Source organism: Gymnoscopelus braueri, assembly GCF_963280865.1.
Source record: "Gymnoscopelus braueri genome assembly, chromosome: 5".
Classification (NCBI taxonomy): Eukaryota; Metazoa; Chordata; class Actinopteri; order Myctophiformes; family Myctophidae; genus Gymnoscopelus; species Gymnoscopelus braueri.
In genome coordinates this window covers 27,393,981-27,651,480 of record NC_137606.1, presented here as the reverse complement: position 1 = coordinate 27,651,480, position 257,500 = coordinate 27,393,981, and the positions used below count along the sequence as shown (strand labels likewise).

Genomic DNA, 257,500 nt, shown 5'->3' with positions numbered 1-257,500 from the left:
TGAGGCATATAGTTCTACAGTGAAACTGCAAAGGGTTTCTTCCACCTGAATGAACAGGCACATCTTTCAAGTTGTTCTCACTCAGTGATCCACACTAGCTGCAGGTCCTGCACGTGGTACTGTATCTACTTCAGTGAAAGATGTTACTTCTTTTCTTTCGGCTTGGAGTTAATATGGAATATAGCTTTTAATTTACAATGTGATCCTTTCACACTCATGTGATCATTTCACTCCTCTGGTAGGCTTTTTTTTTTGCCCTTCTGGGTGTAGCCTAGCAACTGGTGTGAAAGAGCAGCTCTCTTAGACTTGAAGATGGTTTTCTAGTAAGAAGGAGCAAATGCCACCGTATAGCCCTGAATCTCACAGCTGTTTGTCTTTAGTTTCATCTGTCATTTTGGAATTAAAGGATGTTTTCAAAAGTTTTGTATTGACAAGTATTGCAGTGTATTAAAATATGTGCTGCCTGTTAGGCCCCTATAGGGAGAGATGAGTCATTGATGTTCTGTAACAATCATTATGTGCTTGAAATTTTCATTGTTTCGTTTTGGTTTAAAGGTCAATAACGATTGTAAAATAAATTTGACAATAGCCATGTTGACTGGGATGAACACTGACATATTAATATTTCAGTCACTGAACCTTAATACTTTATTCAGTTGCCTTAAATTTAATAGAAATCTAAGTTATTAAGGGCTTTATGCAACCCTTTTCTGAATGTGCTGCAGTATATCGTGTTATAATTACAGCATGATTGAGCAAATTATACCATACCATCTAATAAAATACGTTTTCAATATCTATGGCATGTGCTGTTGCCAGCATCAGACCAAAAAATGAAGAAAAAAGAAAGAAAGTGGTGTTAGGGGTTAGTATTGCGCCAGCAGTCATGTTTTCATTGGGCAGAGGGTAGGATGTACACCCTGATTCTTCAGCTCAAGGGGAATAAAGGGAGCCTACGGCTATAAAGCTCCAGCTCGTCAGAAGCTCAGAGGTGATCCGAGGCAGGGACATCATATCCCGGGTAAGCCTCAAGTAACCCCATCCCCTCCCTCACAACAGGAGGGGAGGATAAGATATCATATAAGGTACAGTATAATTGTCTGGACTGGACTGGAAAGGGTATTATGGTTCTTCAGATCTATAGTAGGCTATAAGAGTTAATCAGCTGTTAATATACATCAGGTATTTTACTGAATGTATCCTAAAACCCCAATTGCTGGTCCAGAAAAAGATCTCACTGAATGTCATTAAACCGCATTAAGGCTTTCGTTTTGAGGTTTTCCTAAGGTCTGACTCTGAGTTTACCGATTGTGGAAATCCTATGGCTGATAATGTAGCAGTCCTTGTGCTGCCAATGACCTGCCAAAGACTGCTGCAAAAAAATAAATACGTTAAGCATCTGCGTGTGGCCCATATAATATGCACTTCAGAAAACAGTATTGTAACGATCAATGCCCCCTCCCTTTGTTAAGCGTGTCCTTGCACTTAGCGGCTAAGTGCGTCCTCACTCCTTAGCTGTCAGAGACAAGAGACATTTTTGTGAACTGTATTGAACTATTTGTACTTTGAACTGTTTTTTTAAACTTTTTATTCTGAGTTTACACAGAGACGCAACAGTGATTGAAAACGCTGCAGTGTGCATGCGGTAACTCACTGCCCGATATCCCAGTAACGCATGCGTAGAACAACTTACGTTCTACTTCCTATCACAGTTGTTTGTTTGGTTGCCATGTCCGCTTATTATAAGCGACTTTGGGTTTGTTTCTAAAGTGTAGTTGCTTATTTGGGCTTGTTTCCTAATGTTGTTTAAACCAGTGGTTCTTAAACATCTTCATGTCAAATTAATATGTATTTGTCCACAGACCCCCCCCATCTGAAAATATTTTGTGCCAGGGAAACTCATACAAGATTTGTGTTGTTAAAATGTTTTTAAAAAATCCAACATTACTCTTTTTATTTTCTCATTATTTATTTATTTTTTGAAAATAGCAGATCTGCAAGCTCAGAACGCGGTGCATCGCGGAGCGTTGTGAGCTTGTAGATCGGTTATTTTCAAATAGCCGTAGCCTAGTTTCACATTATTGCGTTTTCAACCCCCGATAACGCCGTTGCCGTCTAAACGGACGGCACATCTGATATTCTATTTTGCCGTTTTCTCTAGAGATCGTTGTTGTTTAAACGTGGCCTTAAATGATGGGTTGGTACATTAGTAACATTTGCAATATGAACGGTTGCAATTTCCAAATCAGAGTAGCTGCAGTTATTGTATAAGAGAGAGGGGGGTCCAAACTGGACATTCTGAACAATGTATTCCATGGTTAACATGTGACGTACACAAGCACACCTGGCTGAGAGCAAGCTGAAGAAAAACAAGACATACAGTAGGCCTCTAGTTTACTTGAGCAGTAATGACACTGCGCACTATATTTCCGAGTTCAACGCAGGATCTAACAAAATCTCCCATCAGTATTGTGAGCCTAAACTGTTGTTGTGGATGTAGCGTGCCTGATGTGGGGGTGTCAGTAAATTTCCGCTGACACCGTGCAAGTTTGATTAATAACAGCCATATCTAACCAGCAAACAAGTTATGTCCCTCTTCCCCTTTTTTTTGAGAATTATTTTTGGCTGAATTGGATGCACAGACCGATATTAAAATGGCAAAACAAATTGCCATAAAAGAAGTGTTCTTATACTGTGTTGTCCCTCGATTGGTGCAGAAGTGAAGCTTGTCACTGTATGTCATATCTTCCAAAGCACCTCAATTGTGCTGCCGGTGAATATTAACATTACCACTCTCAAACTACAGCCACAGAGTCTAATAACACATTGCCTCCCCGACCAAAGTTCAACAGAAAGTTATTAATAATGTAGGCGTGTAGGTCATCAACAAATCACTAGCTTCAGTACAATTTGTGGTGTGTTTTTGCTCTCTGCTGCGCAACAAATTATTACGTTAATTGCTGTTTTGTGGTACAGCAAGTTACAGTGTTGAGTTAGTTTTTTGTGATGTCATCCATGCCATGAAAAAACATGGAAAAGTCAGTGGTAAAAGCAATACACATTATATTATTATTTTAAGCCTGATGAGGCTCGACAGAATTAATTTGCCAACTAGAGCACAACGAGAACTAACCCAAATAACAAAACAATGTTACTGCAGTGGAATACTTTTTTAACATGATGCTTCCCCTGAGACCAATTAAAATGGGCAATTTTTCACGTTACAATATGTGTTACTCCACAATTAGAAGAATGTTGAAAGAATGACAAAAAACTGTAGGCAAAAGGAGAGAAACCCTAGAGTATTTCAACAAGGATGTAGATAAATAAATCGAGACGGGGAAAAATTACTAAATTACCTCAAATGGTGCACTTAAAATGTTAATGATACACGTGAGAGTACATTTTTCTAGTAAATGTATAATGGATGTTATACTGAATATGAAATAAGCTCACACTGTAGCAGTCTTTGTCAAAGTCAATAGTTTACAGAGAGCCAGGCTTGAATCCCAGGGCAAAACAGTTGGAACCCTGCCCATATCTGACGTTTGCTGAGGGAAGCAATAAAAAAAAAAGGAGCGACTTCTTCGTCCCTCTTGCAACTGTATTATTAATTCATCCCTCAAGCACCATCTGGCATGAAATCATATGTTTTCATTAAAATACCAGTTTGAACTACTATGAACAATCATAGAGTATTACATGATGTAATACTCTATGATTGTTCATAGTAGTTCAAACTGGTATTTTAAAGTAATTTACATGTTGAAAGAATATGTAGACAGGGTTCTATTTGCTGGGGGGGGGGGGGGGGGTGAAAGGCAAGATCCATGTCTCTGCCTTTTCCCTCAGTTCATTCATTTGTATCGCCGGTGGAGATAAGATATGTTTTATCCCTGCTTTTGGTCAAATTTCTGATCACACTTATATCTGGTAAAATAAGTGTTAAATAGCTCTATATTCTGATAGTAATCATTGCTATAGAGTGTTTGTTCAGTAACAGGAGTCTCCATGTCTTACCAGGTCTTTATTAGGTCTTTATCAGGATAGAGAACTCAGTCAGGATACAGATTAAAAGGCAAATTTAAAGGGAAATTGGAAGCGATGGCACTAAGAAATGAGCAGACAAAATTGGAACTGGAACACTATAAAAATGAAGCTGATAAATGGGTACTATATTCTGATTGGCTGAAATTTTGTCACCTTAAAATGTATTTTCTGTTTAATAAAGAGCTGGAGAGACAGGGAGACTCCTGTTACTGAACAAACACTCTATAGCAATGATTACTATCACAATATAGACCTTTTAACAAAAAAACATTTTGTTTTAACCAAGAAATATCACTCACCCTACCTTTAAATACATGCATTGTCTTTTGGGGAAATGTAAGCTGTCTGATATGTTTGATATTTGTTACACACACACACACACACACACACACACACACACACACACACACACACACACACACACACACACACACACACACACACACACACACACACACACACACACACACACACACACACACACACACACAAAAATGGTTATGGTTTTTATTCGTATGTACAAATGGAACCCTACATGTAGATCTGCATGGGAGGCAGGAGGGAGCCGACAGGAGGCTAGAGGAGTGATAAAGCAGTAACAGAAAAGTTTGCCAACTCAATCCCTGGGAACGACAATGAGGGGAAGGAGTGCAGGAATGTTGGCCTCTGGTGGGCTGACAGAACCAACCAACTAATGGGACTCCAGAGGAGACCAACTCATTTGGAAGTGTTGCAGTGTAAACTGCATGGCTGCTTAATGTTAGATCTCACACTGGAGTAACAGAGCTACCCCCCTAGGGGTGAACAGTTTGGGAAGAATATCTATTTGTGATTTTTCAGACCAATATTGTGATCATTTATTTTAAAACAGTCAAACTTCAGTTTTATATTCACTGTTTACAGCATGGGTCTTCAACAGGAGGTCCGGGACCCCTAAGGGGTCCTCAGAGTTACTACAGCCAAATCGTTGTGTGATAGGAACTTAGGAAAAGTGATATTTTTTGGTTAAAACAAGTTTTTTTGTAATTAAATTAAATCTCTATATTGTGATAGTAATCATTATAGAGTATTTGTTCAATAACAGGGGTCTCCCCGTCTCTCAGCTCTTTAATAAACAGAAAATACATTTTCAGGTGGGTTGCCAATTTCAGCCAATCAGGAGAGAGTGCCCATTTATCACCAATTTTGGCTGCTCACGCGTCACTTCCAAATTCACTTGTTTATCCTATATCCTGTGTGAGTTATCTTTCCTGATTGGATACAATTGGTATCCTGATGGTATCCTGACCTGAGACTGCATTTTCTGTTTACTGAAGAGCTGGAGAGACAGGGAGACTCCTGTTACTGAACGAACCGCACCAACCGCACCGCAGGGATGCACATGGGATTCTATATGGATACATACTTATACAAACAATGATCACTCCCCTCATGGTCGTGATCACCGATGTAGTGACTGTATACATAATAATAATAATAATAATAATAATATCCATGGTAACAGCAAGCCCGTCTCCCATTTCTCGCAAAACATTATCAAAAACAGCAGATCTACAGTACAAGCTTTGTAGATCAGCAATTTTAGCGTGACACTGTTAAAAAGACAACCAAGTATAATCAGAGTAATCGATTTTTTTTACAATCGATTATAAAAAGATCTATTTGAATGTTTTCGCGTTGACCAACCTAGATTGACCAAAACGTTTTGGAAGTACACTTTATAGAACTATGTGATTCTGAAAACTGTAACTCTTGAGAAAAAGGCCATCAAAGTGTTTTCACACTTTTCTTGGCTCAAAAACATTTAAAACCCAAAGCACTTCGTCCTTGAAGCAGGACTGAGATTTCTGTTAGAATGACAATCTTTTCCCTTGCCTTGCTCCACACACTGGGAAAATGTTTTGAAAAGAGAGCGAGGCGAGGGCACCAGGGGGAACAATGCTGGCTTTTGTGTAGATGTGTTATTTGTCGCTCTCCATTTTTCTTAGAAAAGGTGCAGTAAAGTTTTCGTTTCATTAGTCACATTCAGACTTACTCTTCTACAGTGCTTTAGCTTGTTTGTTTACCACACAAATCCTAGTGTCCCTTTGTCCCTAGTGTATTATAGGTGAAGAGATTTGGTATAGAGTGGGGGTCGGGTGGCTAGGGGTCGGAGGGTTAGGGTTAAAGTTGTGTTGTGGTTGCATTTGTACATCTTTGTTCAGGTGCAAGGACAATGGAGTTCTATATAGCAGGAGAGCAATGGCATGTGTTCCAGTTCTGCTCATCATTGGTACAATAGGAACAATATGACAAAACTAGAGCCCATCTTGCAATGTGATCACACCAGCCGTGTGGTGCAATGGAACATGTGAGAAATGAACTGTTAAAGGTAGGGTAAGTGATGTTTTTTGGTTAAAACAAAAAGTATTTTGTTAAAAGGTTAAAATACTATATTCTGATAGTAATCATTGCTAGTGTTTTTTCAGTAACAGATGTCTCCCTGTCTCTTCAGCTCTTTAATAAACAGAAAATACATTTTTCGGTAGGTGTCAAAATCTCAGCCAATCAGGAGAAAGTACCAATTTTTAAGCTTAATTTGTATAGTGTTCCAGTTCCAATTTTGTCTGCTCATTTCTTAGTGTCAGTATCCTGATTGAGTTCTCTATCCTGATTGGATAAAATTGGAAATTAAACTGAAACTGAAACGAAAATGCATTTTCTGTTTTATAAAGAGGTGGAGTGACAAGGAGACTCCTAATACTGAACAAACACTCTATAGCAATGACTACTATCAGAATATAGAGCTATTTAACAATTATTTTAACCAACGCAAATCACTTACCCTACCTTTAATCAATCAAAAATCTTCAATTCTGATCTCAACTACACACATGTAAAGTTTCGTGACTGCTTCTTGCACGGTAGTGACACTATTGTGTTGGCAAAATCTGTCCGCAGACAGACATAAAAACCTGGCAAAGTACTGGAGACCACTTCTGTGGGAGCGTTTCCAGGACCACATTTTGCCATGATGACACACACACACACACACACACACACACACACAAGGTGAAAATACCAGCTACACTGTCACAGTAAAATAAAAAAAGTATGTGTCGTCGACTGTGGGGTGGAAACCTCATATGTCCAAAAGCGTTACTTTCCATGAAATGGTCAAAATAACCCGTGTTCCAATGGATCATCCAATGTAGTTATTATTTAGTCACACGCTCCTTTTCATTGGTTCAATATTTATTAAACATGTGCACAGACAGACCACTGTCACTTAAAACATGTTTTTTAAATAGCATGAATAGCAGATGTACAGTACAAGCGCATTGCGAGCTTGTAGAATGTCTATTTGTACTACTTTCGTGTGACACTGTAGTAAGATGAAGTAGGGCATTAATTTACAAAAAAAACATAAAAAGTTAAAATGTGGAGTTACGAGGTTTCTGCCCCCCGAGATCAACGATGTTCAAGATATTAACTCCCTTTGGAAACTACAAGTGAAACTAATGTTCGCAATTCAGTGTCTGTCGAATGACTATTGACAATTAATGCTTGAACACATTTTATAGCAACCTCCACCTTCACTCCCCTCTGTCTAGAAAAGGGAAATGTAAAGGAACCGTGTCTGCGAATGTGTTCCTCCATCAATGCAAGAGAAGAATTGTTTCAATTACATCCATGAAATTGCATCTGTAAATTGAAGTGTGTTTGTTTCTGTCTGTGTCTGTGTCTGCGTGTGCGTGTGCGTGTGTGTGCGTGCGTGTGCGTGTGTGTGTGTGTAGCACATGCATGTGTTTTGAGTGTTTCACTCACACGTGTATGCAAGATTGAGGATTGAGTGGTAGAAAAAAATATGCTATAATTATCATCATCATCATCATCAATAGTAAAAGAAGGAACAGTGATAGTAGTAACGCTAGTGTTACTGCAGTAGTAGCAGTAGGGGCGACCGTAGCTGAGTGGGTAGAGAGGGGGTCCTGGGAAACAGAAGGTCCCCAATTCACATCCCAGCTCCGCGGTCTATGTGTCAAAGAGTCCCTGAGCAAGACACAGGGAGCAGTTAGCAAGCCCTAACAGCTCCCTGAGTGCTGTACTAATAGCGCTCACTGCTCCTAGTAGTTATAGGATGGGTAAATGCAGAGGACAAATTTCACGTGTGTGCAAATATACAAGTGATAAAAAATACACCAAAGTGGGAACCAAATTATTACTATGTCCTTAACCCATTAAGACCTGGAACGCATCTGTGTCACTTTTTGATTTGAGCTAAAAAAAGCATTATTTTACACTTTGGCTATTCAAAAATAGCGCCGAGTGCACCGAGTGCCGCGCTACGAGCTTGTAGATCTGCTATTTTTGAAAAATTGTGAAAATGTCTGCAAAGCTTGGAATATATATTGTTTAAAGCGTGAACATTTTCCAATTCTCTATTCTTTGCTTCTGGGGGTCCCTGGAACAAAACATTTTGAGATGGGGGTCGGCGGCCAAATACATATCATTTTGGGGGTCCTTGACATGAAAAAGTTTGAGCACCACTGATATAGAAACATATTTTTTTTCAGAAAACTGTTGGGATTTAGAAGACAAATTTGTAGAATCGGCCTCAGGTCTTAATATGGCATTTAATGTAGGAGCCTGTGCACACACAAGCATGTGTATATTCATGTGTACAGTATGTGCACGGCAGAGTGCTCGTGTACAGTAGTAATCCAAAATGAAAATAGGCAGCCGGCTGCTAGTCTGACAGAATGTCTGATGCTGAGCCAGCACTGCAATTAGTCATTGTTGTACAGAGACAGAAAGGAGGAGCCATAAAGCATGTGAAAACGTAGTTCAGTGGAGTAGATCTCACCGCGGGACAGAGTCGGTGCATCGGTTGCAAATCCTCTTTATTCCCCCATAAATCCCCATGGCTGTGTGCACATCCTGTCGGGACTGAGGTGTGGGCATGTCAACACGCCTTGCGCAGTGAGCTGCGCCGCGTCAGGGCTACGGAGACTAGATATCCACATTAATGACATGATAGAATTCAGTTTATTTAAGATTTAAGGATATGAAGGCTGTTGTATTTTTTGCTTTTAATTGTAAACAACTGGTATTCTAGTTGCACTTGCACTCTTACCACAAGTAAGACGCGCGAACGCTGGAAGCGAACGCAGCTCGAAAATGTTGTGTATTTACGGACTTGTAATCCGTGTTATTTCACCGTGATGGGGAGAGAACATTGACATTGTGTGTGTGTGTGTGTGTGTGTGTGTGTGTGTGTGTGTGTGTGTTTTTTGCAGGATGTTGTGCATTTTAATCAGAGCATTGTCTAAATTCCTGCACTCTGGCGCACTCTGGCGACTACACACAGGCAGTGCATGAACACAGAGACGCAGACACACACACACACACACAACCCGAGCACGGTTACATAGTAAGCTCCACTTGGTCGGAGGCGCGGCGAAGCCGCGCCTCCTTCCGCGTTCGTAACAACAACTAAACATTGTGCAGTGCTAGTAGGGCTGGGCAATTAACTGGAAATGTATTGAAACCGACATTTAGAACCTCATCGACTTAAAGTTGCTCATGTCGATTAATTGAATAATCGAGAAGCAGGTTTTTTAATATATCGTTTTTTATTTCTTATATTTCAACGAATCGACATAAAACAATTCGGATAGATTTGATATAATCGACTAAATCGATTAGTCTGATTAACCACTTAAGCTCTATATTATACATACAGTATGTACATTGGTGGCAAAATAGCGAAAGCAGCCGTTCTACAACGTGTTGCGATGCGACACGTTATGAACTTGTAGATTGGCTATTTTCACTATTTATGAAAATCTATTACTTTATTAAAACCATTTAGGTTTTATCAACAACAAAAAATGTAGTTGGCTATAGTTCGATCAACTGCTGCACCTGTACATTTAAAGTACAGACAAAAAAGTGTATAAAATAATCGTTCATTAATCGCAATTGAGGCAAAAGTTTGAAATAGTCGTGATATTGATCTGAAGTCATATCGCCCAGCCCTGCTATAGGGTGATGAATCAATCAATAAGAGGGCCCCATGAAACACAACGTAAAGGATAATGTTACAGAAGCAACGGCTTTTATAGATGCGTTCAGTGTTTCTGCTGGGCAAATGTTTTGGCAACTGAAAATCCAATCTTAAACTTCTTAAAATCAGATTCATTGACACATCACATTTTTGTGTGTGTTTATGTGTGTGTGTGTGTGTGTGTGTGTGTGTGTGTGTGTGTGTGTGTGTGTGTGTGTGTGTGTGTGTGTGTGTGTGTGTGTGTGTAAGAGAAGGGGGGGGGGGGGTCTGTACCTTTTACTGCACTTTTAGTGGGTTCTTTTCATTAGCACCATTGCCAGGAGATGAACTATGCTGTCAGAGCTTCCTGACACAGTAAACAAACGGTGGTGCGTAACATAAATACTGACGCAAAGCACACACTCATCCCAGTTCACTTACATCACAACATCTTTCTGTTGACTCAGTGGGACTTGTGGCTGTTGTGTTGCTATTGAAGTTGTGTGTGTGCGTGCGTGTGTTTTTTGAGTGTTTCACTCATACGGTCATGCAGGATTGAGTGGTAGAAAAATATTCTATCATTATTATTATCAATAGTAAAAGAAGGAACAGTGATAGTAGTAACGCTAGTGTTACTGCAGTAGTAGCAGTGGGGCGACCGTAGCTGAGTGGGTAGAGAGGGGGCCTGGGAAACAGAAGGTCCCCAATTCACATCCCAGCTCTGCGGTCTATATGTGTCAAAGAGTCCCTGAGCAAGACACTTAGCCCTAACTGCTCCCTGAGCGCTGTACTAATAGCGCTCACTGCTCCTAGTAGTTATAGGATGGGTAAATGCAGAGGACAAATTTCACGTATGTGCAAATACACAGTGACAAAAAATACACCAAAGTGGGAACCAAACCATTACTATGGCACTTAATGTAGGAGCATGTGCACACACACATAAGCATGTGTATATTAATTTGTACCGTAAGTGCACAGCAGATTGTGTGTGTGTGTGTGTGTCCGCGAGTGCGCGTGTGTCCGCGAGTGCGCGTGTCTGTCTGTCTGTCTGTCTGTCTGTCACACATGTCGTACAGTAAACATCCAAAGTTAATTTACTATCGTTGCACTGTAAAGAAAATCTGCACCCACCATTCGTCTTTTATCAAAATCTTCAAGTTCAGAGCATGACTGGAGATTGATGGAAAATTGAGCTGCTCTCTCATGCAGCAAAGAACAGCGCAGACATTCTCTCCCCCTCCCCTCCTCTATCACTCTAAATGTGCACAGATATGGGCTATTGATAAATGCTTTTGAACTACTCAGAGGCTAGAGACTTAAAAGTCTTCAAATTGTGCCTCATTCTTTGGTGGTGGACAGATAAATCTGGCTAAATGGTGGACAATGACACAGTCTTTGACACCTGAGGCTGCAATGTATTTCTCTGTGTGGAGACACTACGCTCCGATTTATCTCCAGTTTTCTGTCTACTTCTGATGATTGAAGTCTAGAATGTCTAGATATTGCCTCTTAAATCACAATGTATTACAGTTTTGTGGACTCTCTCTGTTTAAATTGCAGAGGATGTCTAGTGGATCATTGTAATTTATCTGCCTTAAACCATTTCCCAAAGCCACCCATTTGCAGGAGCTCAGGAAGGAGTTTTGGTTATGGTATTTAGCTTCCCATTTGGCTCATTCAGTGTGTGGAGGTTGTCTTTGGGAATGCCATGGATTTTTGCATTTAGTTGTATGTCTTCTGTATAACACAGGACACAGTATTACAGCATTGTACAATCTTATTCAGAGGGTAGGTGGGTTGACATGGAACAAGGTTTGTGAGCTGAATTCAAATCAATTAATACATTTTCATGCAACTTAGTCTGCTGAGCATAATCCAAAAATCCCTTAACATTAGACATCCAAATATTGTTCTATTAAAACAGATCCCAGTCTTGTATTGGGAATATAAAACTGTGCTATGAAATTAAAATGGATGAAATTCATAGACAAAGAACACAAAAAAGATCTGGATCAATAAGAGGTACTGTGTTTTTTTCCACTTGGCAGCATCATTACACATTCTGCCTGTGCATTTGAGGCACCATTCAGAGCATTATCAGCCCTATGTGGATTGAAGCATCTATGAAGTATCGGCATACTGTACTGTACATGCTGTATGTGCACACATTGAATGGTACTATACGAACTCAAAAGGGCTCTACAGTCAGCTACAATGAATACTTTAGGTAGTTTTATTCTCTACAGACCATCTGAAATATACTTATATTCTATTCCAGATGGCATTAGGGGTTAAACAACATGCATTCATTTATTTTTTATTTACACTTTCACAAAAAGGATTCCACTAAAATACTTGAACCTTGGCTCCTGTTTCAATTGCTTTTATTGGAAGGTTAGCTCGCTGTCTAGGCTGTGTAGGCACATGGTGAGAGCACAAGAAGTGTTGTTGCTTTACAAAATTGTGTAAATTTTTCAACTGGAAAAAAAAGTAATGTGTCACACAACACTTATTTCTTTCAAAAGCTTAAATTAGGCAAAACTCCTTTGCAGTCCTTTGAGCATTGTTGTGTGAAAGATACCAGATACTGTATGTAACAACCAATTTACAGTGTATTCAAGGACTGTATGTGTCAGTGTTCGATGAGTGATTGGATGAAAGGGCTTACTGATGATAAATTGTTTCCGATATTGTGACTTTCAGATTCCAGAGCTGGCGAGGGGGCACCGCAGAAAATTGACCACGCCGTCATCGGAGGGGTTGTCGCGGTGGTGATGTTCGCCATCCTCTGCGCACTCATAGTTCTTGGACGGTACTTTGCAAGACACAAAGGTAAAAAGCCAACAGTACACTGCAAAATATGACAGTTAATACAGGTCCGATGTTTACACTCAACGGTTACATTAAAACTCAGGATTTTGAGCGCGATTCTCTAGCTGCACAACTCCTACGCAGTGGTGGAGAAAGTACTCCGATATTAGTAAAAGTAACAATATATAAGTAAAAGTAGCAATATATATTATGATCTAAAAATACTTTGTTACAAGTAAAAGGCCTGTGTTCAAAATGTTACTTGAGTAAAAGTACAAAAGTATTGGTATCAAAATATACTTAAAGGAGGAGTTCACCCAAAAAATTACTTATTTTCTATCAATTACACACCCCATGAAGCCTTGATTTCATGGATTTATTTTTGTTTTTGTGGCATTCCTAAGACAATAATTTGATGACCGTGTGTATTTCCGGTAGGAGACACAAATAATCTACTTTGTGTCTCCTACCGGATACATTAGCCGGTAGGAGACGGGAATCAAATTATTAGCTTAGGAATGCGACAAAAACTAAAAATAATCCATGGATTCAAGGCTTCATAGGGTGTGCAATTGATAGAAAATAAGTCATTTTTTGGGTGAACTCCTCCTTTAAAGTACCAAAAGTAAAAGTACTAAAAGCCTATGTATAAAATAGGGCTAAAGTGGTTAATGTATGTTTTATAACGGGTAATATCTGCAAAGTAACTAGTAAGTAACAAAAGTTTTCAAATAATTGTAGTGAAGTAAAAGTACAATATTTGCCTCTGAGATGTAGTGGAGTAGAAGTAAAAGTATAGACAATTGGAAATACTCTACAAAAGTAAAAAAAAATACCTCAGAATTGTACTTAAGTACAGTACTTGAGTAAATGTACTCGGCTACTTTACAATATTGCTCCTACAACAGGTTGGTCGGAGCAGCTGTTCAGCAGGGAGTAGAACTGGGAGGGACAATGTTTCCTCTGCAGTCCGCACATGTTATGCCCTCCTGTTGAAACTCCGGGAAACTTGTCTTCACCATCTCCAAGACCAACAAGTAGTGGTTGGAAGTGACGGGGACTAAACACATGGGGGGGGAATTGGTGAAATGTGCAGGGTGCCATCCTACGTGACCATGTATACTTAGTTCAAGTATGTCCATAACGAATGCAGGATCGACACTAGGGGTGTGCCGATATATCGTCCCACGATATATCGCGATACGTTTTCGTGGCGATATGTATCGTTTTGGGGGGGAAATATCGTTTTGATTTCTTTTTTGGATTTTTTTTTTAACAATAATAATCAGGCATGCAAACAGCCCCGAGGTGAAAAGGGTGACAACATGTTGTTTTTTTTCGGGTCAGGTGTCACACTATTGCCCTATTTGGATTCAAAACGGCTATTGTAGCTGAAAAGCTACAAGTTTGCATGTCTGAATAATGCAAAAACAGAATTATTTGTTTGCATTTGCTTTTTTTCTCCCCCCTATATATTTTCATAATAAAAAAGTGCGTATCGTATCGTATCAAAATCATATCGAAGTTGTGAGCCCAATATCGTATCGTATCGTTTCGTGAAATCGGCACACCCCTAATCGACACGCACGGCGGATGTTACCAATTTGTTTTCTCTTCCTGTTCAGGCACATACTTCACGCATGAGGCCAAAGGGGCAGACGACGCAGCGGACGCAGACACTGCCATCATCAACGCGGAGGGCGGGCACAACACCTCAGACGAGAAGAAGGAATACTACATCTAATCTGGAGAGGCCAGGAGAGGGGTGGTGGGAGGACCTGTAGGAGCACTAGATCTAACTGAGTGGGTGGGTGGAGGTGTGTTGGGGCTGTGGGTGTGGGCGGGGTGGGTGGGGGTGTTGCAAACGGAGCGTGGAACTTGTGAGGTAGCGGGGGCACGGGGCTGAGAAGAAGGAATGGAGATGTAGTGGATCAGAGGACTAGTACCAAGCGGTGTGAAATGTCATCGGTTCTCCTATCTCCAACCCCCATCCTGGACTGCTGGGGCCGATCTGTACAGTTCAATTATTTTACAGACAATTTTGTGCCTTGTTCTATTTCTTTAGTTGTGTTTTTTTTCTCCCTGTTTTTTTTTTTCTTTCTTTCTTTTTCTTTCCCATGCGTGTTGACTTTCTTTGTCTGTGTCCTCCACCTGATCCTTGCAGCTGGCTTTTCAAAGACAAAATGGCATGGTGTGTCTGTGTGTGCTGCAGCTTGCTAATAGCTCTTGTACCAGGGCTCACAGAAGCACCGCTTACCAGAAGCCAATGGGTCGAATACTGCGCATTTCGGTTATTGTCAGAAACAGATCAACAACACTTTTCTCGAAAATGTCAAAATCAAACATTCCTGCCAATTCTAAATCTCACTGTACCTGCATCACTCATTCTGTACATAGAGGCCTTGTGTGATTGTATTGGATCAATGTGGTTCACCTGGCTCTTTGAGGTCAGGCTCTCACATATGTGGAGTCTTTTTTTTAACCATTGTCATCCCCGAATGTATCACGTCCCCGTAAGGTGGAAGTACCATGGATGTCTGTGCTCCTAACAGCAAGTAACACCTGGGGCCATATGTATCTAATGTTGTGCAGAATCTGCACTAATGCGTACAGATTTTTCTGTGTTTCTCCGTGCAGACATTTTTCGTCAGATGTACCTGTATGAAAAAACACGTGCACCTTTTTTCCATCATGAGTTTTTTTTTTTTTTTTTTTTTTTTTTACCCCTAATGGTCTGGAAAAACACCCACAATTAACCTGTTAATAGCGCTCTATACATTTCCAAGTTGCTATTATTGTAGATTACATGTGGGAGACAATGGCTAAACACAGAAGAGGCATAACTTAACTGATTGTGAAATTGAAATGTTGGTAAAAAATAAATAATAATAATAATAATAAACATGTGCCGTAAATAGAGTTGGTTCAGAACAGACACCATTTTTTTAAAATGTAACGGAAGAAGTGTATCAGCGCCCACGAGACCAATATCACATTCACTGGAGCAGGTGACGGGACAGCAGGGCTCTCTTCAAAGAACCAGCGCATGGCTGGTATCCTGGGCCATCCTGGGACGTTGTGCAGAATGGTGCAGGCCCTGATAATTAGAGCCCGACCGATACTTCACTTTATATACCACTTTCAACCTTTCTGTCCCTATATTTTGGGCAATTCATTATTCCGATTTTTTTTTTTAAATAGCAAATCTACAACCTCAACTCTTTTGAATAGGGCTCAAGTGTTTAAATAAAATACATTCTAGTAAAACATTCTCAAATAAAAACCTTTATCAAACTGAATAGATAATGGTGCACTTTTCGGCCAAAATCGGTAATGGTCTAGAACTCTCCAAAATCAGGATCAGCATTGGACTCAAAATCTGTCGGTACTGTTAATGCGCCACACCTTTTCTGGACCCCATACAGTAAATGTCTCAAACCTGCATCATCCAAGCAGAGCCACCTCCCTTTCAACAAACCAGTTCTTCGCTCTACCACAGACAGAGTACAACCCTGTAAGTTATTTTGGGGCTGTGCAACCATGTGCACTGATGAAGATGACTTTTACATAAAGTTTTTGTGAACTCGTATCACTCAATTAAGACTGTTCGTCGTCATCCATTCTCATCAATTTTAGTGGGTTGACCAATCGATGCGAAATTGCACTTGGGAATTGACCATTGGCGGACTGACAAAGCCTGATTTTCACTGGCAACAACTGAAGACAATAATAAAAAAAAATTGTGAATTATTTTACTTAATTAAGACTGTCCATCCTCATCTATTCTCATAAATGTTTCTCCTCAGTGGGTCAGTCGATATGAAATTGCACATTTGCCAGATTTTTCATCTCAAAACAATGGATTATGGGACCTGGGTCGGACTGAGCGTTAATGGTATGCGCTCCACCAGGTGAGCCACCGGGTGAGCTTTGCGTAGATTTTTGTTCAGCATAATTTTAATGCACACACACCCTTGATACATATGGCCCCTGGTGTTTGGAAAGAGCACCATATCTGGATATTCTCAGATATGGGGGGCCAGTTCAGTATTTGATTAGGACTTTACGGAATGGCACCTGAGACAATAATTATGTGACAGCAGGTGACATGGAATTGAACACAGTATATACTATGTGTATGTGATATATATGGGTTTTTGGGTAATTGGTTGAAAATAGACCGAGGCATTGTCATGCTGCTTTCGCCCATGAGGGAAATTACATCATAGGATGAAGATCCCTATTCATATTATTAGTGATGTTTTTTGTTTGTTTGTTTGTTTGTTTGTTTTTTCCAATCAGAAGTCATATTAAATGCAACCCGGTTCTTTATCTCTATGACAATTTTATGTTGGTGTTTTGATCATAGCTTGTAGTAGGTGAAAAACGCTCAGCATTCTACATTGATCATTTCAACAATTTTTAAATGCTATCTTTGATTCGATGCTGGTACAGCCTCTTACTTCTCCTTAAAGGTCAGCAATGGACCAAATACAAACGCTGTGCTTGTATATGTGGGCAAATATGTTGCATATTACCTACTGTACTGTAAGACTTCCAGCACAGGTTAAGATTCCACTGTACAGGCTGCGCCTCTATAAATAGAACTGTTTTATTTTGTTCTTGGTCTTTCTTGGACAAATTATTTAGTAATATATTGAGTTTAATATATTGAGAATACTTTTTGAAATTTTACATGGACCTTCAACCAGTCATTTTGTTATCTTAGGTATTTATCTTTTATGTGATTGTGGTGTGTAGGGAAGAGAAAATGTTACAGTTTCAATTCAAATTTCATTTCAGTGGTGAATTAAGTGTCAAGTTATGTCATAAATTCTCTGGGCTTATCAAATTTCCGTGCTTCTAAGTATTGGATTATTGTCATTGTTGTTTTGTTTTGTTGCCCTGATGAATTGTTTTGTGAGCTGTGGTATACAAATAGAAACAACAACAACAACACACACATACACACACACACTAAAGCCTGATTTTTTGTACTTAGTTGCCCGGTGGTGTACCGAAGATAGATAAAGATCTACCAGCTAACCCTTGTAGATTGGCTGTTTTCGTGCACAAAACTGGCAAGTATAATTAAGGCATTAAAAGCCACAAATACGAGCCAGTTGTATTAACTCTCTATCTGTGATGACATCTTACCCATTGGCTGTTTTAGAGAGTCACGTGGGCAGAGAACCCTTGCAAGTTATCAGAGATTTGCTTTGAGAGGCCTGGGTATGGGAAAGGTCATTTTTATTACTGTCATCCTCCTCAGCCTCAAGCCCTTATAGATCCGTCTACCCAAATGAATTTCTTGCTTCGGCATGAAAAACAACAGATCCTCGCCCCCACCAATACATGCACACGCATGTGGGCATAGTGTGCAAAGTGTGCATGCTTTATGTCCATGACATGACTTTAGTTCAAAAAGGGGCCACATTCAGTATATAACATAGTTTGTTTGGCAGTTAGTGAGTGATTTTATTGTATTGCTTGAATAGAAAATATTTAATAAAATAAACAACTAGAAAATAATATGACAAAAAGGACAACCACTGCCTTAACCACTCTGGATAGCTGTCATTATAAAGCAAAAGACTGAAGGACTTCATTTAGTGCCTTCTTTGATAATGAGGCATATATGGTAAATGTCATGTCATCCTCCAAGATGTATCATGTACAGTATATTTCTATACAGTAGAACTTACAAGGCAAAGGTATACTGAGGTTGTCTATATGCCATGAATGTCCATTATTATGATTATATGATTATAACCTGGAAAGATAAGCTACAATAATCTTGATAATGATTTGATTTTAACGTTGAAATATTTGTTTTATTTTATTTTTATCAGAGTGCTAACAGCAACTTCCATAGAGTACAATATTCAATTTATTAAATTAATCAATTACTCCCCCCCCCTCCCCAAAATATCAATTATGGCCATAACTACATTCTGTGCATTGCTCATTTATTTGGGACAAGGCTCATGCATACTGTCAGAGAGCTAATTACATTAGAGCTAAAAGCGGTGACAAGCTGCAACAGAATTCCATTTATTTAGGATACAGAATATCACGAGTGTCATGGAAGTGGAAAAATAACTGCATGATCGACTTTGTTTTGCAATTTAATATTTATGTTAATGGAACATAACGCTGTTGCTATCAAGAAAATATAACGGATCGTTGGGAATCATTAAATTGTGTTTAATACTTGATATTATTATGTTTGTTTTCACTCTCTCAGGTTCACGAGTGTTAATAGTTGTTGTTTTGCATCTCAGGTAGAATGCAAATTATTGGCCCTAAGTGTGTATACTCCAGTACCACAGACAGCTATTCAAACGTGACAAAACCACAAGGTGTACATGTTTTTTTTCTCTCTCAGTTGTACATGTTTATGTGTTCTTAATATGGTGCACTGTTACAGTAAACGTTAAATATTATTTTGTATAGTCCTAGTTCACAAAGAAATAAAACTAGATTTGTTAAGCAGCCAGTATCAATTTATGTACAGTTTAGTGTCAACCAAATCACAATGATGTTGATGAAAGTTCACTTCAGATGCTTCTCTTTCGTCGTACGTTTTTGGTATCAGCTGTTTCCCATGGATATTAGAATGTGACCACACAGTACAAAATAATGCGATGGTATACTTGAGTCAATACATTCATTGTCAAGTACATTTTCATAGATGAAACGATGTATTTACTGTGACAAGACGTTTTTTGAATGATCAGTAACGTCTTGGATATTTGGTTGAAACACATGTTAGATGCCTGGGGAAGTTTTTTCTTTATGATCTCACTTAGTTGTTTTGTTTTGCCATTTAATCTACAATTTCTGTGCCCAGGCAACTTTTTAGTTTTTGTTTTTTTGTTTTTGTAGTGAAGAAAATGTTCTTCATGTTACCATACATATTTTGTATTGGTTCACAAAACATTTTTACAAAAAAAGGGAAAAAATCAGATGAGTACTTGTCTTAATAAAAAGATCAATGTTTAAAGGCTGTGGTTGGAATTTTTTCTACTGTTTTCCTGTCCTGAAATAATCATTAGCACACTGAAACTTGTGTTAAATACAGACGTGAATGAAGCCGTTTCTTTATTTAACTTAAGTTTATTTAAAACTTCATTTGTAGTATTTTTGATTGTAACTGAGATAAGGTAAGTCACATTGGCTTTATCAATATTCTTTCATGTAGACAGCAGCATTAAAGGCCCCTCTTAGCAAAAACAGAGACGTGTTCCCAGCAAAGCTCTCTGATGGACATGTGGATGCTAGAGATTTGACAAATTGATAGGTATTTTCAAGTACAAGACCTACTGTAATTTATAACCATGAACCATTCTGTCATAATTCTGTCAGTGCAGCCATTTCCCATTATTTTAAGTGATCTATCCCAGCTAAAGGTCAATAACATTATTCAAGCTTTAATGGGAATAGTTTAACCTTACAAACCACCCGCTTTTCTCTCACATTCTCCGGATCATTGAAATATAATACTCCCATTGAGGAACATTAAATACCTGCACATTGTAGAGACATTTACAAATCATACAATTGACTTAATTTTAGATTTTTGTTAAGATTTCACTCTTGAAATTAAATCCTTTCTATTGCAAACAGATTTCTTAGTGCATACACTGCCAAACGTAATATGAATGCATGAATATACTAGCCTGATTATGAGCCTGAAGCTGCGTGGAGCTTCAGTCTGAAATTGGCTGCAGTGTCAGCGATTAGAAGGGGGAGGGGATTCGAATTTCCCTAAACCAATCACAAGATATTTAGCTGATTGGCTTGTCGTTAGACCCACCCCCACCTCCGACTCTCATTGGACGGTACTTTTTGTATCCAAGATATAGATACACACGGAGATAGATGGGAACGCCCAGGAACGCCCCATTCGATTTTAGCTTGAGGAAAACAGTACGATCTGCCTCATAGAGTTACATCATACACGATCGTTTGGATCACTTTCAGAGCTATTTTATGGACGATAGAAACATTGTCAGCCAAGAAAAATCCATCAGAAGGACAGCTGGAACACAATCGTCCACTCGCCCTCGGAAAAGTTGAATTATTAAGATATATGTGACTAAAAAGACCAAACATTGCCAATCTATGAGCTCACAGCGCGTCGGAACGCGACGCGTTGTAACTGTGAGCTAGATTGGCAATGTTTGGTTTATGTTTCCCCCAGAATACGTAAACTGGGGTTCATGTGGTTTATCAGATTATCCTTATATCTTATTGCATGAGTCAAGTTTCAGCACAAGCACCACTGAGATCGGAGATCTGTTTCACTCTTTCCATGTCCGTCTGAATACCAAAACACTCGCCCCAAAACACAGTCGCCCCGGGGCAAACCCGCCGGGATTCACCTGGTATTCCTAAACGTAACCTCAGTAAAACTATGCCTAAATATAACCTTATTCCTAAACGTAACCTCAGTAAAACGGTGCCAAAACATAACCTTATTCCTAAACTGAACCTCGGTAAAACTATGCCTAACCCTGAGCTTATTTCAAACCTTATCATCTGTAAAACAAATACAAGAATACAAGAACCGCTGGTCGGTGAAAAAAATGCGGGCGAGCGTGTTTTGGGGCGAGTCTTCTGGTTACCTCTCGTCACCCTCCTTGTTGCAGAACATGTTTACATATGCACAGTGTTTAATCGCCTGGTAGAGACACTATTACAAGATATGATCAATTAAACTTACCATAATATCAAAACCCAACAGCCATTAAGTCATCAATAATGTTTATAGTGAATTTGAAGTACAGTTTACAGACTGTTTTGTGAACGGCACGTACCGACGCCATTATCATTTGGTGAAGTGCGCCATTTAATATCATGCAGGATTTACACACTGCTTTAGCTCTGTGTTCATTGCCAGATTTACAATTGTGTTTTCTGTAGGTTTTTAAACGAGGATAGCCGGGTTTGGCTTGTTTTGTGTGTAAATCTCTGCATGTGGAACTGCGTTTCCAAACTGTAATGGCGTCGATGTCTCCTGTACTTGGAATTCACTAAAACGTGTTCTATAAACATCATTGATGAATGAATGGCTTTTGCTTTTTGATATTATTTTAAGTTTAATTGATCATATCTATAGAAAATGTAATAGTGTCTTACCAGGCGATTAAATCAGATAACCTCGGGCCATTGTGTTGTGTTGGATCCTCTGTCCAGTGTCCAGTCAGGTCAACATTCCAATCGGACTCTTGTTTAATTTGCTAATGTAGCGTTCCTTGTCGAGTGGCAACAAGGTTTTGTGCCTGTGATCTTGCAAGCCATGACGCCTGCTTTTTAAATTGGTATACTTTTACAGCATATGAGTTTGAAAACCCCACATCCCTCGGTCTATACCAGCTGGGGGAAATCTGTGTTTTCCCCCAAGCCGACTCCGCCCCCCTAGGTACGACCCCCAGAGTGGGCAGGGTCTATGGTTTGGAACCAGGCTATACTGTAGAGTGGCAATGTTTCAGTTAGATGCCATTAATTATATGTAAATGTTCAATTTTAATCTGGCCTGCCATGTTTAAGCATAATTAGCACAATGGGGAAACTGAGATAGAATGAATGTCTAATCATGGCTTGTTTAGTTAGTTAATTGATTGATTGAGATTTATGGCATGTATCACTTGACTTGGCTGAGGTGTAATTAAATGATGTGGGAATAAATGGCAGTGGGCAAAAGGCAACAGGTTTGTCATAATATTACATCCTAAATGCCATTCATTTAGGCTGAAATTGGTTTGTTGTTATGTTTTGTACATGTTTTCTTTTTTTTTACATTGAGGCTGGTCCAGTTCAAATAGACCTATCGAAGTAGATTCACCAGTGTGGGTCAAATCATGAATAAATAATGCCAGATCTGTGTATATTTTTATGGGACAGTCAGAGTTCAAGGGGGACATTGACACTGTCAGGAGAACTGCCTGTGTTGTGTGTTACCCCCACATTTGCCCAATTTCCCACTGAGACAGGCACCTGTTGGACTTTGAAAGGTCATGGGGGATTCTCGAAACATTGAAAGAGTTAAAACAGCATGGTCATATTGTGTCAAACAGAGAGAAGTTAAAATATCTGCACACTGGGTTAAAGATACCAAACTATTGTATTAAGAGTGCAACATTTCATTGATGTAGGTCTTCATCAGGCAAATCTGATGAAGACCTACATGAAGACCTACATGTTTAAACGATGCACTTTTAACTCATTCCCTGCCGATGCCGTCTTTTGAAGGCTGTTTTTTGTAAGCCCACACCGCCTGTTTCCAATAAAAGGCATCCATTTATTTATGTCAGATAGACTATCTATAAACTAAAATAGATGGTTCAGAATTTGGTATAGACACTTGTTATTGGGATTCATAGTGAAAGAATATAATTATTGAGTTAACCTGAAAGGGTTACAGAAAATACTGTAAATTGCCAATTTAAATACTCAAGAGGACTTCCCACTCACTTTCCATAAAATAGATGCGTCAGTTGTTTCAAACAACGTATATCTAAATGATGTACAACAAGCACCTAAACCACAACACAATTATCTTAGAGCAGTGTGAATAAGATAAATCTGCATTAATTAAAGCACATAGCCAGCCTGTTAATCCGTATGCAAGTGGCAGACAGAGGGGTCTTTGTGTTTGTGGAGTGATTAAGTGTAAGTCAGAAAGATGCTGTGAGCAGCACTATGTAGGCTACTCTAATGTCAGCGATGTTATGGCTTGATGCTTAACACTGGTTCCCCATGGGGGCTACTTCATTATAAGAGAAAAATAAAACGAAATTCCAACAAAAAATAACGTGATTGAAGAATTATAAATTAGGCTTCGCGACCAGAAGGAAATCAGGTGGCTGTTGAAGTGGAGGTTTTAGGTTTGATAATGAGTAAAAGGCAAAGAAAAAAATATTTCCATATCTCGTTCCCCTAACTGTTAAATGTTTAACGGTCCAGTGCAATGACATTTTCGGCATTTTATTTAGGAGCTTCAGTCTGAAACGGCCTCGCAACCAATCAGAAGGTTCCATCCCTCCAGGCTATGGCACGGTAGAACCTCACTCACGTGGTGCTTAGTGTTATTGTTTTGTAATTGTTTGTGTGCAGGCTGGCCAAGGGATAGAGACACGGCCAAAGTGCAGAATGTTTGTTACCAAGTTGCTTATTTCGAACCTAAAATGTTTTCAGATACATATTTTAGCGCGCTGATTAAGTTTACAATGAGTAATACACAGTCTGGACGTCATCTTGAATTAGATTCAAAACGGAGTAGTTCTGTAATCAGCTGTGTTTGGAGGAACGTGCAGCTATGGGAATCACACAGCTGAACTAAATCAAGATTCATTTATATTCATGAAAGTGTATCTATGTCATCACACAGTACGTTTTCATTTACAGGAAGTAATTAAGATTGGCTTTTTAGGGCCTTTTGATATAAAAATACACAAAAATGGGGGGGGTTAAAAAAAATTTATCCCACGATTTTGCAACCCTTGGCGCTACACTACCCCCGCCAGCCTAGGGAGCCCAGAGCCGAGCTCATGCCTCCTTCAATGCATGAGAGCCAACTGACCTTCTTATCACCTGACAGGGGAGAGTTGCCCCGGTATGACGTAGCGCGTGGAAGGAACACCAGTTCCTTTCCCCTCCATCAGGCGCCCCGGCTGTCACCAGGATTACTATATGTTTTTGTGAGGGTACCTACCCTAGGAGACACGGGGAGAACATGCAAACTCCACACAGAGAGGCCCTTTCGCCAACCCCACCTAGGGTATGGGCGCTGATGACGCGGAGGATAGGACATGCCCCCAGCGCCCACAGCGTCCCCGGCAGGAATCGAACTCAGGACCTTCTAGCTGTGAGGAGACAGCGCTACTGACTGCGCCACCGTGCCCCCACAAAAATGGGTTTAAAAATGTATTGTTAGGTATGCCCATATGATGACCACAGATATGCTCTAAAATTGTGGAATTTTTTTTTTTTCATTTCACTAGACCTTTAAAGCTGGAAATGTGTAATTAAAGGTAGGGTAAGTGATATTTTTTGGTTAAAACAAAAAGTATTTTGTTAAAAGGTTAAAGTATATATTCTATATATATATATATATATATACTATATTCTGATAGTAATCATTGATATAGAGTGTTTGTTCAGTAACAGGAGTCTCCATGTCTCTCCAGCTCTTTAAAAAACAGAAAATCCATTTTCCGGTAGGTGTCAAAATCTCAGCCAATCAGGAGAAAGTACCCATTTTTAAGCTTCATTTTTATAGTGTTCCAGTTCCAATATTGCCTGCTCATTTCTTAGTGTCATCACTTCCAATTTCACTTGTTTAATCTATATCCTGATTGAGTTCTCTATCCTGATTGGATAAAATTGGAAATGAAACTGAAACTGAAACGAAAATGCATTTTCTGTTTTATAAAGAGCTGGAGAGACAAGGAGACTCATTTTACTGAACAAACACTCTATAGCAATGAGTACTATCAGAATATAGAGCTATTTAACACTTATTTTAACCAAAGAAAATCACTTACCATACCTTTAACTACTAAGACTATAGCAGCATCCTCAAAGTTCCCTCAATTTAGTCCCAAGGTGACCCTGTTCTGTAGAGGCAGACAGAGAAGTTTCCTTTGCATTTTTATCAATTTTACAAGGATGTTCTGCTTCATAGCCACCAAGACACAATAGGCAAGGGAAATATCTTCTTAATCGCGTTCCATTATCTTTTATTCTGCTATGCCATTGGATTATCTTTCTATCATATTTGGGCTTGTATTGTTCAGGCATAATTAGTTTTCATTTAAATTAAAAGTTTAATCTGAAATACTTAGATAACAGTTGGTGTTATTCCAAATTACCTTGAGACTGAGAGACTCGAAGACGTCAATGTTACATACATGTATAACTTTAAAGCATTCATTGTTTAAACACTTTCTGACATGCATGAGCCTTCATAGACATTTATGATTCATCAAACATCTTTAGATTCCAAATGTGTGCGAGTGTTGCAGCATGCTGCTGTGTGAAAGCAAAATGATAGCCTTCAAGTTAGTCAAGGTACGCTTTGGTGAGCTGCTGCATGAACATTGCCTCAATCGTTTATCAGTCAGTCTATTTTTAATTGTTTAATTAATTACTTGGGTAATTAAAAGTTACATGTTTTAATTAATTTAACATGAATTCAAAAGCAGGAAACAAAAGGCATTATGGAATGCAATTCATTATCTAGCTTGAAAACTTTAATTGAATTTCATTTGTGGGCATGTGGATACGTTATATGTCAGAAACAATTTGATTCATGCTTTATAACAATATACCCATTTCACGGTGTAATTGTGACTGGTGCTGTAACACAAAAATAAAGTAAAATGGACAGAAATATCATTTATAGGAGAGGAGCACATTCATGCTCATTGCTGTGCCGAAATTCTCCGCAGCATGCCAATACTGATATGTGTGCAGATTTGTATCCCTTCTTTAGTCTTTTCTGCACACTACACACCACACTAATGAGATCTTATATACAGTACAGAGACTGCATGAGCTGAAACTGCATGAGCCTTCACCTAAAGAATGAACCACTTAAACGCTATATTTCATTGACCGGGGACCCCCAGGGATCTGTACTTGGTCCCCTCCTTTTTTTCCCCTATACGCCAAATCTCTTTGCTGAAAATAGCCGATCTACTTAAGCTTGTATATGCTATTTTCACCATATGTTCCTTAATGTTTGCCTACTGCATTATGACATGCCCAGTACAGAGACGCTAGGGTTCATGTTGTCAACCAATTAAGCTCATTTATTGCATATGATGGTGTTGCATGGTGAAAATAGCTCATCTGAAAGCTCCTAACACGTCCATTCTGAGGTGTTAATCACTGTTGTTTCTCTGCTATCCTCGACACCATCACTCAACAATCAACTATACTGCTGATTGTCTGTTTCAGAAACGTTTGCTACTGTTGAAAGAAAATACGTTAGACAAACCCATACTGTAATTGTTTGTTTCAAGCATTAACAAGGTTCTTTGGGTTGTTTCAAAACTTTCAATTAACATATTGTTAAAAGTGATTGTCAGACGAAAACTATTTCCAAGATTTGTATCTCCTTTTGAAGCGACAAGCACAAATTTTCCAAAATAAAAGTATTGTGATAAATCTGCCTAGTTCACCAAAGCCCTGAAAAGTTGTAATTTTAAGTGCATAATATGAGGTGCTAACGTCTGGAATCTCATTATTTTAGGGTCTAAACCACATAAAATAGTAATAATAGTCAAACTGTATTGACGGGAAAGAGGCAGAGGAGGAAATGGTACAATCAGCTGTGGCAGTGTGTACGGTGCATCAGGCCACTGGCCTCAGGGAGGCCATATTATTCTGAGGGTCAGAAGGCCAAACTGAGGGGGAACAGCAGCCATGGCCTTCATGGCCTCCATGAAATTCCTGCCCTGGGTGTTACCATAAAAAGATTCAGCATGTTTATGCACACAGTTGCTGAGTGTTCTAGTTAAGGTAGATAATTGAACTAGAAAAAGTGCTCCTCGGAGCACAGGTCTCCGCCAGGTCAGGTAGGTTATTGTGGTCTCCTGGTTGCGCTACAATAGGCCAATGTGAAAAGGGTGCCATTTCTTCTTAGGCATTGCACGGCAATCGGACACTGCATTCATGATTTGAGGCATTTTGTTCCAAAAAATTGTTTTGCTAAATTAGACCTCCTGGTGGCGCTATAACAGGCCAATGTTAAAAGGGTGGCATTTGTTCCTCAACGTAGTGTGAATGTGCGTGCAAAGTTTCACAGCAATCGGACGCTGCGTTCATGATTTGCAACATTTTGTTCAAAACGGGCCACTCCTGCAAACTGTTAATGTCAATCTTAGCCAATGAGGATGGAATATGAAAGATCTAACAGATCGGTCTTGATCACATGACTATAGAGATCATGTGTACCAATTTGCGTGACATTTGGATAAAATCTGAAGGAGTAATATCCAAAAATTTGTTTCATATAAGTTGGCCTCCTGGTGGCGCTACAAAAGGCAGATGTGAAAAATGCAGGGCAAAGGTTTTTCCCTGGCCTCTAGGGAGTGCACATACAAAGTTGTACACAGATTGGTGCAGTTATAGGTAAAAACACGAATCAGCCTGTAATAGCGCCACCATGAGGCTGATTTGAAAAATTTCAAGTGGCATTTCTTCCTCTTTCTAGTGAGAATGTGCATGCAAAATGTCACGGAAATTGCATGCTGTGTTCATAATTTGAGGCATTTTGTTAAAAACGGAGCACTCCTGCAAACTTTGGAAGCCATGTTTAGCCAATCAGGATGGAATATGAAAAGTCTGAAAAACCCGATTCGTTTAATGACTATAGAGATACTGTGTACCGATTTGCGTGACGTTTGGACAAAATCTATAGGAGTACTGTCAAAAAAATTGTTTTGCAAAAAGCGGCCTCCTGGTGGCGCTATAACAGGCCCAGGGGAAATATTTGGGGCAGAGGTTCTGAATTGGCATCCAGCGAGTGTGTGCACAGTTTCACTGCGATCAAGCCAACGGAGCCAGAGATTAGCTGGTCACAGACGGAAAGACGGACAGACGGACAGACGGACAGACGGACAGACAGACAGACGGACGGACGGACGGGGTGCAAAACATACTCTCTCGCCATGCCTTACGGCCTGGCGGAGACAATAACATGCTTACATGTATCTGATTAGGCCACTATAAAACCAAAGTTGTATTCACTTTGGTCAGTTTTACTTGTTGTCCCCATCTTTTCCAAAGCATGTGACTTTTTTTAATTAGTTTTACCATGGTTACATCCATGCAATAGTCTGAGACCTTCTTGACAGCCAGTGCACATTTTGACAGCTAATTTAGTCTTATAGTCTTGCTCTTTTGGACAAAAAATGTGTATTGGTTTTAGTCACATTTGAGTCATTTCTATCCTTGATCGTTTTAGTCAAAAGTCAAAAGGTTTTAGTCCAGTTTTAGTAATTTGTTTAAATAATAATAATAATAATTTCTTTAAACCAATTCAATTAGACCAGTACCAGTTGAAATTATGGGATAACACAATACTACTAGTAGCCTATATGTACATATTGTGGAGTGTCGCTAGGCAACCGCCTGTCAGGTAAGCACCTCAACCAGGAGAGTCAGTGGGGCAGGGGCGGTGCTGGGCCAAGCAGGCCACGCCCCCAGCTGGGCTGCGTCGTCGAGGGACGCTACATGCCAATCTACCTGTGGAATCAACCTGATTTGAGCACACCTGCGTTGCCCAGCTGGGGAGCGCACCAGCAGAACAAAAGCTCAGTCTCTGCCTCAGTGTTCACTGACTCTCCACGTTGACCAGACAGGTGCTCAGGCGGTAAGCGAACCTCCACTTATTCTCCTCCTCATTTCTTGGTGTAATTTCAGAGTCTAATTATAGTCTTTCTGTTATAGGCAACATAGGACCCGACAGTGACAGATATGGAAATGTCCGTGGAATGGAAACCAACACTAGGTGCATGAAGGAGAAACGCATGGACAATTCAGTCACCATAACCCCCAACGGGAAGAGGTTGTGTTTATTATTATTTGTTTATTTCGTCACTGCAATGGCAGCAGGGGTTTCCCCCCTTCCACTGTGCCATTTATATCAATAAAACGCCCTGTGAGGCCTCTGCAAATAGCCTACTGTCTCCGAGTGTTGGTCTGGTTCAGTCTTCACAATATGCAAATCATCATGTGTTACAGCAGCATTTTCACAAAATACTGCATGATCCCTGCATTTTTTGCCTTGTGATCTTTCTAAGCAATGGCCAAAATTATGATGTACCTGTACTGTACGTTTTGTTTTGGATGCGACATAGAGACACAAACACAGCGAAGGATTTCCTTGTGGCGTCACCGTCAATACAGAAGACATAGACTTACCACGCATCACAAACAACAACAACACAATCTGTTGGGGAACGTACAGTAAGGTCTGAAAAGCTAAATCTACCACATTTGTTTCATTCAAACATGGGTCAATATATGACACAGCAAAGAAATAAAGAGAGAGAGGGAGGGAGAGAGAGCGAGCGAGGAGAAAAAAAGAAAGAAATGGGGAATAGGCCTACATAGACAGAGAAGGTGTTGCCACCAAGCCAGTCATGAACCAATAAGTATAGTTCCGACCAAGCAATTTGATTGGTTGAAATACTGTAGCTATCTAGCCGTGCTTCAAACCAGCATGATAGCACGGGCCTAATCACATTAATAAATCACTCCGCACTGCAGTCCGCACCTGATTAGACCATATATGGCACAGCTGTGCTGTGACGTCACGCTGTCCCACGGTAGGAAAACAAACAGACAGTAGCCTGACCCACCGCCGCCACCGGAGAACAAACAGCTAGGAATACCTGGAAAAAAGTGTGCTTTATTTCAATGGTAACATCCATACTGTATAAATATCCTCCTGGGTTAAAGTAAAATTTCGTTAACAGTCCAGTGTATGTTATACTTTATCGTACGAAGGTATCGCACGGCGAAAATAGCCGATCTACAAGTTCACAACGCGTCGCCATCGCGACGCGTTGTCAGCTTAGTACAACAGCTTAAATCACATTAGTATGCAAACAACATACAATACAAGCAGCAGCAACACAAAAAACAAGAAATGTCATATGCGGCAAGCTTTTTTTGCCCCGATCCAATCTTTTTTTTTGTATCTGTAGCACAAAATATAACGTAAACAAATTATTAAATTCAAAAACGCACTCATGCGTTTTGTACACAATAATAAATGATTATCCAAATCTGGTCATAATTACACAATGATAATTATTGATGTAATTCACATAAAACCGCCTAAACCCTCTATTGTCACTAAAACGGTCCATTTGGCTCCATTTGTGCGCTCTCATGGGGTCTAACTGAGACATGCTTAGTTACTTTTCACTACTGGCAGAAAAGTAAAAGGAGGAAAGGAAAGAAGCTGAGAGGAGTAGGCTTATATATCTGCATGGACAGGAAACGATTTCTGACGTTTATCGTCATGGTCATAAATTGTGCGGTGGAGATACAAGGGAAGTCGGAAAGGATTAAAATGGTGCTGGATTCAGCAAGAAGGTTTCTAAATGTTGTGGATGTCAATGGAGAGGACCTGGACAATACACTAAGAGGGATTTATGCCTTCACAAAAAAATTGGGTCTGGAGTAGGTGTATAGAGCGGACAACATTTGAGAAAGAAACCCACTTAGTTAATAAAATATAGGAGTTTTTGTGCATAATATATAGTTTCACATACCAGTCCAGCTGGTGGCGGTAATGCACCTAAATAGGTTTGCCAACCGCCATTAAACACTAAAGAAGAAGAAGAAGAAGCCAAGTCTGCCACTAACTAGTTAGCATGCAAGGGACTGCCTGGAGCGTTGCACATAGTCAAGACACTTCAGTCATATATTATCAGTAAAAACGGAATACCATTTTGTGAAGTGACATATAGTTTTGATGTAACCGGGAATTATGCTATTTTAACATATTTAGCGTAAGTACCGTCATTTGTTTGCTGCGATCGCTAGTCAGTTTGGACATACATTTACATTGATTGGTTCTGGAATCTGGACATCCGAGGCTGGACATGGATCTAATTTGGATATGATACTAACTAGGCACCACCGCACCAGAACAGCAGAAAGTGGACCCAGACAGCAGACACACACACTACCTGTGCGTTATCTCCGGCCTCAAAGAACCCATCCGAACACCTGGAGCTGTGTCACAACTACGGAATACCCAATAAACAAGCGTTTTTATTCTAGGATGTCATGGTGTGTTGCTAACTTGCTTGCTTGTTTTAAATCCATATAGGATGGGATGTTATTGTTTACAACAAGTACGCAATGGCAGGCTAGCTGCAGTAGGCTAACTGGCCAAAACAGATCTAATGCATCAAAGTACATAAATTAATCCCTAACCAGTGACCACAAGAACAACCCGATTTAATACTATCGTATTTTCTTACCTATTTATTCAGTAATCAGTACTTTTATTTAACATGACATGATTTTGTGGTGATGGGTCATGGTGATTTAGTCAATACATAATAGAAACTTGTTGTAAGTGCACCATTAAGACATCCTAACATGCAATATAAAGGTTAAAATAAAGAATGGCAAACAAATTATATAATATAAACAAAAAAGCAAGTCGCCGCCAAGACCTCCAGGAGAAGGCCGCAAGCCGCGAGATCGAGTTGGCCGGCAGACAGACGGTGTGTCAGTCACCAGTATCTGAAAGCTAGAGCACTCCGACGGACCGAAGGGCTGCCAGAGCGATGGAACAGCACAATGCTAACACCCGTTTCCGTATTAATACTGCAAAACTGCGATACAGGGGACAGATGTTTGATTTCACTGACACATTAATGCATTTATGTCATATTTACATGCCAATTTAAGCTCTGACATTTAAGTGAAATTTAGCCTGGTATTACCGGATTGCTACTGTGGCTTTATTCAAACCAGTGGTTCACAAATATTTCCATGATAATGTTTTTATGCCAGGGAGCATTTGTGTTGTTAGAATGTTAAAAAACATGTGGCATCGTGACACGTTGTGAGCTTGTAGATCGGCTATTTTCAAATAGCCGTCGGCTTCAAGTGCTCATGTGGCCTATAGTTGCTTCTTTTGGGCTTATTTTCCTAGACCTGGTTGCTTATTTCTCTCAGAAAACATGGCAACATCGAAAAAGAATCTACAGAGATTTTCGCTGGCCGAGTGAGGAACAGCGCCACAGATTTACCATAGAGATATGTACAGTACAGTGGCTGAATACAGTATCGCATCGTGCTCCGTAGGTCTTAAAATGCCATATTCTGAGAGGACATTGAGCCCTCATTGGCTCAATTTGGCTGGCCCTGTACCAAGGCCAGCCAATGAGGAAAAAGTCACGAGAAAGTCAAGAGAAAGTCACGAGAAGTCACAACTAGTTGCACGTCTACACATAGACCAGTCGCTCTTCGAGCATGCTGGTAAAAAGAAAGGTTCCTACCTTGAGCCGTCTTCTACTTGACTTCATCAGTTGTGTAGTGATGGCCAGGGTCATATATTGGAAACCATGGATAGAGAGATAGAGCCGCCCTCTCTCTCAAAAAATGATATACAAGCTCTGTGGAGCAGGCTTCAGGGTCCAGCATTCACAGCTGCATAGAGGAACAGACTATACAGGACTGAGAAGAAGCTGAGCTTGATATGGTGGGGGGTTGGCCATTCAGAGCGCTCCATGCAAGCAATAGTGTTCCCCTGCAACACCCCTGCCAAGATTCTTGTACCTTTTTCATCTTTCGTGTTCAGGTCCCACATCAAAGAGGCCGGCCTCCAATGGTGGTCTCTATAGGGGACAGGTGGTGATTATGTGGTCGGCAGGCTGCTCAAGCCTCGAGTGTCTGTCTGTCTGTCTGAAAGAAAGAAAGAAATTGAAGTGACCAAGGGTCACATACATGTATAATGTACCCTGTCACAACAACTCACTAAATTCAACACAACATACACAGCCTCATATACATGCTGTATTGCTGTATCCTGTCACAACATACACAGCCTAGTATACATAATATGCCAAAAGAATTATAGAACCGTGGGCAGATAATATCTACGCAGTGATATTAGTCTGGCCATGCTAGTATACTGTATCCTGTCACAACATAACATACACAGTATGCCAGAGCCAGGTACAGTCACTGAACATGATTCATTCCCAGACAGTCAATGACAGGGATAGTTGACAGATATATCAGGGCCGTCAACAAAGTACTCAACTTTATCTTTAATTGTCGCCGCCAGGCCAAAAGGCATGGCCGAGACTATATTTTGCACCCTGTCCGTCCGTCCGTGTGTCCGTCGCCCCCTCCGTCTGTGATCAGCTAATCTCCGGCACCATTGGCTTGATCGCAGCGAAACTATGCACACACACTCCCTGGATGCCAATTCAGAACCTCTGCCCCAAAATTTTCACATGAGCCTGTTATAGCACCACCAGGAGGCCGCTTTTTGCAAAACACATTTCTTGACAGTACTCCTACAGATTTTATCCAAACATCACGCAAATCAGTACACAGTATCTCTATAGTCATTAAACGAAAGGGTCTTTCAGACTTTTCGTATTCCATCCTGATTGGCTAAGAATGGCTTCCAAAGTTTGCACTTTGCTAGTTTGTATTTTCAATTGCTTCTAAACCAAATGATATACTGACGCTCAACGAACTACATTGTGCAGGGGGATTTACTGTATGTGAGCACACCCTTTCGATTAAATATTTTTTATATTTTACATTGTCAAGTGACAAGGGTTGTAAAATCATGCTTCTTCTAGCTCAGAAACAACTTTTTGTCATCAATTGCAGGCCTTGAAAAAGTCATTCATGCTTTAATTTCATCAAACAAATAAACAGTATAATAGTAAACATGTTTCTCTTCCCTACACATATTGATTTATTTTCTCCTCACTATCTGGTGGCATTTTTGGACACATTATAAAAGAGCTACACCTTAATCTGACTAGGGTAAATGCCTTGAAATAAATTGAGAGATTAAAGAGAAATCTAGATGAGCTATTCGGGTTGTAACACTTGCTCCAATATCACTTTCAATTAAACAATCTTTAGTAAACAGTTAAGTATGAGGTTTCATACAGGGATATATGGTGCTGTGACATCCGTTGGTTTTTGTTTTGTCAACACACACACACACACACACACACACACACACACACACACACACACACACACACACACACACACACACACACACACACTCACCAGAATAAACAAAGTTGGAAAGAAAACGATCGAGTCACGAGTCTTTCAACTGGCACAGATCTGTGACTGCCGCTCAGTAAGTATTCACTCTCTGACAACAACACGTCCTGAGGCATGAGGTGGCACCATGGTGGCACGTTACATTACAAGTTGTTAATGTCATAGATATATCTATGGTTAATGTCACTCTTCCAAACACACCGGAACATGTAATGTTGACGTCTTTCTGTTTACAGCAGGTGTGGGGGAAGGGGGCGGGGCAACCGAAGAATTTTAAATTAACCACTTAAACCCCATGTGATCAATATAGTGTATTTTCTGTATATTGTGGGGAAAGCTTTAGCTGAAAATAGCTGATCGATGCAGGGGTTTAAGTTTAACATTCCCCCCTTAGTGGAGTAGGCCTGACACAACATAATATTGTGTAATGCATTGTTTTAAATGATTCTCAAACAAATTCTCTTTTTAGTTTAGTTGAGGACAGTGAAACTTTACTCTCATTCAGCATGTCAAACAATCAAAATTGATGAACTAAGAATAGCAACTCTGGGTCATTCACTTCTCTAATCAGTAGGCCTGTCAGAGGTGATTTCTTTAGCTTGCAAATGCATTGTATTTCAAGTTCAACATAAACCCATGAGCCCAAGTACTCCAAGTACTTGAAGTCTTTGACTTCCTTCAAGCACAGTGCCTCCTGTTGTTGTCAGAGGTGGATGTTCCGATAGGATAACCTCAGTTTTCTTGACATTTAGCAAGGCCAACCTTGGCACACACTAACTCCACTCTGTTCAGGAGCTCCTGTGCTTGTTGAAATTGTCAGTATTTAGTCATAGTTTAAACAGCTGCTGACAACAGCTGCTGTTAAGAATTTACACCCATCCAGACATTTCATAATTTCTCAAAGTGGGGTCCCAGGGCCAGGGGACCTTGAGAGGGTGCCATGGGTCCTCAGTTAAATGAGGAACAGTTTAAACTGACTGAAAACTCTGGGAGTGGGAGCACCAGTGACACTCTTATTCCAGAGCGATTTACAGTGAGCAAGGAAAACACGAGGTAATACATCAAATGCATAGCACTATTTTATTTTTTTAAACAATATATTTATTGTCATTTTCAATTATATAACATACATAACAATATGGCTCTTGTATTAAATGTCTATAAATAATCAAACAAAAACAGAGCAAAAAGACATCACATAGAAATCATAAACATATATACATACTGTAATAACAACCAATAACAGAAAAATACATTACAAAAACATCAGAAAACTAAAACAAAAACGGATATGGTCATGGTCTTTCTTCCCACAGTACGAAGTAGCAGAATCATCTATTTACACAGGTCCCAAAGGATTACCTTCCATAAACTGTATGAACTGTCCCCAAACTATTTTATTTTCTGGCTTTTTGAAAATAGCCAATCTACAAGCACATACAGTGTCGCAAAAATGTTGACAAATCTTGTCAAATGTTGACACATCTTCTATTATGGGGGTTCCTGGTACAATATCTTTTCAAAAGTGGGCCCTTGGCCAAATACATCAATTTGGGGATCTTAATATGAATATGTTTGAGAACCACTTCTGTACTCCCACGTGTTGCCCGACGTCTGCCTGCCTAAAGACATTTTTGAAGCGAACCTTAGTGTGATCAGCTGTCAGCCTATCTACAGTAGATTAGTACTTTCTGTGACGGTATATTGCTTTCCTCCAACAAACATTTGACCTGAGCCCAAGAAGCAATACTGTATATGTCCATCTGGTTCTACAGTGTGAGTGTGTGAATTGAGGGCCGGTGGGAGAGACTTGTTTTGAAATTGTAACTTTTCTTATCCAGGGTGTTTTCTGAGCACATTCACACACATACAAAAACCCTTTAAGAAACCTGTCCACATGGGTACATACAGTATGGCCAAGTACCGTAATCAGGTGTCTCCAGCAGAAATCTAGGTTAACTGGGTTATTCTTAATTCCTTTACCTGAAAAAGGTACGTTTACATGCATGTTTCTGAAATTAGATTGACACATTTGCATTGCATGAAAACACACTTACTGTATGTCTACCCATATAAATACATTTGGTCTATAGCTAAATCCTTGTCCCAAACTTCAATACTGGAACACTGCTATGCTGATGTATGTGGATTAGACGCATGCTGCAGATCAGACTTACATTTCAACTGTGACTTGAAATAGAGAATGTATTTAATTTCAGTGAATATGGATAATATTATGGTAACTACAAACATACTGCAAAAGGAAAAACTGGTAAGTATTATATGGAAACATAGTTAGTGACATTAGTGACATACTGTAGGACTAGTAGCCTACCAGGGACAGATTTTGAAAGTCATGGCCCCTTGGCTACACTCATTATAGATAGATGCATGATTATTTTGTTTAACAGTCATAATCGTTGGAAAATGTGTTTCAAACATTTTCCAAAAAAATAGCAGCACATCTACAAGCTCACAACGCATCACAATGCGCCGCGTTGTGATTGTTAATTGCAATTATTTGTAGGCCTAATCGTCAAGTAAAATGTCATGATCTGGACAGCCCTATAACAGATATAATCGAACAGATCCAAAAGGACCTAGAAGTCCACTGCACAGCATGTTATGTGAGAGCTCAAAATCTCCAGCTTGAACAGATAAGCCCCAATAGTAAATCTGAGGGAATTGATGTGGGAAAGATATTAGCCTTCAATTGGATCGGAGAGGAGAATCAGCCAATTATGTGAACCAATTACAACAGCCATCTTCACAGCTAAAAACCTTTAGCAGCTTGCACATCAAAGCCTTTGATTCCTTTTGGCCCAAAACACATGGTTTAAAACAGGACAGGACCAGATCAATACTGGCACACAGAAAAACTGCATGCCTTATAACTATCTTATTCTTGACCTTGGTGGTGCATCAAAGTATTTTATTTAATTTTATGCCTTCATTTCCATAGCCAAAACAAATACCATAGCCAAAGCCAGTCACTGGGCTTGATTCATTGTTACCCAGGCCCAGCCTTTGCCCCCAATACCTATTATACAGCAAAATGTCAAGCTGCAGCACATAGAAAAACTGCTTGCTTACGTAGCTGTCTTCTTCTTGACTTCTGTGCTGCAAAGTCCTTGATCAGGTCAGCGCAATCCATTTCCTGCAGTAGGCTACTGCAAGTCACTTTCAATAGACTTCAACTATTGTGGATCTCAGACACTTTTTTTTTACCAGGGCCAACTTTGAGAAAGAATTCAGTAGATTATCCAATAAACCAAATTAGTGTTTTATGCTATCGTCCAGCCTACCCAGCACTCCCAGTGTTGTAGGTTAAAAAGCAGCCAGCCATGAGATTTCCAGGCATGCATCTTGTGTACAGAACTGTATCTAGGATTTAACCAGATTACAATTACACATGGTATTAAAGCTACAATCTGGGACTTATTTTAATGAATAAAACTGTACAGTAAAGTTTCAAGAGAGATGAAGAGTTATTATGAAAAAAATAAGCCACTCAATGTAGGTGTGAAAATGTTTAATAGGCCTGGAGATTCAAAATGAAAGAGAAAATTAAAAACAATGCTCCAACTTGGCTTCAGGGTGTACCGACACAAAGGAACAAACATGGCTGCACTCACCACAGGTGTGCAGAGCTGGGTACATGCATCATTTTCTATGGCCTCTTTGGGCATCACACAATAAATCAGGAAGTACAAAAACAAGCCTCTCTTGACAGGCTGTCAAAACCATTGAGCTATACCATCATTTTATTGTGCCAGTTTAACTACTTTCAACCTGGCATCCCTATTTTGGGCATGTAATTATTTTCAAACGTTTTTTTTTCTTTATTTAAGCTGCACCGGCCTACTCAGGAATTATTCAAACTTGTGAATGATGCATGTTGACAATGCATGCCCCAGTCTGAGGTGGTGGTTCCACTTTTCAATATAGAGGTCAATGTGGATTTGGAGAAGGCATCTGACTGGGTCCCCTGGGGGATACCGTGGGCGGTGCAGTCGGGAGTATTGTGCAAAGGGTCACCATAGAGCCATCCAATCTGTGTACGCCCAAAGCGAGAGCTGTTTAGTAAGTTAGTTTAGTTTATTTTGATCATCTTCACCAGTATCAATAAAGTCACATACATCAACATAAGCAGTCTGTTTCATATAGTTAAAGGTGATCAAAAAGGAATAGGCTGAAGCTGAAAGCTTATAAGTGCCTATCCTAGGACCTACGTACATAACCTTATGTCTGGCAAGCTGTTATTTATTGATTACAGCACTGCCTTCAACACCGTAGTCCCCAACTGGCTGACCTGGGACTGAACCCTGCAGTGAGTGACTGGGTCCTGGACCTCTAAACTGTCAGACCCAACTGTTCAGGGTGGGCAGTCCTACTGTACCTCTACCACCCTCACCCTAGATACTGGAGCCCCCCAGGTTTATACTGAGGCCCTCGTTGTACTCCCTGTACACCCGAGAACAGATCAAACACCTGCTGATGCCACAGTGGTGGTGGTCTGTAAGCAGAGGCAGAGGTCTTACGCACAGCGCACCCCTCCTGATCAACAGGGCACCAGTGGAGAGGGTGGGGAGCTTCAAGTAACTCAGGGTGCACATCACTTAAGGCCTGACTTAGAGAATACACACAGAGACTGTGGCAAATAAGGCGAGGCGATATCTGTACAACCTCAGGCAGCGGAAGAGTTTCAAGATCTCAGAGATGGTCCTGAAATCTTTCTACCCTGCAATCCATAGCATCCTGACATTATAATGTATAGGAAAAGCTGCGAGTGCTGCGGAAGTGGTGAGGTCAGCTGAGCGCACGACAGGGAGCTCTCTCCCGTCCCTGCAGGACAAATACGACAGCAGGGCAAAAAGGATTATGAAGGAGAAACCAGTAATGGACTGTTTGTGATGATGCAGACTGGAGCTATCTCGCAGCCTTGTGCTTAAGGCTCAGAAAGAGTTTTCCCTGCATGTGTCAGAGCCCTGAATGAGGCCAAGGTAAAAAGAAAACAGAAACAAAAGAACAAAAACAAAACAAAAAACAAAAAACAAAAAACAAAAACTTCATTCAAACTGTAAGAATCCCAAGCAGCTGCTCAAAATGTTACTTAGTTACAAAATGTACATAGACAAGTGAACAAGACAAGTGAAATAGATTCTTGCATGCACATTCCTCATTGCTGGTAATGATATTATATACAGTACCTACCTTACCACATTAACCCTAATGAAGACCCATGCACTCCCGGAGTCTATACTAGGCACCCGCCTTATTGTCTCTACACTAAATATCTTTGCCATTTTCTTTTTACAGATACCATGTAAGCTTGTAGTAGATCTATTATTGCTGAATCTACCCTATCTACACACTGAGGTGTAGGAGGCCAGTCCAATTGCCTGGCACCTGCTGCTGCTTGGCACCAGACCCCTGATACATTCCATTTCTAGCACTGCATCTGGATTACACCAGATGTTCTTGAATAATGCTGATGCTCTGTATGGGTGAGAGTTCATGCACCTATGAATTAAAGTCAACCTGCTCAACTTCCCTTCCATCCCATATACCTTAAAATGCATTGCCCAATTTCTTCTTCTTTTGTTTTGGTGGGAAAGCCATTTTTCTTTCATTTCATTTGCACCCTCACAGAGAAATAAGACTCTAACTTGAACTTGAAAGGTAGCACGTCCCAAATACATCACAATGTCCAAAGGGCAGATGGCTGTCTGGCAGGGCAGCAATTCAACCCCAGAAAGGCTGAATAATACATGCATATCTTGCTGTGATCCAGCAAATTCAATAGCCTATAGAAAAGGATTGCTCTCAACGTAAACCATTTTGCTAGAGGCCGTTCTCTTTCCCCAGGTCCAGTAGTCTCCCATAAATAATTTGCCTTCAACCTTCACATGCATAAAAATTGCAACTTGTTGGTTATGAGAGAGAACAGTGCAGATGCACCTTGAATGCCAATGTGCCGATGAATAAACAATGTCTCATTGCTCCAGGAGCAAGGCAGAGCTCTGCCAGGAGACACTGCTTTGGTTCCACGGGTTCTCCTAATGGTTTTTTGCCACAGAGCAAGTCATTCAGTCAGCTGTGAATGGAGGGCTGCCTATTTTCATGATTTACTTTAATACTTTTTCCCCCCTTTTTTTTTTTTAACAAAGCAGCATTACCCAAGGCACAGTGGACAACCTTGACTAATGGTTTTTGATTAACCTTAACAGCTCAGTTCAATTTCAATGGTGAACCGACTTAACACAGTATAGCCGATGCTGTGAAGAACAGCCTAATTTCACCCATTTCGTGAGCATGTCCACATTACTACTTAAGGCAGTGGTGATAATTAAAATAAAGTAGTGCCTAAGAATAAGTTAAATTTTTTGTACAACACAAGTGGCCTCAGGGATAGACACACAAAAGCATGATTAAGATAGAAAAAAAATATGTTTTTTTAAAAGGCATGGCATCTGACATCAAATAATAGTTATCTGTGTTAAAGGAAGCTCTGTAATTGTTGTGGTACTACTCTGCCACCTGCTGGTGTATCTAAAACTGGCCTGCTCTGGCCATTCAGTTTTAACAACCTCTCAAGTGAGAATATTTTGTAATAAAGAGAACATCAAATTATAATCAGATACACAATATATGTCTTTATTTTTCTTTAAGACTCTCCTTAAAATAAAACATGAACATGTCCCAAAAGTATATCCTTTACACTTACAGAACTGGAATTGAAGTATTCTCATTAACATTTAATAACATCAACATATTATGTACTGTAGAACACCACATTGTTAAAAGATCCCTAAAAAGAGAAGCAATAATTTTGTGACACACCACAATGTCATACCAAATACACTGTCCTAATGATTGCGTTAATTGATCATTTATGTATATCATATCTCAGATGGTTGCTGTGACCTTCACAGAAACCATAGCAAGCCTTTTTTTTAATGAATCAGTGTCCCTTTCACGAGAGATAAGTGCAAGTTAGAGACAAATAAATCCCCATCTTTGATTTGACCACCAAAAGTGCTTACGGTATTTATCTACAATTATTCCAAGCAGTAAGTAAATACTAATAGTAAAAATAAAAAAAAAGCTCTATGTATATGAGGTCAAATAAGACAATCAGTTTGAAACACAGTTACTGTACCCTTAAAAGTGCATGAGGCCGGGGTGCCTGGTGGCTCAGCCAGTTAGTAGTGTCAACTTCCTACTACATGGTAATAACTCAACTCCACTCCACTTTACTCACCTTTTTTGGTTTTCCATTGGGTAAAAAAGTTCCTAGAACCTGGTACTTCTTTTTGGCATCACCTCTGTCGTGTTGAGGCGATACTGAAAACACTGCAGACTACTGATTGGTCAGAGAGAATCGTCACTTGCATCACCGCATCACAACGGACTCCCCTATGGAGCATGGAAGCTCCCCAACATTGTCAACAAACCTTTAAACTAGTTGTAAACGTGAAATTAATCAACATTGAGGAACTGCATGGCCTATTTCTCTTCCCTATCAGGAACTTTTTATTGGACTATATTGGTGAAACGGAGATTGTTTCCTGACAAGTTGCCATTGTTCATCAGAGCACTCTCTTACACAGAGGGGTGCAGGATGTTACTACGATGGCCCCTGTGGAAAACAAAGTATACAGTATGGCACCAAAAGTGAGTAGAGTCGAGTTGAGACACTACCATGCAGTGGAAAACCGCACACCATATGCTCCCACTGGGACCATATGCTCCCAGTGAGCACGAGGACGCAGGTTAGAATCCGAACCCCGCCTTTGTCTCTCGCATGTCTCTCCTCTCTCTCTCTGCTCTTGGTTTCCTGTCTCTCTACACTAACCTATCTGAAATAAAGCATAAAATGCCCCCAAATAAATCTTTAAAAAAAATGCATGTGGCTGATTTTTTTTTAGTAATTAAAATATTTTAAGCTAAAATAATATACCGGTACATTACACTAGCCACATATTATAGCATATGTAACGCATGTATTGCTTATGCAAATATAGTTAAAATGAAGCTTTTATCTTACATATAGGCATGTTTTAAAAGGATTATCACTGACACAGATGTTACTGTACCTTTTCGTTTCATATTGTTTATACCAAAAATAAAATATGATCATCCACCATTTTCGCAAACATGTTGCATACTTTCAATCCCAAAATCCTATCAACTCTTAAGCCATATCATACGATATAATAGGATTCATTCATTCCATATGAACTCCCTTTAATAGAATATACTACACAATGAGCACTTCAAACAGTATCAATGCCCTTGGTCACTCTTCTTTCAGTAGCTTTTATAAGGTTAAACACACAATGCCTTCAGCTCAACAGTCTGTTGGTCTGGCAGGGGGAAATGCTGGTCTCTTTTGGCCCCAAGCTGGAATCAGAGGCCGGGGTTTACTCGTAAACCCCGGCCTCTGATCTCAGTCCAGTCTGATGAAAAGCTCCTTGACCCAGAGCCTTGGAGAGCAGTCTGTGTCTGTGGGGAGACATGCAGCCGTGGCTAGGCAAACATCCAACAACAGCTTTGCCAGATCTGATGGGTTTAGGTTTTGGAGCTGCATAATACCCTTCCATGTGGTCGTAGTGCGTGGGCCTGACTTTGGTGCTCTGTGTCCTTCTGTTGGAAAAGGATCCCTGGCGCTCTGAATCCCGAGGAGATTTGGTGCGATAATGGTGGTAGTGACGATGCTCCTTGATGCTCTGTGATCGACCTGGTCTCCTAGGCACGTTGGGCTTCAAGTGGCTGGAGTAACTGTTGGCAGCATTGGTCATCATCAACCTGTCCTGTTCAAGAGCACGTGCACTACTTCTGTTATTGGTCTCAATGTTCTTCAGGTTAGAACACCTCTCTGGAAGTGAGGGGATTTTACGTATCTGAGGCTGCTGCTGTGATTGGTGTGTGTGTGGGGAAGCCTCTTTGACCTGAATCCTCCTGTGTACATTCTCTCTCCTGGGTGGGATTAGTTCCTTTTCAGGCCAATGCCTGCTCTGTTGCCTGGCGACCTCAGGGTCTGTCTGTTGGTGCCCTGGGGAAGTTGGGGATGTAGCAACTGCTTTACGTTGACTGTCTACCCTGTCAATGGAGAGAAGGCAGGCATTCCCTGGGTCTGACTTGCTCCTCGTATGCATTATCTCTCTACCTCGATAGTCCATAGGTGAAAGGGGATTTTCATAGGGGGACATAACTGGACTAGTGGTCCTTTGTCTATATCGGTTTTCCTGTGGGACTGGTTGGTAGACAAGTCTATCAAACCCCTCTGCAACTCTTGTTTCATAATCTGTGTCCTTGCTCTCTAACAAGAGTTCCCGGTTTGCAGATGGGACATGATGCGGAGGGCAGTAGTAGTATTCAGACCTTCCACTATCCCTACTGGAACGCAGGGTATAGGACTGACTATGTCTGATGCTGCTTTGGCGGTATGGGTCCATATAATAGTGAGAGCCATGCACTGGTCTTGCATCCGAGTAGGGATTGCAACGGTACTGAACGCGTCCATTCTCAAAGTATGGCTCGACAGGGTGGAGGTCTGGCTGAACCAGCCATTGGTAGGGGGCTTCCTGGACAGAGGGCTGATGGACGTAAAACATTGTGTCAGGCGGAAGGACTTCTGTCTCTGCGAGTTCATAGTGACTTATCTGAGGAGCGTGGAAGGAGTGGGATCTACGGATCGCTGGAAGCCCCACTACTCTATCACTTGACCTTTGCCACTGGCCCCATGGCCTGTGGGGGCCGCTCATCAATGGATCATCTCTGACGGGGCCTCTATTTTGAGGGGATAAGGGCTGCCTTAAGCCTAAAGTGTTGTAATGGCTGTCAGGAGGAACCTTGTATACGCTCTTCTGCCCGGAAAGGCGATGAGGCAAAGCCCCAGGTCGAGGATAGTGCGGTACAGGCATCTGTGAAGCCACATTGGTTCTGTGGTGACTGTAGTCATTCTCAACTGTGCCCAGAACTCTGTGCTCTTCTGGGCTGTAGTGGGCTGAGGACGGTTGAGACGGACGTGGCAGGACCTCCTCAACCGAAGCAGGCATGGAGGTCTCAGCCAAAACAGTTCGAAAGTTAAAGACATTGACAGCATCGGTGTGAACATAGACAGCAGAGTTCGATGGGCTCTGAATGGAGCAAACTGGCTGGATGGGGGTTGAGACCCCGACATGATGATAAGTAGGTTCTGTCTGTGTGGTATTAGGTCTAAGAAACTCCAGGGACTGCTTTTTCTCCTCTCCACGCTCCCTCATTTCTGTGTTAGCCTCGTCCAAGCTCCCAGAACCTAGCGGGCTGACATTAGGGGTGAAGTTACTCATGGTTTCCTGTCCATCATTCACTTGCAACGGCTCCGAGCTTAGATGGGCAGGTAGAAAATAAACGGGTTTAGGTTTACAATGGCTCTGATTAGGGGTACGAGCTTGGGGCAACATCGGGGACATAGAGGTCACCGGAGAGTGCCCCTGGGGGTACGCCTGGAGATTGAGAACAGAGGGCCGGGGAGGTCTTTCCTGCGAGCGTGGAAGGCCTGGTCTGTCGAGAGGATATGATGGAATATGCATGTGCATGCTTCTCTTCTGGGAGCTATTGCTGGCCTTCTGGGCAGATTCAGCCAGAGCCAGAGCCAGTTTGCGTGCAGCGCTGGTCAATGGAGGGTGAGGAGGCAGAACAGACACTGAACTCATAAGTCTATCTGCTCCTGGGGAGGCAAAAGACAAACAACGCTACAGTATGACAGGACAAACAATGCTATGATAAGACATGATGGGACAAGACACAAAAGCTTTGATAAGAAACTATAAGAAATGATATCTGAAGTAGAAAGATATAATCAGACTATTACCACTACAACTAATAATGATATATTTCATGCAAACATATGGAAAAATGTAAAACATACATTTTCAATTTGAGTATTTAGTACTAACCTGGATCGGGCAGGTTCTGTGCAGACTGGCTAAGGTCTGATAGGGCCGAGGCCTGGCTCAGTGTGCTGGGTGGACTGCCACTTTGGCAGGAGGCTCTCGGCTCCTTCCCGTATGTCGGCGGGACCTCCCGCCTTTCCACTGGGGGAGAGGAGGAGGGGACAGGTGGACGAAAGGAGGACGCAGAACCCTGAGGGTCAGACACACTGCGTGATGTGGAGGCAGACACAGCGTGCACGTCTGTTTCAGCCACAGGGGGGGACTTAAAGGACTTCTTCCTGAGTTTAGGGGACAGCGGTTGTGGCACCTTCTTTCCCCTTTTTCCACAAATCGGACTAATATCCGGTGACTGAGAACTGCTGGTGATTCTGTGAGGGGAGGAGATGAGTTCCGATTCACTGGAAACCCCAGCACTCTTCCTCCACTTGCCGCTCTCCCTGTTGTGTCGTGGTCCCGGTATCGCCAAAGGAGGGCTGCACTGAAAGGACATGGGGTCAAAGTCCAAGGTAGAAAAGCCTTCAGCCGGAGCGCAAAGGTCGAGGTCGTCCTCCTGTTGTGAAAGTGAAACGTGCGCTGAGGCACGTGCGGGATCGGTGCGGACAGGATCGGCGCTGTGATGGCTCTCATTCCGTAGGTGACTGTTGTGTTCGCCTTTGTCAACCCTCAAGATGGAGGTGATGGCCTCGCTGGTGGAACGAGGTCTAGGAGGACGGTAACTCTGCGGCGGCCCTGGTCAGAAGGAAACAGAGATAATGAGACATTTAAAGGTCAAAGAAAACAAAGCAGGTCCATCTTTAGAAAAGAAAGCACATGAAAATGAATTCCCACATTCACCCTTTCTTAGTCTCTCAGACAGACAGACAGACAGACAGACGGTTCGCTCACACAATTCCTTAATGATTCTGCCTATCAGTCAACGGAAGTGCTGAAAAATGCGAAGAAACTACAGCAGATGTCCTGCAGATGACATTTCGATGACGTTTCCATTTGCAACTTTCAGGAGGCGTAGATACAGACTCTCTGCAGCATTCAAAGATTGTGGAGGAGTTGTCTGGCTTGAGAGACTAACCCGTCCTTAACATACAGCCAGAGAGCATATTTGAGGCAAGTATGAACACATTTTCCTGATGTCATTCGATACCATTGTGGGAGTACATATGAGAGGAGGCCTAAGATAATCTCCAACTGTTTGAATAGAAGTTCCTGGCTGTATGTATGAATAGACACAAAGTGAGAAATTGTTCAAGCAGGCAAAACATCACTCTCACTGTTGGCTGACACACAGCTTATTAGGACGAGTTGACTGGAAGTACTGGAAGTGATGAAATTATTTGCTCATTTACTTTGTAATGTTGACCATGTTATGTGTTCGGAATGGGTGTTAGAGCTCTGCCATCATATACAGTAAACATTTTTTTTATTGCCAGCATAATTACCTTCCACATTGTGCAAAGAGGTGAGAGATTCCTCACTTTTGGTGGAACGCAGTGTACCACAATCTCCTCTTCCACCTGAAAATATATGCACAGCAATTAGTTGTTAAAGAAACACATGCCTGTCACCTCTCATTCAACAGTTCACTGAACAGTTAATGTGAAACGAAAAAGGTGCCACTGAAATTAAATCGCTCGTGACCGTGTGAGTTAGCAGTGTTATGACCTGGCAGTGCGATGCTCTTTATCTCATTGGGCTCGCTGGGGTGACGCTTCAGCTTCCGTTTAGACCCAGAATGGGACTTGCCCAGGTGGAAGAAGGACCGCCAGTTCCCCACAGGAGACTTCTTAACCTTAGCAGGAGCCCGCTTGCTGCAACAACATGGAAACAAAACAGCGATCTTCAGTCAAACGATTACGCAGACATTTAGTTTTTTCCCCCTAAATAAATCAATTCATCTCTCAAATGCAGGCGTAAATAAATACAAATAACAGCATTCAAAACATGACAAAGCCATTAGGGATGAGATGCTATGCATTAGTTTGCAGAGACAATGGCAATGCAACTGGCACGCCAGATCAGCAGCGATGCAGTGTGAGCTGTCAGTAAGACCAGCTTAAAAACTGTAAGCTCAAAAGACTGCCCATGACCAGAGGGCAGTGAAGAAAGCAGGAAAGATCACAAGAGTCTCAACTCATAATCTCAGCAACTGCTTTTAAGGTCCTGCCCTCAGGCAGGAGATCTGCTGCCCCTTTATTCAAGAAGAAAGGGGCAGTGCCAGTTTCATCCCCTCTGCCATTAGGCTCCTTAAAAAACAGAAAACTCCAGGACATAGCCTCGCCGGGCATTGTTGTGCTTTATCTATCGTCTTGTCTGTATTGAATTGAGCAAAATATGTTTTCCTTGTGGATAATAAAGGACGATCTAATCTAATCTAATCTAATCCAGAGACGATTGGATGATGATTTGCTGATTCTCATCAGCTGTAGTGGCGTGAATAGCTGATTGCCAATCAGCTGATGAACGCTTGACGTGTTTTGCCTGAGATAACGCAAGGTACATCTGTGTGACACATGTAACACCTTTACACATAGTGGTAAACACACAGGGCTGATGGGGTTGTTTTAGACATACGTAACAGGACACTGACCATTGCTTCTATAGGTTAAACCAATGAGATTACCTCTCCATAGGGAGCTCGATGACTGTGTGGAACTTGCCGACCAGAGCCCCAGGTCCTTCCCCAACCTCAATATAGTCGCTGTGTGTGAGGGAGGGAGTGGTGGCAGGGGAGCTCAGCTGGGCCTGGGTACGAGCCTGGGCCTCCTCCAGTGACAGAAGCTTTGTTGAGGGCGAGCAGATCATCAGAGACTTGGGCCTGGACAATGTGCAGTTACCTAAAAGTAGAAAAAGTACAATCCGGAGAGACACAATTTATTTAAATTGTTTATCACATACCCCAAAGCCCTATGTAGTCACAAATACAATGAGAAAATAAGTTGTTGATGTGCCTGGTCTTCAGCAGCATCCATTTTGGCAGCCGTGTTTCTTTCGTTGTTTGACCTGGTGAGCTCCTTAAGGTCGCTCGCAGTGCCACCTGCCAGCTTGCGCTGACTGGTCGCTCGCAGTTTAACCTCTAGGGCTGATATGGCAGCTGACCAATCAGGGCAAGCTTAACACCCTCTCTGTATTTTTATCACCCCCTCACCTAGGGTAAATAAAGGCTGGGTATGTGATAAATATCTATCTATATATATAATGTACCCACCACATACAATACACGTGTTGATATCCTGTATATACGCATACTAACTCACAAGCACATCGTTTCAATTAAAATGAGGAGAGGTCCCACACCTGTGTTCTCCCGTATGATGGCATTGAGTTTAGCGCTAAACAGAGCCTCCGTGTTGTTGAGGATGAACTCCACCACCACCGACTGGATACGCACCTCCATGAACGCTGCCGTGCCACTAAAACAGGCTGACTCAATCTGTCTGGACCTGAAAGACACAGTTACAGCACACCATGACCTATTTCACTGCTTAGAACCACTGGGACATGCTCTAATTCACTGTCACAGAAGGTCTAGAAGGAAACGCTATTGTTGGTGCGGTCCATATTTTATATTTTACACATAACCTACATGGCTAATGGAAAGTGTTGGTGGTAAAAGTTTCACCTGAGCAAGTTGGGGGCCCAAACGATTGCCAGGTTTTTGGTGTGCATGTTAGTGATCGGGCTGAAGGTGGCTAATGTGGACAGATGTCTCATGAGGAACTCCAGAGTCCTGTGGATTAAAACAAAAATATATGTGGTGTTATATATGATCTATTCCATCTCAAACACATGTATACGATGCAATTGGCGAATTAATGAAGTAGGGCTGCAACTATGGATTATCTTCTTCGTGATTATTCTATTGATTACTTTTTAGATTAATCAAATAATCAATAAACAAGTTTTTTGTTTTTATTTTTGAAAAATGTGTATATATCAATGAATCAACATTCAAATCGATATTTTGACAAAGTTGGTTAGTCTAATTAACCACTAAGCACCATTTTATACTTTGTCGTACAACGGTGTCAAGCAAAGATAGCGATTATTTAATTATTTTGTATAATCGATTAAATCCATTAGTTTAACTGTTGCACGCACCACTACAATAAAATAATGTATGTTATGAACTCAGTGCTGCTCTAGTCCTATATTGTACCAGCAGATGGTGTTGTACAACTGTACAACTAGTAAGTTCAATACCAATATCAGTTATCTATTACCTGACTTACCTGGCTTTTAGAAATAGAGGGGATGTTTTAGTAGTGGTTATGGTTTTATTTTAAGCATGAATGCATAAGTCTCGACTTTCCATTTCATTTCACTTCACAGTTCATGGCAGCTACATGTCTGAGAGGCAGGACGGAGCAAGACAAATATTGGCTACACAGAAGCACCTATTTTCAAGAACAATGGTCTGTGTAAAGGAAGCCTCAGTAAAGCCAAATGTATGCTCTGTCACACAACAGTGTCGAGCGCTGAAAATAGCAGACCTACAAGCTCACAACGTCGCGAATGCGATGCGTTATGAGCTTGTAGGTCGGCTATTTTTGGACAAGACACCGCCCTGAGGCGAAGTATGAATCGGGCTTTAGACGCAGCAGTGATGCACTGCATCATTTTCTAAAGCCATGCGCTTTTCAGTTCTGGCCACCAGGAGGCAACAGTGAGCCGCTTCAAACCTGACCTGTAGTGTGGAGGGGGCAGTTGCTGGATGACATTGTGGATTTTGACCAGCCGCTCTTCATCTGTGGCTGCAGACACAGCTTCCTGTAAAGACAGAGCTGGTAATCAGATCAGAGGAAGCCATTTCTCCTTGGCATTCACCGTTTTTGTGGATTGTGCAGGCTGGCTGGCTGGCTTGGCTTAAGCCTGATTTATACGGTACTTGAGCTTAGGACAGTGTTCGTAAAACGGATTATAAATTAAGCATTAATCCCTACACCATTTTTTAAGAATGCACATTTCTTCCTATTCATAGAAAGCTTAGCACAGTAACCAGTACCTATTTTGAGAAGAGCAGTATTTATATAATAAACACAGAATTCAGTTTATTTCATCATTGCTAGATTGGAAAGGATTCCCCCTCCACTATTTCTTTTACAATGTCTGTTACAGTACCACCTTCCCATCCTAGTAAATCCCCAAACACAGTCTATAACAGGGGTTCCCAAACGTTTCCATGCCTCTGGCTGTGGAAATTAGACCATCTTCAAGCTCACAATTCATTGTAGATCTGCAGATCTTTCTTAATTTTGAAACATTTTGAAAATGTTTAAAATATTTTTGACAATGACATGGCCAAAACAGGGACGCCTGGTTGAACGTGGTTAAACTGGCACAATAATCTTATGAACTGAATTTAAATTTTAATTAAAAACAATTTTTTTTTTTTTTAATGACCCCCCCCCTTTCTGATTTCCCATCCCTCCATTCCCCCTTATGCCCCGTGCCACCCCCCACTTTTAAAATGTGTGTTCTATAACAGTGAGGGGTCTAGGGTCCCCCAGGGGTCCTTGAGGGGGTTCCAGGGTGTCCCCAGCAACATGGGTTAATATACTGTAGCATCAATGTCAGGTTAACCACTTGAACCCTTTTTGCAGGATTTTAACACAAATCTTATGGGATTCCCTTACACAAAATATTTTCAGATGGGGGTCCGCAGCAGAAATACATATTAACCACTTTTATTTTTAGAGAAACGGACTTGAGTTACAACTGTACTTGGATCCCTTTTTCCTGTTTACACCAAATCGCTTTCTTTGGCTAACGTTCCCCCCTAGAATATGGATGCGGGGGTTCAAGTGGTTAATTTGGGGGTCCTTGACATGAGAAAGTTTGAGAACCACAGGTCTATAATACTCCAGATTGATTCCCTGTTCCTTACTGAGAATCTGTCATAGAGTTGGTAGGTAAGCAGGGGGTTGGGAAGCTCTCTGAAGTACAGTTTGCACAGCGAGCCCATTGAGTGGATGTCCTGCTTGAACACATCTCTAGTCAGGTCTGGGATCTGTTCCGAGTCAAACTCATGCCTGTGTAGAGATAGATAGAAGAGGTATGTGTGGATTTAGTAAGTAAGACTTATTTTTTTGTCAAGATGATGATGGTACAGTAGTTTTGTACAGTGTGTAGTTTAACATCAGGAGGATACTGATAAGGAAGTGGAGATTTAAGTTGACTTCCTGGTTTGTTGTTCGTTTACATTGTGCCTACAGATTTGCCAAGATAATAAAACATGCCAGATGTCCGTTTCCCTTTCCATCTCCAATATAGATCACTTTTGGTCTTCATTATTACTATTATCTTATATTCATAATTATAATAATAATAATTGCATTATATATCTATCTATAAACACATGGAATATGTCTGTCTGTCTGTCTGTCTGTCTGTCTGTCTGTCTGTCTGTCTGTCTGTCTGTCTGTCTGTCTGTCTGTCTGTCTCAAGAACTTTTCAACCGATAAACGTCAAACTGCATCACCAAGGACCTGAGGGTGTGACGTGCTGTAATTATATTTCTAAAATCTAATGAAGAGAGCAATGTGACAAGAAGAAAGGAGTTGATAGCATTTCTGTCGCGACTCGCGCTAGTTCTACTGAAACTCCAATTCTGTGAACCCCTCTTTGCAAAAGTTATTGTAATATTTAAAGTCCTGTTTATTATTGTTGGCCTATATAAGTGTCATGACGCATCAGGGCATTAATTCACACGTTGTTGTGATGCATTGTGAGCTTGGAGATCCATTGTTAGCTTTTGGAAATTTGTACCCTTTTGAAACCTCTCCCTCAGCAGCAAGTGGAGCTATTGTTGTTTGGACACCTAACTCCATTTCAGCTTGATTTCTGCTCGTCTGAAACTACTATCTCCACTTGCGCTGGATTTGGGTAAAGTGGTGATAATATAAGGACACATGTAAGTATCTGACGATATATAAAGTCACTATACCAACTTTGATGAGGCAGTATTGCTTTGTTTTAAAAATATAAGGTTTTCTTCATTTCCTGAAAAACGTATATTTAGTTTTTTCGTTTCCTGAACAATGAGCGTTTTGGAGTTAGCAGGTTCGGGCTGGACAGCAGAGATATGGAGATCCCTGATGTCATCAATATGATCTCATAGTACTGACATCATAGACTGGCCTCAAAGTGCTATGATAAAGGGTACAACACTAGGTACTTGGGTACAACAGGCCCTCTGACAACGGGTACAATGAGTACAATAGGTATTGCATAACTGGAAGGACATCGTTCCCAATGGGCATCGGCCTAGTTATTCTAATGAATATAAACAATTATTATTATAACCAGAAAAAAACTGACCTCAGTTTTTGGATGTTGGAAGAGATTCCAGACAGTCTGTAGATCCCGTCCACAACTCCAAGCTTCTCTATGAATTCAGCACAGCTCCTAATAACCTGGGGGACTAAGGAAGAGTTGACATGCATGACGGGTCACACGTTTCTTTACGAAAATGATACTGAAACGTTAGGACACCACAAGATTATCTACCTTCATGTCCTGAGTTGAGGAGGTGTTCTCCCAGGTCACAGCCAAACACCCTCTCTTTGAGTATACCACGCTGACGTAGCTTCTGTGGTGACGGCCGTGACTTCATGAAGGTCCTCAGGAAAGTAACCAGCTTCCCATGCTTCTTACACACTGAATAAAACACATTTACTTAACGATCGATTTCAAATCAATTTTTAATGTATCATAGTCCTCAATGTATGATAATAAGCAGAAGTGGAATGGACAAATTTAAAAGCAGACATTTTGACAGGTAAACGTTTCATTTACTGTAGTTGTTTCTGTGTGCCGGCATGACGTTTTATTGTACACAGTTAATGAAACACACCTGATTGGTATTACCTTTAGCTGTATTTACCCACAAATGTCTGCTGTGAAAAGTGTCTGTCCACAATAGCAGAGAACAATACCTGGCTTTGTCACAGAGCTTGGAACGCATGGAGGAATCTTCTCACTTATCAGTTCAACACAGTCACAAGGGAAGAAGCCTACCTGCAGGGAGAGAGACAGCAAACATAGACAGGGATGCTAATGTGTTGTAAGTACTGTAACTTTCAATCTAAGTTCCCAAACCTTTTAGCTCAAGAGCCAAAAGAGAAATTAATGTTTGCCCAGGACCCAAACTAGTGAAAATAGCAGATCTACAAGCTCACACCGCGTCGCTTCGCACTGCGTTGTGATCTTGCAGATCTGCTATTTTCACTACTTCTTAAACTTTTTTTTGTTTTTGATTTATTTATGAAATTCTTTTGAAAAATGTTGGAATTGTTTTTAATTGATGAAAAGTAAAAAAAAATCTTGTTTAAACCTTTTTTAATCTTTTGAAATTATATATATACATATTTAAATGTAGGAAACGAAGGTTTGAGACACCTTACCTGAAAGCCATGTTTCCCTCTCCACCAGCCAGTGTCTTCTTTAGGTGGCATGTCAATGACTGACACAATGTCCCCTACCTGCAACAAGAAGAACATGCAATGTAAAAAGGATGGTAACGGAGTGAATTTCACAGCTGGACAAAACAACTGAGCAAAAACTAGAAAGGTCTCCGCCAGGCCGCGTTGCCTAGCCAGGGCAACACGGAAGGCAGTCATAGCCGATTTGAATGGAATGTGAAAAATCGGACTAATACATCTTGATCACATGACTGAGTTTTGGACAAAAATCTGTATGAAAATGTAGTCTGGCACAAATGGGTGAGGCCTATATACGGAGTTGCGTTTCAAGTTACAGTCCAAAAAGTGAAGTGACCTGTTATAGCGCCGCCATGAGGCTGGTTTGGCCTACTGGGAGAGTGCGTTTGGCCAATCGGTCCAGATGTGCTGGAGATTAGCTGCTCACAGACACCCAGAAAGAAAAACAAACTAAGAATGAAAGAGACTTTTTCAGACAGAAAGGGGCGAAAACATAATCTCTGGCATTCAGCCATCTGGCCTTCAGCCTATAGGCCTGGCGGAGATAAAAATCGTAACCATACGTCTATTAAGCTGCTCCAGTTACCTCAAAGGTCAGCTCATCTGCAGCCTGGGCAGTGTAGCGCTTGGTGACGTGGGCAGCAGCAATGGCAGGAACATTAATTGAGGACTCCTCAGAAACCAACAGATGGTTCCCCTTGTTATCAATCTGGAACAGAAGAAAACATTTACAGCCAAGTAATCAAGTATTGAAAACACAGTATTGAATTAAATTGAATAGATTGAATAGGTTAATTCACTATACAGTTCTCCTAAACAGCCTAGACTTTAACATTGTAGAGTGTAAGAGAACAGCTGATAAGAAGCTACCTCCATCCATGTTAGAACTGGACCACAGTTGATCTTGTTGTCAGCAATGGCTGAGAAGTGAGACAGGTAGGTTGCCAACATCTTGGTCACATCCTGTCAAGGTTTGTTTTAAATTCAGGGAATTTCAATTCAATTTCTCATGCAACAAACAAGAAAAAAACGAAGAAAAAAAAGTTTGCGTACTAATCATTTGTGCACAAAATACCCACTATTATATAACTTCACTTCCACCACTGTGTTTCGTTTCAATAGATATGGCATACGTAAGAGTTCAAATTCCACAGTACCTCAACTGGGTCCTTCAAAATGTCATGGCGTGGTAGCTCCGTAAGCTGGGAGAAGCGTCGGTCAAAGATACACAAATGCAGGTGTTTGTCAAGCACCCGGAAGTCTTCATATGACCTAGTTACCATCCAGCTTCGATTCTAACATACACAAAAACAAAGATACACAAATGCAGGTGTTTGTCAAGTAGTTAGAAGTCTTCTATAGGACCTTGTTACCAGACAGTTTTGATGCATATAAATACCACCAATTATGTTACTTTATTTGTTTACTTACGGGACAGTGCAAGTTAATGAACATTCAATGCATACAAGAATTGAACATGATCTCAAGTAAACATGCCGGATTTAGCTAGAAGCTAACTAACTTATTCTAGCTAACATAATACGCTATATAGCCTACTGTGCCTGTGTGTGCGTGCGTGTGTGTACACAATATATAAATTCATAAACCATAGCATCTATTCCATTATCCTAAATATCCCATGGACATGCCTGTATATCAGAGATAGAGCAAGTAATGTTACCTTACCTGACAAGATATTTGGATGAGAAAGACCAGCTCCTTGGAGTCCAGGCCAGCTTTCTGTCCTTCACCTTGTTCCTCTGCAAAGGAAAGCTGCAGAGAGGAGAGAAAGGGAAACAGAGAGAAAAACAAAAACATAGAAAGGGAGAGAGTGGGGAGAGGAATGAGAATTTAAGTGATGATAATAAATAATGGATGAATCCTCTCTGCATGACCTACTATACAAGAAGAACAGCATGTACGACTAGATTTTTCTATCAACTCTAAAAACACTTTCCTGTTTGGTGGTGTTTGTAGTTGAATACCCACACTCAATGGCAACAGTTAATGGTATGAACTACTAAAGGACTTAATACGTCTTTGAAAACACGCCAGCTATGAAAAATAAAACTTTCAATACCAGTGTACAAAATCTTATCTCTGGGAAAAAGAAAATCACTATGAATCGTGCAGTATGACATGCACATGTATAATGCATTAGGTGGTCAGATGACAGACCCCGGAGGCAATAAACACACAGTTTCAGCAGAATTTCGCTCTGAACCTCTTTCCAAATAATACTATTAAGGAGATGCTCAAAGCCTTGCGCTGGTTTTGGAATAAATTGATAGGCAGAGGAGACACTTCAAAGACCTGAAATCCATGGGAGAATTAGTTTATATATAACTGTTAGTAGCTAACCGTAATCTAGATGTTATGTTACACAACACAAAGTGACCTAGTTAACCATCATGGCTCAAACAATACAGCAAAACATGCACTCCCAACTCACTGAACGCCTTCAGTGATCGTCTTTAATTCACAATAGAATTACAGAGAGGAGTTGCTGGTCTAATACTAATGGAACATACTGAACCTGACATAATAACCACCGTTCATAAGGTACTGTAATAGCAAATTTGGAGTGTTTACTTAACTTAACACTCCAGATTTGACAGTGTAGTCATGTGGCTTGAGAGTTGATGCAAACAGATCAGACAATAAAGACTCGGTCAAGTTACTGCATGCTACGAGCTCTTCTAGACAAAGAAAATACTAACATTAGCAATGAAAAGTTAAACATCTTGTCTAAACAAGGAAAAATGTTTCTTCAAAGAGTTCACATTCTAGGCATGCTAGCTTACTTCAGGATTCTCACTCCTGCAATAGTCCATCCATATTGCAACAATCCATGTTACCATGTTCACACACCCACCATTCTCGAATACATTCATTAATTATTCACAAACATTTGGCACCTACACAAAAAATGAACCAACGCTAAATCTGACTTCTACAGATTCCAGTTACCTGCCACTAATGCATCTGAGACATCCACCCACAGCAGGCTGGCTGGATAAAGTGTTTTCTGTCATGGTGTGCACTGCACTGTAGCTGCAGTGGTGGTTCTTAAGAAGCTCATGCCTTCCCCTTGGCAGACAGCTGGAGTTAGGACCATGAGGCTTCCCGCTGGTTTCAGCAGAGCTAAAGTGATGCTGCTTGCTTGCTGCCTGTGTCCTGGCTCTGCCCCTACCTCCTGTGAAACGCTCCGCGTATCATTCACACAGCGCATTTAATCTAGTGCTCCATCAAAAGCAGGATCTATAAAAAGGGGACGTGTTTCTTGTGTGTTGCTCTGCATCCCTCTCTCTCTCTCTCTCTCTCTCTCTCTCTCTCTCTCAAATGCTCCCCCTCCTCCCTGCCTTACATTTGTTCTGCTTCCATCTCTCCCACCCACTCTCCATCTTAGGTTCCCAGACCGTAGACCCAAATTCACAACGTACAACAACGCAGGGTAAGCTAAAGGGGAAAGATGATCCTTACTCTTTGCAAACCAGTGTGTGTGTGTGTGTGTGTGTGTGTGTGTGTGTGTGTGTGTGTGTGTGTGTGTGTGTGTGTGTGTGTGTGTGTGTGTGTGTGTGTGTGTGTGTGTGTGTGTGTGTGTGTGTGTGTGTGCGCGCGCGCGTGCACACGTGTGTGTGTTTGTGTGCACGTGTGTGTGTATGAGTGCACACATATATGGGGTGAGGCAGGGTGCTGCTGCGCTATTCTGCAAGGAGGTTATATGAGACCTAATCTGTGCTCTCCCTCCCCTGATGTGCCATTGTGCGAACACAGCGATGTGCACATGAGTCATGGGAGTCACCTCAGGAACAAAAGAAACGCTCTCATCTGTCAAGCTACTTCCTGTTAGGATGAAGTCAGTGTGTAAACAGAACGTCAACCGCCATTAAGGATAACTGTTCATTTGATATATGCCACAGCATTATACTTGATCTATTGTAATGGCATCTTCTGTCTTACATTCTGTGTGTGTGTGATGGGGCGTGCGTGTGAGAGGGTGTGTGTCTGTGCTGTGCATATTGTGCACAAAGCGTTAAGTGTAATCTACACTTTGTCACATGACGGCATCGCTCACTGGAAATAACTGCTTTTCAATTGAAAGCAATTTTTAGCAAGGAACACAGTATAAATTAGGCTTTAGTGTGGGCTGTGAGACAATTTTCCTTCTCCCTCCAGAGTAACATTTCTGTAGTTCAGACTGCTTAATCGTAGCCTTCTAGAGCCTTCCAAGGTCACTGCTTCCCCTCCCTGGCACCTTACTGATGGAGCCATTACAGCCTTGGCAGCCATGTAAGAGCAGGGCACCAACAGAAAGAGCACAGTAGTGCTGAAATTAAAACCCTCTCCTACCCCCCGATACACTGAAGCACTGTACTATCAAATACTACATGTTGTCTTGGTACAGTATGTACGTCATGTTCGGTTTTGTGTCAAGCTCATCTTGTGGAGGAATGGATGACTGCTGCACTCTGCTGGCAGGCAAACTGAACTGCATGGTGGTTCTCAACCATGAATGGCTGAGTAACCATTTCTGCTTGACTGCTTCTAATTATCACTACGGCAAACAAGCTGTTACTTAAAAGTATGTTCAAACTTCCATAAACTACATTCATAATCCATAATGACCCGCAGCAAGACATATGGTTCTATTGGGGCCATCGTTTAAATCCTGAAGATGAGTATGCACTATGCAGGGGGAAATAATCTATCATTGACCTGTGGAAAGTAGCTTCATAGTACAACATTGTACCTCCGCACTCTCTACATATTCATCTCAAATGCATTGCTTATTTAAAAAAGACAAAATAATAATAATAATAACAAATACAAAGATTATTTTATTATTATATATTATATTATTAACTAGGTCAATTATAGCAATTATTTTTAATAACAAGTTTCAAGGGTGAACGTTATATTAACAATCATTTTGTCACACACTGTTTTTTATATTTTTCAAATGATGGATTGAAGGTTTTGAAATGTGTTTCCTCAACCCTATACAGTACCCCAGTCTGATAATGGCCCAGTCATTGTTTGCCAAAAAGCAAGGGCCAAACAAGTCTGGTACAAATTCCATGCCATCAGTGTTTCAAATAAACCAGGCAAGCGCTTTAACACATTATTTTCCATTGTTGACGTCACCTGCTATAACTCAACTAATAATGGTGATCATAGGTTTACACTGAGTGGATCGAAGTGGAATGAATACAAATCACTGGATTAGCACATGGATAGGATGATGACTTAAATCAGTGGTTCTCAACCTTTTCAGGCCGTGACCCACCAAAATAATCATATTTGAACTGGGGACCCCCCACCCTGACAAGCACTTGGAATTGTAGGAGTTGAGGTGTTACATTTAGTTTGACTCGGTTCCACAGATAAATGTGTGAAAATAGCCCTAGATAGCTTGTAGGTCGGCTTTGCCTCTTTCTTATATTATTTGACAATTTGGCCAATGTTTGTCTTAAAAATCATGTGGGGACCCCCCTGGGCATCCCGACCCACAGGTTGAGAACCACTGACTTAAATAACAAGAATAAATTCATTAGTTGCATCAGTCAGTGTGCCTGGTTTACAACTTCTATGAAGCCCATATCTATAATGAATTAAATGAAAGTAAAGTAATGGTGCATTTATCTCTATAACGTGTTGTATGTATTTTTAGGCATTTCCATGTCAAATGTCACAAATCTGTTATACATACCTATAATATTGTGTTATGGACTTTATAACATTTAATGAAAAACTATTAGAGTGATTATGAGCAATTGTGTTACCTCACATAATAGTATTATAACAAAACAAACTAATATGTTTTATGACTGTTGATATAAGACATCATGAGGCATTATGAAATTCTTATAATGTGTTATGCAAGTATTATGAAGGTATCTATAATATATACAGTATATATAATGCATTATATATATGAGCTTCATAGAAAAATACACTCCACATTCTTGGGCATGGGTAGGATGAAAAGCTGTCCAATTGGTTTCCATTGGTTCAAGGTCTGAGATGTATGACAGTGGAAATTGTGGGCGAAACCATGAGACAGGCCAGCCAAAAAAACAAGTCCAAGAGATTCTATACTGCTCATGCACCTGCTCCATTATATGATCACAATCAGGCATCTGTGGACCAATTCAACAAAATGCTCACTGAACTGCACATACACTTGAGCCAAGGACACAATCACTAAATATAGCCCTATGCTAGAGAACTGACTCCTCTTCTCTATGAGTAAGTATATTGCAGTGCTCACCTGTACAGAGCCAAAGTCAACATTCTCATAGTGGAAATGGGCACACTCAGCCAGCCTGGGAAAGTGACCTCGAGGGAACGTCAGCCTGGAAAATAAAGTGCAACAGCACCTCATCAGTATTCTGCTGGCTAATATGTGGATGGAGAGAAGGCAGAGACATTCAGTTGATATAAACAGAGAAGAGAGAGAGAGAGAGAGAGAGAGAGAGAGAGAGAGAGAGAGAGAGAGAGAGAGAGAGAGAGAGAGAGAGAGAGAGAGAGAGAGAGAGAGAGAGAGAGAGAGACATAAGTGGAAAGACAGGGGGAGTAGCAGTGCCTGCTACAGTATATAGGCTGTCCATTCCAAATTATCTTTGCATCACCCATCATTTTATAGCTCTTCATTTTATTGTCCTGGTATTAGAGCCCTGGAGCCCCATAATACAGTAGTAACCACACTGTCATGGATAATAACACCTACTTCTTCATGTTCTTGATCTTCATACTGGCCGTGCTGACGCAGGAGCGCAAGAGGGGCTCAGCTGGGGGCTCGTTGGCCTCATCACTCCTCATCTGCCAAGCAAAGCAGACATCAATGGATTTCAGTTGATCACTAGCCACTTTCCTGATAAGACATGCAGTAGCCATGACACTCAACGGCAATTAAAGTAGTGTAGCAATCACAGCAGTGTAGTAATTATGGCTAGCCTTAGCGTAATATACAGTATATGTCGATACTTCACCGAAGACTCTCAACACTTGTCTGACAAACCAAAAGGTTTATTATGAGTACGAGTGTCTGCATAGACATACCATGGCAGTGGATGTCTCTTGTGGGTCTTTTTCTGTTGAGATGCTAGCTGGTCGAGGGTGGCAGCTGGCATCTTCAGGTGAGGAATCGTCTTTGGCCAGGCTGGGACATGGTGACAGAGCCCTGCAAGGATGGCAGGAGGAGAGCAAATGAAAGACGCACTATTCATCCAGAGTGAGCCTTTCAAACAAGGCCTGTTAATTCCTTGACAAACACCAGAGGGAGCAAGCGAGAAGGATACATTCACATGATGTTGCTGTAGCTCATATCATGACATTGCACCAGTGTGGCTCAGAACACAAATTGTAGTTTGTGATTGGGAGGGTTGAGGCCTTTGAATCCTTTGTTTTCAGGAGGTAATATTACAAAAAAGAACAAACAAAACAAACAAAATCCCACACAATAGCTATCTTCTGTTTTACATTAAATCATAATAGGACTAAATTCAGTAAACTAATCCTTCGGAAAGATCCTGTTTAGCTTGACAGGTAGAATCTTACACTTGGGATCAAAGCAGTGCTATGGTGGCTTTTGTGTGCTTCGGTAAGCAAAGCTTTTCTATTGAGGCAGTCATGAGGGCAATTCAACCAAAAGGGAGTGCTTCACAAAAGGCTGAGCTGTAATGTGAGTCAATGTTTTTGGGGAGTGGAAAGAGGGAAAAGTCCATTCAGCTCAACTTTTATTGGCAACAAAAGGAGAGAGAAGCAGCCTTGTCATTTGTCATCCCATGTTGTCAGGCACTTATTCAGCCCCACAGAGATAAGGAGATAAGAACATCAGCGCTGACACACACAAAGCATGTGATCCACATTTGCAGATCTAATTGCGACTGGATTCTGTGCATCTTGCTGTTCTCATGAACACTTACTGTGACACAGGACAGGACTCGATTCAAGTCTGGTCTGATCTAATTGACTGTAGCTCCAGAGAATGTTGTCTATTTATTCTTCTCCTCTTTCTCTACAGTCTCCACTTTCCATCGAGATAGAACAGAGCTATACTGCCTGGCCGCTAACCACGTCCATGTGTACATTATTGCCAAGGGCTGTCACACACACCTGCGCATCCGGAGCATGTGACATACATGTACTGTACTACCTACTGTACATGTGTGTGCACGGTTCGCAGTCAGCTGACATGAGTAGGAGGAAAAACTCACCCCTCAAGGACGTCACCACTTCCTGGTTCTCCCTGGGGTCCTGAGGCAGCTTTCTCAATCACCGCGGCAACCACACATCCAGCCTCCATGATGCTGCCTTACCGCAACAGCCCACTGTCGAGAAAAAGACAGGGAGTGTGTGGGATAGTGAGTGTGAGGGAGGGAGGGAGGGAGGGAGCAATAGAAGGTGGGTGGAGAAGAGTGGAGTGGAGAAAAGGACAGGAGAAAGACGAGAGTCCAACGTGATGAAGCCACCAGACACACAGATGCAGCAAACACTCCCTCAAAATTCAGAGAGTCATCTTTGATGACATCATGCTATGTAGGCTAATACCGAGAGCTGGCCCAGCGATGATGTATGTGAGGATTGATTTAAAAGGTTCATAACATTCACAACCTGGGTGTTGTATTTACATTTGGTGGCTACCTGGTAATGTAAAAAATATGACAGGCATGACATATTCAACTTCTAATTGTGTTGTAACCCTATTGTATAGAGTGGCTATTCAAAAATAGCCACTCTATAACTCACAATGTGTTGTGAGCTTGTAGATTTGCTATTTTTGAAATAATAATTAGGAAAAAACAATATTGTTTGTTTTTGGGGGTGAAGATTTTTGCCTATACTGACATGTTCACATTATATATGGGACACTAGGGTGAAAGTGGTTAGTTGCTTTAATCATTCATCAATAGATAAAATAGGATAGTATAAATCTTCTAACTATATTTATATGAGGAAGAGCCTATTACTCTATATCCTCAGAGGTTTTATTGTTGTTATGACAGCCCCTATCACGGCTGTAGTACATCAAAAGGGACCTCGGATCATCATCACTACAGAGTTCTATGTGTACTGTAAACAAAGGGAAGGAATGCCCTGATAAAGCGAAACCAGACTTGCACTCCTGCATCGTTCCCATCCACTTACATGTGGATGCATTGATAAGTAAAGAATGAAGTTGGCCTTCTGGCTTCTCCACTCAGCACCTTCCCACAGTAGCCTTTGATCAGCACAGAGTAAAACCTAATTAACACTTGTCGTCAAGTTTGGAGTGAGGGGTAGATTTGTTAGCCGTGGTAGCATTTCTCCACTATTATCCCCCCCCCCCCCTTCACCACGCTGACTGACTTCCACAAAGCCTGCTGACTCAGCAGGCTGTGACCAGGCAAACACACAGTCCAAAAGACTCTACTACACACACATATCATCTTTCCTCTCCAATGGACTCCGTAACCTTGCTACCATGTGCAATACACTTAAGAGTGAATTAGTTAGCTTTGACAGGTGTTCCATCAAAACGCAATTTACTCGTTGTCACTTGGGGGGTTAGTCCTTCCATAAAAATGTACACAAGTGTGTCAATGGTGCCTGTATCTAAAATGCCAAACTTCCATTTCATATTGTACGGATCAAGATCAAACGATATCAACTTAAGGCCAATACTGTAGAAGTATGTAGTATTGAGGTCATTGCTTGGTATAGAGGACAACAAAAAAAAGAAACCATTCTGACAGCACAGTTGCAATGTTTTGACTACATTATACAAAATGGAGCCAAGAGCAGTTGTGTGCATTCCATGATAAGCTATTACATGGTAACACAGTACAATGTCTGACCTTGATGACTATACTGAATGGTGAACGATTCTTTTGAAATACAGGCCTTATAACATGTTGTGCTTCACACTACAGAGTGCTCCTACTGTAGCATGCATTTATTTCCTACAGTAGCTGCCTTCCTGGTCAAACAGTCACTTGCTTTTGTTTTCCACCTGAAAGAAAAGACCATGCAGGAGAGGAGCTTAGAGCAACAGAGAACAATATACAAAGAGAGGAGTGTCCTTATAGCATCCCATGGTGTTATCGAAACCAACTGGGAAAATAGATTATTTTGAAAATGCCCTATCATGGGGTAATCTTTTTTGAAGTTATAAAAGAAGATAAGTTGGGGAGAGGTTGTTACCATAACATGTAAAAAGAAAAAGTAAATAGCCTATCATAAGGACACAAGTAAAGTAATGTCCGATAACGTTTGTTCACATAATCTGTCTGAACAGGCCATTATCCATAGCGAAGAGAGAGGGACAGATGTAGGTATTCACTCTTCACTGACAAATCATTGAAGGGGTGTTTATGATAAGATACATATATATATAAGGTGTATATGATTTAGCTTTGTTTTTGGGGTCTTTTCTGCCTTTATTTGATAGTACAGTAGTGAGACAGTTAACAGGGAGAGAGTCAGGGAGTGACATTCAGCAAATTAATCCGCCACCGGGCTCAGGAATCGAGCCCAAGACACACTGTCAGGCATCAGAGCCTATGTGGAACGTGCCGGCTATCGGCGCCCCAGGGCCCCATATGAGTTTTTGTTATAGAAAGTTAAAGCTCTATATTCTGATAGTAATCATTGAGTGTTTGATCAGTAACAGGGGTCTCCCCATCTCTCCAGCTCTTTAGTAAACAGAAAATACATTTTCAGATCAGGATACCAATTTTATTGGATAATTACGGTAATTACAATTCCAAGTGCTTGTCAGGGTGGGGGGTCCCCAGTTCAAATATGATTATTTTGGTGGGTCACGGCCTGAAATGTTTGAGAACCACTGATTTAAGTCATCATCCTATTAATCATCCTAAAAATAATAAATAAAATCACTTAGTTACACCCCATTTAATTGATGCACTTGCATCCACAACACATACCACACAGAGCAATACCTCCAAACATCACAAATCCAAACTTTAAATTACTACTCCGGATTTCTATTATGCATCTAATCAACAATGACTTTTGTTTTACTTCACTGTCAGTTCAAGCCAAGGCATTAGGTATTCCCTCTTAAATGGCACCTTTATACTCTGCCATACGATGGTGTAATAACAGATTTTCAAGGGTATTAGCTTGAAAATCAGTTCTTGTCAGCAAGAGACACTGTTGTGCAACAGAATATAAATTAAGTTTGACCGTGATAGTTTAATTAAGCACTTTAACGAAGGTGTACCAATTTTGGGGATGTCTGTATGTAGAAAGAAAACAATTTTTTTTTTAAAGCAAATTCTGTCATTTTTTTAATAATTTTGAATTTTAGGGGGGTTTAGTGGTTAAGTGACAGGGCTCTGACATCAAGAAACACGAGGCAGCGTAGATCTAGCACTGAAGTCTGATGGCCTAAATGGTATTCTGGGAAAACTAGGGCATCCTACACAATCTTGTATGAATGCGAGGAGAAGCGGGAGCTGCAGCCAGACACATTTACTTACTCCAGCAGGTTTTCTGCACAGCACATACAGAGAGGCAAGAGATTAATACCCAACTCATCCCCTATGAGAGGTTGTGGAACATTGGGGAAGGAGAAAGGGTGCAAGAATTGCTGTGTAATGGCTGTCATCTATCCCGCTGTGGCACACACGCACACGCACGCACGCACGCACACACGCACACACACACACACACACACACACACACACACACACACACACACACACACACACACACACACACACACACACACACACACACACACACACACACACACACACACACGCACCTGGCCTTTAACAGCAGAAAGCAACACACAACTATTTTGTAATGACTTTGACATTGGGGATGTGAAGACACACACACACACACACACACACACACACACACACACACACACACACACACACACACACACACACACACACACACACACACACACACACACACACACACACACACACACACACACACACAGGATAAATTGCCATGGCTGCAATGAGGATAAGTTAGTTCCATGATCATGTTCTTGTTCTGAGGCCTGGAATGCAGTCAGTAACAGCCAGAGACGCAGTGGAGAAAGGCCTGCGGTTGCTATGGAAACCTGGTGGGTCCATCGTGACTTGATGCTGCTCCAGATGGAGGATGAGGTAGCAAGAAAGATGGAATGAAAATCTTCCAACCTTTGACTCATCATCAGAGCATCTGCCTCAGGCCGTGGCTTAGGGCTGGCATCACTGCTGTGAAAACACCTGTGGTGCGTACTTTTACGTAATGCTGTTTATATAAATAATGTAGAGAACTGGAGATTTATGTAAGCTTTCACACTGCTTACTACTTTCAGGGAGAACTGTATAATAATCCCATAATCTGCTTGAAATCGACCAAAGAGAGATTAAGTTCATCTTCATCTGACCGTCGATTTCTCTTCACTTCTCAGTGAAGACGAACGAGAGGCCAGACAAACATCCTGTCAGTCGTTCAAGCCTCAAACTGCCCACCCATTTGACCACTTGGTCAGATAGGTGGGCCGTGTGCATTTTCAGAGCGAGTGTTTATTTTAATGATCAATCAATTGATTGTGTTCCGGCTTGTATCAATGGAACTAAAACATAGTATAGTTTGGTTTAAGATCCTATTTAACCCATTAAGGCCATGAGATCGATTCTACAAATGTCTTCTAAATCCCAACAGTTTTCTGAAAAACGTATGTTTCTATATCAGTGGTGCTCAAACCTTTTCATGTCAGGGACCCCCAAAATTATATGTTTTTGGCTGCCGACCCCCATCTCAAAATGTTTAGTTCCAGGGACCCCCAGAAGCAAAGATTTGAGTTACAAATGTTTGCTTTAAAAATATATATATTGAAAGATTTGCAAGCTCAGATCTACAAGCTCATAGCGGTGCCGCGATATGAGCTTGTATATCTGCTATTTTTTAATAGCTAAAGTGTAAAATAATACTTTTTAGCTCAAATAAAAAAATGACACAGAACCCACAGGTCTTAATGGGTTAAAAAAAACGTTTCTTTATACGTTATATTATCATTCAAATCTTTGTGTTTTGCCATTTATTTGGGGGCCCACTTACAATATCCTCACGGCCCACCAGCGGGCCCTGGCCCACAGGTTGGGGATCACCGCCCTAACCAATCGGCTATCAGGTCGTCCCAACACTCTATCTTTTGCTGTGCACTCAACAAGCAGTTCTAATTATTATAGGAATTCCTAAACGTCACAGCCTTAATATGAATAATAATAACCCTAACCTTTTGCCGTTTGGCAGTGGCAACTAATCTAGAAATTGGCTTATGGAAAGTGTCATTCTATCGTGGAAATACATGATTCTTCTCCAAATTAAACCACAGTCAAACCTATCTGTGCAAAACACACCCACTCAATACACACCCACGCTCTAGCTTGAGACTGGGCTACAGTACAGTAGTACACGATAAAATCCTCAGGTGTTCATTTAACTCTGAGACTGTACAAATGGATCTGCACATGAACACTCTGGATTTCACAGTGTATTAAGGCTGTATTATAGGTAGCCTAAGTGTACTTTCAAATTATTCAAAATAATAGATTCATTACAATAGATCAAAAATAGGACCAAGATCCACAATATAGGCTTAACCTCTACTGGACAGCCTTGGTCTAATCTTGGCTAGCAGATAACACATAACATTATCATCACAGGGTAAATTACACTCTAAACCAGGGGTATTCAACAGGGGGTCCTCAGAGATCCTACAGGGGGTCCGCCGAATCTTTGTATGATGGGGAACATTAGCCAAAAATAGCAGATCTGCAAGTTGTGAGCTTGTAGATCGGCTATTTTCGGAGAGTTGGTGTAGAGGGGAAAAGAGCAGACCAAGTACAGAGCCAACGGTCAAGTTGACTAAATATATTGAGGATTTAAAAAGTTAACTGTCTGAATATACACATTAACATGAATCCAACTATCTATGAAATCCAAATCTATGAAAAAGTTTAATCTACAACAAAATTTTATAAAATATGTAGTGGGGGTCCCTGCTTCATCTTTCTCTATAGCTTAGGGGTCCTTGGCCTGAAAAACTATACTGCAATTTGAAAAAACGAATCTGTATCATCTTCTCTGCCCCTGGAGGCCTGATAGACCACTGTGTTGCAGCAGAGGCACAATATTATTCTTTCTTTCAACTTCATGTGTTGGTTGTTTGTGCTTGTTGCCCGGAACAAGCCCTTCAGTTCACACTTGTTTTGGGTGTGTGATGGATCACACACCCAAAACAAGCCTTCAACTTTTGTCCAGCAAATATACATGTCATGCACCAAAAACCTCCAAGTCATGAATCCTGCCAAGGGCTTCAAGGCCTGTAGGCCTACGTACCCTTTAACAATGGTTCTCAACGTAGGGTCCGGGGACCCCCAGGGGCCATTGAGGTGGCCCGGGGGCCCCAGCTAAAGGATTGATAGTTTGTAACCAAAATGGACACGGGTCCGTAACTCCGACAGTATATACAGATGGAAGGAAATGGACCCTGTTATGTTCCATTATGCTCAGAGCTAAATGAACACATAACCTCTTAAACCCTCGGTTGCAACTGTACTTCCTTGGACCACTTTTTCCCCTCTACACCAAATCTCTTTGGCAAATAATAGCCGATCTACAAATTCAACTGATAAGCATGGTTGTTTAGCAGTTTCTACTGTAAATATCTTTCTTTCTTATTACTACTGTATATATGATGTTTTTAGTTTTGTTTTAGCATATTATTGTATCCTATTGTTTGTTTTCAAATGTCTAGATGAATTGAATACACAGGATCTTAATGGAAACAAGCCCTGATCGAGGGCTGTTATCTGTCATCCTTTTAGCATTATTTTGTATATAAATCTGTGTCCACCGTGCCTTGTTTTTGCAAACTGTTAATAAAGTATTCAATCAATCAATGCAACTCAAGTAACGCTTGTAGATCGGCTATTTTTGGTTAACGTTCCCCACAGATTTGGATGCTGAGGTTCAGTGGTTAAGATATCTTACACTGACTGTATAGGCCTGGGGTCTCAGAGATAATAATAATGTAAAACATCGTATGAGGTCTGTGGCATAGTAAAGTAATGCCATATCTAGACTCGACCCTGGGGGTCCTTGAAATGAAGAGGTTGAGGAGGATCAGTGCTTTAAAACAGCCTACCTGTAACTGCTCCAACAACAGCAGCAGCAGCAGCAGCACTCTGTTGCGTCTTGTATGCGGGACGGACAGCTTCTCTTCACACCACACACACACACTGCATGGATTCCTCTGCATCGATGCACTGATCATCATCATCCGACCACACAGAGACCGCAGTCTCCGACCGATCACACTGACAGCAGCTCATCATCATCATCATCATTATCAGAGGTACATTCATCCGATCCAAATGGTACTGTAACTGTACTGACTGTACAACAACCACCACCATCATCATCACCATCATCACCACCACCACCGGTATCACTACCACCACCGGTTCATTCGACGATCCTGTAGCGAGTGAGCGAGTCGTTCCGTACCAGTCTCCTCTCCAGTGTTGCCAGGTTTTGAGAGAGAAACAAGCAACTGGGTCTATGAAAACAAGGCCTAGAGCGAGCCGAGGCGTCCTTTAAACAAAGGCCTACAACGTTGGCTATTTGAAAATAGCTGATCTACAAGCTCACAACGTGGCGTTATGAGCTCGTAGGTCTGCTATTTTCCAAATAATCTATCGAAACATTGTAACAATATAAATCTTGTATATGGGGGGGGGCATAACATATTTTCAGATGGGGATATGCAGCCGGACAAATACATTGTAGCCTACATAATTTGGGGGTCCTTGACATGAAAATGTTTAAGAACCACTGGTTTCAACAACATCAGGAAACAAGCACAAATAAGTAACTACACTTTAGTAACAACAACAAAAACAATATTTACAAGCTACTACACACTACATACTACACAGAAAAACAAGCCCAAAGTTGCTTATAATAAGTGGACATGGCAACACTGCTCGTCTCAGCTGAGAAGAATCTGCCTGCACTCGATCGTGACGAGCGCGCGCAGCCAGTGGCGCGCATGTCCGCGCACATAATGTTTATGGTCAAATAAAATAAGTATTATCATTACCATTATAATTATGATTATAATAATTATTATTATTATCATCATCATCATCATTATTATTATTATTATTATCATCATTATTATCATTACCCTTATTGTTATTATTATTATTATTATCGTTATTATAATTATAATAATAATTATTATTATTAATATATATAATATTATGAGATTATTATGACTGTATATAGTTTGTGAAGGTAATGTTTTAGGACCTTTAAATTAGGCAATATTCCAATAATAAGCTACAGGTCGTTGTTGAATTTGGCCTTAAGATTTTAGCATTTTGGCCAAAACAGACCAACTTCACTTCAGATGCATGTAGAATGCAGATAGTTGTTCATTTGTTTGCTCCCAAGCCTGTGAGGAGGAATTTGAACAAGGGTACAAAGGTCATCTTGAAGGACCTCGTGTGTGTGTGTGTGTGTGTGTGTGTGTGTGTGTGTGTGTGTGTGTGTGTGTGTGTGTGTGTGTGTGTGTGTGTGTGTGTGTGTGTGTGTGCGTGCGCGTGTGCGTGTGCGTGTGCGTGTGCGTGTGCGTGTGTGTGTGGTTGTGGTTGTGTGTGTTTGTGGTCTGGTTAAGCACTCAGTCTGCGTTGTAAGGTTTAAAATCTTTGACAGAAAATATACATGCTGTTATATAGACTAGTTATCAAACAGCTGTAGTAGACCTGTAGGATTCATGTCTTTTTGGTCAGTTTTCTGCTTCAAACAAAGATTTCTAGGCATCTCTAACCCATCATGTGGTTTTCAGTGTATGAAGACTGGTCTTTTTGTGTATGCTAACAGGGAGATCACGATATAGATGGTTGTGAAAATGTATAGTGTACCTCAGAGTAGATTACCAGCTTGCTATCAGTACTTAAAAGAAAGAAAACCCCTGACCTGATTCTATCACTTCTCTCCACTCATAGCCCAACACTTACACCTTGTGTCCAGCTGTTGAACTACACCTCAGAGCAAAAACAGAAGGAACAAAAAAACAACCATCTTTTCATTTTTTTTATTATATCAAAATACAAAAATTTTGAGAGGAAAATTTTGAATGGGACTAAGCATTTGAAATGATATGGTGACATGAATACAACACTGCTTTCATATTCTCACAGACATGCCGATAGATAGATCATACTGTCCATCATGCGCTAGGCCTATTTCTACATCATTATGGGCCACCGGAAGTAAGCCTATGCATTTCCCTATACATTTTTATGCCATTTTCCTAGAGCTGTGGACTCCAGTCACAAAGCCTCTATTCCTCACAAGGCTACAGGTGCCATTAGGCTAGAATGATTTTTTTTTTCCTTTATTATTATTTTTGCTCAGTGTCTATTTCTTTTGAAGAACAAAGTTCCATGGCAGTTGAACATGAGGAGTGAGTAACAAATGATCTCAGACAATACAGAATTCCCTGGACAGCAGTGGCAAACGAGAAAACCAATACAAGTTTTTATACATAAGGCTTTGGTACAGCACCATACAGCATGAGTTAATTGCTCACAAAAAAAAAAAAGTGAAGCCAACTACCTGATGTAATGACACAACAGAATGTCAAACCCTGAAAAAATAAAAACCCAAATAAACAAACAAACAAACAAACAAACAAACAAACAAACAAACAAACAAACAAACAAACAAACAAACAAACAAAAACCATCAGGTCATTTTGAAATAGACAAAAAGTAAGAAGTATTATGTTTTTGTTTTGAAATATTTACATATGAACATTATTGATACATAATTCAATTGAAAGAACATTATGGAAACAGATTATACACAAAAACAACATAGAATACAGAATGTAAACATGTGATGTACAGCACAGATTTCAATGGATGAAAACGACATGAAATGTAGTAAATTTTCTTCCTTTAAGCACTACTTAGTTTGCTTGAGTATGAGCATCTGCTAAAACAGTCAACAATGTAGTGCTTATTGTAGCCTACGAGAATAATACATTCTAGTTTATCAGTGCTGGTACACATGAAAAAACTGAGAATATAGAAAATACTACATATTCTATTTTCTGTCCAATAACAACCAGTTTGGATGTCCATGAATGATTGCTAAATAGGCATTTTGTATTGTCTCTACATGCAAGATTAATACAATAAAATTAAATTGGCTCTAAGTATTATCCTACCAGCACCTAATGATGCACTAAAAGCTGTAAGCAGAGAAATTGGAAAAAACAAAACTTGATCTAACAGTACCTCCAAAGCAGCCCTCTTAAACACTGTACATGTTTTTGTTGAATAATGCAGAAGAGTCCGGAAGACTACATACCTTTGTAAAATCCTACATGGAAAGCATGTATGAGTAATAACTTTCCCAATACCTTCACTAGGAGAACCAGCATAAATACAAATGTGGTCTGATGAATACCCATGGCTATACTGTACAGTACCAGTAAGAGTTATTGTCAAAGGTGGTGAAATAATGCAAGAAGCCCCTGCAGTGGTGTGCTTGAAACAGTGCGTGTCAACCTAAGTTTTTAAACCTGTAGGAAGTGTGTAGAAAGATGCCCTCATGACCTGACCATGCTCTCAGATTCCCTCTCCTGTGCCTTGTTAGGTATCTACTGCTAATCCAAATCAGGTTGATGGTGACAATTTATTGTTTCCCCCTTACTCTTGGTTAATATTATCAATATCAACACAATTATAATTTGGAGAGGGTACCTTGGAAGCACAGACAAGACAAACACACTAAAGAATAGGTAATCTTGAGCTCATTTGAACGTCACTCAAGTCTATCATTTGAGCGTATACAAATACTTTCCATGTTCAGTATGGTTTATCACTGCAATTACACCATGATACTGCAATGATAGGACCTATATTGTATAACGGAGCTAGTTTAGTTATTCAAACACAGAGGACTGAAGAGTTGCTTGTGGCAAAGACCTCTATTCTACAGCACCACAAAGATTACCATAGCACCAAGTCGTAATGTTCAAAGCACCTATGCCCTAACACACTGTTTTTCATATCAAACTAATGTAAACACAATTTCTCCCACGGCACATTGTACATGACCATGATGTCTGCGACTCTTAGAAAGATTTCCTTCAGTAAATTTGCTTTGGACATCTGAAGGCAAGTGATCTTGAGTGAATCTACATACAGTGTGTGCTATGAAAGGGGAAAATGTATTTTGAATTCTTTGTCCCAGAAAGGTTATAGGGGCAACACATTTTCGCATCTAAAGCTTTTCGAATTGGCATTCACATTCTATACATCAGAGAAAATACTACTCAACTTGTGCGGCCAACGGGCTATGGCAATAATACATTGTACGGTACTAACATTTAGGTTTCTTTTCTTTTCAGATAAAATAATGTTTGCTAAAGTATGACAAATGAGGCACCTTAAATGTTTTATAAACACTGTCCACTTAAAGCCATACTGTAAGCAAATACTTTTGTTTATATATAATCTAATCTTTCCTTTGAATCCTATCATCTTTTCATACATCCTTATACACAGAACATTTTCCTGTAAAACATGGTTTGATTTATCTTTACAAATACAATACACACCATGTACAGTACATAACAAATATAAATTTTCCCCCCATATCTTACATGAAACCAATTCTTACAGTAGAATATGCACTTCAAGTTCAATGTATCAATTTCAACAACTCGATTTTCAGGCAATCACCACTTTTTCACTTGTCAAGCCTTTTTGAGATTTCAGTGTAAGCAGATGCGGGATCAATTGATTCATGTGGATACTTACTGGAAAACATGTGATTTGGTAGTGGCAGGCACAACTAAATTGAATCTAGCTTCTAACGACTGACTTAGCCTTTGAGATAGAACGGGAAAAAGTGATTGTTGCCATTAGAATGACAGGAGCAGAATTTAAAACCCGGGTGGTATTATTAGTTATCATCCTCTTGCCAAATTATACAGGAATAACTAAGGAATAAATAAATGCTTGGACTTGTTATGTCAACTGGGCATCTTACCAATTACAGCTGCACTATAAACAATATGCGTCAGGTCATTCATTGTACTGTGACATTGGGACATTCATTTCCTGTACAGCAAAAACATACATTCATTATCGGTTAGTGTTGAAAATTAACAAACGTACAGTGAAATAGCTAGCAAGTAATATACAATTGTTAAGAGAGAGATAAACAGTCAGGATGGCCACAATTTGAATATCATCTGCAGCCTGTAATTGCAGAACTGCACCCAGGCAACAGCTGTGAACTTTCCCCAACTTTGCAAAGCAACAGCAATCATCTTCTGTTCTAACAAGTGTTTTGAAACATGAATGTCTGTGCCAACTGTTTCTATCGGCATGAGAACTACAGTACAGTGTGTATGCACTTTTAAAATGACACTATACACATGGTTTATTTGTGTTTTAAAATCCGAGCTTCAGCATTATATTTTGAAACCCAGATGATTATTTTTCACTAATTGTTATCATATTCTGTTCTATAACTGGAATATACACAACAGGTACAAATAAGTACCCATTTAAAATATAAAAAATAATCCAGGGTAATGCATCTTCTGAAGCATTTTCTCGTGTGTCCTTGGCAGAGAACAAAACAAAACCACCATACATAGTGGAGTCCCTCACTCCCAGAACAGACATGTGAGAAGGCGAATAAAAAGGCAGTTGATTCTTATGTAAAAAATAAATAAAAATTAAAACAATAGAGAAAAAGGCAAAAAAGGCACCTAGATTTGTGCCTCATTTCACAAATGATTTCATATTAATGAAATACTACAATACACATCACAATTCATCACCCTGTTCTAACCCTACCAAATTCAACTTCCTTTGAGCAGGAGAGTCCCAATTTTTGTTTGATGTGATTGAAGCCTATGGTCTAATCCATAGAGAATGCCATGATGACAGTATCAAACACACCACCATCAAGCACTAACAATTAAGACAGTGTGTCTTCTAATGATCTGGATTATGAGCATAACATCATGGTTTGTATTTAAAAAAATAATAATCAAAATCAAACGAAATACACCAGTTAATTTGAGCGTAAAAAGCTTCAAAATCATATAAAAGTTAGGCCATATTATCTGTTTCATGAGTGTGTGTGATATTAAACCTTTTTATCCATACATTTGATATGTAAAAAGGTAAGTACGTACAGTATACCACAAGAATTACAGCAACTCTGCGTTTACTCTGAGGTATATTTTGTGATAAGAACCCTGTGTTAGATACTGACGCTATTTGTATTGTAGGAAAGGTAGAGTCGTGTCCCAGTCCAGAGACGCACCAGGTTTTAACAGTACACTGTCACTGAAACACCTAAAGATATGGATCCCTCAATGAGCAGTGAATGAAGGTTTTACCTCGATGAACTATTCAACCCATATATCTTTTTTCTTTTATTACTGTAGGAGTTTAATCCCCTTCTTTTACTATTTTATGTACATTATATATTTTCAGAGCTAAGTTTATTTTAGATGAGATTCCTCAGAGATAACTAGTGTGGTGACAACTCAGAAAAAAAAGCCATTGTTCTTGCTTTCAAATGATTAGAAAAAAACACCAGAGACAGTTTTTCAAGCCCCTGGAGTACTTGATGTGACGGCTCCCACTGCAACGCAACAGGGGAAGACCTAGAGATTAAGAGTTGAGTGTTATCTTGACAGGGAGGTGGGGGGGTCGGGGGTGTTGTCAGGGTAGTCGAGTCCCATGGCTTGGCCTGTCATTTGACAGTGGTGGGCATACAGGTCAGCGTAGAGTCCCATAGTTTGGTCCATCGGAGTCTGTGCTGGCCAGGATGCCGGTCTGGTCCTCCGCAGACCGTCTGCGGTGCAGGAAGGAGGTCAAATAAAGATAGGGGTTTTTCCTCTTAGGCCGTTTTTTCTTCCTCTGGAAGTGGAGATCCTTTCTCTCCAGGGTTGTCTGAGATTGCTGCTGGGTCTGAGAGGGAGGCACACCTGTGATGTAGACAGAGGGTTGTCAGTGAAGTCCTAATAATAATCATCTTTATTCGTGTAGCACCTTTTAAAAACTGACTTACGAAGCACATTACATAAACAATGTGGGAAAAAAAACAAGCTGTAGGTTTTGATGAAAATAATTAAGTTGATACATAATGCTGTAAAGTAGTATTAAAATGAGAGGAAAAAATACAGCGTATATACTGTATACTGTATGTATGTATGTATATATACAGTATACAATACACATATGCACATCCTTACACACATGTATGCATCATACAGTGTATATACAGTATGTGTTGTACATACATTACAGTATAACAATGATGATAGTAATAATAATGATAATAATTAATAAGTCCCAAACATCCCAAAACAAACTAGTAAGGCTACTTCTTGGCCTCAATCACAAAACCCATCTAACCCCTGCTCATTTTGCTAGGATTGGATGGCTCAGGGTTGAGGACAGAGTACAGCAACTTGCAATGGGCCTGGTCTTTAAGATACACCACAACATTGGGATCCCCCTGTATTTGTCAAAATACTTCCAAAACGTTAATGAAGTCCACGATCATAACACCAGAGGCAGCTCCACGAATCATGTTCAACCCAGATTTGGCTCAACGCAAAGGCAATGAACTCGTTCTCATGCTATTCAACAAAAATGTGGAATGCCCTACCAAAAGGAGTAAAGGAGTGTAAAACCCTACTCACTTTCAAAACTGCCCTAAAGATACACCTTCAGGAGGCTGCAATTCGAAAATGGCCCCTGTATAAGTCTTAACCTAAACCCTCACCCCCCCCCCCCCCAACCCCCCACTCCCCATTTTTTTTGCCAGACCCAGAGGGTCGGCCTACATGAGGCTCTGCCCCCTTTCGTCCATACATGGGCGAAAAAGACCGGCTGTATAAAAGGGACCCTTTCTTCTCCGTACATGGGCATAAAAGGGACACAGGCTGACACGTCATACGAAGTCCGTCATACGAAGTCCTTATAAAGTACTAGGAATTTATTCTGGGTCTGGCAGAACCAGGTTTCCTGGTCTTGTTTCTTCTCTTCTTACATACCTGTAAGCTGATTATATGACGTTCTGTATAGTAGTGTGTATATCTGTCTGTCTCTTATATGTCATCATGATTTGTGTGCATGGGGATCTCATCTTAAACAAGCTCAGTGCTTAATGAGTCTTCCAGTTTAGTAGACCTTGTATTGTGAATTTGTACTTCCATGTACTGTTGTTCTCATGTCTTACTAAATAAAGTACATCAATCAATCAATCAATCAATCAATCAAGTAAAATAGAAAAGCAATTCTATAGAAGTGGGTTTTTAGAAATGATTTAAAAGAATAACAGAACAAACCTACATGTCTGTGGTTAATATATGATCACCTGTTCTCCTCCTGGAGGTTGAGTTGTTATTGGTGTTGCCAGCCACTCCCTTGGCTTTAGTAATACAGTGGTGTAGCAGTGCTTGAAAACTCTCAGACCCGGCAGGATGACTAGACGCTCCTAGAGGCTCCCTGTGGAGAAGAGGAAAGACGCGCAACGCACGTTGGTTTGTATTTGTGCGCCAGCAGGGAGCGCTATCTTCCCAAGGTGCAAAGCCAGAATGGCACACTTTGATTCCAATTTCCAACAGGCTCTATCATGATTTAAAGAGCTCTGGTGGTTCTAATCATCTCTTTCACTAAGATGAATTCTCATCTCTGCCTGCATTAATGAACAATAAGTTTGAGAAAGAAAAAAGAAAGATAGAGAGAAAGAAAGAAACAAAGAAAATGACGAATGGCTGACTGAATGAATGAATGAATGATTAGTTGATTGTATCATACTGTATGATATCATTGGCTTTTAGTCAATTTCTGCTTAAAATCTGAATGAAAGCCCCAATCCAGGATTTATTAGGATATATCAGTCACAGATGCCTCAAGGGCAGAACTGATAGAAAGGATTCCCTGGACTTATAGAAAGGATTCCCTGGACTTCCCACAATAACTTAAAATCTGTCTCATTGTGCAGTATTTACAGTAGTTATACTCTTGAAACTCATGTTATGCAGATACATACAGAAATGTCAGCCCCTTGTCAGTATAAAAAAAATACGTTTTACACATATTCTGGATTGGGACTTAAACAGTGAAAATATTGGACCTTTCTGTATAAAACCCATGAAATGAAAATCAGCTAAATCACTGTTTGCATAACAGTGTAATTTCATCAGCCAGTTTCTTGGCTGTGTCTTTTTAATATATAACATGGATGTATGTACTGTATGGCGGTCCTTCTTCAAAATGGGAAACAGACAGGATTCTCTTTTTTTAATCCCTGTAAGAGGTATTTTCATTTTACGAGTGCCACATATTGAACATAATTACCCGTTGGGTTATTTTTTCATTTGTAAAAAATGTTAAATAGTGATTAATCAGCCTATCATACATCAAATCACAACGACTTCATGAACAGAATATGCAGTCTGTTTAAAAAATAGTTTTTACCTCATACCGAATTCTGGTTTTGTTGTCCATCTCTCATAGAAAGATGCATGTAAATACTAATATCCAAAAACAACCTCACAAACGCTAAACATGGAGGTTCATGAGGTTCAATGTTAGCTCAATGTCTTTGCCTTTCAAAAGATCAAATACACCAGCTGACAAAACCTGACTTAGTGATACATTAAGTCAGGTTGTTGTGCCAAACATGTATCGTTTCAAAAGGCATAGGAACACAAAGCTCTAGAGAGGCTGTCCATCATTTGCCACTGTGGAGAGAGAAATTGAGAGCCATTAGCAGAGAGGGGGAGACAAATCTGAGCATGTTCAACAGTCCTGGACAGATGCAGCACACATTTTCCATTATCATCACTACTGTGTGCTGCGGCCACAGTGTGTTGAAATAAATTACAATTTCCATAAACATGAACACTGTACAGCACACTTCCATAAACATGAACACTGCGTACAGAGGCTTCACCATGCTGACGGGAGGAGATGGCAGGAAGAGGAAATGGCCGTTAAAGAACAGTCACATGACAGGAAGAGGAAATGGCCATTAAAAACAGTCACATGACAGAAAACGAAAGCACTTAGGACAACAAATGTGACAGAGAATTTAGTCTGAGTATTATTGTTATTGGTTTGGTCATAGAGATAGATTTAGAGAATGCATGCATGGCATTTTGCACATGAAACAAAACTTTAAAGGGGAATACTCCAGTCTATCGGCAATGTGGGTCCTCTATTGATTCAAGGCTTTTGTGCAGGGAAACTTATGCCTGTGTTCCGCAATCAAATAGGATCAAAATGCTACTCCACAGTCCAAAACCTCCTCCTTGTATGGTTCACAAGCCTTTTTGACTGTAGCCTACACTACAGCAGGCTCATTGTGCCTTGGAACTGTATTGAGAATGCATCCTGCAGTCATTTACCATTGGCTATACTTAACTTGAATCCAGCACAGAGGCACAACCCAAAGCGATTCCCCTTTAAAGGAGAGAGTGATTAGATCCCTCCCCCTGCTGACCCCTCCCCTCTCAGACATGGGTCCGACCCTTACCTATTGCGGCGTAGGGGACCGGGTCACAACAACGCTGCCAAGATAGCTGAGATCAATCAAAAACAAATGAGGTAAGACCCTTACCCTGTACAAAGCAGCAGCCCTATCATGCTACTTCCCCATAAAGGCCCGTGATATTGAAGGAGCAAGCCTCTAGTTTGTGGGGTTCAGAGGGTGGTGAGGTGGGTGCGGTGGGTAGTAGGAAGGTATGTAGTCTAGAAACTCTACGGGGTACAACTGTATATGCGCCTCAGGTATGCTTTTTTTATGTCTACATAGGCTTTAGCTGTCTGTATACGAAAGCTTCAGCGCATGGAAATATTGGATGTAATTAAAGTTAAAAACTTTAAAATCTTTTTGTCAGATTTAATCCTAACATTCAGATAATGAAAAACAATTACACTAACTCAAGCTGAGAGAACAATATTTCTTACGTTTTTGAGTCATAATAATATGTACACAAATGTACATCAAGTACACAATAATGTAATTATGATACTGAATGAAGAGCACTAACATAATTTTCACAACTACTTTATGCATTCCATTTTCAATTTCATTGATTCTACTATATGTTATACTTTCATACTCTTCAAAACCAAATTGTTATCTTGCTTGTATTTGCCATGTCAGGTTTAAAATTGAGAACACAACAAAAATATGGCAGTATTTTTTCAAATGTTCATCCAATCATCATATTAAGATTTGATTTCTACTTGCACTGTAAGCCAGTGACATGATTTAAACAATCAGCCATAGTAGTGACATTAATACATAATCTAAGGATCAAATTCAGCTTACACATGCCATTGAGTTGTCAAAATCTTAGAAACATTTTATCTCTATGAACTGATAAAATGTGTGCTAAATGCAATTACATGCTTTCTGCATATTATTGCAAAAATATGCATTATTATGCATAAGTAAAATTCAAGTAAAGTAAAGAAATTTGAATTGAGAGCAAATTTGGAATAGAGAGCTGATGGGGAGTTACTGTAAGTCTCCTCCGTAAATGAATGTATGACTATTCTGTGCTGTAATGCATCACCTACCCTGAGGCGGATATCTGGAGCTGAGAAGGCTCTGAGGGTAGCATCTCCTCCTCTGTCCTTCTCTGGGATGGCCTCTGCCCGAAAACATCCCTGCACTCCGGAGGGGGAGAAGGGGACTGGGAGGGATAACTGGCTGCAGTGGAGGCATAGGACATGTGGGCACGGTAACTGGGGCTGGGCTGTCTGCTACCCTGGCCCCTACTGGGAGAGGTGGTCAGCGAAGACCTCCGAGAGAAACTAACGGTGGCCGAGGGCTGCAGGGTGAGCTCTGGCATCTCCAGAGACCGGGAGGTGCGGAGGATGCTGGGGCGGGGCGGGGGCCGCACTAGGATATCGGGGGAACCCGGTTGGGTGCTAAGGGGACTTTGGGAGAGCGGAGAGAGACGGGAGGGCTGGAGTACCAGCGGGGGGAGACTGGGGTCAGCACGGCGCCCTGCCCTCGGGCTGAGCCAGGACTGAGGGCTACTACTCGGGGCTGTGCTTGGGCTCCCTGCGCGGGGAACCGGGTCAGGGTAAGGCAACACTGGTACACCCACACCGTGGGATGTGTGTCTGAGCTGGCCGAGACTCTGGGCCTGTTGCATAGCTGAACGCCTAACCGGAGGCCCAGGCTGCCTGTCTCTGCCTGGAGGAGGCACAGGGACCTCCAGCTGCAGGAGACCAGGGCTAGATGGATCCTGTAGGTGCAAGCGGCTCGGGGGAAGGTGGGGGGGGTACAGGGGAGTGTCGGGGAGGTCCTGGGGATGATGTAAGGGATGGTGGGGTGGGTATATGAAACGTGGGCCTTCTAGACCCAGGAACGGGAACTCGTGTGGCTGCCAGCTTTCGGGCGAGCGCGGTGGAGGGCTGTGTGTGTGAGAAAGAGAATGGCCAGATGCAGTGTACTGATGATGCTCCATCTCCCCACTCTCCTCTGGGATGGACGGATAGCCGAAGGGCCCCTCAGCGGTGCCCGGAGGGGAGGACAGAGCGGAGCTACGCGGGCTGATGTCAGGCATGTAGAAAGGTGGTGGAATCCCTGATTCTCCGCGGCTGCCTAGATACCCATAGAACGGGCCCTGGGGAAAGCCCCTGTAGCGGGAGGCCGGTGCCTGCCCTGAGGCGTGAAGCGCACTGCCCTCCACAAAGCTCATACCTTCCATGGCCCTGTGTAGGCGGGGGCTGTAGTTGGGGGGCTGCGTGGACTCCAGGCTGGAGGACGTTGGGGAGAGCTGGGGCCGGAGCGTGGGCATGATGGGGGGCATAGGCCCGGGGTCAAAATCATTCTCCTCGTCGGACTGCCGGAATTCCGGGTACATGTCGGACTCCTCCGCGAAGGGGAAGCCCTGGATGCGGCGCGCCGGCGGGCTGAGGTCCATGCAGAATCGGCCATCGGGTCCGCGGCTGATCAGCTCAATGGGCGTGGTCACCTCAGCCTCGTACTTGGACACGCTGTACTTCTTGCCGGCTATTGCGCGCTTGGTTTTCTTGTATAAGGAGAGCTCTTTGTCCTTCTCTCGCAGGGGGCTTGGCAGCTTCCTGACGTACAGACCGGGACCGTGGGAGCCATCCGAGGAAATAGAGCGCGGCCGAGACGGAGGGGAGCTCTCTGGACTGATCTTCCCTGACGACAGCCTGACACAGGAGACAAAGACAGCGCGCTGGGTTTAGAATGACGGACACTATATGTGGATGGAACTCTACATGTTGATGAGGAAAAGAAAACAGACGAATGAGCAAGCAAAATCATTTAAAATAGCGGAGATTTACCATAACCAAATGGCAAAATACACAAAACCATGGTGCCTTATCAAGGCAGCCATAATGAAATGCGTTATGATAATGACCGGCAGCATCCTTGATAGCACTGCAGCTAATGAACCAAGCCAGAGTGACAGTATGAGATAAGAACCAACCACACAACCATGACAACCGTCCCACAAATCTCTTATCTATTTCCTCCTCTTTAGCAGAACTGAGGTCTATTTGCATATGCTGGTATGGCATATGAAAATATAAAGCAGATGGCAACTATCCAGGATCTATTTAAAGTAAGATTGTTTTCCACACCAGGAGCAGCATTGTCAACACTTACTTAGTCAAAGGAATACATAAGGTAGACATATAAAAAGGAATGCATATACAAAGTACTGTACATGCAGCCGAATCAATGCAAATAGAAAAGTCGGTGCATGCGGTTAGGCCGGTGGCACGCTAAAGCAAATAGTCAGTGTCAGTTCATGATTTCTATGCAATGCAATAACCATGCAGCCAAGCCAGTGCAGCGCAGCACACACTGTATTATGGTGCAGGCAGGCACTCACAGGGGGCTGACGGGCGGGGGTATGTAGCTGCTCCTGGCAGGCTCGTCCCAGCAGGGCTCTACCCCTGGCAAGGGGGTGAGGGGAGGCCTGCGATGGGAGACAAATGACATGGGCCTAGTTCATCTGTCAGCTATACCAATTGGCCATATTCACACAGCAGCCACTTTGCTCTTACTTCATACTCAGGGGGTGGTTGTGGGAAACTACCAAAAAGGATGAGGTTTGCCACCACCCCCCCCCCCGGGTATGAAGTCAAATCAAAATGGCCGCTCCATGAATACGGTCAATAATCCATGTAGGATGGGCTACATAATTAAGGAACCCCTGACCTGCCCTGGACCTCTTAAAAAAAGGAAAGAAATAACAACTCTCAGAAAAGAAAACGCTGCTTTTTTTTAAACCTATCAATTATCACAAGCAACTGAACATTCGATCTGAAATGGATTTTTACACATTGGACATTATCACATGACAATTACATTCAAATGGCGTTATACATGGATACAGATTTACACAGACAGACACATACAGTACATTGCATACACACATAGCTGATATTGTACATTCACAATGTGCAGAATTACAATGATAAACAAACAGAATTGGCCATTACTACACTCTAAGAATCATGCAGAGAGCAGACAAGCCTTTAAGGTTAAAGAATACAGATGGATCAAAAATCAATAGAGAGACTGCAGCAGTGGCACTCTGGATAATGTGTTTAAAATGCTGACTTTGCTATTCTAAACGCTGCCTGTGATCCGCTAGAGGTTGCTATTGTACACCGACATAATGTCTCCGGTCTGTTATCAAGGCTTCACGACTCCACACACTTCAGTGTGTCAACTGTTGTGTGTACTGTACTGTGTGCAATGCATCGTTCAGATGTAATAATAACACCTCCATTGCAATAACAGTTAGTATACATACAGTACCCTTCCTCCTGATAAAATGCATAGGAGAACACACACTGAATGACATTATCCATCTCCCAGGTAATAATTTACTCACCAGACTGTACTTTCCGCTGCCTTGCACTGCTTGATAATAATACACATTTCTTACTAGTGTAAACTATTCAAACTTTGGCAGTGCCACCACATGGCCTCTGAGGAGCTTGTCATTTCAAGTGGCCAGGTAGTGCTCAAGTGCGTAAGACCCTCTGCAGTGCTAACTACCTCCAGCGGATCACAGGGCATTGTCTTTGGCATTCAGAGGCTACTTACGGTGACTCTATGCTTTTCCTGAAGTGTGTCACTGACAAGGGAGGATCTAAGAGAAGAGAGACAGAAAGAAACGGAGTGTTTCAGAGGGAAACATAGCCAGTAGAGACCAGACAGCAGTACAGTAGCAGAGAATAAGGCCAACCTGGTTTGCGTTTAAGTTTGCGGCGATGCTGCTTGTTTACGAAGCAAGCTGCTAGAGTGCTGAAAAGTACCGCCGCTGCCAGGAAGCAGATGGTTGCTACGACGCCCGCAACCACAGGTCGTGCCAACCCCTCATCAGCCACCTCTGCAGGGGGGAAGGGATCTGATGGGGCAGAAGTAATCTAATTACAGCATGTTACTGTAGGTGAGGTAGAGTTGACGAGCCGGACACATGAAAATCACAAGTGCAGTGTTTTTGTTTTCATGTTGAAAGGCACGCGAACTGTTTGTAATTTTGTAAAACTGTACAGTTTGTAATTCTGCTGTCAAGAAGCTCACCTGTGCTAGACACACCCACTACGTTGCTGCTCTCACTGATGAGGTCATCCATGACTGCCATCACTCTGAACTCATACCAGGACTCCTGCCAGGGACACGAACAAAATCACACTCCCCTTATAGTAAGTAGCTAATAGCAACCAAATGTATCTCAACAGCATCTCTCAGTGGGGTTATTTGTCAATGCAAATAGTTGTCAGTGTTGTGAATACTTTTGTTTGCTTTGTTAAAAAAAAGAAAAGTGGGCAGTCCACTCCCTTTTGTGACTGTTCCTTAATTGACCATATTCAGACAGCGGCCATTTTCTTTTACTTTATACTCCCTGTCGAGCTGGGAAACCCCCGACTATGAAATACGAGCAAAATGGCCACTGTATGAATGTGGTCAAAATTAGGAATTTATCATCTAGCAGGAGTCAAAATGGCTAGCAAGGACCCGCATTGTTAAGTACTTCAGCTGTCCCAGAAGTTAAAAACATAGGAATGGAAGAAAGTGTATATAATGAGGGCTTTAACCTCACAGCCAATGTGTGATTTCACATTGACAGTAAAGCCAAAACATCTAACAATAATATAATAAGAAAATACTTATGGAACTCACTGAATACTTACCTGAATAAGGTCTCTGGCTATGAGCTCAGTCTCAGTAGCTGGGATCAGGTCGTCCAGCACCTCCCATCTCTCACCGAGGCGAAACTCCATAATGTACCGATCAACGGGCGATGAGTGGTTCGCTGGAGGGAGCCATGTGAGGAGGACACCATGCAGCGTGCGATTGGCTGTGAGGCACCGTGGTGGAGTAAGAAGCACCAGTGGTTCTGGGGTACTCAAAGGAGAGCCTATATAGGGTACATAGAGTAAAACCATCAGTGTTAAAGCTGCAGTCCCTAACTTTTATGTTCTACCCCGGGATTCAAATCCGGGTCTCTCTCTTGAACGAGAGACTACATTTCAACCACTCGTCCAAGAGGCAATCCCTGTTTGGCCAGGGGAGATGTTGCAGTGATGCAGTTATACTACTTCTCGGCCAGTAGGTGTCCTACCTGACACCTACATTTCTCAGAGGAAGAGTAGGGAGACCACATCAAACATACTCTACCATAGACCCCTTCACAGGCCGCGAACGGCCTTTTCTTGAGGAGTTTTTGCCAAGGGGGCGGGTGGGGAGAGAGCCTGGCGAGCACAGTCAGAGCACAGAAGTCAAGGCACAGACGGCTGTGTTGTTGACGGACAACGGATGCACGCTTATGAGAAACAACAACAACAAAAAACGGTGAAACAGTTGCGTGCATTAGCGCAAGATGAGGATAAAGGAAACATTCAGTCTAAATGTCCAGTTTGCTAATTCACAACTACTACTACTACTTTTGTATTTGAAACTTTAAATTTCTCTAAATATTATAAACTTTCACGACAGCCTAAGTACATATATAATGTATGAAAAGGCTACCATAGGCTACAGTGAAGTCGGACTGAATGACTGAAATGTTTATTATTTTTTTACTCTCTTGGTGTGGGGATTATCTGGCACATGTATCTGTTATGAAAGAACAAGAAGAGAAATTGTATCATGAGTGAAACGGCTATAGTCCATGGGAAACCATAAACCTACGTAGGCCTACATCTAAATGAGTTGCCATATTTACAAATGCCTTGTATGACCACGGCTGAAATGTTGTTTGAAATAGATAACGGTGTTCAAAACCACTCTTTTTAATGTGATAATCTAAAGACACACGGAGGAAGAAGTGAGAGCCCCCAGTCCATAGGATTTCATAGTTAGCAGAACAAAAATACAAATAATACTTATAATTCACTCATTCATTCACTTATTATGGCTCAACTGGTAGATTGTTTACTGTAGTTGATCTGTGCTTGTACGGTACTTTACTCTGGATTTCTGGATGTTTGTGATGGCCTGACTTTGTTTTTGTGGGTGAGATAATGGAGACAAAAAATCCATACTGTAATATGTATCGTTGTACATCACTAGAGGGCAGTGTATTGCATTACACATTTTTTGTGAGCACACACAATGAAAATAGACAAATGTTATGCAAAAACGTAACTATAAAGCCAAAGAAGCATTCTACATTAACCAACGGCTAAGTAGGTTGAACTCTGCAAGAAAATGCCAAGAAGAAACAAACAAAAAACGAATGAATGAAACAGAAGCATGTTTACTTGTATTTTAAAAGCAGTTTAAGCAGTACCCACCTGCAGTGTTAACAGTCACAACCTCACTGAACGGCCCAGTGCCCAGTTTGTTTTGTGCCAACACACTGAACTGGTACTCTGTCCTGGGCTCCAGCCCTGGCACCACCAACCATGTCAGAGTGCCAGAGACGGGCATAGAATGCCAGTCATGAGGCCCAAAGTCCATTCTCTTCGACCTGGGGGAACAGAAATTGAACAGAGAGAGAATCATACTTTACTTATGAAACGGAACAAAAGGCTAAGTGCCATTTCACTTCATTTAAGCATGCAAACTGTATATAAAAAAAACAACCTGCATTCAAAATAGAAAACAAAGCGTGAACAAAATTAGAAAAAAAGTTAAAGAGTTAAAGTTGGTCCCATTGGTTAGTCAGACAGTTACCTTTCCTTAACTTATTACATATATGCAACACTATTAATGTAGACATGTACAATACTTACTATACTATACTATACTATACTATACTATACTATACTATACTATACTATACTATAGCCTAGATGTACAGTATGTACTATGGTCACATTTGAATCAGAATTCACAGTCAGTGATTTTGTTCACAGAACAACAATTGGTTTTCTCTCTGGAACATGAAATATGCTAGCCTGACACTCAGCCTGCATTTTCATTTATTTTCACTCCATTATTCAGTCTGTTTTTTTTGGGTATATTTGTAGTTACATTTCCATTCAAGAACACTGAAGAGAAGCTTCATTGCTCATGTAATAATTAGTGGTCATTGCTTGGCACACATTTGCATTTGTTGGTGTGAGGCGTTAACGTTGACTTATGCAGTGATAAACACTGTTTACCATGGTATTCACTTAAAGCAACACTTGAGCATCAGATAATTAATTCAACCACATCCTGACAATCTCACACTATGCACATCGCGGCTGCTGACGTGTACAGTACATAATGAGCTTAATGGAGACATTATGCCAACTCCCCACCACGTATGGTGCTTAATAGGATGCTAATGCAATGGCTCTGTATTTACATTCCATTACTTTTCCAATAAGCCTCAACATGAATTATGCATAATCTATGATCTATTATACTGTAGTTCATATAATAATAATGCACGTCAATTTGCAATGCAGCAAATCATGTAACCATAAATACTAAACCCCAGTGAAAATAATTATGTGAAAGGCTTCTGCCCTCATCATGTCTGCTTCAAGTCCGTGGACTGAATGTTTTACCATCAAAGAGGAGTTAACTTGCTTAGCTCTTTGACGTTAAAACAACGCCTTGCTCTCATGTCACACTAACATCATACCTCTGTCTCCAAATGTCTTCACACTGCTGCCATCCGTTTAAAAGCACAACACTCTAAAATCATGAGTGTTCATTTAACTCTGAGAGTGAAAGAAAATGGACCCCAAAAAGGTCCATTTGTTCACTCTCAGAGATAAAAGAACACTCAGGATTTTGCCGCGTACTCACACTGGGCCGTACCACACTGAGAATGTCTGTTCAAAGCCACCATCATATCCTGGTTCCCAGGACACATTAGCAGAAGATGTAGAGGCCAACACATGGATATTGCCAGGAGCATGTGGGCTGGTACCTAGTATTTAGGAGAGAGACAAATATCGATTTAAAAACATGCAAATGTAGAAGCATTTGTATTTATGTACTAATTTAAAGCTGCAATCCATAGCTGTTTATTTAGTGAATAAAACGATATTTCAACCGATGTGTGTGTGGTAGAGTATGTTAACACTAATAATGCAGAGTAGACCTTATTAATCCAGTTTCAGCTTCACCCAGCTGATGGCTTCCCTGCAGTGGTCATATTGAGGACTCGAGGGCGGGGAGCAGTAAAATAAGCAGTAAGGGTTTAAGTGCTCATGGACACCTCGACACTTAGCCGGGAATACAAACCTGGGACCTTCTGTTTCCCAGGCTCTGCCCATTCAGCTATGGCTACAATTCAACTGACACAACTGGAGTTGGAGGTGGTGTCCCTGCTCTTCTATTGAGACTTTTAACTGTAGATCCTGAGGTCAGGTACTGTAGGAACACTACGCGTTGCCACTTTGCACAAAGGACATGGATTACAGCTTTAAGGCTACTTTATGTAAAACATTAATATTTTATCACTTCACAATCACTTAGTAAAGCACCAGCTATGCTGTCAAGTTCACTTCAGTCCCTCAACAGCTGTTTTGGTTAGTTAGACTCTTGAGTTATATTGGGTTCAATACAAGTCCAGTGATTTCTACCTTATTAAGTCAAATGAAGCATATTACACTGAACAACCAGATTGCTCTGCTGCACAAGGCAGTGGTTCTCAAACAATTTTATTTCAAGGACCCCCCCCAAGGAAATGTATTTGGCTGTGGACCCCATGTGAATTTTTTTTTTTTGCCAGGGACACCCATAAGAGAAAATCTTTCAAAAGTAGCAAAAAAAAAAAAAAGCTTTTAAAAACTTTTTTGTGTTACCCTTTTAGCCTTAAAGTCTTACTGCATGCACCATGTGCTGTTTACATTTCTGACTAATAAAGTATTCAATCAATCAAAAACTAACTTTATCTTGTGGTTATATTATCTTGTGGGTTATACACTTCACTCTGCCTGTACACCTTCTTCCATCTTTTCTTTCGACAGTTGCTAGCGATTGAACAAGATATGTCTACTGTGATATCTTGGTCACTTGTTCTCATATTTTTGTTTCTTAGATTAGTTTTTCTTGACCACAATGTTAACTCTTTGTCTGGCACAGACGAGATTTCCCGTCGGATTCTGCTATGGTGCAGCCTGCCGTCGACGAGAAAGACGCGATTTAGTTTTTTAATTGTCTTATAAAAGATTGCGCTGTTCTCTTTCACTCGAGACCCGGATCCGGAAATGACGTCATCCGAAGATTTCCGCCACCTTCTGTTTATTGGTTTCCTATCCTATTTTCAACATGGTCGAACAAATGAAGGGACAGCTCCAGTTATATATTTATTTCTCTGGACGACGATCGGTGATCCCCTTTGTGTTTACCAACGGTCTGACAAACGATCATTGGGGAGGTTGGAAAGACGTGCATTTTTGACACATGGTGTATATGGTACAGTACATGGTGTGTATGCTGTTTTCAACGTGCCTGCGACATGGAGAGTTACCTCGCAGGTGAATTTATTTTCCTCTGGGCGACAGCCACAGATCCTGTTTGTGCGTACACACAGTCCGACGATAGATTATTATGGATCTACATTTTCTGTGACCAGTTGAAAAGGTTAAATAACACGAAAACGCTGGCAGTGGGTGAGTTTATTAATGTTTATACTCTGGCAGTTAAAGAGTTAAGAATGTGATTTAGATAGCATGTTATTTGGACAGATGCAAAGTTCATTGTTTACCCGGTATCCTACAGTTTCAAGTATACAGAAAGTTATTTAGATAGAATATTTAGTCATATGCTAGGTTCATTGTTTACCAGGTATCCTAGTTTATTTGAGGCACTACACTGTTCTCTCTGCACTCTAAAAATGTGATTATTTCCCTTGGTGTTTTTTACAAGAGTTCATGCTTATTCTGATCTAGCACTTGTAAGTAACTATGCTAAATGCCTAAATTGTATATTGTGATTGTTGTTTTCAGAACAGTCTTGCGGAGCATGACACAGAAATATTTAGCTCCCTGTACGAGTGAGTGACAAATAAAAGCCTCTTGAATCTTGAAAATACAGTAGGAACAGCCGAGCTAATTGGCTAACGTGGTTTTGGCTGAAACGGTCGACCAGGACAAGTTCGCTGTAGTCTGTTGTCTGTGAACATCACAGACCCTCTACCGGCTGTGCCGGGTGGCCTACAGCCAATGGCTTCTCACTGGGATTAGAGGCAGACTTGTGCCTGGTCTGAAACACTCCAGCTGTCTGCAGTGTTGCCAGATTTTGCAAGAGAAACAAGCGGTCAGGTCTATGAAAACAAGCCCAAAAGAAGTGACTTGGCCACATGATCACACACACAGGGGGGTCCCCAGAAAAAGTATTAATGTAGCATCAAAATCAGTTTTACTACTTTAAACCTATGTACACCGGCTTTTTGAAGACAGCCGATCTACAAGCTCACAATGTGTCACAATGCGACGTCAAAAGATCTACTACACAATTCCTGTATGGGGGTCCCTGGCACAAAATATTTTCAGATGGGGGGGTCTGTGGACAAATATATATTAATTTGCGGGTCCTTGGCATTAAAATGTTTGATCTATTATAGTAGTTCATATAATAATAATGCACGTGAATTTGCAATGCAGCAAATCATGTAACCATAAATACTAAACCCCAGAGAAGATAATTATGTGAAAGGTTTCAACATTAGGAAGCAAGGCCAAATACGCAACTTCACTTTAGAAACAAGCCCAAAAGACTGCAACCCGCAACTTGCAATATTTACAATCGACTTTACAGAAAAACAAGCTCAAAGTCGCTTATAATAAGCGGACTTGGCAACACTGGCTGTCTGCAACCCAGCTTTGGTGACACCTGTCAGATGAAGGTCAGTCACTGCGAGACAGTCTGGTCACTGCTTACATTGAAACCACAAGCCCTGGGGTGTTGTGGTGGCCGCCCCTGCTGCAGTTTTACTGACCTTTTTTTAATTTTATTTTTGGCATTTTCATGCTTTATTCATTGTTACAGTGAGAGAGAGAGACAGGAAACAAGGAGAGAGAGATGGGGAAGGACATGCAGCAAAGAGCTTCGGGTCGGATTCCGGGCCAGCTGCGGAAGGACTGGGCCTTAACTCATTGACTGCCAGAGTTAAAACCTCGTTCATAGCAGCCCTTGCCAGCGATTTTCGTGTTTTTTTGTTTCGTTATTTTGTTATTTAATTCACATCTAGAAAGTCTACCTTGACACTTGAATCGTTTCGATCGTTCCACCACTAGAGCGCAGCACATACCAAGCTTGATCGCCTCTCGATCACACTCGCCCCCTCCCAGACCCACTCACACAGTGAAACACATGAACCGGAAGTGAAATGTCTCACATTCTGTTATCGGCGAAAATTACTTTGTGATACACAACGGGGATGACTGTTCGTCACCCAGACCATAGATTATAGGAGGGGAGGTCTCCGATCGCTTTTCATAGCGTGTGAAAAACCGTTTGTTTCCCTATTATGGTCGAAAATGACTGGGGGGAAAAATGTAAAACCGAAAACGGAACCCAAGTCATGGAACCGGATGCAGTGGTGGTTGAAGTAAGTGGAACCCGAAACTTAGCCTGATTCATAACAGAATAGCGTGATCAGAGCATAAAGATCAATAAAGACGTTAGATCGCATTAATGCGATCCTGGCGGCCAAGCGCGCTATTTATTAGATCGCGTTAATGCGATAATGGCGGCCAATGAGTTAATGGTATACGCTCTACCAGGTGAGCTACCACTGGGTTTCTCTGACTTAAGTACTGTTCACACCAAGAACGATAACAATAATGACAGTTATAAATATGTTATTTAAAAAAGCGCCATTATAGTTTTGAAATATCAATTCGTTTTTATTTTGTTTTTTAAGTTTGGTCTTGATTTCAGTTTCATTTTAGTTCGAAGCAGTGCTCAGTTTTTATACACCACATATCTGAAGAAGAAAAAACTCCCACAAAACTGCGGTACAAAACAAGGTCTGCTGGAAATCTCAGTTCTTTTAAATCACAGCTAAAAGCCTTTCTGTTTGCCGCTGCCGTACCGAGATTTGTTTAATGATTCTTCTGCACTCCCAAGTTTTATTTTGACTTCTTTTACTTTTATTGTATTCAAATGTGCTTTTATAATGTGTTTTCTTGCTCTGTGTCTTGAATAGGTATTTCCTATTAAGGAGATCAGTGTTTAACTTCTACCCCGCCCCTTTCCTGAATTCAAATGTCCTTTTATAATGTGTTATTTAGTGTTGAAATCTGCTATACAAATAAACTTGCACGTAGTTTTAGTTATTTTGGTTGTTCAGGTATTATGAGGAGAGCCTTGATTTAAAGAAACTAAAAAAGGTAGGATAAAAGAATGCATTACATCAGATATGATGTATCTGGAAAAAAATCTGAAAAATAAAAACCAAGATGATTTTACATGCAATTCTATTTTTTTGTTAGTCTTGCATTGTTCATTTAAAAATGTATTCTAGTTTTAGTTATCAATTTCTTTCAACCTTAGTTAATTATAATAACCTGGTGGCAGAGTTCGCACCACAGCTACAACAGATGTAATCGATATTGCTGGGATCACTTTCTGAGCAATTTTATGAACGATAGAAACACAGATCTATCAAAATCCATCCGAATTCACAAGGATGAACAGATATCTGCATAGTATGAGTAGCATCTATCTAAATGGACAAAGGAGTGCTGGGGCATGAGTTGGAGTCTGAAGAGGTGAGTCTTCAGACTGCAGAGGAGAATTTACCTATGACCAGGAGTCGTGTGCTGGCAGTGATGCTCGTGACCACATTGGTGGCTACACACTCCCATTCTCCATGGTCCTCCTTGCTGAGGGACAGGAACTGTAAGCTGCCACTGGCCAGGATGTTGTGCTTACTCCTACTAGGCTTCCCCACCTTCAATGAAATAAACACAAATTAAACATTAGAATTGTATAGATTCCACGGAAGAATAATGGACGAGTACATAATTTTTACTAGTTTTTTTTTAACCAACCCTATACACTTTGTTGACCAGTGTACCCCAGGGATCTGTACTTTTCCTGTCTACGAAAAATCTCTTTGCCGAAAAAAGACGATCTACAAGCTCGCAAAGCGCTGCATTAGGACGTGTTGTGAGCTTATAGATCAGCTATTTTCACTGAATGATCACCTATTATGACATACCTAGAATAGCACTGGCGCCAGAATGGTATTTATATTGATATTTTGTCACCCCACTTTTCAGCCTCCCTCCGATCTCCATTGTGTGTGTGTGTGTGTGTGTGTGTGTGTGTGTGTGTGTGTGTGTGTGTGTGTGTGTGTGTGTGTGTGTGTGTGTGTGTGTGTGTGTGTGTGTGTGTGTGTGTGTGTGTGTGGGGGTGTGTGCACGCGTGTGGGGGTGTGTGTGTGTGTGTATAATTAATCGTTATAATTTAATAAAGATAGGCTGCAATTATAATTAAGGATACTTAATGAAATAATTAACAATACCGCATAAAAAAATGGCCAAGTTCTCCGGCAGGCCAGAACCACTTCACTAAGGGCCCAGTTCTCTTAAATTCCTAATAATTTCCCCCACTTCCTGTTCCTATATGACACCCATGGAAGCTAGGGTTCATGTGGATAGCTTGCAGCTAATGTTAGCTTAAACACTTAATACAATAACAGTCTTTATTCAGCGATCATTTAAAACAGTGATGAGAGTGCAGCAGCGTGGTTATCCGAAAATAATGCACATAACCGAGCATTCTCGGTCTGTGGCCATGGTATAATTCACCACAAGTACAAAAACATCCACCACATCAAGCAGCACATACAGCACTAGATGGTTTGGTTCTCTGAGGTGTGCTTTGTGGTGTTGTGTGGTTTGTGATCCATACCTTTCTCCAAGTGATGGTTGGTATCTCAGGGTCTCCGGAGGCAGCACAGGGAATAACTAGCTCTCTCCCAGCCTCCTGACGGTACTCCCCCCCAGGCCTCACGTTAAAGTAAGGGGGATCCTGGACACACACACGTTAGAGATAAAGCCTTGTATGACCAAAACTGTTCCTTTTTTATTACTATTGACAAAATGTCATAAAATACTGAAAATAGCCGATCTACAATAGCGATGTGACACGTTGTGAGCTTGTAGTTTTTTTTTTTTTTTACTTTTATTCACTACTATTTTCACTACTTTTGTGCGACACTCTTGTATGATGAAGTTGGGCATTAATTTATGAAAAAACATAAAAAGTTGAAATATGGAGATGCAAGGTACAGGACACAGTGATTCTCAACCTTTTTCGTTTCAAGGACCCCCATTAGATCTTTTTTAAATCTCTGAACCCCAATCTACAATGTAGAATCCTCAGTGTTAATTTAAGTCTGGAACCAAATGGACCACTGGCAAGTGGCAACCCAAAATCAATTTCTGGCCTATCTAGATTGGCAGCAGATTGGTTTAAAGTCTGAACAAATCTGAACAACGTGTCGCAATCAGAGGCGTACGGTCATTGGGGCCAACGAGGCCATGGCCCGGTCTGTGTAACTGCTTAGGGGCAAGATCCGCCATGGGGAAGAAAAAAAAATCAACATAACAACATTAGCAGCCCCTCACCCTATAAGTAGACTTTGTTTTCAAATGGGGCTCATTTGCATTCGGCCGAATTGTTAATGAGTGGCCATTAGAAAACCAGTTTCGCCGTCAAACCGGTTCTCCATTGCGCAGAGACGAGCACCTCTCACCATTCAGAAATGTAATAGAAGAAGAACCGTCTTCCTAAAACACCCTGCTCCAGTTCTAAACCGGCGGCCTCGGTCCGCGGAAAAAATGGGGCAGTGTGTTTTGGGACGAGCGTTCCGTTTTCCACCCGGAATGGCTCGATAATTCTCAATAGACTTATCAGCCGTTGTTGCGCGAACCCCCCCCGAGGGGGGATTAAGATTCTGGCCCGGTCAACGTTAAAATTCACCATACGCTGCTGGTCGCAATGTGACACGTTGTGAGCTTGTAGACCGGCTATTTTTGCTACCTTTCCGCAGCACTCTTGTACTATGAAGAAGGGCATTCATTATATAAAAAAAGTTGAAATGTGGAGATAGAAGGTTTCTGCCCGAAAGGGATGATATACTGTAGTCACCATGCCCAGTGGCCGATCTGCGATGTACCTTTAGCACCAAAGTGGCAGGGGGGGACATGCCCATGGTACCCAGGGCGTTGTAAGGCACACAAGTGTACGTGCCCAGGGAGTCTTCTGTGGCCTCTGCCACCCGGATACTTCCATCTGGCATCAGGCTCCAACCAGGGTACTGAGACAGAAGAAGAAGAAAATATTTTTTATATCTTACTCTCCACTTACATACTACTACTATCATCACTATCATCACAAATCACTATCATCATTTGACCTATAAATAAGACAGTGATGGTGAATGTTAAAGTAGGACGCATGTGTTAATGAAGTGCCGGCAGATGAAAATAGACAGAAAAATGATGAGTCGCCACATTCGTATCTCCAATGCAATAATTGAGACAAGAAAAAACGTTACTTGACAGCTAAGCTGCCTTCGCCAGGCTTAATCTACAAAGAGTAAGATTAATCCTGACAAAGGCAGCTTAGCTGTCATTTTCTTTTCTTTTTAAAGTCTCAATAATGCTCGCATTGGAGGTATGATTGTGCGCAGACTCATCATTTTTCTGGACATTGTATCTTATTCCAGTGCAATGGCATGGACCAGGAGTTGAGTGCTTGTGGGACAGAAGTAACAGTAGTAAGCTCTGAGAGGCACACGGACCTTCTCCACGCGGAGAGGATAGCCATCTTTTTCCCATTTCACTGACGTCACAGGTGGGTTGGCATCCACTGGGCAGCGGATGACCCCTGGCAGTTTCCGTGGGACATAGATAACCGGGGGCATGTTGATCACTCGGGCAGGGTCTGAGGGACAACGCAATCAACAATCAAGGTGCAATTTTGACAGGTAAGTAATCAATACCATCTCTCTCAAATATATGATGTAATCATAATCTTATCACAAATTGCCAATTCATGTCAGCGTCTTGTTAACCTGACACAAGCGATAAAAAAACATATTATGGATGGTTGATGGCTCAACATGTGCTTCATTGTAAACTTAGCGTAGTGGAATTTAAATAAAAAAATCAATTTAAAATGTTCTCCTTAGATTTGATGACTCTTATCTGAGGCCAGTGATGAATCTGGTGCCCACGCTGCAGTGCTGCAGATCCCCATCTCTCACACACACTGGAGCACAGAAATCAATGACCAGTAGCAACTTGGGAGTAAATTAGCATAGCCAACACACTACGGCTGACAATAATAAAAAAAAAAATCAGATGGCCGGGAGTGGCATTTCGCTTTCGTTGGTCTCTACTGGTGAACAGAAAGGTCACATTTCAATCCACTGAGGGCACATTTAGGGAGTCTGATTCAAAAGGCACAGACTGGCACTGTCTGCTATGAGCTAGGACAAGCCTGCCCTCAACTCTCCTTCTGAGGACAATGCTAGCATCAGAATAGATCATGCTTTCTATCATCAAATCCTTACAAAACATGAATATGGCAGAATACATTTGTGACAAAGGGGCTCGGTCAAAATGATGGGTGGAAAAATGACTTCCTTCTCCACTACACATGACCTTGAAATTGAGGAAGGTTACTGTACACTGCATTTCTATGGTAAGACACTGGGTGCAGATAATCTAGCTGTCTAGCAGCCTCCATACTGCTGCTGTTCCCTCCTCGCACAGCCCACTGCACAGTCTCTCCGCCCCTCCCCCTATGCTGCGTTGCCACGGTAACACTCACACTGAACAGTCAGGTGTGCCGATGCTGAGGGCGAGATTCCGAGGCTATTACTCGGACTGCAGGTGTATTTCCCAGCATCCTCTGGCTTGACCCGGAAGATGATGAGGGTGCCGTCGATAAGAATTCTTACTCTGAGCTTCAGATCACTGCGAATAGGATGCAGACATTTGTCACAATATGTCACTGGAACACGCTAGATGCCATGAATGCAGTTACACCAAGGTGCCATGAGAGAGCAGCACAGAGTCAAGACAGCAGCCAGTGCTAAGAGGGCTCTGAAAGATAAATCTGCTAATTGCCATAATCACCCGTTGTTACAGCCCTCGTGTTTTCTCCCTTGCTACCCTTTCAAATGAAGCACTCTAATGGACAAGCAGATATTATAATTGCATTTTGAATGGAGAACAAATCCAGTGCACTGCGCATCATGACTATGAAATGACATAAAGTAATATAACATTTTGCCAAAAAAAAATATGTAATTTCCCAATATTTATCATTGTATCACATAACACGTAATTATCTTTTCATTTTTCATTATAATTTTCTTATTTTTTCAATATCAAGCAAGCAAAGCAAAAAAAGGACTGTATAAAATTAGATGAATTAACAATGTCTCTCCCATAGAAGAGAAAGGCGTAGAAGAGACATTTCCGTTCATAGCAATGCTGTTCTTCCGAGCCAAACACAGACAAGGAAGATGTCAATCCATTGGGGCTTCAGTGACATGTTTTTTTTTATATGAAGATGCCTTAGCCATATGGTGTCCATAGCAAAATTAGCAGCCATGAGCACGGAGGTAGGGCGTTTATCACCCATCTCTACTTCTATATCTATGGTGTTTCCACAGACATCCCTGTAACACTTGCTTTGCCCGTCAGTCAATGCTCCATTCACTTAGTCTCTCTTGCAATTGTTGTGTCTGTCACTGGTGTGATATAAACTCCTCAGTCTCTAAAGGCCTCCTGGCTACACACCAGATCATCACTGCATGCCTACTGTAGCATGACACAAGCACAGAGTCATGTGATAGTGTCATCAGAGCATGCTAATGCACCTGGCACGGTCTAGACAGACCCTCGCTAGGGTCACTCTTACATCCTCTGGGGCCACACCAGGACAGGGCGCACGCACGCACGCATGCACGCACAGGCACACACGTACACACGCACGCACACAGACACACACACACACACACACACACACACACACACACACACACACACACACACACACACACACACACACACACACACACACACACACACACACACACACACACACACACACACACACACACACACACACACGGCGTCACTCACAACACAAAGGTTGGGGCATAAATGCTCTGGAGAGCTCCATGAGCAATGATGAAGCTGAGGCTTTGAGTTGGGGAGACAATTAGATAGACAAAATTCAGGTGTCCCATAGCTCATACAGAAATAAGAAAAAAACTAAAACACAACACAACAGGGTTAAAAACACTAAAAGGGGACAGATACTTAAAAAGAAATCATTACAAAATGTGATATGTTAATTAGACTCACACAGAACAGACAGAACAGGCAGTTAGATTACAGTACAGTAGTGAACTCGATCATAACTTTACTTCTTGAAGTAGACGTTATCCTCTTCCCAAAACCAGGTGTAGGTGAGGTTTCCAGGATACGCCTCTGCTTGACAGGTGAAGAGTGCATTCTGGGATATGTTTACAGTGATGTTTTCTGGAGGTGACACAATGTATGGAGGCCCTAAAAGACAGACATAAACATTTCAGTATCGTGAACAAGTGGCGACACATTATCGCGTGGGTTCCGAAAATCGAATAAACCAACACTAAATACAGACCTTAGTGTACTTCCACTAAATAAACAGATCGTGGGCTTTGGCAGACAGAGTACAAAGTATGCATATTTACAGTACAAAGCATTTCCACAGCCTGATGGGCAAGACTGTGCAAGTGGCTGGCTACTGTAATCTTAATGTTAGACAGTCAGTGGAGGAGCTGACGCATTCTTCACAGTATAAACTTTTTGTTCCCTGAGGTACTGTGTGCTGCTTCAAAACCTAAACAAAACAGCAGACGCCATTAAAGGTAAGCTGTCTTTTATGAGTGGCCCCAGATTCAAGCCACCTTGTTGTTTCCTTCATAGCACACAGAGCCTTATACTGTACATTAGATAGGACTACTGATTATCTAGTGTGGTTGACTCACTCAACAATAAAGAAATCCAAGCATTGTGGATCTCGGGATCCACAAGGGAACAGTGAGGCTCCAATGTTGATTTTGCACTTCACGAGGCCAGCCTGTGACATCAGTTATATGACGTCAATCGTCTATAAATGGTAAAATGTACTGCTTATACATACGTAGCACCTTTCTCCAAAGCGCTTTACAATGTATTTCACATTGACATTCACACGCACATTAACTCATCGAGTGGGGAGGAAACCATGCAAGGCAGCAGCAGCCTGCTCGTCGTCTTGCTCAAGGACTCTTAGACACACAGCCAGGAGCAGCTGGGGTTAGAACCCCCTCAAGGACCACTGGTGGTCCCCGGACCATTGGTTGAGAACCACTGCCCTAGGGACAAGCTCCTTCCGGGTATTTGTCACGTCACTGAGGTTATAACATGCGCTTTAGTGTCCTTTATGCGTCCTACATCACCAACTACCTCCACGAGCGAGAGCATGAGTTGAGCCCATTGGTTGAGCCATGAACCGGTGTGGTCAAACTTGCAGTACCAGAGGTGGCCACTATACTAGTCAACTTTTTCTTCAAAGAGCCCTAACGGTCCTGGGGGCTTGGCTCAGTAGTCAGTACCCCATTGACTTCTATAATAATTTTAAGTTTATGAACTGTCCACAGCCCACCTCTTAGACACAGTGCGAGTAGACAGAAATGGCACCATCTTATAATGCTTCAGCATCAGTAAGGACAGATTAGTTGAAGATAAGGTTGAAAATGGGTCAAGTGCTCCTTTAAATATTTCAATTTTTTTTAACATATGTGATGTGTGGCCTACTGGCAGTGTACACAAGAAATATGGTTTTATCAGTCCCACGGTTTGTGAGTTTAGCTCTGGACACACAGACAGACAGACAGACAGACAGACAGACAGACAGACAGACAGACAGACGGCTATAGATTTCCTGCATGCCTCAAAAACAGATCATGAATGTGAGCGTCAGACTTCCACAGATATCTTGCCTATTATTGCTCTGAGCATGACTCACGCAACAAAGCTTTGTGTAACCAATATTCAACCATCAAACCCAACATATGACGACATGAAAAAACATTTAATTCACCAGGTTAATAGAGATATACTAGATACGGATATGTTTTTAAAATAGCAAACGTTTATGCAATACCACTTGCATTATGTGTATATACAACAGGTTTGTGTGTGTGTGTGTGTGTGTGCGTGTGCGTGTGCGTGTGCGTGTGCGTGTGCGTGTGCGTGTGCGTGTGCGTGTGTGTGTGTGTGTGTGCGTGTGCGTGTGTGTGTGTTTGCTGTACTGTATGTGGAAAAGACAGAAAGAGGCAGAAAGTGAAGGCTGGTATCACAGCCATCTAACTGATCTGTGTCTAGCAGAGAGCCTAGTTAATGGACCGGAGACAGACTGTGATGTTTCCACAGACTGTCTTGCACGCGCACACACACACACACACACACACACAGCCTAAGAAATGGCTATTGACTGAATCATACAGGCCTTCAAGCTATTCTACATTCACCGGTTCAGGGAGTTGAATGGTTCTTTCCTAGATGCCAGTGAAAAACATTCTGGTTTGATTATTGAAAAAGGCCCACTTTACCAGTAGCAGTAGTAGGTAGGTATGACGTCTCATATCAAATGTCTCTATAGTAGACATAGTTACGGTATACATAGTTTTGGGAATCCAGACGAGCTCCATAGACAAACATTTTGGTAAACGGTCAAATCTATAGTGTTAACACCTTTAACCCTGGTAGTCCCTATTTGGGAACATTTCCCAAAATGTTCAATTAAAAAAAGAACAATTACATTTTTTTCAAAATGTTCAAAAACAGCAGATGTACTGTACCAGCTCACAACACCATGTAGATCTTTTTTACATTTCTGAATAGGACTTAAGTGGTTAATTTAACTTATAGGGCCCTACCTTCCACCCAGTGCAAGGTAGGCCGCTGAGCGTAGTGCAACTATAATTGCTATTTTGTAACCGACTGAGTTGTAATTTTTACGCCCAGCGCTCACGTCATCTAGATACCAAATGATTTTGCGCCCAACTAGCGCCAATGGGCGTGTTGGATTTTAAATGAGGTGTGGTCTGGCCTGGCGTATTTCTTTCTTACACACGAGAAGAGTGAAAAAGTGACTGTGTTTTAGACCAGCTTAAAATGTTGTCTTAACAGTCTGCACAGTGATACAGTATTTGATTACTATTTAGACAGTGCAACGCTCAAAGCATTAACAGATCACCATCAAATTCGGAGCTCCTGATCCGTCCATCATGCTTTAATAAGTGGTTTAAAAATAACCAAACTGAGAGTGAGCATAATATTATTAAGTTGATAAGTCAAGATATCACAGATGTCTCTCACATGAGGAGATATTAGGCTATAGGAGGAAGAAGTGAATTTTGACCAGCAGCACGCCCATCTGGTTCACCGAATCAAATCCATCCAAATTCAACACACTTGTTCAACATGCTACAGTAGATGACATTTCTTAGGGATGCCGCATTGAGGTAAAAAATAATTAATGATCTGTGCCAGACTATCAATTACCCAAATATTGCATTGGGTAAGTGCCCATTTTCTTTGCCCGGAGATGAGCAGTGAAAAGAGCAGAAGGGAGAGAGAATAGGAAAGACCTATGTATTTATTTCAATTAGTAATAGCCTACACTTGATCACTGATAGAATATCTTCGTACCTCTAAGAATGTTGTGAACCCATTGCATCCTGGCTGTCTTTATCTGTTTAACAGTCGTCAATATCCATAGAGCTCCCACACAAGAACGCATCAGACGCACAGGCCCTAATGCACCCCATCTTCTCATGCTTTAATTGTATTTGGTGCTTTAAATAAAGAACATAACTGAGAATGAGCGAGTGATTATTAAGTTGATATGTCAAGATATCACGGATAAGTTTCTCATTATTAATACTGCTAGATGGTCCCACACTTTCACTTTTACTCATCAGAAAATTGTTTGCGTCTCATCCAATCCATCAGTTAAATAGCAATCAACACTCTGATTGCTCTAATTTATGTAATGCCCAAAACACACCCGTGACTAATTCAGAGGCTTACCACCATGCCTTTGCACCTAGCGGTGAGCTTTGCGCCCAAATAACGCACCATCTGACGGCCGATCTACACCAGACTTTTCAAAGCGACACACACACACCGCATATACGCACACGCGCACTTTTAGAGCCTGCGTATGCATGTGCCGGTTATCATTGATATCAATTGGTTCTTTCCAAACACGTACGCGTGCAGCAAATTCCATGCATACGCGCGCTTTCAAAAGTCTGGTGTAGATCGGCCGTAACAAGCGAAATTGAGGTGGACGCCCCCTGATGCAATTGTGCTATAGATCCTCAGAATAGGGCCCATAGAGTGCACACTCTTGGAGTTAGGATTTGACTATGTAGAATGACATTTTCCTTACCTTGAACCAACAGGCGAGTGGTATGGAGAACCTCCCCCTGGTCACTGTAAGCGCGGCATGTGTATGCTCCTCTGTCATCTCTAGTGATGCTGAGGACGGTGAGACTGCCGTCATGCACCTGCGGTGACACAAACCAAAACACAGACGGTGGGGATCAAAATGTGCATGATCACAACACAAGGAATATTTTTATGGTGTGACTCTGCTGCAAAAGCCGTCTAGAAAAGGGTGGTCTGTCTGTCTGTCTGTCTGTCTGTCTGTCTGTCTGTCTGTCTTCTTTAGCTAATCTCACAAACCGCTGGACGGATCTGCGGCAACTTTCTTGTGCACAATGCCAGTAGGCCGAAGAAGTACCAACACAATTTTTTCTCCGCCAGGCCGGGAAGCGGAGATTATGTTTTTATCTATTATGTAGCTATGAATGCCTTCCAAAGTTTACGGCAGTGGTAGGGATCTATTTTACAAAACAATGCCAAAACTCACAATGTTGATCAACAATGACCGCCAAACAGGGTTTTAATATTCCGTACTGTTTGCCTTTAATTGGATTAAAAGGAGGGGATTTCTTACAAAAAAAAGAAAGCGCATGTTGAGGGGCCTCTATAGAGTGCCATCACCAAAATAACTTTCACTTCCACCCATACGTGCCACTGCCGCCACAAAGCTGCAACTCATGACTTACACAGCCCTGGCTAGGCATCCCAGTCTGGCAGAGATATGAAATAATGAAAGACAATGGCGCTCTGATCCACATTGGAACCATGCCATTCCCATGTAGATCCTGAGATCTGATTAGATTTTTAAGGTTATCAAAGGTACTGTACTGTAGGTGTCTGCTGAGGTTCAAATATGATGAGAAGAGAATACAACAGACACCTGAAGTCATCAATGTTTGATTATATATGTTTTTTTGTTTTTTTTTATTAACTTTGGCTCTGATGTGGATCTAATCTATTCTCTTCACATGGTAACCTTGGAAACACTTACTGTAACTCTTTGTCACCCTGTGGCCCTGTACAGAGGAGAAACACACACTAACCAAACCTAATAGAAATGCCCTCATAAATTATGCAGTAGGTTGTACGGATCTGTCCATTCAAGTCACACTGAGCTGTGGACTGTCCATTCAAGTGACTGCTACACCTCTGGGATTACTCCTATTGACCTATTCACACAGCGGTCACCCCCCCCTAACCCCCCGAGTATGGCGTAATAGCAGAATCGCCAGCGCACGACTATGGTGTTTAATCTGTCTTTAAAATGTTTTTTTTGCTTAGAGAGCTTAGTAGCTAATACTTCAAGACACACCCAAATAAGATATTCCTCAAGTCAGTCTGCTGGTATCCCGTAGCCTAGCCAAACAATGACACGATTAGCACTTTGTGCATAGCTACAATGCTTATGCTCGGCATGTGACAGAATAGTTACATTGTAGCAGACCTGCGAGACAATTTAACGTTAAGTGAATCTGATGCAGGTTAATGATCATGAGTATAAAAAATCATAATGTAAGATGAGCAAGGAAAGACTAACAATAAAGAAGAGAGAATGATGAAGAGGAGAGGAGGATGCAGAAAATGAACAGAGGAGAAGCAGATTGGGAGAAAGGGACGAATGGAGGGACAAGATAGACAGCAGGGAGGGCATTAAATGAAGAGAGAATCTCAAGTTCTGCTATGCACAGCCACACTGAGAAACTTGGATTAGGTTCTGAAATAGCAAGGGGTTGCTGAGGTGATGATAAGGATTTCTACACCCCTCTACTACTGTCTGTCACATTCCCCCCTTTCTCCATGACATCTCCATGGAGGAGAGACACAGAGCAAACACGCCTGTATCCAGGATCACCACCATCGACATCTCCTCACCACAAAGAGAAGCTTTCCTTGTCTTCGGGCTGTGATTCACTGCATGCGGATTGGTGACCTGCTTCAACAGCTACTGTACTGTCAATGTCAGGCATGACAATAAGAGTTTTTTATGAATAGATAAATGGACAGGCTGGTAGAAGCTCTATGTGAAGTGAGGCACTTGGCTCTCACTACTGATATTAATTTTTGTTGTGTGTAACATTCATATTAGGAGTAATGTAATATTGATGCAGTAGGAGGGAATTAATAATGCATTAGGATATCACCCCATCGTTTACTAACGCAAGTGTGTTAAAACCCGGGGCTTCTCGTTATGACCTTTTGTAGAAGCTGTGGCGGGGAGAGATGATAAGGATAGAAGAAAGAAGAAAGGGTGAGTTGGGGGAGCCCGTATGACACAGGGATACTCCTGCACTGCAACCCGATCTCCAGAGATTACCGTAACATTGCACGGAACGAGTGCACTTCATTCCGTGGATAGCCGCCTCGGAACTCCCGAATTGCGTGCATATGGTACGGCGCTCCCTTTGTGACAAAACCATTTCGGAGGCGCGCAGTCACAGGCGAATTGTCACCCCGTGAAGGACCACCGAGGGAGCTAAGGCGACCGAGTTGCCGTCCTGAACGGTGTGACATTCGCCTGTGCCTACTCAGCGCCGTTTGAGTTATGTACCGATAGGCACAGAATCGTAAATTTTATTGTGCGGACTGCTCTGCTTCCGGGTTTTTCCGTGTTGCGACTGGTTACGCCCACCGTGGGACTCGCCGTACATATGCACGCAATTTGGGAGTTCCGAGGCGACTATCCACGGAATGAAGTGCACTGTTCCGTGCAATGTTACGGTAATCTCTGGAGATCAGGCTGCCTGCACACTACAGGCCCTTCCGGTACAGTACCTCACCCATTCAGCAACAAATGAATGGGCGGTATGACTTCAAATCAATATCACGATTATTTCAAACTTTTGCCTCCATTAAGATTAATGAACAATTTATTTATTTATTTTTAAGTGAAAAGAGCATCTATTTTCACTATTTGTGTACGGCATCATTGTACAACAAAGTAAAAGGGTTGATCAGAACAATCAATTTAGTCAATTATAAAAAATCTATTAGAATGATTTTGCATCAATTTATTTGAGATATATACAAAATAATAAAGAAATAAAAGGAAACATGGTCGATTATTAGGTTATAAGTCAGTTATTGGTTCAAAATATCGGTTTCGATATATTTTTGGTTAATTGTCCAGCCCTACTGTCTGCATTACATGAGCCGTGTACGATTCAAATAAGTCTAGGCTTCCTAAAGACATCATTGGTCCATAATTTACTGGATGTGACCCTATACAACCAATCAAAGGCTTTATATTTTTGGGTTCTGTGGACTAAGAAAAAAGGCACCTGGCAGATATCAGCTTTTCTTCCAGTCGTGTGTTGTAGACAATGTGAAAATGTATTTACCGTAGTTTAATCAGTGTGAGCTCACTTGATAATTAACCTCGATTAAGCGCACTGTATAGGTTAATGCACAGGAGCAAAACAACCTTTCACAAACCTTAGTAATTTCATGCATATTCACAAACTTTGCAAGACATTCCTTCACGTGTTGTGAGCTTGGAGATCTGCTATTTTCAAAAAATATGAACAAATTTGAATACGTTTTAATAACACAAATCGGCCGGGGGTCCCTGGCACAACATATTTCCCGATGGGGGTCCGAATTAATTTGGGGGTCCTTGACATGAAAAAGTGTGAGAACCAGCGCCTTACCGAATATTTTGCATTTGTTCCGAGCTCCTCCCCCTCCCTCAGCCAGGAGATCATTGGTTTGGGGTTTCCCAGGGCTGAGCAGGTCAGCAGGCTGCTGCCCCCCTCTTTTGCTTCCACATATTGCGGCGGTGTTGTTGTAAAAGTGGGAGGGGCTGTAGGAGAAGAGAAAATATCAATCATTATTGGCAAGTGTTATTATTCACATAACAAATATGTTGTTCACCTTAAAATCCGGAAAGATATACAAAATTTCACATGCACACCTGATAACATGAATAGCTGATGATGAAAGACAATAGGCCATATACAGTACATACACATAAACTACCGGTATACATAAAAGAAAACATTTGCATTGGTGTAGCTACTGTAGTCTTAGTGGTAGAAGTGAGTGTATTGAATACTGCACAACTCCAATGTTCTAATGTAATAGTTAATTTGTAGTACGGTACAAATATGAATTATTTATACACTATAACAGGACTCAAGGTTGTGATAGAGATTTAAGTTGAGATGTAGCTTGGAGTACCTAGTAGTCAGCGTTACTTTAGCCATTTGTAACTCAGAGTGCACAATACAAAATGTATCCTTACTGGTCCATTTTGTTACATTTGTTCACTCTCAGAGTCTTGGCCCTGTCTTCCACCCTGCACAAGACGGTGCAAAGGAGCAACACAATTATCATTGCCTTCTTCCAACCTATGCAGTTGTTATTTTTACACCTGGCGTCCATGTTCAATCAGCAGTGACAGCGCACATATTTCCTTACGATTTAGCACATTATGGGATTAAGATGTTGCCTAGGTGCACAATGCATGCACACTGATTGCAATCATCAGTGATTTTCAACACAACAGTCATGTTCAACAATTTAGGTGACATTTTCTGAGAGACTCAGCAATGAGGTTGAAAGAATAATTGCATCAATATTGCATTGGGTAAGTGCCTGTTTTCTTTGAACAGAGACGAATGGTGAGGAGAGAGCGAAAGGGAGAAAAATATATGCATTTATTTCAATTAGTAGCGGCCTACACTTTATTACAGAATATCTTCAAATAACTCTCATCAGAATGTCAAGAAACCATTGCCTCCTGGCTTTCTTTATCTGTCTCTGCTCAGTAGACAACAGTTAACAGTCGTGGACTTCCGCTTCCCCCAGATGGAGTAGCCACATCGGTGAAGAGCTCTGTCTAATTTGTATCATTTATTCAAACTTATTTTGACCAAAACAGTCATTTTAATGTCACACTACTGTATGAGCAACTAAAACTACGCCGAGACTGACTCTCCCGACATGTCGAACGACAAACAACCAACTATCTCTCTCACTATCTACTGACATCGGAGCAAGGGCCAAGTAATCTGCCCTGGAATTGAAGCTCATTTCCTGGTTCTCTTGCAGACATGCAGTTCCTATTAATGGCCCAGCAGATGTTGCTATTTCACCTCCTGCAGGTCAGCTTAGGCTGCAGGAAAATACAATACAATCTCAATACAATTGAATGAAGTTTTGGCCGGAATTTACACTTTTCATAAATACTTTATGTTTTCAATCGCTAGTTTAAATCATCATGATTTTAAGTCTTTTTTAAATCATCATGATATGCGTTTAGTAAATTATGGTCCCATTGATTAAAAAATTAATGAGCTAGCAAATGACCTTTCCTCGTTACACGTCCAAACACACAGAGTTAGCTGAAGAGCAATTGGCTATAGGTAAATCTCGGAGTGATACTATGAACCGAGTTGCAGCCTTGGAACAGTCACTCTGCTCGATGGCAAAGGAGAATAAAGCCCTACAGGAGAAATACCGCAGACTGAACCTGAAGCTATTTGGCATAGCGGAGGGAGCCGAGGCCGGGGACCCGTCTGCTTTCGCAGCCGCTTTCTTCCCTTCAGTGCTTGGGGACAGAAATTTCCAGACCTCGGTCATCATGGATAATGCTCACAGGCTAGGAGTAAAGCCGAATGATAAGGAGGAGAGACCCCACATCATGATTGTACGCCTTCACTACTACTTGGACAGGGAGAAGATTCTCGGGCTGTCCAAGAATAAAGGCCGCCTAAGCTACAAAAGATCCCCGGTGTTTATCCACCAGGGTTTCCGCTAGGCAATCTTGGGGCCGGCCACCGTGACCGACAGGATTATATTTTTCCGGTCAAAGAATAAATTAATAGACCATATTATAATTAACGTCACATGCGTGTTTGCATATACGTGCACCCAACTGATAATTACAAAACACAGAAATTGACTGGCAGTCAATGACTGCTGTTTATATATATCATTATATCACTACATAATGTTATATCATTGACCTATATGGTGGTTTTATCAACAAGGATAGGAAAATTAACTCATTCTGTGCCATTGACGTATAATCCGTCCAATGTTTTATTTGCCCAGAGCGCCATTGACGGATAAAGGTGACTCTCCATCAAACAGACTACTCAGACTACTCCAGACTACAACAGACGAGTAGTCGGTTGGCAAAAGTTGGCATTTAGTTCAGCACAAACTGTCAGCCAATGCGCACATTGTTGTGCTAATCCGTTTATTGCGTTAGAGCTGGCAGCGCTGATCTGCAAGATCCTGCCAGTGTTGCCAGGTCTGCTTATTATAAGCGACTTTAGGTTTGTTTCCCTGTAAAGTCGCTTGTAAATAGGGATGTTCCCAGCGTTTATTTTCACTGACGTGCGGTGGTGTACATTTACTCAAGTACTGTACTTTTGAGGTACTTTTACTTTACTGGAGTATTTCCAATTGTCTATACTTTTACTTCTACTCCACTACATCTAAGAGGCAAATATTGTACTTTTACTCCACTACAATTATTTAAAAACTTTAGTCACTAGTTACTTTGCAGATATAAATCATTACATTAATCATACATTAACCACTTTAGCCCTATACTATTTTATACCTAGGCTATTTGAAAATTGCCGATCTACAAGCTCACAACTCGTCACATCGCGACACGTTGTGAGCTTGTAGATCTGATATTTTCAAACATTTTAGTACTTTTACTTTTTTTTAATTTTTTTTACATTAAGTACATTTTGATACCAATAGTACTTTTACTCAAGTAAATTTTTAATTCCGGACTTTTACTTGTAACAGACTCAGAGTACATCTACATTGCAGTATTGATACTTTTACTTAAGTAAAACATATTTTTCCACCACTGCTGACCTGTACACAACATTTTTTTAAACGGTTATTCGAATAATCGAAAATAAATGAATGTATTGAAATTAACAGCCAGAAAATAGCCAAAACTGAGCACATTTCGATCCAGGCCAAATCTCATTTGAAAAAATATATTAAGAGTATATGAAAGCCATTTAAAATGTTTATACTATTGGAATCTTACACACCTGCTCCCAAATAATTAATTACATCACCAGCGCGCAGCGCAAAAGTAGGTCAAATCAATCCATCTCTCTCTCTGAGAGCGACAACGAGAAACAGTGAATGTAGACATGGTCGCTTGTTTCTCTCACAGAATCTGGCAACACCGTAACCCCTCTCTCTCCCCCGTCTTCTCTACTCCATGGCTATTCCAGTCGGACAAAGACTGAACAAGTTCGGTCGCCCTGGAGTCGGCCGATTAGGTCGCGGCGTACCCCTTGGCGTCGGTCGCGGACCCCCTAACCGACTGAACGACGATATCCAACGCTTCCGACGCCGAGTCAGGCCAAAATCGGTGCGATGGAAACCTAGCTTTATACGTCCAAACTGTGTTTTCAGTGTTTACAACTAGATGGCGCCCTTGCGCTTCCTATGAGCCACCATTTCAGGCTGCGTGGCAGAGAGATGTAGAGATCACATGATCACAACATGTAATGCTCCATCTACTTCCTGGTTAAGTCCAAGGTAATTAGAAAACAAGGTAGGGTCAGCCTAGAGGCCGGGCAGACGCCATTGCATGCGTAGCAGACGCCATTGATGCGCATGGGAGCCAAAACTGGAACCGGAAGTTTGGTGAAATACATTGAAGCTGGAACAGCTTGTGAACAAACACTATTTCTGAACGATTGTGTCCTTTGTCAGATAATCGGTTCAGGAATATAAAAGAAGACATATCACAGGTTTTTATCCAATCAATTATTTTTAGATTGGATTTTTTTAGCACACTGTATAATTGTATTGAGGCATCTAAACAGCGGCATGTATCGTCTCTGGTAGTGTTGCCAGATTTTGTGAAATAAATAAGCAACCAGGTCTAGGAAAACAAGCGCAAAAGAAGCACCGGCGGCCAGGGGTCTTCAACGTTTTCCCAAACTGATGGGGAGATGGATGGAGCAGGGACCCCCTACCTCGACCCCCTACCTCATAGGGTGGGGCAACATATATTGTATAATTATGTATACAATTGTGTTTCACAAACATGTTATTGTGCATCAATACTAAGCTATTAAAAATAATAAACAGATTAATATATTCATGCTTTTATTTTAAACATAGCCTACATAAGGTACAGTGAGTATGGTGGCCATACTGCCATTTATAAACATTACATACCTTATTAACTGAGAACAACAATCTGTCAATTGCACAATAATCACGTATAAGCTATTAAAAATGGACAGAATCATGATTTATTTAATACATAAATGTGGAAAATTTTTTTTGAAATAATATACTGACAAATGGACATTTTTGAAGAAAAAAAATAATTAAATATATAAAAAATATTTGTATCTATATATTAGGGCCAGGACTTTACGATGCGGTGCGGGTCACATGCGCGCGATTTTTATTAATAATTAATTAAACTACTATAAAACAACAGTAGCAACAACACACTCTACCAGCCTCCAGTGGTGGAAAATAGCAGATCTACAAGCTCATAATGCCTTGCGCTTGTAGATCTGCTATTTTCACATGGTTACTGTATGTTTTATAATAATAATTAATTACAAAGCCTCTAATTAATTAGATTATTTTTTTTAATCGAGTCACAGCCCTAATATATATATATTTTTAAAATTGTCTAATCAAGCAACAATTTCACGGACCCCCTGCAGTACCTCGTGGACCCCCACGGACCCCTGTTGAAGACCTGCACTAGGCCATTATTTATGCACACTTTAAACGTTTATACTGTATACATTGAAAATAGCCGATCTACAGATTCGATAATACTCTAATATCTAGTAAATATCTGACCGGTATGTCAAGAAGCACGCTTTGGGAAGCACTTAAAGCATACAGTATGTACGTGGCCAGATTATTTCACAACAGGCATTAGCCTCCCTTCTACGTAATGAGCATTGCAAAGCTCTGACTTGAACTTGAGGTACAGTATGCAGAATCTCCTTCCTCTGAATTGTACAGGGAAAGGGTTTCGCTTCAAGCCAAATCTCCTGTCTACATCTGAGACGCCATAGGTTTTATGAACACGTTGATAAGGCGGGCAAAATACTTGCACTGCAAATTAGGGAATCTGGGTTCTGGGTGTCAAGGGGTCCATTTTTGCAGACTGATACTATTGAATTGGAAGCAAGTGCAGGTTCAAACTCACACTGCACTTATGAAAGATGTTATACACAATTTGCAATTAGAAAAGATGTAGTTTGAATTGGGAGGGAGTGAAGACAAATTTTACAAGACCTGGCAACCCTTCATTGACCACATCAATAAATGCACACTAACCCCCTCCTACACAATAGTTAACAAAAACAAAGTCTGGTTGATGGTACGTTTGTATTTCACAATCATACCTTATGCTCATTGTATCACAATACTGTAGTTTAAAGAGACTAAAGAGGGAATAAGGGAAGGGGGCATGATTTGTGCTGGGAGAGTATGATGGCAAGAGTGTTTTGGTTTTTTGGATGTATGTGTAACAGTTTTTTGTTTGTGTTATACAGTACATTTCATTTGGATTCATCTGGAATATATACCAAATTATTTGTTATTGTCTTTATCTGTTTTATATCTTACAGTTGTGTGTTATACTCTGATGTGATTGTCTTAAATATTTTATAATCTCCAATAAAAGAGTATACCACAAAAAAAAACAGCCGTTAATATCTATAGAGCTCCGACCCAAGACACACGGGACGCATATACTTAAGTTGATGGTTTAAAAATAATCAAAAACATAACCAAGAATGAGTCATTATTAAGTTGATATGTCAATTTATCACAGATCTTGGACATAAATGAGGAGATGTGGAGTAATGTGTGATTCTTTGCATGCCCAAAATGTCGCCTAAAATCATTCAGCTATATCTCATTAATAATGCTGTTTGATGGTCACACGCTTAATTTTGTTTGCGTCTCCTCCAATCCTTCATTTCACTAACAATGCGCCAAGGTTCAAGCATACCCGAGCTCAACTGATGTTAACCCATTGAAACCGGGAAAGCATCTATCTATGTCATTTTTTATTTTAACCACTGTAACTATATTTCATACTTTGGCTTTTCAAAAATCGTGAAAATGTGTGCAAATATTTATATATATTTTTGAACGAACACTTTTAACTAAAATCTTTGCTTCTGGGGGTCCCTGGCACAAAATATTTTGAGATGGGGGTCGGCGGCCGAATACATTTTTGGGGGTCCTTGACATCAAAAGGTTTGAGCACCACTGATATAGAAACATAAATTTTTCAGAAAACTGTTAGGATTTAGAAGACACTTTGTGGAATCGGCCTCAGGTCTTAATGGGTTAAAGGGAATGGGAGAAGACACTCTGAATGGTTTAATTCATGTTATGCCTAAAACACACCCATAATGACTAATTCAGAGGCTTAATACCACCCCTTTGTGCCTAGCACCGAGCTTAATGGCCAGATAACTCTCTCACTAGCAAAATTGAGGCGGGCACACCCCGACGCATTTTACACACTGTGTTTAGACTGTGCGCGCCATAGATCGTCTAAAAAGGGCCCATAGGCTTTTATTGTGTAGATGCAGATGCAACTTCATTTCATGCTCCTATTTTGCTCCCAACCCCAGACATAGTATGAGTGCCATCACACTCCAAGAAGCCTCTGAAAGAGCCAAGCATTACATTACAGTTTGGGGGTATTCTAATACCCATATGGATTTCCCTTGCTATCTATTTAAAGTTAACAAACGACAGCAAGTCTCCTGAGCCGTGTGCTCTAAATATTTCAAGACAACGTTATGATTATAAACGGTGGCAATGTGTTTCGTCTCAGACAGAGAGGCATCATCACTATACAAGTGGGTCATGGCTAGCCGATGGGAGCGTAGCCACATTTCAGACTGCACACAAGCACCTGTCAGATCATTTTTAAAAAAACTGCCCAATTAGCACTTCTAGACATCTGCCTGTCAATAATACACCTTCACTCCCTCCTTACCACTCAAACCTCAGTATAACAAGTTAAGGTAGACACTAATACAACACATGCCCAGCTTTATCTATCTCTTGGTGCTGTGGAATCTTGTGTAACTGATGATAGCAGCTAGTTTATTACAATATGTATCACATCAAAATGCATAGGGCACTTATTTTCTCTTGTTTTATTGCCTCTAAGTGACAACCACGTATTCTCCGCTGTATATCGCTGTCAATCTGCTTACGTAATGCCTTCAGTTTTATTTTCTGTCTTCTATAAACAACATGTACTTGCAATGTGTGTGAACTGTGTGATGTTGCACTATTCGGCAGCGTTCACAGCAAGTGTGTTAGGTGACAGAGTTGGTTCACAGGTACGGTGCATCGCAAAGGATGTGTCGCCGATACCGTGGCTGGGAAACTTGGGAATTGTTCCACAAAAAGTAAGTTTAGCATTGAATTGCCACCCTACTTACATCAGACTATGACTGTTTAATGTCTAATCTGATATTCACATGTGCATGCACCGTTCTCTGAGGCAGACAACCCACTAGTAGATGCCCTGGATACTATGATAGGCCTCCTGGGGTTTCAAATTAAACACTTTCAGACAGAATGCAGGACAGTATCTGCAGAAAATATGTCTGCCAATTGTTTAGCTCACAACGCAACGTGGTGTGGGCTTGTAGATCGGCTATTTTTGCCACGTGACACAGGTGTACAAAAAAGTGTCATTGTAGACGTACTGCTCCATCTGGAAGTCCATGTTGGTGGGCTATGACAGTTCAGAAACCTGCCTACCAAAGACATCATAGATAGGGATTCCAAGCCAAAAGAAACTACAGCCTTTCTTCTCTGACTGGAAAGATAGCACACTGAAATAGAAGCCATTTTTCTTGTATTAATAAAAAACTACATTTGAAATCTTGTTTGAAATGACCAAACCTACCGATGGTGTCACTAGTACTGTAGGTAGGTTTCGGAATTGTCCACATCCCTCCTCTCCTTTCTGTCTAGTGAGTAGATACAAATGGTGCCATCCTATAATGAATGGTGAAATTGTCCTTTAATTTGTTAAAACACAATTAACCGAAGTGAAAAGAAACATTATCTCATATTCTCACTCTCGAATACCACTCAAATCTCACCATCTTGATATTACCCCGGACTGGGTCAGGGACAGAGGCTGGGGAGACGACACCATTGGTTCTTTAAGAGGGGTCCAGGGACCCCCAGGGGTCCTTGATGGGGTTCTAGGGGGTCCCCAGCAAAATTAAAAACATTTCATTAAGGGGCTATTGTCTTTTTTTTTCTTTTTTTTTTACTCTGGACAAATCTTCTCTTATGGGGGTCCCTGGCACTAAAATAGGTGTCCAAATACATACATTTCGGAATCCTTGACATGAAATTGTTTGAGAACCACTACTCTACATAACACTACTTACCATTTCGGAATCCTTGACATGAAAATGTTTGAGAACCACTACTCTACATAACACTACTTACCACATTGTAATTAACATCCTAATACTGACTTAAGAGGAGACATGAGGGAATGGAAGGGAAAGGAAACTAAGGCAGTGAGGGGTGTAAAGAAGAGTGGGGGAAAGTTTTAAGTCTTTTCCCTAGCTTAAACAGACACACAAACTCTCTTCATTTGGTCTTCCAACCATTGAAAAGCTTGCTGATCATCACACTGTTGAAAAGAAGGGGAAAAGAGGAGGGGGAGGGCGACAGGAGGAGAAAAGACACTGCAAAAGCAGAGAAGGAGGAATGGACAGGAGAAGGGGTGGGGAGTTGCAGAGAGAGGCCTTACTGTCCGTTTTGGGCACAAGGCCTTGCCATCTGACACCTGCCACTGAGTGGGCATGAATCCCCTCTCTGCTTGGCAGGAAGTTAAAGCCACGCGAACAGGAACTCAAAGCAGGACTGTGTGTGCACATACGACCAGCCAAAGGAAATGGCCACCCTTAGTGTCTGTGCGGAGGCCAGGCGATGATGGCACCTGCTTTCCATCACAGAGAACCATTTAGAGGACGGCAGTAATGTGAAGTCCAGATATCGGTTCCCCACACAGATGTCACAGACACAACCGCTGCTGATTACTTTGCTCATCTTAGCACTTCAGCAAACATGACAAGAAGTTCAGATCCGCCATATTTACAACACCCGTTTGTACTGCGCGTGTGCATAATCTGCATATGTGTGTGGGCTCGCACACGTGTATGATTGGCTGACTGTGTGGACACATTGCATCTCTGCAGCAAGACAAATTAAACAAACACCAATCATGAGCATTACATACTGTTTGTATTATGAAATAGAGGGATGTAATGAATTCATGCATTACCAATACAGCTCAGTCATTGTAGAAAGGCCTAAGAGGATCGGGGAGGCAGAGAAAGACGCCGTGAATAGTCGAATTTAAGAGTGAATACCAATGAGATGGGAGCTACAGAGATGTAGTATGCCTTCACAGGAAGACATTCACATACACATGCACACAGACACATGCACACAGATGTTCACAAACTCCAATTATGTGCAGGTGACATTCACTGGCAGAGGAACCATGATGAGTACAACCTAGCAAATAGAGCACTCATTCAGTCACAGCCAAACACACGCGCACACACACACACACACACACACACACACACACACACACACACACACACACACACACACACACACACACACACACACACACACACACACACACACACACACACACACACACAGGGAAATGCTATCATGTCAATGTAAAGCACTACACACACACACACACACACACACACACACAGGGACATGCTGTCATGTTAATGTAAAGCACTACAGAACATAGTACAAAAAGTAATTGTGTGGATTGATGCATGCAGACACACACACACGCACACGCACACGCACACACACACACACACACACACACACACACACACACACACACAGAGACACACGTTCGAACATTGTGCTCAAACATATCCACACTTCTAAACATATTACGTTGATGCATATTTATATAAATCTGCATTGTATATTATTCTACAGTGATTATGCAGCAGAATAGGCTGTTTAAGTGATACATAAAAGTAAGACTTTTTTTTACTGGAATTGCTGTTCACAAACAACAACGTCATCCTTTGAAAACCATACAGTACGCACACACAGACTGAATATGCATGAGCTTCAGTTCACACAGACCAAAAATACCTTGGGTGTAAAAGAGTGTGACAGTGAACTGCTCACAACCTCCTGTTTCAGCAATACAACACATTAATACAGCCATCTGAAGTTAGAGACCAATGATGATGTCTCATTGACATTGACTACTTTTGGCCTGAGCTATTATTTTCAAATGTCTGCAAAGAAAAAAATATTCATCCACTCATGGTATCCAGTTACAGGATAGCCGAGTATGAAATGCAGAGGAAAGCAATAATGCCAACAAAAAAAAACGCTAAACAATTGGCAGACATATTTGCTGCAGTTACTTTCCTGCATCCTTTCTGCATCTTCACACCCTGGTAAGCCAAGCGATTCAGTTACATCCAGTGCACAATGTATGGAGGAGCTTAAAATGATATCTGTCCATAAGTATCCGGACAAAACCACAAAAAACTATCCCAAACGAAAACAGATTCAGGAGCCTGAGGAAATCAAATACATAGGCGTCATTGCAGCCCATAGTGCTCGGTGCCCCAGAATAGATGTTGAGACACACATCATCACATCCATCTTTACAGAGTTAAATTAACACCGATGATTTTTCTAAAAGGAAATGCAAAGGTGCGTATTTCTTTCCGCCTGATCATCAGTTTGATAGCTCTCAGACTATCACAGACGATCCCTGCCGGAAATGGTTTAAACAGGCTACAATCAATTATTTTCTAACCAAGTATCTCATCCCCCTTTATTTTTACCTCAGGGCATTTGAAAAGGGAGCTATAAGAATGATCTTAAACAAATCCTAATGGCCACTCATTGCATCTTTGTCCTGGTAATCACTTGAAGACAAGAACACCATAAACCATTGCCAATAGACAAAAAGCCAATTACGGTGAAGCTGGGACAGAGAGTCAATACCCTTCAGACAGTCACACATTCCCTTTTTATGTACTGGTTGTATTTTCCCCACAGACAGAGAGGGTCTAGTGTGATAGCATAGACATCTGACAAAACTCTTCAACACATAGTTAATTATAATGCTGAATTCACACCAACACAGATAGTGGTGTTCCTCCAATCGTTTATTCAGATTGCACATGCGTGTGGCTTGCGTGCATGTGTGCATGCGTGCGTGTGCATGTGTGCGCATGCACACGCATGTGTGCGCATGCGTGTGCGTGTGTGCATGCGTTCACATGCACACGCACACACGCACACATGTGTGTCGTCGTGGATAGTAACCCATGAAATGATCTATTCTCCCCCTATCGGTTCACAACTCGGACGGCGCTGATTCGACTAGCAGACCTTCGGCCGGTCGGCGCGGGCACTCGCGCCTGGAGGCGCTCGGGCGCGTCTCCTCGGCCTCAAGCTCTGCTGAGTCGGCGCGCCTCCGTCATGGACAATAACTATTATCACGTGTGCGTGTGAACGCGTGCGTGTTCAGCGTTCCCCTAGCGTAGCTTCCTGGTTGCTATGTGGGGGGGAACAACAAAAGCCAGGTCCGCCTCGCATCAAAGCCCCACCTCGCGCCTCCTCCTCTCCTCCTCCTCCTCGCGCCGCCTCGTATCAAAGCCGCGCCTCGCGCCTCCTCCTCTTCCCCCTCCTCCTCCTCCTCGCGAGCCTCGCGTAAAAAACCCTGTCTCGAAAAGCCCCGCCTCGCGCCGAAGCCCCGCGCCTAAAAGCGAGCGCTCCTTTTTCAATTTCCCTGGAATGCCAATTTCCCTGTGACATATACACGTGTCGTTCACACCTTGGTTGCTGCCTTGTCTCAGTAGACAAAAATGGTACGATATTTGATTTGACTTGATTTTATTAAGGATCCCCATTATCTGGTGCCATAGCCACCAGCTAGTCTTCCTGGGGTCCACACAAAAAACAAACAAAAACAATGATTTCAGTTGCAAATTATTAAATGTCAGTACTCAACACACAATACATAATGAAGCTAAAATTACATGTGAGCAAAGAAACAGAAAACAAAAAACTAAACAAAAATACTTTACAGTGTTACATTTTTTAAAGTTAATTTACTGTAAATGCAGCAGAGGTTTTGAGGCAGGTTATTCCAAAGAGTCAATGATCTATAAATAAAAGATCTCCTTAAAGCGTTGGTTTTTGGACCAGGTAATTCAAGCTGCCCATTACTGGAACTGTTTACTGTTGTACTGTATGTATAAAAACAGGAGTTTTACTGCTCATGACTGACTTGAATAGCACAAGTGTATTAACTCATTCACTGCCACTGAGGTAAAAAACATATTTTTTTCCAATTACCAATTCTGCCACTGACATAATTAACGTGGTAATTTTTTTAATTGGATTTTATAAAAGATCTCACTGTTTTTCATCACTCAGAGTGACATATTTCATTGTAACACACCCGGATACGGAAATGACATCAATCCAAGATTTCCGTTTCCGCCTGCTCCCTGTTTAACTCTGTCATTGAAACGGCTTTTTCTCGACTTGACTTTTTTTTCGCCGTGCTCCGTCAGACGCGCTGTTTACAAACTGCTACTACTGGAGAATGGAATGTCGCGGATTGAATATTTGTTCTCTGGGCCACTCACACACCTACCCTGTGTCTCTACAAACAGTTGGACACGCGATCATAAGGGATGTACATTTTCTGTGGCGAGCTGAAAAAGTAAGTGATCCGTCCAATTTTGACGAGGAATGGCGTGTTTACACAGGGCTGCATGAGAAGGACTCCGAGCCGATCGGAATTTTTGTTGTCTGGGCGACGTGCACGGATAGCCTGTGTGTTTACAAACGATTGGACTTGCGATCATAATGAATATAATTTTTTTGTGACCTGTTGTTTTGTGAAAAAATACGAAAATTGCTGGCAGTGGGCAAACACAGCCAGAAATAAATCTAGCAGTAAATGAGTTAAAAGACAACATATTATCAACTTTAAGCCAAGAGAGGCAGGCATGCATACGGCTCACATTAGACATTAGTGAGCAGCCCAGTACCAGCCGTGCTGCCCCATTCTGGACAACCTGGAGTAATTGAGGACCAATTATATGAGGATAGGTTGAAAATAGGTGAAGTCGTCCTTTAAAGGGATATTTCACTTTCAAATAAAATAAAATAAATTAAAAACAAATGTAAAAAATTATTGAAAAAAGTAATGAAAAAAATCACGCAATAGAAGGACATTCAAATGTGTGAGGGGGACATGCATTTTCCATTACTTTTTTCACTTATTTTATATATATTATTTTTATGTTTATTTTATTTGAAAGTGAAATATCCCTTTAAGTACAGTACTTAAGTAAATGTACTTACAATCCACCACAGGAGGGATGATGACTCACCATTGACTGTGAGGTGCACCCAGCTGCCGTTATGGAAGGTGTCGTACTGCTGCTCCAACATCAGGACCCTGCACTCATACCAGCCCTGGTCGTCAGAGCGCACCGGGTCAATCTGCAGAGAGGCCTTCCCATTGAGGGACGCTCTGCCTGGGGACAAGACAAACAAAAACACCGTTCTGACGACACAATCCAATTGAGCACATTGTGATTATGTGGTTAAAGTGCTGTACTCCAGTCGGCTACTGCATGAATTCCTTGGATATTCAGTGATTATTTATTCATTTACTTTCACTTAAATAAATTTATTAAATCAAAGACATACATGAAATGCTAAAACAAATACTGCTACGACTTCCTGACCTATTGAGTGGCTGTCAAACATTTTGGGGGTTGTTTGGGGGTTGTTTTTCGGGAAGAATTTGACTTTCGATTTACTGTAAATATAAATAGGAATTTTAAATGTAGGGAGGTGTTATATGTGGCTCCAAGAAAGCTCTTCAGTGCTTGGTGAAATCCATGACGACTCATGCCGTATTGCTACCTACCATGGTGCTGGTCAGTGCTGGAAGCAATACGACATCACCCATTTTCAGCCTATCTTCATATAAATGGTCCTCACTAATGCTCATTATGATATGGTACAATTTTTGTCTACTCTGTCTCGTATCAGAGGACGGCTGTGGACAGTTCAGAAACCCGCCTACCAGTGACATCATCGTTAGGCAGTTTATGTTTTTTTACAAGATTTCAAAATCTTTTTATTAATGCGAGAACAATGGCTTCCATTTTAGCATGCTAACTTTCCAGGAATAGAAAGCCTGCAGTTTCTATAAGAGTAGCTTGAATTCCCTGTTGATGATGTCACTGGTAGGCGGGTTTCTGAACTGTCCACAGCCCTCCTCTGAGATACAGAGTGAGTAGACAAAATATATATATGAAGATAGGTTGAAAATGGGTGGGTGTAGTCGTCCTTTAAGTATACAAGTAGCTATACCACAATGTCGAAATACTCTGTTACAAGTCAAAGTCAAAAGTACAAAAGTACATCAAAATTTACTTAAAAGTAAAAAACTATTGAAGTACTTATTTATGCACAATGTCCTATTTCAAAATGTGTTTTTATCTGCAAGCTCACAACACATCGCGATGCGAGGCGTTGTCAGCTTGTAGGTCAGCTATTTTCGAATAACCAAAATATAAGATAAGGCTTAAGTGATTAATGTATGTTAACTAAAGTTTTCAAATAATTGTAGTGGAGTAAAAAGTGCATTTGCCTCTGAGAAGTAGTGCAGTACAAGTATAAAGTATTGAAACATGGAAATACTCAAGAAAATTGTACTTGAGTATATGTACTTAGTTACTTTCCACAACTGGTGTTGGTAACGAAGCAATGTGTTAAGTGCAAACCACACAATGCTGTTCTTGTAATCATTAACACTGCCTCTCCAAATCCCCATTGATGCGTAGTTATTAAAGTATAACAGCTGTGACATCCCAGCCAGCTGATACATGGCTACTCAGAAAACCACCATGAGTACCCAGGCAACTTGTACTTTGCATGCGGCCCCTCCTATTCCCACAACATGCATGGCTAAAAAGCAAAACATTAGCTCAACTCAGATTGTGTCATTAAGAGAAATACTGTAGTCATAATAATAGTTGTTAGTGTGCGCGGGTGGCGCAGTGGTAAAGTAGCTGTCGACCACCACGGAGGTCGTGGGTTCACTTCAAATCCACCGTGGTGCATCCGGCTTTGTCGAGCGTCTGCACTAACACAATTGGCTCATGTTTAAGGGAGGGAAGCCGGGCAGGGAAGGTGATAATTGGCACTGCACGTAATCCTACGGGCTGGGGGGGGCACCTGTCAGCGGGGAGTGTTGGGCAGGAGGAGTAGTACGAAGACTCTACGTCAAGCCAAGAAAACAAGCCACATTCAACTGCCCACAACTATGGAATGGATTATCCCGACGGCACGCTTTGTTTCTCCCCCGATTCTCCGAGAACCCCGTACGATCGGCGGGTGGATCGCCGAGAAAAATTATATTCCACAATTTTTCAAAGGTTAGTAAAAACGCTCGGAATCGCTGGCAGTGGCTTGAGACTTGTTCTGAAAAACTCTGGCAGTTAAAGAGTTAAGGCAGTAGTATTCAAAGTGGGATCCAGTGGGACCCAGGGGCTAAATGAGGAGTAGTTTAATGTCACTATAATTCAATTCAATTGAAATTATAATAATGAACAATTATGGCATTTAGACAATAATTTAATTCAAGCCAAAACATCCCTCTAGGACAGAATAATTTCATATAGGATTCCATAGCCTAATGAAAGTCAATTTGGGGGTCCATAACATAAAAAAGTTTTAAAACGCCTGGCCTAACGAACAATATCCATCATCACAACAATTGCCCCCCAGAGAGATTTGGCAAGGGCTGCTTAATCCTGCATCATACACTGCTGATGTCTTTATTTTTTTCCTTTAAGGCTCAGGATAAATTGGACTTCTGAAAAGGCAGAATTCACAAAGCAAGAGGAAAGCTGAGGTAGTCAGGCACGGTGAGATCCTCCTCAATGGCTAAGCTGTCTGTCTCAACGTTTCCAACCCGCTGCTCTCACTCACATGGCTGGCCCTGACAGGCCCACAGACGGAAGCGTTTGCTTCTGCTCTGCTTGACAAGTGTTCTGAGATGGACCTTTTTTTTCTTCAACTTTGAAGTGTAGATGTCCTGTAAGTACTATTGCCTGTTTCTTCTGTCTGAGTGTCAGGCAAATATATTGATGTTGAAGGTGGGCTGAATTGCTCTCCCAGCACTGTATATAGATGCAATAGATAGATACCCTCACCCTGGGATTGCTGCCATACTTGGGGAAGAAAACCAACGTTTTTTTGTTAGCAGAAAATCAATAAAGCAAAGGGGATGAGAGACGAGTGGGGACTGCAGTCTTGCAGTAAAAAGGTAGCCTGTCTTGTCTAAAGTCGTGTCTATTTTTGCCTGGGAGTTGAAGTGCTGAGCGGGGTAGGCGGGTAGGCGGGGGCGTGAAGGGTAGGGATCGACCTCAGCTCCTATTTGTCAAGGAGCGAGAGAGGTGCAGCTGTAAACAGAGTTAACTGTGCTGTGTCCACATCCGGACTGCCCCCCCTGGGAAAACATGATGGTCCCTATAGTCAAAACAGAAGAGTTAACACATTCTTCAGATCACAGACTTCACTGGATTGGAGTATTTCAACTGTCAAAGGGAAAGTCAACATTCTGGTACACTTGAGGAGGATAACATACTGTTAGAGTTGAAAGAAGACAAAGCAATGTTAAAATTAAACACGAAACCATTCATCATCTGTATGCTCACATTTAGATCATATCAATAAACACAGTAAAACAAGAGCAAGGGATACATTTTCAATTTTAAAAAGTCAGTGTACATTTTTCATCAATAGTCAGGCACTTATTACATGAGATTAATGCTTCAGTCAAAATTCAACTACTTAATTATTAACATTGATTAGGGAGTGCTAAACCTAACTAGCTGGAGTAGGGGGGGGCTCCTCTGCTGGTTTGTAGCATACCTATTATTGTGTGTGTTAGAGACTCTGGGCTCTATTTTTGGTCAAAGATCATATACCCACTATTTGGGGATGCATTGCGCAAGGGGCATTCTCGTGCAAAGGTTGCTATCTTCGGACACCAGCCTTATCCCTAAAACACCTGTGCTACCCGTTATATTATGCATACTGTAGGTGTGGTTTGGGCGTTACAATAATAAGACCAATCACCGTGCAAGATGCCATTGCCTTTAAGAGAAGACTGCGCAAGCCATTATCCCCAATGCAATCTTACGCTCTCTCCCTCTCTGCCCATAGAAGAGAGACGTTGCCTTGGAATAACATTATACTTGATAAACAGAAATATCACTCACACATTGCTGGTTACAGAGAACTTTAAATTACAGCAATCTGCTTGTGTTCTGGATTAATTAAACGAAATGGTCTGGTATGGTTAAACGCAGATCAAACAACATTTTATTTGTCTTTGATAAGCTTAACTGGCAACTGCTGATTAAAACACAATTTATTGACACAAGGATTTAACAGTCACACTTTTGAGGATTACAGTAAAATTGCACATTCACAATCACTTAATTCAGAAGTGAACTCTGTGGCCGCACTGAGGCCTCATTGAAGGCATGCTCTACCAAACATATTTTGGATATCAGGTGGTTTTAGAATCCGCTATGCGCTTTCCCAAACGTGTGTGTGGGCAAGATAGCAATTTTAGGGAAAGCGCAACAACACGCCCACGGGTACACCTCCAGGCACAAATAACAGAGTCGGCATAATAATAATGTATAATCCCGTGTTTGATATTATATGGCTATAATTATGGTTATATTCATGTTGATAATGTATCTAAAAAATAATAATAAAAAAATAAAGTCCTGAATCTGAATCATTTTGGGGGGGAAAAGATTTTCCCAATTTCTTCACAAAAATAAATACATCACTAACTAAATAATAATTACAATAATAATATATTTTTTTTTGCTAAGACTAGGTAAGATAGCAAGCGTCCGCTGGACAGAAACTGTAGTAACCTACAGTTTTAAATAAGAATTAGGTTGGATGTCTACTTTATGCATTTCTGGGCCTACAGTACACATCTCCTACTGTGCATTGAATTCACTACACCTTGGAAAGTCAGAATCTCAGAATACATAAGTGACAAAGATACAAAGTTCATAATAACAATAATAATAGGAAAAGGATAATGAACAACAACGCTATGTGGAAGGGGGAAGCATAATAGATACGGAACACAGAGATTTGTTGGAGAAGTATTTATCGCTCTGGTGTTTTCTACAAAGCGTAATTCCCTTCAAATTATTTATTTACGTTTTAAGTCTGATTTATGCTTGTGTCGCATTTCGGTGTGCAACAAGGCCGTTCAACAAACTAGCAATACATATTAGTCTGCGGAGAGGGAGAGGGGCTCGCTGCATCAGTAAGAAATGTTTGCCATATAATCCCAAACGTATCCTGTGTGAAAATACTGAATAGGTTGAATACAAAATAAAATAAAACAAATGATTGATAACAAACTCATCAAGTTTATGGCATTTGGCCAAAGTGAAACATTTAAGATATTACCCATTTAATGCTTCTTCAAAATCTCTCTTCAATGTATACAAATCCCTTCCCGGACAGAAAAAGTTACACAACATACAAGTGGCGTTATTTTTTCTCATAAGGGCGATGGGACAAGGCCGCACCAACTGGGAAACATTACACTACTACACTACTATAATAAAAGCTGTGACTGACCGTTCCAAAGTTTAAGACAGTCACACCACCGCACTGCCAAAGACGACTTTTACAACTTTTCGTTTTCAGTGGTTTTCGATCAGATGGCGCTGTGCTCTAACACACGAGTGACCATTTTCATCCTCAAGTCACACAGATCCAGGAGATCACGTGATCGAAAGATCTCCACCACCATTGACATCCTGCTTAGCGTATTCAACTGCATTTTTGACGAGACAAGTTATATTCAACGGCCTTTAACAAGCGGCCGGGGGGTCGCAATGACTTTTTGTTTTTCTCACGGAAGCACAGTGAAACCCTCCGTGTTTAGCAACCGTCAGGGGATCGACCATACTGGATATAAATATTCTGTGACTAGTTGAAAAGGTAAGGAAAACCAAAAATCGCTGGCAGTGGGCGATTCATTTATGTATTTAATCTGGCAGATTAAAGAGCATTTAGTTTTTCTAATTTCAGCCCCTTCAATGCATTCTCAAGGGGGTCCGGGGGGGCTTGCACTAACATGAATTTGTCATACGGTACATAACTTGGTTTAGCAGCGGTGCGGGCCGCTGCCTGTAGAGAGAGGCTACAGGCAGCCACTTTGGAGTCCAGCAGGCGCATTCACGTTGGCTCTGGGTATAATATTAATGCGGAAATGACCCGCATTATAAGTACTTAATTAGTTCAAAACATAGCAGTATAAAGTAGTATGCGTCCCGTGGACGCCGCAATGGTTTGTTTGATGTGTCCTTTCTTAAAAATATGCGTCAGAGACGCAGGACGCAGGGCTATGAGCATTACTCCTATAATGTTTCCTCATTAATGTCTAAGACGCATTTTTTTAATTATTGTTTATCTCGCGATTTTGTAACCCTTTTTTCACCCGGTGCCAATTGATCCTGGGCGCTACACTCCCCCCACCAGCCTAGGGAGCCCAGGGCCGAGCTCATGCCTCCTTCAATGCATGAGAGCCAACTGACCTTCTTGTCACCTGACAGGGGAGAGTTTCCCTGGTTGGACGTAGCGTGTGTAAGGAACACGTTATTCCAAACAGTTCCCTTCCCCTCCATCAGGCGCCCCGGCTGTTATGGGGGAGGCGGTATAGCGACCGGGATTTTAAGACACATTTATGATATTTTCACATGCTCATTCTGTTATTCTTTATTTAAACCACCTATATATGTATGATGAGCTGCTGCGGCCCATGCGTCGCAGCAGCTCAGCTTGATATTGACAACTGATACTGCTGTCTGTTGAACAAAGGCAGTACGCAATGGGTTCACCACATTCTTACATGACGAGACGAGGTATCTAAACATATTCTAACAGCTAAGTGTAGGCTAGTTACTGAAATAAATGCATCTCTTAATAGCAATAATGAAAAATCAAGTGCTTGAAAAATGGTTTATCTGCTATTTCTGAGCTATGTTTGATGCCTACCAGCTCTGCAATGCTAACCCTGAAGATGCTAACCCTGAAAATGACAATTGCGGCGGTTGGAAACTAGCTCTGACAATTGTGCTGCGCTTTTGTGCCACTTTGCACCGGGTGCAAGATAGGGCCCTACAAAACAAAACACAGATCTACAGATACTATTGTACAGTCCATGACCTCAAATCCATCTGCATCACAAACAGTTTCCATCTTTTAACTGGACTGAATTAGACTGGAGGAATGAACCATGGTAATGGCTCAGTCAAGCTCACTGGCAGAGAAATGAAGTTGCATTGAACCTGGACGGCTTTTGTGTCCCCTGTAAACTGTAAAACACAATCTGCAGGCCTCTCCACCATGAATATATTTAGAACACAAGTACAGTCCATCTATTCCCTTTTTGTCAGCAGCTGTGTAAGGGAATGATAGTACATTTACTCTATTCACTGGAATGAATTATTTATCATGCAGGAGATGAGAATTCATGGGAACAGCCCGGATGAACTCTGAGACTACATGGGCCCATTAAGCAGCTCATAGAGTGTCTCATAAACTACAGACCAGTGTCAGCCATTATCACACTGTCACAGCACTAGCATCCTATCCCCAGAATACACTTTAATCTGTCCAATGAGACTGGGCATATTCATGTTGCATCTGTTCACTTGTAATTCCTCAATAGTGGGTCTCAGAGCAAACACAGTAAGACATGATGTTGGTCAAAAAGTTGAACATACAGTATCTACAGTACATAATGTAATAATGTGACAAAAGCAGTGTTCTATTGAGCTTGTGTCAATAATGTAAGCCCTCTTTATACTCCGATGCCCCTGCCTAATAGGCCTATAGGGATATGTTAGTCAATATGATCAATTCCCGCTTAATTTAATCTTTAATTGCCATTTACTGTATGAAAGCTAAAAAGCTGCAGTTTTCATCTGCATTGTCAATCACAAAGTATTGGTCCACAGCTAAGGCAAAGTTGTGCTGTACTTAATAGTGACATTCGTATTACAATGCCGTAACTTTACTTTATAGTAGGCCTATTACCAGGTCAAAACACAACAGGCTTTTGGATTCAGTTGGGGGAGTGTGAGCAGGAATAAATCCAACAGCTTTTTGGCAGCTTATCGTCTTGCCAAAGAAATTGCAGAAACATCAGAAAAAAACAATTCTCTTATATAGAGGTAAGTGCCCGGTGTATAAATAGTCTCAGACAAGTGCCTTACGGCAATGGTACTCAATCTCTGGGGACGATATTATGTGGCAATGCATTTTTTTTTGTATATACTGTAGCTTGGTTAGAATTAGGATTTTAATGTCCGTGGTAATGTTGCCAGTCTACTGTCTACCTCCAATAATTATTCAATGTAAATGTCATGAAGAGAGGAAAATATAAAATGAAATAGTGCCATCAGTGTTTCACGGTCTTTGACCATTCTACTGCCACAGGACATCAAAATTAGGCACCCATTTTCTGTTGAGAACCACGGCTCTGTGGGGATGCACAATTTCATTCATTTGCTCCACATGTGCTCTGTGCTGCAATGTACGTATTTGGCACTTGAGTGTGTATAGGAGTGTAGCAGAACGTGTATTTGCACAGTGGCAGTACATTCTGAGAGTGGGGTATTTATATTAGCTTATATAAGTCAAGGGTTCCCAAACTTTTCAGGCCGCGACCCCCCAAAATAATCACATTTTAACTGGGGACCCCCCACCCTGACAAGCACTTGGAATTGTAGGCATTGCATTTAGTTTGACTCGGTTCCACAGATAAATATTGTGAAAATAGCCGATCTACAGTACAAGCTCACAACGCCTTGCACTGTACACTGTGTGCAGATACCCTGTATACACTTGATATGTTGGTTTGTTTACTGTTGAGTGATAAAACAACGTCGCACATTAAGCTAATCATCTGGGGACCCCCCAAAATAAATTGGGGACCCCCAGCTTGGGAACCACTGCTCTAATGGCTCTGGATGCCAAGTGCAAGTCAACTGCAAGTGCAAGTCAAGAAAATGCCATGGAAAGTTCACCAAAGACTGGCTGTATGAAAAGGTCTCAATGTAAAATGGTTTCTACTTCCGAGGGCAAATATGTGAGCTTGTAGATCGGCTCAATTTCTCCAGTCTTTTTTCCCTCTACAACCTCTTCAGCCAGTTGTGAGCTGTAGATCGGCTTAATTTCTCCAGTCTTTTTCCCTGTATACACCAAATCCCTTCTCCAAAAATAGCCGATCTAAAAGCTCACGTGAGCTTGTAGATCGGCAATCTTCTCCCAGAATAGGGATGTTAGGATTCAAGTGGTTAATTTCCCGGGCTGCCTTATCAAACTGTCGTACCGAATGGACAGACACGGGGGGCTGTTACCACTTACCAGTGTACTCTGGGTCCACATGAGGAGGGTAGAAGCGGAAGTTGATGAAGAACGGGATAGGCACTCCAAACTTGAACCACTCCACCACGTAAGGGGGCTGCTGGCCGTCCAGGGGAGGGGACACGTCACACCCCAGGATCACGCTCTCTCCGGACCGAGCTGTCACAAACCGGGGCTCCTCTCTCACTCCGTGGGCACCTCGGGAGGAGAAAGAAGAAGTGGATTCGTCATCATGGCAAAGGTCATTGAACATTGAACAGTTTCTATAAACCTGTAAGGCAAGTTTATTTGTATAGCACATTTCAACAACAAGCCAAGGCGCAGTCCAATGTGCTTTACATAAAACATTAATCAAACATTTGAATTCAGTAAAAAAATAAGAAAGTTAAACCTCTCTAGTTACTAGGAAACACCTATTCAGGACACAATATGAAAGGATGTTGGAATACAATACATGTATAATAGTACACGTAAGAGGACAAGATGGAGGCATATTCCTTTTGCACTCAATTCCTGTACACCTTGCAGAAAAATCGCATTGCAGCCAAGTGCCCAATTTAAAGACGATAACTGGGCGAAGATTGAGGGGCATCAATAAAGCTACTGCAGAACGAACCAAAAGCCCATTTAGCTAAAGACACATTGAACACTCATGAACTAAGAGGTGATGCGTGTGCAATTACAGAATGACCAACTTGTAGCCTGCACCGTGTGTGGATAAACTCTCCCCTTTATCCACTTCCCTCATCCTTCAACAAAATGCTCGTCGTCTGTCACCAGCATCTGTTGGTGAATGCTTTGTGGCCGTACCATACTGTACTGTAAATGAGCTGCCAAGGGGGTTCCATTGATCATAGCTGGCTCCCGCTCAGATGAGCTTTACTATGAGTGCTACCAGGGCTGGCGTTTGGCCACGGATGTCCAGGCACACTGCCGAGCGTTGACCTATCTGATGACTGAAAGGTCGGCATACCTGCCTCAGCAGAATGCTCACTCTGGGAATGGATTTTCTCCAGCTGCCTCCCCCGCTCTCATTGAGCCGGCTCGATCTCCCTCCGTCACAGCAAGCATGGCTACCCAACCCTCGCCCAGGGGGGAAATCGCTTCAGGGATCAAGAGACATGCTGACGCGTCAATCAGGAGAAACACCAGCTGCATAACTTAACACTTTCATTAGCGGTATCATTTGCATTATAAGGGGTCATTTTTACGGTAAGAACCACTTTGATAGACACCACGAGTTGGAGACGGAGTAGAGTAGGCTGTCCCCTCGGGCACAGGTTTTTCAAAGTGGGGCTCACCGCCCCTGGGGGGCACCAGCACCACCAGGGGGCAAGTGGAAAGGAAAGGAAAATGGTGAAAGGAGAAAAAAAAAGAATATAGATATAAAAACGAAATTTCTATTCAAATTCAATCGAATAGAAACTATTATTGTGCCAGTTTCTTTTTCTTTTTTTCTCCGTTGTTTTCTGAAACAGAGCAGATTTAATGAAATTATACTTTTTTGTAAAGTGAAGATAGGCTATGGTCTGCCTGTCACATGCCTTATTATTCCTTCAATCTGCTTTTCCATTGTGCCTCTCTGGAAAGATGTCAGCCATGGCTTAGTTCTACTAACCAAGACCAAACCAAAGAAATACACGTGCATGAGTCACTGAACCGCATGACCATTGAACACCCCTGAAGATTTAGGCCTTCATGAGCCACCATGAAACTAAAAAGAGCTGCCCGCTTCTGAATAACACATTAAAACTTGACCTGGATTTTCTTTTAGATAATTTTTAGGCCTTTTGGATTTATTCAGACAATGTAGAGAGACCAGAAATGTAAAGAGCAAAGAGGGAGGCAACACAGCTCTCTCCAACCAGAATCAAAACGCATTTATGTGGTTGACGGTTGACACACTAACCTGTCAACTACCAGAGCGACCCAAAAACTTGACCTGAATTTGTTTATAAAATTGAAAGCTCCTCAATATATGAGGATGGTCAGAGAGCATGTCTGTATGTTTTAAAGCTGCACATTGTATTGTAGAGCCTGGTGTGTAACAAAAAATAAAAACAAAAACAGAACAAAAGTGCTTGGGAATGTATTTTGAGCTATGCCAATAAAGAGAATAAGGAGAATTCAGGCATTCTTATACTGCCGTCAATACATGTCATTGTCCATTCATATCATATATAAACTCAGACCATTTTTTGATTTTGTTACATTTTCTCCGTAGTCATTAACCACTTATGCCCTATTTTACAGTACTTTGGCATTGTGAACTTGTAGATCTAGCTTGTAGAACTTAATTTGTACATTTCTGATCTCGTACTTCTTCATGAACCATCCAGAACTCTCAGGTCATCTGGGACAAGTTTACTTTCTGTCCCTAGACTCAGAACTAAACATGAAGAAGCAGCCGGTCTATGAGGACCTTAACTCCTAAACATATCTTTCATTCACAGGTTTACACATAACTAATCTGTCAGAACCACTGCCCTAAACATGTCGTGTTGTTGTTGTTTTTTTTCTTTTTACAAATTGGGTTCCCAGATTGACACATAACACACTCTGTTACAGCATCTATAACACTTTTGTAACACATTAGAATAACCTTTATCCCCACCTCTTGGACAGCCTACAGTAGAACTTTGAAACTGTTACACTGTTAACAAAATGTAACTGAAGCCCATAGATTTTTTTTCACAGCAGCCAATTTCACATTAAATAGTAGGGTAAAACACAGGTGTTACAAATGATTCAAGATCTATCATAGTCCACCCATAGATCACAATGTGAATCTAAATAGGCAAACGGTAAGGGGTATGGAAATCCTGTTTGACGGTCATTATCACATGATGCGCGACAGTATTTATAAGCCTAACGTTTCTGCAAGCATTTCTGTAGCATTTGTTGCGCCCCCTAGTTGAAGTGACATCGCTTTTGGCTCTGCGTTGTTTAGAGGCCCCTCAATGTGTGATTAAAATATGGGGGAGATCGGATGCTGTTTTCATGATTTGTGGTATTTTTTGCATAACAAGCCCCTCCTACAAACTTTGGATTGCCAATCTTAGCCAATTGGAATGGAATATGAAAAGTCTGACTGATACATCTTGATCACATGACTCCATTTATTTATTTAGTTTTTGCACGAGCTGCAGTTCAAGACTCACAGGAGCTAAAACATAATTAAGGTTCTGTTCCGTTCAGGTCAAACAAATCCAGGGTGATGCTATTTGACTCACTGGAAACGCACTACTATACTAAATGGAATGGAAACTTTACACCTGTGTTTACCATAATGGCTGCCGTGAAAAAGGTCTATTCATGAGTTAATTTCTCCAGTCTATTTAGGACAGCTAATCTGCACACCTACAGGAGAATGAGCTGGTGATGGATAACATATTTGTTTCTGTAGGGAAGAACTTTTTTAAGCTGTGGCTTTACTACAGTTGAGATCTATGGTTTTACTAAAAACAGGTAAGAATCACACTGGCAACATTGTATGAATTAGTAGTCACTTGATATAAACATACTAGGGGACAATATGCTGCTGAAATGCATAGTTTTTTTGTGTGTGAGTTTTTTTTATTGAAGTTAAAATTTCAATTTGGGCAATATGCGGACCATATCAAATATCAATCAAGGGGAATAATGATAACAAGCCGTTATGTTTAAAAATAAACATACCCCTTCCCTGCAGTATCTACCCCAGGCTCCCTGTCTATGAAAACGTTCACCCGCAAAGCCGCACTTTCACGCGACTAAACCTTAATTTATACTACACACTGTACATACTGTACTGTACATCACACAACGGTGTTGCTACTTGCTAGCAGAAAATATCGGATTTTCAAGCTAAAAATGCTTTTGGTAAGTGACAATGTCATGCAATGGAGTCTAAATTAGGCTTAAGTCAGCCAAAGCAAGACAAAATTAGCTATTAGGCTGGTTCAGTTTTGTTATCATGTTAAGAGAAGAGGTGTTTAAATTGGTTATAACTTTTTGCATGGATACAGATCATAGCCAAAATGCAGTATTACATCATGTGCTGGAGGCATGGGTCGTACGGGACACGTGGAGAAGATTTTAAAATGCGAGGGGAAGGACCACTGTGTTTCAACAAATCTGGCAGGAGCTTGGGCAATAGAGCCCAGAGTCAAGCTGGATTTTGACAACAAGTTTAAAGGTAGGGTAAGTGATTTTCTTTGGTTAAAATAAGTGTTAAATAGCTCTATATTCTGATAGTACTCATTGTTATAGAGTGTTTGTTCAGTAAAAGGAGTATCCTTGTCTCTCCAGCTCTTTATAAAACAGAAAATGCATTTTCGTTTCATTTCCAATTTTATCCAATCAGGAGAGAGAACTCAATCAGGATATAGATTAAACAAGTGAAATTGGAAGTGACGACACTAAGAAATGAGCAGGCAAAATTGGAACTGGATTACTATAAAAATGAAGCTTAAAAATGGGTACTTTCTCCTGATTGGCTGAGATTTTGACACCTACCGGAAAATGTATTTTCTGTTTATTAAAGAGCTGGAGAGACAGGGAGACCCCTGTTACTGAACAAACACTCTATAGCAATGATTACTATCAGAATATAGTGCTTTAACCTTTTAACAAAATACTTTTTGTTTTAACCAAAAAATATCACTTACCCTACCTTTAATAAAGAAGGGGTTAAAAAACAACATGGCCAGCAGATGCATGCACATATTGGTTTGCAGGGTTATGTCTAAATTAAACTTTCATACAGTGCATATTATTTCAGGCCTTCTGATTATCACAAATATCACACAACACAGCTTTAAGGTTGCAGCGGTTCACCAGTTCAAGTTTCTGCCCGACATTATTTTCGGATCCTGGTGGCATGGAGAGCCATCTTGGACAGATCTAATGATTGTAAAGACTACAGATAATATACTGCTTGGCTAATAACTCCATAACTCTTTTATGAGATCCTCCTCATGAGGGAGCAATCAGCACAAGCTCCTGGTCACTGCTTTTGCCATTTTCATTTTCTTAATGGACACACTGTGACCCAATAGGGTTTACGGTGCTCATTGGAGGGAACATATTTACCGTCTCAACAAGACATAAATGCCAGCTGTGCATATCATGGTCCAGGCCTCCTTGATCTACCTCCACCTTGGCTGAAATCTTTCAACATAAAACAGATGTTAAAAGTTATCAACGCACCTACGAGATAATGTCAATTCTAGGTAATTACCTGCTGTGCTAGTAAAACAACTTGTATACAACGTGGACACGGACCGAATGAACTGAAGGAGAGACAAACAAGCTCAGGCAGAAATCTGTTGAGTAAGCCCTGCATAAATCAGACATCTCATAAATCCAGGAGACCAATATGTTTTATCTATCGTGCACAGAGATTTACTGCAGCGATGATCACAAATTCTTACTGGGTAACATATCATCCAGTAAATTTCACTGTCTGCAATTGTCAGGTAAATTGACCAAATAACAGGCAGATCATGAAGCAAACTGAAGCACAATGCAAGGAGGATAATTCTTCATTACGTGGCATACAGTAAGTGAGTAAGCCCCAGAATACCCTTGTCCCGGAGTCAAATCTGGCGACCACAGAACGGTCGCCACCAGGTATTCGTAACCTCAGTAAAACTATGCCTAAAACTAACCTTATTACTAAACTTAACCTCAGTAAAACTATGCCTAACCCTAAACTTATTCCTAACCTTAACCTCAGTAAAAAATAATACAAGAATACAAGAACCCCCGGGGGGGGGGGGTCTCACAATATTTGTGAGGCTTTATTATTAAATTGTCTTATTCTATGCTTATACTATTTTAATTAGCAGCCTATAATAAGACATGAAAGCAATTGTGGTTTTTACTTGCTGGCACTGAGTCGCCACAGCGATCATTTACCTGAAAAGGTTGCATAGAACGAACCCCATATCCCCGCCCATTCATTTCAATTAAAGTTTCTCACCCAGCACATGCTCCCCCGGAAGTAACACGGTAGAACACACCACTGGTTCCCAGGCCATAGGAGCAGGCGCAGTAGTGTCCTTTAAGCGCCAAGTCACTAGTTCATTCTTGCTTCAAAAAGCCCCCGCGGTCCTGGGGGCTTGTTGCCTCCCCCTGCCAACAGTCTATGGCCGCCATAACAGTACATCAGCCTGATTCATATTTCTTTAAGTAAAGATCGCTGGCCTAATTTGTTGTAAACACAGCAAATGTGGACATGGCCACGGCTGCCCATTGTAGCGGCCCAGTAGCCCAGTGACATAACTGGAGTAAACCTTTCCAGCACAACTTCAGCATCCCTTCAGAGAAGCACAGAAGCCTGACCAGTTTTATGGCTGCTAATGGAACATTAGGCCAATAACAAATATAAAGCGATAAATGTTGAAAATTGCTATAGTGTCCCTTTAAAGCCACAGGAGATTTCTGAGAGCTTTTTCCAAATGGCAGCACAGATAATGGCACTTGCATGAAAAGTATTCTGTACTGTATATCCAGTAATGATTTGTATTTAACTCAAGGCAATTGCAGGCAATAGGAGCAATTCTGAGGATAACGGCTGTGAAATATTTGCATAATATATACTGTAGAAACTCGCATGGAAAATAAAAAGATATAGAATTTGAAATCAAAAGCCTTTGAGTTTCCTGGTCTGAGATTTACAACACCAGCACAGTATTCTACAACATATGGTACCCAGTAAAATCTTGTGTTAAATATTGTGTCAATTGGGAACTCTGAGAGTGTACAAATGTAACCAAATGGAATGGACCTATAAAGGGTCTGTTACGTTTGTATACTCTCAGATTTAAATTAAAATAGGATTTTACAGCGTATCCAGTGTCTATACTCTACACCAGTGATATTCAACTGGCGGCCCGCGGGCCAAATCCGGCCCCAGCTGAGCTTTCTTGTGGCCCCTGGAACACATTCCACATTCCAATGTAAGAATAAATGTACAAAATTATTATTAGATGGTTGGTTGTACAGAATGACCATTTTGACGTTAACCGAAGCTCGTTAATAGTTAACCAACCAATAGCCCGATAAGAATAAAACGTAGGCTACTGTTTAGAAAGGTTTGGGACTCACTCAGGGTGACTCAGGTTAATTACAGTAACACCCACCACCTACTGCATTTGCAGTCAAGACACTGCTACAAGAACCCAAATGCGGGTAAATGTAATCTTTGGTGAGTAAATTGTGGAGACCATCCACCACTCTGGGCGGTATGTTTCCTAATATAGGCCTACTACTGTAGATCTGCTGTGCTGCGTGCTGTTGGAGCACGTCTGGGGTAGCTAGATTAGGCAGGGGGGCACAAATTACTTAAAGTTGGGGCCCACAAGACCGTGACAACACACATGAAAAAAAATGTTCATAGTTAAACGAGACCGTTGAGGAATTTGTAACTGGTTGGTTAAAGGGTTCACTTATTATGCTATTATTTTATTTATTTTTTGGTGCAAAGGTACAGATACTGTATCTTACCTGAAAGATATTTTTATTCCAGTAAAAGTTAAAGTCACCCCTAAGAAAATCACTTGTAAAGTGTTCAGGTAGCTCATCGTATGTACTTAAGAAAAAGTGTTAAGATGTATTTAAGTATCAAAAGTAAAAGTACAAGTATCAAAAGTAGAAGTATTAAAAACCTTTTCATCGGGACAATGAAACCAAACAGCCAGAAATGTTGTCTACTTCTCTCTACTTTCTGAATAATGTATCTTTCAAGTAGTTCAGCTGTTTTTTCAGGTAGCTATATCACTACATTTCAGTGGCATATCAACATAAAAAAGCACAGCAGATGAGTTTTGAGTCCATTTCATCCATCGCATGGCATCCATTTGTAGCTAATTCTGAGTTTTGAGTGGCTTTCAAATCCATCAATTGGTTAGTTTTTAGTGGATTTTGTATGATCTTTTTGTTTGATCTTCCATCTTCTACATCTCCATCCACTTGTAGGTTTTACACAGTATGATTCATTCATCCTCAATAGTGCCCTGGGCTGAATGATGGTCTAACTCTCCATTATTAATGAAATGCATCATGAGAGCTTGTGCTCTTATCAGCCGGATGCTCAAAAAAATAAGCCTTCATCCGAACATTGCCAACTTCACCTTGCCAACCTGGCTCCAATTCTCTTCTCACAAAGACGAGGGACCCGTGCACAGAACACTGACATATCTTCTTATTTTCTCAATATCCAAATCAAAGCCTGTGCATTATAAAGGACTGGCACAGAAATGATCCTATCAAACATCAAAAGCCATGAGTGCAGTATGAAGCAGGCCCTATTAATTTACCGTAATGGACATAATATGTCCATTGTTGTGTCCTATATAGCACACACAACAAACAGTCAAACGGTTAACCACAAACACGGTTTTGTGGCCCCCGACTTCAAGTCATTTTACAATTGGGCCCCCTGCCTAATGTAGTTGAATACCCCTGCTCTACACTGATACGGAAATCCTTTGGTTGCTGCTTATAGAAGATGAGCAATGCTTGATGCAGGCACATACAGTCACTGTCAGCCAGAATCCTTCAACTTTATAATACGGCTATTTTCAAAAAAAAATTAATGTATATATATCAATACAAAGGAACGATTTTGGACTTTGTTCTCACCCGACAGCGACGATATTTAGTCAAAGAAAAACAACGGTAAAAGCCTGAGAGGTGTGTGCAAGATGAGGACATGACACGAGCACCAGATCATGCTGGATAGAACACACAATGTACAGTAGAGGCTGAAATGGAATATAGACTAGACCAGGCCTGGAGAGGGAAACTCAAGGACGTGCAGCAACTGGGCTGGATGGGCCACTGACAGGGCGGTAATTGAATGCCAGCCTGCATGTGCTGAAGGTCACCACAGAGAACAGCCTGAATGTGCATGTGTGTGCACGTGTGTGTGTGTGTGTGTGCGTGTGCGTGTGCGTGTGCGTGTGCGTGTGCGTGTGCGTGTGTGCGTGTGTGTGTGAGACTATGGAGAGGTATGTCTGTGTTGTGGTGAATTTCATTGTACTATTGTATATGGGTTTATAAAAATCAAACACAATCAGCACTTGTACCATACATGATCCAATATGTCTATTTCTAGGAATATACAGACTCAAATACAATATAAAACACACACAACTTGTAAAAGTAGAAGGTACAGGGTACAGTAGAAGGTACAGTAGATTACATTAGGTGCTCCTTTATGGCGGATTGTAGTGTATTTCCCCTTTAATGCAGCTATAATGTATCCTGATGTGGCCTGATATTTTTTTCTATATTATTAATTTGAAGCTGAACTATTATTTGGAGACACCTCATAACGATAGGTTATAATTGGCTTCCAAAGTTTGTGGGAGATCCTGACTGAACTCAACGTCCAACCGACCCCAAATTAGAATCACATAATGAGGGGCCTCTAAGCAACTCATAGAGCCAAAAATAATTTCACTTAGACCCATAGGGGTACCACAAATGTGATGAATGTCAGTTTGTCGGAGAAACCTAACTTTTTATAACCAGTCTTCAACATAAGGTACATTAGGTGATCTCGGGAGTCAAGTGACAATGATGAAAAAAAAGGCAACGAATTGCATGTTGAAGGGCCTCTGTACAGTCACTGTGCACAGCCATACATATGGCGTGTGTGTCATGCTGACTGTGACAGCATGACATCACACCCAAACAAACAGTGTCGTCGCAACATCAGATTCAAACAAATCATGTGGAGTTCCGGGTTGACCATTTATGTCTGAATATGTGCATGAAGTTGCTCACTCTAACCTCTTGAGTAACCATGGAGATCTAACGTGGTCCACCCTAGATTACATGAAATCCCACTGTCAAACGTCAAATTCACATATATGGAGTCAAATGCACATCATTTACTAACCCTTGTCAAATGCATATAAAAATGCACATAATATTATAGGCCTTGTCAAATGGACATGATTATGGCCCTGTCAAGTGCATAATCAATATCTACTGATGTCATACACAACATAAACCAAATGTATTGTACTATATGGAACTGATCAGGCAACCATGACCAAAACCATGTATTATTAGATGGTTAATGACGAACAACACCTCTTGGGCATGTGTCCCCTGGGTGCCTCTGATTCGCCCTTATATGGGCATATTGGGCCGAACTCTAGATGTGAGGGCCGCGTATGGCTTAAGCGGTTCATTCATAACATATTTTTTGTAAGTTTGGGTCCCAAGAGTCCCTTCCTAGAAATATAGTGGAATCAAAAGTACAATATTTCTAAGTAAATGTAGCGGAGTGAAAGTCATGAGCTTGAAAAAAAAAAAAAGTACTCAAGTAAATATACTTAATTACTGTCCACCACTGCCCAACAACATCCCTGAGTGTTGCTTGAACGGTAATTGTCAACCGTCTTTTGATGCCTTTTTCTCTCACAGTTCGTTCAGGGATTAAAACGAACAACTTTTAGTTCACAAGCCCAGTTCAAGTTACTACTAGTTCAACATATCAGTGAACGATTCATGACTCTGTTTCCTCTTTCCGTCTACCTCTCTCTCTCACACACACAGACACACACACACACACACACACACACAAACACACACACACACACTCAAACGCACGCACACAGGTTGGCACTCTACTACAGTATATCTCTGTTCAACTGTACAACCATGGCTGCTTGCTTTCATACCTGTAATTGCATAGTGAAGTGCAATCAGCTATCATATGACCCATCCCTCCAGCAGAGTTCATTTAAAATTAACCACCTGTCACCTATTTGTAGACCAAATACTATCGCTTAATCCCATTCAGTAAACAATGCTGCCAGCTACTGCTGATACACAGGGTTGCATTCAGCTGACAAGACAGTGACCTCAGTGTCATCTATACTCTCAAATACATTTATTTCAGATCTCATCAGATCTCATCGATCTCATCGTCATCTATAGCAGGGGTTCCCCAGCGGTCCTGGGGGGGGGGGGGGGTTCCACAGGGTCCCCCAGCAAAATGAGTTAACCCATTAAGACCTGAGGCGATTCTTAGAAATGTTTTCTAAATCCTAACATTAAAAAAAAAAAAAAAAAAGTTCACGATTTTTCAAAAATAGCAGATCTACAAGTATATCTGCTATTTTTGAATAGCCAAAGAAATCTAAAGTGACACAGATGCGTTCCAGGTCTTAATGGGTTAATTTAATTTAGCATCAGTTTAACCACTTTAACCCTATTTCATACTTTGGCTATTGAAAAATAGCTGATCTACAAGCTCACAGATGCAGATGTCAGCTTGTAGATGTGCTATTGTTGAACATTTTGAAAACATTTTTGTATAATTTTGAATTTGCTGTACACAAATCTTCTCTTATGGTGGTCCCTGGCACAACATGTTTTCAGATGGGGGTCCGCAGCCAAATACACATCGATTTGGGGGCCCTTAAATGAAAAGGTTTGAGAGCCACTGATCTATAGACCTTCTCTAATGGCACAGTCCCAATTAGGGAAGCAATGAATGTGCTGACACCTGCTGCAGCACAGGGTTGAGAGAGAGAGAGAGAGAGAGAGAGAGAGAGAGAGAGAGAGAGAGAGAGAGAGAGAGAGAGAGAGAGAGAGAGAGAGAGAGAGAGAGAGAGAGAGAGAGAGAGAGAGAGAGAGAGAGAGAGAGAGAGAGAGGCATGCCAGTTTTGGTTTTCCCTTTGCAGCAACAGAGGGCATCTGTTCAGACAAGCCATATACTGTACTGTAATCCTTAGCCATGAACTGAAAGGTGTTACAATTTACAAATGGATTACAAAATGGCATGTTGGGGCTAATAGTAATCAATAGTGTCATTAGTGTGTTCATATGTCTTGTCTAATTACAGCTGGTTATGAGAAACCATGCTTAGTCACCATCAATAAATCACTGTGTGTGGAACTATACACAGCTCTACTTACAGCAGTGTAACTGTTGAACCAACTCAATAAATCCCAGGTTATGCAAGGTCTTTCACTTCAAGGCTACAGTTGATTATGTTGCTGTTATTTGTGTTATAAGCAATGCTACTGAAATCTGGCTGCATGTCTCATCACAGCCAAGTGAAGCAAATGGACTTTGAAGTAAAAGTAATGGACACAATGTCAAAGACATCCAGATCCCAACAACACACAAAGGAATGACCACCCACAATTCAAAGTATGTGCAAAAAGACCAACATTGCACAAAATGAATTAACCAATTAAACCCTATATAATCCGTTCTGTACTTGGCCCCTTCCTTTAATCCCTCTACACCAAATCCTGTTGCTGAAAACAGCAGATCTACTGCACAAGCTCCCAATTTTTGCAGAATGTTCCTCTATTTTCGCTGAATGTTCGCCTTTTATGATATTATGACGGCCCCCTGGAGCCTTTGCTAGGATTCTAACTGTTCTCTGTTGCAGTGCTGGTTGGAGGGTGGAATCGGAGGTGATCAGGGGATTGGAGACACCTGGCCAGTGTCTCCCACACAGTATAAAAAGAACCAGGGAACTGTATCGTTATGTCTCTTCTTTCCACCTAAGCCACATTGCTGGGGCATGTCCACACAGAAAGCATTTGTGTTTTACTTATGATTGCATTGTTTGGAAGTATGCCTGCTCTATTGTTTGCATTTTGGTTAAAATTATTTAATTTTGTAAATAAAATCACACATTTTTGTTAAACTCTCTCCTGTTTCCCCTTTATTTGTTGTGGCCTAGAGCCGAGCCATAACAAATATGCCCAGAATAGGGACACTAGGGTTCACGCGGTTATAAGCACTATGGTAAAAGCACAACAGTAATAGGTCTAATTTATTTTCTGTTGATCCTATGACTGCCCATTTTCTGAACCTCCCTGTTGAAAAGACAGTCAATTTTCTCCTTGGCTGCCTGACCAGAGCTTGTGTGATTTCCGTCTCACCCAGCGGATGTTCATTTGACAGAAACGTTTGACTTACTTGTGAAGCAAGGTAAGCAGATCATAACCTGGCACTAATACACAATGACAGAAACAGTCAAATGTAAGAATATAGACAACTGTACAAGCATACCATGTACGTATACGTATGCATTCATTACGTTGTTTAACGTTATGGGATAGAGACACTGGCCTGCAAACTAGACCCACATACAGTACACTCAAAACTAAACTGGCTTTCCCAGAATGCTGCAGGCTTTGTTTGAAGGGAGATTCCTTCGGGACTGTTCTGGTTGAGGGAGGGGAGGCATTAGCAGAAAGCGCTGGCACATGCCCAGTGCTGTGTTGGCAGGAGTGTGCTGTCCACAGCTTGAGCACAGGACTTCTTTTAAGCTAGGTTTACAAGCTTTACTCTCATGATTAGGAGGTAGAAAGTACAGAGTGACTAATGTATATTTATAGGAAAATCTGCAAGACTTCTGAATTAGTAAATGAATAGATGGACCATAAAAGAGGTGAAATGACACATAGAACACCACAGAGACGCTTGATTGGTAAAATGAAGAATATGTGAGAAAGCTCTCTCAACATGTAAATGTAATTTAAAGGTATTGGGCCAATAATAACCCAAAATCAAATGGAGGAAATTATTACAATAATAATGACATTTTCCCAAGTAAAGAAGTATATCCTACTATAAATTACACAAATCTCTGCGTATGTGCGTGTGTGCCTGTCCTTCACGTATCTCGAGAACCGTCCTTGCGACCGACTTTAAACTTGGCGGCCTGCGTATCACCGAGGACCTGAGGGAGTGTGGGTGTGAAGCCGGTTGGCTCAGCGGTTTTCCAGAACCGCCGATCCAATCGCTATGTCCATATATGGAGATCCTGATACCAACAATATGAAGTGATGTCATAGTCCTGATGCCATAGACTGGCCTCCAAGTACTGAGATAATGGATACTGCACGAAGTTGTCTGACAACGGGTATTGCAGAACCGGATGGGCATGCGTTCCCAACGGATATGGTTTCCAACGGGCATCGTTCCCAACAGGCATCAGCCTAGTATATCTATAAATGAGTCTTTGTGGTGTGTGTCAGTCTGTCTCCTGCATTACTGAGGACCCAAAGGTGTGTTGTGCTGAGAGGGAATTCAGCTGCACCGGCGGGCGGCTGTACATAACAGAAAATCCAAATATCTGTGTCCCTTTTAGGCTCTTTATGGAGAGCCCTAATGTCATCAATATGTCGTCATAGTACTGACATCATAGACTGGCCTCCAAGTACTATGATAACGGTTACCGCACTAAGTACTCTGACAACAGGTACAACGGGTATTGCATAACCACCAGAAGGGCATGTGTTCCCAACGGGCATTGCCCTAGTGTTAAAGGAGCTCTTGGGAAATTCTATGACTTTAGACAAAAAGGTGTAGCCATCATTGCCTAGATGGAAGCTGAAGGTTACATTCCAACTTTGATCCATGGTTCAAAATGGATTTAATGTGTAAAGCCTAACTTATAGTTCTTTATTGTTTGTTATGATTAAATAAAATGAAAAAACAAATTGCCATTATGCCAGCTTTAATGACACACAAAGTATAACGGTTTAAAGTTTAAAGTTAACAACTATAAAAACGAAAACCATGAGTTTAACAACATGCATAGTATGGTTATCAGTGTATAAATATATACGCTTAGGGAGAGTGTCGAGTACAGTGCACATCATGCACTTTCTTCACAGCTAATTAGTGAACAACCACCAAAAACTGTAAGAAACCTTGTAGAATGCGCATCATGCAAAAATAATGCACAAACAAAAACTAAACGAATCCTGACAGACCTGATACAAAACCATTACTGTATGTATCACATCAAATCCATTCAAGTGGCGGTCAATTAAGAAGATAATCTGAGATGTAATGTAAGTCCATTGACTTTCAACAAGAATTATTTTGTCCATTATGAATTTGTTTCATTGATTGCTTTGAAATGGGATTTACCCTAACAGTGCAACCCAATCTGGCACATCATCTTTTGATGTCTGTCACAACCACCTGGGCTGGGCAATTAACCAAAAATGTATTGAAACCGAGTCCGACTAACTTGCTCATATAGGTTAATCGAATTATCAAGACGCAGGTATTATATATATATGTATTTATTTTCATAAGAAAAATCGACACGAAACATTCTACATATTTTTTATAATCGACTAAATCGATTAGGCTATATCGTCTGATTAACCACTTAACCCAGTATTATACTGCAATTATACCCATTGTGGCGTACAAACATTTATAAAATAGCCAATCTACAGGCTCACATCGCGACATGTTGTGAGTGTGTGTGTGTGTGGGACAGCTTGTAGATCTGCTATTTTCGAGGCAAAAGTTTGAAATAAACGTGATATTTGAAGTCATACCGCCCAGCCCTACCACCACCTATGGACTGCACATAATGTACAGCACATCCAACAGTGACACTTATTACAGAGAGTCTAAGCAGCATGCAGCTGCTTCGATGCTTGGGGGATGTTCTGTTGACGTATTGGTCTGATGGAAATGGTAATTTCACCAAAAGGCAGTCTGCAGTCTAGCCTTATAATTTTCCAAAACATTGTGATGTATGAGAATGTAATGTCCAGGACCATGGAAAATACAATCTAATAAGCCTGTGCTAATTTGCATGATTTGAAAGATAAAAATATATATTAGCTAAGTTATGTATTGTACATAATCTATTCTCATGTGCATAAAAATAAAACTTGATATTTAATTAAGATATGAGAAAATCACACATTTGTTTTCAACCATCTCTTGCAATTCAATGTAATACAATATTCCATACCCTGGTCCAATATTATACAGTAACAGTATATTCAAATAAACCATAACCTATAGAAGCCATAGCCTGAAAGTGAACAGCAAGTCTGCAAGCACAGTACAAAGTAAACTGCTTTGAGACGTACAACTGGTAACTTATTTATGGATTTGGTTTCCTTTTTCAAGATGTACACCTAGAAAGATCAAGGAGCAGGCTCAAAGGAATGGAAAAACAGATGGAAACATCCAGTTCACCAGAAATCCAGTTCACCAAGGCCATCAGAGCTGTTGGACTACTGGATTTTGGAGTGTCATGACTAATGTCCTGTCTGTGCCTGACAATCACTCAACACACTCACAGGGTAGCTCTTCGTCCACACTCGCCAAAAAATGTCAAAATCCAATATTGTTTTGAACTACAGACTCCCTCTTTCCAGTTGCCACTATGTCTGGATTCTGTCTGCCAACTTCAGCTCCACATTTAATAATTAATTCATTATTCTGAAACTGTCCCAGATTAACGCTGCCCCTTTAATTTGCTGGAAAATCTTTTACTTTGTTACAGGGAGAAGACAATTCATGTGTCTGGATCCGTACATGTCAGATGCAAGCATAGTTCCATCATAGGGGTGTGTTCTTTCCATTTCTACTCCCTGTGTACACCAATGACACCTCTACCCTCATGTCCATCACACTCGATCAAATTTGTGAATGATCACGGCTGTGTCATTCAAGTTTCTAATGACCTCCGCCAACATCAGCCTCAAAGAGGACAAGAACACATTTAGCTAATCCAAGAGGATGTTATATTTGTGTTCACCGAAGAATTGCAAATAAGTACAACCAATCCTGGTTATATTTTATCGGCAAGATACACACAAAAATATACTGCAAACGGGACTGATGCTCAACTCTCTCAGCTAACCTTCTTACACTGACTTGAAATCTGCTCTGCACCACCCATCAATGAGATCTGAGTCTAAACGTAGAATCAAACATTTCGTCTTTGTCTTCTTCATCTTGGCAGTCACGTGTGACTGCTATTTTTGTATGATGTTGAGGAGGGTTTCAACTTTCAACTCAAATGGCAGGTATGAGTTGTAAAATAAGCTGACCCTGACCAATCACTAGCCCCTGGCTTAATCACATATGATGAATGGAACAGGTGCATAGGTGGTGGCTTTCATATTTGAGACCACCTTGACTGACTGTGATATCCTTGAATTTCTTTTAAACATCAAAGGTTTCAATAAACACTTCTGGGCTTGTAGGCTATGTGATGCCAGGCATAGAATAGATAGCCTACTACACGTTGCCATGCTGCTGCTAAAATGGAATACAGTGGCACATAGGGTAACATGACTCTGCATTCTTATTTGCACTATAGAATGGGGCCAAAAAATATCAACTCATGGCCATGGGAGGGTTCCATCATCAAAAAGTGTATTCATTGTTTAAGGTGAAGATGTGATGTAAACCGTGGTGGTTTGTATCAGAGCTTCAACTTCGAAATTATAACTAATTCAATTTCAGATAATATAGCACAGGGCTATTGCAGCCCTTTCCCCACCCACATATAAAGCCACATCTGTGTGTTCCTCCAACAGTAGTTCTGGGAGGATCCCATTCCTTAATGAGTGTGTAGTTTACTGCAGTGAGAGGAGCCTTGACTTGCCGTTTCAGAGGATTCAGAGTCAGACAGTTTGTGCGCAGACCAGTTTTAGCATGTGGGGTCATTGAGATCAGTTACTATGGGCGGCAGGTTGGCAAATGTCTCCCTCAGCTGGACATCAATGAAACAGCAAGGTTAAGTAAGTACATAGGTCAATACGGCGTGCTTAAAACATACCAACAAACTGATACACTGTTCGGTTCGCCACTAGATAGATGAATACTACTGGATGAACTGGTTGAACTGTCTAGCACAGCTAGAGCTACAACTGCAGTCTTCTAGCCCAGGGGTCTTCAACGTTGTTCAGGCCAAGGACCCCCTAGCTGAGAGAGAGACGAACCAGGCAGGGACCCCCTCTAAATTGTATAAAATTGTGTTTCAGATTAAACTTATTTTTTTTTACTTGGTCTGCCTACCTCTTTGCCAAAAATAGCCGATCTACTAGCTCACAATGCCTGCAGTGGGAGGCGGTGTGTGAGCTTGTAGATCTGCTATTTTGGGCTAAAGTTCTCCTCAGAAAAGGGATGCTATAGGGTTCAAGCGGTTCATGTAAAAACATTTGTTATCATATCACACAGAGATTTGGCAGCCCCCCTGTAGTAACTCTGTTGAAGACCCCGATCTAGCCTGTAGTGGCCTAGGCTAGTTGTAGCATTTGTGAGACAGCGCAGTGTGCTCGTACAGTAGGCTACATTCTGGATGTACAATGCATGCAGGGATCATTTCTATGATATGCAGCATTGTATTTAATCTAACATACAATGCATTATAGTTTCTTTTCCATTTTAAAGACTATGGCGGTCACACCCCTTTCTCTACAACTCAAATGGGACTGCATGGCCATGATGATGATGATACAATATGTCACCCCCCCACATGTGTTTAAAATGTGACATTTGCTCGGAGTATTCTAACTTACAATGTAATGGGTACACTATGGCAGACTGCAACACAATGCAGGCCTATTAAAGCCATATCGCACAAATCTATTAGTCTTCAACCATAAAATGGTCAATTTGGATATCGGCATGATTGTGATATCATATATAGCCTAAAATGCAAATATAATGACGCTATCATGCATTATGCATTCCAAGACAATAGCTATTTCTCTAATAATGGGCTACGAATTAACCAAACGCTGAACTTCACGTGACATGATGTAGCCATTTGTTACAATGAAATAGAGACCCCCCAGTTCCTGCGGGATCAAAGCTTATCATTAAAATGTCATGCGACTCAACAAACCCCACACCAAACGCACATGAAGACGCCAGAAATCATATGTTATGGGCGGCACAAACACAAGATATATTGCACTTCAACTCACCTTGAGCGGCCGTTCCTCTGGTGCTGAATACACTTGCTATCAGAGTGGCCACATACCAAATCATAGTACTATTGCCGACCAGCTCTTACAACGCAAAGTGCCCCGTTCGACCAACCTTTCATATTCGACCTTCGATGTCTTATCAATCACTCCCCTAGTTCATATTCTCTATTCTTTCCTCTTGACGATTCCCTTCATCCCTTCTTCCCTCCCCCGTCCTTCCATCCGCATCCTCTCCCGGAGAGACAGAGCACCTGCACCGCCGCGGTTCTATAGTAAGTAGATGGAGACGGTTTTTACAATCGCATAGTGAAGCCGTAGTGTGAGAATGTTATCCACGGGTCCGCCTCTCCCGCCATGTGATTGGTTCCTGGTCGAAGCCGTGGGGCGTGTATTGGTTCTCCTATGCGGCCCGGATGGACCCGAGTCGGTGTTGCCATGTCGGCTTATTATAAGCGACTTTGGTGCAACGCTCGGCATGGCGACTCGCTTGCCTAACTCGGTGCCTCCCGTGGCTCAAGTCTGTTTGAGACGGGGAGCCTCCGGCGTTTTTTTGTCGGGGCAGTCAAAAACACTGAGAACTGTCAGGGTAGTAAGTATAATGTGTGCTTCATGCAGGACCCGAATTATACTTTAGTACCCTGAGCGAGAACTTTTGCCTTAATTATTTGCCCCGGCCCCCTCAAGGCCTTTTGGGGAGTGAGACAGTGTTGCTTTTTTTGTAAAGTTGCTTGTAAAAAATTATGGTTGTGTTTTTTTTGGGCTTGTTTCTAAAGTGTACTTGCTTATTTATTATTATTATTATTATTATTATTATTATTATTATTATTATTATTATTATTATATTATTATTTTAAACCAGTGGCAGTGGTTCTCAAATATTTTCATAAATGTTTTGTGCCCAGGGATTTGTGTTTCAAAATATTCCATATTTTATGGCAGGAGTTTTTGAAAATAGCAGATCTACAAGCTCACAACGTGTCGCAGTGACCCAAGTCGCTTCTTTTGGCCTTGTTTTCATAGACCTGGCTGCTTATTTCTCACACAAGACCTGGCAACGCTGGACCCGAGTGACAGCAGCACAGACAGTCGTGTACCGACTCAAGGTGAGTTGGAGCGTGCCGTAGTAGTGGAACCACCGCAGTATCATGCGCATTGACAGAGAGAGCCTCGTTCACATCTTTAAATACCTCTCCGAAAAGTGGCACCATGTGCACCATCACAGTGCACTATTCACCCGTCTGTACAATCTTAAATAATGGTTAATCGTTATATTATTAATGGGTCCATAGGGCAGTGGGGTACACAGTCCAGTCAGATCTGTTCACGCAGTTGGTTTAATACGAGGAAATGTGTCTGTGCGGGTGACTCATCTGTCGCTCATATTTACTGTAGCCTTCGACTGTTATGTCGCTGTCTAGTCTGTGTTGCCGACATAAACGTTCTTTTTTCTTCTACTGCACTGTCTGGCTTGTATGATGGGTGTGGCGACAGATGCACTATCGTTTGTCTGTTTCCTCGACGACTGCAAGTGCGAGGATGCTGCTTAAGCATGCTGCCCACTGCGCACACATGGCTACACTGATAAGAAGCTTAGGTTTACTCTAGCACAGGGGTCTTCAACGTTTTCAGCCCAAGGACCCCCTAGCTGCCTGAGAGAGAGAGAGAGATGAAGCAGGGACCCCCTACATTGCATACAATTGTGTTGCAGATTCAACTTTTTCATAGATTTCATAGATAGCTTTATTAATATTTACTATCATCAGTGTTGTGTAAATTATATATATTTTTTTCATTTCAGACATTTGACCACTTAAACCTTCAATACTTCATACTTGATTTGCTCCTACACCAAACCTCTCTGCCGAAAATAGCTGATCTACAAGCACACAACGCCTCGCAGCACTGTAGATCTGCTATTTTCAGCTAATGTTCCTCAGAATAGTGATGCTAGGGTTCAAGTGGTTAATGTAAAAAAAAAATCCTATATCACAAAGATTTGGCAGACCCCCTGTAGTAACTCTGAGGACCCCCTAGGGGTCCCGGACCCCCTGTTGAAGACCCCTGCTCTAGCTGTTTCAACATGCGTGAGCACTGAGAAACCAAGCCCGCTGTGCCTGCAACATTGATCAAGTGAGTTCTCCCTAACAGTGCGAATAATATCGCCTCCTTGTCTTTTATGTTGCATGGAAAAGAAATAGGACCATGCATGCACATCTGTCAGTCATGAGCTATTCACCCCACTGAGACCAGGCTAGGGCTTTTGCATCCATTGAAGGTCTGGTCGCATGGGCTCATTTAAATGTGTCTTGGTCAATATCTTCAATTCAGAACAACAACAAAAAAGAGTGTCCTTTTCTATGGTATTCGTCTAAGAGTATGTTAATACCAAGGGGCCAGCTTCCGAGTTGTAAATTGAGGCTATGTAGGAAGAATGGCCTGTAGTCTCGCTGTTTCACCCCTGCTGGTGTCAGAAGTAATTAAGCTCCATTCAAGCGGATGGGTTTTTGCCAAACTTTACACTTGTTTTTACCTTAATAAACATTTTCATAAATACTATATGCTTCCAGTCGCTTGTTTAAAGTCTTCTTTCAATCACCATGATATGCGTTTTGGTAAATTATGGTCCCATTTATTTTAAAATTGTTGATAAAGTAGGGTATGCTGTAGAAGGGGCTTGTGATTTTTTGATTGACAAGATTCACAACCAATAGCATTCATTCCCCACTCCCGCTCTGGTCCCAACCAATAGCATTCATTTCCGAGTGCAAAGGATTTAGAAAGATGGCGGATTTTAAATCGTTGAAAAATAGGCTTCATTTACCGTCTGTAGGCGTAACGTTGTCCATACTTTTGACTGTCTATGGTTTATACTCAAAACCACTGGAAAGTCTCAGTTAATTGTGTTTGGTAGTTGGCTCAAATTAAATCTTAACCCACAGCATGTTGTCTGTTTGACCATAGCACCAACTTGGACTTGACTACATCAGTATTTTATTTTATTTTATCTTCAATTGTTTTGTCACACATTGATCTAAAATACAGCCAAGAGTTAATGTGGTTTTTAATGATGGATGATGATGGAAAGGAGACTTTAAACTAGCGACTGGAAGCATATAGTATTTATGACAATTTTTATTAAGGTAAGAAAATCTAGTCTAAAGTTTGTCAAAAACCCATCCGCTTGCGTTAAGATAAATTCTTTCTGACACCAGCAGGGGTAAAACAGCGAAACTACAGGCCATTCATATGAACTGTCTCTTCTGTATTGGAGTCAATGTAAAAATCTCAAGCTGGCCCCTTGGGCAGGACCTGTCTGTGGTAGGCCATTTCTCACCATATAAAAACAATTTGCATGGTATGAATATGGAGCAGGTTTTGAATCCAAACTATCAATGGTTGGTATCTACTGTCAAATTCTGACCCTTACAGGTAAATGTTTACACAGAGTTAAATTGAATATCTCGATTTTGCAGTGTGGGATGTGGGATGGCTGATTTGGTCAGGTGAGTCAGACTCAGGCCAGGTGCTGACACACCTGTTGTGCATAGAGCTAGCAGACAGGATAAATCAGTCATCCCCCAAAACATCCATGTGACCACAAACTGCTTGCGTAGAAGTCCAACCCAGTCCGACTGACCAGGTGTGACTACCCAGATCAGCCATCCTTCACCCTACAGAGTGTGATCTTATTTGGCATAAATTTTCTCCCCAGTTTAGTCATTGCCAATGTGCTGTGTTCTGATGCTGCCAACCCCAACTGTTGGTCTGGGGAGGGTGTAGACATACCTCCTCCAAGACACATGGAGTCACCAGCTTCTTTTCAAATGACAGTGAGGAGTTTTCACCACGAGAGCATAACACGTGCAGAGATTCACATTATCTGGCCCTGATCATCACCTCCCTGCTGACCGACCAGTAGACCTTGTTAGTGCAGTGAGTGACAAGGACACAATACCATGTCGGGTTCCCACCTGTAGCACCCGGCCAAGCTGGAGGAACTGCTGCCGGGAATCGAACCTGGGCCTCTGCGGTGGTGCCATGTGTTTTTTTTCTTTGCCAAGTAAAGCCCCAGTAGTTGCTATACTTCTGGAGGGTAAACCAGCTCTCAGGCTCCAAGATTAAATAAATTATGTCACATTGAGGAGTGTGTAATAGTGTTATGAGACTGCCGCATTGAAAAACAAGACCAGGAGACCTGGTTCTGCCAGACCCAGACTTCACATGACGTGTCAGCCTGTGTCTATGCCCATGTATGGACGAAAGGGGGACAGACTTTTATGGCTGGGGCCTAAGGACAAAGTGACCAAAACCAGTTTTTTGCCCATGTATGGAGAAAACAGGTACAAAACATGCCCATGTATGGACGAAAGGGGGACAGACTTTTATGGCTGGGGCCTAAGGACAAAGTGACCAAAACAATTTTTTTGCCCATGTATGGAGAAAACAGGTACAAAACATGCCCATGTATGGACGAAAGGGGGACAGACTTTTATGCCTGGGGCCTAAGGACAAAGTGACCATGCCCATGTATGGAGAAAACAGGTACAAAGCCTCATGTAAGCCAGACACCCCCTGTGTCCGGCAATAATCCAAAGTCACTTTATCTCCCTCCACTGTCTCCTTCCTAGTTCATAGATTTGCATGCCCAAATATGGACATGCCCGACATCAGTGCAAATCGGCATGATTAGGCAACGGTATCTGTTGTGAAAGACATCACATGCCCACATGAGATCCAAGAGGACAGGGGATCGATCACCTCCCTGCTGAACAGGTGCTTCGTCCTACCAAGGGGGGGGGGCGAGAACCTATTTCACCTACACAATAACCTGGCCAGTGCTGGGTACCAGCACCTGAACATGCTGATTGGCGCATCGTAACACATTAGTAAATGGACTGCATTTATATAGCGCCTTTCTCGCGCTTTACAACAGTATTTCACATTCACCCATCTCACACACTGACGGCAGTGGAAACCATGCAAGGCAACAGGTACCTGCCCAGCTAGAGCAGTGAGAGTTTCAGTGTCTTGCTCAAGGACACCTCAAGAAGCAGGAATCGAACCAGGAACCTTCTGATTCCAAGACGGTTGCTCCACCTACTGAGCCACTGCTGTCCCTGCGTTGTCAGTGCAATAACCTGCAAGGCAAGCTGATAATATGGCTCGAAGCTATGTTAACTATTATCACCCATGAACCTTTTTTTTCCACACTGATAATAGTTATCAATATGATATGATATGCTCAGCTTATCATTGACAGTGTTTCATTGTCAATGCCCATATGACTGCAACACAGAAACACATATAGCGAAAAGTATATAGCGAAAAGTTAAACACGGTTACTTGATTTGTTTTCAACACAGAAAGTAAAACATTTATTAGATTTAAATAAAGTGGTTGATTCCCAAAGAAATTCTATGTCTGTCCCACTTATTACTTATACGTATTTATAAAGATCACTACGTAAATTTGGCCAAAGAAGATGTACTGTAAACTCTCACCACTCTAGTTGTCATGTCCGCTAGCAACTAGTTTGTCAATGCAGATATAGTGCCATTCGGATTCTCTGTGTATCGTGCAGCTTCACCACTGAATAATAGATTATGATTTGTGGGGCTTTGTTCACAAACTGCACACATGGTGACTTTCTGATAGCTAAAGAGTGGACAGGGGGGCCATGCCGTTTTTAGATTTAATGTCTTTTTTTTTTGCAGTTTATATTTTCTATTTACTTTCACGCATATTTACAGCATATGGTCAGGATACACAATCACATTATGGCATGCAAACTTTTCTCTTGTGTTTATAGTAGCAACGCAGCCCTCTTACGATGTCAACAGTAAACGGCCTGACTTCACTGCAGGGTGCTGCCAGTTGTCACCACTTGTGTTATGTTAACTCTGAAAGTATACAACATGGATTACGGATCCATTTGGTTCCATTTGTACTCTCTCACTTACGGGTTCATTTTTGCGAACGCGGAAGGAGGAGCCGCGCCTCCGACCAAGTGGAGCTTACTATGTAACTCTGCTTGGGTTGTGTGTGTGTGTCTCCGTCTGTGTGCATGCACTGCCTAGTAGAGGGCCAGAGGGCGCCAGAGTGCAGGAATTTAGACACAGCCTGCAAAACACACACACACACACACACACACACACACACACACACACACACACACACACACACACACACACACACACACACACACACACACACACACACACACACACACACACACACACACACACACACACGCACACACACACACATATTTTCGAGCTGCGTTCGCTTCCAGCGTTCGCGCGTCTTACTTGTGTTACATGTGTACACTTTCAGGAATAAACTGCAATGGTGATAATTTAATAGCTAAAATAAACAATCAGGGATAAAAGTAACAACACTCAAATCGAATGCAACATAAGTTTCAGCAAATGATGACACCTTTAACACACGTCGTCTCTGAAATATAAACCATAAATTTTATTTGATAGGACAATAAGGCCATGTGTTGACATTTGTATTTGAATGCTATTCAACCCAAACACACACACACACACGCACACACACACACACACACACACACACACACACACACACACACACACACACACACACACACACACACACACACACACACACACACACACACACACACACACACACACACACACATACACACACACACACACACACACACACACACACACACACACACACACACACACACACACACACCACACACACAAACTAAAAATTATATTTATATATATTTTTGGTAAACTTTCTCTCTGTCTGAGTATATCTAGCCTGATAAAGACAGTGTAATGTCAGCTGTTAGACACTCATACTACAGTACATGCATTGAAAGATAGATACGATACCAAAGCGTCTGTATCATCTTGGCAGAAGAGCAGTCATACCCATATCATCAGATGTCTACCCAGTCACATGGAGTAGACGTAATCCAATTTCCAGCTATAGTATATTTCTGATGACAAAGGCAACCTATATGAGTCAAGGTCTTCTCTTCACAGTACAGTACATTGTCAGGCTACCTCTGCACACCTATTATAAGCACTGCATTTAGTAAGCAAGGTCAGCGATACACACATTAATATATCTTGTTGAACTCAATTTATCAGCTGAAGGTATCATGTATAGTTGGTAATCATGTTATGGTTTCTACATCTCCCCGCAAGCCAGGGCTGTCACGATCATGACATTTTACTTGACGATTAATTGTTGTACAAATAATTGCGATGAACGATTTAATTGTGGTTTTGGCATTCAACATTGGAACATATAAATAAAGATTACGTTTCTGTTTGGCTTTTAGGCTTCATAAGAAAAAAATTCACAAGGCAGATCTGACTTATATATATAAAGAAATGACAAATGATGAATATTTTATACTTAAATATTTATCCACAAGCTCAAAACGCATTGCATTGTGACGCGTTCTAAACTTGTAGATCTGCTATTTCCATTATACACACACCACCTTTATCATACATCAATATTCTAGGATGGGTCGTTTACAGTGAAAATGTGGCAATGTCTTAAATGAAAATAGCATATTCCTCTCATCTTAATCATCCAATCTTTAAACATGCTCATCTTGCATCACTGAGATGAGTGTGCCAGTTATGTTGTGAAGTCTATAAATACCATGGTGTTAATTAATGCTGGGTTCAGCATCTGCCAATCTGGGAACCCCTTTGGTTAAAAAAAAGAAAAAAGAAAATCTTGAAAATCTGTTTTTGGAGATTAAGTGTCTGCCAACTTGGTATCAATTTGCTGCCTAAATCAAAATCTCCTTCTCGTTTCTCAAAGTGGGGTCCAGGGACCCCCAGGGGTCCTTGAGAGTGTTCCAGGGGATCCCCAGCTAAATTAATGCGGCATCAAAAATGTTATACACGCACTGTGAGCTTGTAGATCTGCTATTTTCTAAAAATCTTCAAATAATGTGAATATTTTTAAAACATTTTTACGACACAAATCTTGTCCCTGGTACAAAAGATTTTCAGATGGGGGTCTGCGATTAAATACATATTAATTTGGGGGTCCTTGATGTAAAAGGTTTGAGAACCACTGACATAAGCTACTTGATTCACCGTGTCAGCTCAGTTCCTGAATGGAGGCTATTACGGATCATACTATCATCTGCAAAAAAACTGTCCTATTTGGTCATTTAAAAAGAGTGGAGGTTTTAGTGGGGGTGGATGCTTATATTTGCTACACTCCACTGTAAGTGCCAGCCAGACCTTGCTGGCAGTTAAGATCACTTTAGCTCATAAGCACCAGTTAAACCCTACTAACTAACCCCTTTTTTTTTAAAGTAGCGATCGACAAAACTCACAATCCATCACATTACAACGTGTTTTGAGCTTGTAGATCAGCTATTTTTGCCAAATGTTCGTCTATTTTCACTGAATGTTCACCTATTATTACATGCCCAGAAAAGGCAAGTGTGTACTAGCAAGGGAGTTTAGTTTCCTAAGAAAATGTATCAAATATTACATTAATCTCCTCTAAAAAAATCCCAAGGTTAGCTAAAGTAGTACTCGAACACAAAAGATCTGGGGATTTTTTCATGTCGATATTGACTTCTAGCTTTTAACAATTTCCATGTGACTTTTAGCTATTTTACACAATGAACTGAATTTCTTTCAAAAACACTTATCTTGGTTTAAGACCTTGCAAAGTACACCAGGTTATGCATTGGTTGCTAAGCCAAATAGTGGTTACCAAGGCAGCTACCCTTTCTTTTTGTAATTATACCAAGAAACAAAATTCACATGTTTAAGCCCAGAATGGGACTACACTCTAGACAAGGTAATTCTGAGATCTCCACTCATAGCACTTAACACACAAGTCTAACACTAAATATGATCAAAATATTGCCACACACGCCATGGTGTGCAGTCTTCAACAAAACTGTATGTCCTCCCTTCCAGAAAGAGATACACTGGGATGCTAATACGTAGCAGGGGACCATTGTCAATCTGCCTCGTGACATCCTTAAAATTTAAAGCATACACTGTCCCAAGACATAGGTCATAAAATGATCTATTCAGCTCAGCTGTTATGTTTATCAAGGTATTGACAATCATAATTGTTGTCAGCACAGCTTTATAGAGGGCATACATAAAATATAACATTTAGTTAAATGATAACAACAAATTATTGATGTATATAGAATGGAAGAAACTGTCACAACAAATTAAGTGTTAGAGTATGAGTGTTTTGACGTAATTTAATGGGATTTGCAAAGCCTTTTAAAGTGATGATACTGCAAGGTCAGATTTTTCTTTGAAAACCTTAAAAAAAAATCACATTTACAATTGTAGCATATAGCAGATGCTCTACTTGATCTCGAGATCGGAGTAAGTGCTATGCACCCTAGTCAACAAACAACAGTGTAAATGGAGTAAAGTTCATGAACAAAATTAACCGGTTCCATTTGTACACTCTCAGAGTTAAATTAACATCGAGAAACAGTGCTCAACTGTATGTCCTGAGCCACTGCTGCTGCCAGCCTGAGCCTGAATCTCTTTGTAGTCCTAAACACAGGAGAACCTGGTATCCTACAACCAATCAGAGAGATTTTGGTATTCAGTTGCTGTGTGTAAATACCATCAACGTAAATCAAATGACCATGGCTGACCAATGATGGTTCATTCTCTAGGGGGGAAAAAAAACAATTCATATGAGGGGCCACAAGGGGCTTCCATGAGAGGCATTCTCATTGGGAAGTGATTACCTAGCAACATACTTACTATCAACACTTCTAAGCAGGTAATTGCTACAGCGGCCTTTGTGCATGGGTACTGAAAGAAGGCAAAGAGTTTGTCATTTTTATTTAGATATTTAATGAATTATTATTGTATAATGATAGAGTATAATAGTATCATTCACAAAACTACTGAAGACACACCTAACAACCTGACCATATGACTGGAACCAACCGTGCTATACTTCTTGTTTTCATATGTGATCTTTAGAATGTAGGATTGTTTGTACTGATACAATACACATAGGTATCTGATTGTAGCCTACTATTTTAACTGTATGTTTTATGTCATGTATTTTTGTATCAGCCCTGTCCTGTTGTGGACCCCTGGAAGATTAGTGGTCACCAAGGCATCAGCTAGATTCATTTAATAAACAATATAGGCCTACAATAAACAATGGTTTAGTAGGCCTAGCTAGCTACACAAATGAAGTATGTGCCCTCTACTTCATTTGTCAATATACTTGAGTATTTATCCTAATGTCCTCCTAATTCTATATCTTGTTTTTGTATGATGTTTTCTATGCAGCTGATAATTAAGATTTCTTTCAGGGAGGTACTGTTGACATAGAAGGACATGTTTCCAAGTGATTTGCACACTTGTCAAGCCACTCTGATCTAAAATCAATATTGCTTTCGTAATGGTTTGAATGATCACCACAATATTACCTTGGAGGAGGCGTCACATGGGACACCACCAGTAGGCCTAATAAGAACTCGTTGCTATGATGCTAATGATATGAAAATAACTTGCCAATTTTGTTTCAGTAGGCCTACAATTATGTTCTGTTCTATTCGGGTGATATTGGCAAGAGAGATGCTTATATTTATACTTATGTAGTTTTATACTGCCACCTACTGTTTAGTTGGAGGAACTCAATGTAATGTATTGCAAATACAAATGATCACTCACTGAAATATTTTAAGTCTGGCCTTTGATGACATCAAGGCCAATGTTTGTCTCACACTCAAAAAACACCTGTGGTCTGTTATTCAAGTGTAAATGATCAAATAAAAATGTTTTATTAAAGAAAATACATGTTTTGTTGTCAATACTTTAAAATGAATAATGAGATCGATTTCTAAGCAAAAAAAGACTGAATTGCTAGCATCGATTGATTGGACCGTTTAATCTGGATGATTGATTGATGATGTATCAGTGGTTCCGGGTCTCTGAAGTACCCCCCTTCCGCCCCGATGCCCTTGTAGCAGCGTTGCCATGTCTGATTATTATAAGCAACTTTGGGCTTGTTTTTCTGGCAAGTTGCTTGTAAATATTGGTAGTTTGCGGGTTGCGTTTTTTGAGGGCTTGTTTCCAAATGTATTAATTATTGTTTAAACCAGTGGTTCTCAGATATTTTCATGTCAATGACCCCCAAATTAATATGAATTTGTCCATGCCCATCTGAAAATGTTTTGTGCCAGGGAGCCCTGCATACCAGATTTGTGTTGTAAGAATGTTGCAAAAATATTCCAAATATTCCACATTTTATTTCAAGATTTTTTTGAAAATAGCAGATCCACAGGATCTGCTATTTTCAAAAAGCCAATGTGTATGCTGTAGTTTTTTTTTCTTTTTTTCCCTATGAATTGAATACACAGGACCCCATACCCAATGAAAACAAGTCAGTGCTTTCTTGGGTTTAATCCTTTTTAGCATGATCCCTTTCTATAGAACTGTACTTTCTGTGCTTTTTTTTGGGGCAAGCTGCTAAATAAAGTATTCAATCAGTCAATCAATAGGTTTAAAGTGCTCTAGCCTCTACTAGTGGAGCCCAGTTGCTTCCTTTGGGCTTGTTTTCATAAACCTACCTGGTTGCCTATTTCTCTCACAAAACCTGGCAACACTGGCCCTTGTAGCTATGGAAACCCTGGCGGAGCCTCGTCGATAGCAACATCCAGCAGTCTGCTGTGCTCTGCTCTCCACCATCCATCCATCCTCTGTACCTCCGCGAGGTGCTGACTCTCATATATATAGCGTACATAGCTGGTGTGTGTGTGTGCTGCAAGTATTACCGATAAATCAGAGGCAACAAGATGGCGATTGCACGTCTGACAGCTTTTTGCGTGCTCTATTCAAGCATCCGTAAGTTTATTTTCCTTTTTTTACCCCGTTTAACAAAACGTTTGTTTCTGTGCATTCCATTCCATTAGCGTTGACTCAAAGCAGCTGCTTTGCAGGCGAATGATGGGGCTGTCATTGTTGGCATAATTAGACGCTGTACTGTGTAGCGTAAACGGGGTTTAATGGCCATCGATGTTTTTGCTGGCTATATGCATCGGAATCTAGTTTTTAGAATAGTTTTCATATATATTAACATTAGCTATAACAGTGGTTCTCAACCTTTTCAGGCCGCGACCCCCCAAAATAATCATATTTGAACTGCGGACCCCCCCACCCTGATAACCACTTGGAATTGTAGGAGTTGAGGCATTGCATTTTCGGTTCCTCAGATAAATATTGTGAAAATAGCAGATCTACAAGCTCACACAGTCACACACTGTAGATCTGCTATTTCCCGAAATTTTTGCCTCTTTCTTATATTATTTGACAATTTGGCCAATGTTTGACCAGTTTTTATATTATAGTTTGTTGATTACTTATGATGCAGTAATGGTATTTTTTTATTTGATTTTGTTTTAAAAAAGGTATTAAAAAAAAAGGTCCTTAAATTATCACTTTACTGTCATCTCCCCCCCCCCCCCCAAATAAAAAATAATCATGTGACCCACAGGTTGAGAACCATGCACTGAGCTAGCCAAATGTTGCCTTTGTACGATTCAAATGGGGTGGAATTAATGTGCCAAATATACTGCCACACACACATTCTGCAGTACACTAGTGTAGCATAATGGGTTTAATGTTCAATTATGCATCTTATTATCTGTAACATCGCTTATGATTACCCAGAATAGCTGCATAACGTTATGCAAATGTTCTTTGTTTTACTTTATTTGCTATAAGAAAGAACATAAGCCTGCCTGACATTGATTAATAATATTTGTATGTTTAGCTATATCCATCACAGACACAGACACATAACTTTAAAGACAATTATAGAATGGAAAAAATGGGTTTAAAGCCATAAGGACAGTTAACTGATGCCCCACAAATACACACTAAAACATAGTAGGCATTTAACATGCACACTAGCTGTGTCTCACTCTGTAATGTGGTTGATATCTGGTGACATATTCCCTTACTACGAGAGCAGCAATCTCTCTAAAGTTGTTAACTGGAGTCAGCATTTTACTTCTGTGCTCTAATGCAGGGGTCACAACGTTTTTCAGGCCAATAAGGATACCTTAGCTGAGAGAGAGATGAAGCATGGACCCCCACTACACATTGTATAACATTATGTTGCAGATTAAACCTTTTCATACATTTCATAGATAGCTTCATAGACTTATTTGACAGCACTATCATCAGTGTTGGATTCATGTTAATGTGTATTTTCGGACAGTTAACCACTTGAACCCTCAATACTTAGAAAACCTGTACTTGATCTGCTTTTTCCCCCCCTCTACACCAAATCTCTTTGCCGAAAATATCCGAGCTTGTAGATCTGCTATTTTCGGCTAATGTTCCCCTCAGAATAGGGATGCTAGGGTTCAAGTGGTTAATGTAAACAAAGAAAATCCTATCACAAAGACTTGGCAGACCCCCTGGAGTAGCTCTGAGGGGACCCCCTAGGGGTCCCAGACCCCCCGTTGAAGACCCCTGCTCTAATGGCACTATAATAGCGGACAAAAGGTCACAAGTGCTTGCCACCAGTTACAGTGGTACTGTTAATGTGGTTAAAGCCCCGCCCTCTAACTGGGGAATGGGGATGCAGTCAATGGTGCTTGGTGTGAGTTCAGGGGGGTGAGCGCAAACTAGTTGATTGATTCCATATTATGCATTGTGCCTTTGATGAGAACTTACTAAATTGAGATGTAGCCTAATTTAAACCAATTATTTAAGTGGTGATTAGGATCATTCTACACTGAACTTAGCTGGTTCACATTGATCATTCTACACTACTTACTGCTCATGAAGGTTAGGTTTGTAGATCAGTCCAGTTACCAGTGACCAATAGTTGCATTTGCAGTAATGTAAAGTAAGTGTATCCATGTGTTGAAACAGGTTGTTGAACAACACCTAATGTTTTTACTGTGTAGCACTTTGAGATTTGTTTCAAATGGAAAGTGCATTCATATGTATTATTATTATTAGTAGTAGTAGTACTAATATACTTAGGCTAGTTCACCAGGCGAGGATGTAATTAATTCACTTCAGAGAGTATTTAATATTAAATGAAAAACAATGTCAGGCAGCACATTTGCAGCATCTGTGAAATAGTTAATCCTAGATTAATTTTTAATTTGGGACAACTAGAATTGCTGTGTGGTGGAGAATGTATTGAATCAAAGATATAGAATGATGATGAATTTCTATTTTATTTCATTTTGCTTATTCTGATAAAACACTATAAAAGTTTATTGATGTCAACTGTTCTATCCATTGTCATTCGCTTTTTTTATTTCAAGAAAACATAGGGTAAAGCTGTCGTTTGACATGCCTTTCTTAGATTCCCCCCTTTTCCACTGAACTAAGAAGTTTGCCTTTTTCTTATATATGGGCATGCTTTAGAATTACATAGCCACTGTAGTACATTTATTTCTATGGTAACTTGTCTGCACTACTCCATGTTATTTGATGTAGTGTGGGCTCTATCTTTGGCAGGTTTGCAGTTACTGTGGTGGAATGTCTGGGAAAGGGGCTTTTTTTAGATGTACTGGATCAACAGCATTGGATTGGGGATGGGCAGCTGTTTTCATATTTAAGAGGATTGTAAAATCTGTCTATGTAGAAGAGAATTTCATCCCCAGCTAGCTACAGACCTACTTTGTCTATGCATTTAAACAATAAAGGGATTAAAAATCAGCTGGTGTTCCCAATAAATTCCTGAGATCATTTTCATGATATAAAGGATCCCCTCCTCTTTAGCCTACATATTTAGCCGTGTGTGTGTGTGTGTGTGTGTGTGTGTGTGTGTGTGTGTGTGTGTGTGTGTGTGTGTGTGTGTGTGTGTGTGTGTGTGTGTGTGTGTGTGTGTGTGTGTGTGTGTGTGTGTCACACAGAGAGAGAGAGAATGCTAAACACATTTTGTAGGCATTGTCTATTTAATTGGATATAGTGATTCTTTCCCACGGCCTTAAACTGTCTGCTTTTTTGCTACAGTGCAATGTATGGGCGGTAATTATGCGCTAGGGTTTACTGTGGCATCTTTTGACAAGAAACAAGGTAGGCCAACTATTCTGAAACTGCTGAGTCTATAAAAGGATATTTTAGTTCAGATATCAGGGGCTTTGCTTTAGTTATCATACACTACCCCAGTCTATTACAGCGTACATGCACCATACAAAAAACGCCATCATATAATTTCTGTTAAATATCTATATGAAAATCTAACAATTAAGCTAAAAATACAATCACTAATTTCACTCTCATTGTTGTAAATGTAATTTGTATCTTGTTGTAACACAAAAAGTGTTACCTCTTCATTTTCTGTACTCATATGCATTTTTATTGTTTCATGTTTTGTATACAACTAGCCTACATTCAGTCATGAATCCTGGAAAAGGGGGCCTTTCTCCCGGTGTAAACTTCTTATTTAAGGAAAAGTCGTTAATTTCTGTATTTAAACTAAGAGTCGACTAACATACAGTATGTGTTCTCTTCTCAGTCCTATATGCAAGAATTTAGGCCTACATTGACTGATGGTACAGTTTTGAGACAAATAATCCACTTAACAAACACTGTTTATAGAGGGAACATTTGTCAGACAAGCTCTCCTTGTGTCCAGTCACTGCAGGGGTAAAAATAGCTCTTGATGAACAGGGTGGGAAAGTCAGCTACAGAGACGGAAGCTGAGACCTGGGAGTCAGGTCTCATCAGTGTCCACAGCTGTGGAGACTAGATGTTTTGGCAAGACCCATGTTTTCCTTATTGTCAGGATAAGCTCCACCCATTCACAGTTTTCCTGGCCAAATATGTGTACGTACTGTAGTATACCTCAGTCAATTTGAAGGCTCCAATAACTATTCCCAGTGTAGATTATGTATTATAGCCTAGGTGCGTCTTAGGAATGGGGAATTTATATTTACTAGAGGTTCGGGCCGCCACGCGGCCCTCACACCTACGCTGCACCGCTGACCCGACCGATATGTCTGAGTCATAGTGTCGAGGGCTTAGTCAGAGTACACGTTGTACCCGACCCGTCTGTCTGTGCCCCTATTGTGCCCATATATGGAAATCTCTATATGTATCTGTCTGTCTACCTGTGTCACTTCTATGCCCATATATTAGGGATGCACCGAATATTCTGCCACCGAAATATATTCGGCCGAATATGGCAAAAAAAAAAATGCATATTTGTTTTTTGGACAAGATTTTAATGCCGAATAAATATAACCAAATGTTTGAAGACGTACACATACAGCACAATCCGATCTGTAAAACACTGTTATGGGGAAAAGTATACAGCAGCTGCGTCTCTCTCGGTAACACACACCGTTGACTGGAGGAGTAGCCTACACATCAGCTTCTTCTCTCCGAGCCCAGCTGACATTATGGGCAAACATTTGGTTAAAATACACAACGTGTCACACACATTTGCTATTATTGGCAAAGGGATTTGTTGTAGAGGGAAAAAGGAGGGGACCAAGAATAGATCTCTGCTGGACCCCAGTCAATGAAGAATAGGGGTTAAGTGGTTAAGTGGTAGAGTAGACAGCCAGAGCCAAAGATTTACCACTATTTGTATGGTGGTGTTTTTATATTGTGCATCCCCCTGACGTGCATTAGGCCCAGTCAGATAAATAATGATTATTATTATCTACAATAACCTTCATTTGAATCCCTTTGTACTGCCTCCACAGAGAAAGGGAATGTCCTCATTAACCAGCAGGGGGGCTTTCAGTACCACATATACCCAACAATTATTATATTTGAAAGTGTTTTGTTGTAAGTAGGAGTCAGACAAAGTGGTTTGAATATGGAGACTAAGACTAGAAAATAGAAACATAGACCCACGCAAATTCATTATACTGTACATACCACCAGTAAGCAGTTTTCATGTTAATAAATAACAAACCTTTTGGAATTGTGTGTGCATGAACAAGGCTTACACACAATTATTGCGGTATCACTCCATATTAGTCTGAGAAAAGTTAAGTAAATGATGCACCATGCCATTTTGCTTTTTAAAAAGTTACACTTTGCTGTAAGGTGTGTACTTCAACCCATAACTGGATTTTTTTAACAAGCCACATCATTGGGTCTATTGTTCTGATAATTATTTTCAACTCAAAGCAAAAGCAGAGTGTGTTGAGAAAAGAACCGCTCATCAGATCAGGTGTTTTATTCATTTGTCCTCATGGGTGTCAACTAAACAATCCCAGTGCATCACTGATCTACATCTTGTGTGCTTTTTCTAGAAAATGATAACAAAGGGCCTGTTATTATTTCTAAGCTCAAAACCTCTGGTGCTGATGAATGTTAACCAATATAATGTTACTGTGTGGCATAGAAACCACCACCTTTTTAAATCAAATTTGTGTTTTGAAAATATATAGAAATATGTGTTAAGTCTGAATAACCAATGGCTACCTCAGTCGAGTTAGCCATTGGTTCGAGACTCGAGTCGAGTTCATTAGTTAGCCTAAACATTTGTACATTTCTGCTTCAAGGAACCTAGTTAGTTTTTGTTTCAAGTATTCAGTGTTTTTCACTGTATATGCTTGTTGTTTTAAATTTAAAATGACAAATCTTTCCCTTTGCATCTTTCTACCTATCTATTTTAATGACATACTGAATGTATACTCAGTGTTATAAAGCATGCTCTGCTTTTATTTTATTTATCAAAAGACAACAATTATATGCCTGAGATGAGTTATTGCACACCACAAATGAATTTAAATTGCCAGTTTGAATTCAGAGCAACCGAGGCCCAACCCATGCACATGCTGTTGTGTAAGAGGTGTACAATGCCAAAGTCTGAACTACAGTAGGAATATTGAAAGGTGCGGCATTTGTAATAAACTTCCATCTAAAACGTAACTTTGAACCACAGGGGGCATGCTGGCTTCCACTGAGTACAGGTAGAGAAATGGCAGAGGGGGGTTAACCTTTCCGGCAATGTGTACTTTATTCTGTACAATAAAGATGGCTTAGAATGTTTTGGTGAAACCTCTAATCATGCACATTACACATGCATAATTTACATCTGGCCCCAGAGTCTTTTAACAATGCAATTGGGGTGTTATTAACCATATGAACCCTAGCTTCCCTATTCTGGGGCATTTTGTGAAAATAGCAGATCTTCAAGTTCACACACGATGTGCATCTTTGTAGATTGTAGGATATTTGGTGTAGAGACAAAAAACAGACCTAGTATAGAGCCCTAGTCAACCAAGTATCAAGAATCAAGCAGTACAGCATTTAAGTGTTAATAAAACATGCACAGTCCAAATCTAAGCATGTCATACACCTACATTCTGTTTTCATCACTATAAAAAGCCTAATGTATAATCTGTCACACGTATAAATTAGGTTTCTAATCTAATCTTTCAAATTTTATCGGGCAACATGCAAATGTTCTAGTCTGTGTGTTATTGTAGGTGTGTGCTATCAGCATTTTTTGATACATTTCCTTTCTTATAGGCCTTATTCCATCATCATTTGGAGTAATCCTCCGAACTACAGACAAGCTCGTCTGGGCGAATGAGTTTGAACGTAAGTTGCTGGCAAATCAGTTTAATGTTTTGTAATTACATTACCTTTTGTACTGATTTGGGTTGCTATTTTTCTCATTTGTCTTTTTTTCCATAGCCATTGAACTGACCTGTTTGATAGAGTCTATCTCAACAAACAACCCAAGGATTGAATGGAAAAAGATCAAGAATGGCGTCCCTAGTTATGTCTACTTTCAAAACAGGATATCAGGTAAACACACAGTTAAACACAGTTTGCAAAACAGCTAAATCATTTCCTTAAAGTTTTACTAAATGGAAAGTGCATGAAAATAACTAGATGGCATTGTATTTGAATGAGTGGTTGCATTAAAAACTGTTTATCTTTATGTCTCTCTACAAGGGGATTTGGAACGTAGAGCAGAGCTCAAAGAGCCAGCGAATATTGTAATCTTCAACGCTACTCGGGCAGACACAGCAGAATACCGTTGTGAGGTGGCCGCCATCGATGACCAAAGGGACTTTGATGAAATACTCATCAGTCTAGCAGTGAGAGGTACTGTAACCTGGTAGTTTCATGGGTTCAGCACCATTAGGTATCTCCATTAGGTTTATAGAGTCTATGTTCGTCATAAAATAGTTATTTATGACACATTTGTTTTGTCTCTCTGTAGACGGATGCATGTTTGCTTACTAATGTATTAGTGCTAACCAGTAAAGTGTGTATCTCTATGCAGTGAAGCCTGTTGTACCGCGGTGCAGTGTACCAGTGGCAGTCACAGTTGGGACATCCTCTGAGCTGCGCTGCTTGGAGAATGAGGGTTTCCCTGCCTCACAGTACAGCTGGTTCCACAACAATGAGGAACTTCCTCAGGACCCCAAGACCATCCCTAAGTTCATCAACTCGTCCTACACCATAAACCCTGACACTGGAAGCCTGGTGAGAATTAGAGGGTTGATGAAAAAAACAAAGCAAGTAGGAATGTTGGTACATTTGCTTTGATAACACTTCATCTTGTTTGCCAAACCAAAACATTTACCAATGTGCTCAGTACATTGAGAGATCCTTCTATGTGCTGGAAAATGGCCACAAGCCTACGCCCAATGCATTTGATGTAGGCTAGTGGTAGCGTTGTCAGAATTCCACGTCCTCAAAATAGAACAATAGTATCACATTAAGTATCAGCAAAGTCGACCTTCAAATAGATGCCGTGCATGCGTGTGCGCATGCATGCGGTGCATGTGGAGTTATGCTATCAATTGATTTTGAAAGTAGTGTCTTGTTGCAGAAATTCCGAAGGGTGAGGAAGGAGGATGCTGGGGAGTACTATTGTCAAGCAAAGAATGATGCAGGACATGCGCACTGTCCATCACAGCTGATGGAAGTCTGTAAGTGCCAGTCATTCATTTTTACATTATTAGTAAGACTGTGAGGTTTTATTTGACTAAAGATTTTTTTTTTAAAAGAAATTAAAGATTCAAAACAGTGAAAGAATGTTTTGGTCTTGAATAATATTGCATACTGTAAGGGTCTCAGTGTATTGTGCTTAAATTATTGTTAAACGTTGGTAGACTCTTTGGGTTGTATAGCTACCTGGCAATGATATACAGTACATTAAGTCAAAGTAATTTTATTTGTTGTGTCTGTGCTACTGTATGTGAACGAAGAACCAGAAGTAGTGATTCCGTTTGTATGGCAAAAAAGGTCTTCAAATCTAAGTTTTGGCACAAACGAATGTTAACAAAATGTATTCTGCCAAATGTCAATATACTGTATGTATAACCCTAACCCTAAGATACAGAAATTGTCTGTATGCATGCATGTACTGTATGTGTGTTGAAATTACCAGGCAGATACAATAGCTAAGCTCTAGACCGGATGTAAGCACTGAATAGAAAATATTAACCAGGCTTTTGACTGGTAAAGCAGAAAGCCTGGTGAAGTATGGTTAATAAGAATACAGCCACTTAATTCTCCCAAAATTAAGTACCAGGATCAGGTTTTTAAACATATTGGTAGAATCTGCTTTGTTCTTGTACTGTATGTGCATGAAGCGGGATTTTGAAACCAGTTTTGCAATGGAATCACTACTTCCAATAATCCTCAATCACAAGAGCACAGAAGCAACAGATAAAGATGATGGCAATATTATCAAACCAAGGTAGCTATACAACACAAGGTTCTACCTAATGTAAACAACACTTAAAAGGTCAAAGGCACAATACTATTGTATTTGACTTATTCACAGAGACACATATTGCACACAGAATGGTCTTACAACTTGTTTGGTCATGTCAGTCTTTTGTCATGTGATACATTTATATCATTTACCATCTGCAGTGTCAACTGGTTGTTACTGTATTCCTGTGGATATAACTCACAGGAGCTGATCATTTGGACTTTGTCTATTCAAGGTCATTCCTTTGAGTTGTCTTAATGTGTGTCACCTGAAGGTCCTTTTTTTAAATGTCCTGTTTGAATACTTGCAGATGATATTGACATCCTTGGGATTTTCCTAAAGGCATTTGCTGCGTTAGTAGCATTGATTTGCATCACCGTGGGGGTTTGCCATGCTCATAGACATGGATGTTTCTCAAGCAAAGAACACACAGAAAATAAGTGAGTAGCTCTTGTACTGTACAGCATGAAAATATATGTCTTTACTAACTATTCTTCTCAGGTTTGTGCTATGTATTATTAATGCCAAGCCATTGACATTAATTTAACTTGTTGCTATGATTGCCATTGTGAAGAAATTAAGAAAACTTTTCTTCTTCAGCTACAAATTGCCAGCACAAGATGATGGTGTTGAATATGGTGATCCTGATGAGGTAAAAATAATTAAGCCACACATATTTATTTACATGTCACATTACAAATAAAAGTACTGTAACTAACTTGATACATTACTGATATTAATATTTGAACTTTCCTATATTGCAGGGTCATTTCCGCCACAAATCTTCATTCGTCATTTGACACTCAATAAATTGGATGGGAAGGAACAGAAAGAAAACTGTATGGAAAAAACATACAGAGGTGAAAATACTGAGGTGAAATTTCAGCAATGGCGCTCTGGATCAAATCTCATTTGATTTGAGCTGTAACATGGCACATTATTCTCTGACGCACATCAAAATAGAATCAACCAGCTTGCCAAAGTAACTTTAATGACATAACTTCTTTATTTTTATAATGTACTAATGATTTTATATTATTTTGGCATTGTTAAACCACATTACCGTGGTGTCCCTAGTTTGGGGCGAATATTCTCAAGCATAGCCTAGGCCTATGTACTTGATTTATACACGTACAGCAGTGTTGTTACAGTATGTAGCAGATCTACAAGCTCGCAACACGTTTTGAGCTTGTAGATTGGCTATTTTCAGGCTTAAATGGTTAATGTCATCACTAAAGTTGTTTTACTCTTTAATACTAGATTTATATATTTTTTTCTTAAATAATTTTGCCTCACACAATCAGTATTATTTCAAACCATATTCAAGTAGTAAAAGATGCTGGAAGTGACATTCCCTCACATGGCTTTTGGACAAATCCTCTTTTATAACTTCCCAACTTTCTACTATATACTGTATATTGAAATTGTTTTACAAAACGTTTGACATTATTTGACCATAAACTCAACTCATGGACAATTTCATGTGTTGAAAGGTTGAATAATGTTTTGTATATACTGTAGTTACATGGGCAATAAGTAGCGTACTGTAAAAGGCTGGTGACCTCAGACACATAAGGCACAATTTATCAGCCTTTGTTGTATTTACAGGTGATAACAAATATGCCTGAATATATAAATCCAGTGAAATCTAATACCATATATCCCATTATGCTGCAACTCAATATGTACTATAAACTTGGTCAAGTTTGATTTTGAGAGTGTTGTTTTTGTGTATAAGTGACCTTCTGTGCTTTACTAATTCTTTTGTGAAAATATATTGGACACATTGTCCACTTTTGACTTGGCATTTACAATGTACATAAATCATGTAAATCTTTTGTTCTTTTAATTTTCATACATCAACACAGTAAACCTTATTGTAAGTATGGCAATAAAACTGTCCGTGGGACACAAATTTACAATATATTACTGTTCAGTAAGTATCTACAGTCTCCACGTTGTCAGTCTTTGCGTCATTGACAGTACAGTAGCATTAGTTTTCATTTGTGTTTTCTGAAACCGTGTCAGTGTTGAAAGATTTTGTTAGAATGATTTGTATAATAACTCAGGAACTGTTGTAAAATGTTCAGTGTTCACTTGATATTACTGTTATACGGTATGTTCATTTTATTTTGTTACTATTAAATACATTTTAACTGGACCATGTTTTGAGAGTAGCACATTTCATTGTATGTGAAAGTATGATGGTAGTTTCTGAAATGATTGCAATATGGGATACGACTGCATAGTCATGCTGCCGAGGATACAATTATTAGAGTGAAAAGAGGAAACACAATGTTGCTGTACTGCCTGTTACTGTAAGCCCAGTGGTCCTCAAACGTTATCATGTCAAGGACCCCCAAATTGATATATTATTAGACCACAGACCCCCATTTGAGAATAATTTGAGCTAAGGACCCCCATAAGAGAAGATTTTCAATTAGATTTTGTATAGCATTAACTTAACCACTTAAGCCCTCTAGACTTAGAAAACTGGACCTGAGTTGGCTTTCCATCTACACCAAATCTCTATGCCAAAAATAGCCGACCCATTGTGAGCTTGTAGATCGGCTATTTTTGTCTAATGTTCCACCCATAATATGGATGCTGGGGTTCAATTGGTTAACTGTGGAGAGAGTGAAACCTCTGAATAGTCAATCTTGTACTTTCTCTCGTTGGGCTAATTTCTAGCCGGTGAAATAAACTATTCCTAATTTTGCTTGGGACCCCTGGCTGGAAATCCCTCAAGGACCCCTGGACCCTAGCCTGGACCCCACTTTGACGACCACTTCTGTAGGCCACGGTACAATTGTATGATGTCACTGTAAATAAATAAATGAATGAATAAATACATGAAAAGTAATAATATAAAATAAAATGTAATAAATGTCAGTCTAAATAGTGTTAGCATACATCATTAAAATGACATTCAGCATACAAGTGTCAATGGGACAACACAAGCTGTGACCATTATGTTAATGTGTGAAGAGCTCAGCATTCAGAGCAGTGTTTTGTTTAATACAAACAAACGATATAAGCTCCATATTCTCATAGTAATCATTGCTGTAGTGTTTGTTCAGTAATGGGTCTCCCTGTCTCGCAAGCTCTTAGACTAAACACAAAATATATTTTTAAGCATCATCTTCAATTTTATAGTATTCCAATTTCACTTGTTTATCCTGTATCCTGTATCAAGCACTATATAGCAGTGGTGGAAGAAGTACTCACATTTTGTACTTAAGTAAAAGTATCAACACTGCAATGTAGAAATACTCTGTTTTTCTAAGTAAAAGTCTGGAACTCAAAATGTACTTGAGTAAAAGTACAAAAGCATTGGTACAAAAATATACTTTAAGTAGGCTACCAAACGTAGAAAGTACTCATTATGCAGAATTTCCCATTTCACAAGTTTTCAAATGTATTAAAAAAAAAATATATAAAAAAATATAATCTGTTGAAAATAGCAGATCTACAAGCTCACAATGCCTCGCGATGCGACGCATTGTGAGCTTGTAGATTGGCTATTTTCAAATGGCCGAAATAAGGCTGAAGTGGTTAATGTATGTTTTGTAATAATCAAAATCTACAAAGTAGTAACTCAAGTTTTCAAATAATTGTTGTGGAGTAAAAGTACAATAATTGCCTCCACCTAGTGGAGTAGAAGTAAAAGTACTGAAAATTGGAAATACTCCAGTTCAGTAAAGTAAAAAAAATACCTAAAAATAAAATTAAGTACTGTACTTGAGTAAATATATACTTTTAATATGTTACTATGGGACATAGCTCTAGCCTAGATATTTAAAACATAGGCACAACAAAAAATGTTAATTGCATCTGCAGCCTAAAATAAAATGTGCCAAAACAAACTTTGCTAAAAAATAAATTAAATGCATTTAAAAAATCCAATGTGCACGAAGAAATCACCAAATGAATTAGCTTAATATTTTTGTTTTAGTTAAAGCATGGGCAGTTGAATGCAAAGCTTATTGTTAGACTTGATTGGGTAAGCGCGCGGAACACCGTCGTACGAAGACGTATTAAACAAGGAAATTAAAAGGCAGAGTTGCCATGTCTGATTATTACAAGCGACTTTTGGCGTCTTTTTCTGTGAAGTTGCTTGTAATTAATCAGTTGGTAGTTGCATTTTTTGGGCTTGTTTGTTGTTTCTTAATTAAGTGTGGTTGCTATTTGGGCTTGTTTCCTAATGTTGTTTAAACCAGTGGTTCTCAATCATGTTCATGGAAACTAAGGACCCCCAAATTAACCCCCATCTGAAAATACTTTGTGCAGCCCCCCCCCCCAACTCCAAGATGTGCTGTTAAAATGTAAAAAAGGTCCAGATTTACCTCAATCTTTTTCAAGATTGTGCGCGGCGTTGTGAGCTTGTAGATCTGAATAGCCGTAGCATACTCGCTTCTTTTGGGCTTGTTTTCTCGTTTTCATAGACCACCTGTTTAGCTTATTTCTCTCGCATAATCTGGCAATTCTGCTTTTATTTTGAAATAGTTGAACCGGAAGTAATTGTGCTGACGCAGCTCTGGCGTACTTCCTGATCATTTGACAACATTTTACTGTTTTAGAAAAGATACCAATAATAGGACGGACTGACCATAAGGAAACACATTCTAGACGACTTGACTTGTTATAGACGTTGCTAAATTCGAGAGATAGTAAAAAAAAAAAACTAAGAACACCTAATATGCTTAAAGATATATGTTATTAGACGTAGTCTCGCAACCATAACGGATGTTTTCTTCTCTTAATCGATGGAAATGACGAGGACATGTAGTGCTAAAATGATTTGAAATATCTGTGACTTGTTTTCACCTGGAAAAACGTTTTCTCTCTTAATTCAATTGAGGTTTGATGTCGTATTATAGGCTGTAGGTCTTGCATAACGTTCTGAATGCATAGTCACTGCTAAATAACGTGACTTACTTTGCAAATAAGTTAGAGAGTAAACGTACACTTGTAACACGGGTTCACGACAGATTATATATAGGCTTCTACAATGAGTTTCTTCAGCTTTGGGCAAAGTGCAGAAATCGATGTGGTTCTGAACGATGCTGAGACGAGAAAGAAGGCAGAACACAAGACCGAGGATGGAAAGAAAGACAAGTACTTTCTGTTCTATGATGGTGAGACTGTCAGTGGCAAGGTGAATGTCACACTCAAGAACCCTGGGAAGAGACTGGAACATCAAGGGATCAAAATCGAATTCGTCGGGCAAATAGGTGGGTTTTTATGTAGAAATGTCAAAACTTTGTTATTCAGAAGTCTTTGAATATGATTCGTAACCCATATACAGTGGTGGGAAAAGTACTCACATTTTGTACTTAGCAGTATTGATACAAAGTATCAATACTGCAATGTAGAAATACTCTTGTTACAGGTAAAAGTCAGGAACTCAAAATTTACTTGAGTAAAAGTACAAAAGTATTTAAAGTACCAAAAGTAGAAAGTACTCATTATGCAGAATGTCCCATTTCACAAGTTTTAAAATGTTTTAAAATATTTTGTAGCAGATTTGAGCTTGCAAATGGGCTATTTTCAAATGGCCGAAATGTATAGGGCTGAAGTGGGTAATGTTGATTGTAATAATCACAATCTACAAAGTAACTAATAACTAAAGCTTTCAAATAATTGTAGTGGAGTAAAAGTACAATATTTGCCTCTGAGATGTAGTGGAGTAAATATAGAAAATTGGAAATACTCAAGTAAAGTAAAAAAAAATCCTCAAAATTGTACTTAAGTACAGTACTTGAGTACATGTAGTTACCTAACACCACTGTATGTTGCATTGTTTTACAACCAGCTAGAAATAGTTGACAATGCTTTGTTTTCCTTTCTAGAGCTTTACTACGATAGGGGAAACCATCATGAGTTCGTTTCTCTGGTGAAAGATCTTGCAAGACCTGGTGAACTAACTCAGTCACAGACCTTTGACTTTGAGTTCACTCACGTGGAGAAACCTTATGAGTCCTACACAGGCCAGAATGTCAAGCTAAGGTAAAGGGGTCAAATAAATGTTCACTGGTTTGCAGTCAAGTCAGCGCAGATTCAGTGTGCTGACTTTCTCTTTGATGTGTGTATCACTGGCTTCCATGTAATGTTTACATTATTCAAAAGGTTTATAACAGCAGATACATCCACACAACAGTCAGTGCTAGACAATAGAACACGTGAAAAATAAAGTCAGCACGCCGTATAATTCTCCCATGAACATTTATTGGTTTACCACCAAAAGTGGTAAACCAATAAATGTTCATGGGAGCATTATCTATTGTGCAGACTTTAGTTTAACTGTTTGCCTTTTCCACAGCAAAAACATCAAGTTAATAATCCAACCTGGCTGTTACTGTTTTACATACATGTCTGTTAAGATGTTGAACACTGTTGCAGCAATTTAATCTCGGAACAGTTCTGTTGCAAGTGATATTTTTTTGCTCAGAATCTCTTTTTACTATTTGCAGATACTTTCTGAGGGCTACAGTCAGCAGAAGGCTCAATGATATTAGTAAAGAGATGGATATTGTTGTCCACACACTGAGCACATACCCAGAGCTCAACTCATCCATCAAAATGGAAGTTGGAATTGAAGACTGTCTCCACATTGAGTTTGAGTATAACAAATCCAAGTAAGGCTTGAGAATATTATGCACTAATAATTTCATATCTTGTAATCACCACCAAAGTCACTATTTACAATTTAAGAATGGAGTGTAAATTGTTATTATAATTATTAATGACATCATGACTTCCTTTCATTATACAGAGATGTCCAAGCATTAGCATAAAGTTAACTAGGATTGCATTTTAAAACCTTTCCACTATTGCACAAGTAGTTTCTGATGCCCATCATGAACTGGCCTTTCACAGGTACCACTTGAAAGATGTCATTGTGGGAAAAATCTACTTCCTTCTCGTAAGGATTAAGATTAAGCACATGGAGATTGATATAATCAAACGAGAGACAACAGGCACCGGGCCAAGCGTATACCATGAAAACGACACCATAGCCAAGTACGAGATCATGGATGGTGCACCGGTCAGAGGTAAATGACTTACCGTAGTAGTAGATCAAAAACACAGCATGAGACAACAAGAACCTATAGAGGCTATGCGTGTGACATCATCGTACCCGGAAGTTATGTGGGAACGCCTACTGAGTGGCAAAAAACTACTTTCTGGCCTTGACAGCCCATACATCCAAACGGAAAAGTTCTATCTGATCGTATTAAACAGCGTTAAACTTTGCAGCTCTACGGAAAGCTTGAATTATCCTCTTTCTATCTGCAAGGTTTTTGTTTTATAAAAATCCACCATAGACATGTTATGAGCTACTTTCTGTCAATAAATTCCGTGCAGGTGATTACTTTTCGAAGTGTTGGAGTTTGGAAGCGCTCGTTTTCAATAACGCAACATCCTGCTGTCTCCTGTATTATGTGCAATTTAGAAACAGGTGGTACGCAGGACCGTTGAGTGATTTCCAACAAGCGCTTACAAACTCCAGCAACACTCCATGCTGCTCAATGTTTTGCCACTCAGTCTAGCTGAGGGGGGGCGTGTCCCGGTGGAAAAGTGACTCATGTGCATACTCTCTGTACAGTAAAATCCTCAGTGTTCATTTAACTTGTAGTGTAAACATGGACCCATCCAACAGTTCAATTAAAACTGAGGATTTTACTGTGTAGAGTCAAATATGTTTGACTGAGGCATTATGTCCTTCCTTAACCCATCATTACTACTGACTATGAAGATACACTGTTTTCATCCAACCTCACTTGGTGTGTTGTATTCATTTTAAGGAGAGTCCATTCCAATTCGATTATTTCTGGCTGGCTATGAGATGACTCCCACAATGCGAGACATCAACAAAAAATTCTCCGTGCGCTACTACCTTAACCTTGTGCTGATTGACGAGGAAGAAAGGCGCTACTTCAAACAGCAGGTATTTAGTAAATGAAAAATGGGCAAAATACTCTTTGACATTCCAAACCAAACATCAAGGATGGGCCTGAGCAAAGTCATATTAAGTTTTTAAGGCCTGGAACGCAGCTGTGTCATTTTTTTAATTTGAGCTAAAAAGCATTATTTTACACTTTGGGCTATTCAAAAATAGCAGATATACAAGCTCATAGCGCGGCACCGAGTGCCGTGCTACGAGCTTGTAGATCTGCTATTTTTGAGAAATCGTAAAAATGTGTGCAAGTCTTTGAATATATATTTTTTCAAGCGAACATTTGTAACTCAAATCTTTGCTTGTGGGGGGTCCCTGGAACAAAATATTTTGAGATGGGGGTCCTTGGCCAAATACGTATACATTTTGGGGTCCTTGACATGAAAAAGTTTGAGAACCACTCATAAGTTTTTTTCAAAAAACATTTTTTAGAAGATATTATAAAAACAGACATTTTGTAGAATCGGCCTCGGGTCTTAATGGGAGACTAGTCATTTATTTTCACTGCTTCATTCTCTTTTAAGGAAATCACACTGTGGAGGAAAGGCGATGTGGTGAGGAAGAGTATGTCTCACCAGGCCATCATCGGAGCTCAGCGGTTTGAGGGCTCTGCTGCCAATGAGAGTGCACTGGAACAGGCAGCAAGGGAAGAAAGCGGCTAGCGTTGTCATCCTCTAGCGTTCTCTTTTTAAAGCCTCGTCAGCATCTGTGAAGGAATAGAGCCACCTCACAATATCAGACAAAGCAGCCCTCCTTTGTTATGGCTGCTGATGAAGGGAGGAAGAAAAGAAGACATAAAAGTGAACAATGAAAAAGAGCCGCCTGTATCAGCCATTTGCAAGTGGCCTTACTGGCCGCTGCAGGTGTTTTTCCTTCATCAACACTTTTCTTTTTATGAAAATCTAAACTAAATCTGTTATGACCTTGTGTGAAATGTCACAAAAAAGTATTGCCACATTTTTATGTGATCAACCTTTTTGTTCGTCTCAATCCATTACACAGTAATGCTTTTAATTTTTCTTAATTATTCAACACAGATTTTAAAGTGAATAGTATGGAATTTCAAAGAAATGAAATTAATCAAAGAAATGAAATTAATTTCCAAGTTCCAACATTCCACATTTAATCAATGGCATTCCTAACATTCTTGAGAAATCTGAAATGAAAACTTTGCACTGCTTTTTCTTGCTGAATTTGTTAGTTCCAATGAATTTGTATTGACAAAAATGATTAATGGAAGTGGGCCTCTGAAACTTTTTTTTTTGCTTTCATGAGCAAGATGACTTCATTATCCCCTAGATTCTATTACCTGTAAATAAGAGCAGCTATCTCAACTTGTGATTGTCCTGTGCCCTGTTGACCTCCTGTACATGTAATTATGCAGTACACACAGTGCCACAAAACTAAATATTAAAGTGATAGTTCCCCCCAAAAAAATATTTTTCAAATGATTGGCTTAGGAATGTGACAAACAAAACAATATCCATGAATTCAAGTCTCCATGGGGTGACTAATCGATAGAGAAAGACATTTTGGGGGTGAACTATCCCTTAATTTTCACATGCTTTACCTCAGCATTCCAGTGGTGTTATGAGAGGGTGTCAAAGTACTTGTATCTGGGGTCCGATAGTATAAGTCTTGTGTATCCTCCACATTATAGACTTGAATGTTGTGCCTAAATATATCTAGCATACTAAATCCTATTGCCTCTAACATAATTTTAGACTTTTAACCTGAGATATGTACAGTAGAACTATATCTTTTGTGGCCATTTACTAATCATCCATTGTCCTCAAAACTGAAATAAATTGAAAATCTTTGACTTGCTAGTATTATTTGCTGCTCAATTAAATGAACGTGTGCATATCAGTTCTTACAGTTCAAAATAATTTTTAGTAATGTAATGGTAGACAGATATTGCATTTCTTCAGCATTACACGTACCATAAATTGCTTTTGGGGCTTTTTATGCCTTTATTTAGAGAGGGATAGGGAAAGTAGGCTGACAGGAAATGGGGAGAGAGGTGGAGGGGTGACAAGCAGCAAAGGTCTTAGCAAAGGGTGCCTGGACTCACACCACGGCCGCCAATAAGCATCTTTAGTGCAGCATCTTAAGTTTTTGCTCACAAAATGGGTGTATGGTAGTAGGCGCATAGAAGATCCTGGGGTGAGAAAGAACACGTCTTATTCACTTGCAATTGAAATGTACTTAAGTTTCAGTGCAAGGACCTTCATCAGGTTATCTTTCAAATGTTAGACAACCTAATGAAGGTCCTAGAACCGATATGTAAATAGTGTTTTAATCGCAAGTGAATAAGACTGTGCAGGAGTTCTTTGTTCCTTGTACAGACATTAAAATAAAATCAGTCATAACGAGACAAATCACCTTTAATAATATTTAAATGTTTATTAAAAGGAAAACAAAAACAATACAAATGAGTATTACCATTGGTTTAACATTTGTTGTTGCTTCAAAGTATCACTCCACAGCCACATTTTCACAGCGGATCTTTGTCCTCCAAACTCAGGACAAAGTTAAATTCCTCTGGAGGGGAAAGACAATGTGGTTATCTACCAAAGAGAACAATTAGAACAACTAGACATAGTTATAGTTAAGTTACAGGAAACTTTAATATCTGTGGTCCAAAACTACACTACGTACCATTGGTGAGAGGTTGGACAGACAACCTTGCTCTTGTGAAGAGAGACATGTCTTTCAGGGGTCCTCCGTTGGCCTTCTGCTGCAGGTGATATTTCTTAAGCTCAGACAGAGGAATAAAACGTGCCGTCATTCTTTGGTATTGCACATCTACCTGAGACAGAAAAAAACAGTATAAAACAAGTTAAAACCTGATCAACTTTATTCATATCTAAAAATGTCAATTGATTACAAAGGTCAATATTCCATAATTATTTTACCATGCTCCATTTAGGGTTACTTTGCTTGCTGGACGCATCAAAATGGACATCTTTCTTGTCAAATTGAGTGTGGTCCACATAGGCTTCTTTCACAATCTAGAAAACATAATACAACTGCACTGCAATATCTGTGGCTTTTACACTGTAAGTATACTGCCATTTGGAAAAGACAGACTTACTTTCATGATTCCTGCTATTCCAGGTTCCTTGCAATTGCTGTGGTAGAAGAAAGATAGCTGCCCTTCTTTCATGTCCCTCATAAAGTTGCGGGCCTATAGGATGACAATTTTGGAGACACGCACTTTTACCAGGGAGAATAGAACAAAAAATGATATAGCTACAGTATGTGATGATGCCTACAAAAAAGCACCCTCAGAGCATTTGTTTCCTCAACTGTGGTTGATCATACAATTATTGTCATTACAGTAAATGACAATGCCTTAATCTACCAGCAGTACCTGATAGTTGCGGACACCATCCCAGCATCCAGTCTGATTGGGCAGAGCCTTCAGGTCCTCAATCCCAAACTGTAGAGTGAACCAGAGATATCTTGAGCAAGTTCTAAAAACATTGAGGCTAATTTACATTAAGTAGACCTGAAAGAAAGATGGAGCATGTACACACAAAAAAAAACAACACAAAGGTTTCAGCCTCCACCATAGTGCATCCGGGTCTACGTCCTGCCGGTGGTGGCTCCTCACTAGTAGGCGAGTCAGTAGGATTCAACAGCAGTGACAACACAGAAATGTGTGTGGGGAGAAATTAAATGGCATAACAACTAAATTGGGGAGAAAAAGCAAAAACTAAAGCAAAAGAAAACCCAATGATTTCACCCGCTTCTTTGCACCTGTAAACCCTGCGATGTGAAAAATAAAGCTGATTCTGAAGTAGGGCTGCAACTATCGATTCAATTTATTGAATAACCAAGAAGAACAATGTTTTATAATCAACTAAATGGATTAGTCTGATTAATCACGTAAGCCCTATTTTATACTTTGTCATACAATGGTGTCGAGCTCACAATGCGTCACATGTGTGCGATATGTTGTGAGCTTGTAGATCTGCAATTTTCAGTATTTTTTATTGTGTTGTATTATCAATTACATCGATTTGTTCAATCAACCCCTATCGACAAGTGCTGCTTGACCGAAAGAGAAATAATACTGATGATGTTGTCACTTGTCAGTTACTGTACCTTTACATCTATTCCATTCTCAATGCGACTTTCAGGTTCAGACTTCATCAACCAGTGACAGTACTGTGGTTTGGGCGGTTCATCAACTTTTGTCTTCTCCAGCGTTCTGGACTCCTCAGAAGATGAAGCCTTCCTCTTCCCTCTTGTTGACTTTGCAGCAACCTTCAATGGAGGGATCTCTTCACTGTCATCTTTTACATTAGGCTCATCTATGACTGTGTTGTAAGGCAAAAAGCACACACAGTTCTTTAGTATAGGCTAATTCCAGAATATAATTTCTCAGTCAGTCAGTCAGTCAGTCAGTCAGTCAGTTTCATTGAATTGTGTTCCCAAACCTCACCTGACTTTTTCGTGATCCCTCCTCGGGCCCTTTTCTTTGGTGCCATCTCTAAATGACAAGAACAGTAGTATGAAAACATCAGTGGGAGGCCACATGGATGTATATAACAAACCCACTTCATACCTCTGTTAAAATATAAAAATCGGTTCTCTCTAACTGTGACATCAGTTCATTTGAGATGGAAAAAGTCTGCAACATTAACTCCAGCCCTACGGCTCTGGTCCAGATTTCACTAGTGCCCACTCTTCTCCACCCCTAAGTGCCCACATTTCCCTAGTGCCTACTCTTCTCCACCCCTAAATGCCCACATTTCCCTAGTGCCCACTCTTCTCCACCCCTAAGTGCCCACTCTTCCCCACCCCTAAGTGCCCACTCTTCCAGGCCGACATTTCCCTAGTGCCCTCTTTCTAGTGCCCACATTTCCCAATGCCCACTCTTCTCCACCCCTAGTGCTCACTCTTCTCCACCCCTAGTGCTCACTCTTCCAGGTGCCCACTCGTCCAAGGTGCCCAGTTTTCCCTTGTGTCCAGAATGTTTTGGTGCCCACTGCCCACCAAAACACAGCTGACACTGTGCAGTGCTAACTGTAGTGACTTTGTGCTCTTTAAATATATTTTACATTTGCTGTTACGTTGAAAAACACAATGGTCTACCATAACGTTATCATTTCAACTTAATGCACGCAGAGAATGGCAGCTAGAGTGATTTGCATACACTCTCTCTTTGCTTCGACAACAAAGCATAGGGAGTTTCTAAATTCTAAAAACATACAACTGATAAATAAAGAATGCAGAAACGTTACCTTTTACACTCATCCACACTCCACAGTGATTCCACACAAACAATCCCGCGTTGTGACGTCACTGTGTAAACTATCAGAGCATGTGCCTGTGGTGCGCTTGTTTTGATGTACGCCCAGTCCCTAGCCATGGATCACACGACGGCCGTCATGGATGAACTTTCACCTGGTGTTTGCACTTTCTACCTTTTTGGCCCGTACATCGACATAAACGTTCAGATTTCAAATATAAAGTGCTTACACTATAGCCACGGACGTTACAATTATGTTCGGGTCTTCAGAAGTACCCGCATGTTCCGTATTGTTAATTAAAAAGCATTTTATTCCGATTGGTAGGCTATTTTCTCATAGAGTTATGATGTATCAGAGTGCAATACACCTCCCAACCAATAGGGTCGCGTAGTTGAAAGCACAGGGAGAAAATACGGAGAAAATGGCCACCGATCGGATTTAAATGCTTTTGATTGAACAATATGGAAGATACGGGTACGTCTGAGAGCCCGTACATAATTCTAACATCCGTGTTGATGGGGTAAGCACTTTATATTTGACATCTGAACGTTTATGTAGATGAACGGGTCAAAAAGGGAGAAAGTGTAAACACCAGGTCGAAGTTCATCCAGGATGACAGTCATGTTTCACGGTTAGACCAGTCCCGTTGTCGTTTTTATTTTTGTTTCACTTCCCATTTACAAACGTGACCGACTTCAATACATAACAGGTTATTCTTTTTAACATGAACTCAATTCCCTCAAGATCTGGTAAGTGTCATGGCCATATGTAGCGTGGTAACGGCATTTTAAGTGTATTTGTAGTTCTGCGTACTACATGGTACTACAATTCCCTTGGAGCAGCGATGTGACATAACTGCACTGAGGTAAAGATGGCGGCCGCCAGGACATTATCAAGAGTTGTCAGACTGAGGTCCTGCATAGGAAGAAACCAGCATTTAATATTTAACAGCGTGCAGAGACGGGGAATAGCTTCATGCATCGACCGTAAGTCCCTTTAGAGAGCTGTTGCACATAAAGCTTTATGATTGAAGATGACACATAGCAGTGACAGTGCATTCAGTGGCAGCTGAACTGAATGGCCACATTGGTTGTGGTTCAGGCAAGCCTTAGACCAGTAATCACTAATGTAAAAAGAGATATATTCGAGAAACTATAATATTAATGTCATATACATAATATATGCTGCCGGCTGCCCTGCCATGATATGTTGCACTTTAACAATAGGCTAACACTGGCTTCTCATTGGTTGACAATTGCAGTGGTGGAAAAAGTACTTTTTTTCAAATAATTGTAGTGGAGTTAGCCTAGTGGAGTTAAAGTACAATATTTCTTTCTGAGATGTTGTGGAGTAGAACTTAGTAAAAGTATTGAAAATTGCAAATACTCCAGTAAAGAAAAAGTACCTCAAAATTGTACTTAAGTACAGTACTTGAGTAAATGTACTTAGTTACTTTCCACCACTGCATATATAATATATGCTGGCTTGCCATATGTTGCACTTTAACAATAGGCTACACTGGTTTGTCATTGGTTGGCAGTTGTCCTCCTGACCCACCCACTCAGAGGCTGTGGTGTACAACACAGAACACACCCCTCCTTATGACGCCTAGCTCTGTGATGGGAGGATCTGGGATTTCTGAGTAGTTCCACATTTTACTTCTGTTAAGGCTTCTAAAAGATCATCGTTTCCCTTTCCCCCCTTAATTCACTGTCACACATTTGAAAGTGGAGTCTGTCTGCACTCTTTGAAAACAAAGTCCATAGCTGCATGTAAATTCCAAAATGATGAGCCATCTCTCAATAAAAAATGGCACACTATGAGAGGAAAGGAGGAATGCCCAACCAGAGGCCCCTGATACAAAAGATGGATCAAGTGAAGTGAGAAAAGTGCCTAACAAAGTCTTTTGTAACGGTCATGGTTTTTGTAGCTTCCCATGGACTCACAGATGAACAGAAGGAGTTTCAGAAGATGGCCTTTGACTTTGCAGCCAAGGAGATGGCTCCACACATGGCTGAGTGGGATGAAAAGGTATGCCAGTACAAGACAAGGCAACTCTCCTACCGGATCAATACCGTCAGGAGAAGGCGTGCTCTACTCAAGGGGAGTCTTGAGGAATAGTCTCTTATAGTTATATAGCTTATAGGGTGCAGTATTCTCGAGGATACATACAATGAAAGCATTATCCGCACTCTCTCCAGTTATATTCTTAATGTATTTTTGAATAGGTTCACAGCAGCAGCAGTCTATCTAGAGGAACGGACGTGTTTCGGCACGTCGGCCTTCCTCAGCGCTGAGGAAGGCCGACATGCCGAAACGTGTCTAATTAATTAATTAGTTAATTCTTTCATTGTATGCCAGTACAAGATGAGTAAATATCATTATATACTGTACCAGTCGCTGACATAATGCAATTTTATTTATAGCAAGGTTGTTCCAAATTGGCACCACCACAAGCACCAACAGTCTACCACTGATGGCAGTATTGAGCTCTGGTTTACCATTATCTTGTTTAACATCGCCTGAAATGACAGTCCCAAATTGTCCCTCATTAATGCAAGTAACATCTCAAAGCTATACAGGAGTAGAGTGAAATATTTGTAATTATTTAATTGACATTGCCATCACCCTTAATTCACTTACATTCTTTTTTTAAGTTTGACAGAAGGCATGTATACATTCTGTTCGCCTACTTCCCATGTCATTGCTAAATGTACCATGTTAGCTCCTTAAAGATGTGAAATATGTCTTTTTATTTTATTTCAGGAAATATTTCCAGTGGAGACAATGCGGAAGGCAGCCCAATTGGGGTTTGGTGGGATCTATGTTCAACCGGAGGTGGGAGGATCCGGTTTATCTCGTCTGGACACATCAGTGATCTTTGAGGCCTTATCCACAGGCTGTGTCAGCACCACAGCTTATATCAGCATCCACAAGTAAGATACGGATATTTTGATACAATTTTATTTATTTATTGGAAGACTTTTAATGGCAGAACATTTTGTTTTGTTTTCCCTTTTGACAAAGTAGGGTACATTAATTTATTATTAATTGCATTAATAAATTAATAATTATTGCACAAAAACCTAAATACCATACCATGAACCGTTTATTTTCTTTGTAGGTTGGTGGTGGTTGTTGTTGTTAGCTAAATTCTTCTCTGATGACAAATCAATGGTATGTTTTTTACTTTGTAGCATGTGTGCTTGGATGATAGACACATTTGGAAATCTTGAGCAAAGGGAGAGGTACTGTCCTGATCTCTGCTTGATGGACAAGTTTGGCTCCTATTGTCTCACTGAACCAGGTTAGTCTCTATTAGCACGTAACCTTGATCTGTTTTGTACAGTGAATGAATTTAACATAGATTCATGGCTCCTCTTGCTCATAATTAAGGACATAATAAACCCATATGAAATGTTGTTAAGGGGCTTACTTCTGTCTATTTAATGTTTAGGGAGTGGCAGCGATGCAGCCTCACTTCTCACTACTGCACGACTGAATGAAGACCACTACATCTTGAATGGTTCTAAGGTACTTTTCCTTGAATGGTTCCTAGGTACTATTTATGAGATGATAATGAACCAGATGCTACTAATCTCTTCATGTGCTTTCCGTTAGGCATTCATCAGTGGTGGTGGAGATACAGATGTATATATAGTGATGTGCAGAACAGGAGGGAAAGGAGCAAAGGGCATCTCTTGCCTGGTGGTAGACAAGGGCACCCCAGGACTAAGTTTTGGCAAGAAAGAAAAGAAAGTAAGAAGACAGCACATCACTATTGTTGACTAATAAATACAGTTGCATTTGAGCATAAATATATAGCTATAATGCATTTATTGACTATGTACCTACTACCCAATAGATATATGCCATGGATAATGTCCACTAGATGGCAGAATTTGGTCTATATCATGTAATATTCTCTGTTCAAGGTGGGATGGAACTCTCAGCCAACCAGAGCTGTGATATTCGAGGATTGTGCCATTCCAGTGACCAATCGGCTTGGTCAGGAAGGACAGGGTTTCAACATAGCTATGAAGGGCTTGAATGGAGGCAGGATCAATATTGGTGAGGGAGGCAGATTATAAGGAAACGCCAGCCGTTCTCAAGGTTATTGTTATGGTAATGTTAAATGTACTGTATAGATGTAAATGCTTTACTATAGACATTCACTTCCATAGTTAAAAACTAGAGATATTAATTTGGTATGTTTTGGAACACACTGTTCACCAATATTGGTATTACATGAACACTTGAGAGAACTTCAAATAATAATAATCAAATTATCAAGACCGTGTTTACCATGTGAATGTGTCATTTACTGTTTTGAGGGTCTTGTCCTGGCATCATGAATATGTTATAAACTGTAAAGTTAAGTCTTACCCTTTCAGATATGACCAGAAGTACAAATTAAATTGAAAATACTTACCTATAAATCTTTTACTTTTACTTCAAGCTATTCAAACACTTCCTGACACTCATGTCCACAGCTTCCTGTTCTCTTGGTGCAGCGCATGCCTGTGTGCAGCTAGCACGAGATCACGTGTCGGTACGCAAACAGTTTGGAGAGACACTCTCCAACAACCAGGTAATAGCCTCACATTATTAAAGCAGTCAACGTAACTATCCAAATGCTCCTTAGTTACTTTTGGCCCAACATTTTACTCTATTTCAGAAATGTCTCATTTATGTTGATTGCACAATGGTGTTGCTGGTCAAAAATGAGTTATTTATTGTCTTCTTACTTTGTGTTCTCCCTATAGTTTCTACAGTTCAAGCTGGCAGAAATGGCCACCAAGCTAGTTGCGTCACGTCTCCTGGTGCGCGAGGCTGCGAGAGCACTCCAGGAGGGCAGGTCTGACGCTGTCTCCCTCTGTTCCATGGCCAAGCTCTTTGCCACAGATGAGTGCTTTGGCGTGAGTAACTCAAAAACAATTTCTACTGAGCAAAGAAAAAAAAATAGATGGTACATGGTTTCTCCTTGTCTATTACAACTACAATTTGTAATGCTCGAATCAAGAGTTTTCATTTTGGTATCTATTCACCTAACAGATCTGCAACGAAGCTCTTCAGATGCATGGTGGCTATGGTTACCTGAAAGACTACGCAGTACAACAGTATGTCCGTGACGTAAGAGTACACCAGATTCTAGAAGGTGAGCATTTTGAAAAGCTAGATAATATGACCTCGCATGAAATACACAGTTCACATGAAATACTACTACACATGGATTTTCATTGGCTCTTAGGGCATTGTTATAATTGTGCCATTTTTTTCTCATTTTCTTTATCTTAAAGGAACAAATGAGGTGATGAGGATGATAATTGCCAGAAGTCTGCTGTCAGACGTGTGATTACATTTATTCCATAGACCTTTGAATAATGGACCTCATCTTTCTATAGTGATAGTGGTGGTGGCCTATTGTGATGGCTTTGGTTTGTTAGTCTTTGGATGAATCCCAAGTCTCTTTATTTGCGTCTACATTTCCCTCACTAGCGTCCATGTGAGGAGAAGAATGTGAAGTGAGGTCTGTTTCTAATTATGGTGGCACAGCTGGATCTGCTGCCAATGTCCACCGTTACTGTATATTCAAACTGATACAAATGGTAGCCCCCATTCCTCCTCGCTACTCTGAGCAAAAATAAGTGCTTTGGGACAACCTGTAAAATCAGAACGCAGATCAGAACGACTTCAGCTTCAAGCCAGGTAAATAGACAAGCAAATATCAAAGAAGAGACTTGAGATGCACCATTTAACACATTGAGTGCCAGGGCTTTTTTAAAACAGGGTACAGTCGGTGCCTGGATTTTTAACCATTTTTTAACCTTTTTCAAGTAGTCACAAAATATTTTCAGTGATCACCGTCCTCAAGGTGATCCCCTCATTACACACATAGAGGTCTCGTACAATCGGGGGAAAAAAATTAAAAACATTAGGTAATCCGCTCCATAGTTGCAGCCAGTTGAAAATAGTCGAAAATAGTCAAAAATACATATTTTAGAAAAAAAGTACACAGGAGCCGAGATACAGGCTTTTGAAGTCATAAGTTAACCAGGAAGTGGATTGGAGTCTAAATCTTTGAAAAATGATATCTCCTGGTGCTGTGAAGGAATTTTTTTTTTTTTTATTTTTTTTTTTCCCCCAAAAACGGTCATAACCGTTTTTGGCACACAATGCATGGCTTCTCAAAAACGGTCCGGACCGTTTTTGGCACTCAATGTGTTAACTGGTTTCCTAATATCTGCCCAAAGGTGGTCTCTCAAGACACGTTTGCCCCCACAATCTTCAAATGCTTCTGTCTAACTTCCCCCACTTCTGTTTCACCTGTTCAGTTGTGTAAATCAGGCGTCCCCAACCTTCACTGCTGGTCCGTGACGCCAGTCCGCACGAAAATGAGTTTTATTCATTTGATATATAGTATTCACGATCGAGACTGAAACCTTCCTTCTCGCAGCGGGTGCGCAATCACATACGTAGCTTCGCTGTTAGTCGAGTTAGAGCATTACTTCCTAACCATGAATTTCAAACTTTAATGAAGAAGGAACAAACCAGTGAAATTATTGACAATTTGCAGTTACAAAATAGTCGTAGCAAAGGAAAAAGACAGATAACAGAACCCCAGACTGTCTATGTAGCATTCAAAGATTGTGCAAGATATAGGCTGGCTTGAAAGACTTAATCCACAGGTACAGTAATTAGGCTTTCAAATGTATTAAAACATAGTTGATGTGGTTCAGACAGAGGCGTCATTTGGGGTCCCAGGGATTGGCAATTTCCACACCCCAGTGTTTTCAATTAATGTCAAATTCAGTGCTTATATGCATATTTGCACCACCTCTGAAAATATTTGATCAGTGCAATAATGGGCATTGAATTGCATTTCACCTAAATCCATGCCCATCCATGTACATGTTAGCCTGGTAAACCCCCCTCCCTCCGGAATAGGCTGTGAAACAAAATGTGTGTCGCAAGCTTCTTCCATTTGACAGAGTCAGGTTATGTACATTTGACTGATATATTGTCTTCTCTGCAACCTTACATTTATTTGCCTACTTTACTCTGATTTTTTTTCTGAATGGCGCCTCTGGGTTCAGTACTACAGTAGACCTTTTGTAGTTTATAATAAAGCTGCTCATTGAGATTTGTTTTAGCAATTTTGTCAAATACAGCATATGTGTGTGTTTCTCCACACTAAAGTGTCCTTTATTTCTATCTGATTGTGGTTATTATACTTAACTGTTACAGTATGTTTCTGTTGACTTTACTAGGCCCTATGAAAAGTCAAATGCACTTTACTAAACTGTAGATGTATTTTAGTTCTCTTTGGTAGCACTATGTGGTGTATGTACTCTGATGGCATCATGGTAACATGGTATTGCATTGCTGTTTTGAAACAAACCTCATCACACTCCAATAAAATTATTTTCCTCTAAACTTTTAATCTCTGTTAACATGTGTCTGTGTTATCGCAGAAATATTAATCTTCTTTGGTACAGTGTTTAATAGTTATTAAGAAATAAGAAATGCAATTTTAATCATCGCTGAAGTGACTATAACTCTGAATGACTAATATAATGGAAGTCATTTGAGAACAGTGTTTATTGAAAAAGTCCCAGAACTCTAAATGGCATGAACAAAATATACTGTATCCATCAAACTCAACAGCATTACACTTAACATTTCAGGTACAATGCAACTACCATAATAGGCAGGCAGTATGAATATACAGTATATGACCTCATGAGTGCAATGGGCCACATTGTACACAAGTAAATATCAGTGAATGCCAGCTGGTGTTTGAGAGGTAACCAATGTTTAGATCCTACCATATGAAACACAGAAACAGTGGTTTTTGCTGTATTTTTGCCCTGTACAATTAACCTGAGAATAGTGGACATACATAGCCTATGTAGAAGTGTCAGATCTGACCGGTCTGTACAGTATAATATAAATGGCAATGAAAATATGCAATGTGTTTCTGATTATCCTGATTAATATGCAAATGTATTTTAAAAGTCAAATGCATTTCATGGCTGACTATCCAGGGATAATGGGGAATAAATTAAATGTATGTACTCATGTGGCATATCATGTACATTATATACCTATATGTAATCTTAACGCTGCCAAAGATCATTCTGAAAACCAGTTCAAACAATTATGAACAAAATATATTGTATTACACAGTAGGCATTTCTCTAGTAAATCAGAATCCAACATTATACAAACAGGAGTTGGTATAATTTGTGCTGACTTGAACAAAGTTAGTGTGAGATATCTTTCCTCTTCTTTCTTTAACAAAAAAAGTGCATTCCATTCCAAGGCATTGTGTCTCTCCATTCCATTGTTCATTTAATTTGATATTTTCAAAAACTCCAAGGTGTTAAACATCCAACTCCTCATGGCTAGTGGCTACACCAGTGAACCAGCTTCACTCTTAGTGGGTACCGTCACGGTAACACCTCCCATGTCTGTCAGAGACAAGGAGCTGATTGGTGGGGACACGGTGAGGGGATGTGGCACCTGAGGTTGGGCACCTTCAGTCCTGATGGGGGTGGGGGGCCTTGGCCTCCGGGGAGTGTGTCGGGGGCCACCGTTCATGCTAGGAGGCCTCTTGAGCTTACGTGAGGGGGTGTACCCCGGGAGTCCTTGAAGTTGGTTGGTTTCACCAGGCTGAAGATGGTAGGCATTGATCAAAGAGCCCATGTCAGAGGCTAACACAGGGGAATATTGGTAGTGGAAGTTGGGTTGATGGGGGTCTTGGGATTGAGGACTTGCTGTGGCAATAGAAGACAGTGTGCCATTCTTGGAGATAATGTCTGAGCCTGAGTTACTTTTTGCCCAAGACACTCGTTTAGGGGCCTGAGCATCCTCCCTGTGGCAAACACAGACAGAGAAACAGGGGGAAAGTCAACAAACTTAGACATAAAAAGAAGAAATCATATATTATGTTGTCAAATCAGAACAAATCGTTCACTTATAACACAGAGAAGGTGAAAATCTCACTTAATCTCATTGGCAATCTCCTCCTCTGTGTCCCTATTCCTCCTCAGTATGAAGATAAGGAAAAGTAGTATGGCCACCAGTCCCACAATGGACCCCAATGTAGCTGCTGCAATCATGCCTGTAGTGGAGGCTAAAGGACAAGAGCCAGAAGGATGTATGCTGTAAAATCCAGAGTTACTTTAACTCTGGAAGTGTAAAAATGTACCCGTATGGGATTTGACTGTGCACACTCATTCTCACTACCAAGAGTCACAGTAATACTATACAAGTGATCTACTGTACATACTGTAATGACAATGAAATATATATACCCTTCTAGTGTGTACGTACATGTAATAACCTCCAGGTTGATGGAGCAGCTTTCAGAGCCAGCCGTGTTGCTAGCTCGACACACAAACTTCCCTGACATGCTCCTAGTCAGGTTACTCAGCCTGAGGGTTCCTTGTCTCTCATCTGTAAAGACAACCACAAAGTTGCAAACCCTTTAGGTCCACTCCAGCTGGTTACGATAATCCACAGTAACCCACAGCAAGGGTTAGGCTAGTAGATTATGTCATGATTAACAACAACATCACACATTTTAGACACAAACTAGTGTATGTACGTACAGTACTAGTATGTAGAACACAACAACAAGCTGTACACAAACTACACGTTACAGGTTACAAGTTACAATATACTAAGGATGTACACTTATAGATAAGGAAAGACTTATTGTGACATTGTTTACTCTAGCGGTCACACAAAAGTATTAAATTATTAAGTAAATACATTATTTTCAGTGCAGAGATCCTTTATGTCTGATGAAGCTGGAAAGATATCAATGTTGACACACATACTATACCGACCCCTCGGGAGGAGTAATTGTTCTCACCCAGTTTGTGTTTGTTAGCAGCATTACCGAAAAACGTTTAGGAAAGGTGGGCAAGGGTCCTTATAGATTAGCTGTTTACATTACATGGAGCTAGTGTGATGGTCAAAGGTCACGAGAAACTTCCAAATAAATGTTTGGCCATAATGTCATAAAAAATTGTCATCCTCCTTATTTAGGGCATAGGTTCAAATCTTCACAAAATGTCTTAATATGTTTTTTTTATCAAACATTGGAAAATTAGCCAATCTACGAGCTTACAATGCATCCCGGTGTAATGTGTTGAGCTTGTAGATTGGCTATATTCGTACGACAAAGTACAAAAATAGGGCTTAAAGGGATATTTCACTTTCAAAAACATTTTGGGTCATTTTATCGTCTACTCAGGCTTTTGGGAGCACCCCGGACAGTTTTTAAGTTGCTTGATTCAGTATTTAGATATTTGATATTCATTTTAGCAGACATGCCCCCTTCCTATACAAACCCATTGTAACTTCAAATTCAATTACTTTTTTCATTTATTTTTTATATTTGTTTTGGAAAATGAAAACAATTAAATACGATAACAAATTTAAATGAAATAAATTAAAAAAGCAATTAAAAAACACGGCCCCCTCACGTATTAGGAGGGCAGGATGAGTCACCAGAACCAAGGTCGGGTGTTTTTGATGAATCTAACATGTTAAAAATGGAGTTTGAAGTTATAATGGGTTTGTATGGGGTCGTGTCTGATAAAATGAGTATCAAATATCTAAATACTGAATCAAGCAACTTAAAAACTGTCTGGGGGGCTTTTTTTTTGTGTGAAATATCCCTTTAAGTGGTTAAGAACAACAATGTTTGCAATTCTTTTTCTGAGATCTAAGCATAATAGCATATCCATTAAAGATTGATGAATGGCGATCTGAAAAATCTGTTTCTGCAACAAACCCAGGTTCTAGGGGTTTATCAACACATTCTTTTAACACAATTATTCCATGACAAAGCAGAGGATTGTGTGCATCAGTCTCAGCTGGGTATTGTCATCTGTTCCGCTTGACACGTCATCTATTCTGCTTGCCCACATCTGGCTTTAAAATGCCATGTTGTTGCACACACAAGCAGAAGAAGAATAAACGCACATTAAGAGCCGACTTACACAAATCCTCTAAAATCCACTCTGGAACATCACAATAAAGCATTTCATCAGATGTGTGGCACAGGGTTTACAAGGAGAAAAGGGGTGTGCATAGAATCGACCCTGCATTCTGCATGCATCATAAATGGACTGAGATTGAACTGCTGGGAAGACAGGCAGAATAATTTGCATTCTGTACTGATGTCACCATAACCAATAATAATAATAATAATAAACACCAGGGCCATGATGTGACACGTTGTGAGCTTGGATTGTTTTTAGCTATTTGTTGTGTAACCAGCTCAACCCGTTCAGACCGGGAACGCATCTCTGTCATTTTAGATGTCTTTGGCTATTCAAAAATAGCAGATATACAAGCTCATAGTGCGGCACCGAGTGCCGCACTATGAGCTTGTAGATCTGCTATTTTAGAAAAAACGTGAACATTTGTGCAAATCTTTGAATATATCTTTTTTTAAAAGCGAACATTTATAAAATATTTTGTTCCAGGGACCTCCAGAAGCAAAGATTTGAGTTACGAATGTTCGCTTTAAAATATATATATATATATTCAAAGATTTGCACAAATGTTGAAGAAAAAAAAATAGCAGATCTACAAGCTCATAGCGCGGTACTCAGTGCCGCGCTATGAGCTTATATATCTGCTATTTTTGATTGCCAAAAGAAATCTAAAATGACACAGATGCGTTCCCAGTCTTAATGGATAAAGCAGTAACGTAACGTCAAGACTCATCCAGATTGTATCAGACAGAGAAGTCAAAGTTCCCTATTGTAGAAATGATGCTACAATATGGAAAGAGACAATCACATTCACACATCTGTTTCTATCCTGGAAATCCTGGGGACAATCAAAGCACTGGCTGGGTCTTGCTTGTATTTGATAACATCAGTTGCATCTAAATCTGTACTGTCATTGTTGTGGTTAGGACTGTACTGTAGTACAAATCACAGATTACTATAATACCACTAAATCAAATCTAGATCTAGATTTGAAATGTGTGCCAATTCCTCCCAAGTGTGTGAATGTAAAAGTCATCCTATAATAAGAAAGCAACCCATAAGCTGAACAATATAAAATCTAAATGAGGATGCAACGATTAACTGACAGAAAATCTATTAAAAGTTTAAGTATGATGTCTCTGCTGTCCGGCAGAAACCAGCTAACTCCAAAATGTTCATTTTTCAGGAAATGAAAAAAAAAAGTGGAGTTGGGAGGTTTTGTTCATCATTGATAAGTACGGCTGAATGGACCTCCAAGCTCACAATGAGGTTGGAGGTCAAAAGGGGGTGGAGCCTGGAGTCAGCAAAACCAGCTAACTCCGGTGGACTTCGCTGGTTTAGCAGAAAGTTTGAGGATCCAATGGAGTTGGCTGGTTTTGTCAGAAGCGCTTTTTAATGCTTTTCATTGGTTCAATATTTTTTAACCAACACATTAGAGTTAGCTGGTTTCTGCCGGACAGCAACGATATGCACATATCACTCTCTAGCTTTTCAATCCCAGGCTCAAAAAACAGCTGTGAAATAGGGTTAGCCGTATTGTGGAAGATTATTAGAGAACCAGCTGACTCAGCTTTTGCCACGAGTTCATAGGGTAGCTCACTGAGCAATGACAGGACTGACAGGGATCTGATATGTTAATGATGGTAATATTCATAAGCTGATGTCACCGCACACAAGGTCAATGAACAGCCTTTATCTGAGCATTGATGCAGTAAATATAAACCTTGCTTTAGAAAACACAAAATAGCACCAACATCGGTTTTGTGATTTATATAAATATCCAACAGGCAATACTCTGTAACAACTTTAATCATAAGTGCTGCATACGCAGTATTTATTGGTATTGTAATAGGTGGTTAGAGGTAGAAGAGTAGGAATGAACTAATGAAGTCAGGGAACGTCTCTTCAAACGTAGAGCTCAACCAGCTCGCTACTGAAACACTCAACTGAAAGGGATTAAGGGAAACAGGCCGAACACCACCGTGAACAGAGTGTGTGTTTCTGGATTCCTGACATTGCATCGAACAACTTAAATGATCAAACTCTAGATCTAAACGTCTAAAAACTGCCTCGGGGGGCCAGCCCCCTGCACCCCCCTGGTGAGTCTGTCTGTCCCGTAGGACTAGTGGTGCTCCCACAGGGCTAGTGTTGATTTTGACAGCAAATTTAGATTCAGTTTTAGTCATAGTCTTTTGAATCAAATTCCATTTAGTTTTAGTCATATTTTAGTCATTGAAATGTTTTACAGTTAGTCTAAGTTTTAGTTGACTAAATAAGATTATAGTCGACTAAATCCACAGTTGATTTAGTCGACTAAAATGTATTCTGGCGGTGCCTTGATGGCGTCGTAATGGCTGATTTTACACTTGGTTGCATGCTGAAAATAGCCGATCTACAAGCTCACAACGCGTCGCAGCGCGACGCGTTGTGAGCTTGTAGATCTGCTATTTTCAGAGCGCTACACCTGAGCGCAACCAAACATAAAATGACTTGTCTTTTAGTTCTACTGGATCTCTTCTCCACTAGTCCCTCCGTAACATTTTAGTCTAGTTTTTATTTGTTGACGAAATTGTCAATATATTTAGTCTTAGTCATCATAGCTTAGTTTTTATTTAGTTTGTCAGTGAAAAAAGGTAGTCAAAAAAATATTTTTCGGCATAGTTTTAGTCAACGAAATCAACACTGCACAAGGCCTGTAAGCTCACCTTTTCATGTCAAGTTCTGCAGTAGATTATGCATACAATGGACCTTGGCGACATCAATATAGATTTGGATAGGTAAACAAGTTATTCTGATATTATTCATACCAGACAATTGATGCAGTAATAACCTGCAATTCCTCTTGCCATACATAATAATAGTGTACCTGCACCTGTCACTCAGCTCTAATAATGGAAGGCATAACAACTACCATAAACCCATATAAAAATATTCCAGCGTTCTTGATATGGTATTGAATATACAGTATACCAAAGCTACACTATGTTACAGAGAGGCTAGGTTTATTAATTATGTATACATTTCTGGACTTACATGCTAATCTCTGTTTATATTGTACTAAAAATGTAATTATTGCTGTGGAATGTGAATAGTTGAGGTCACTTCACTGAGCCATACAAAAGAAAGACAGCCTTACATGTCTCTCTTGAGTAAACTGCCTAAAATCTTGACAACAAATTGTCACTGAGGCAGACTGTATACAGTCACTATAGGCTCACTGTCAGTCTAAATATAGCACACAATAACATGAGACATTGGGGGAACGCTACTGTATAGCTAAGGTTAACACAGAACACAAAGTAAAGGTTTAAAAGGAAAGTCAACCCAAATGTAACCACTATCTATCATGTTTGGTTCACAAAATCTTTGCTGGACGTCTTCCCACGGTGCCAGCTCACAAGCCGTGGCGTGGGCATAGGTCAAATTTAGGACACTCATGGATGCTTAATGGACATTTCATGGCATGGCGCCTGTGCAAGAAGAAATGGTCCATGGACGAAGGGGAGGAACATGAGAGGAACTGTAATGGTGCAGGAGCAAATGGCCACAGGCTACATTACTGTGCCGCGGACTTCAACATATTCGTGCTTGTTTGTCAATTTGCCAATTGTTACATTTTACTAGTGCTAGTGGCTCTGCATTAGGGGTGGGACGATATATCGATATCGCGATATATCGCGATACTTTCTCCCGCGATAACTAATCGATATGCTGCCGAAAAATAACGATATAAAAAAATAATAATAATAATAATAAGTTTGTGATACGTTGTTTTTCCTACTCTGTATTTGTGTAATGATGATTTTGAACTGTTTGGTGCTATTTTATGTGTTTATGAATTGAATACAAGGACTATCGTGATATATCGTTGGTGAAATTTCATGCAATATATCGTGATATCGCAATATATCGATATTTTCAGATATCGTGATATATCGTTGGTGAAATTTCTTGCAATATATATTGAATATCGTGATATCGCAATATATCGAATATCGTCGAATATCGTGATATATATTGTTATCGTGGGCCTAATATCGTGATATATATCGTATCGTGAGGTACCCATATCGTCCCACCCCTACTCTGCATGTCCTTGTGAGTCATGAGAACCCGAGTTCGAATCCAACTCGCATTTCTCCCCTCTCTCCCCTCTGGACAGAAAACACTCCACAGTGTTTATGTTGGATGCGCCTCTCGGGATTTCACCCGTGACGTCATCCACGTCACTTTGTAAATACTACGGCGGCCCATTTGGGACAAAAACATTGTGGAGGGTTTTCTGTCCATAAGAACGTTAGATCTAAAACAAAAAGGAAAACGGGTTTTTAGCTGCGGTCGACTCGGGTAGTTACTACTCGGGTAGTAAACTAGTTATGAATTTTTTTCTACTGTATCACTCGTCCTAGGATATCATAATATCATATAAAAGAAAAACGTCGGGCAGAATTCTCCTTTCATTCAAATAATCATTACATTTTTTACTTATTTTGTTGTTGTTGCAACAATCTTAGTATTATTTGCTATACAATTTGGGTTGATTTTTCCTCTCGAAAGCTTTGGAATGGGTTTTGATACGATGGATTTCAGCTGGACTCCAGGCATTCTGCATCCTAGGGGATATCACATTTTCTGGATGATGGTAAGATGGGGATGGATGGGGTAAATGAAGTGAAAGCGCATAACTGAAATCCCTTACCCATGAACCCAAGGATAACCAAGGGCTGGGGGCAGGATCTCCGTTCTTGGGTTTTGCAGGATGAAAGATGCCAAAGAGAGAGAGAGAGAGTGAATGAGGAGGGGATTGAGTACAGAATGATGAAGGGTGGAATAGTGAGATGTAATGTGCTTTCTGACCCAAATCCAACCCTGTGCCTCTGAGAGGGTTGATCAAGTAAGGACAGAGATAGTTAGGTTAGGCCCTAAGGTTAACAGAAACTAAATCCTACTGTATTATTCAGAAACAGCTGGTGATTTTCTTTTTTTTCTCTCCGGAGCATCATCCAGTTCTGAGAAAACGGTATTAAAGTATTATAAGCATATGCACTGCTTGCAACAGAAAACAATATACTTTATACACGTTTTTATTTGAAAAGTGGATTTCACGCTAAATGTTATGGCATGATAGAGCACATGAAACAGCCACTGGCAGACACATAGCCTTTGTTTAGCCCTTTAAGAGCTTTTATCGGACCTAAGGACACATTTCAAACAAGCTGTTTAAGTCGTGGGTTAAAGCCGTCAGGACCTGTGGAATCTGCAGGAGGAAATACTAACGTTTCCACAACATAAGGTTAAACTTTTCTTATTTGTGGTGCCTCCCCATGGCTCAAGTGAAATTGTGTAAGTGAGCAGTAATTTCTCTGCTCACTCTTCTCTGAACACTTGGGGCAAGTCCGCTGAAGGCACTGAAACCAAGCCCATTTGCGTACACAATATTCAATTTAATGAAAGTTGCAAATAAACTCTAGAATAATAATACCTGAAGCAGATGAAGCACTGCAGATGAAGCATTGCTTCCTGCATCATGTTACAATGTACAGGAGCTTGTAAACAAACAAGTTTAGTACACTCTGAACCAGCGGGGGTATTGTATTGTAATCACAATATGACACATGACAGCATGTGGCCGTGCGCCTAATTGTTTGTCCGACAGATTTAATCCGATGTCGATCAAACATGTCGGACGAGTTGGGTGAAGGGTCAGGACCTCGGTCAAAGTTCACAGTCACACCGCGAGATTAAAGTTTAGCCATGTGACTATACTGAAGCCTGTGGCGCTGGTCTAGCATAGAGTGATTTTCTAAACAGTTAAGTCCTCAGTCTTAATGTAGGATCAAAAGAAGGTCATGCACATCCACATACCATTTAAAGGCAGGTGCTGAACTAAAAAGAACATGGATGAAAGGCACACTGTCTTAATGTATCCATTTAAGTTAGTGAGTTAAATGAACACTGAGGATTTGACTGTGTAGTTGGTATAATCATGCCATATTGTGTGCATGTATTGGCACACAGACACAATGTGTTTGTTATTGAAGAGGAACACTATAGGCTAATCGCAGTGTAAAGTTACTCACTCTGCATTGGAGAAAAGAAGACCTCAGATACAGGAGCTATCTTGGTCCATTTGTACTGAGGGACAGGCTTCCCATGGCTAGACTTACAGCTCAGTGTCACGTTTCCCTTCAGCACTGGGTCCCCTGTCATTGTACACACCGGAGGAGAGGGGGGGACTGGGTGGTAGAACAAAGAGAAATAGAGAGAGACACACACAGAGAGAGAGAGAGTGGTAGACAGACGGGCTGAGTGAGGCTGATGAACTGTTATAAAGAAGAGACAACTCTACAAACAGATGCAACAATTCTATATCGTAATCTTAAAAGGTATTTCAGTACCCGTTCAGTTTACGTAACGTAAAGGAGAACTTCTATACAAGGTATACCAGGACTAGCCTGGTAAACCATCCCGTTTCCGGAAATCTCATTTGCATATGATTTCAGGAATTGGTCTGGCCTGCAGACCTGTATGGGCAATTTGGCTGTGGGCTGGAGCTGGGCGGGAGTAATACCGTTGACTGACAACCCCTTCAGCCAATCAGCAGTTCGTTACAGCACCACCAGAGCAACGGACTTCTGAAAGGGCCATGCCGAAAATAGGTTGCTTTATTCGGATACATGCGTGTCACTGCCCGCCCCTGTCGGTTCTCTGATTATTATTTTTTAAATAGGCTCTGTCATGATTAATTGACCACATATATGAAGTTAAACAACTAAATTAATTATTAAAAGTAAATTACGTGCCTCAAAAAAGTTTGAGAACGTTTTGAAGTTTTAAAAGAGAGACGAAAACAGCGGACAGAATTTCAATGGCGGTCATTCCATTTCGGTCGGCTGCACTCAGCTCCATTCGGGTTCACTCGGGTTCCACCTGATAGGCCAACCTCCACTGTCAATCACAGAACAATGAGCGAGGACGCTGATAGGAGAGTTCATGTTATGAACTCTGTAGAAACGCCCAGAAAGGACTGCAGGCCAGACCAATTCCTGAAATCAAATGCAAATGAGCTTTCCGGAAGGGGGATGGTTTACCAGGCTATACCAGGGCCACAACTATGTATACAAGTTCCATGCCCATTTAAGAAAACACAGAGTATTCCTACCGGATACATTATCCGGTAGGAGACAGGAAACAAATTATTGGCTTAGGAATGTGACAAAAACAAAAGAATATCCATGAATTCAAGGCTTCATGGGATGTGCAATTAATTACTCATACACATCTACTGTAATATGTCTGGGTCAGATAAAAGAAATATGTAAAATCTTCCTGGATTTCCAAAACCAAGGCAGAGATATACAGTACAATGCCTTGTAGCAGCTTTCAAAGTTTCCAAAAGGAAAAACTATTAAAACTCTCAAAATGCCACTCACAGCGGAATACATCCGGGATTTATAAAGCTTACAGTAGGTATTTCAACACAGTAAAATCTGCAGTGATAATTTAACTCTGACAGTGTAAAACGTTACCCATTTCAATACTCGCAGAGTTAAATTAACACTGAGGATTGGCGACAGTGACTAGATCACTACCTTTAACATTAAGGAGAAGGTTTCCTTTGAAGCTAGTGAGGCCAGAATCTCCAAAGTAGAGGACATCGCAGGTGTAGCGCCCTGAGTCGGATTCTTGGGTGTTGTTGATGTAGATGGACAGGTTGGCAGAAGGCATGTCCTTGCTGAAGTTAACCCTATGGGTGAATTCATTCGGTATGATCGGTCCACCTATCTCACCTGAGCTGAAAGATATTATCTGCACAGAGCCAAAGAAAACAAACATTTTACTGAAGACAGCAAGAGGATTTTTCCAATTAGAATTCTTTTTGATAATGAGCAAACTCCTAAATTGAATACTCTCTCTCTCTCTCTCTAAATAGTATTTCAGGCTATAGGGCATACGTATATGCTATAAGCATATTGAGCCTCCTGCAGATTAACCATATAACAGAATTCAACATCCTTCATAAAGATAATCCCAGTATGTACAGATGGTGGAGGTTGAATTTTAGGCTGATTTTATGGTTGAGATAAGCTTGCAGGCAACAGACAGTTTAACTATTGAGATTATTATAATCACAGCAAATGCCAAAACACTATTATACGGACACGCACACACAGTCACTAGCAGCTTTAGGATATGTCATACCGGATATGCACCAGAGCTAGAATGCCATTAGCATCACTCTTTAACTCATTACTAGCATCCTTCCGTTTTGTATTAGATATTAGCAGTGGTGTTGGTCATAATCCTTCTGTACAGATCAGGAACTAGTTTACCTTTCATGTCACGGATGTCTCCGGACATGAGAGTTGGACTGCAACTGTTTTCTTAGCAATTAATCGAATAACCGAAAAGCACATTTTTGAAATATATTTATTTCCATTTTTTATATATCAACAAATCGATTAACCACTTAAGCATACATTTTTACCTCATCAGTGTAAAAAAATAAAGGAAAAATAGCAGATCTACTATTCGATTAAATGTATTCAAATGAATAGTTTGATTAACTGTTGCACCCTCAGGTACTGCTGTAAATATGTAGATAATTTGTTTGTTTTTATTGATTGATCTCTCTTGCCCCCGTTCTTCTTCTTCCCTTCTTTATTATGGAAATAACAAAAACGAGGGAGCTTGCACAAAAACGAATTTCACTCACTGTTTTACACCTGTAAACCTGTGATGTGACAATAAAATTGATTATTTATTCTGATTCTGACAGACAGTAACACTGAAATGGATCGCAACCACAATTATGTTATTGCCTTCAGCTGCATTCACCTTCAAGATGAGGTAACTTTAAAAATAATCAAGCTAGTACGATCATAGGAGAAATGTTCTTTGCTGGTCCACTCACCTGCAAGTTGCGTGCTTCATCCTCGAAGTTCCACATGACAGAGTTTTTGGCAATGTTTGATCTAGGGCTATACCAGGCCTGCAACACAACCGTTTGGCCTTTGACCACCTCCATCTCTCTTTTGGGGATCTCCAACCTCTCGGCGTCACCTGGAAAAGCAACACGACACATCATGCTATGTTTGAACAAGTAAATTAAACAACAAAGCGTGAGACGACATTGGTAGTTTACATCATAGTTGCTTTGGAAACAGTTCTGTCAAGGTCAATAAGAATAAGAGTGAAATTATCGGTAAGCAAAATATCGACAGAATATCAGTGATTTTTCTTTTCTTTTTTCTCCCCCCTTTTCTTCTAAATATTGATACTGTGACCTTGTGAACAATACAAGGCAAGCATATTTTATATCCAAAGGCAATTTAAAGTGCTTTACATAAGGCATAAAAAAGCATTTAAAGGCAAAGAAATGCATTGAAAAAGTTGAAGTTGCAGAAGAAATAAAATGTGAAATTATCACCACACCAGAGAAAGCACACTTCTCAAGTTCTCATGCACACTATCACCAATAAACTTGACAATACTGAAGTATTGAGCAGGAATATTGTATTGTGTAGGAGCATTTATCCTTCTGTTCAGCCACCAACATGAAGGCAACTGTTTAAATAATATTGATTGCATTCAGTCAGTGAACAACAAGCATTTTTCTGTAACGTAAAACGTAAAACTGTAGTTAAATTGTTATGTGTGTATATTTGTATTAATTAAATTAATTTAGCAATCCTTGCTCTAGCTGCAAGGGATTGAAATGGATTAAAATAAAACAAACTGTTTCAATGGATTCTGTCTTTGTTTACACTGTGACTGTGGTATTGCCTCATCTAATCAAAGATCACTGCTGGGGATCAAAAGTCAGTCAATCCTTGACCTTATGGTGATAAACCCTGAGGCCAGAAGAACAAGATCCATACTCGCTGAGGAAAACCCAAACATACAGATCATATGACAGCGGAAGACAGAGTGAGCACATTAGAAAGATAATATCTAAAGCATTATGAATGATAAGTACACCAGAGAAAGCATTTAGCCAAACATTCTGAAAATTCTGAAATCTGTGGATTATCATGAAAAGAAAGCAATCTCCATCATTTAAGTTGAGTGGATGTCCAACAAATGGAAGGACTTCATTGTTTTGGTGGTAAGTGAAGAGAAAATCAAGCTCACAAAATGCTCAAAAACAAAACAGCACTCACAAAGGCAGCGTTCAATTTTGAACAAATAACTCTTGACTCATCTGTATGGTAGAGTAGCCTATGCTAATACAATATAACTAGCACATGGGTACATAGGTATATGGGGTGTTGCCTGAAGCTCAAAGCACAGTATCTCCCCTGCACAAGCAACAGCCGAAATTTGGTTTGAAACCCAGGTAGGAAATTAAGTTAATGGAATGCAGCTTTAAGACCCCAACATGATTATTATACAGTATGAACATTATTCAGTAAGTAGGAGAGAGAGAGAGAGAGAGAGAGAGAGAGAGAGAGAGAGAGGGTAGAGTAGAGGGAGTCTTAATTTTTTGACAATAATACAAAAAAACTAAAGCAAAGCAATCTGTCTAAAGAATCTCTAAGGTCTGTTCAGGAGGACCAATGACAATGACTTGTGCTGCTGAAGGAGAAAGGATGAGAAAGTAGGTCGGATGAGGAGAGATAAAAGAAAAGCCAGCAGACTGTCAACTCACAAGGTGCCCAGTCCTCTGAACTGGACAGCTGAAGTTGGATCAGCTGATCCCGGCAGTCGTTGTCCTCCTGTTCCTCCAGTTTGAAGCTTGGTCAAAAAAAGAAACAGCTTGGTGTAAAAAAAAAAAAAATAGCACCACCCCTAAATCCGGCCGCAGATAACCCTATACTTTTGAGAAGAGTGTCTCAACTGCCAAGCCTCCAGCTTACATAGACTCAAACGGATAATGTAGTAGGGATAGATACGCTGCATACGCAGACAGCTGGACTGACGGTTAGTGATAGACTGCATGTGTGGATGTGAGAGCTAGAGAGAGAGAGAGAGAGAGAGCGAGAGAGAGAGAGCGAGAGAGAGAGAGCGAGAGAGCGATAGATAGGCACAATCTTGATTTTGACCTACTGTAGGTTTTGGTTGCAGTGTCTCTACGCTGTCTTCTTCCCCCAGGGGTTTTCTGACCTCATCACTTTGGTGTCCCTGTCCCTTCATAATGCCGTGAATCTGATATATCCTGTTGACTAATCCCACTCCCCCCTAAAAAATAAAAGTCCCAGGCTCAATCCCTCAACTCACTTTGGCCTCTCACTTCACGTGAGCAAAATATAGCTCAAATATAGCTCAGCTGGACATGGATGTTATGATATAACTACTGTAACACATGGTCACTCTGGCAACATTTACTGTAACACAACATTGGCATTCTGTTAATTGCTGATTAGAACATCACTCAAATCATGTGATCGCAGAAATCACGCATATATATATATATATATATATATAAATATATATATATATATATATATATATATATATATATATATTTATATATATATATATATATATATATATATATATATATATATATATATATATATATATATATATAAATCTCATCTAATCACAGTGTCCTGAACTCATAGCCTGCCCTGCTTACTGTATGTCAGTGTGATGGTGGAATGGTGGAGTGCAATAAAACCCATCCATGGGTTACAGTATGAGATTAAAATCTTCACCGTCAGCATAATCTTTTTTTGTTTTGTTCTGGATTTGGAACATGCTTTGTCTTACAAATCCTGTTATTGTTGAGACCTCATTTTGGTCACCTTGACCAATGCATCAATTTGCTGAAAATGGTCCGGCCGGTTCAAGTGAACTGGACCATGACGGCATTATTTAAAAAAAAATCTCCAAGAGCAGTACTAAAAAAGAACCCTCTGGGATAATGAAGATATCAAACACTTTATTTTTAGTATACAGCGCGTTCAAAGACAGTAATCAAAAAGGATCAAGTAATCTGAGTTCAAATGATGTGATGAGAGTGATGAGAAGTGCTGAACGTGGTTCTATGATCAAGAGGATAATGCCCTGTCTTCTCCTCCTCACTCCAGACTATTCGTATGTCTTTGACCATGTTTATCCTCAGAACTGTGTCATTCAATTGTTTATTAAATGAAGGTTACAATCTTACCTAATCCCTGACTGTCTCCATCTGGGTGCATGCATGGCTGCAGACACAGACAAACAATGACATCATTCAAGATGTGGTTGTGGGCACAAAGCCAGTTTAAATGAAACAATAAAGAATATGACATTAAATTAGTTGTGGGTGTTATACATGTTACATTAACAAATGAACCCTAGCGTCCCTATTGCGGGGGTGAACATGTAGCAAAAATAGCAAATCTGCAAGCTCACAATGTGTTGCAATGTGACACGTAGTGAGCTCGTAGATTTTCAGTAGAGATTTGGTGTAGAGGGAAAAAAGGAGCTGGTCAAGTGTAGAGGCCTCGACAATTAAGTATAGGGTTTAAGTGGTAAAACATTGTTTGCATAATGTTTAGCCTGCCAGCAGCTACGCCCTAACCTAGCCATGTTTTAGTTTTACAGCACTAACTGGATTCTTCTCTTTAAAATACACTGTTTTCCATAAAGGCTATGAGATTTTGGTGGTGTCTCAGTTAAGTCCCTGCTTCAGTCACTAAGATGCCACAACAATGCCTGGGTGAAGATATATATATATATATATATGTATCTCCCTCTCTGTCTCTCCTCTGTCTCTCTCCCTCCCTCTCTCTCTCTCTCTCTCTCTCTCTCTCTCTCTCTCTCTCTCTCTGGTGCCATAATGGCACCAGTGTTAAGACAGTTTGTCCATTGGTGCTAGCAGTTGATTGAAGGTGCTTGAAGGTGCTGTGTGCAAGCCAATTGGTTCTTACTTCTAAGTTACAAACAGCTATGGTATCTGTGTCCTGGGCATTGTTTAACTGTTTGAACTGTTTGAATGTGCATGATGCTGTGTAGTATCGCAAGTAATCAATAGATGGCAGTACGTTCATATCTGATAACAATGCCAGGAGTCTTTAAAAATACAACAAAAAAACAACTACAAGTGAAAATGGAGATGGCATGTCCACACATGGCATTGGCCACACAGCAGGACAGATAACCAAATAAGAAACTCAACTGTTTCTAGTCTACTCTGTATGATCAAAGAAATTATAAGAAATGCAAAGCCTCAGAAAATGTGCAGGCCTACAGTATGTGAAGATTAACCCAGTCCTCATTAACAACTATCGCCACAGGTCATCTCTATTTTCACCCATGTTTCTCATGTGAGTTTCAGCTGAAGCTCAGATTCAGCCACCTTCCACAAGTGTTATACAACAGAAAAGGGCTGGGCAATATGGACAATATAAAAAATATATATGAAATCGACAAAACAAAGATCATATTTTCATCATATCAATGGAAGGCTGTGTGTCTCATTTCTGTAAATAGACATAACACATTGAGACAATGTAAGTATGTTTTATAGAAAATGTGACAATATTTCCACAATATTTGCTCCGCAAATATTGTGAGAAGACCATTGTTGTGATAAGAGCATCTAAGTCATATCACCCAGCTCAACAGCAGAGTGCACCTGCTGCCTTCGATGTGTAGAGCTCTAGTGAAAGCTGGCTGAGGTCTTCCTGTGATGTTGCACTCATTTTCTGTAATACTGATATTCTACTTGTCTGTGAAAGGCTGAGATAATAACTAAGGAGAGAAGACATCGGCTAATTCCCACACAGCAAAATGAGTGGGAGTTTTTTTTTTTGTGACATTCAATTTTTGTGGTTTCATCCGAGATGTTCAAACACTATTAAATCGGGTGACAGTTACAATATTTCAATACTTCAAATCAATAGGCTACTCAACAACAAAGACCCTAATAGAGCAATGAGGACGTCTGACAACTTTAACCACTTAAACCATATTACTTCGTTGACCGAAATCCCCCAGGACTACATTCTTGGCCCCCCATTTACACCAAATCAATGTGACGTGTTGTGAGTTTGTACATCTGCTATTTTAGCAGAATTGCCCCAGAATAGGGACGCTCATGTGGTAAATGAGCTGTGGTTGTATATTGACATCTAAATACAAAATAATCTAGATATAAAATCTAAATCATTGAGTGCAACATTACCCTATCCCATGTGTTATTCAATTATTGTAATTATTATTAGATAGTCATCCTCTGCTGACCAAGAACTAAGAAAGTGGTTGTGTGTACCTGCTCTGAGTGAAATGATCCCATACAGTTCTATACATCTACAGTAACATAATGACAATAATCAATAAATAATTCACATATAAGACTTTTCTTTTTAAATCATGGGCATTCATTAGAAATGTATCAGTTCTGTTTCTCTTTTACTAGCCAGCATTATGTACTTAAATGTATTTTTTTCTTTCTTCTTTGCTATATTTGTATTTGACTTATCTATCATTTCACATGGTAGAATTACTTAACCTTGCATCTATTGTAGTTGGACAATTTCAATAAATAAAGGAAAACAAACATGCAGTACAAATGCATAAGGATATAGTAGCGGCGCACTAGATAGAAGGGAATGTAGGACAATGAAATTGCCTTCTTAGTGCAAAACAGTGCATATTGCACTGACCCTAAAGGCTTTAAGCAGATGGTGCTTCAATAATAAATATTTGGAGAAGGCTCCTTTAAATTGGATTACATTAGTGTAATCTCTGCAGCTATTTTAAACCATTCTGAGTGTGCTATCTTATCACAGGGGCCTTAATCCCTCTTAACTTTCTGATTGTGTATAAATTGATTCTCCATGCACACATGGTCCAAACTTCCACAGTCCCCTTCAGTTTCAAACTCCACCTCATATCGTCACGTGGGTGAATGATGTACATTTTGTGTCCGCAGCGGGTCAATTATATCCAGCTAATTTGTGAGAAAGCTAAAAGATAGAATGTCATTCAGTAACTCTGTCTGCACACAAAACAATCGAACAATAATATTACAACATTGACATATAATAACATTGACAATAATCGAGGTCAGGCCTAATTTCTACGTACATTATGTATTTCTTTGCTAAAGACTGACAGACTGTAACCCCATTAACCCCATGAAAACACTTGGACAATAATGCTCTCTTCTCTTGACAACCACCACAACACTTTCTGTCGTTCAAGATCTGGTAGTGTAGCGTAGCGTAGCCAATTTACCTGGTGCAATTACTGCACTGACCAGTGGCTCGCTCACTGAATTCCAAAGAGGGACTATCAATTATCTAAGTTGCCATAGAAACACAAAGCAAGGGGGGAAAAAGTGTACTGATACTCCAAATGTCTCCATTGCTTCTGCCCTGAGTCCCTCACACCCCCATACATCAATACCACACTGCTAGTCTCTCTCCCCAGGCAGATGGATGAGACCTGGGCGAGTGTCGTATGATAGATGGTGAGGCCCCATCGATATGAAAAAGAAGCTTCCTTTCCATCTTTTATCTCAGCTATTATTTATGACCATGATCTCATGACCGTTGAATCATAACTGGCATGATCATTACCAATACATCCTTCACTAATCATATCTCCACTAATCACTGCTATGGTATACGCTGAAAATGTAGTCCACTGTACTTGCCTTGATGACAGACAATACTGTGAATTAGATTGAGAATCAGTATTAGAAACAGATGTCTTCCATGTATAATATACAGTATGTGTATGTGTATGTGTATGTGTATGTGTATGTGTATGTGTATGTGTATGTGTATGTGTATGTGTATGTGTATGTGTATGTGTATGTGTATGTGTATGTGTATGTGTATGTGTGAGCTCTCACCCCCTAAATCCTGAATATGAATTCTTGCCTTCCGGCCAAAGGTTAAAGGCCTCTGCAGCTAAAAACAATAGGTACAAATTCTCATTTGTACCTACTTCCATTCGTGCCATAAATAATAGCAGCAGGAGGAGGTAGCTATGAGTAGCTATTATTATCTGGATCTTGTGATTATGTCTATGTCTATGTGTGTCTTGTGTATGTATGTTTACTGTGTGTTGGAGTTTCTTACTTTGTTACTATCTGCTGTAACATAAATTGCCCAATTTGGGACATAATAAACTTGAACTTGAACTTGAAACGTGTGTGTGTGTGTGTGTGTGTGTGTGTGTGTGTGCGTGTGCGTGTGCATGTGCATGTGCATGTGCATGTGCATGTGCATGTGCATGTGCATGTGCATGTGCATGTGCATGTGCATGTGCATGTGCATGTGCATGTGCATGTGCATGTGCATGCGCGTGTGCGTGTGAGCGTGTGTGTGCGTGTGCGTGCACGGTTGTACAGTATGTGTGTTAAGGGGGTGGTGTTGTGGGGACTTCTGGTAGTCCTCTGTGAAGGACCCCAAAGCAGTTCATGGACCTTCCTAACCTCTGTCAAGGCTGCTGTTTGTTCTTTTAATAAATATGTATCGCCAGTCATAGAGGTATGCATGCCTCATGTGTTTATGCTAAATGCCTTACAGTTTTGCAGCTTTGATGTTGAACACTGTCAAGAGTATATTCATGGACTATCCTCAAAGCTGAACTACTGTAGACCTACAGTAGTACAGGCCGCTGGGAAAGTGTGTGTGTGTGTGTGTGTGTGTGTGTGTGTGTGTGTGTGCGTGTGCATTTTACAATTCAAACAATAAAGGCAATCCGGTGCAATCTGACACTGAAGATTATTACAGTAATGATGTGTTCACGTGGGAGGAGAGAGGGTGTGAGGTCACCATGCTGCTTGTGTCCGACTCCTGGGGTGGTGGGGGCAGAGGCCTAGCTGCAGCCCAGCTGTCCATCACAAGTCCCACATTGCCTGCCTTTCCCTTCCCTCTGCCCACTCTGTCCCTATGGCAGGGAAATGGTGGCAGGGAATGAAAGGCAGACTGGAATCTTAAATTGGTCTGCAATGTTACACCACAACAAGAGCCCATAACCACCCTGCCGATACACCATCATGGGCCTTTGAAGGAGATATTTATAAACTATTTACTGTGGCAGCAGGCAGAGGGTTAGCTGTTCCATCTCCCAGATCTGTCGTGTGTTTCCATGCAAGAGGCGAGCAGCACTGACAGAGTGACAGAGCGAAGGCTATTGGGGCTGCTGCTGCCGAAAAGCGAAGGTCTAGCGTTGTGACTGGGGCTCCACTCAGGCTGCTGAAATACGGGGGCTTAATGCAACGCGGTGGTAATTAAGAAGCTGAGTGATCTGATTTCAGATTTCAGCTGAGCTCTTATCAGGAACGACGAATTACAGGGGAAGCCTATAATCTCTGTGCTCCCCATGCAGCAATGCCCAAAAGCCTACTGGAGCTCATCAGGATGAGGGTGTTGTGGTGTGACTGTGGTGTGGTGCGCATGGTGTACTCTGCATGCATGCGTGTCCCAGCCCTTTTTGAAAGGTTTGATGTGCTGATGGTAGATTAGACTGTAGCCACCCCACTGTGATGTACGGCTGGAGCTTGAAGGCTTGCAGCAGGGTGCAGTCCGTCCAACTGTAAGTGTCACAGTGTCCTATCCATTGTTATGACAGTGTGGGGCCAGGGTGTCAGCAGGAGCTTTACAAGAAAGGACGAGGCCACAGACAAGAAGGAATTATACTTTTACTTCCCGGATGCTTCTACATTGAAAGCATGGGACTCTCATCACAGAGCACAGCTAAATGGACTGAGAGGGCTTTTATTATCTAAAGGGGCTGATCGTTTTGAAGCAGAAAATGCATTCACATGGCCTAAATACTGCTAGTCTCAACAACTCTCCTATTCACTGTCAATGGAGTAGTTCCAGAAATAGCCTTGCACGATAATGTATACAAATAATCTAAAATAAAGATAAGAATAATTATGATAGATTCCAGGGGGGGTCCCCAGCAAAATGTGTTAATATAGCATCAAAATCATTTGAACCACTTTAACCATTTATATGTTGGCTATTCGAAAATAGCAGATCTACCAGCTTCGTGCCACGCTTGAGAATATTTGAAAAGACACACAGCAACACAAATCTTCTCTTCAGGGGGTCCCTGGCACAAAACCTTTTCAGATGGGGGTCCGCAGCCAAATATATATCAATTTGGGGGTCCTTGACATGAAAAAGTTTGAGAACCACTGTCCTAGGGTATGCGGGAAGACTGGTTTAATACTGTACATGTACATGTATTAGACCAGAAACAGCTGGTCTAATACTGTACATGCATCTAAGTGCCCCCTGCCCACCCCCTCGCTCTCACACACAAACACACACACACACACACGCACACACGCGCACACGCACACGCACACGCACACACACACACACACACACACACACACACACACACACACACACACACACACTTCAGTGAGTGGGAGCTTAGTGCTGAGACACTTTAGCGCTCTTCAATACGTCATACGTTATATCCGTTGCATCCCCCACCTGAGTCGCACCAGGTCGCTCTTTCTACCAAGAGACCGCTGCTGCTCTGCTCTTTTCTCTGCCAAGGGAAAACATTTCTAATTGAACACAACAAGCTGGACACACACCAGCTGATGATAAAAGTACCAAAAACTAAGACAGAGGCCTTTATGACACTAATTGCTGGCTATCTCTCTTGGAATGTACAATGGAGACATTAACAAGATCTTTAAGACAGACATAAGCTAGAAATGCACTCAGAGAGATGTTGCACCCAAGCCACATGCTATGTACAGTATAAGCATAATGCTACATTTGACCATACGCTGTGATTAGAAAATAACATAAAAAAGATCTATACAGTAGTAAGGTTCTGACCTTAACCCCAATTCATCTGCCAAGTTTGAACTAAAACCCAAAACTGTCTGAATTACTGTATCACTTAACCCAGTGATATTCAACTGGCGGCCCGCGGGCCAAATCCGGCCCCAGCTGAGCTTTCTTGTGGCCCCTGGAACACATTCCATATTCCAATGTAAAAAAATAAAAATAAATCATAACCGGTAACTGAAGCTCGTTAATGGTTAACCAACCAATAACCCGATAAGAATAAAATGTAGGCTACTGTTTAGAATGGAGGGTTAATTAACACCCACCGCCTACTGTATAGACCAATTATTTGTTTACCAACATTGAGACTGAACACACAGGTGATTGTTTCATGCAATCAATTCCCAACATATGGGTGCGTTCGGAAATACAGCAATGAGCGCACTGGCCAATACAAACTAATAGGCGAGTACGCTACAGTGCGCAATTTCCGAACGCACCCAAGGTGCCGGACCTGCGCTCGCAATACTGGTTCTTATTGCTTGCAACCAGTGTGACGTCGTCTGTTAAGGGGTCTATTTGCAGTCAAGACACTGCTACAAGAAATGGTGAATGTAATCTTTGGTGAGTAAATTGTGGAGACCATCCACCATTCTGGGCGGTATGTTTCCTAATAATACTACTGTAGATCTGCTGTGCTGCGTGTTGTTGTAGCACGTCTGGGGCAGCGAGATTAGGCAGGGGGCCACAAATTACTTGAAGTTGGGGGCCACAAGACCATGAAAATAAAAATGAACAAAATGTTCATAGTTAACCAAAACCATTGAGGAATTTGTAACTGGTTGGTTAAAGGGTTCATTTACTATGCTATTATTTTATAAATGTTTTGGTGCAAGGGTAGCTGTCAAGCAGGCGTGTTACAAATAGCTGCAAGTAACTGCCTGGTTCTGCCTTAAACGTTAAACATGGAGAAATTAACAGTGGTATATTAAGTGCTTATAAGCCATACGTAAAGATACAGATACTGTATCTTACCTGAAAGATATTTCTACTCCAGTAAAAGTTAGTCACCCCTAAGAAAATCACTTAAAGTGTTCAGGTTCACATCATATTAAGAAAAGTATCTGGTGTTAAGATGTATTCAAGTATTAAAGACATTTTCATGGTACAGAAACAAAACAGCCAGAAATGTTGTCTACTTCTCTCTATTTTCTGAATAATGTAGCTTTCAAGTAGTTCAGCTGTTTTTTCAGTGGCATATCAACATAAAAGAGCATAACAGATGCGTTTTGGGTGGCTTTCAAATCAACCAATTGGTTAGTTTTGAGTAGATTTTGTCCATCTTCCATCTTCTACATCTCGATCCACTTGTAGGTTTTACACAGTATGATTCATTCATCCTCAATTCATCCTGGGCTGAATGATGGTCTAACTCTCCACTATTAATGAAAAAATGCATCATAAGAGCTTGTACTCTTATCAGCCGGATGCTCAGCAAAAACCTTTCTTTCATACGAACATGTAAACACTTCACCTTGCCAGCCTTCCTCCAATTCTCTTCTCACAAAGACACTTCAATGCCAGGGACCCGCTGCACAGAACTTCCTGTTTTCTCAATATCCAAATCAAAGTCTGTGCATTGTAAAGGACTGGCACAGAAATTATCCTATCAAACATCAAAAGGCATGAATGCAGTATGAAGCAGGCCCTAATAAGTTACCATAATGGACATAATATGTCCATTGGTGTGTCCTATATACAGTAGCACACACAACAAACAGTCAAACGGTTAACCACGAACACGGTCTCGTGGCCCCCGCCTTCAAGTCATTTTACAATTGTGGCCCCCTGCCCAATCTAGTTGAATACCCCTGACTTAACCCATTAAAAACCGGGAAAGCATCTGTGTCATTTTAGATTTTAGCATTGGCTATTCAAAAATAGCAGATATACAAGCTCAAAGCGCAGATCTTTGAACATTTTTGAGTGTTTGAAAAATGTTGAATCATTTTGAATTACGAAAACGTTTGAGAACTACTGAATTAGAAGGCATTTGTAGAATCGGCCTCAGGTCTTATTGGGTTAAATATACAGTACAATGTAAATTCCAAATGCACGTTTACATTTTAATTTGTTGTGCCAAGCTCCTGCTTAGTCTAGCTCCTGCTTAGTCTATTGAGTCTATCTGAAGTGTTCTTTTAGTGTGACGAAGATGAAACTGATGCTGTTTTCCAATTCCAGGAAGACATCAGCTTCTCCTACTGACTTTGTATCCTTGCAGGGCAGTCAAATTGAATTAGTGTCACAGTGCTTATATTGTGCTAGTATTGCTAGTGCTAGTATACAGTGCTAGTATATAGACATTTTAATTTAACATTTGAATGTCACATAAAGCTAGGATTTTGTTTTAGAAATAAGTCATGCGTTTCCTTTGTTGGCAAGAAAAAAATGGTTGTCACTACATTCCTCCCTTTACAAGACTATGGTGAACTGATTTACATGCATGCCTCTGCCAAATGCTTGCATTGGCTAGATATTGTGTACAACAGCGCTCTGAGGTTTGTCATAGGCTGCATAGCTATATGTGTGTGTGTGTGTGTGTGTGTGTGTGTGTGTGTGTGTGTGTGTGTGTGTGTGTGTGTGTGTGTGTGTGTGTGTGTGTGTGTGTGTGTGTGTGTGTGTGTGTGTGTGTGTGTGTGTGTGTGTGTGTGTGTGTGTATACAGTACTGTATATATACACACATGTATATATTACTCCTCATTCTTAACAAATGTGCTTTACAGATTAAAGCAGTGATTTTTTATAGTGGAGCCTGAATGTGATGTCCATTTGTGAAAGATCTATACAAAATCAAAGAACAATGAAAAGGGTTAACAACGGAGAGGCTAAGGACAATGCCTAATTGCGTTTTTCAAATACAAATACAAAGTGGCTGTAATTTAGAATAGCAATCAGCATGGATTATCAATATGGATTATGTCAGTGTAAAAGGATTCAGTGGTCCCTAGTACAATAGATTAACCTGACAGGCTTTTAAGGCGTCTTGGGCCTATGCCTAAAGTGTGTTTGAGACCTGCACCAGCGGAAGCAGACCGTGAGAGCATTGCAAGCTATGTTGTAGTAGAACTGCTCTCTTGAGAGCAGGATTAGATAGAATGCAGAATACACCTGATTAACATTGGGACGTCTCCCTGTGCCAGTCAAAGACATGAATGAGTGAGTGGCATTCTGGATAGCTTAGACTCTACCCTTAGAGGTAAAACACAAGTTCGCCCAGCACCATGGGAGACCCATTTTCATTTTCCCAGCAGCAGTGCCTCTGGCTTTGCCGGGCACTCCAACCAGCACAATTGATTGCGCTGTTTATGGGTGAGTACTGTAACTGGCCATGTCCTATTGTCGCTGAAGGTGTGCCCCCCTGCAGTGCTGTGTAGATTGCATTTATTATTCTTTTCAGCCACCAACATGTGGAACTTACTGCGGTATTATTACTGGTTTCGTTTTTTCACTTTACAAAAGGGCGGCTGTGGCTCAGGAGGTAGAGCAGGTCGTCCATTGATCTGTGGGTCGGCGGTTCGAATCCCAACTCCTCCTGTCCACATGTCGAAGTGTCCTTGGGCAAGACACTGAACCCTACATTGCCTCCAATGATTCGGTCGGCGCTAGCTTGCCACCATTGGTGTGTGAATGTGGGAAAAGTGGGGACGCTGGCGTCGACTGTTCGCCGCTCCACCTCCCAATGCCCCCCCCCTGTATGAATGAATGAACCATTGTAAAGCGCTTTGAGTAAGTTTGAGTACTTAGAAAAGCGCCATATAAATGCAATTCATTATTATTATTATTAAAAGTACATTCCCAGAACATATCGGGGTCTTCTACCCAAGGTTTTCCTAAACCCTAACAGAGCTCAGACTACAGTATAGCAAAATGATACCAAGCTAAAATATGTTCTAATGTCCCACTTAACACTTGCGCAAATGTCACATGAACTTATTGGAGTCCCTAAACAGATTTTCGCTTTAAAGGAGCTACACCATGAATTTAAAAAAAATATTTGATATTTAATATCATATGGTGTATGTCCCTCAAACCTTTTTCAAAAGGTTTGAGCCTAAATCATCACTCAGATATACTCATCCCAAGTCAATTGTCTCTGGCTTATACAGCGCTTTCAGCTGCAATACCAAAACGTCCTCTTGGGCAGGGGGGGGCTACTGAGCAATTCTGTCTGTTAATACAAAAAAAAATTTAAAAAAAAAATTTAAAAAAAGAAAAAAAAAGGAAAAATTCTGCATAAAAAGAAGCATCTAAGAAAAATACAAAATCGAAAAAAAAACACTTTGAACATTTTTGAACAATTCCACCAAGTGTTTGAGGTGCCTGTTTCACCCACTTCCCCCCCGGAGCCAAAATCCGAGCCTGAAGTATTTGTTCGTAGACCCCCACTTAGGGGGGGTAGAAAAAGGCACTTTCGCGATTCGGGCACTTTTCATTTAACATTGGGTTTGCCATCAATAATGTTTGTGACATCATAAACATTTCCATTCTGAGATCGCCTGTTCAGACACGCCCATTCTGGAAATACATGAAATGAGAAGGAATGACTGAATTAAAAAAAAAAACATTTTTTTGGGTACAAGAGACACTGGGGACCCCAAAAAATGATTTTCATGGTGTAGACCCTTTAAAATGTTCTGTATGCATTTTTCTTCATTCTAGGTTTCCTTCTTCCTTCAACATGAAATTCCGTCAGAATCAATAATTCTCGACTGTAGGCTACTCATTCCTTGCTGTATATACCACAACAATACAATAACTGTCAAATAGTAAACTGAAAAATACAGAATCCCAATGCATTGTTTAGATAGTGATTATGATATGATTAACCCTACCCAACACAATGAGCCAGTAGCTATACCCAATACCCCAAAGATCTTGGTAGAGCCTGTGTGTGTGTGCGTGCGTGCGTATGTGTGTGTAAGAAAGCGTTTTGTGTAGGTGTGTGTAAGAAAGAGTTTTGTTGTGTTGTGGTTTAGAAAAAAGTGCTTTCAGCCCAACTTTTTGCTTTTATGTGTCATAACATCTTTGAGAGGTTTCAGGCCGGATTTAGAGCTTTACATAGCCCAGAAACTGCCCTCCACAAGGTAACCAGTGACCTACTTTTAGCAGCTGACAGTGGGGGGGAGAGTGCATTTTAATTATTGTGCAGCTTTGATCTACATAGTAGATCATGCCATTTTACCATCTTAAAACCTGGGTTGGCATCAAGGACACTGCACTTAGTTGGTAGGTATGAGATACCGGTAGGTATTAGATAATTAATAGGCATTCCTGCTGGGTCCAATGTGGGAAGAGGAGTAATTATGAATTACTCATCTTCTATAACGCGCCTTACCTGAGGTGTACCACAAGGTTAGGTCCAATTTAATTTTACTTCTACATACTTCCACTTGGCCAAATCATCCAGCTTCACAATGTCTATTTTTATTGCCACACAGATGACACACAGATAGCTATACTTTCCCCAGAGACCTGGTGACCCAAAAAGCTAGTAGCTGCTGTAGTAGATTGTCTCAGTAATGTCAACTGTCGGATGGCAAAAAATCTTCAACTCAATAACTCAAAATCTGAAATCATATTATTTAGTCCCCCCAAAAACCCTTTCGGTCTCATTAGCCTTGGTCCATTTGGGCTAATGTGAATCCCATTGCCAGAGCACTATTTGATTCAGATTTAAGCTTTGCACCACACATTAAATAGTCCTGCGTCCTTTAGATAAGAACCATCTGCAGAATTAAACCGATGCTCTCACACTCTGACCTGGAAAAAGTAATTCAAGCTCTTATTTTCTCAAGACTCGACTTCAGTATTTCCCTCCTGTCTGGCATAAACCAAAAGTCAACGTCTTGCCTCCAACTAGTTCAGAATGTAGCAGCTAGACTACTGGTGTTAACAGATGACATCTGATCTCATCACCCCAATCCTGGCTTCTCTTCATTGGCTCCCGGTTCCGATTTAGAATTGATAGCATGTCTGGGCCTGACACCAAGCTAAGCTATAGAAATGCAGATCCCATATGAGCCAGTTCACAGCCATAGATCCTCAGGTGTTACTCATCCTGCTGCCAAAGCTTCAATCTGAAGGTGAAGGTGTTTCTACTGTCAGGGCCCCTCAGCTTTGGAACGACCTGACCGAGGAGATAACTTTTAAATTCCTAATTTTTATAGATTTTAACGATGCCGGGTCCTTAGTGATTCCCTCTTAACGGTCCGATTCGTTAACGGTTCCCTTTAACGATTCCTATAGGGGGTTCCAAATGGACCCGTAGAAGTCTGTAACTCTGAGAGGGTACAAATGAAGTTATAGTGGTCCGAGTTATGGTGGTCCTTCATATTGAAACGTTTGAGAACCACCCGGTATTGTAATTGTACAGCAGATGTGAAGTCCACATACCAGCTGACAGTGTGATAAAACCCGTTACGGAAATGGTTCCAAATGTTATGGAACCGATTCCGGTTACTCAATCTTGGATCCGTTTCCTTCGGTTCTGGATCCCAACCCTAGTAACGATGTCCATTTATTGCTTTTATACTTTACTAATGCAATGCTTATTCGGGGCATGGCCCTGTTCAGAATGCGTAGCTGGTCGGAACTCGTGGCTGTTTGGACTGTGTGGCCGTCTGGAAAGCATGACCAATCATAGTGACCCTGTTCTGGCTAATCCAATCGACTTTACACTCGACACTGCACTTCTTTGGGCCTTCAGCAGTGCACCCACCAAGAGTAAAGTCGATTGGATTAGCATTTTGCAAGATACAGTATGTGAAGGACAGTCAGACTGACAGACCGACCCACACACACCCATACAGTAGATTTATATTTACGTCTTGTTATTTTTACTACTTTTACCGTCTTTCAACACCCTTCTCTTTTCTCTCTACTGTGTTTTTGCATCTTCTTTCTTCTTGTTTTAACTTTTTCTTGACTTTTTGTATTGCTTTTGTTTGGCCTTAGGCCTACTGTCTGGCTTTATATTGTTATATTGCTTTCTGAGTTAGCCTGGCATGGCCAGACTAATATCACTGAGTAGATATTAGTCTGGAATCTCTGTTTGGAACCTGCATTTCCAAGGGGCTGATTCAAAAAAATGCCTCTGGTGATAAACCCGCCCCAGATTTGCATACTGGGCCCCGATTGGTGCCCCACAACTTAGGGGGCGAAATCCAATCACAACCGAGCGGGGCCAGAGGGCAATCTTTTTTTTTTGTACTGGCAGATTTGTCTGGTTTCCAGGCTATTTCTGAGTATCCTGCTGTGTCTGTGAAGGCACAACACTCTGTTTTTAAAAGGTACTATGTAAAATAAAGTTTACTATTATTTATTAGATGAGGGGGTAGATCATGAGAGGAGACTGACAACTGCTGGCATCTATTGGACATCGGCTGTCACAGCCCTGACAGCTTGATTGTGTGCTTCAGAAACCACTTTATCCATCAAGCACAATAAATGTGCTGAACTTTCTCCTGGTACCTGTACATATAATAATAGTCATAGTGACATAAATGCGGGGCACGGTGGCGTAGTCGGTAGCACTGTCGCCTCACAGCTAGAAGGTCCTGGGTTCAATTCCCGCCAGGGACGCTGTGGGCGCTGGGGGCGTGTCTTCTCCTCTGCATCATCAGTGCCGATACCCTAGGTGGGGTTGAAGGGCCTCTCTGTGTGGAGTCTGCATGTTCTCCCTGTGTCCCCTAGGGTAGGTATCCTCACAAAAACATGCAGTAATCCTGGTCTCTATACTGCCTCCCCCTGGTCAGCCGGGGCGCCTGATGGAGGGGAAAGGAACTGGTTGGAATAACGTGTTCCTTCCATGCGCTACGTCCTACCGGGGAAACTCCCCCCTGTCAGGTGATAAGAAGCGGCCTGCTCACTCCTCATGCATTGAAGGAGGCATGAGCTCAGTCTGGGAGAGCCCAGTGTGTGTGTGTGTGTGTGTGTGTGCCCGACGCCCGTGCGTGCGTGCATGCATGTGTGTTTGTTTGAAAGGGTTAGGGGCATGATTCTAAATGTGTCTTAATGTTTGTTGGGCTTGGCAGGGCAGAAGGCATGTGTCACCTAGCTTAACTGTAATAGCCAGTAGAAAACGTAATCATACAGATGGATTTGTGCAGTGGCTGAATGGTGACTGTTGCTCTTTAACCTCTACAGTCTCAAACCCACTTTCTGTTTGTAGATCACATCCTGTCTATCCTGAGTTCCTGACACACTCTTGGAGATGAGGAATACTGCATACCGCTAGCTGTTTCTTAGGCGAGGTCGCTAAGCTGCCTCTCCACACACTAATCTTATTATCAGCCCAAGCTGGCCTTTGTGGGGAGTGAGCTGGGATTCACAGAAGTCAAAAGCGACAACACGTCGTAATAGGACCACTGTGCTTTGATTCAAGAGACAATTGCATTAGTGAGCAGGAGCCAGCCTGTTAGGGAGATGGCAGCATGTAAGGCTGGCTGGGTGCGTGGCTAGGTACATACCTATCACATGATAAAGACAAGAAGGGCTCATTATTATTTAATGCTTTTGTTAGCTAGTTGGTTAGCATTTACAGATAATTCCAGGCTGACATGATACAACCAATTATTGGGACAATTAAAACATTCCATGTATGTAGTTGGAAAGGAATGTATATTATCAAAATATTCTGAGCCTGATACTACAATATGTGTCACTAGCAGTTTCAGATTATTTTATATTACTGGTGGGGCCACCCAATGCACAGACGCACGCACGCACACATTCGCACACTGAATGGCTTGGAACTTGTGCCGTGACTAACCAGGTTATCCATGCCTTGAAGCTAATTCAACAAAAATGTTCTTGAAATTGGAAGAAGCTATTGTCCAGAGCAGGCACTCACCAAATACAATTAGATCAAAGTGTCATTAATTCTGTTGTCATTGCCTCATTCCGCACAAGTTGATCTCAGCTGTAGGCCTACACTAAAAAGAAAATGCAAAGCATGAAACACGATTCTTCCTCAGTGGAGGGAAGATAAATAAATACCATGTATTTATTAGATTTCTGAAAGGGAAAACATCTTCATGATGATGTGACGTCAGGACTTCGGTACCCTATAGAGGGCTATGTTTGTAGTCCTGGAAAACTGAAAGTGAGTTTGAAATGGGTTCCCTCGTCAAATTTCAATGCTTTTTGAAGTTAGGATTTTCAATTACAGAAGATAAGGTCTGTGATTAAAATAAGCCTAAGGGTACGGTCACACCTGCCTGCACACTGGTGCAGGCTGAATAGGCAGAATCAAAGTTAGGCGTGACCGGTACCTAAGGGAGTTTCACATTTGGCTCTATAATATAACTTACCTCCATTAACATACAGTATCCACCATTAATTGGAGCTGTTATGTGTCAGTGTGGTTCAAATCACACAGAAAATCATTTTTCTTTCTGCAATGTAGGTTTTTCTCTACGAACCTGAATCTGTCAAACTTGGCTTTGACAAAACATGACAATTTCTACATGTTGATGGTTGCCTCATTGGTTGCCTCAATATAGATTACAATCTATGTGATCAGTCTGTCTTTTTCAACATTAGCTTAGCTTCTCAGCTTCACCATCCATCAGTCAATCATCCATCAGTCAATCAACAAATAGAACTAGAAAAATTTCTCCGCCAGGCCTGGCAGTAGAAGTCAATCTTAACCAATCAGGATGAAATATGAAAAATAACTGCTCTGCTGTGGCCCCCAGGGAGTGTGCGTGTTTCACGCCTATCTGTCCAACGGTGCCTTCGGCCTGGCAGAGACAAAAATCAAACGACAATGTTGTGTTCCAATAACCAATGATTTTCTGATTAAATTCCATACTTTTGAGACTTAGGGTACACAAAAAAAGAAATAACCTGCATGAATTCACCATACCATCATAAACTATTTGATGTCTGTCTGTTTGATGTCTGCCTGCAAAGGTGCCGTGGTTACTAGGCTTATCTTATCAGCTATGAGCAGGTTTCTCGGGAGCAGACCTGTTTGCTACATCAATTTAGTGCCAATAGAGTGCCAGCCAAGAGCTTGACATGGTGCAGGTAAATAGAAATGAGTAAATTCAACTCCTATATACACAGTATGAACATGTAGACACATACAGAATTCAATTATGTAACCTGGCTCCAAACCATGCTGCCTGTGGATCAGTCAGATTCTCTTGAATATACTGTGAAATGTATACATGTGAAATGTATACTGGAGGGGCCTTTTCAACATTCTTATTCATTATGTGTCCATTGCCACTGGTTGCTCTTGTTCCTTATATAATACTAAAAGGGTTCTATTTTCAGCTCTCCCATAGCGAGACCTCTCGCTTAGTATTTCATAGAACCAGGGTTAGTTAGTTATGTACCTTCATCAATCAACTAGTATAGAGTACCGAAGTCTACCTGGGTCACGTTTTTTTCCCCCCATTCCGAATTCCCATAGACGAGTTTAATTTTGCTTCATATAAGAACTGTTTTCCAAAAATAAACAAATGAGCCCGGCGGTTTGACTCATATGGATAAGAAGCATCAACTGACGGCAAGAAAATGCTGATGTTACCGCCGCCAAATTAATTAACTTAAATAAACAGACTGTATCAAATATGAGTGACTGACTATCGTAAACGATACAGAGCCACCTCCCTGACAATATCACCGGGGGCTCATCCCCTGGGTCACTTCCAGGGGATGAGCGGGATGAGCGAGTGACGTCAGGACTTCTGTACTCTATAAACTTTATTTATATTAGGCAGATGCCCGTTGGGAACAATGCCCCTCCTGTGATGCATTACTCCTGATACATGGGCAAAAAGGCTCACACGCACACACATGCACACATGCACACAAACACACACACACACACACACACAGGCGGATTGGATTATAGGTTCTGGACAACCGCTGGTCTGACTAACTTCCCGGCACAACACAGTGAACACACCCTCCAGTTCTCAATGACACATGCCAAGTTTAAAGTTGATCGGTTGAGAGGTTCTTGAGATATGTGGGGGAAAGTCACACACACGCGCACACACGCACACGCACACACACGCACACGCACACGCACACGCACACGCACACGCACACGCACACACACACAGTAGGCTTCGGTTTAGCGATGGGGTACGTGGGAGCCTGAAGGATCAGTCACAACTGGCCTGGGTCACCTGTTGTGCATCAAGGTAAACGATGCACACAGGATAAATCAGCCATCCGTGTACATACATTTGAGGAGACCCACTCTAAGGACAGAACATCATCTGCTCTCCCCTGCAAAAACTTCCTTGGTAGCTATATAGAATATTCCATCTAGTGCCAAATACCAAGCATGGCAAGCAGCATACAGTAGGTGCTCCTGTATGGCTACTCGGAAATGAAAATGTGTTTTGTAACCTGGAATATTGTCTGTCGTCTGTCCTGCGGCTGCATCTGAGCCTGTTACAATTCTATCTCATGTCATTCTGTTTTGTTCAAAAATAGTGATTTCTAAATGGCCTAGTGAGGCCATTGTGACTTGTGAGGTATTAAATGTCATAATGGTGGTAATTTTACAAGATGTTCTGAGAAGCTCTTCAAGCTACGAAAGGTTTCTGTCTCTCAACAGCTGTATTGCATGCGACACCACTTAAAGTGTTATCACGTTAAAAGTGAATCAAAAGTGGCCTTCAAATCTGGATAATACTATATTGTACAGTATACAGTATGAATATAATGTAGTATATATGAGTATATACTATCAACAATTAATTTATGAGTGAGTCTTACAACAGTTATATGTATTGCACACATCCCAGTGGTCCATGTGCAAGTGTACCAGAGTCGAGCAGGAGTCTAACACCAAATACAGAACATATGAACAAGACATGGTTGACATAAATTCTGGATCTTGATTATCGGGCTAGACCAGCTTCCTCATACTGCCCACCACAACCACCTCCAAACTGACCAGTTTAACCATGGGAAAGAAGAGAATACTGGCTTCTACAGACTGGTAGAACATTTGAAGCAGCCCCTGTTGCACATTGAAGGATGGTGAAGGAGGTTGAAGGACCTGAGCCTCCTCAGGAAGAACAGCTTGCTCTGTCCCTTCCTGTAGAGGGCATCAGAGTTGTCAATGCCTCTAGTTTATTGTTCATGTGTACTCCCAGGAACTTGTAGGATGTCCTCTTTGTTTCACTGTTATTGGCCGGGTTTCCCAAAGCGATTTCAGGTTGTGCGTAGCTTAGGCAGCTGCGTAAGAGCCTCCACGCAGCTGCACATTAGCAACCCCGCTATGCACTACCTTCATTAGTAGCAGCTGGTTGTGCGTTACGTGCTATCTAAACTGGCTTCGGGAAACACCACCGTCGCAAGAGCATGGCGTTACGTGTCTGCCTAACAAGCTTCGGGAAACAGCACGCATGTAAGACCTGCTGGCGAGCGCAACAGCTGTCACTTTGTGAGGGGAGTGGGGACTTTCATCATAACGTTTAACTATAAAACTTCAAAATTTAAGCATCATCTATCTACCTTTAGTTAACTTGGCATATGCTTAATATTTTTATCAAATGATCGGATCATCCGTGAGAGTGTTGATAGCTTGTATGTCTGTTTTTTGGGGTAGGTGTTGCACGTTACGCGTCGTAATATATATATGTGTGTGTGTGTGTTACGCACGTAAGACTCTTCGTAAGGATCCCTACGCAAGATCCCTTTGGGAAACCCGGCCAAGGTCACACACATAGATATATACATATTGGCCGGCGGCCACTGCTGTTCATTGGAGAGATGTGTCATCGTGGCCGCCATATTAGCTGGGCCATGCATGGCGTGCCTCCAAATGCATTTGTCTATTGAAGCACGAGGTCTTCCGACTGCTTCAATAGACATTTTGGTTTGATTTGTTTTGTTTTGGTTAGATTTTTTACAAATGTCAGACATGTAGTTATAATATAGGATACTCAGGCATATTTCTTGCATTGGAGTTATGACAAGCTGAACCAGCTAATATGGCAGCAACCTTGACGTACAGCCCCAGTGGCCAATGCAGCGTCTATTATTATGTCTATGGTCACAGCACCCTGTACAAAGCTCAGCACCAGGGCTATGTACACCTCCTCGTTATCAATCATGATGCAGCTGACAATGGAGGAGTCATCTGAGTTGTAGGTGTTCCGGAGTTCAAGTTTAAGTTGTAGGTGAATATGAAAGGTGACAGCAAGGTTCCATGTACAACGCTCACCAGCATGTCATCTGACATGTTACAGTGCAGTCTGATGTACTGAGGTCTGCTGGTGAAGTAGTCCGTAATCCAGCTAACCAGGCCATAATCCACGTGATCACAGAGAGCTTATTTGCCGGATGGTGTTGATAGCGCTGGAGAAGTCAAAGAAAATTACTCTCACACTGTTGCCTTTTCAGGTGTACGCGTAGACTCTGTGGCGTAAGTAGATGATGGTACCATCCACACCATGCATGGTATTGCGGTGAAATATACCGACACAGGGGCCGATACTGTGCTCGGATACTCGTAAAAAATTAAAATGTTACGCTTCGCTTATGGATGTAAAATTGGAAAAGCTGTAAGATGTTACATTGTAAATTGTTCTATTGGAATTACAATATTTGATATGGTAAAGGACACTACATAGTGAAGGTAAATTAAAATGCATCGTCATTTTTGATGATAGAGAACAGTAGCATACTATTGAAAGCAACAAAAAAACACACACAAATAACGTTCTGGACACACCACTTGGTGTTTGTGAATAGTGAAGAAAGAGAAAGGGTGGCCCGGGCGACTGCGCCTGACAGCGTGTCGCGCGTTCGAGTCCCGATCCCGACGACCTTTGCTGCGTGTCACCCCCCCCCCCATCTCTCTCCCCGTTTCCTGTCAGTCTACTGTTCATCTATCAATAAAGGCAGAAAAGGCCCAAAAAAGAAAAGAATATTCTTTTATAATATTCATAGAAATAAAAAAGGCAACCTTCCTTCAATGGTGAGCATTACACCAAACCAACTAATGTTGCCAAATGTGGGCAGGTTTCCACAGACAAAACTGTGGGATCGGCATGGAAGACCCTATTTTAGCCTCACATCCATGCATGAAGGTTCTGGGTAACCTAAAACCAGATGACATTGTTAAGCTGGTCATTACAACCTGCCCTCCATCTGGCCAGAGCAGACCAGCAACAGCACGAAAGAGCAATGATGCCTCTCACTCCTCGATGAATACTAATCTCTCACCTCACAGACAAAATCATCACTCTTCCTAGATTCCAAAGAGGCCAGAACTGCACTGTTGTGCTTTGAAAACCATCTGCTTCCGTTCTGCAGGCCTATCATCTACCATTACAAAACTAACCAATCTCCAATCCCAGCTTGCCTAGAAACACATTGTAGCCGATTACACCGACCACTGGAAAAATAAATCCCATCTTCCCATCACTCTTCTACAGCAAAACAAGACAATAATATTTCATCCTTTAAGTACAAAACTCATCTACTAGCAGACAGGCCATTTTCTACTGGCACAACAAAACGGAAAGAATAAAGGGCAAGTTTTAACAAACCAGCGTTTTTTTTCTCTACAGCTTTTTACCCTTGGAATTAAATTTTCTCTCTTGGATAGAGCAAGCGTTTAAAAAATGTTGATGTTGCAGGCTGGCATTATAGAAAATGAGGACTGCTGTGTCTTGAGGAGATCTAGATATAAACCACAGCCTGACAGTTACAGTAAAACAAGGATACAAGAAAAGAATAATTATAATTAACTGCAAAGAAAACAATTACACAATGAACAATTCAGCAGATCAAAGCTAGCTTCCAAGTTTCCATCCAACCATCCAGAGCATTAGTTTGTGGCCGTATCTGTAGGGTGTACACGTGCACACGTGCACATGTGAGTGCACATGTGTGTGTGCGTGCGTGCGTGCACGTATGTGTGTGTGTGTGTGGACCTCATCTCTGAAGCCCACACAAAGTGTCCATCAGAGCAAAGGTCTCATTTAAAAAGGGAATGTACCTCATTAGTGTCTACCGTTTCCCCATAGTGCAACTGGTCTCAATACTAACAACCCTCGCATTTGCCGGGGTGTAAATGACACACTCTTATCTGAGCTGCGTCATTTACTGGCTAGGCTCAGCAGGGAGAACCAAGGCCAGTATAACTAACTACATGCTTCATGTCTCATTTGCATACTTATTTCCCTGTACAGAACAAGAATACAGTAGAACAATCATAGCTGACATAGGAATGTGCCAGAGCCAAAGCAAAGAGCAAGTCTAATTGGCGCTGTGGCAGTGTTCCTTGTCAACTGTGCTGATGGCCCCATCTCCCTGGTGTCTGAACCTGCGCCTGGCCAAGCTCGCCTGGCCACAGCTGGCTGCATCATTAGTCACACGAGGCTGGAGCCTAGATGGAGATGTGATGTGGAAGGACTCTTGTCAGGCTGCAGTGGCAGCACCTTTACTGCACTTACTCAATCAGTCTGTATCTCATTGCGGTTCACTGCACTGAATCTTTCAACGCACCTGAACCTGAACTCTATTCGATCACAAACCATAAGTATGATTAAAGATGGATTAAGGGAACTCACTAAATAAAATATTGGTACTTTATGGTTTAAGAACTCACTCAGATGTCTGTCACTTTAATTGAGCATTGTCAGCCCTCAAAAGTCAAATATGGTACCACCAGGTTGATTCAACTATGGGTACATGGCATGGCACATGCATCGCACTGATATTCTGTATATAGATAGAACCAGCATGTGTGGCCATCAGTTCTGAGCAGCTTGCCTTTTTATGAGCAGAAGAGTACACAGAGGGAGTTAATGAGCTGATATATTGACCCTCTCAGTGTGGTAAGCTCTGCTTGCTTTGTGGGGAGCACATATAATTGTCTAGAAGCTTGGTATTAGCCATCCTAATGATTCATACTCGGAGGAACCACCTCTACAAGCAACTGTACAGTACCTTGTTAGTGTCAGTTATGTGCAGTTGTTGTAAAGGGTGATATAGTTCAACTTATCATTGTCGTTATTATTACATAAAACAATTAATTTTGGACTTTTCTTTTGGGATCGGTCGGCTTAGAATTTTGTATCAGATTAGGTATCTGATTTAACGAGTCAGATTATTTAGAGAGAGACCTTGGAAAGAAAATGTTCTAGAAAACCATTTTAAGTGCTCTACAAGAAAATACAATGGACCCAAAATCATTACTGTACCCAGGGAATGAGGTATATCCTGAAAATGGTCAGTCAGAGGAGAGAGCCTGAACGTCTCTGTTGACTACATTTCTAGTACTATAATTACTGGTTAATGAATGTGCTGCAATTTGTGAAAGTTTTACGAAGATAAAATATTACAACAGCATAGCTGTTTGAGGTGTGAGCATATACATTCCTTCTCATTTGTTCCTCCTTGCTTAAAACTCAGAAAGTGTATTAGGTACCTTCCTCAAGTCACAGATTTAAGACTTTTGTTCATAAAAAGGCAAACTACTGTCACTGTGTGTACCTCAAATGAATCACAAACCGTTGCTTGTGATGTTTAGTTACAATATTTGATTACTAATAATTTCTTCTGTCACAAAATTTGCAATTTTGAATAACAATTGTGTATGCTTTAATACTTTAACTGCAATTAGCAATAGCAAAATGTTAAATGAGTTTTACTGGTAATAGTTGTTATCATTAAAGGTATTTAATTGTCTAGATCTTTTATTTTATAAAAAAAAAAGAGAGGTCAGAGTCGCTAAATAAATATAGGGGGAAACACTTGTGTACCCATGACCGTGAGAAGCCCTTTCTCAATATATTTCTGTACATGCCGGTCACACTCACAAGCAATGCATGCAAATATAGAAAGCTATTACAAACATTATTTGTATTTAGAACCTTCCATTCATAGCCTTTACCTCCCACTGTCAAACAATGACCTTAAATACAGCCTTCCATAGTGAATGTCACCTTAGTCCTATTAAAATTGATATTCAAATGCCAACAATCCTCACTACTAGCTTTGGGAAAAATATAAATAAAATAATAGTTAGGCAGTGGAAGTAAGTTTTCGGTTGGTGACAATACCAGCCAACAGAAACAGTACATAGTAGCAGTACTAATAATGCTATATCGGTTCTCTCTAAGCTGCACCTGGACATCATGCCGTGATGCGAATGTGTCACCAGCTCACACACACAATTAAGCAGTGACAGATATTCCTGTGCTGGAAAAAAGTGGAAACTCAAGATAATTAAGCTCCACATTCTGCTGTAGACTCTCTGAGTTGGACTTCTCTTATGGGGGGCTGTTTCCTAATAAGTATGAAAATGGGGGGTCCTTAACATGAAAATGTTTGAGAACCACTGGTCTGACTACGAACCTTTTACAAATAAAGATTTCAATCTTGTTTGACTAGGAGAATGCAGAATCAATCATTCATGCCCTTGTCTCAAGGAGCTGAGTATCCTTTCAAGTTAGACTAATGTGGAGAGGGGTTGGAAACACAGATGAATGAAACAAAGTAGATGCATTTTCTGTACAGCATGTAGGTCTTTAAAAAAAATGGATTTCATTTTCTGCCTTCCATTTTTAAGTTATTGCATTGGAAGAATAGCAAACAGGAGGAACACTAATATTGCACTGATAACCCCCCCAAAAAAATCTGAGGGATTATTACTGTATAAGGCAAACTGGCAAGCCAGATGCTGATTACATAAAGGTTTCATATCTGTTAGGTTAGGTTAGGTGCCCCCCAATTTGTTTTTAATAATATATAAATATGAATAAATAAAAAGATGCAGCAAAGTATATTTCCTCCAACTGCATCGGAAACCCAGAGATTTCACTCATATAGATATCAACCATGCAGTTAAATTCAACTCCATGCAGTGTATTTCCCGCCTAGACATAACAAATGCATCCTCCAATGTCAAGTTGCAGATGCGGTTTTCAATTTGACAGTAGTGAACAGCTTCTGGCCTCAAGCAGTGACCCATATCAACAACTCAACTGCATTTCACAACCCATAACACACAACAATGTTTACATGGAGAACCTGCAGTTTGCCGTTACTGTTATACTGCATAATATGCAGTATAACAGTATATTATACTGTTATACTGCATATAGCCCATTGATATTAGACTACATCATATATTTAACTAAACATCTACAAATACTTCGATTACTTGTTTTACTTTTAATCCTGGCAAAACAGAAGGGAGGATGAGCCATGTCTTCAGCAGCAGTTGCTTGTGTTTTAATCTCATCAGTAATGACCACTAGAGAGTGTACAGTATGTCTTCTTGGAAAGCGAGGGTGCAAGTCAAACGGATTACTATCCCCCTTCTAACTCCTGCACCATGCCAGATTAGTGACGACAATACTCTGCTACTTGCTGTGGTCAGTGTCCTTCTACAGAACTCAGCCATACAACACACAACATTACACTTTACTCCTTAATATGTAAAGAGTAGCCAATGGCCATTCTACATTGTTGAGATTTACATCAAGTCAAGTTTATTTGTAGCACAGCACTTAATCAGATTTACAGTCTCAAAGGGATTGACAGGCCCACAAGGAAACAAAACGACACCGCCTGAGCCTGACCTTAGACACTCAATCAGATCAATTAAACTTATTTTAAGTCCTTACAGTAATGAATTTACAATATGGCAGTAGGCTGTCACTCCGAGTCCAAGGGGTAACACATACATTGCTTTTTAAGCACAGATTCATATTTCTAGCCAATGTAATTGGAAAAGCAAGAAAAGCTATGCAATTACAGTTCATGTTTACACTTACTGTTCACACGCTGTAACTAAACAGTCCCAACAGACTGACAAAAAGGCCATTGCAAGTCATCATTCATCATATTCAGCATACACTATGATGTGAATGCTGAGGAAGCACTTGGCTATACTTGATATCAGCTAGCAGTATCATTTGTATGTTGAACTCAAGACAAATGACACAAATGACACATTACCTAGAGGTTAAATGTCTACTTCATTATTAAATTAACTGATGATCTACGGTAAATGCTTCATTCAAACATCTTAAAAGTAACTCTACATGGTGATTTAATTATGTAATGTAACTTTTCTGACAATTTTTCAACACACTGCCTAACAGACTAACTATACATAATCTTGTTTCCTCACCAGAGCATGCAATAAATCAGTAAATAATAAGCGTGCAAGAGCACAATAGACATAAGCCTGGTCGGGAAAGGCCAGTAGCACTATTGTAAGTAGGGCACAAAGCAGAGTTTTCGAAGGGTAGGGAAAATGATATGCCACTTCTACAATTAACATTTTGTTTTGTTATGATCATGTCAAAAATAGGTATCCCCTGACAAAATGTGTCTCTCAATTTGAGTAATAATAAACAGTAAATAAACTGAAAAATGCCACGTTGACCACAGAAATAACATAACCCTAATAGTCCTTGGGCCAAACCCCAAAATCTCACATATCGGTACCACCTGGGATGGCAAATTCTAGTTGGGATTTTTTTATTCCTATACATCCCTAGATATTATTTTTGTATGATAGACCTTCCTGAGGCCCAGCTAAATTGGGGTTATCAGCTGCTAAAGTTACCACCCCCCATTAAAAAATTGCATTTTAGACACATGTGCATATCTTGGTATTGGCTCACGTTCAGGACATATTACAATGTTTTATATTTTATGTTTGGTATCATTTGTAAGGGGACACTTTGAGCTTTCATTCAAGCCCTTCAGTGACTATGTATGATAAGTACAGTGGTCACTGGAGCTCTTCAAACCTTTAATAACCTTTTTTTTCTCACAATTTCCGCCTAAACCATATATTTTCTTTTAGTTCTGTGGCATCAAGAAACATCAGAGACACAAAACACAACAACTGGAATACTGACATGACCCTAAGGATTAAGGAAATGTATAATTTACCCATAGTATTTCATTCTGAGGTGGTCATTTTCAGCCTTATCTTAAACAAGCACTTTTTATGAGAAATAGACCGGTCAATAGGCATATAAGAAAGAGTACCACTAAACCTCCCTAAACATTGATACAAAAGGGTTTTCAATTGATTCTGGTACCTTTAGGCATGCTTGAGAACATCCCAAATATCCAGGAAAATATACTTAGCAGAAAGGCATAATTTTCAAGATGGCATCCAAGATGGTTGCCAGGAGCTTAAAATGTCTATATCTCAATTACCATTCAACCTAGAAAGTTGGTTTTGGTGTCGTAACCCTAGGTTTTGGATATCATCGCCCCCTGGCGATCACACAGAGCACACACTGGACTCCCGAATTCCAATTCCTATTGGATAGGGTCGTGTGACGCAAAACACCGGCGACCGGTGGGGGTATAAATACCATTGCGTCACATGGACTCGCCCTCTGAAACCTTCCACTCTGCACGCCACACTGCGCACAGTGCCGCCATGGCCCCCAGGCAACCCAGACCCTGTGGGTCAGGAAGCAAAAGGATTTATGGTAAGACCTTGACAGACATAAGTCCTGTCCCTAGTCACCAGCCCAGACAGACCCTGGTCTGACCGGCTCGTGACAGAGAAACCAAGGCCCCCTCCTCCCGGACCCTGCCTAGCAGGTCCAGAGAGGGCTTGAGGGGCCAGCCAGGCAGAGAGAGAGAACATGCCCCCAGGCATGTCTTGCATTCCCTGGCCTAATCCGGCTGCTGCCCACAAGTAGGAAGAAACCACATGCCCTTAGGCATGTGTTCACCTAGCTTGAGCCAGCTCCTACACCCAGGATCGTGCGCGCCATCTCAGATGCCGCCACGTCCAGGCTGTAGAAAGATGCAAAGGTCAAAGATGACGACCAGTCAGCGGCAGAGCATATCTCCTGCATTGACACCCCTTTGTAAAGGGCCCAAGATGCAGCTACACTCCGAGTAGAGTGGGCCCTCAGTCCCAACAGGACAGCGGCACCACTAGTCACATATGCCAACCGAATCGCCTCCACGATCCATCTGGACAGAGTCGGTCTAGCCACCACCTTCCTCTGACCCCGGCCAAAGGAGACGAAAAGCTGAGATGACTCACGATTGGCCGCCGTCCTCTGACAGTAGAGCCTTAAGGCCCTCACTGGACAGACAGTGCAACCGTCTGTCCTCCGCCGAAATGAACGGTGGAGGATGGAAGGCCCCCAGTTCTACTGGGGCCTGGGCAACCGCGCCGGTCTTAGACACAAACGTCAAGTTGGGTTTCAGCAAAACCCTCTTGCCGTCGTCTGAAAACCACATGCAGTCCTCGCTCACAGAGAGCGCTTGCATGTTTCGCCGTGCAAAGGGCCACCAGAAGCACCGTCTTCAAACTCACGATCTTCAGATCTAACGTTTCAAGAGGCTCAAAGGGGGGCCGACACAGTGCGTCCAGCACCACAGTCAGGTCCCACTTAGGGAACAAAGGTCTGTTCACTGGCCTAGCACGCTTGGCGCCGGCCATAAACCGTCGCACCAGCGAGTGCTTGCCCACCGACTGGCCATCGAACCCATCGTGGCAGGCGGTGATGGCAGCCAGGTACACCTTGATGGTGGAGAAAGCCAAATCATGCTTCTCACAGGGGCCTGAAAAGCCACCACCGGAGGTGATTGCTCCAGGCACCAGGTCTCAAACATATTCCACCTAACGTCGTACTGACGTCTGGTAGAATCTGCCCTAGCCCCCTGTATAGTGGCCACCACTGCAGGGGGCAGGCCTTGCGAGTTTAGACTCGACCTTTCACGGGGTAAACCCACAGATCCAGAGCCTGGGGGTTCTCGTGCCAAACCTCGTCCCCGCCTTGCCTCAGAAGGTCTCTGAGCAGGGGGAGAGGCCACGGCTCGTCGTAGAGGAGGGGAAAGATTTCCGTCCTCCATGTGCCCCATGCTGGTGCTACCAGCAGAACCATCCCACCCCGGGTCCTGATCCTCTCCAACGTTGGACGGATCAGACCCAGGGGTGGAAAGGCAAAAAGTAGACCGCTCGGCCACTCGAGCTCTGGGAGGAGTCCCACAACCCCCGGGCTGAGTAGCCTTCGTGGACAGCCCCCCAACCTGAGAGGCTGGCGTCCGTGGTTATCACCTTCCAGGACACTACAGCGCCTATCTTGACCCCTTCGGACAAGAAGGTCGCCTGTGTCCACGGTTGGAGTGACAAAACACAGCGTGGTGACACTACCACTTTCCGAGAACCCATGGAGTGCGGTATCCTCAGAGACCACATCCATCTCTGGAAAGGTCTCATGTAGAATCTGCCCAGCTGGATCAGGTGTATGGCCGAGGCCATGAGGCCCGCAGCTTGCATGCATGTCCTGTACGTGACTTTGCGCCCTAGGCGCATGGAGCGCACACATGCCAAGATGCTCGTTATCCTGTCCTGGGACAGGCGCGCCATCATCGTGGTGGAATCCAAGGATATCCCCACGAAGGTGGCTTGTTGGGATGGAATCAAAACGCTCTTCTGAGCGTTGATTGTGAACCCCAGGGACTGCAGGTGCGCAATGGCCATCTCCGTGTGCCGAGCTACCTCTTCCCTCGACTCCGCTGCCAGCAGCCAATCGTCTATGTACGTCGCCAGACGCAGACCCTGCTGACGCAGCAGAGCTATCGCCGCCTCTGTGCATTTCACGAACACCCGGAGCTCAGTGACATGCCAAAGGGGAGCACCGTGTACTCGTACACTTTGCCTTCGTAGCCGAAGCGCAGGAACTTGCGGTACCGTGGATAGATTGGGACGTGAAAATAGGCATCCTTGAGGTCTATACTCGTCCACCAATCTCCATGACGTATCGTTTGCAACAACGTCGCCGTTGTGAGCATTCGAAAGTTGAAGACCTTCAGAAATCTGTTCAAACCCTTGAGGTTCAGAATAGGTCTTACGGATTGTGGATTTGGATTGTTCTTACCAGTCACCTGTGACAGCTGTCCCCTTCAGCTTTGATTCCTGAAAAAACTGCTCCACCACCAAATAATAGGCCACACCCACTTCATCAACTACTTTAATTGGACACAGGTTTTTTTTATTTATTAAAAAAAGGAGCAGTGTGATGTCCAAAAAGTGTGTTATATAACTTTTAATATGTTGTTGGCTATGAATGAAAATCCGCCTATAGAGAAAAATAACAAAATGTCAAACAATATAAAAAGCTGCTCCAATGGAAAGGCTATCATATTTTTATTTACTTATATTGGCCCAAAAAACAATTTAGTATAGGTAAGGTTTTGCCGACTTAGTGGTACCGATATCTGGTCTGGCCCAAGGACTATAATAGGCCTACTTAGTTAGAACCCTTCTACATCAAACCTTACACTTTCTTTTGTAAAGCATGTTAGTGTTTGTAAAGGTCTAGCATACTTAATTTAAACAATAATAAACAAGAGGGAGTGCTATAACTTGAGCTATTACGATACCAGTTTCATTATCAAATATGTATGATTATATGACACAAGATTATTATGACAGTATATTCCACAAAGAAAACTTCATTGTCTCCGCCAGAGGTGGAGAGTATGTTTTCGTTCTTGTCCTTCCGTGTGTCCCCCCGTCTCAGCCAAGCTAACATTGGTCAAGCTTCGCGTGACACGTGACAATATTGTTGTCACCAATGCTCTGATTGGCTAGCGAGACGCATGATGACATAGAAACCTATAAATAGGTGTGTCACTTCAAAAAATCACAAAAAAAAATTGAGGTGAGCTTCCATCAGCCAAGCTAACATTGGTCAAGTGACACGTGACAATATGTAATATAAATAGGTAAGACAGGATTAATCAGGAACAGTACTGGCGGAGACCTGTGCTCCAAGGAGCACATTTTCTAGTTAATTCTGCTTTTATGTGCAGACTGGTCACTAGTTTTAGGCTAGGTAGTCTATATGGTAAATTAACTAAAACTGTGCCAGTGCTAATAGACCTTGTCAGTGGAATTGCATTGCAGGGAACAGCTTGGGTCCAAGTTTATTTCCAGTCAGCAGCTGATATCCACAAACTGCAACAGGAAATAAACTTGGACCCATTTAGAAATGTTTATGTTGTCAAGTGTGAAAAGGTCTATGACTCTGTGCCATGAGATATTGCAATTATACCACAGTTTCCATCAATATTTACTGTTGGCCTCCAGCCTCACGCCTACGTCCACAGCACACCAGTACAAATATCTCACGGTATAGCACTTTTCCAAAAACATATAATTGGGTAAATGCTATTCTCTACAGTAGTCTGGCAGTAATACTGAACGGTGGGGCTTACAATAGGTGTCATGAATATTGCACTGCTTAAATTAACTATAATATTAATTAACACTAATATTCAGTATAGTGTTGAGCAACATAATACACACTACACCTTCTAAAGATGGGAGTGCACTGTAGCACAAGGGGACTCTTCTTTTTTCCTGGTGCTTTGTACCCCATTTTCTCCTAATTTTGTCATTATTATACCAATGTATTCCTCTCCACACACATGTCTGTGTTGTGACTGCTGTTGTATCCTACTGTACTGACTCACCTCCCCGCTGACAGGTGCCACCCCAGCCCGTAGGATTACGTGGCAATGACAATTATCACCCTCTCCGTCCGGCTTCCCTCCCCCTAACAAGGGCCAATTGTGTTCGTGTAGAGTAGACGCTCAACAAAGCCGGATGCACCACGGTGGATTCAAACCCACAACCTCCGTGTGGTGGTGGGCAGGACTGCGCCACCCGAGCACCTGCACAATAGGACTCATTATTGGGCGGGAACCCCTTGTCATGTGAATGAATGTACTGAAAGTACAATTGTGTGTGTGTGTCTTTAAGACCAGACTGTATTGGGCGCGCATGCGCCGGAAGTATTCATTCCATGTATGCTACGAAAACAACACAGCTGTGTGTACGAGAGAAGCCAAATAAACACAACAACCTCTGCAGTTAAAGAACGTCGTCAAGAGTGTTTTATTATATCGGTCATATCTTGAACATGGTGTCAGAAGTAAACCAGTGAAGATGGCCAAGTTTCACCCTCCCGACAACCTTGATTTCACCCGCCCAGAACTGTGGCCGGAGTGGAGGCAACGGTTCCAGCGCTACCGGCTAGCCACGAAGCTAAACCAGGAGGATGGAGCTGTGCAGGTTAGCACGTTGTTATATGCGCTCGGAAAGGAGGCTGAGCAAGTTTTCAACACGTTGCATTTCGAGGTAGGGGTGGACGAGGAAGAAGGAGAGGACAATAATGACTATAACACTGTGTTGGACAAATTGAATAATTATTTCATTCCGAAAGTGAACATTATCCACGAACGTGCTCGTTTTTACCTCCGCTCGCAAAAGAGGGGCGAGTCTGCGGAGGAATACATCCGGACGCTCTACGAGCTGGCCGAGACCTGCCAGTTTGGTCCGGTGAAGATCGAAAATATTCGGGATAAACTGGTGATAGGAATCCTGGATAAAGAGATGTCAGAGAAACTGCAATTAATGGCAGATCTGACGCTGGAGAAGGCCGTTGAGATGGTGAGACAGTCTGAGCAGATAAAGGGGCAAGTTAGCCAACAGGCTAAAGCTGACTCGGGGGATGCAGCATTCCTCAGTGAGGTCGCACACGGTTGTTGTAACTGCGGAGATGCTACATTCCTGAGTGAGGTCAGACACAATGCGCGCGCTGCGCCTTTCCAACAAAACAGAGGACGGGGAAGGGCACGGGGCAGTGGCGGCTTCCAAGCAGCAGGGCATCGCGATGGTGGTGCTAAGGAAACTAAGTGCTTCAGGTGTGGAAGGGACCACCCGAATAATGCGCAGTGTCCAGCCAGGCAGGCAAAATGCAGACACTGCCAGAAGATTGGGCACTTTGCCGTCGTGTGCCGCTCTGCAAGAGTGAATGAGCTGACAACAATGGAGCAGCAGGATGACAATTACAGTGAAGGACACTTCCTTGGTGAGATAAAAACAAAATACCTCTACGTGACAGATTCCAATAGGCCATGGACTGTTAAACTGAACGTCTGTGAAACTCCTGTCACCTTCAAAATTGACACTGGTGCAGATGCCAGTGTGATTTCGGATGACACCTACCATCAGCTCAAACACCTGCCCCAGTTATCCAGTGACTCCACAGCTTTTGACAGCCCCGGAGGTAGGCTTGAATGTCTAGGACTGTTCACTACCATATCCAAGTACAAAGGCCGGCAATATAAATTCAACATCCATGTGATCAAGACGGCTAATGGCAGCAACCTGTTAGGCCGTAATGTTGCGGTGGCAATGGGACTAGTAAAGAGAGTGGAGGAGGTTCAGAGCACATTCGGGGCGGATCTGGGCCTCTTAAAAATAAAACCTGTGAAAATACGCCTGCGGGACGATGCTGTCCCATACAGCATTACCACAGCGAGGAGAGTGTCTGCTCCTCTGCTTCCCAAAGTCAAGACGGAGCTGGAGAGGATGCTCAAGTGCGGCGTCATAGAGGAGATCAGTGAGCCAACAGAGTGGTGTGCTCCCATAGTTCCAGTCCCCAAGAAAAGTGGTGAGGTAAGGATCTGTGTTGATCTGAAACGACTAAACACGGCTGTGAAGAGGGAGAGATTTGTTCTGCCCACCATAGATGACATATTGCCAAAGCTGGCGGAGTCTCGAGTGTTCTCCCTGCTCGACGCGGCAAGCGGCTTCTGGCAAATTCCACTAGACAGAGAAACAGCTAAACTGACCACATTCATCACCCCAGTGGGTAGGTTCTTTTTCAAGCGGCTTCCTTTCGGGATCTCCAGTGCACCGGAGATCTTTCAGAGAGAAATGTCAGTGCTGTTCAGAGGCCAAGAGGGAGTAGAGGTGTACATGGACGACATCCTTGTCCATGGTACAGATGATAAGGAACACGAGGAGAGACTCCAGAATGTTCTGCGTATCCTGGAGAGCGCAGGTCTAAAGCTCAATGACAAGAAGTGCTTCCTGCGCCAAAAGCAGCTGAGCTACTTGGGGCATCGAATTGACAGTGAGGGCATCCAGCCTGACCCCTCAAAAGTAAGCGCCATCACAGAGCTACAGTCACCAAGTGACGTGCCGGGCTTAAGAAGGTTCCTAGGCATGGTCCATTATCTCGGGCGCTTCTTGCCTAATTTATCAGAAGTGATAAAGCCACTCAACGACCTGCTGAAGTGCGAGGCTGTGTGGATGTGGGACGCAGCACAAGACAACGCATTCCGCAAGGTAAAGCAACTCCTCTCCACCGCACCTACACTAGCATTCTATGATGTAAACAAACCTACAATAGTGAGTTCAGATGCAAGCAGCTACGGGCTGGGCAGTGTACTGCTACAGAGACACTCAGATGGACTGAAACCAGTAGCATTCTGTTCAAGGACACTAACTGATGCTGAGAAGCGCTACGCGCAAATAGAGAAGGAGTGTCTAGCTGCTGTCTGGGCCTGTGAAAGATTTTCCACGTACCTTTATGGCCTAGACAGCTTCACAGTCCATACAGACCACAAACCGCTGGTCCCTCTGATCAACAAGGACCTCGATAGAGTTCCCCTGCGGTGCCAACGATTGCTGATGCGTCTGATGAAGTACAACCCCATTGCAGAGTACGTGCCTGGGAAAACACTGACAGTAGCTGACACACTTTCCAGGCAGCCATTATCTCTAATTCCGAGTGAAGTGTCTGAATTAACCTCTGATGTTTCAGTGTTCGAGGACGCAGCTCATGCAGCGTGGCCAGTGTCACCATCCAAACTGGACCGGATCAAGCAGGAAACGAGCGTGGACCACGACCTTCTGGTGGTGAGCAGACTGATCACAGAGGGATGGCCGAAGTACGTGAGCAGTGTACCAGCACAAGGCAAAGCATATCACCACTGCAGTAACAGCCTGTCGATATCAAAGGGTCTCATGCTGTACGGAGACTGCATCGTGATTCCTCACAGTATGAGGAAAGAAATACTCAACCGTTTGCATGACGGGCACCAGGGCATCACCAAGTGCAGAGAACGGGCACGCATGAGTGTGTGGTGGCCTGGGCTGGAGAGAGAGATCCAGGAACTGGTGACAAAATGTCCCGAGTGCATGCGAGTCAGACCTACACAGAGGAAGGAGCCTCTGATTACAACGCCACTACCACAGAGGCCCTGGCAGACGATCGGGGCGGACATCTGTGAGTATGAGAAAGAAAACTACTTGGTAGTTGTTGACTATTATTCTCGCTACATAGAAGTAGCTCATCTACCAGACATGAAGAGTGAGACCACAATTGCTCGTCTGAAAAATATCTTCGCCAGGTGGGGTTGTCCAGATGAGCTTCACACTGATAATGCCAAACAGTTCACGAGCAAAATGTTTGAGAGTTTCACTGTGACATATGACTTTAAGCTCATCACCTCTAGTCCTCACTACCCTCAGGCCAACGGTGGGGCTGAGAGAGCAGTGCAGACGGCGAAGAGGATTCTACGGCAGGATGACCCGTTTCTGGCTCTCATGAGCTACAGAGCTACACCAATACAAGCCACGGGTGCCAGTCCTGCACAGCTGATGATGGGCCGCCAGATCAAGACGACGGTGCCTACAGTCGATAAAGTGCTGTTGCCTGTGTGGCCCAACTTCGCTAAGGTGCGTGAAGCTGACGCCAGGGCAAAAAGGAGCTACAGGCATGCTTACAACCGACGCTACGGTGCCAGAGCACTTCCACCTCTCAGCCCAGGGCAGAGCGTGGCTGTGAAACTCGACGGTGAGTCCGGCTGGACGACAGCAGCAACGGTTCAGCATCCACACTCAGCTCCGAGGTCCTATCTGATCCAGACGGACCACGGGACCTTACGGAGAAACAGGCGCCACCTACGACCTACATTCCTTCCTGGAGAGGCAGTGGACATGCAAGCGAGCGAGCAACCATCACCACCCCGGCTTACACCTCCGAGTTCACCTGTCAGAGGGGCCGTGTCACCTGCTAGGGAGCCTGTTTCCCCTGTTCGTGAGACTGTCCCGGCGGGGCCTGCGAATCGTCTTCCAGAACCAGCTCAGGTGACTTCCAGGGGCAGAGTCATCCGTCCACCAGAAAGGTTTACTGACTTTGTGTGTTAAACATGTGGCTTGCCTCAATGGAGCAGAATAACCTCCGGCAGCTATAGAGGTGACTGGGTTGTCTACCCCATACCCTCAGTAAAAAAAAAAAAAAAAAAAAAAAAAACACACAATGTTGGTTTATGTTCTACTGTGACTTTCACCTTGATTAATGGCACTTTTCTATTTTCTCTTGTTGGTTAATTTTGAAAAAGGGAACTGATTGATATTGTAGTTACAGTATTACCTTGCACTGCTAAGAGCTCAGATTATTTGCTCGTTTGAGAGGACACTGCACTAATTTTGTATTCAACAGTATACACTGTCTCTGACTCAAAGAAGGGGAGATGTCATGTGAATGAATGTACTGAAAGTACAATTGTGTGTGTGTGTCTTTAAGACCAGACTGTATTGGGCGCGCATGCGCCGGAAGTATTCATTCCATGTATGCTACGAAAACAACACAGCTGTGTGTACGAGAGAAGCCAAATAAACACAACAACCTCTGCAGTTAAAGAACGTCGTCAAGAGTGTTTTATTATATCGGTCATATCTTGAACACCCCTTTTTGTAACTATTCCTTTCAGGACGGGAACCCCTTTTGGGGTTCCTGTTGCTATGTACAGTATATAGCAACATAGTTTTTTTGCAATTTTTGAATAAATATTTGAAGTTTTTCAGAAAACTTAGGTCAAGATTTAGAAGCCGTTTTTAAAATCGGCCTCAGGTCTAAATGGGTTCAGCCAAACAATCACAGAATCCACACCAATAACGAAATACATTAGGAATTAGCAACCGCTGTTCTTGCATTTTCAATGCAATTATAAATGACACTGGACTATTTGAAAGATGCAGGCTAGGAGGACAATGGCATGCCATGGCATGCGTAACCCTACATCGACAGTTACTTGCAAATCAGCTTCTAGTAGGCTGTGTTTGAAAGGTCATTTAGGCCCAAAGTCGCATAACGCAACTATCTTTAATTTAACGCCCTTGCTGAAAACTGAAACAAAAGCTGGTCTCCAAACCTTACGTTGTTTTGTGACTTTTGATAAATCGTGCCGTAATTAGCTTCTGTGGAATACAAGAACGCTCTCCCCAAAACACCCTCGCCCCGGATCAAATCCGGCGACCTCAGAGCGGTGAAAGAAAACGTGGGGGCCTCACTGGTATGTCACGGTTCTATACGGGTCTCGTCCGACAGCTCTCTGTACTGTTTGGGTCCGGACCTCAGATTTCTAATAATAGCTCAGGTCCATTCAGCTCCGGGAAAAATGTCACAGGTCCATTTGGGTATGGGTCCGTGAAGACCTCTACTTCAGACCTCTCAAAACAAACTGGTCAGGTTACTTCTTGGCCTCACACCTAGAACTCACCTAACCCCTGCTCATTATGCTAGGGTGGGGTGGCTCAGGGTAGAGGACAGAGTACAGCAACTTGCAATGGGGTCTTGTACTTGTACTCAAGACTACAGGGACACCTATGTACCTGTCAAACTACTTCAATAACGTAAAAGACACACACAGACAGGCACAACACCAGAGGGAGCTCCACTGATCTCATTCAACCCAGATTCGGCACACAAATTCGTTCTACTGCTATGCCACCAAAATGTGGAAAGCCATACCAACAGACATCAAAAAGTGTGACTCCTTACCCTCCTTCAGATCCACCATAAAAGAGCACCTGTAATTCTGTAAAGTCTAAGCGTAACACCAGAAATGACCCCCCCCCCAACTGTTTACTGTAGCCTACATATACGCTTTATCGCTAGTGATGATGTCTTGTATATTATTATATGTCTTTAAATGTCTCGATGCACACAGGACCACAATGGAAAGAAGCCCTGCAAATCTGCTAATAAAGTATTCAATAAAAATAAAATAAAAGAATACAAGAACCCAATGGGGGCGACTGTGTTTTGGGGCGAGCGTTCCGGTTACCCTTCTGTGCATTCAGGATTTTATTTCACCACGGAGCTTGACTCCGTCTGGATATATAAGTCTGGATATATATATATTTTTTACAAGTTATCTTCCATTTATTTATTAACTTTTATAAAGGTCGTGCACAACAAGGTCTCCAAATCAGTCACTCTCAATGGGAAAATATAAGTCGTGCACTATGTATGGTCTCCCTCACGGCAAGTCAGCAACCGACTACAATGGCACTGGCAGTGTTTCAGTTTCACAAAAATGTTATTTTCCTACCTTGAAAAACCCACAACAATGTCAGGATGACGCGAAGTCGTCTCCGTATCTCCATTGCGCAACATCCACCGCCTGATCTCTGGGAGATCCACGGGATCCACAGCTCAGCTCAGCTTCACTGAAGTTGACAGTCAGCTGCAGCTCAACGCGCTATTTCACTTCAGGTAGCCGAACTTTCGGAGCAAAAAGCAGTTCTTGTGTTTTTTTTAATCTAATTCGGCCATAAAGATGGTGGTAATAAATGTTTACTGTCCCTTTCTTCCTACAAACAATAGATGGCATTGCAAAGCAATGGTACGACCGCCTACACTAAAAAAGTCACTTCGACACATGACTAGTATAAAGCAAACAGTGAATTTACTGCTTCAACAACAAACCAATTAATTTGGTCTGGAGCCTACCTACTGTAACTAGTAGTCAGTGTGGTTCGCAGAAGCTCCAGCCCTGCCGTGCGCTGCGCTTGGAGTTTATCCACCTGGATGTGTTCAGGAACGCCCCCGCACACTGATTGACAGCTTGCCACCCAACAACACCCAAACACATGGCACTCAGGACCACAATGAAATTAAGCTCTCGAGCTTTATTGTGTTTTTTTTTTATCCTTTATGGTTTTATCCTTTTAACAGATCTCTGTATAACATAAGTTAACGTATGCATTTGAATAACAAACCGGTCGCCCCAAAACACCCTCGCCCTGAAGGAAATCCGGCTACCCCCGAACGGTCGCCCCAAGCCACTTATACGGCCGTCACCCCAGAGGTTCGGTCCCATCGTCGCCCCCGCAAACCTTTCCATGTCTTTCTACACAGAGGGTAATTATAATAATGTGCTTTTCTGTCTTTTTCTTCTTCTGTGCAGTTTGTGTTTTTCCCCCCTTTATTGCACTGCTGGTCCCCTTGTATTAGCCCCTTGGCTTGTATTATAAGCTTGTATTATTTTGTATTGTCCTTATTGAACTTTTAATGTGTGCTATTTAATGACCTCTTCCCTTAAGGAAAGGGTTCCAAATAGTGCTTGGCAACGTGTCGTCATCACGGGGGGCGGGGGCCGGGTGTGGCATAGTAACTGCAGACATATTAGGGGGGTAAGAGTGGATAAGAGTCAATGTTAAGTCAAACTGTTTATGACCCCCCCAAGATGGCTGCCACACTTGTTGACGCACCCTTCAGGATTTTTTTGCTACGCACTATAAGCCTATTGGCAGTGGCACACAATCAAAACCTAAAGAAAAAATTTGAAGCAGATGCGGTGGTGTTACCATGAGGTAAAATGTCATTTGCCTACCAGATGTAACTCGAGGGGGAAAATACCTTGGGCCCTATTCTCGCTGGTGCCTTACCCATCCCTAAACTATTTTTTTCAATTTTTTACTATTTTTAAAAACAATTTCAAATATATCAAATAGCCAATCTACAAGCTCACAACGTGTCGATGTATATCGGCTAGTTGAACTAATTGAAAATGTTTTTAAAAATATTAAAAAATTGCAAAGAAGTTTTGTGATAATGGGTAAGGCACCGGCGAAAATAAGGCCCATTGTGTATTAACTTCAGAAAGTTGAGGGCAAACTGCGAGGATTTGAATCCCCCAAAAAACTATGCATTTTCACAGATTTCGCAGTGAAATTATTAGGTACATTATTCAGTGATTAATAAGTGGACTAACAACAGAGGTGACGGCATCGGCCGATCTGCGATAACATTAAAGTACAGAGGATAATTTCACAGCTTTCCTGGAGCAGATGCACAGGTTAGCCCTAAAATGTCTGTGATCTACATACATTTCATGTATCCAAATACACAGCACTAGATCGGTCCTATCCCTTCATAAATCTTCTCTGCGCTGCGTGTGTAGGCCTACTCACTCCAATAGACTTGGAGTCAGATATTGTCCTCTAGTTTCATATCCATTTGAAATGTATTCATTTTCTCTCCAGGTGACGAGGCCGGACACAAACTTTTACAAAAAAAAGTTGATGTTAATAGTCCATTCTAACTACATTATCAATACACATGGTTAGTTTTTTTTTATGCTTTTAACAAAAGAAGTTGTGAATCCTTGTCTTAGACAAGGGTATTTTCTGGCAGAGTGTAAGTTTAGATACATAGTATAAATCTTATGTAATTCATATATATAAATCCTTTAAGAATATATTTTCACAAACTTTTTTTAATTTGTGTGTTAATAAATAATAATTTGTTTTGGTAGGACATGATTTGTCCCAATTCTCAAAAATGGGTGGGTTGATGTATTATTTCTTTCTTGATATCATAATGTTTACTGATTAAGGGTTCTTGGTTTACCTATGATCCTACTGTAGATCACTGAGGCACTGCACTGTCTATGCATTTGATGTATTACCATGTGTTTACCTTTCTTACTGTAAATCACTCTGGATTAAGAGAATCTGCCAAATGCCACACGAGTGCACGCGCACACACACACACACACACACACACACACACACACACACACACACACACACACACACACACACACACACACACACACACACACACACACACACACACACACACACACGGTATGTACGTTTTTTTATTTTATTATTTTATTCATGGTGATGCAGCAGACTACCACACCTCCTACATTAACATAGGATATGTGCACATTGCAGTAGGCCTAGCTGTCACAAAATGTAATTATGTGGATAAAGCCTAGTGTTGCAAGCAGACTAGGGTTTCTGTTTCAACATGAAAACACAACTCTAATTCTTGTAAATAATTAAATAAGTTAATAACTCACATTATACTTGGGGTGGTCCTCTCTTTGCATATAGCCCCTGTGCTAGTCTGCCAGAGTAGTTTGGAAGGGTGGGAAATTAATAACTTGTGCAATATCGGTAATACAGTAATGTTGTATTAAAAAATATCTTTAATTCTTCGTTTTATAATGTGTCTAATGACTTCACTCTATAATATAACACTGTGAGCTAGATTTAAGGGCATATTATGCCTGTGCCATTTAGCCAGATTAAATAATAAAACGATGAAGCACTCACCATAGAACAACATTCAAAGACACTTAAGTAAAAAGTATTGTCAACCGAATTATCATGCATTACCTGATACATTGCAAAGTTGAATTTAAAAGTCTAGGAACAGGTAAAGGTCCCCATGGGAATTTGCAGACTGTTTCACAAAAGAACAAGGCTTTTACATTGTAATGTTGCATGCATTAGGTCCTGCTCACAGCTCATAAATGGGTTGTCAGGTGAAATATTTATGTCTGAGTCCATGTGTTTTTTCCCCGTAATGGAATGTAATGGATTTATAACATGGTATTGAAACTGTCGCGTTCCCTGGCAGGTCTGCTCTCACCTTAACCTCAAACAACCGGCAGGTCTGCCACAAAACCTCGATTCAGCTGCCTCATCAAAACACAAGAGTAGGTTTAATAACTCCCTGGCACAATCCTGACTTATTCATGTTGTTCTCATGCTTTCCTACATTTTTGTTGTGTGTTTGCTGTTCTTTCTTCTTCTTCTCCTTTTTATCCATAGCCTACACCCTGAAGGTGCATTTGGGTCAATTACTACACTCTTCGGGTTAAATTAATACTGAGGATTTTACTGTATAGCAGAAGTATTTATTTCATGCAAAGGCAGTCAGAATAGAGGTCAAATTCGAACACCATGGTGCAGATTAACTGAGCCTGACTGAATTTTGATATAATTTGTAACTAATTTGTAATTGTACGGTAACTAATATCACTCTTGTCAAATCACAAGACCAAACAAAGTGCAGATGGGCCTGCTGGACGTGTTCTTATTGTCAGAATTGAATATCCTTGATTCTCCTTTAGCATTAAGAAATTGATTAATGGTGCCACAGTGTAAGTATGAATTATTTAACAACTCATGTTGTTAAATAGCCAAAGTAATTTATTGTTAAATAATATGGCTGCATAAATATTCATATTGCATAATAAAACATGCACACCAAATATTCCTTCAGCTGCTGGGAAAGATTTCAATTCAGATCCTCATAAATTACTCTCACACAATCAAATCACCTCTGCTGTTATAATTTAGTTGTTGACATTTCAGTAGTAAATACCTTTCTTAAGACAATTGCTCAAGATTCTTTAGATTTTCAAATTAAATCAATGATTATAAACATGAAAAAAAAAACGGAATAATTAGGCTACTGGTCTAAGAATTGTTGTGTTCCGTGCCCATTTTGACTTATCTGAAGATAATTATGTGGCATACACTCCCTGATTACTTCCTGAACACAGCAATTGTTAAAGTTTTGGACAGTAGTTCTTATCTCAAAGTCAGGTTGTAGAATATGGACTTGTCCTTGACAGCCCACTCCATGATGGTGTCTGGCCTTCTGTCTGATGATACCTCTTTGTGTGTTGCTCTAGCATCTGATTTTACTGTTTTAAAACGACATATAGCCTACTATGCAGTGGCATTACAACCTACAATTTAGGCATTTAGCTTATGCTCTTATGCAGAGTGACTTAGAAAGTGCAAGGTTGGAGTAAAGCACCTTGTACCCTAAGTAGGCCTATGTCATAAAAGTGACAAAAATGCGCTTCCTAGTCCAATCAAAGACTATAATAATGACTACTTTGCCTAGTACATAGAAGCTCTACTTTTAACAACATGGCACAGCTACAGAGTACAGACTACAGTACTAAGTAGTAGCCTACTTAAAGGGATATTTCACTTTCAAAAAAACTTTTGGTCATTTTATCGTCTACTCAGGCTTTTGTGAGCCCCACAGACAGTTTTTCTGTCAGACGCTTGATTCATTATTTAGATATTTGATATTCATTTTATCAGACACGCCCCCTTCCTATACAAACCCATTATAACTTCAAACTCCATTTTTAACATGTTAGATTCGTCAAAAACACCCGTCCTTGGTTCTACTGACTCACCCTGCCCTCCTAATACGTGAGGGGGCCGTGTTTTTTTGATAACTTTTTTCATTTATTTTTTATATATTTTTTGGAAAATGAAAAAAATTAAATACATAAAAAAAATAAAAGTTATAATGGGTTTGTATAGGAAGGGGGCGTGTCTGATAAAATGATCATCAAATATCTAAATACTAAATCAAGCAACTTAAAAACGGTCTGGGGGGCTCACAAAAGCCTGAGTAGACGATAAAATTACCAAAAGTTTTTTTGAAAGTGAAATATCCCTTTAAGTACTAAATTGATAGACTGAGTAAAATAAATTGCATCTATACATTAATGCCATCTAGTGGTCAACATCTGAAATGACTGTTTAGAGGGCATTAGTTGTTATGGAAAGAATAGGTTAAATAAATAAAGATACACAGAACCTTTGTACGTTAAGCAACCTTTATCCTGCATATTTGACTTCTTGTTTCTCCTTTGGCCCTTGTGCTGTGATTGACCAGGTGTTCTTCTTTTTTCTTTTTAAGATTTATTTTTGGGGCTTTTGTGCCTTTATTTATAGGACAGCAGACTGACAGGAAATGGGGAGAGAGATGGGGAGTGACACGCAGCAAAGGTCGTCGGGATCAGGACTCGAACCCGCGACACGCTGTCAGGCTGGCATTGCAGCCTAGGGTGCCTGGACCGCCACGTCGCGGCCCAGGCCGACCAGAAGTGGACTATGGGACATAATCCTTTAGGCAGCCAGAAAAACAATTGCTTGTATTCCCTCTGTGTGGAGGAGGCTCTAATTTAAGACTACTGTAATAAAAAACTGCTTTCTTCGCCGATCAGTACCTTATAGCTATGATTGACCTTTGAGTGATAAATGGATGTACCTGCAATAATCAGCATACAGCTGATTCATAATTGACTTCAGTATTATTACCAGGTATTGTTCATAGTAAATACAGTCAAACAGTATACATTCAGTGAACGCTTTGACTCAAATGGGCAGCGGTGGCCTAAAGATTAGAGGAGTGGTGCTTTGGACCAGAAGGAAAAGTGACCCTTCCCGCAATACCCACGGCTGAAATGCCCTTGAGCAAGGCACGTAACCCCCAGCACTTCCAATGGAGCTGCTTCAGTGGCCAATAGTATACAACTGATTGTGCTGGGCAGCTCTGTGGGAATGTGTTCACTGTGTCTTTGGGGCTGTTTGGAGTTGGCATAGCCATTTTCATGAATGTACCACGACATGACTGGCAAGCAAATCGGTATCGCCGAAAACAGTCCGCCTCCTTTAGTTTCTGTTTTCGGAATCAGTTGGGTCAAATAGTGCTTTGGGGCTGTTTGGAATTGGCATTGCCATTTTTATTAATTTACCACTCACCTGGTCTGAGCAAATCTTCCTGGCAAGCAAATCAGGAGCTGGAGCTGGTATCGCTGAATACATTCTGCCTCCTTTAATTTCTGTTTTCGGAATCAGTGGGGTCAAATAGTGCTGGCATCGTGTCTTTGGGGCTGTTTGGAGTTGGCATAGACATTTTCATTAATTTACCACTCACTTGGTCTGAGAAAAGGGGGGCGGACACTTCCTGGCAAGCAAATCTGTATTGCCGAAAACAGGACTGGTAGCCAACTACGTCACCTAGGGAGTTGCACCATAGGAAATACTTATAATATTTCAACTAAGATACCTGATTACATATGCGACTCGGTTCGTTGTGCAGTTAAGAATAAAGGCAGAAACGGGTATTAGCAAAAGTACAAAATATATTATGTAATTAATATCTCGGAATCATCATCATCCTCAATAATAAGACGATGCATCCAAAGACGATAAAAGTACCAAGTACGATAGTGGATTAACAACAAGACAATCTATCAGTGTTACAAGTTACTCAAAACCAGTAATATATTACCTATTACTAGTTAGTTGTTTAAAAAGTAATAATATTACATATTACTCTCTGCCAAAAGTAACTAGTTACTTATTACTTTACTTCACTTTTTTTTTCTCGCCCCCAGTAATTGCATCCTTTCTCCCCAAAAGTCTTACTTTGCATTTTCAACATTAGCATTTTTTTTTTCATTTTCTGCAGCCTGCATTGTAAAATCCTCATTGTTGATTTAATTCCGAAAAGTAATCTTTGTTTACACTGACGTTAAGGAGTCGTTCACCCAAAAATTACTTTGTTTCTATCAATTACACACCCCATGAAGCCTTGAATTCATGGATATTCTTTAGTTTTTGTCACATTCCTAAGCCAATAATTTGATGACCGGCGGAAAGATGCCAATGTATCCGGTAGGAGACTCAAAAAGTCTCTTTTGAGTTTCCTACCAGAGAGACCGCCGGTCATAAAATGATTGGCTTAGGAATGCAACAAAAAAAAGAATAGTAATTAATAGAAAATAAGTATTTTTGGGGGTGAACTACTCCTTTAAGCTTTCGTGTGTCAGAACCTCAGACACATTGGGGCTGATCAATATAAATACATTTTGTTCACCTGCTTTGTAAACAGCTGTGCCTCAACTTGCCCACTGTGAGCTTCTCACTTGCGGGTCGAAGTTGACAATACTTGTGGGGTGTTAGGTGTGTGATATCTTTTTTATGGATCTTAGTATCTTACCAACAGCAAGATGCATCCACCACACCGTTCCATCCACCGTCCACACAGGCTGTTGAGATTTTGCAAATGACTGAGAGCCCAACTGACTGATAAATGAATGGGTCTTTTCAGGAAGTGATTTAGTTCCTTTTGTTCAACCTACAGTAACAAACTATTTTGAACAAATTGTCCAATTCCCACAGTACCATCAAGGCTCGTCAAAATAGTAACGAGTTACTTTTGGAAAATAGTAACTGTAATATGTATTACTCAAAACGTGAAAGTAATAAGTTATATTACTAGTTACTGGAAAAGGGTAATAATATAACTTTTTTCGTTAAACTACTTTAGTTACTTTCCAACACTGCTGTGTATACGTATATGGGCCAGTGCTGGGGTAAGGGGGAGATGGGCAGGCCGAACGGCCCAGGGCATGGCACCCCCATAAATCACAGCACACCAAAGCAAAATAACAAAAAGGGAATTAGCAACACAAATGAAAAAGGAGGTTACCACTACCACTGAGGCGGCCGTCACCTGTCCCCAGCACCAACCCTGAAATGTTAACAGTAGTTAGTAACGCACAGTGCAATATATTGAAATGACAATTCAGTTACCAGAGGTAAAGGATGGCGTCTGCTATAGGGAACGGGCTTAGTGACGTCAGAATTAAGATTTGCGGTTAACTCCGCCCACTTTCGACGCCATTTCGCAGTCTGACCAGTTTGACGTGCAGCAACGTCAGACTGTTAGTTCTATGCTTCTTGTCTAACAAGCAGCAAGTACTCGTGACAGTGGTGTATAGACTGTGTACATTATCTTACATCTCTCTTCTATCTCTAACTTGTCTGTACCTCTAAGCTCTGTACCTGTGCTCAAACGAGCATGACAGCACACAATCAAAATATAAACATCTGTTGTGTTGATCAGACGGAGTCTCGCAGAGCCGGCTAGTGGCTACTGGCTAGGCTAGCAGTTTACATGGGAAGTTTGCGGACGTAGTAGTTAAATCTAGCATTAAAAATGTTTCAATTTCTATCGAATATCGTAAATACAAGGAGATTGAGCTAACAGTTAAGTTTTGTTTCTATGTGTCCAGTCTTAGAAAAGTTGTCTAACGTGGCTCACGGTGGCTGAGTATAATAGAGACTCTTGTCTGTCTGTCAGACGGACCCCAGGATAGAGATAACACTTGCAGAAAGGTTGTTATTTTGAGAGAGAAATGTCCCGCAATATGAATACATTTTGATATGTTTTATTTTTATGGTAACTGTTGTATAATCAGAATATTACACTCGAGGTTTATCATATTATTGACACAGTGCTTCCTTATTTACAAATGTCGTCACAGTGAGTGAAGACTGCAATAAGGCGACCGGAACTACGTAATTCTGGGTGAGTCTCCGCCCTACGCCCGTTCCCTATAGGCCTATAGACCCGTTAACAGACGACATCACGCTGATAAGAACCAGTATGCGTGCAACCAGTATGCGCGCAATGAAACCCATTCTATTAGGTCTCGCTAGGACGCGCCTCACCAGCCAACAAACAAGAGGGGGTTGGGGTGTGCATGTGCTGAAACCAGCGCACCCCAAAACAACAGGTTGAGAATTGATTGCGTAAAACAATCACCTGTGCATCCAGTCTCAATGTTGCTAAACAGATAATTGGTCTATGTGCCCAGTATTCTCCACAAAATAACAATAAAGTAATAATAAAGAAATGAATACCCAAACACTCTGGCCGTTAAGCCAGAGCTTGTAGACCCAGGCGACAAGGGATGGACAACAACCATTAAACCGCATTAGGCAATATCAAGCAACACGGGTGGTCACAGTTGTCTCACGTCACGGTAGGCCGTTTGTGAATGGGAGGAGTGTGTGTAGAATTTAAGCCCAAACGAGGGCTGACGTTCTCATTTCTCAAAGGTGCAACTACACCGGACAAAGCAGCAGTATGCGTCACCAGTCCTGAAATTACAAGCGGCCGTGTTAACCTACTATTCAACAATACTGAAATCAAAGAGACAGACAGTAAACCTACCACGTTTGCGAGGGCAGAGCGCACGGTTCGCAATGCCCGCAACAGAGGGGGACAGTTAGTAGTAGCGAAACTGAAACCTGCGCTGATGCGTAACGAGATAACAAGCTAAAACCCAACGGGCCAGCTTTGAGGAAACGTAGCCTACGCCCAAACTAGAGGAGACAGCTGGCGCAGGCAGAGAGTGTGCTGGTTAAATACTGCAGGTAATCAGCCCACTGATTAGTGGGAGAAGGATGGGCCATGGACAGAGTGGGAGCCAACGCCCATCCTGCTACACTGGTAGGCTATCGTGTCTTTGGGGCTGTTTGGAGTTGGCATAGCCATTTTCATTCATTTACACACTCACCTGGTCTGAGATAAGGGGGGCGGACACTTCCTGGCAAGCAAATCAGTATTGCCGAAAACAGTCCGCCTCCTTTAATTTCTGTTTTCGGAATCAGAGTAGGGTCAAATCAGGCACGGTGTTAGCCAACAACGTTGGTGGGGTCGGGTGCGTACGTGGGAGGGGCGCACGTGCAAAGCGCATGCGTGACTTTGTAAAAACAGACAGCAGCTGAAGTCCTTGTCATGTCTGTCTGTCTATCAGTCCCTCCTGGTACACACAACACCACTGACCACTTTTTTAACACGCTGAGGTGAGGAAGGCTTGACGTCGAAACGCTGTTAATTAAAAATTGCGTATTTCTTTGTCTGTTATTTTTTGTATGGTGTTTTTATTGTTATATGGATCTCCCTTGGGATGGATCTCCTTATATGGATCTCCCTTGTGTGTGTGTGTGTGTGTGTGTGTGTGTGTGTGTGTGTGTGTGTGTGTGTGTGTGTGTGTGTGTGCGTGCGTGCGTGTGGGGGCGTGACTGTGCATGTGCATGTGTGCGCACGTGCGTGCACGTGTGACACATCTTTTGTCTGATCCACAATCCAAAGCGGAAGGTGGTGGTGCACCCATAAGCTGGACATCAACTGCTGTAATACTACAAGAAGAAGGAGAAGAAGAAGTCCGCTGTTCAGGTATATCATGTAGTTTAAGCTGAATGATTCCCTTGGACTGGCTTGTCCACATTGTATAATATATATATTAAGTTCATTTGTCAAGGCTTTGTTCGTTGGTCTTCAATAAAATTCTACTTTTCAAAAAGCATGTATTCATTGATTCACTTAATGTGATATTAATTTACATGCAAGAGAAGAGAGTCCATTGTGCCCTGGAAAGGCCTTCATTTATGTGAATGGGCCAGTAGAGGGAGCCAGCATCCTGAACATACTGTAAAGTAGATAACATTCAGCTACACCAGCTCATATGTTGGCTCTATATGATTCTCCATCTGTCTACACTTCCAGCTTTTGAAACACCACTCTTCTCTTTTTCACCAGCAGTCTAACCACCTTTTTTTTAAGATGTCTATATTTTCAAATATTTTTTTGACAACACACAAATGGTGACTTATGGTGCTACACACAACTTAGATGTCCATCAGACCAGGACATGGATTTACAAAATGCCTTGACTGCAAGCCATAGGGATCACAGTAAATAAACCAGAGCTTTCACCCCATTCTTTGATTGTTTGTTTGTCTAACTCAGACATGTCCAAAGTCCGGTAGCAGATTTTATATAGCCCACGGCTTCCTTCCTAAAATGTATTATTTGTGGCCCGCCAGTAATAGTCATGTGAAATTCATACATTGATGTTTCTGAGTGTTTTGAAATTACCCTGGGCAGATAGGCTATTTCTCAGTAGGATTTGTAAGGATTCCTAACTGTTTGTTCCTTGGTTACATTTGGCTACACTATCGTTTTGACAAAAGACAATTTATTGGACTGCTAATATAATAGCAATGCATTGAATGCAGTGGAATGCTGGAATTGTTTTAGCTTTTGTTTAGTTCACAGCACAGATGAGTGGCTTACATTTGGCTACACTGCCAACAAAAGACTTGATATTGCACTGTAGTCAAATAAAATTGTTGTATGCAATGCTATGGTCCAAAGGCACAGTATAACAGCAGATACCATCGGACCTAAGGTATTTGACTATTTTCAAATATGGCCCCCTTTGAAAAAAGTTAACTCAAAGATGGCCAGATCTTCATGAAATGTAGACTGCCCTTAAGATATATCTAAAAGGTCCACACAACTATCCTTCTCCGTTCTCTACACTGGCTCCCCGAGTCCCTGTGGCGGCTCGCATCCAGTTTAAAACCCTGGTGCTAGCCTAATAGGACAGTGAAAGGAACAGCTCCTTCTTACCTCCGGGCTATGGTCGATGCTTACACCCCTGCCCGACCACTTCGGTCTGCCACCTCGGGCGACTGATTGCCTCGTCACTCAAGGGTCCTTCTGGCCGATCCACACGGTCACAACTTTTTTCTGTTCTGGCCCCACAGTGGTGGAATGAACTTCCCACTGATGTCAGGACAGCAGAGTCACTGCCCATCTTTCGCCGCAGGCTGAAAACCCACCTCTTCAGGAAACACTACCCTTCCTCTCTGCCTGGCCTACTTGTTGTTAACTAGTTGTACGAACGCTTGTTTTATTGTTGTATTGTTTTATTGGATCTTGTTTAGTCGATACACTTATTTGTTTTAGCTCCTGCTCATTTGATTTTGCTATTGATAAAAGCGTCTGCTAAATGACTGTAATGTAATGTAATGTCAAGGGCCATAATATCTGAGATTGCCATATCTTGTTACCTTAGCATAGTTTGAAAAGACTGTTTGAAAGATTGCACTCAGCAAGGGTATGCACTGATATTTCTCACAGCAATAAACTATAGAGGAAGACAAATGAGCTCTCTAACATAAGTGGCAATTACTGCCAGATCTAGCCTATCTGCACCAAGCACTGCAGTTATTGAAGGTGTGGAGACTGAGATATGTCATTCAAAAGTTCTATAAAAAGAATCTATAAAGGTGTACATTTTTCTCTTAGGATGACTCTGACAAAATATCAGCTTATTTTTGCAATATAAAAAAATACATGCAGACTCATTAAATCTTTGTGTCCAGTGTATTAGTTGAAGCAGAAGCCTGGCCTCCTCCAAGGCTAGCAAGGTGGACTCATCAGTACGGCAAATTAAATATAGGCCTATGAAATTAGAAATTATGCAAATCTCCTCACAGATCTGTGTGTTGCTATGCAAAACACAAACTCAACCTGTCTAAACTTTGTGTTTAGAGTGTGAGAGGTTTAAGAACATGTCAAGAGAGGATGTGCATAATTGCCACATATTGCTCCTTCCACTGCCAAGTCTTCTGAAATGAAAAAACCTGGGCTCCAAGCCAAACGTTGCTGCGCTATTCGTTGCTTACCTTAGCACTCTAGTGTATTTGATGTAAATGACCTGCTGTTGAGCTGTGTGCTGCAGTGACACTAAACCTAAAAATATAACTCCTGGAGTCCTCGAGGCTAACTGAAGGTCCTTTACACTTGCACAGACAGAAGACACAACAACATGCACATAAACATGCAGAGATAGCAGGATGACAAAGGCTCTGTTCTTGTGAATAAGGAAATCTGACAAGGAGGCTACCAGGTCAACAGCCAAGACCCTTATATACCGTACATTCAGACCTATGTGTGAGATGATAAGAGCTCAGTGGAGGCAATTAGTTTACAAACAAGAATTCAAAGACTCCACTTGAAATCAATGCCATATAGGGTTAACTTTAGAGGTTATTTGTTTTGTCAATGAATTTGTTTATTTTTACTTTGGTGTTATGAGATGAAGCCTGGTGGTAAAAGTCAGGACTGGAGCGAAAGGGGGGAGGTAAACTTCAATAAAACACTCCTTCATCTGGCTAAAGTTTGCTTTCACATGTAATTGAGTTACATTCTTCGTCTGAGAAGTCTTATGTGGATGTGTACTCTGTTTCAGCGAGTGTCTGCTGACAAGTCCACTGTGGTCAACAACAGCGGCATCCTGTTGCCAATGATTCTTGGGTCACACTTCTGGCGAGACACCTCTATTCTTACACTGTTTTTGCTTTTGTAGTCCTTAATAAGGTCCACTCTTCCAATGGCGGGTGAGATTAATGCCATTGTGGCCTCTACCTCAATGTCACGCCCTGCAAGGCTGCGACAGGCATCTGGACCCCTTCTTCTGTTCCCCAATTTCCACTCCCATTCCAAGTGAACAAAGGAAGAGCAGGCCGCTGGGAGCCCCGCAGCCACTCTCCATCATGTTGGACTCTCAGAGAGATTGACACAGAGACAATACAGGGAGGAGAGACAGAGGGCAGTAGTGCAGGAGATCTGGTCTGGGATGGGGGTGATGAGGGGGTGAGGGTGGGGGCATGGCAGAGTGGGTGAAATGGAGCCCCATACCCCTGGGGAGCAATGTGTCCGTCTCCCCAGAGCCAGCCCAGGCACCGGAGACCCCACCGGACCGGAGCCAGATTGTGGATCAATGGGAGAGAGGAGATGGTGTGAAACAACAGCTGCTTAATAAATCACCACAGGATCTGACAGCGGATGTTCAGAAGCGAGAGTGTCGAGGCACAGGAAGACTGTTGACGTACAATATGATCGTCCCTTGGTAGCAACACACTGAACGAACAATAAACATGAATAGGGATGAGGCCGCTCATTATGTTGATTACATTAAGGATTTTATTTTTTAGTGTTATATATTTAAATGTTTTCTGCCACCCTCTGCAAGCC

The 257,500-nt window shown here is 41.1% G+C and overlaps 8 protein-coding genes across 16 annotated transcripts in view; 4 read left to right on the top strand and 4 right to left on the bottom strand.

The window, feature by feature from the left end:
• Positions 1-14,669, top strand: part of cadm1b (cell adhesion molecule 1b) — a 158,338-nt gene extending 143,669 nt beyond the window's left edge. For both annotated transcript variants that reach the window (XM_080428576.1, XM_080428575.1), the window contains 2 exons: positions 12,785-12,913; positions 14,518-14,669. In XM_080428576.1, coding sequence (XP_080284702.1) covers positions 12,785-12,913; positions 14,518-14,636 — 248 coding nt within the window. In that variant the 3' untranslated portion in view covers positions 14,637-14,669. The remainder of the gene's footprint in view (positions 1-12,784; positions 12,914-14,517) is intronic.
• A 28,459-nt stretch (positions 14,670-43,128) lies between these two features.
• arhgap32a (Rho GTPase activating protein 32a) lies at positions 43,129-69,533 on the bottom strand (the record flags this gene model as incomplete). Of its 2 annotated transcripts, XM_080429426.1 has the most annotated exons (22): positions 69,250-69,533; positions 62,303-62,416; positions 61,146-61,266; positions 60,814-60,905; positions 60,355-60,439; positions 55,767-55,853; positions 55,238-55,375; positions 54,951-55,043; positions 54,667-54,789; positions 54,045-54,122; positions 53,577-53,658; positions 53,149-53,298; positions 52,960-53,062; positions 51,527-51,671; positions 50,327-50,409; positions 49,262-49,369; positions 48,937-49,082; positions 48,263-48,476; positions 47,305-47,450; positions 47,082-47,156; positions 45,649-46,374; positions 43,129-45,419 (listed from the first exon to the last, which is right to left on the bottom strand). In XM_080429426.1, the coding sequence occupies exons 2-22, from the start codon at positions 62,389-62,391 to the stop codon at positions 43,129-43,131; spliced, it is 5,175 nt and encodes a 1,724-aa protein (XP_080285552.1). In that variant the 5' UTR covers positions 62,392-62,416; positions 69,250-69,533. The 2 variants fall into 2 exon arrangements, with proteins under 2 accessions (XP_080285552.1, XP_080285553.1); XM_080429427.1 differs by lacking the exons at positions 62,303-62,416; positions 69,250-69,533 and adding an exon at positions 61,644-61,887.
• A 4,653-nt stretch (positions 69,534-74,186) lies between these two features.
• igsf9ba (immunoglobulin superfamily, member 9Ba) lies at positions 74,187-148,596 on the bottom strand. 6 transcript variants are annotated; one of them, XM_080428640.1, is made up of 21 exons: positions 148,399-148,596; positions 129,665-129,862; positions 120,553-120,699; positions 106,741-106,892; positions 103,098-103,215; positions 99,037-99,178; positions 97,428-97,573; positions 96,394-96,536; positions 95,767-95,907; positions 94,497-94,616; positions 93,381-93,531; positions 88,431-88,554; positions 86,981-87,156; positions 85,376-85,602; positions 84,765-84,849; positions 84,427-84,588; positions 84,285-84,330; positions 83,059-83,145; positions 80,756-82,369; positions 77,538-77,668; positions 74,187-76,140 (listed from the first exon to the last, which is right to left on the bottom strand). In XM_080428640.1, the coding sequence occupies exons 1-21, from the start codon at positions 148,460-148,462 to the stop codon at positions 75,932-75,934; spliced, it is 4,383 nt and encodes a 1,460-aa protein (XP_080284766.1). In that variant the 5' UTR covers positions 148,463-148,596; the 3' UTR covers positions 74,187-75,931. The 6 variants fall into 6 exon arrangements, with proteins under 6 accessions (XP_080284766.1, XP_080284767.1, XP_080284768.1 ...); XM_080428641.1 differs by having other exon boundaries at positions 88,443-88,554; XM_080428644.1 differs by lacking the exons at positions 74,187-76,140; positions 77,538-77,668 and adding exons at positions 78,183-78,909; positions 79,704-79,749.
• Positions 148,597-160,088: 11,492 nt separating this feature from the next.
• jam3a (junctional adhesion molecule 3a) lies at positions 160,089-171,273 on the top strand. The gene is made up of 9 exons (XM_080428721.1): positions 160,089-160,277; positions 166,899-166,970; positions 167,067-167,180; positions 167,331-167,483; positions 167,665-167,867; positions 168,217-168,316; positions 169,418-169,547; positions 169,708-169,759; positions 169,872-171,273. Exons 1-9 carry the CDS (start codon positions 160,229-160,231, stop codon positions 169,905-169,907), a joined length of 909 nt encoding a protein of 302 aa, XP_080284847.1. The 5' UTR covers positions 160,089-160,228; the 3' UTR covers positions 169,908-171,273.
• Positions 171,274-173,643: 2,370 nt separating this feature from the next.
• LOC308086114 (vacuolar protein sorting-associated protein 26B-like) lies at positions 173,644-178,889 on the top strand. The gene is made up of 6 exons (XM_080429493.1): positions 173,644-174,341; positions 174,960-175,116; positions 175,581-175,745; positions 175,987-176,162; positions 176,916-177,058; positions 177,592-178,889. Exons 1-6 carry the CDS (start codon positions 174,119-174,121, stop codon positions 177,727-177,729), a joined length of 1,002 nt encoding a protein of 333 aa, XP_080285619.1. The 5' UTR covers positions 173,644-174,118; the 3' UTR covers positions 177,730-178,889.
• Positions 178,890-179,184: 295 nt separating this feature from the next.
• Positions 179,185-182,366, bottom strand: thyn1 (thymocyte nuclear protein 1). Of its 2 annotated transcripts, XR_013933151.1 has the most exons (9): positions 182,323-182,366; positions 181,521-181,568; positions 181,181-181,395; positions 180,444-180,512; positions 180,165-180,257; positions 179,986-180,081; positions 179,729-179,879; positions 179,513-179,611; positions 179,185-179,228 (listed from the first exon to the last, which is right to left on the bottom strand). XR_013933151.1 is itself a non-coding variant. In XM_080428374.1 (8 exons), the coding sequence occupies exons 1-8, from the start codon at positions 182,333-182,335 to the stop codon at positions 179,565-179,567; spliced, it is 732 nt and encodes a 243-aa protein (XP_080284500.1). In that variant the 5' UTR covers positions 182,336-182,366; the 3' UTR covers positions 179,441-179,564. The 2 variants fall into 2 exon arrangements, 1 of the variants encoding a protein (XP_080284500.1); XM_080428374.1 differs by lacking the exon at positions 179,185-179,228 and having other exon boundaries at positions 179,441-179,611.
• An 831-nt stretch (positions 182,367-183,197) lies between these two features.
• On the top strand, positions 183,198-188,089 carry acad8 (acyl-CoA dehydrogenase family, member 8). Its single transcript, XM_080428649.1, has 11 exons — positions 183,198-183,317; positions 184,262-184,362; positions 185,098-185,267; positions 185,529-185,638; positions 185,789-185,865; positions 185,953-186,090; positions 186,267-186,402; positions 186,825-186,922; positions 187,098-187,250; positions 187,387-187,489; positions 187,632-188,089. The coding sequence occupies exons 1-11, from the start codon at positions 183,203-183,205 to the stop codon at positions 187,685-187,687; spliced, it is 1,257 nt and encodes a 418-aa protein (XP_080284775.1). The 5' UTR covers positions 183,198-183,202; the 3' UTR covers positions 187,688-188,089.
• A 2,630-nt stretch (positions 188,090-190,719) lies between these two features.
• On the bottom strand, positions 190,720-210,696 carry esamb (endothelial cell adhesion molecule b; the record flags this gene model as incomplete). The annotated part of the gene is made up of 8 exons (XM_080429157.1): positions 190,720-191,209; positions 191,341-191,470; positions 191,671-191,793; positions 198,049-198,093; positions 199,430-199,585; positions 200,942-201,158; positions 202,264-202,412; positions 210,645-210,696. 8 exons carry the CDS (start codon positions 210,694-210,696, stop codon positions 190,747-190,749), a joined length of 1,335 nt encoding a protein of 444 aa, XP_080285283.1. The 3' UTR covers positions 190,720-190,746.
• Between the last annotated feature and the right edge of the window lie 46,804 nt (positions 210,697-257,500).

Coding starts and splice junctions, on each gene's coding strand:
- jam3a (XM_080428721.1), top strand. CDS start 160,229: ATGGCGATTGCACGTCTGACAGCTTTTTGCGTGCTCTATTCAAGCATC. Junction 168,317..169,417: donor ATCACAGCTGATGGAAGTCT/GTAAGTGCCAGT, acceptor GAATACTTGCAG/ATGATATTGACATCCTTGGG. Junction 169,760..169,871: donor AATATGGTGATCCTGATGAG/GTAAAAATAATT, acceptor CCTATATTGCAG/GGTCATTTCCGCCACAAATC.
- igsf9ba (XM_080428640.1), bottom strand. CDS start 148,462: ATGATTTGGTATGTGGCCACTCTGATAGCAAGTGTATTCAGCACCAGA. Junction 94,617..95,766: donor CTGCCACTTTGGTGCTAAAG/GTACATCGCAGA, acceptor GTGTGTGTCCAG/GATCCCCCTTACTTTAACGT. Junction 87,157..88,430: donor TCAGTGTGGTACGGCCCAGT/GTGAGTACGCGG, acceptor CTGTTCCCCCAG/GTCGAAGAGAATGGACTTTG.
- thyn1 (XM_080428374.1), bottom strand. Junction 181,396..181,520: donor AGGGATCACGAAAAAGTCAG/GTGAGGTTTGGG, acceptor CTTACAACACAG/TCATAGATGAGCCTAATGTA. Junction 180,082..180,164: donor GAATAGCAGGAATCATGAAA/GTAAGTCTGTCT, acceptor TATGTTTTCTAG/ATTGTGAAAGAAGCCTATGT.
- LOC308086114 (XM_080429493.1), top strand. CDS start 174,119: ATGAGTTTCTTCAGCTTTGGGCAAAGTGCAGAAATCGATGTGGTTCTG. Junction 174,342..174,959: donor CGAATTCGTCGGGCAAATAG/GTGGGTTTTTAT, acceptor TTTCCTTTCTAG/AGCTTTACTACGATAGGGGA. Junction 175,117..175,580: donor GGCCAGAATGTCAAGCTAAG/GTAAAGGGGTCA, acceptor TACTATTTGCAG/ATACTTTCTGAGGGCTACAG.
- acad8 (XM_080428649.1), top strand. CDS start 183,203: ATGGCGGCCGCCAGGACATTATCAAGAGTTGTCAGACTGAGGTCCTGC. Junction 186,403..186,824: donor TGGAGGCAGGATCAATATTG/GTGAGGGAGGCA, acceptor TCATGTCCACAG/CTTCCTGTTCTCTTGGTGCA. Junction 187,490..187,631: donor AGTACACCAGATTCTAGAAG/GTGAGCATTTTG, acceptor TTTATCTTAAAG/GAACAAATGAGGTGATGAGG.